The sequence below is a fragment of the Struthio camelus genome, chromosome 3, assembly GCF_040807025.1.
Source record: "Struthio camelus isolate bStrCam1 chromosome 3, bStrCam1.hap1, whole genome shotgun sequence".
In the NCBI taxonomy this organism is placed as follows: Eukaryota; Metazoa; Chordata; class Aves; order Struthioniformes; family Struthionidae; genus Struthio; species Struthio camelus.
This window is the reverse complement of record NC_090944.1, coordinates 119463542-119677597: the sequence shown is the minus strand read 5'-3', so window position 1 is coordinate 119677597 and position 214056 is coordinate 119463542. Positions and strand designations below refer to the sequence as shown.

Sequence of the window (214056 nt, the reverse complement as noted above, 5' to 3'; positions counted from 1 at the left end):
GTTGATGTTGATGCAAGAGCTCTTGGCGAGAGGGCTGTGGAGAGGCAGCTTATCGTGTGGGTGGTGGACATGTTTGCTGCCCTTATGATTCAGGAGGTAATTTCCTGGGGGTGAGCTCATATCTCTCTGTCACTGTTGCAGATGCTAAAACTGAGGCCTTGGATCATCACCCATACAGAAAGGGCTGTTTTTCAGATGCCTCCTGGGGGTGTCTGTCTTTGTGTTCCTACACAAAGGAACCCACACAAAGGAATCTGGTAGTCCTTGACTGACCAAGAGAGCAGCTTCTCATCTGCTGTTTGGAAGGCCACCTAGAGCTTCCCAGGGCCTCATTGCTATGGCTTGTCTCTCCATGAAACTATTGGGGATAAACTCTGTCAGATGAGTTGTTCTTAGTGAAATCTGTAGTCGCTCTTGCTTCATTGGGAATCCATGCCTCTTCAGGTGGAGTCACATGGAGGAGGGACTGCTTTCCACTCTGCCACTGTGTTTGACTTGGAGAGGAAGTTAGGCACCATTTTCCATAAAACTTCATTGCTTCCTTCCCTTTCTTTCGGGAGAGACTGAAAAAAACCTGACCCAAACACAAGCTGTTACTATTTACTGCATGTTCATTCCTCCCTGAAAAGCATCTCTTACAAGCTGGACTACAGATCCAATCCAGATGAGATTTATGGATGGAGCCTCTTCTGCCCATCGCATCACTGGAGTTGTGACATTCTGTTTCCTAACATATACTGTAAACATTTTTACATGTATACATGTAAACATATATTCTGCTTTGGAAGAGGAGATTGGCAATAGCTCTCCAATATCTCTGTGACCAGCTGCATAGTGGAGGTTGCAATAAACTGTGATGCCCTTTACTGAAACTGGTGTTGCCTTCTTGTTTCCACATTTGCGCATAAAGATGAGAAATTGGGAAAAGAATTAGCTCAGAAGGCTGACAGAAAAGGTACTGGAACAATGCACAGATCCAATGTAGAGACCGAAGAGAGTGTTTTCCTCACACATGAATCTATCTGGCCCTGAGGCCAGAGACTCCCTCAAATGACCAACATGTCCTAGCTCTGCCCTCTTTCCAGGATCAGGACTGGAGGAAGCAATGGGAGAGGAACACCTCAGGGAGCAGCGTGGCCCTCTAGAAAGGGAGGGTTGGACAATACTGGTAGTCCAAAAGGGCCGAGGACCTCCTGAAGCCAAACTCCAAGGGATGAGGAGACCAGGCCAGACAGTAGTAGCTCCTGCCTGAGTAGACAGCATGTCTTCCTTGTGGAAGTGTCCCAAAGATATAGCTATGAAGAGCTTCGTTGTTTTGTTCTTCCAGCATTCCTCCTCTCCACATTATATCACTGAGGCATCAAAGTGATTCATGACTGCACAGGTAAGCAGCTTTTCTTCCTCATACACAGTGTCTTTTATGTTATTTTTGTATCCTGTGAAGTAGTTTCAAAAACAGTACAAAAACACTTTGCAAACCCTGCTAGAAATTCCACTTGCATGGGATCCCCCATGGGATAGTTCTGTCTTTCAGCATAGCATTACAATAGATGCAATATTGCAAAGAAACAGGAGCTGATGAGATTGATTATAGAAAGAAGGGATGCTGAAAGAAAAGATAAAATGAATTTAAAGCCCTTCCCTATGAGGCATTAGGTATAAAAAAGGGAATTAAATATATTCTATGTTCTCTCTTTGGAAATACAAGTATTTAAAAGAGAAAATACTTTGAAGAATTTGTTGACTGTCCTCATGTTAAAACACACAAAATCTTTCTGTCTTTTCCAGCATGGGTCAGAGGATACTCAGCAGTGTTACTGGCATAATAGCAGCACCGCTTCTCCTGGCCTGAGAGCCTGTAAGCTTTCTAGAGCCAATACAGGCAAAGCAACAAGGGAAACCAAACAAGCACAGAACACACTCAAAATGCCAATGCAGACACTCGCAGACAAACTCAGAAACTTCAGTCAGGAGGTTATAGCCACAGCTTCTGGGCTAGTTTTCAACCCCTTTTCCTAAACCATATTCAATTGTCTCCAATTTTATTCTCAGCATTTTTATTCTGGGGAAAAAATGCACCTTTTGGCATTTACTGCAGGGCTGATCTACAAGGCGGATCGCTATCTGGCATACCACTACACTATCAGAAACAATGCACGTATAGCGAGATTACTTTATGAACTTCTCAATGACAATTTCTCTTTAGGCAGAAGACATTACCCTGGGGATAAATAATGTGGTCATTGTTCTTTATTGATTTTTATGATCGATAATACAACATATTTCACCGTGACTATTTGTAGGAAGAATCTGGTTGACTTAATAGGCTTCTGACAAAGAAACATAACTGAAAACATGCAATTCCTCTTACCATCAGTAACATTTCTAATTAGCACCTATTTCAGAGACATGGACTTCAAGCAGCCCAAAATAAGGGTGAGCAATGAAAATACACCCAGAAAATTTTTTGATGGGCTTTTTAAAATCCCACCTATATTAAGCTAACATCAGCAATAAAAACACGTTTCTCTCCTCCCTCTTCCCTCTGAAACACAAATTTGCAGCAGGTCGTTAACTACATGACAGTTAAAATGGCCTCCTGAACTTATGAAGCCCACTGGCTATGCTCCAACACTTTCCCCAAAACTTAATACTTTTTATTTTTATCTTTTCTAACAAATAAGAAATTGCCCCATCATTGCAACTTCTTGCTCCTTTCAGGGAGTCCTTGCTTCTTTACTTCCTTCTTGCTGCTATACCTACATTAACCCAGAGAAAATCATGAGCTATTAAGAAAGAGCCAGAAAGTAAAACAAAAACCCCTCCATTTCCATTTAGCACCCTTAGGAGCAACGTGCTTAAAGTTCAAAGCACAGAGGCAAGGCTACCCAAACAGAGACTAGTGGGACCACCCTCCTTCCCCCTCTACCTCACATTTACCGAGTCACTTTTGCATGTGAAAAAGTGCTGCACAGCACCATTAGCTTCAGCACAGTCTTGGAAGCAAGATACCTCTGCTTCTCTAGCTTCACTAGCCTTCCTGCTGTTATTATCCTTGAACTGCTCTTCCTCTTCTCTCCTTTCCCTTTCTCCAGCTTTCAGGTACACGTTTATATTCTATGGTGTATCAGGAGCTAACCAGGCCCCACCAAAGGCCAGTACCACCTAGCCCGGTACCTAAGGAAAGAGTGAAGAGCAGAGCAGGAGTAAAATGGCCCTTCTCCAATAAGCCAATCGTCCTTTCTATTCTTGCTCCTTCCCTAATTTTGTTTCATCTCCTGCATTTGACTCCCTTCCAATCTTCCCCCACAAGTATGTCTTTCTCACTCCCTTTATAGCAGCTCATATCAATAAAGGGAAATTATGCTTTTAATGTAGAAACACTGAATAGCTTTGAACTATGAATTATCATATCAAAACTGCTTTTAGAACATTTGCTTTTTTGTTCAGTTTCTTTTTCTTAAGAAATATTATCAACTCCTTTGAAACTCTGCACATTTTTTGAGAGTTCATTGGCTTGGCTGTGCTTCACAAGGTTGTTCCCAATACTACTTGACTTCACTAAAGCATGCCAGAGAATTTTACCTGATTGATCGCTCATTGTGCTTGCATCAGGAAAACAGAAATCTCAAAGTTTTAAGAGCATAGCAAGGATTTTAAAACATCCAAGAAAGTACAGCATTTAACTCCCCATAGAAAGTAATTGAAAGTTTTCCAGCTAACAACACTTCTGAAATATTAACTTCAAGTGATGAACTTAAAAATGTAAATATATTTTAGGATTAACAACAACTGCTTTTGTTTTTTTACATTTCTATCTTGTACCCTTCTAACCCAACTGAGACAAAAAGGTACGTAAAGAAAACTTATTATAGTTATCACTAACCTTTCACTGTACAAAAAATCCATTGTACAATGAACAGTGCCTGGCTTCTGATTAACAAAGGCATCACAAATGATAATGAAAGACATATTCCTAATCTAATTTATACTGTTATAAATATATATGCACATGTGGAGGGATAATAAAAAGCACTCAAAAGATTACTTAAAGCAAAGGCAATCTCCTACAATAAGAAAGGACTTAACTGTGTAAATGCATTTGAGTACAAACTTATTCTGATATTATTCGAAAGGCATGCTCCTCTCTGTGTAGGCAACCATATTGAGTGGTTACAGTACTTATTTAAGCATTAAACGTATCTAAGGAAAAAAAAAAACCACAGAAATCCTTCTGTTATGCACAGAAATTCTAGCCATGGCAAATAAAGTTTTCAATGCTCAGTTATTTTAATAACTTAACATGTATATCCTCCTGCTTGTAAACCTTGCGTATACCAATCAGTGCTGTATCTAACACCGCCTTCCACATTTATTTATTTCCACATTGTTTTAAACAAAAGACAACCGAGATATTCAGATTTTATTCAGTACAAAATGATAAAGCTAAAAAGACAAATTACCACAAACTTTTTTACTGTTCCCATTTGAGACCTGAGCAATGGATAGCAGTACAAGCAAAGGCGGTTCTGTAAAAGCCTTTCATGACAATTCTCAGTGGAGTATTCCAAAGTCTGCAAAACATTCACATGCATTATTTTCCAAATTTAAGTCAGAAGAAAGAGCAGAGTTTCAAGTCAGTATCTCCGAAATACCGCCTTAGTCCTAACTCCAGCTTTCCTTAAACACAGAGCAGAAAATACTGTCACAACACTGTAGTGTAAAGTGCTATAACGTTGAGCGAGAGACACGTTCATTACTTCCAAGCAGAAGCTTCCAGGTTCTGCTAACGCCACATGCATGTCTTTTGCAAGGCGAGGATTTTGCACAAACGTAATGCACATCCAGGCTTCAAAATATGCAAAAAATGCAAAGACGTTTATACCCTACAGCCTTTGAGCAGAGCAGATACCAAGAGGAAGGTACAGATCACAAATACAGAACAAAATACAGAAACAAATACAGAAATTCTAGACAAATACAGAAATTCTGAAGACAACAACTGTCGCAATCATTGCCAAATTTTCAGTTTACTTTATGGAAGGATACTTTTAACGAGAACCACTTTGATCCACGGCAGTAATTTGCGGTTTCTTAGGTCATGCTGACACCTGGTGGCATACAAGGAAAGACTCTCAAAGCAACAGGGAGTCCTAACACGCGCCCACTCGGCTCCTCCAGACACATGCTGTCTTAACCTCCCCGCACGAGGATTCGGCATTTCTGTTGCTGTAGGACAATCCACTCAACGCTTTCCGAGACCTGCCGTGGAAGCCTTTCCCAGGCTCGCCCTCGAAACAGTGACATCTAGCACATGAACTGCTTGCCCCCAGATAGTTCAATCTTTTGCATAAGCTTCCGTTACTGCAAAACGATTAATTACAAGATAAACTTTCCCTCCATATAAACTTTTCAACCATCCCCATCCCTATGAAAGGAATGGACAGCACCATCCCCATCCCTGAGGGCAAATGCCTGAAACGATGACAAATGACGTGCCAATACTGGGGACCGACTGCACGACGAGTAGAGCCCCAGTGCACGAGCTCGCGGGGCGAGCAGCGCCTCGGGCTTGCAGTACTCGAGGCCCAACACAGAGCTGTGCCGCAGCTCTGTTACATAGTCCGGAATAACCCGGCCAGGAACTTTTTCCTGGTTAAAAACCTCTTGGCTACGCAGCCTCAGGACCATTCCTCGGCCCACTCTCATCTGTGGAGGCGCTCAGACGCTGCGCTAATTACAATTGCCCAGCGTTCCTTTAACGGCTCTTTCCCCACCAGCGCTGCCTGCCGCAAGCAGGTTGAAGCAAAGAAGCCATTAAAAAAAGCTGTTAAAAAAAGCGAACAGACTCGTAAATAAAGTTGGCGTGGCAGCCGTGATGTTTGCCTGGGTATGGATACCAATAAGACAATCAGCATGTTTAACCAGATAATTGATACTCTGAAGAGCCACTATATCCAAAGTTTCAAGCATTTTAAGTACGTAAACAGCAATCAAGAAAAGCTGCTAACATAAAGTGACCTTAATTGCTAAAAACACGGCTGATGCAGAACTAGAGAAGATGTTTTTCTAAGTTAGCATATCCTATTGCAAGAACGCGTGGGTCTGAAAGGCTGTCTGTTTACTAGACAAGTGATGGAAATAATTTACCCTCATTCTCCATAAGCCTTACTTGGCTTATAACTCCAGGTCACAACAGCAAACTAGTATATTTTAACATCATTCACATGCTGTTTTAAGCGTATCAACATGAAACTGATCTCACAAATATTTAAACATAGTGCACAACTTAATATTTTCCTTAGCTCAGTATAAAAACAAGAACTTGCCAAAGAATATTGTGTTTATTGAAGACTAGTGAGGTAAATAGTCCTCCTGGTTTGGGTTTATTTACATTAAAAAGGCCTCGGAATACTGGATTATTTTTTCTAATTCATATTTTAGTGGTAACACACATGGAGCATGTACACAATTTAGGCACAGAACAAAAGCCTTCAGACAGTTTTGAAGAGTCGCCTTGAGAGAACAACCTAAGAAGGGGCCATAAGACTTAAAAATAAATAAATAAATAAATAAAGTAAGTAAGTAAGTAAAAAGTCATCCACAAAACAAATTTAATTTTAGGATGTACTAGCTCTTAGAAATAGCTGGCAGCCTTTATTTGATTTATTTCTGCATTTTGTCATAGATGATTAATCTACTACAGCAATAATTCTTGCTAATAAATTAGGACATACAGAAATGCAACTCCATATAGTAGTTTACATATAATAAACCTAAAAGATCCTCAGCCTATCAATTCCACAACCATTTGCTACATACAGGGACAACCTTTTCCTGCAGGAGACCACTAAAATATCCAGCAGGTTTACAAGTGAAAAATAATCTTCAATACTTCACCCAGAAGCAAACCATGAAGTCATGCAGCAAGCATGAACTGTTTTGTTTTGCATCTGACACGGAAGATGACAGTTAAGACAATCAAGTCCATTGCAGAGCATTGATTCTTCACTAAGTACCCAATCATAAACCAAAGAGGATTAGCCCACCATTAACCCACTCGGAAGGTAAACAGTTTTCTGCTTTTATGAAAATATGAAGACTTTATATATGAAGCCAGCTAAAGTCATAATGAGATTTCCCTGAAGGCCCATCTTACCGGGAATATTAACTTCATCATTTATATAGGCTAAAAGATAAAAACTGTTGACAAATATAACCAACTATAAAATGACGGCAGGAAAATCTTAAGTGTAAACAGTGTATTGCTACTTTAAAAAACAAAAAGAAAAAGAAGTTGGGGTTTTTTTTCAGTTTTCAATTCTGGAAATAAACCAACTTCTCCTCTAAGAACAAACAAATCCACAACACAAGACCCTATTGGAGTGGAAAAGTCTTCCCAGAGTGATGTCGTGTTTCTATCCTGCAGATGCAATTAAAAAGTGTTACTCTAAGTCACAACACAAAAGTAAAAAGAAAAAGAAAATAACAATACACAAAAAACGCTTATTAAAGGTCTCATCCTGCCCCTCCTCAACCCAACAGCAAGGGAACGGCAGCTCCTCTGTGCAGGACTCCCCCTGCAGACTTCAGCCACCACTTGCAACTGACAACCAACATTTCGCTTCCTCCCTGTCTCCTTTCTCACATCGCAACATAATTTTTTATTGCTCTGTTCCCACCCAAAAATGACAGTGTACAACCAAACCACTCCAAAGGCTTGAGTGGCAGGTTTTCTCACTGTTGAGAATGTTGAACTGGCATATTTTCTTTTCAGCGTCCAACTAATCAGTTTGCTTTTCTAATACTTTTAATGCTTTATTTTCATACTAGAAATTTGTAAATAAAGTCAAAATAATTCTCCAGGTCCTTCTCTGCAGAGCTACTTTCCAGCAGATCAGCCCCCAGCCTGTACTGATGCATGGGGTTATTTCTCCCCAGGTGCAGGACCCCGCACTTGCATTTGCTGAACTTCATTAGGTTCCTCTCCACCCAACTCTCCAGCCTGTCCAGGTCCCTCTGAATGGCAGCACAGCCCTCTGGTGTATCAGCCATTCCTCCCAGTTTTGCATCATCAGCAAACTTGCTGAGGATGCACTCTGTCCCTTCATCCAGGCCACTGATGAGTAAGTTGAACAGGACCAGACCCAGTAGTGATCCTTGGGGTGTATCGCTAGTTACTGCCTCCAACTAGACTTTGCACCACTGATCACAACCCTCTGAGCCCTGCCATCCAGCCAGTTCTCAATCCACCTCGCTGTCTGTTCATCTAACCCATACTTCCTGAGCTTGCCTATGAGGATGTCACTGTCTTTTGACCATGCCAAAACCTTACTGCAGTCAAGCTAGACTCTCCTGTCATCTACCCAGCCAGTCATTCCATCATAGAAGGCTATCAGGTTGGTTAAACATGACTTCCCCTTTGTGAGTCCGTGCTGACTCCTCCTGATCACCTTCTTGTCCTGCATGTGCTTGGAAATACTATCCAGGAGGAGCTGTTCCATCACTTTTCCAGGGATGGAGGTGAGGCTGACAGGCCTGTAGTTTCCTGGCTCCTCCTCCTTGCCCTTTTTGAAAATTCAAGTGACATTTGCTTTCTTCCAGTCCTCAGGCACCTCTCCAGTACACCATGGCCTTTCAAAGATGACAGAGAGTGGCCTTGAAATGACAAGGGCCAGCTCCCTCAACACTCGAGATGTATCCCATCACGGCCCATGGATCTTCCGTATGTCCAGTTTGCTTAAATGAACCCTAATCTGATCCCTCTTCACCAAGAGTAAGACTTCTTTGCTCCAGACTCCAACAGAGAAACTTTCTTGAACACAAGGGGTGAAAATTCCTCAAAAGCAAGGGAGCCATTTTCTAGAAAGCTGCAGTGAAGTTTCCTAAAAGCAAAGGGGGCAGGATTTCTTAGAAAGCAGCAGTGAAATTTCCCAAAAGCAAAGGGGAAATTTCTTAAAAGCATAAAGTGGAATTCCTAGAAAGCAAGAGGACGTTACTAAGAAAGCAAGAGGGACATTTTCTAGAAAGCAATGGGGGGAGGGGAGGAGAATCACTAAAAAGCAACAAGGGGAATTTTACCTCCCCCCCCCCAAAAAAAGGGGGATAATTCCAAAAGATTGTAGAGGAAATTTCCTACAAAGTCAAGGAGAAATTTCCCAGAAAGCCACAGCAGACATTCCTAGGAAATGAAACGGTAATTTTTCTGGAAAGCCATAGGGAAATTCCTTTCAAACAACAGTGAAAAATCCTACAAATCACAGAATCACAGAATCACAGAATCGTTTAGGTTGGATGGGACCTCTGGAGATCATCTAGTCCAACCTCCCTGCTCAAGCAGGGTCACCTAGAGCATATTGCCCAGGATCACATCCAGACGGGTTTTGAATATCTCCAGCGAAGGAGACTCCTCTACCTCTCTGGGCAACCTGTGCCAGTGCTCTGTCACCCTCACAGGGAAGAAGTTTTTTCTCAGGTTCAGATGGAACTTCCTGTGGTTCAGTTTCTGCCCGTTGCCGCTTGTCCTGTTGCTGGGCACCACGGAGAAGAGGCTGGCCTCATCCTCTTGACACTCCCCCTTCAGATACTTGTACACGTTGATGAGATCGCCTCTCAATCTTCTCTTCTCCAGGCTGAACAGGCCCAGCTCTTGCAGTCTTTCTTCCTAGGAGAGGTGCTCCAGCCCTCTAATCATCTTGGTAGCCCTCCCCTGGACTCTCTCCAGGAGTGCCATGTCTCTCTTGGACTGGGGAGCCCAGAACTGGACACAGTACTCCAGGTGAGGCCTCCCCAGGGCTGAGGAGAGGGGCAGGATCACCTCCCTCCACCTGCTGGCTGCACTCTGCCTAATGCACCCCAGGATCCCATTGGCCTTCTTGGCCACAAGGGCCCATTGCTGGCTCATGTTTAACTTGTTGTCCACCAGCACTCCCAGGTCCTTCTCTGCAGAGCTACTTTCCAGCAGGTCAGTCCCCAGCCTGTCCTGCTGCATGGGATTATTCCTGCCTAGGTGCAGGACCTTGCACTTGCCTTTGCTGAACTTCAGGAGGTTCCTCTCCGCCCACCTCTCCAGCCTGTCCAGGTCCCTCGGAATGACAGCACAGCCTTCTGCTGTGTTAGCCTCTCCCCCCAGTTTAGGATCATCAGCAAACTTGCTGAGGGTGCACTCTGTCCCTTCCTCCAGGTCATTGATGAATATATTGAACAAGACCGGACCCAGGACTGACCCCTGGGGGACACCACTAGCCACAGGCCTCCAACTTGACTCTGCGCCATTCACCACAACCCTCTGAGCTCAGCCATCCAGCCAGTTCTCAATCCACCTCACTGTCCACACTTCCTGAGCTTACCTAAGAGGATGTGATGGGAGACAGTGTCCAAAGCCTTGCTGAAGTCCAGGGAGACAACATCCACTGCTCTGCCCTCATCTACCCAGCCAGTCATTCCATCAGAGAAGGCTTTCAGATTGGTCAAGCATGATTTCCCTTGGGTGAAGCCGTGCTGGCTACTCCGGATCACCTTCTTGTCCTCCACATGCTTAGTGAGGACCTCCAGGAGGAGCTGTTCCATCACCTTGCCAGGGATGGAGGTGAGGCTGACAGGCCTGGAGTTTCCTGGCTCCTCCTTCTTGCCCTTTTTGAAGACTGGCGTGACATTGGCTTTCTCCCAGTCCTCAGGCACCTCTCCTGATCTCCAGGACCTTTCCAAGATGATGGAGAGTGGCCTAGCGATAACATCCGCCAGCTCCCTCAGCACTCGTGGGTGCATCCCATCGGGGCCCATGGATTTATGGATGTCAAGTTTGGACAAAAGATCTCTAACCCGATCCTCCTCAACCAAGGGAGAGTCTTCCTTTCTCCAGACTTCCTCTCCTGTCTCCAAGGTCTGGAATTCCTCAGGACTGGCCTTAGCAGTGAAGACTGAAACAAAGGCAGCATTCAGCAACTCTGCCTTCTCTGTATCCTTTGTCACCAGGGCACCCGCCCCATTCAGCAGCGGGCCCACGTTTTCCCTAGTCTTCCTTTTGCTATTGATGTCTTTGAAGAAGGCCTTCTTGTTGTCCTTGACACCCCTTGCCCAAATGGGCCTTAGCCTTCCTTGTCGCATCCCTGCACACTCTGACAACGTCCCTGTATTCCTCCCAAGGGGCCTGTCCCCTTTTCCACATTCTGTACACTTCCTTCTTCTGCTGGAGTTTTGCCAGGAGTTCCTTGCTCATCCAGGCAGGTCTCCTGGCCGCTTTGCTCGACTTCTTCCTCAGAGGGATGCACTGCTCTTGAGCCTGGAGGAGGTGATGCTTGAATATTAACCAGCTTTCTTGGACCCCTCTTCCTTCTAGGGCCCTACCCCAGGAGATTCCCCTGAGTAGGTCCCTGAAGAGGCCAAAGTTAGCTCTCCTGAAGTCCAGCGTTGCAATCCTACTCATTGCCCTGCTCCCTCCTCGCAGGATCCTGAACTCCACCATCTCACGGTCACTGCAGCCAAGGCTGCCCCCAACCTTCACCTCTCCAACTAGACCTTCTTTGTTTGTTAGTACAAGGTCTAGCATTGCACCTCTCCTTGTTGGCGTCTCCACCACCTGAGTCAAGAAATTATCATCAGTGCTCTGCAGGAACCTCTTTGACTGGTTGTGCCTGGCTGTGCTGTCTTGCCAACAGATGTCAGGGTGGTTGAAGTCTCCCATGAGAACCAGGGCCTGTGATCGTGTGGCTACTTCCAGCTGTCGGTTGAAGGCCTCATCTATGGCTTCCTCCTGGTCAGGTGGCCTGTAGTAGACCCCCACAACAGTGTCACCCATGTTAGCCTGCCCTTTAATCCTTGCTCATAGGCTCTCAACTTGCTCTTCATCCACCCCGAGGCAGAGCTCCACACATTCTAGTTGCTCCCTCACATAAAGAGCAACTCCACCACCTCGCCTGCCTGGCCTGTCTTTCCAAAAAAGCACATAGCCATGCATGACAGCATCCCAGTCATGTGAACTATCCCACCATGTCTCTGTCACTGCAATGAGATCATGGCCCTGCGACCGCACACAGATCTCTAACTCTTCCTGCTTATTCCCCATGCTGCGTGCATTGGTATACAGGCATTTCAGAGAGCCAGTCAAGCACGCAGGCTTCCCAGAAGAGGTGCAAGAGGATCCTCCATAGCCATGTTGCATGCTGTCTCCCCTGGTTGTATGCACCCGCTGGAGGCATCCTGACTTGAGCGGTGTTTTACTGACTCTCCTGCCACTATACCACTCCCCTTCCCCCATCTTGCCTAGTTTAAAGCCCTCCTTACCAGGCTGGCCAATCTGTTGGCAAAGACACGCGTGCCCCGCTTGGTAAGGTGGATCCCATCTCTCCCCATCAGCTGTTGATCTTCAAACAGGGTCCCATGGTCATAGAAACCAAAGCCCTGTTGCCAACACCAGCGGCGCAGCCAGCTGTTAACTTGGAAAACTCGTCTACTCCTCCTCCTCCTGTCCTTCCCCCTCACAGGCAAAATTGGAAAAATTTCTCAGAAGAGGAGAGTGAAATTTCCTTGAGAGCAAAGGAAGATTCCTAGAAAGCAATAGCGAAAATTTCCTGGAAAGCAAACAGAAAATTTCTTGAAAAAGCAACGGGGGAGGGAAAGGAAGGGGTTCCTATAAGTCAATAAGTAGAACTTCCTAGAAAGCAATAGGAAAATTTACTGGAAAGCAAGGGGAAAATTCCCTTGAAAGCCAAACTAAAAGTTACTTAGAAAACAAAAAGGGAAATTCATGAAAAGTAATGGAAGATTTCCAAGAAAGCATGGGGAAATTTCCTAGAAAGCATAGGAAGATTTCTTAGAAGCATGGGAGAATTCCTAGAAAGTAAGAACAAGTTCCCAAGAAAGCAAGGTGGGGAGGGGGTCATTTTCTATACAGCTATGGGGGGGGGGGGAAATCATTAAAAAGCAATAAGGGGGGAATTACTGGAAAGCAAAGGAGAAAATTCCTAGAGAACAAATTCCCTAGAAAGCTACAGTGAATATTCCTATGAAGCGAAATGGGAAGTTTCCCGGAAAGTTAATAGGCAAATTCCTAGACTGCAAGGCGAAAACGTCCTTCAAAACAACAGTGAAATTTTCTAGCAAGTATAAGGGGAAATTGCTGGAAAGCAAGGGAGTGACACAACTTAATACCGCCTGTGTTAAAATTAATTGCCTTCCAGTATTCCAGTTGTGGGCCTGAGAAGATCACTTCAACATCTGGGACAGAGACACAGCTCCAGGAGGAATAGTAAAAGAATGCAAGATTTCCCCTACTTTAAGGTATGTTAAAATACCAGGAAAGGGAGGGTCACTGCAAGTGAGCATGTGGTCTGTGCTATGTCTCTCCACGTGTGTACACACAAGCTAACTAGAAAGAATACACAGAGAAATATATACCAATGACAACGAGAACACCTTGTATCTGCCCTCACATTGCTAAATGTGTAAAAAAAGGTTTCAGGGCAGTTTTTTCAATAGTGTCTTCCAAATTAAGTTCAAGTTACTCAGCTCGTTGAGAAGCCTGAAAGATGATTCCATCTTTCATGATGGAGTCTTTCACGGATGACTCACTGTGTATGCATAATTACATATGGAAGCAGTAGCTGATAGCAAGGGACTTCTTAAATCTCACAAAGATCTAACAAGATCATATAGCTGGAATCTGAACTAAACAAATTCAACCTTCAAAAAAAAATCTTACCAGTAATGTAGTAATGGTAATTAAAGAGTGGAAAAGCTTATAAGGGCAAGCTTTAGACCAATTCGTTGGTGCCTTTACAAGATTAGATCTCTCTCCAACAGATAGAAATTTTATTCAGATTCTGAATCACATTTTACAGACTGCATATGCAGAGTCCAGGTGGACCATCATGGCAGTCCAATCTGGTCTTCAAATCCCCTTTCTGCATGGGCTCCTTCTTTATGTTGCCCTTAACATATTCATACTATTTGTAACAGTACCATTAAGAAAATATCATGTTTTAGAGCATCAGACAACCTGCAAGACCAAGAAACAAACATCTTTATATTCCCCTCCCACTAATTCTCCTTTGATGATACATTATTTTTCTTGCTTGGTATTCTACCATCCTGCTCTAAAGAAAAAGGGATTGGGCAGATCCTCAATAAACAAAATACAGCACTCCTGGAAAGACAGATCAGAACGCCAGGGCAGCATGGGGAATGCTCTGGGGCACACGGCTGGTGTGCCTCCTTTACGTGGACAGGAAAAAACGCAAACCAGATTTGGGTAACTAGGAAGGAACGTCCAAAAGAAATTTCCTTTGCTTTTCTGATGTCATATACGGATAGGTAAAATAGGGTCAAACAACACGGCAGGAAAACCAATCAATCAATTACATAACATTGCCAGTGGCATTTCACGTGACTTTATGCATCTAGAAGTCAGGCATCTCTTCCGCTGAAAAGCAGTACCACAAAGAGAATATGTAAGTCAGTCCTTAACTGATATGTCTCTTGCTTTGACATCCGCTAGGGACAAAACACAGGCAGCTTGCTTTAACAGAACATGCAGCTTCTAAAGTTAGCCCTCAGAACTGCCGCTTTTCCAGGCAGAAATGTACAGAACATCAACTGAAGACAACATTGAAATGAAAATATGTTAAGTCTGATGAGAAAAATTTCCTGTTGGAGAGTTCTTACATTGCTTATTGAGCAAGAGAAGTGGTTGCTAACACAAAGAAAATTCCCAGATACCAGTGACTGCAAAAATGCGTATTATATACTAATAGTGAAAATCTGCAGTTTGGTATGGCATAATAAATAAACAGATATTTAAACATACAAAATCCACAGATTAGATTTTACGCAAGCAATCTTATACAGGTAAGAGCATCTTTCATTTTCTGCTTCTGAAGAAAATCTAAACTTTGAACCACCTCCCCAGCTACAAAATGCACTATTTTTTGTATTTCTCTACCTCAGAGACAAAGAGTAATAAAGTCGTAAGCATGGGAAAATCCTTAGGTAGTCATTCTTCTACGACAACCTTTGAACAGAATAAAACCTAACTTAGAAAATCTTCTGATAGGCATTACGGATCTCTCAATATTTGCTTAGTCTCAGACATCTCCTCCAGTCTAAATTCCTAACATTATCAAATAATTTGACACTGCATTATTTCAAAGCAGGTTTGGCTTCTAATCCTGCTCTGGGGCAGTGGATCCTTGCAGCTAAGGATACAAAGACAGGCACAAACTACAGCTACCACAATGGACACTAGGAAAACAGATTTTTGAGTGTGAGGATAACAGCATTTCTGCGGAAGCACGTTTCCCAGCGGGTATTTGCAATATACTACAAGTCACGTGAACATTAAATAACAGTATTATTCAAGATAAAATGGGTGTTTAAAACTAGGATTTAATGCAAGTTACAGAGCTTAATTCCATTCCTCCAGTTCACAGATGCAATTCACATAGGCTTCCGTCAGAACTGTAAACATGTATTGGAGGTGTAAGAAGTATTCTTAAGAAATTATTACTCCAAATCAAAGTTGCAAATGGTTTCAAAGAATTATGATGTTGGTATATTAGTCACTGAGTTAGAGAGACAAACAAATTTCTTGACTTCACATCAAGCTAATTTATTAATGATGTTCACATACAATGATTCCCTCTTTGGTAACTGTAAAAATACTGACTAAAAGCAATAGTGCAGTGAAACAGGCAAGACAGACATTGCTTTTTCAGAGGTATCAAAAATTGGTTTAGCTTTTAAATAATCTTCAGTCAGAACACAAATTGCAATTGCTACGAAGTTAAAGAAAAACATATTTTCAGAAGATGCATTCCAGGAAAACGGAGCAGGTTGATTCAGCACTTAGACAGTTTAGTCTTTCAAAAAGTATTTTATTTTTGTAGCACTTAAGTTCTTCTGTACAATCATTACAAAGTATCATTGGAGTATTTTTTAATTCAGACAATGATATGAACATCACATATTCTAATCTATGGAAAATGTGTATAAGCCTGATCCACATCTCTTTTTAAGTGGCAAGAGTTCGTGTTAGAAGGATGAACAATAAATGGTGCATTCAATGAAGTCCTACATGCATTTTTATATTCAAAAGAATATCCTAAAATAGTTTCAATGCAAGCAGCATAGGAAGAGGCATCAAAAGATGACTGAAAGTGATGACAAAAGATTGTACCTCTTCAAGTTCTCAATACAGATGACCAAGAAAAAAAAAAAAGTTACTTCTGCAAACACTTCCTTTTTTCATATTCAGTTCCTATCTCTGCTTCACCTAGATCGCTCCTTTACATATAAATTCATAACCGTAACACTATATGGTGTTCCTACACTTGCAGATAATTCCTTTGGTATATGCAATACTTTGTTAATACTAACACTTTATTCCGTGTCTGACTAAATACATTTCAACCGTTATATAAGCTCCGTTCATTGAACAAGCTAATTTTACTCCATAAGAGTTATAAATTTCCATTCAGAAACAGAAAACGTTTGCAGACTTAGAAAGCTAAAACAGACTTTCTAAACAAGCACATCCTAGATCTTGCAACAAAAATCCAGAGCTTGTAGAAAACTATAGCATGAAAAGGCCTGTTACTACAAATTGCCATTTACGGTAGCTCTTCTCTGGTTGATGGCTAATTGCCAATATGAAATCTACAGCAACAGAGTTCAGTCACAGGCAGTATCATCGTCTGGCACCAGCATCACATGCTTCCCTCTTCTCTGCATCTTCAGAACTGGAACAACTGGCAGGAGGAATTCCCTCATCGCTGTCATCCAGAGACTCCACCACTGCTGGAATAGCGTTCACTCTCAGTATATCTAAAAAGAGAAGGTAGTCCTGGAGACAAGCTGGTAATGGCAATTCACGGATAAACTGGTCAGATCGTAGATGTTCGCTCTTTAAAATGGACCGGATCTCAAGACGACAGAGATGAGACAAGGAAGGAATGAACACTGAAAAATTGAAAAAAACACATCAAACAGTAAACAGAACCATGGGATCACATTGCCTATAGTAGGTCCCTGAGTTAGACAGATCCCATTTGAAAACCCTACATTTGTATCAGATAATTAAGCAGAATTACTGGTTGCAAAGGACACTTGTCTGCTATAGAATCAGCATTTTGGAATTTCTGTACCATCACTATAAAAAAAGAAGTTATCTTAAACTTCTCAAAACAAATTGTCAAAGACACACTTTATCCTTAATCAGAAAGTTTCATCCAACCAGCCTAAAAGAACAAGTTGCTTGGGAAGAAAGGAGCCCATGTCAGGTTACAAGAAATGAAAAATAAGCAAGTCTAGTAAATCAAGCAACAGTAAAAAAGGTAACATAACACTTTTAGAATAAGTATTAAATGACAGCACGATTCATCTATTATTGTTCAAGTTATTGTTATTTTAAGTTGACTTCTCATAATGAATTAAGACCTGCCAAGACTCCTAACTACGTTTTTATACAGCACATTTATAAATCACGTTAGTTTGTATGCTTTAATGTGAAATGAGAAATTAGTCCTCTGGAACCTTTTCTCTTCCCCTCTTGTGAATATTCATATCAATCATAGGAACATATATATTCCAAGCTTATTTCAAGTCAATACCCAACAGTCGAGTAGTTGTACTGGCACAACACAACTTCTAAGTTCCTCCATAAAATTTCTCTTTATAATAGACATATTCTTCATGCTCACTACAATCTATGGAACAAGAGGGACTGTACCTGGACTAAGAGAGAGCACCTTCAATGCACTTGCACTTAATATACCGCATTTTAAACTATTATATAATACCAAAGGTTCATATCATATCTAACATTTTGTTAAATAATTTGATCAAAGATAGCCACTCTGCTAAGATACAATAAACATGTCTGTAAAAGTACATTCATTGAAAACCAAACTTTCATATTGTGGAGTAGCTTATTCCTGATACAAGCCTCAAACTTTGGGCTCAGATATGACCAGAGGGACAACACTAACATCAGCCGCGTGACAGTAAGCTAGCAAAACTCCACTAGACTGAATCCTCCAAAAGGACTTGCGTCCTTCCACTCCCACCTGCTGCTCTCGGCTTCTTTACACAAAAGTCACATTTCTCACTACCTTCTAATAAGTCTCTTGTTGGAGACCAGCACTCCCAGCCTCCGTTCTCATTTACCAAGAAACCTTTTCTACACCCCTCCGCCAGTGCAGAGCAGCTGGAGTCACCTGGAACAACCTTACACCTTTAACATCTGGTGGGTTTAAACCGGAACAGACATACTAGGCCAAGCCTTGCTCCGGTCTCAACAGGAACGTACCTAAGACATTACATCACGTTCTCTCTAAAAGTACCATGAAGCGGCAGGCCAGAGACACAGTCAAGCTTCGGGACTTTGAGGAAGTTGATTTAAATTTGACTGCAGGAAGAACAAAGGCAGGCTAGTTAAAAAAGGGAGGCTTGCTTAAAACTGACCTACAAAAGAGATCCCGGTTGCTTTAGGTGTTGTGAGCGAGACCTAATAAAAAAGAACACAGACTGAACTAAAGCTGAGGCAGATTTAAAGGCATTAAAGGAGTCAGTAGACCAGGCTCTCTGCCAACAGCATTCAAGGGCAGAGAGACAATCAAATCGGCAAAAGGAAGGTGTCGGCGCTAAAACTCAGGCAAGGAGAGCCTGGCTATGACAGCAGGTCAAATAAGAAGGAAAGAAAACAGAGGAAGAACATCAGAAGTAGCAGAGGGGACAGCTTCCGCCTTTTTGTGAACGGACAAAGAGGCAAGGGATGGAAGAAAAGGCTAACGTAATTAACAAAGGACTCAGGTGCAGACGTTACGTCATGTCTGCCGGCCGACAGGAAAGTAAAAAACAATTCCTCATCAGAGTTTAGCATAACCTTTTCATTATTAAAAGGCGGTATTTCATTTTCTTGTTTGTCTATTTAGCAACTGACAATCACACACTGTTACCTTTGCTATCCCTTCCCCTCACTGAGTGGTCTGCGGCTACGTGGCTTCCATAAGCAATTCGATGACCTTTATTTCAAGAACAGGAGGGCAGCAGAGCAACAAGAGCATTTATAAAAGACAAGAGCGCGCGTATTTGGGAGCTTTAACTGGGAAAGCAAAACTGCAAGCACGTCCCCGAAGCTGGGAGAGGGTCGGCCTGAAGCCCCTTCCCCCTCGGACCACACTCGACCAGCTCCCATCTCGGTGGACAAGGTATTTGGCGTTGACCGTAGCAACTAGTCAAAAAGAAATGGCAGAAGAGGAGGAGGGAAGCAGCTGCAGAAGGCCACTGTAACTAATCCCCAAAGGAGAATACCAGCTACGATAGTGATGGAAGAACGTTGACTGTGGCAACAGCCATCACGATGGCTCATACGAAACCCGAGTCACATATTACTTAGCAGTGGGCCAGAAATAAGGACAAAAACAATGATCTAAAACTAAGAAAACAAGAGTCCTAAGACACTACACCAGACATTACCAAAAAACCCACACATCGGAGCAAAGAGCAGAGCACGTGCTAGGAGCCAAGAATAAACTAACTGTCTTTAATAGATATTCTCCCTTGAAAAGCGCCTCTGTGGTTTTCTGTGTTTGCTTTTGTAACGCACAAGCCTGGCATTACATGCTTCTCGGAACCTGCCAGCGCTAGAAACCACTCTGGTGCCCCCAAACTCTTCTGGAACTGCTTCTAAAAAGGCTTCTAAAAGCCTGGAACTAACAATCCAGAGGCTCCAAAATATTTCTGAAGCTCTGGACCCCTGGAGGAAGGGTGCATAATGTTTATCTGCAAGCAGTAATAGTCAGAACTGCAGTTCCTGGCACGTAATTTCTTTTCTTTGTGGAACAGTAACCCCTACCTACTGCCATCACTTTAATGATATACAATTTAGTACAGTCTCTTGGGGGGGGAGGCAGGGAAGCAAAAACCAAAACCGCTTTAACAATCAGGAGAGCTTGGTGGCATTCTCATCGCAAACAAAATACAAGGCATGAATTATACCTGATCTGACTTCAGCAAGAACATGTTGGTGTTGCTACAGAGGCCAAAGCACCCCTCGTGCACCTGACTAACAGCGCATAATCACGCTCACAGAAACCGAGGCCTGGTCTTTTTTTCAGATTAACGTCTTTTGTAATGAGTAACTGAATACAATATTGCATATAGGAACTGCATAATATATACTGCACACTCAATATTCTGTAATTGCTGCAGATAAGCCTTGGCTACTTTCCTGCGTTAAACAAGGGAACTAATGCTGGAACTCCGAGCGGCAAACACCAAGTCATACAACTCACCAACACAATACCGAGTTGTCAGCAAGAAGCATCAGGTAATACTACTTCTTTCAATTATAAATCAAAACCGCGGCATTTTAGCACATTCTCACCAATAAAAATGCGGCTCCTTATGATGATCTCCAAAAAGCAATAAAGCCTACTGCACTTTTATCCTTCTGAGGTGGCTTTCAACTGAAAAGGCAGTAGCTTTCCCAGCTATACATCTTAGCTCCACGCTACCATCACAATGCCCAGCTTTTAACTTTATGCACTATATTCACTACTCCTACAAAACAATTCAATTTATTTCTATTTGCAGTCAGAAACGTGTAAGGGTTTTGAAAAGCAGTGTTTGCTTCAGGGCTTTGATTCTCACTTATTTCATTCATAGAATGAAGCAGAACTCGCCTTCTTGGAAAACTCTTCTGGTGCAGACTCTAGTGCCTGCAAGCCACAAGCTTTACTTATGCAAGCAACACTTACTTATGATTAAAACAGGCATCACATTCCAGAAACACAAAGAGAACATCACCACTCTTCCAAGGGTTACCTTCCATGCACTGACCACAAGGTGAGCAATCACAGAAGACCTTGCTGCTTCTGTGTGACCAGGGGTGAGCACCTGGACCACACTCCATTAGCTGGGATGCTTGCTAGCTCCAGGCACCCGCTGAAGCAGATACACTGGGTAGCTCTGGAGGGGCCAAGACAGGAACATCAGTGCCAGCGATGCTCCACGACCAGGGAGCAGTGTGGGACCTGAGCCGATTGCCTGCAAAGCCAGCTATGCCCAGCTCTCTAGCTTGCTGGAGTACCCTCACTCGCCAGGGGTCACTGGTTTCCCACCATAAATTTGGTGTGCCAGGGACACACTTTGCCTGGAGGTATGAGCACCAGTTCTTGAACTTTTCCACATGAGCCCTTCATTCGTAATTTCCTGTGCTCTGTCACACGGGCAGCTTATCTCAGTCCAAGTACTTAGTACTTTTCAAGTGGGAATACCTGTACCTCAGCACAACAGCTGGCTGGCTAACCCCAATTACTGTTGGGTGAAAGAATGGGAAAATTTTTACTGTTTTCTTCCCCCCTCTCCTCTCTGCCTTCTCTCTTTGTGTTTCATTACTGCGTACAAGCTCATTGTGCAAGGATATAGCTGCTTGTCTGCTCTAATTTTAGTAGGACTACCAAGGAAGGTTCCCAAAAATGTGGGGAGTAGCAACCGTCCACCACATACTTACTTCTCATGGAATATACGTTTTTTTAAAATATTACCTGCAGATTTCTCTCATGGCTTTTAGCTAGCACAGAGAAGGACTTGCACACAAAGCAAAATGAATGTATATATAGCTGCAGAATAGTTGGGGTTGGAAGTGACCTCTGGAGATCCTCTGGTCCAACCTCCCCATGCTCAAGCAGGGTCAGCTAGTGCTAGTTGCCCAGCTGGACGTAGGTCGAGTCAGGTTTGGGATATCTCCAAACGGATGGAGACTCCACAACCTCTCTGGGCAACCTGTTCCAGGGTTCAATCACTTTCACTGTAAAGAACTGTTTCCTTGTGTTCAAGTGGAACCCTTACTCTTCAAATGTTTCTTATCACATCTGTAAAATACAAAAGTAAGGACACATCTACCACATTTCTTTGTCCTAAACTAAATTTAGAACGCACATATTCATAACAGGTAACTGTCCTACATCATATACTGAGTTAGATTTTTTACTTAAAAAGGCAGAAGAGTACAAGGACCTTAGCCACCACTACAACACAAGTGTATCAATCAAAGGAAAAGAAATGTCACCAAGTAAAACCTTTTTTTACTCCAAAGAAGATATGCTAATTAGTATTAAATATAATGTTCCAAAGAAAGTCTTATTTATTAACATTAACACAATGTACACATTTTAAATATATTACAGCCCCTTTCAAAGAAGAATTTATTTAAAATTGAGTCAGTAACAAAGACATTTGAGTACCATTTCTCAATAACATAATACTCAGGTCATGTTGCAAAGTCTATCTGTTAAAGCTGCTTTTCTAGAGGGGGAACATGGCAAACACAGGTGTTCATGGACAACCAATTATTGAATATATTTTGGCTGACTGTAGCCAGTCCACAGTCTTCCAGTTCCTCACCCCATCAAAGCTCTTAGAATAGAACTTAGAGCATGTGTTCATATGCATATTCGCACAGCCTTGTTTATAACTGCATGATCCTGTTACCTTCAACCTTACGGGTGCTCTTAAAAGAGGGTCTCAGTTACTTTGCATCGCATTTAACATGCTGCTCACATTAATTTGAAGTGGCGACATTACTCCATATTAAAAAGACCTGCTTAGAACCTGCTCACTATTGTGTTGAATAATACCATGAGTGAAATTCATTCAAATATGTTTTTGTCTCTAAGTACTATTTCTGCTCCCCAGTATCTGAACATGTGATTTCTATTGACTAGTTGACCTTCTCTTGCCATCATGCATTAGCACAAAGAGCCGTTTCCCACTTACATCCTGGAAAACGCTATACACAGAGATTTCTTTTCTTTTTTCTAAATTCTATTGCTTACCAAAATGACTGTTTGGAATCCAAGTGGAGCTCTCCTTGTAGTCCGAAAGGTTTCGTTCTACAGCTGGAGGAAGTCTCTTCCAGTTCGTGAACTCCAGAACGAAATTAAGGGCATCCTCGTGCACAGAGTAAATCCTACATAACAATTCCATAAATTATATCATTTTACACAATAGCATAAAAAATATAATAGGAAAAATACAAAGAATGCTTTATTATTCTCTAACAAATCCTGAACTACCTACATCCTAAGCACAGAAACAGGAAACCACCAAGAGAAATCCAAAGTAGTTTTGACAGCATAATCTATGACTAATGACTAATGACATTATATCTTCCTCTATTACTTTTTAGAAGTTAGACTGGAAGAAAAAGTACCTGCTTTGAAATTTATAAGCCTCAGTAATAGGCAGACTTCTCCTCTTCATTCATTTCTTGTGCCATTTCTATCTAATTTTAATGAAGTCTCCTGTTACCAAGGCATTATAAGCTTTTCCATCACATTTGGAGAAAGAAAGTCATACCAAATATATTTAGCTACATTTTTTTTTAAACAACATAGAACTCACAAGTGTTTCAAATGCTCCTTCCACCCGAGATTGCATTTGTGCATATTCAGAAATCAGTATGATTTACATTTCAAACCTTTACAGTGTATGAAGAAATTTTAACAATAGCTTAACTGGATAAGTGGGTAGCACAGCAGGTACAAGTAACTGTTTTCATATTACGTATGATGAAAAGCCATGCAATTTTACAGAATAATTTCCTGGCTAGATGCAAACACTCCTAAATTTTCATCTGAATGGAAAAATAGATGCTCTAAACACAGGAAAAATAGCAGAATGAGCGTTTTCAGTACATATGCTTTTTCAAGAGATTCATGTCAAAGGTTATTTTATGCCCTTTCTACGTTTTCTTTCACAGTCAACAATATGCACAAATGCAATTTGCTCTTATTTTCTTGTTGTTTTCCAGGAGGAAATAGTTCATATTGATTTTTTATAAGTTTAACTTCAATTTTGTAGATTATGCTACAATAAACACTATTTTAAAAAACAGGCATTTAAACAAAGCAAGCATTCTTTCTAAAAAGCATTATCTACCATATAAATGTATAACGAGATTAGCTCACTGACTGAATTGCAATTTTGTAGTATGCTCACTCTTCTAATCACTCTCAGTCTTCTACGTATACACAGGACCTACAGAATCGCACCTACACCAGCCTTTACGCACGTTCCCCTACCTACTGCTTAGAAAGCCATGGATGGCAATGCATAACAGAATTTCACTAAACCAAAAATGAATGCAATTGAAACTACAAGTAGCATAACAAAGCGGTTATGCCCTCGGAACTGCATCTGAAACATAAATCAATATTTAAAACTAAGTAAATCTTAAACTCCTACTCCATTCATATTGTTAAGTAATACATGGCAAGGAGGTTATACAACTCGTATTTTGTTAGAAGCGCCTAAATATGGAAGTAAGTCTAAGCATCTTTTCCATGCACAGCAAAAACCAGAAGAAAACGCTTCATAAGTTTACCTACAAGTTGAATTCTATAGTGCCTAAGTACAAAACAATCGCCACGCGGTTATTTACACGCAGAAAAATACAAAAATCCGACTGGTATCTTTGCCACATTATTTCGTTTTTACACAATCTCTAACTGTATTCCAGTCCCCCCCTCCTAACCTTGGCCCAGCTTCACCTTACAATTGTTTCCCATCTCTTCTGACCTCTTTCCTGGCATTTGACATTCTCTTCTTACAATTACTGTACAATAGTTTATGGCACACTCCAGTTTAAACAACATTTGAGGGCTCATAGGATATGCTTGCTGTCAAAAGGTATAAGGATGCCTTTTTCTAGGATAGTGAGAAAGCAGTTCTCACTCTGGCTTTCTTCCTAAAAAGGGGGGAAACATGAGTTTGACTGAATCTAGCCTTTACCCATGAATACTTCCCTTCAGAGTTCCCATGACCTTCACTGCTCCAGATCATGGCAACTAATTATCATGGACTATCCTCTGAAAGCACCTGTTAAACAAGTTTAGCAACACGTTTGCAAATTAGCAGACACTATTTACAAAACAGGATAGTATTATCTTCTTACCACAACTTGCAGAGTAAATTCAATGGATTAAAACCAGCCAACAGTAGATAAGGCAGCCATTCCTTGTACTGCTCGTGTGCTTTAATTGCATAACTTACAAACTCCGGTATCTGGTCCTCAGAAGGCAACCAACAGCCCAACTTCAAGAAGCGTCGAAACAAAGTAAACTTCCCATGGTACAGACAATATCCTAAATTAATCCCAAGGAGGGTGATCCCATATTTCAGGAGAACAGGGATTAAATCAAAAAACCTAGAAACAGCACACAAACACAGCGTGTCTTGTTAGCATATCGTGGAAAACATCTGCCATTTGAGTTCTACTAACTGCCACTAAGACAGCACATTTCTGTTACCAAACTCCCACCCTATTAAACCATTGTAACTAAAACTGTCTCCATAAACCATCAGGTTAAAACATAAAGCCCCTTCAGGAGTCCCCAGTGCTTATATTTAACACATTTGCTCTCCTCCACCCCACCCCCCACCTCGAAAAATCTTTGGTAACAGAAACAGCTGAAGACCATTAATCATAAACCTTATCTAAACAAGTTCTAGGAGGAGAGCTGCTGATGCAGTGTAGCACAACAAAACGTAGTACACCCGTCATGGAGAGGACAAGCGTAGGCAGTTGGGGAAATGGTACTGCCTTCTCTGCGCTGTTTCAAGCGGCTCCACGCTGACGACCCGAGGAGCCGTCCGGCCCTTTCAGCTCTCTGCCTCTGTGCTACTACCAAGCGATGCTCGATGCTCGTCTGGTGTCCGAGAGGGACAGCAGTGAGCTGGAGCTGCGCAAGCTTCCAGCTCTTTAAAGCAAGCCTGTTCTCTCATCTTTAACAGAAACAACCCAGAGTCATCATTTACTAGCAAACATCTGTATTTGTATGTTACCACAATACTGCTGCAGGCTTACTTTAAACAGAAAACACAAAGTCTGCTTGGATACACAGTAAAGCACGTTCTGGTTATTCTTCAGGTGCGTGATTTCACACACACAATTTGGGATCTGGATGATCTTCTGCCTCAAGCAATTCAAAATCATTTGCACCCCAGCCACAGAAACATTAGGCTATAATAGGCACAGTCACAGGGACATGCTTCACTATTAAAAACCAACACAAAAACATGAGGAAAAAAAAAACCATCAAGCCATCCTTGCTCATTTCCTCCCCTGGAGTACGTCCTTAGTTAAAGCAGGATACATTCAAGCAAATTATTACTGCACTTTTTTCTCGTTAGAAAGTTACAAAACTGGCAAGTTGCTTGCTGCAATTCCAGTACTGTTCTTACACTGATGGCACATTTTTGCTAAGGTTTTAAAACAATTTTCTAAGATCATTGTAGGAATGTGCTATCCTATTAATTAATAGCATAAATTAGAATATATAATAATATTTATATTATATAAAATAAACAGTGTATATTTATATAATAAATACAATCATATTAATAATTAATACAAACACATATATTCAAACATATTTTTGTATCCTTGAAAGGCTTAATGGAGCTCTTTTCCTTCATGAAGTACAAAAGCCACATAACATTACTTTGCATAATACTCCTGAGGAGGATTCTCTGTAAAGGGTGAACTAAATTCAATTCTGAGAGGACATTAAATGAAAGAGAATGATTAACTGAAGACAAAAAATTTCCAAATATATTCTCCGCCACATGAAGGTTCTCAATGTCTCTGTTGTTCTAAGGTACATAGCAATATCAGGTAATTTCACTCAAGTCCCAAATAAAATCTATAAACAAACTGACATTATAGCTCTTTACAGTGTGCTCAAAATCACCAAGAAGTGAACGATGTTTGATCCTCCATCCTGATCTGAGCTGCGTCAGTATTCAGTCCACTTAATAATATTTTATACATCAAACTCGTCTGGGAGGAGGACAAGGGGAGCTCAAAAATCTATTAATTTCCCATAGAATAAAGAAGAAGACACTTCAGTACAAAGGAAAAGTCAACAGTAAGCACATGAAGGGCAGCTCATTGACCTACCATATGTGTATTTAGGGAGTATTTAAGGATTAAGGTATACTTTATTATTTTTTCTTCTGCAACTATAGCTGTTGCATTACAAAACAGCCATTAGTGTACTTTCTGTTGAATACCTGGGGTATGCATCCCACATCAGGTATAAAAATACACGGGCCAGGTCCAAAAGAATTTATCATTCAGTTTTCAAGTCCTCCTCACGACTACTGTGTTGAGCTGATAATTCTGCCTTCAAGGCATGGTCTTCTTCCAAGAATGAGATGTATTACTAAGCACAGAATAGTTGAAGTGGAAGGGACCCTCTGGAGGTCATCTAGTTCAACAGCCCCCCACTCAAGCAGGGTCACTAAGAGCAGGCAGCTCAGGGCTGTGTCCACTTGTGTTTCAAATATCTCTAAAAGGATGGACACTCCATACCCTCTCCAGACAATCTGTTCCAGTGTTCAACCAACTTCACAGGAAAGTACTGTTTTCTTTTGCTCAGATGGAGTTTCTAGTGTTTCAGTTTCTGCCCAATGTGCGTGTGTGGGAAGGAAGTTTTACAGAATTACAGAAGTATGTATAAAACATAAATATCTTTGTTTTCATGCACAAGACTGGCATACAGAGAAAGTAAATCAGTGTTTTCCAACTACTCGTCCTCACTGAAAAGATTCTAGCTAATTAGGAGTCTGTTTGATTCAATTACAGCATCAAGTCAAGTTCCCAGAGGACAGAAGATGGGTTGATAAGGCCTTTTGAAAGCAAGAAAACTAGACTGCAATTATGTTCTACAAGACTCCTCTTCAAAGAGCCAGGCTCCCCAAAGGAGGTTTTAGCAAGGTTCTTCAGCTCACGCCTGTCACCCAAACCCCGCACGCCGCTCTAGTACTTCAGGTTTAACTCTGTCATCTCACGAGTGGAGGAAGGAGGGCAGGGCCACCCTGCACGTTCACAAAAGGGAATCAAAGAGGTGCCAACGCAGTTGTGAGTAATTTCAAAACTTCAAAAGTAATTTCAAAATTTCAAAAAAAAGAAGAGGTATACGCACTCTTTTTGGAAGACCATGCACATGGGTGATCTGCAGCCAAAGGTGAGGCACTTCTGAGCATCCGGACTGTAGCCCTGCTTAAGTAACATTTCCAAGCACTCTTTATTACCACCATAAATCGCTGAATACACAGGGCTCACTTTGCCTTTTCCTCTGTCACAGATCCGATCAGTAAGTGGTAGGAGCAGCTCCAGGATACTGCGGATAAATATTTACGATCACTGTTTATTTGTGAGGTCTCATCAAACAGTTTCATTGTAATTTTCTGGTCGTTTCTCGTAAGCTCATGACGGATCACAACAAACATAGCGTGCTTTGGCATTGGTTTACATCAGTGACCGGCTGTAAAAGTGATATTGCTGCACGCAGCCTTAAACGCCTCCAAAAACTTGCGTTCTACTGTTCGGTGTAGGCTAGCAACAAACGTATTCTAACTAAACCGCAGATGGCTACGTCCGCTTATCCAACAGTCCCTTTTACAGCAAGACAGCGTGCCTGCGGTACGCATTCCGATCCAGACTTCTGCGAAGTCTGGGAGTAAACCGAACATGCGGGTTGCAGGCAAAAATGAACATTTACTCTCGGGGAGTTCAACAGCACTCCCCGAGAGACTGAAGCAGAAAAATCACTCCCTTTCATAACTCACGCCTTTGACCCACCTCCTTCCCAGCTAACAGGGATCGGTGGACAAACACTGGTTCCTTTGCCAGCAGAAGCTACTGGCGCCCCTCAGAGACTCCAAGCTGCATAGCGTTGCAAAAGCAATGAAGGCAGCGCTTGATTTAAAGGCATTGCTAGTACTGACAACTTTGCCAACCCATCTCTCCCTTCAGAGGAAGCGGAAGGAAAAAAAACGCTCTCGCTATCTACTGCAGCCTGACCTCCTCCTCAGCTGCGGAGAGGCCTCAGTGACACACACACTGCAGACCATCCTCCTGGCTGGTCAGGTTGAATTTACCAGAATCTTTCATGTGAATATATTCTTTAATCAATCACCTACTTCTTATGGCCCATTTCAGCTGCTGCATGAATAGGTAACTGCCATTCTTCCTCATTACAGTAGAGATTTGGGTCGGCCCCTTTGGATAACAACAGCTCCGCGCATTTGGCATGGCCCTCCTGTGCAGCAATCAACAGGGGAGTGGCTTTGTCCTTGGCTTGACAGTTGATGTTTGCACCTGACAAAAGAGCCAACACTTTGTATGACAGATCACCTTCATGACACAAAGTACACAACAAATTAGCGTTAATTAGTAACTGCTTTTCACAGAGTGACTTCACCATTTAATAGTTTTTCCAATGTAATTAAAAAAACCACTTACTAGCTTGCTGCTTTTTGAACTGTATATGCCTATATTATCATAGTGTTCCAATTACCTTCTTAAGTTCTGTAAGTAAGGCTTATGGTTCTTAGGAAAGAATTAACCTATTTTCAAAATACAGTAGAGTTTTGTGTGTATACTTTCCTTAGATTAGCACAAAGGTCTGATGAAGACAAATTACTTTATATTTTCACGCTATTTTTATGTTAATCACAAAATACTGAAAAATGCAGTGCAGCAAAATATTAAATCCTTATATATGTGATGTATGCTGAACTAATAAAACTGAACCGAGATAACATACTACACAGGAAAAATACTTTCTCCATCTAAAGGACACTGCCATTATTCAATACGCCAGTGATCTTGCTTTACTGATAAACTGTTAGGTTCATAATCTTGCAAACTACTAGTAGTACATTGTATGCTAATAATAAAAAATATGTAAGAACCAGAACTACAAATCACATTCACTGCTTATATGTAGTGTCATACAAATTAGCTCTACGTGTGATTTTCTACTCCTGCCGTAAAAGGAGAGAACACTCTGAAGAGACTGGGGGGCACCATTCTAGCTCCCTCAAAGATCAGCATAGCCAAAAAACAATGGATAAACACACTGGAGGAAAGGCAATGGGCTAAGTGATATTTTGTTTGCAACCATTTTTTCAGATATTCTCTCATGGGTATTGACAGACAAGTTAGTATGGTTTTTATGGTTTGGTTAAGGCACCCTTAGGTTTAACAGCTATGCATTTAATCTTGGTTGTAAGGATATATGCACTTAGACATAGAAAACGTGGATTATGTGACTGAAACCATTGCTGTTGCTTTAGGGCCAGAGAAAGGTATCTTCACTTAGTTGAACAATATCCTAATACAGAAGTTACGTCAACAAAATCAGAGCAGTTAGGTAGTGACATTGAGAGTTATTAGTAAGACCAGGAAATCTGGTCCTTAATCTTTTCATAGCTTTGATTTCCTATCTCTTAATATCACTTGATAAAAAAGTAGATCAAATTACTGAAATAACAAGATTTAAGTAATTAAAATGGAATTATGAAATTACCAAGTATAGGAGTAGAACTGAAATTGTATCTGCTGACAACCTGATGCAAGTTTAAAAACAGTGAGGTTAAATGAATAATGACAATTACCATAGGATACAAGCATTCTTAAACTCTCCAGCTTTCCATACTGAGCAGCAACAAACAAAGGTGTAATTCCAAAGTCATCCTCACATTCCTTGTTTGCTCCTTTCTCCAGGAGTATTTTTATTATCTCAGTGTATCCCTGAAATACACCATTTTACTCTTAAACAAACAAACAAACGAGGGGATTGACCAAATCTATTTTTTCCACACATTCCAAACAGAAATAAGAGAGATGCAATATGGTACATATTCTAAGTATAAACTGAAAAACTAGACAACTTGAATTTAATTTTTCCCATTTACTCATTCACCCAATGAATACAAATGGAAATTAAATTAGTTTATTAGAACCATTAAGCAAACATTTATATTCTAGAAATAGGTCATATATCTCCTCATGATGAGATACTAAACAGAAATCTTTTCCAAAAAAATCTTATAACAGATTCACTTCCCAAATATAATAAATAATCTCATAAGTACATCCAATATTTATAATATTTAAATAACTATTGCTACCCAACACCTTCTGTAGTTTCATATACACTCTTTAGTGTATTCCACGTGCATTAGCACTTGGATTGCCTTATGTCTGTTAGTATAGGTTAGGAAAAATCTCCTCATAAAAAGGTAAATAACAAATTAGCATTCAGAACACACCAGTTACATGGAAATGATATGATACACTTACAGGTTACCTGAAAAGAAGCCTGGTGCAAAGAATTCCATCCAGACCAAGAATGATGTCCATTAATATTTGCTCCATATTGGAGCAGAAGCTTTACAATGCCTGAATGTCCATTTTCAACAGCTTCAAACAGAAGAGTAAAAAAAAAAAAAAAATTAAGGATATATAATTAAATGAGTCAGTACACAACTTGCATGATCTCATCACCAAGTTCTCACTGTTACAATCATAACTCTTTTACATTTATTTCCCCCTTCAAAATCTGATTTGTTCTAAATGATTGTGCAGCACTGATTACCATGACATTTGTAGTCTGGTCTAAATATCAAACACACACAACATCCCTTCCATCACGTTTGATATAAAGCAAATTATTTCCAGCGTTGCTTAGAGACAGGGCAAAATATGTTATGCTCCGAGATGGAAAGGTACACATGAAAGTGAGCGAGCAGACAAGAGAGAAAAGTATATTCCTCTCTCTTCAGGAAGGAGAGCAACAAAAATCAAAGTCAAGTGAACTTAATTGTATCCAATTTCCTATGCTCAGAATTAAGGTACTTATCCAAAGAATTTATGCACAAATAAAAAGGGGCAATCACTGTGCAAAGCAATCAGAATTACTGTTAGACTTACCATACTATGCTATTTAAGAAAAACTTAAAAGAATGCTAACTGTGCTTATTCCTAAGAAAGAACTGGTCCCACAGAATTGATCCCATTAGCACTAGAAGTAATTCCCTGCTTACTCTCATAGTAAAGAGGATGCGTACAATGTAGCTACACCTGCATACCAACATAAATTAAGACATCAATTAAGATATGAAAGAAAGTTCTAAAAGTTAATTTCACAAAAAGATCACTGAAAGAAGTGGAGACTAGTATTCTCACTAGTATTATTTCTGATTCATTGTGTCAAACGTAGAGATTCTGACCACTGAAAGACAGAGGTTAAATGTCTCTGTATTTTACACATTTAAGATATATTTACTGCTGAATAAGGCTTAGTAATATTTGTGCAGCGAGTCAGAAGGTCTGAAAGTGGAAAGCAACAGGATTTGTAAGAACTCCACCCTGGACCTCAGAGACTCACCCTGCTAAACACAGCTTCACAAGACATACCTTTGTATTAAAACCTACTGAACACAAACCAACACTATGACAGTTATCTTTCTCATATCTCAATTTACCATATAAGCGAGTTTGTTTCCTGTAGTTATCTGTCTTAATTGCCTGTTAATATAAAAAGCTGAAAGCATGCAGATTCTTCACGGGAGTAAGTTGCCTTTCCACGTCCAGTTCCATAAAAACGTGCTTTGATAGCTAACACTAAAGATGATACACATCAAGATACTGAGATTAAATTGTGGTCCCAGCCTGGTATGAGATCACAATAGCCTAGAACGGCAGAAGAGAAAGATAGGAATTGATAAAGTGGTAGCAACAGACTCATGTTAAAAAAAGTTGAATTGTCAAGAAGTCCGTTAGAAATCCCTTCGAGTTTTCACTAACAGCAGACTCCTAAAACGTAAGCTCTTTACCCAGCCTTGTTTTTTTTTTTTTCCTCCAATTCTTAGGTAGCAGAATTTGACTTGTGTGTATATATAATTCCATTTACACAAGTACAACCTTAAAGGGAACAAATAACACTTAAGATAAAAGCACCTTTAGAATCAGCTCATATATTTCTATTTAACACATCTTCTTGGTTTTTATTATTCTGCAAAAAAAATAAAGCTTGATTACAGACAAAGGGAAGCTAAATATTTATATTTCATATCAAAAGATCTAATTTAACTTCAAAATATTAGCATGTGTTACAACAAGGGAAATTAACATATTAATGGTGACCATAAAATAATAGAAAGCTGGTAGAAATGTAGTTATGTTTCTGAGTACGCTACATTTCTGGAAATTATATAAGCCTCTATTTGGAAAAAATATATATGTGTGTTTATATTGGGGGGGCGGGGGACTCAAAATGTAAATACTGGAAGCCCAAGGAAGAAGCAAGGAAATCACAAAAATAGTTTGTGAGGGAAGTTATGAAACATTTGCTTGGAATAAGTCCTGGAACCATTCCAAGAAGTGTGCATAACAGTTGCAAAGGGAAGGCTTAGGTTTCTCTGTGGGATCAATAGGGAAGAATTAGAAGAAAAATACAAGTGTATGCAAAACAGTGCAGAAATTACCTAAAGTGAATTTCTCCTTTTTCAAGTTGGCTTTCAAAATCAAGGCTTCTCTTTAAGAAAATTGTAACTCTTGACAGGTGTTCCATCAACTCTGCTTATTGAGATTCTCACCGACTGGAGCATTTTGGCACAAAACACATAAAAACAAGGACCAACTAACAGAAAAAGTATTTCCTTCAACCTAAATCTTTCTTAAAGAATATGCCTTGTGTAAGACAAGGAAGATCAACAATTATGGACTGTGACAGAATTCCCATTCCAACAGGTATTCAAGTTGTTACGGACTTACTAGAAGGGATTAAAAAACCCAAACCTTAGAGCTGAGGTAAGGGATACATATCTCAGTGAAGCCACAGTCCTCCAAAGAATCTTAAAAGACTTCTTTTAAACATGGAAGGCTTTCACAGAGAGACCAAAAAGACTGAAAGTATTTGATCTTTAACGGTCTCAGGATTCATCGCATGAAACCACTATATCCCTCATCCCCTAGAGCCGTCCGGGGAGGCGTCCTCTGAGCTTCACAGAGTATTCCTGAGCAGGCATCAGCAGACAAACGTGACCAAGTATTGACCTCCACGCCTCGCGATTGTGCTGGCGCAGTACTGAGTCAAAGCCAACAAGCTCTGATGCGAAGCGCAGTGCATTAGCCAGGGTCATCACTGGGCTAATTCAGCTGCTGTACCAGAGCTTCCTCGGGGTCCAGGCAGCACTTGTGGAATGTCAACATGCAAAAAATACCTACTTTTTTTTCCTATGAACGTGACACTTTCCCCAGTCATTCTCCAGCTCTCACTTTACTTTCTCTTCTTATACAGGGAAAGTAAGAGATCGGCATGGATCACAAGTAAACGTCAAAAACAGGCAGCCCATCTAAGCAATGCTGAAGTTCTAATGAGTGACAATCATGGCAGCGTACCCAGAATGATCATAAAATAAAAGGGGCTGTTGCAAACTTCTATATATGCCGCACAATTCAGGGAGACAAAATTCTGGAGGCTTTGCACTGAAGGAAGAAGTAAAACTGCATGTACAGGCTCTCAGACAGGTTATGTTAGTACAGCAAAACCTACAAGGCCGAAATATATTCCACATAGTGAGCTTCGCTATAGAAAAAGCTAGTAAGTACTTCACAAATAGTGCTTTTATAGGTGATTATATAGGCTGTTCCTAATAAGAAAGCACTAGAGTACCTCTGCCTGGAAACGACAGACTCATGCATGACCAGCAAGATCTGCAGGAATGAAAAAAGTTGTCAACTCTCAAACCAATGACCGAGAAAAATGCTGTTATGAATACCCACTGCCTTGAAGACCCAAGGGGTAGCTCAGGTTCAGCTGCCCCTTTCAGCACGAATTACAACAAATGAAATGCTATAGAGGAACAGGAGCTAACAAGCCTCACTATGGAGAAAGAAGAGGTCCTGAAAGGGAAGACAAAATGTATTTAAAAATCATTACATCTGGGCCCTTCCATGTGTATTAAACAAGGGAATTCAATGTATCCTGTGTAAATAAAAAATTAAATGCATTCTCTTTGGAAATACAAATATTTAAAAGAGAAAATACTTTGAAGAATTTGTTGACTGTCCTCATGTTAAAACACACAAAATCTTTCTGTCTTTTCCAGCATGGGTCAGAGGATACTCAGCAGTGTTACTGGCATAATAGCAGCACCGCTTCTCCTGGCCTGAGAGCCTGTAAGCTTTCTAGAGCCAATACAGGCAAAGCAACAAGGGAAACCAAACGAGCACAGAACACACTCAAAATGCCAATGCAGACACTCGCAGACAAACTCAGAAACTTCAGTCAGGAGGTTATAGCCACAGCTTCTGGGCTAGTTTTCAACCCCTTTTCCTAAACCATATTCAATTGTCTCCAATTTTATTCTCAGCATTTTTATTCTGGGGAAAAAATGCACCTTTTGGCATTTACTGCAGGGCTGATCTACAAGACGGATCGCTATCTGGCATACCACTACACTATCAGAAACAATGCACGTATAGCGAGATTACTTTATGAACTTCTCAATGACAATTTCTCTTTAGGCAGAAGACATTACCCTGGGGATAAATAATGTGGTCATTGTTCTTTATTGATTTTTATGATCGATAATACAACATATTTCACCGTGACTATTTGTAGGAAGAATCTGGTTGACTTAATAGGCTTCTGACAAAGAAACATAACTGAAAACATGCAATTCCTCTTACCATCAGTAACATTTCTAATTAGCACCTATTTCAGAGAGACATGGACTTCAAGCAGCCCAAAACAGCGGTAGGGAATGAAAATTTCGCCCTAAAACATTGTATTTATATTGGAAAACTCAGAGATAGATATCCAAGGCTCAGAACAAACAGTACAAGCAAGGATTGTTCATGACAATTCTCGGTGGAGTATTCCAAAGTCTGCAAAACATTCACATGCATTATTTTCCAAATTTAAGTCAGAAGAAAGAGCAGAGTTTCAAGTCAGTATCTCCGAAATACCGCCTTAGTCCTAACTCCAGCTTTCCTTAAACACAGAGCAGAAAATACTGTCACAACACTGTAGTGTAAAGTGCTATAACGTTGAGCGAGAGACACGTTCATTACTTCCAAGCAGAAGCTTCCAGGTTCTGCTAACGCCACATGCATGTCTTTTGCAAGGCGAGGATTTTGCACAAACGTAATGCACATCCAGGCTTCAAAATATGCAAAAAATGCAAAGACGTTTATACCCTACAGCCTTTGAGCAGAGCAGATACCAAGAGGAAGGTACAGATCACAAATACAGAACAAAATACAGAAACAAATACAGAAATTCTAGACAAATACAGAAATTCTGAAGACAACAACTGTCGCAATCATTGCCAAATTTTCAGTTTACTTTATGGAAGGATACTTTTAACGAGAACCACTTTGATCCACGGCAGTAATTTGCGGTTTCTTAGGTCATGCTGACACCTGGTGGCATACAAGGAAAGACTCTCAAAGCAACAGGGAGTCCTAACACGCGCCCACTCGGCTCCTCCAGACACATGCTGTCTTAACCTCCCCGCACGAGGATTCGGCATTTCTGTTGCTGTAGGACAATCCACTCAACGCTTTCCGAGACCTGCCGTGGAAGCCTTTCCCAGGCTCGCCCTCGAAACAGTGACATCTAGCACATGAACTGCTTGCCCCCAGATAGTTCAATCTTTTGCATAAGCTTCCGTTACTGCAAAACGATTAATTACAAGATAAACTTTCCCTCCATATAAACTTTTCAACCATCCCCATCCCTATGAAAGGAATGGACAGCACCATCCCCATCCCTGAGGGCAAATGCCTGAAACGATGACAAATGACGTGCCAATACTGGGGACCGACTGCACGACGAGTAGAGCCCCAGTGCACGAGCTCGCGGGGCGAGCAGCGCCTCGGGCTTGCAGTACTCGAGGCCCAACACAGAGCTGTGCCGCAGCTCTGTTACATAGTCCGGAATAACCCGGCCAGGAACTTTTTCCTGGTTAAAAACCTCTTGGCTACGCAGCCTCAGGACCATTCCTCGGCCCACTCTCATCTGTGGAGGCGCTCAGACGCTGCGCTAATTACAATTGCCCAGCGTTCCTTTAACGGCTCTTTCCCCACCAGCGCTGCCTGCCGCAAGCAGGTTGAAGCAAAGAAGCCATTAAAAAAAGCTGTTAAAAAAAGCGAACAGACTCGTAAATAAAGTTGGCGTGGCAGCCGTGATGTTTGCCTGGGTATGGATACCAATAAGACAATCAGCATGTTTAACCAGATAATTGATACTCTGAAGAGCCACTATATCCAAAGTTTCAAGCATTTTAAGTACGTAAACAGCAATCAAGAAAAGCTGCTAACATAAAGTGACCTTAATTGCTAAAAACACGGCTGATGCAGAACTAGAGAAGATGTTTTTCTAAGTTAGCATATCCTATTGCAAGAACGCGTGGGTCTGAAAGGCTGTCTGTTTACTAGACAAGTGATGGAAATAATTTACCCTCATTCTCCATAAGCCTTACTTGGCTTATAACTCCAGGTCACAACAGCAAACTAGTATATTTTAACATCATTCACATGCTGTTTTAAGCGTATCAACATGAAACTGATCTCACAAATATTTAAACATAGTGCACAACTTAATATTTTCCTTAGCTCAGTATAAAAACAAGAACTTGCCAAAGAATATTGTGTTTATTGAAGACTAGTGAGGTAAATAGTCCTCCTGGTTTGGGTTTATTTACATTAAAAAGGCCTCGGAATACTGGATTATTTTTTCTAATTCATATTTTAGTGGTAACACACATGGAGCATATATAAATTGGAGATCAAAAGCTTCTGCCTTCAGACAGTTCTGAAGAGCTGGCTTGAGAATAACCTAACAGGGGACCATAAGACTTAAGAACAAAGTTTTTAAAAAAGCTACCCAAAAAACAAACCTAATTTTAGGAGGTATAAGCTTTTAGAAATATGCTGTAGCTTTTATTGCTTTATTTTTGCACTTTATCACAGGTGATTAGCATAGCAATAATAAATAAGTATATGCAGAAATGCAACTCTACATATTAGTTTCTATGTAGTAACACCAGAAGATCTTAAGTCTATCAATTCCATAACTATTTGCAACATATATGGACAACCTTTTCCTACAGGAGACCACTAAAATACCCAACAGGTTTACAAATGAAAAATAATCTTCAACGTATCACAGAGAAGCAAAATAAGTCACATATCAATTAGTTACTTCTTTTGGAATCTGACACTGTAGATCGCCCCTGAAGACACTTAAGCTCACTTTAAAGCACTGATATAATCAATGAGCACCTGTTCACAAAACAATATGAAGTGAAATAATCAGCCTACTCAGTAGGTAAATAATTTGCTTCTTTTATAAAGACATGAAAGGTTATATATACATACAAACTAAAAACATAATGAGATTTCCCTGAAGGCCTATCTTTGTAGCAAAATAAACTTTTTTATTTATGCAAGCTAAAAAACATAAACTGATGACAATTTTAGCCAGCCATAAAGAGATGGGAAGAAAAATCTTAAATCTATCACTATTCTCAAAAAGTGAAATTTTTGCAATTTTCAGTTCTGGAAATAAACCAACTTCTCCTTTAAAAACAAAGAAATCCACAACACAAGACCCTGTTGGAGTGGAAAAGTCTTCCCAGAGTGATGTCGTGTTTCTATCCTGCCGATGCAATTAAAAAGCGTTACTCTAAGTCACAACACAAAAGTAAAAAGAAAAAGAAAATAACAATACACAAAAAACGCTCATTAAAGGTCTCATCCTGCCCCTCCTCAACCCAACAGCAAGGGAACGGCAGCTCCTCTGTGCAGGACTCCCCCTGCAGACTTCAGCCACCACTTGCAACTGACAACCAACATTTCGCTTCCTCCCTGCCTCCTTTCTCACATCGCAACATAATTTTTTATTGCTCTGTTCCCACCCAAAAATGACAGTGTACAACCAAACCACTCCAAAGGCCTCAGTCACATGTTTTCTCGCTGTTGAGAACACTGCACTGACAAGTTTTTTAATTAGTGTCCAACTAGTTAGTTTGCTCTTCTAATACTACACTTCTTTCCATACTAGAAATTTGCAAATTAAGATTTGAAATAAAAATAGCTCTCCATAGTGTTCATTTCTGAAAATTAACTGTAACTGACGTTTCTAGTTTTTCATGTAATACGAAGCTGCATAGCTGTTTTTCACTGAAGAGCTCATTTTTTGTTGAGAATTTAAGCTGCACGTTACAAAGGTGCACCATTTTACCTTTCTAATCTCTTGAATGACAGCATTTCAAGTAAAAAAAAGATATAAACATTCTAAGATATAAATATAAATACATATATACACATATATATATACACACACATCCAGTACCTCTGTAGGTGCCTAGGATGCCTTCTCACCTGCAGCGTTAGCAGCTTGCCATCACTCTAGTTACAAGCCTATCCCCCGGCTGTTGCCGCTCTCCCCACTGCGCTGCTGTTCTACCAGCAATCATTTAACAACCTGCTCCGCTAAACATTATCAGTCTCACAGATGAAGACACTGAGTTCAATGACTGGTGAAGTAATATTTCACATATAAATTACTGTAATAGAGGAAGGATGCATGCAGGGTCTTAAGAAATACATGTCATTTAAATATAAAAGGAACATTATACATGGTGTGGAGAATTGAGAGGCAAGAGCAAAATCAGGGTCATCTAGGATCATCAACTGAAAAAGATGGTAGCTTTTTGAGCATTATCCTTCCAAAAGACCTCAGCCACTTCATCCGAAAGCCTGACAAATCTTTTATTCCGAGTGCTGAGTGCTTACTGTCTCTGTCTGAACAGTAAGATTTTCACTGTTGTCAACAACTTTCTCAGATTAATCAACGCAGTCAAACACATGGAGAATGAAGGAGGAAAAGGTGGCGTAGAGCATTCAGCCTCATAGATGAAGTGGCTGAGAATCCATCTTCCAGAACAGTGATCTATTTCTAAAAGACAGACCGAAGAAGTCACCACCTCCTCCAGCTAACATTCCTGATGATCACTGCTTATTTAAATTGTGCGTATTTCATAATTCCCTTCACACACTTACAATGTTAATTCTTGTGGGAAAAAATCACTTCACTGTCCCTCACCTTGCTAACCATGACACTTTTCAGGAATGTATCCTTGGTGGATAGCTGGGAATACCTGTATTTGGTCACATTCAGAGCACCACAGATAACAAGACTCTCAAAGCTACTCAGACTAGTCAACACCATGCTATAAACAGTGCCTTAGAAAAAAATAATAAAAATTAAAAAGACATTTTCAAATGTCTGCAACTGCAAATACTTTGTCTTAAAATTGCACTGAAACTAGCAATTTCATGGCAACATACTTTTATAATATACTGTACACCACCAAGACTATAACTTTCCAGGAATAAGAGGACTTTTCACATAAGCAGCAAGGAGGAATTAAAAAAAAAAAAAAAAAAGCTTAAAACTTCCCAATACAGATGTAATCCTATCTAGAGCTGTACTGTGCTTGAAAGAAGCAAAAGATGTAAAAAGACTATTTTGTTTTACAACTTTGTTTTGAAACACAGTCTGAAGCAGACTTATCCTGAAATAGTGAACAATTTTAGAACCACTCCATCTCTGATTCTAAACCTTAGTACTTATAAAAAAGGCTTCAAAAAATACAAAACATGATAAGGAGTGAATAAACTCTGGAGTATACTGAGACTCTTTTCTACATCTCAATATTCTCATTCTTAGATTTCAAGAAAGCATGCATCACCTAGAAACAGTGGGGTGGTTGCTTCTGTAGTAACTTCATTAGGATCAGCTCCAGCTTCCAAAAGAATGCTGACACTTTCCAAACACCCATGGCTTGCAGAAAGATGCAGTGCACACATCCCTTCAAAGGTCTCTGATTTTATATAGTTATCAGATGGAGCTATAAATGAGAATAATGAAAGAGGTATATTTAGCAATAAATTACGAAATACGGTTCTTCTCTTAAAATAACTGAGTTATTTGAGATGTACGGCCTACAGAGTATCCATTAACATGCTTTTAGACTACTGCAAACAGCAGTATCAGTTATTACTGGCCCTACACCGATGTATGCTTTGGACAGAGAAGGTAAGGTAGAATCAGTTGTCATTCAGTTTCTTAACTAATCTCAGACACAGATGGCTAAGGACTTTAGGGCAGAAGAGTGTGGGACACAACATCCCACAATAAACTGAAGAAGCACATTTGTTGTTATGATTACAAGTATGCTGTCTTCTTTGCCTTTCTAGTGTAACAGGTGAAATCAGTATGGACAGCCACTCTTGCATTCAGGACATGGTTATGAGGTCGAGCGCAACATCTATTTAGCTATCTTCTCTTAAGTATTAACCTTTTAGGATCTCTCTCCTGTGAATGGACAAAAAGTAGCACCATCTGATGATGATTCTGACCATCTGAAATTAACGAAGATACTGGAGGGGCTCTTAATTCTTTACTGACAATATGGAGAGTACAGACAAGTTCTTTTTAGATGGTTGAAGTCAGGTAAGACGAATCCTGTCCTTCATATCCTTTATGAAAGCAAGCATTAAATTTTTAAGCTTCAGTGAAAGCTGAATAGAATTGGGAGATTCACCCCAATGAGACCACTCTTAATTATCAGAAATAGGTTGTATCTCAATAAGCTGCTGAAGCTGCCTGACCTCTCATGGAGTGAGCGCCTCTAACCTGCGTAGGCAAATGTAAGATATTAGCTTCACAGCACATTTAATATATTATGTGGCACTTGGTTGAGTTTTGAGTAGACATTACCTGACCTTGATCCCTAATGGAAGAAACCATAAACATCCTAGGAAGCTCTTCAAGCATCTTCCTTTGTTTAGGCAGTATGAGGGAGCCTAACCTCATCAACACTGTGCAACCTAACTCACCTTTGATGTGAGCAGTATTGAGAAAAAAAAAAGGCAGTTGTGTTGCAGGAGAACAAAAGTTTACATATAAAACAGAAGAATAAGCTTAGGGATCTTCTTGCTTCGGTAAAACAACAAAAAATGTGAGCTGCAGCTAATGCATGAATGAGGCCTTTCAAGGATCTAGGATAGGAAGACATGAAGGAGATCCTTAACAGAAGAAAGATGTGTTGCTTTTGACAGGTCTAAAGGTTTACGGAAGAACATGGAGAAGAAAAGATTCCTACTATTTTTTGTTATTATCATGTTATCATGAGTATTATCATGTTATCATTTTGAATATTATCATATTACCACCACAGTTATTATCATGTTGCCTAAAGGAATTTCTTTTATTTAGTGGCTCTACACTTCTAGAGCTTTACCAGATTATCCATCAGCATTATTCTCATAAGGTGTTCAGCACTTTGCAGAAGCTTAACTAGAATCTGGTACTCTAGGTTCTCATCTAGGACCTAATCAAGGAGACCGTACTAAAACACACAGGGAGGGTTGGCATGACGAAAAGTCAGCCAGGCTGTGCAGGAGCAAGAGTGATCATTGCATTGAATGAATGTTCTTATAAATGTGACATAAACCCTAAGCCCGTATTATCTGGGCATCTGAAATAGCAAAACGTCCAAAAGAGAGCCTGAGGTCAGCCCTTCTTCCTTTCCCTTAGCCCCAGCAGAATATCTGGCATGTTCTGCTCTAATGCGAACAAAGAGGTCTACAATTGCAAAAAATATATTTTAAAGTAGGCATTTCCTACTTTTAAATGCTTGAGTTGGCAATTTCAATCAGCTTTTAAAATACTACATAACATAGTTTACTCCTCAATGTCATGAACTGAGATTTGGGTGTTGCCTACAGTTACTACCGATTGCACATGTTTTTAGCTAGGTAACAAAACATAATACCAAGTCCACCTCTGCACAGAGTAAGACAGTGCCATATTTTTAACCATATCTAGCCAGGTTCTATGAAACCACATTTGAATCTACTAAACATGTAAGAACATGATTTGAAAAATGCATTTAGTTTACATTATTTTATATCACAGAGGAATTCAGCAGAAAAATGTACTATTTCATATCAAATTTTCCTTACCTGCACAAATGAGTAACCTCAGACATTCACTTGAATTGTGAACTGCTGCTTCATGGATTGGCATCCATCCCCTGTTATCTGGAACATCAATACTGTACCCCCGTTTAATCAGTTTCCTGAGCATTTTCACATTTCCTTCTCTAGCTGCAAGGCCCACAGCGGAGCATCTATCAGAATAGGCCTCTGTGAAATCCATTCTTCAGAAAGTAAACTCTGAAGTAAGGAGGTGGGAGGAAAAAAAGGAAGAGGAGAAAAAAATATATACATATATGTCAGTACAAAATATACACATACAGATTTGAAAAGATCAGAACAGCTTTAAATACAGCCACAGAATCACCAAGTCTGTCCAGTTTGCCTCATTTCATAAGGATGTCCCTTCTGAATGAACTATAAAATAAAGCCTTCCAGCAGCACCAACTCGCAAAGAAATATTTTGCCATGTCATTTTAATAACATTCGAAGTCTCACACAAAACTGCTTTAGTTAGCAAGCCACGCATCTTGGTATCATTTCTACATGATGATAACCATTTTGTATATACAGTTGTAAAGCAGATACTTCGGAAATGCTTTATCATTTACAATTTGTTAAAGACTGAGGCATGTCCTAAGTTACGTGACGCTGGCCTCAAAACCCTACAGTCTACGGACTCAAATACATTTCTAATAAAATCTTCATGGACAGATCATCAATGTGGAAACAGCGCAAAACCCAGTTCTAGGACTAGGTTACAAACCTATGTAAGACAAAGGCCATACAAATAAAAAAAAGAAAAAAGTTAGAAAGGCTTTTAGCTAGCTTGCGAGGCTGAACTTGGGAGCAAGCAGGTTCAAGCCCTGCCTGTTACAGGTCTAGCACAATGCTGATGGTGGAACAGGATATGTATGCCTTCTCAGAGCCTTCGCTAAATAACCAGCTCTGTTCATGTAATAAAACAAAATAAAGGTGCTGAGAGCTGATCCAACTCCCAGACAACTGATTCAAATAATACCTGAATCCAGAAGGAGCACAGAGCTAGGGAAATACCTCTCAGCCTAGAAATCCTTAAAATATTCTCTATAAGAAGACACTTTTCAGAAAGGGATCTTTGCCTACTCCTGACTGAAAGACGCTGCTGCCAAGCCCATAGGATGACAGAAGGCTGTTTTTTTTTTCTTCCTGGTTACCAAGGGCTGATTTTTCTTTCTGGTCATGTATGCTTCTGACAATGCTCCCACGAGCTGGAGAAATATAGTATTGTTTTTAGGAAACTGAGACACAGATAAACTGCTTTGACCAAGGACTCCTGCCAACCCAAGAAAATAAGTGCCACAACTTCTTCAGTGGTATTTTCTTGCCTAGAACTTTTTTTTCCCTACACAAACAAAAGGAAAAGGAAGAGTTCAAGCTATTTAGTGGTTAAGACTTACTCTCAAAAGCATTAAGAGATATTCCCAAACCGCAGACCCGTGTGTAGTTTAAGAACACCTGAGAATAGTGGAGTGGATTAAGCTCAGGAACCCACCCTGTGATAACCCAGGGTAAGAAGAAAGCTAATTTACCCCCTTTATGGGCAAGCAAAACTAGCCTACTAAGCTGTCACAGGTAGACGTGGACTTTAAAAAAAAAAAAAAAAAAGGCTAGCTTCCCCTATTTTTACCCATATTTTTACCCAACTTATAGGTTCCCTGAAAGGCACAGCTGACAAGGACAGGCAATACCTTTTCTTAGGCCAATTCACATAAACTCTTATGCACAAGAGCGCTTTCCCACTTACATATACGACTCCTGAAAACACAGGCAAAGTCACTACTTTGACACAGAGAGACCTTGCAAAATTAAGGTTATGAAGCTATTTTTTCCTAAAACATTCTACACTTTCATAGCCGTTAAACCACATTACCAAAACGCACCCCCATCCAGAAAGCCCCTAAACCACATTATTTTACCAGAAGCTGGGAACATACCAAAGCTAAAACCATGCTATACTGGTTTCATTTACATGCTCTTTCCATAAGCAGCCACTGTTTTCCTGGACAGGACGCTCTGCTAGACTGACACTCGGTTCAAGGAAAAGACAGATATGCTTACGTTAGTTGGTAAAATAAGATTTGTTTAATAATTACTTTAACGGCAATAATTAAGGTTTAGAGAGGCTCTGTAAACATGGGAGAAGAGTCACTGGTGATTGAAGCCGCGATCACTCGAGCACTTCGGTCACACAACACTGTGAGGTCCTAGCCCCCCCCCCCCCCCCCAAAAAAAAGAAAGAAAAAGGCGCGAGGTAGCTGGTCATGCTCACAAAAATTCTGGCTACCTCGCATTTCAGAAAGGTTCGTCATTTCATACTAGCGCCTGAAGCACAAGGCGCGCCTGAGTGCAGGCGGTTCAGCGACGCCGTACGCATCGCACACCAACTTCCCGGAGCAATTTCGGTGGCCATCCTACGACAAGTACGGGCCAAGCCCAGCGGCGGTGACCGCACGGCAGGAAAGCCGCTGCAGCGGGCGGACGCCAAGGCAGGGCTGGCGCAGCCACGGCCCGGCGCACGCACCGCGCCGGTAAGCGCAGAGCCCGGCGGCAGCAGCCCTCGGGCGCCAGCGGCACCGCGCCGCCGCCCCCCCTCCCCCCGCCGGCGGAGCCCGAGTGCGCAGGGGCCGCTCCGCCCCGCAGTCCGGGGCAGCGCGGCGGCGAGCGGCGGGGGCGGCCGGGAAACCATGTGGGTGTTTGGCTACGGCTCCCTCATCTGGAAGGTGGACTTCCCCTACGAGGAGAAGATGGTGGGCTGCATCCTGGGCTACAGCCGCCGCTTCTGGCAGGGCAGCACCGACCACCGCGGGGTGCCGGGCAAGGTGAGGCGCCGCCGCTCTCCCCGCCGCGCCGCGCCGCCCTCGCTTCCCCGCCGCGGGGGGAGCGGCAGCCGGAGCCGGAGCCGGAGCCGGGCCGGGCGGCTCCGCGGGGGCCCGGGCCCGAGCCCCAGAGCCCGAGCCCGCTCTGCCCCGGGGCCGCGCCGCGCTGAGTCACCCGAGCCCGCGCGCAGCGCCGCCGCGAGCCGCCCTGGCGGGGGCTGACTCGCACGTTACACTGGCTTCACGCGTGGGCCCTCGGCGCTTCCAGCCTGCCAAAGAGGAAGTTGTAATCTTGCTAGGAAAGGAGGCAAAGAACCGTCGTTCTTCCTGCCTCAGAAATTCAGAGGTTAATACTTGAGTGCTCTGTCAGGGTTTTTGTTATCCCGATCTCCTTCCAGAGCAACAAGCGTGCACCTCACAGTGTAATGCACTGTGCACGCTCAATATTCAAGAAACTAAATGGGTTAAATCTCCTGTCATTATTCAAATAAGCCAAGCATTCCTTTATTTAATCAGAGAACAGAGGCCAAATTGCAGCTGTATCGTTTGAATGCCACTGCTTTGGTTTCTTGCATTATTAAATAATCCTGTGCAGAGCTGTAGGCAATATTAATGCTGAATTTAAATAGACATTTGAAAATTTTTTATATTTCGCAAAAATAATTATGTCATATTTTAAAATACATAGATTAAGTATTCAAAAATTATATGCCCTGGCAATTCCATATCCAAATATTCTCATTATAATTTTGTGACCAAACCTGTCCTACTACTACAGTTGCTTCCAACTGAAATCCATTTCTCACATCCAGTACTGGGGAAAAAGCGTCACTACAAAGTATGAATGATCCTCTTTCCATCTGGCGTTGAAGCATGTTAACTGATCTTCCTCTGGATCACGCTATATCCAAATATTGTCAGGGTGGCTAAAATGCTCCCCATTGAGAAGACTGTCTGCAAAAAAATGCTGATTATGTGCCTAAATAATAACCACCCTACTACATTATAAACACCACCGCTCTGGCTCATCACTTGTGTAAACCAACTCCTTACTGCTGCAGCAACCAACATTAACGTTGGCCTCCTCCCTCAAGGGATGTGAATTCTAGTTAATCTTAACATTTCTTTACTACGAAATCGGTGATTCTGCAGTGATGAACAGGCTTTAAAAGAATGCACCTCTGTCTAGAAAGTGAAGACAAGTATCACCTCATTCTACTCTTTCAGTTGAACTGGCCCGTTTAGGTGCAGCCTCCTGTTGGAGGCCTGCTGAGGCTAGTGGGAACTCATCTGTCCCCTCTAAACACCAGTCCTGCATTTGTAATAAATAGAGACACGATGGAAAAACAACTGATGGAAGAAGAAGAAAGGGAAGGGGAGGTAATGGTACCAACTCGGATAGAAATACGTCTGATTGATCAGTGATTGCCAACCCTTTTTATATTTGCATCTCAGTTGGACCACTGTACCTTCCCTTCTGCCCTACTTCTTCAGAAATGCTGCCTCTTTGCCTCTGCTCCGACTCCTAGAGCAGTTCTCTGATCTTTCGGCCCTTGCCCCCTTCCCAGGCAGCTCCAGTGGTGTGAGCACAGAGACCTGGCGGATGAGCTCAGCACACGTCATTAGCCTGGGCTCTACTCCGTGCTGTTAGTATCTGTTCACCTCACCAGTTCCGAATACAATTCCCAAGTATCTTATTCCAAAACAGCTATTAGCCCAAATCGGTCATTTTTGTACTGGACAATATTCAGTGCTAGTTGTGTTAAATACTGAGTAAGCATGAAGAAAGAGATGTATCTTAACTTGAAATGCCTTAAGGTGATTACTAATAATAGGGAAGAACTGAGTGGAAGCCAACAGTAAGAGTATTTACCACATTTCTGCAGTGCTTGCAGTTACTTTTTTTTAAAACTTAAAAGTATCTCTTAAGAACAACTGATGCTTTCTGACTCCAGTTATTCTAGTCTTCTGTTGTAAAGTACTGAGGATGAGTACTTCAGGTTTGACTTCTACTTTACATTTTAATAGCTGAACAATAATCGAGTTAATAACTGAGTTAATATAGGCATTAATCTAAATAATTAGGGGAAAATACCTCGTTTTGTCGGTGTGGGGCTGTTGCTTTGAAGGAAGAGGTTGGTTAAGTAAAGGTCGAAAGTGTGAATCTGAGTAACCACCTCACTTTCTTCAGCTCTTTTACTTCAGAATTTTCAGAGTTAAATGCATGGAGGAGACTTGCTTCCTATTTGGAACAACAGAAAAAAACACCCCTAACTAAAATTCCAAAAGCAAACATTTCCAGTTTCAAGAAAACGTGTATTTTCAAGCCTCAAAAATGAGAACAACATAGGTTTACTATGCTTTAAAACCCTGTATCACCCTCCCCATACAAAGGCTATTACCCTCATATAATTCTAAATAAATCAACAAATGTTAAAGAAACAGTAGGTTACAGAAGCATCCAGCAAATTAGATGAATAACATGGATGGGGCAGGATTATTTTATTTACAGTCACATTTCCTGCTAACTAATAAGTCATCAGAAATGCAAAGTGATCATTAATGTACAGATTCTGATACTTGAGTACAGCTCTCTAAAACCGACCTATTTTGAATGCTAGCTTAGTATGATGAAAACGTTTTCCTGATGATTGTTAAAGCAGTCATCTAACTTGCACCACGGTAACTCCAGTCTAATAAAGAGCACGCCCAGAAAAAATAAAATACAACATGCTACATGTAGCATGGAAGAAATTTTCATTCAATCCTAAATTCAGTCAGCCTTAAACACCATAAGATAACTTGCAGAATATTTGAAGATAATACAAAACCTTGCTATAATCAGTTTTCTGCAATGAAAATTACCATGCTTCAGGTAGCAGCATGAGCTGAGTGTCTAGTACACAAAATAATGGAGTCTACTGCAGAGAAGCAAGTTATCTGCAAGCCAGCTCAGTTTCTGGGGGTTGGGAGCAGTGCTGTGCAAATGCAGCTGTCCCACTTCTGAACTTGAGCCCCAAGACACTTTGCCATATTGTGCTAAGATGCAGTCAACAGCATCACTTTGCTCTGTTAACCCTGCTTTACATGTTCTTCCTGCCCAGCTTACATATATGCACATATATAATTCCTTTCTCCAAACTTTGCTCTTTAGGTCAGCCATTGCCATCATCTCATTGACTAGAAAGGCGCAGCATGTGTTGTGGCTGGCTGAGATTTATGTACAGTGACTAGATAGCTGGTTGTTCACTTTCTCAGTGGGAACACTAATTTAGGTATTTCTCACCTTCTAGTCATCCCTTTACAAAGATTATTTTCATATCAGCATTGTGAAATGTCTGTTCTTCTGTTGCATTTGGATGAATGGACAAACACATGCAAAAGTTATTGGGGTGAGATAAAGAGAGATTGTGGTCCTATAAGCCTCCTTTCCTTAGGAAACTAGGCTAAAAGTCAGAGGAAGTCCTTCTCTTTGAGCCTGATAAAGAAACAAAACCCAAACAGGCCGCTTCTTTCTTTTCCTTTTCTGAAAGTGTCCTTGGAGACCTCATTGCTTTATCTTCTGTTGGACTAGTTGAAATTCAGGGGAATACTCAGTGCGACTGTGTGCATATATTGGAAATCCTGCCAAATGGCCATACCAGCATACTACCAGCTACCATGCACTTTGCCCCCAAAAGCTTAGACATGTGTAAATCTGTCCTAGTCAAGATCATGCCTACAACCATATTCTATAGGCATACAGAACCTTAAAACAAAAAAGCCCCCACAAGCTCATTCTTTGTTCTATTTCTGTTTAAATGCTTGTTTAGACAGATTAAGGATACAGCTTATTATTTATGTAAACTGGTTAATGCATTTTATTTATGTTTTATATAAACAGTTAACACTAACAAAACACATTTTTTCTTTAGCATCAACAACTTTATATCGCAGCGATCTGTAAGTTGTTACTACTACTTCCAAGGCCAAAAGGGTCCCTCAACGTAAGCGGAGAAAACGCAGAGCTAAGACTTCTCATTTTAACAGACCGAATAATCTCTGCTGTAAAATCCTTAAAACCTCGATTACATCAGAGATGAATTAGTCCCTGATGGGTGAATTATAAGTGAAACTGGTCCTCCACTATTAGCACATTTTAAAGAACAGCAATAACATACTAGGCAACAAGTTAAAAAAAAAAAAAAAAAAACCTCTCCTGAAAACACTAGTTGCTACAACGTTCCACAGTCAGCCCAACAAAGAAAACATACAGGAGCATTTTATGTACAACAATGGCTGCAAGCTTTTAGTACAAAACTCAGTTTAGCATTACAATGACCCTGTACTCACACTTTGAGCTGCTCAGCTTATACTGTAATAAAATAATTAACTAGATGTGACACTGTGATTAAACATCACTTTGTATTGTATAGTTTACAGGATGTTAAATTGGAAAAAATATTGTCAGAATAGATTTTGAAGGCGAAACAAACGGAAATAACCATTTCTTGCAAAATATACAGCGATTTATGCATTAGCTCTATTTAAATATAAGATTCTCATTGGATTAGTCCAAATGTTAGATTAAAGCAACTTGAATTTTACCAGGCAATAAAAAAACATTGCTCACTAAAAAAGTGCGATTGTATTAGAAAGATCTGAACAGGTAGCAAAAGTGTTTTCAGAAAGGGTAATAGCCCTGAAATAACCAGCTTTTAATGCTCATTAATTGTACTTTTAGCCTCCAATGTTTGAAACGACTCTCAAAGTAACCATTCTTCTATTTTTCTTCCAATGATATCAAACTAATCTACAGTTACTTGGGCTATTAATTTTACACTTTTTAAATACTAAATTCTTTTGGTATCTTCTAGTTCTTGAAAAATTGTCCAGGTTCCAAGATTTGTTAAAATTATCAAACATTTGGCCCTGCACAGATTTACCCAGATTCATTAATCTGAAATGTTCTAATTTTTGACAAAACTCTCTGAAGAGTTTTGTCACCTTTAGATGTACGTGTCTGTTTGCTTCAAGGCCTGTTTTGCATAAGATAAAGGAGCTATATCTCAATGCTACTCAAAGTTAGGACCCCATGCTTTGGTTATGTCCTTTCTTAGCATGGGACATGAAATTTCTTTCCTCGTGCTTCTGCTGGAAAACATAAAAACGGCACTTAACAGTAAATATATTGAAAGGTTGAAGTGTGAAGCTAGTATTATTACAATATGATTTGAACTAAACTAAGACTGCTGCTGCCAGAAGAGTGAACTTTCACTTCCTCTCCTTATAATCTTCCTCCCTCCCAGCTTCTGACAACTTGGCTTTTGCCACTGTCCTTGACTTGGTGTTGGCACTCACTTGATTGCACGTACACTCCTTGAACTCACAAAAAATGCCAGAAAGCTAGCCAGCAGAAATGTTGTTTGCTCCCATCCCTGGTCAAACTGGCCAACTTTGTGATCACATGAACGCTAGAGGTGGCACTCTCGACAACTGTCAAACTCAGCCACGCTATGAAACTAATATTGCAAGTTTGACATTTAGGAAACCTTTGTTCCTAACCTGTACATGTGCTTAGAAAAGAAAGTCCAGCTCCAGCTGTCTACCGCCCACTGCTAACCCCCATGGGAGTTCCACATGCTCACTACTATGTAGGGTTACTAAGCTTATATAATTCCCCCCCACCCCTTCATTGATCAAATACTTAGATTGCACTTTGCTCCATCAATACTGGAGTGGAAAGCTGTGTATTACATTACACTGTTTCTGGGATCCTAGTGGTGGAGAGATCTACCAAGTGCGCGCGCCTGGGAGTGGCCCATCAACTACTGCACAGGCAGCGGGCTGTCAGGGGCAGATTAGGCTGCAGGTAGAGTTTCCATTTGGAAACGTCTACATGAAAAACTCCTATGAGTTTCTGCATGTATAGAATTACTGAATGATTCAGTTTTAGGTAAAAATAACATAGGGCTTTTAGTTTGTTGAATGTGAAATGAGGAAAGAAGTTTCATCAGGAAATTGACCAAACAGGATCCCCTAAAGATGTGAGCAGCATCCTGCTAGTCTATGTAAAAGCTAGGAATGCCACCCTTCAGAAACCAACTCTGGAATCTGATTATTGGGATTTTAAGTGTCAAAAACGCACACTAAGTTACTTCTTAGAGTTTCCATTGCCCAGGGGGGAGGCTGTCACTGTAACTTCAAAGCTGAAGTTAAAATGTTGTAAACAGGAGAACATTGTGTAATTTAATATGCTGAGTAAACAGTGTTCTAGCTCTGTAATACCTACGGCTATTTGTTGAGGAAATTAGGCCCTTAATTCATGCAGAATTTTCACGTATGATATACATCAGTCAGACACACACAGCCAGGGAAACAGTGCACAACATTCAAATAGTAACATTTTTGGATTTGCCTAAGAAGATCTCAACTTCATGTTAAAGAAGTCCTTTTACATCCCAGGCACAATAATATAAAGCATATTTAAATATAGATAGCATCTTTCTAAATGTTCATCAGACACTGAGAGCAGTATCTCATATCACAATAGAAAGATATCCTCCCAATTTAGGTCAGTTTTCCAGTGAAACTTTTAGCATTTACCAGTTGGCTTTGGTTTTATATAATCATTTACTTCTTACAGTTTCTTCCTGTTGAATGACTGTCAGTAATGGGGTTAGGGGAGAAGACAGATAGGCTATTGTTAGACCATAGCGAGTCACAGGAAAAGGAAGCATGAAAAAGCTACTTTTTGTTATATAAACTTGTGCTTTTAAGGAAAACCTTTTAAATTGTTGCATTCCTATTAATTAGCATACTTTGAACTCCCTTTCAGAAAAAGTTTTTGAGGTAATCGAGCTACAGTTATTTGTAAGTTAACAATTCCTTTTAGTCTAATTTGTTTTCATACCCGGAGGCTGAAACTAATCAATTCTTCTATCAATAGGTATTTAGTACTTTCAGTATCTGAGCAGTGGTATAGCACCACCAAAAACAGTCTATGAGTAGACCACCTTATTTCAGTTTACCCCGTTATTCTCACAGGACGCATTACCTAAACCGCCATCAAGATCATCCTAGGGCACTTTATCTCAGTGTAACTCGCCAAAATCCCTATACCAGGAGAACTGCCATAGCCTCTAGTGTAGAGTCTACAACATGCTAATGCTGTTTTCCTCTTTTTTACTTAATCCAGGTTGGTAACAATCTAGGAGAGTCATATAAGATTGGCATCTGAATGAAAGTACCTGGTTGCAACCAAAATGTAGCAGAAATTTGATTGGGGAAAGCACTGGAGGAGGTGCCAAAACGATTCAGTCTTAATCTGATTTTCATGCAGTAGCGCTGGACTCCTCCAACATGAATATTTGACTAAGCCAGTGAGTACCTGCTGCTTCCATTACTGCAGACCTCACAGATGTTGTTAATGCCTCCTGCCACATGTAGCTAACACAGGAATACATTCGGGAGCTCTACTGTATAGTATGATTGAAGGCCTGAAGTGAAATATAACACTAAGAGCTAAAACAAGATGTTTTAGCTAAAACAATTTTCCACAATGTTTTTTTCAGAGAGGTGATGGTCCCGAGAGCTGCAAATTCTTGAGAGGCCCCGAACCTTCCTTTATGTTTCAGCGTGCTACAGTGCAAGGCTGCCTGCCGTCTTTGGTCTTCCTGGCAGCAGGCTGCACAGAACAAACTCATAGAAATCCTTCAGTCCAAGGCATTTGATTTAGGAAATTATTCAAGTTTCCCCCATCCAGTACTCCCTGGACACAACAAAGATGGTTTGGGTTTATATGTTATATAGCCAGTGGTTTATAGATTTGTTATTTTCTTACTCAGCTGCCAAAAGTAATGCCCATGGTTCCTGAATGGTATTTATTTTGGTAGTTCTATGCAAGCTAGACTCTATAAGCCAATAAAATAAATATCTTGTCCTTCCCTAGACAAAGAGATTGTTCTTTCATCACATATCTGAAGAGTACTTACCCTTTCATTGAACATTTAGGCTTCAGATACAGGTATTCCTGGTAACAGAAATAAAGAGAAAGTTGTTTCCTACCACAGAACATCTCTTTAACCCATAATTTACAAAACCTTAATGACCAGTATTGAGTACACAAGTTGGGGGGGGGGGGGGAAGATAGTCATATGGAAAGCTAAGCCATATACATATATATACACATATATATATATAAAATATACATATACACACACACATATATATACATATACATACACATACACACATCTATACACACATATACACATACATATGCACACACACTTTTGTAATACATTTGAAGAAAAATGGTAGCGCCATTCCAGTATCACAGGAACATGTGCAAAAGTATCACTGCTGGCCTAACTACATGGCAGTCATGACACTCAGGGCAGAAATAATTGCCAGGCCTCCTTTTGGGGAAACCAGGAAGAGCACTGACAACCTGAGCCAGTTACGGCTTCTGCCAAGTGAAGTATAGCGTTCCAGGGAATCCTACTGGAGCTCGTAATGGTATGGTCAGTGCAGCCCTCTGAATAAAGGGCAAGTTTTGGGGGTTCTGTTTGTTTGTTTTTTGGTTTTTGTTTTGTTTTGTTTTGTTTAATCTCTGGGTACAGCTGCCAGTGAAGTATACATCACTTGCAGATCCAGAGAAAAAAAAGTAACCCATTTCAAACAAAATATGGCTTCTTGTAGAAGCCTTATGAATCCGTTGAAAAGTCATTTAGAGGTCAAAAATGATCTGAGAAGGGCAATCCAATCAAGATAATGGACCTGATTTTTAAAATGTTTTCAATACAGTTCTAAAGGAAAAAAGAGTTCCCATGGGGAAAAAGGGGATTAAACACACACTTAACATCAAAAAACAAGGTTTGGGATCAAGTGATCTGCTTTCACAATGGAAGGAACAACTCTAAAGGAAGCTGTCTGTTCAACACACTTGGAAGTTATCAGGAAAATAGGGAGAAAGTGAGGTGACAACTTTATTGACAATAGAAAATTACTCAATATATCTTAGAATCTAAGACTCACTGAAAAACTGCGTAAGGATTTCACAATACTGAGAGACTGTTCACAGCATTGTAGGAATAACCATTAGTGTGCATACACAGCAAAAAGTTGTGTATTACCTGCCATAAAAGAGGAAATAACTTAAGAGTCATTCTGGATAGTTTTCTGAGAATATCTACCTTTACAAGGAAAAAAAAAAAAAAAAACCACAGGTGAATCATTAGTAAATTAATAATTAGGAGGGGAGTGAATAGCACATGAGCCAACAGTACACCTGTATCTTGAATATTGAGTGGAACAACCAGATACTCCATCTCAGAATGATTATTGCAGAATTAGACCGTAGAACAAAAAGGGGTCTGGAGAGGGGCAGTCACCCTGACTAGAGGTAAGAGGTTGCTTCTGTATACAGAGAAATGAACTCTTCAGTTTGGAAAAAAAAGGAATAATAGACATGAGAGTTGCATCTTAAAAGAAGGAATATATAGGGAAAGTGAATCGACAACAAGGGTTAATTATTTTTCCTAATATCAGAACTAGCGATACTTAACATTATTAGGAAGCAAGTATTAAAGAGAACAAACAAATACTTTAATAAAACATGTAATTAAATTGTAAAGCTCACTGCCATGCTATTATTAAAGGACTATAACTATTTAGACAAATCAGTAGAAAAGGGATGCATTAGTAACTAAGACAGAAAGTCACAGGTATAGAGCTAAGAAAGTATATGAAATGCAGCATTCACGTGTGTGTGCGTGCACACATGCGGGCGCACACAATTGCATGCGTAAGTTTCTTTAATGGCACCAGTTGCTTAGGAAGACAGCATAAAAAAAGACAGCATGCTTAACTGACTGACCCTTGGTCTTTCCTAGTATGGCAGTTTTTGACAGTGTTTGCTCCCAGTTTGTTAAACCTAGAACATTATACAAAACATTTGATCAGTCTTCCCCTGTTGCCCAGATTAGATCTGTAAGATATACTCTGGGGATAAACAGTCAATAATATATTTAGCCTAACTCAAGAGTAAATCCCTCAGTACTAGTATAAGTTGTGGAATGTGTTGAGTAGCTTCCTTTGAGATTAAAAACTGAACGCCAACAAAACAGCCCCAGGTAATTTATTGATAGAGACTTGTTTTCCAATAGACTATATAAACATGCACTGCTCATGTCATCTTTTTCCAAAGAAACACCTAAGTTATCTTGATTACTCATGGTAACAGAGCTGTTTCCTCAACGTACAGAAACAGCAATAATTTTAGTATTCATTTAGTTCTGTTGCCTTATTCGATTAATCAGATCAGAAATAGAGGTCTGATGCTCAGAGAGAACTGGCATGTCCTAAAATGTAAAAATACAAAACCCAGCATCTCAGAGCTTATAAGACAGACTTTAAGATTACAAAAGGTCTAACACTAAACAAATAGTATCTACAGTTGATGGCATCTGCTAACAACTTTTGCAAAAACTAAATTTCACATTTTGTTTAAGTTACAAAAAAACGCATGCTATTCCAGTGACTCAGCGCAGGAGAAAACCCTACATTGTTACTGTGAGAAAGAGACAAATATAATTATAGCCTTATCAAATAAAAGAGCATACTCTTGGACACGTCCATAAAACTGTTATATTCATGAGTCTTAACACGACTAAAATGATGTAGTAGTCCAAGGCTGAAAGTTAGCTACATCTAAATAAAAATTATGCATCCAAATACATTGTTCAGGTTAGCATCTTTGCAACTCCTAAGCAAATAAATTTCTATCCTACACTAAAACTGAATGAACACTAATATCGCTCTACTAATTTCTCTTACCTCTAAGGAAAGAAACTTGTACGCTAGTCTGCAGCTAACATCAGCAACTTTAAACTACAGATGTAAATCTTCATAGGATTTTATATTTTAAAGTTTTATTCTCTAAATTATACAAACAACGTTCAACACATCTTTTCAGTATTCTCAAGTTGGTCACTGTCTTTAAAAGGTATATGAATTAGCAAGTGCACAATTAAAGCTGAAAACTTGTGCTTTTGGTCATATGAAAGTAAAAAAAAGAAAAGTGAGTGCTAATACAACTGTAACTAAACAAGACTTGAAATGTATTTTCCTTAAAAATAACGCAGGAGAAAGACAAAAATTAGAAACAAAGTACAGTTACAAGGTTAGTATTCTCAAGTCAGTGCGCAAATAGATTAAAACCAATGGAGAAATGTAAAAGCATATTCAGAGATTTTTTTGTGATCGCTTATTTTAATCCAGACTTAGAAATATATAGAACTGTTATCCTAGATTGGTTATTTTGTGGCAGCCTAACGAAAATCATATTTAATTTAGACAATAAGGGTAAATCCCCCTTCTGTGAAACCTACAGATTTGGCTTCTTGCTATTGCGTGGATACACAATAGGATTAATTCCTGCCCAATGAAAGCAACTATGTTATTCTGACTATTAAACAATATCACTAACAACAGGAAGGGCAGGAAACGGGGCTTCTTACTCTTCCTGTCAGGTAACTCATTGGAAAAATAGACCGTTACCAAACTATCCTTCTGCTGTGCAGTAAGGGAGAATGAGCTGGAAGAGGGGGGGGAGGAGAGGCACTTTCTGCACTTTAAACTGTTCTTTGCTCAACTCTGAATAACCTGATGCTAACAAGAAGAGCTTTTTCTTATTAAAAATGACTAGCAGACTTCTTTGACCTATATCTTCAGAAACATCTAATTAGCTAAGTGCTAGTAACCTAGGAGTTGTCATGTGTCACAGTGTGTAACTGACACTTCATTACACCCGGTAAGCGTGAATTAAGCCAGAAGTGGTAATATCTTGCTTTGTTTTATGCAAGCTAGTTTTCTACGTGTTACATTATTTCCCATGACTATGAATAATACTTCTGCATGCAGGTGAAAAAGCTCACCTCATTATCGTTCCAGAGATGAGAAACAGCATAGTTAGTGATGAGAAGCAACATGGTTGAGAAAAGGTGCATTGATGATAGCTTTGTATTAATGAATTATTGCCACTGTTTTACACGGGAACAAAATTGAATCTGAACAAGGACATTCAAATTTCCCCACTTATCACTACCCTTAAATTAACTTCTGTGTTGCAGACACTTTCCACTCAAAATACAACATGTTATTTATCACCAGTTCTGTTAATCGAATACAGATCAAAAAGTTTATCTCAGAAAATACATAAACTGGGCCTCAATCATCCAAAGAAACGCACTTTCTCGAGACTCTACTGGATTAGTTCTCTGGCCCATTTATTACTTTTGGGGGTTTTTTTTAAATTACTTTTCTGTTTGTTTGTTTGTTTGTTGCTGATGATTAACAATGAAAGCTTCTAACTGAACAAGCAACATTTCTTTTAATTCTAGCCTGGAAGAGTTGTGACTCTTGTTGAAGACCCTGAGGTACAGTACTATTGGTTTATTTATAGTATTTAATCTATAGTGCACAGAAAGTCCTAATGCATTCCAAACGTGTGTAGTAAGTCTCCATTTTTTTGCTTCTTCTTAAGCAAATAATTGAATTATCTTTACTGCTATCGGAAGTTCTCTCAGAATTCCATGGAGTTGCATCAATGATTCTTGGCTGTTCCAAATAAATCAATCTATCTAAATTAAGCAACTAGAAGTACTTTGGGTCTGTTATTACCAAAGGTATGTTTCTGAGCATTTTCCTGAATAGCCACTGCAGCTATCCTGTTATTAAAAAATGCAGAATTTTACTTTCAGCACACCTATAATCGAAGATGTCCCAATATTAGATAGAAGTTGCATCAGAACCATAATCTTGCCTGCCTAAAATAAAAAGTGAAACACATCGAGATTATGCTGCAGTAATAAAAAGGAGATAGTCTTGCTTTTTTTCTTTTTTTTCCCCTACATTCTTAAGTATTTTGTTTATGTAAGTAGAAGTGTGATTTTGGCTTCTAGTTAATATTGTGAAGTTAGCTCCTGTTCAGAAAAAAGGTCATGGACCTAAGTCTACCGTTCTTGCTTAACTTTTGACCTTTTACTTAAGTCTCACTTGCTTAAAAAAAGTGCAGTGGAAGCATTAGCAAGGGGAGCGCCCAGGTTATGGGGAAAAAAATGAAACAAGACCTATGTTTACAGTCGTGTAAGGCATAGGAAAAACTAGGATTTTTCTGCTTATAAAGTAAAAATACCTAGGCTTAAGTTTTACCCATATCTAATTCTGCTCTACAGTAAAGATCCCATCTTTAAAACTACCTGCAATCCTTTTTAGGGGGGTTTTCCCACCAGAGGGCTCTTGGCTAGACTGCTTATGAGCAAGGATTAAGTTAGACTTGCGGAAGCCCTGGGGAGACTATCGCTTCATAAATTGTACAGTTCTGACATTGCAGGTGAATTCAGCTCCTTGTAATAGCTGCTATGCTATATGTAAGTACCCTAAAATTACCTATTAAAACCTATTATTTGTGTCACAGTTTTCATTTAATGTTTACTCCCTACAATGATTGTCCCCTTTAGAACACTCCATGATAACTTACACGTGATAAAATTTGAGAAAGTCATTCCAAATTTGGAGCTTCAGTATTTTTTCTTACAGCCCGTAATCACAAGGAGTACTAGATGTCTTCAATTAGTGATTTCAGATTACATCTAAAAAGTGGTATGGATTAGGCCCTTACTTTAGGGCTATGCTATCAAAAGACCCATCTGTTAAAATTACAAGTATTCTCAAATTGTGGAATATGTTTTCTCTCCAATGACTTTCTTAAATCAGTGACTTCACTACAAGATGATGTATTATAATAAACCATGGAAGCAAGATAAAAAATAAAGTGGAGGCAGCACTTGTAGTGCACTTTTTTTAAATTTTGCCCACGTTACAAGACTTGATAGACTACTTGACACTAATAGGTGATCAGTCTCCCCTATGTTCTTTATAGTGTAGTCACTTCACTATATAGTCCTAGACTTTCATGCATTTGTGACAGTTTTTCCCCTCAATCTGTGAGGTTCCCAGTAATCTACTCATGAAAAAACAAATGAACTGTGCAAGATTAAGAGGTAATTTTTGAAAGAAAAGAACAAAATAACCTTCAGATATCTTCTTCCCCACCACGTCCTGTTAAGCAAAATGCAATTGAGCTTAAAGGCTGAGATGCTTCACTAGTGAGAAAGCATCCAAATCAATCGCCTGGATTCACCCTTCCTGGCATCAGTTTTACAAACGGCATTTTTGAAACAGTTTTAATATCAAAACATGTATGATTAGGATGCAGCATGGCACTGAAGTGGGGCAGGAAATGGTGCTTTTGTTCTGCATAAATCTTGCATTTAAATCTTTCCCTATTTGTTTTTTTGAGATGAAAAAAAGATCAGTAATGTTTGAAGGGAAAAAAAAAAAAAAAAAGCAAAAACCAACCCCACATAGATCCAAACTATCATGGTCAGGATATTCCTCTGCAAAGTGGGGAAGCAAGGCTTAAATCCCTGTTCTGATCAGAAAATAACTTTGAAAAGCAGCGTGCTTTAAATCTCAAATTATTGCCAATTTAAGGGCACATGTGCACTATCCATATCAAAATATATATTTATTTTTTTTAATCTTAGTGAGGATTGGAATCCTGTCTCTGGTCTGCAGTAGAGTCACACACTTAGGATTTCTCAAATACAGTTTAGGATAGGAATATAAAATATTTATTTGTGTACATGCCAGGGTGTTCATTTAAGTAAGATCCTTACAATATCCCAGCAACAAGTTCAGATATTTTTGACTGACAGTTTATTTTGCCTTTTGGAAACCTTGCGCGCAGCTAGGCCAGGAAGGCTCTGCTATGTTACCTAGGTGCATGCACGGAGTTCTTAACTGCACAGCAGGGTGAGACAATAAAATTTAAATGTCATTATACTAATACTTCAGACAAACTTCCACCAAGAATCATGTTACATTTTGGGTAGGGAACAATATAGTTAGTGGGGGGGGGGGGGGGAGGGCGGGGGGAGACTATGAACGAAGGTCTCACTGCCACTCGCTGCCCAGATCTCTAGGGAGAGAGCAAGAGGACCTATTCCTAGGAGATTTCCTCCTTCAATGAGGAGGTACAGCCCCAGGTGGCAGTGGGGATATAATTGCTTTCCCAGCCCTGCAGATCCTCAGTGCCCCATGCATACAGCTGTGGACAGCGGTGCTGTTAGCGTTCATCAGGCTTCTCACTACCTCAAGAGAGTGAATCCCTGTGGGTCGTACTGCCACCACAGAAGATAGGCAGGAAGGAAGGGTGGCATGGAAGCACAGGTTGAGCAAGGACACACAACACAAGGCCGTAAGATAAGCAGGATGGGCATTTTGGTAGTAGTTAGTTTTTATTTATGGTTTCATGTTTATAAAATGATGATATTGCTGTCTTACTGATATATCATTCACCACTACCACGAATATTTATGTTAAAGTCAGCTTCAAGCCTGATACAACACTGAAGCTACTTAGTCAAGGCAAAATACTTTAACGCTGACATTTCCCTGAAATAGCAGCAAACAGGGGTAAGTTCAGAGGTAATTGTAAACTTCAACTGTTTTTGCAGTTCGCAAAACCAGCAAAACACAGTGCACAGTTTCTCATTGTGATTTTCTGTACTCTTCTAGTAAGTGGGTGTTTTTTTCCACATTACTGTCCTGTAGGGTACAATTACGTTACGCAGACTCCTAACAACAAATAGTGGTTACGTTTGCTGTCGCTCAGTTTGTATTGTTAAGCAAACTTACTCATTGCCATAGAAACCTTTTCCCCCTTAACAAACCAGTTGTGTTTTGTTGGGTTTTTTCCTCTTTTCTCCAGAAAGTAGTGTGGACAGAGAATCACACTTTACTCACAAAAAATCAAGTGATATGACAAGTAATTTGCTTTGATTTCAGTTACTCATTCTGCATTCTAAAAAGGTAACCTTATTTTGAAAGCATCTTAGCAGACTATAGCTATTAGTTTCCCCCTCTGCCCCCCAAACAGCATGGTTTCAACAGCAGTCATACTTTCACTGGCAATGCCAGCTCTCAGCTCTGTGCTAGTCTATCTATTCTTTTGAAGTGGATTACTTTTGCCAGTGATACACGTAGTACAGTTTGGACACAGATATCTAGTTCAGATAATTATTTTAACTTCCTCCATCTGAATTTCATTGCCAGTTAAGAGGAAAAGGAGAACATACTCCTCGTCAGATTTCTGTATATAGTTTTCCATCGTCTGACACTCAAAACCAAACGAGCTAGTAGTACCTGTCTGCTTTAAGTGAGGGTTATGAAATCCCCATCACCACCATGCCTGCATATATTTTCCTATCAACATGGGGATATGTCCCCACAGAAGGGACTTTTTCAAAAAACTAACATGTTTCCCACAGACAGCTGAAGTTAACCCATATTCCACACAGTTACAGGAAAGGAAGGAACCCATTTTTGTACTGCTTAGGGCTGCTCTTGGCCACAGCACATCAAATAGCGTGGCCATCTACAAAGGATGCAAGAAAAAACTACTTCCCTGAATGTTTTTAATAAAATGCTTTTGACCAACATTCTACAGTCCCGACTGTGGAATTCAGCACTCACAAACTGACCCCCCCCCCCCCACACACACACACAGTCTAATATCATGGCTAAATACTAAAATCTAGTTTTAGAAAGAAAAACAATAGATAATTCTGTCATCGTTAATATAGCAGTGGTATATACACAAACTTAACTGCAGGAGGAATCCACATCTGATGTTGTCAATAGACAAAATAAATTACCATTTATTTTAAAATAATACACTAGTAAGAAACAATTTTGTAGCCTTTAATGAGTAAAACAGATCATCATTTTTCTGTGCTTCTTTAAAAGACGACGTAAATCTAACCCTATAGAGATCTCACAGATTTCTTTGCATAGAACTGTGTAAGGGAGTGTAACTAATTCACACCAAAATTAAATATTTTCTCAGAGCTTTTATCTGTGAAGACAGTGAAAGACTATCCAGATTCTTAAAGAGATGGTAATGAAATTTATGCTAACAGTGTTTGTTGAGGTGCTGGATATATCAAGTTTAGTTGTGCAAAACGAAGGTTCATCTCTCAGCTTTTTCTTCTCCTTGAGTTCAATTTAAATGCAGTAACTTTACCACAATCGTCCTTCCAAGGGTGTATAATAGAAATTAGCAACGCTCAAGCCCTTAGAAATAAAACTAACGAAACAGAGAAAAGGGACCTGATTAAAATTAGTTTGAATTTGGCATTATTTCCGATTTTAATTTTCACTGCACTAATGTTGTGAGGTCAAGAGACTATGTTGTATTCTTTCTGCCATCTTTTAGTCAGCAGTCTTTAGAAGCCCATGCCAAGTCTGTTTACTACTTCAAATTTAACTGCAACAAAATTGTTCCCCAGAAAGGCCTCAGCATCAGCAACAGAATACATGATGAAACCACATAATTACTAGTTTGATTGAAGATTTCATGAATAAAACAGCACTTCTAATTTGGAGGGGGTGTCTTTCTATGAACAACGTGAGAAATGGGTAAGACTGAAAACAGGAAAAACTAAATGTAAGCTTTCTAAGGTGGTTTTACCAAAAGAAAATAGAAATCCATTCATTTGTGAGTATCTCTCTAAATCCTGCTTGGATTTTCTTTCCTTATGTCAACAGGGGTGCGTGTGGGGTGTTGCTTATAGATTGCCAGCCGGACAAGAATGTGAAGTAAAGGCGTATCTGGACTTCAGAGAGAAAGGAGGCTACAGGACTACAACTGTCATTTTCTATCCAAAAGACACATCAGTAAAGCCATATGATGTATTGTTATATATTGGATCTTGTGATAACCCTAATTACCTTGGTCCAGCACCTCTAGAAGAAATTGCTGAACAGATTTTTAATGCAGTTGGTCCTAGTGGAAGAAACACAGAATACCTGTTTGAACTTGCTAATTCTATCAGAAATCTTGTACCAGAAGATGTAGATGAGCATCTCTTCTCCTTAGAGAAACTAGTGAAAGAACTCTTGGAAAAACATCAAAACCTAAATTGCATATAAAAATCATTTCTCAATTTTAATGATCTTGTTTCATCTTAAAAAGAATGGTTTTGTTGCACAACGGGTATATGACTTGGAAGCATGTTTAGCCGTACTATGCTATCTTATTTATTGTAATAGTGCATTGAAAACACAGTAGTTAAGACTCATTAGAACAAATCATTATAAAAATCATTCTTTCAAGAGTCTGCAGAAAAGGGGAACAGGGGAAGTGTTTTACGTTTGAATTTGGTATATTAGTTTCTTATCCAAAAATCACATCTTTCTTTATAAAAATCTCAAGGGAATCACTTAAGCCTCCCTTTGTTTTAAGATTTTCTTTTTAATTTCAGGTTCAGATTTAAAAAAAAATTTTTTAAATTATTTTTAAGATCAAAGCCTGCATTCAGATACAACTGCCACTAATTTAAGTGACAGTTCTTTCTGATTCAAGAATATAGGATTGGAGCTCAGTGCAGCTAAAAAGATAAATGTTAACTATTTATTGTGAATGGCACAGTAAATGCAGCACTTACCATATCAAGATTCGACTTCATTGAAATTAAGTTAGTCCACTGAATTAGTGATCTTACCCTTTACATGTTAGTTTGTCCTTAGAAGCAGAGGACAAACAGTTCTATTGTCAAGGAAATAATTATTTCCCTTGGCTAATTATGTCAAGCCCCTGAAAACCAAAGCACAAGGTACTTTGATGCAAATAAGCCATACCATATGGGTGCCTCATTTTAATATTAATATAAAGAATAAAGCTAAAATGTCAAAATAACTAAGGATATGACTTGAATCGACAATACAGCACAAACGTTCTGAAATTCCCATCTTTGCTATTTGCCTTTAGATGCTGTTGTAACCCCTTCTTTAAAATAAATAAATAAAAAGGTCAACCAATCTTTGAGGACAGATTTTAAGTCAGAATTTTCAGTCATCTTTTCAGGGATTCAGAGGCAAAAAGGTAATTAAGAAAGGAACCGTGTTTTCAGTAAACTTACATGTGTTGTACGGACATCCAACGAAAGAAGGTTGGAAAGACACCAGTTTAGGCTAGTATGTTTATGTCATGCAAAACTTAGGTAAATGGGGTTTCAATCCCAACAAAAGCTGTTTGTAAAGGTTATTTTAACCTTTAACAAGCCCTGTTTATTTGTACGGTAATATAGAAAAGGTTCTATTTCAAATACCACATAGCGTCACATTTTCTGATACAGAAAAAATATATATGTTCAGTTGTAGCTTGCAAGCCTGTATTTTGCATCAGTAATTGCAAAAACCATATACGTTTACTACCTAGGTTGTCTCTTTTTCATCTTTATGTTTTCCTGTTTTATATTTGTAATTACTTGAAAGCATCAGTGTTACAAAAATAACAAGCTGCTATGATTTTACTTGGCCACCTAAATTGGCCAACAGAACATGAATGAATGTTAAAAGGAAACATTTGAAAAGGCCACCTAGATGAGTGGATTGTAGGATATTATAATTTAAATCTAAATTATAGGTAACTGGACTACTTTAAAAGTTTAACAAAAAAATTTTTTTTCCAGACTGTTGTAATAATTTTAATTTTAGGGCACTTCTGTCACCACTCAAGCATACATTCATTGAGGAATGAAAACTGCCTAGTTGCTTTAGAAGCTACTTATTAAGATTAATGGTTTAATGCCACTATTTTAAGAATGCATGATAGGGTATCATTTGATGACCTAGTCTAAACTGCAGAAGCAAATCTATTCGTATTAGTGAAATGATCATATGTACTGAGGCCCCATATTTCCCTTAGTACACATAAGTTACTTGCAATGGAATAATGGAATATCCTTTTTCGTTTCAAGGGCCTTGCTTCTCTACTGCGCTGTGTTGGTTTAAAATGGATATAACTGACTGGAAAAGCAACCCCAACAAAGTCAGCTGTATAGCAGCAGAAAAGTATGATCAGAATATTCATGTTTCTATACATAACATCAGTCATTAAGAAGCCTGAAGATGGAATTATTTGAGTGACTTCACACACCAAAGATTTACAGTGATAGCCAACACCCAAATAAACATTAATATGAGCATGTTCCATTACACATATTTATTCCCCTTGACTTAAAGGGGAACTCTTAAATGTTTATCGGATACTTAACTGTTACAAAAAAAAATGTTATGATTTATTTCAAGAATATTTAAATGTTGCAAAGAAATGCTAACCCTCCCCTCCCCCCCAAAAAAACCTGCACCTACTTTCTTCTGCTTACCTCAAATTTCAGTAAGCTGCAGTAAAGTTGAATCCTGTCAGATGGACATATCCAGTCTATACATTATTTTTTAATTTTTTCCTCAAAGGTTTATCCTGTTCCTTAAGAGAAGGCAGCGGATGCATAAATTCACTATTGATGCAAAAAAACCATCAGTGATGATTCTCTCTTTAAAACTATATTTGAGCTCTAACTTTTGCATCTTTAATCATATTCAGAACGTTGTTGGTTTATTTCATTCCAGATTCATACAATTTGCAATATCTGTAACAATACATTCCAGTCTGTGCATAGAACTTCAATACAATAAAAATGCATCACGTTTATTAATGGTGTTGGAAAGAAAAATTTCCAGAAGTTTCATGCTTATTTAAAGACTACTGACAACAGGAGGGATGTCAATGGGTATCTTAATTGCATCTTGTTATAAAATGCTACTAGATCTAATGTTGAAAAATTAAACATAAAAACTAGTTACTATTATGCAGTCTTAAACTGTGTCACATTAGCAACACAGTTAACTAAAGCACTGGAACTATACGCTTGTTTTTGCTGTATGGGATTTGAGCTGTGACTCTTCTCATAGCTTCAGTCACCAACAAAAGCCTAGTATGCTTTCACATCCACTACTTGCCACAAGAAATTGTTAAGTATGTATGTATGTATGTATGTATACACACACACACACATGCTTTTTTTCCTTACTGGTTAGAACTGTATCTAAATCTGTGACAAAACTATATATTTTAGATATGGTTTGCACAATATATACGCACAGACTAAACTACCTCTAAACTTGTTTCCAAACTGTCTCTGAGGAAACAAGTGTCATCCATGTTGTCAGATTTTACTCCCTGGGAGTAAAAGGTTCAGGTCACTAGGTAGTCAACATGGCCCTCTCTCCTTCTGTGCATGAAGGATGCAGTATTTATTAGTACGCTGCAATGGTCTTACCCGATATGACTGCACAGTACGGCTTTCAAGTCCATTTGTAGGAAAAGGAACTTGCCCAGCAGTTGGTCAAGAGCTAATCTCCCCATGATGCTGGGAACTATCTATGTACAATCTTCCACACAGAAAGGGATTATCATTGAGCATTACATAGCTATATACATGTAAACTCTTTTGGAATGTCCCAAATAAAAAGTCCTATATGAATTTAACTTGCAGAGTAAAACTTAAGATTTGTACAAAGACTGCAATAAGACAGTTTGATTTTATTTGTGCTACCAAGTGTATAAAAATCAAAAAGCAGGCATTAAAAAATATACTTCTGTAATATCTGATATTCCTGTATATGATCACTTAACCATTTGATGTCAAGATTGTTACTAAACACATAATCATCTTCTGTGACTAAATCTGTAACCTGAATATGCAACATTTTACTTATTTATGGAAAGTTAGACAGTAAGAAAAGAATAAGTACACACACTTCACACTCCTTTTGACTGCCACTGACTGTAAACTGACCTGTCTTCTGAATCAACCATAAAACTTTCGCAAACAAATTCACACTTCTTATTGTGAGAAAACTCAGGGAGAAGGGAAATCAAAACATTCTTTAATTACTGGAGTCTCTGTAGAATCCCCAATAATAATTTCTGTCTTTCCTTCTTCAACCATTTCTCTGCTACGTATTTCCCATAGATGAGCAAAGAACAAAGATCAGATGGGACTGGCCTACCCTGTTCTAATTTGGGAACTCGATGTTGAACCATTCAGTTATTCAGGTAGCTAATGTTGCCATACCAGTCATTTCCATCATCTTCAAGGAAGAAGCAATAGGACACAGAGAAGTACATTATGGACCACAATGAACAGGAATGTAACCACAGAGAATAGAGCTGTACTGAAGAGAGTAATCAGGCTTCTCTGTGACTCATTTAAGATCAACTGTTTGGGGCACATAGACAAAAACATCCCATTGCATTTAATAAAAGCTATCTATATACACATAGAACCCTTAAAGGTTTTTTTTTTTTTTTAAATACACATAAACACTTTTTTTCCTTGTTAATTGATTCATTGTTTAACAGCTTTGTGAATGAAAGTGAATTACTTTCTGACGGAATGTGAATTACTGAAGTCTGGAGGATCACAAATCTCTTCAAAATAAAACGAGGAATAAACCACTGCCACGTCCCCACTAAGCAGATGGGAGAACTGCTAATGATTTCCTTATCTTTGTATCACTCCATCTTTCTCCCCACTTTTATCGTCTCAAATTTCTTTTTTCACAACAGTACATAAAAGACCAGACTCTTTCTAGACTATACTGTTTTCTAGAAACTAAGAATCGATGAAAAGCTTTCACAGAGATGACTAAAGCTCAGTTTAGTCACTCAGAAGAATGCAGTGTTCAGTACTCCTTAAAAACACAGTGCTCCCCTAAACTAAAGAAAGAAAAAAAAAAAAAAGAAAGAAAGAAATCACCTTAACACACTCAGTAAAACAGTTTTCACCACCAACGGAAGAATAACATTGTGTCAGATGCAGTTCTTCAGCAATTGACAAAACAGGGAAAGTATGCAGTATTAAAAGAAGCTCTCCAAATCTGAACATTTCAGACAATTTTGTCAAGCACAGGAGAAAATTTACCTGTTTGCTCAAAATACCATGCACAACTTAACCGCTTACAAGCAAAAAAAAGTACTTTAGACACCACTTATCCTTCAAAGCCGGAGCAACACAGTTACAAAGCTGGTTGCAGCATCCTCCATCAATACCAGGAAACTATATTATTTTATATCATTACTTCATAAAAAGTACATCACGTCACCAGTTTAAGTCCGATTTCCTTCCCATCCCTTCTTTCCGGTATGTGTCCGGATACAGGTTCTGCTCATAAACTAGGAGGCAAAAGGAGGTTGGGGAAAAAAAAAAAAAAAAAAAAAAGCCACAGCTCCCCCATCAGATCTATTTCTGTATGCCTGTTCTGTGTTAACAAAAAAAGCTCTTAGGAGGTGATTTTCCACTCTGTCCAGTCAATCTACTGGCTGGCAGAGGGAATGCTGTGTACACAAACAGACATCAGGATAGCAGGCCACCTTTAGGGTCTCTCAGTTTTAGAGCCGCAAGCTCTAAAGCCCTTTAGTTTTAAGCATCCTTTGTCTTGACTTTTCACTATGCAAGCATATGATTTTCTTAAGATTACAAAAAGAATATTGTTTTTCAAATAATTAGACTTCTCTAACAGTCTTCTGCAGAAGCTGGACATTGACTATACCCTCACTTGGATTACTGACTGCAGTGACAGACCCGAGTATCCCAACTTCAGGTTCCCTCAGTATTCCAGTAAGATCATTTGCTTGCTCCTCCACCAATTTAATCAGGTAATTTCCCTTCAGTTGTTCTCCTCCTTTATATCCTCAAACAAACATCTTGCCTGCATCTTTCTGATCTGTTACAGCTTAGGTCTTGTCTATATATGTATTCTGGTATTCTCCTTTCATTGTAGACGTACCTTAACTGGAAGAAGGTTCTTTTCCTAGCATAGCTTCATCTACTTCAGCACAGGCTTAACAGCAAACAAATTACATCCTTAACCAGCAAATTATGCTAGCAAAACTCAAGAGTATTGACTAAACCCAGGATAGCCATTTAGTAAAGTTTTAAGGTAGCTCAGCTATGTTAAGTCCAGCTGGAAGTTGTACTTCTGATCAGGACAAAAATCAAAAGAGTTCAAACTATTTAAACAGTCTAAACAAACTCAGCTGCTTTTGTCCAGTGTAAGTATGTAACTACACACATACATCACTCTGCTGACAAAAGAGTGATGACGAATATCTTAAACCTATCTGTCTGAATTGATGGTGTATCATCCACAGCTGTCTTTACCCACCACCACTGGGAGTCTTCCTGGTATCCTCTCCTTCCTCTGCCTTCATATTCCTAGCCCCCACCACCTAACAGTCCATTTCTCTCATTAAACATGTCAGTGCCCATTCTATCAGTTTATTAAGGATCGCTACACACTGCAAAAACGTTATTTTTATACTCATATTACATCCCATCACCAATTGCCAACCAGACATGAAATTGCTCCACTTCTCTCCTTCCTCCAGAGTCTCCACTTCATTCCAGCTGAGTCTCAACTCACTTTTATCGCCAATTAAAAATGAATTCTAAAATGCTTCTTTATATTTACTGGTATATTAAATTCTGATCCTTAACTCTTTGCATCTTCCAGGCCTCATCTATTCCACAGAAGTGCTGCTGGCACAATTCTATCAGTTAAAAACTTGGGGAAAAAAAGGGGAAAACATAACACTAGCCAGTCTAGTCAGTACACAGGTACATTAATACTCCCACAGTACAGTTTGCTGACATAAAAAAATACGCCGTGACCATCAGTTATGCCATTCAGGAAAGGCACACGCATCACGCTGTGGAAAAGTTTTATCTTGCCATACAGTACATACAGTGTGGAGTCCCGTCAACATAGTATACCCACTGCTGCTCCATAAACTTTTAAGCCCTCTAGAACAAGGACTGACAGTTAGGTAAATATTTAGAGCACTAGAATTGTACAACTGGGTTAAACTATCAGATAATTATCTAGTACTAATACCAGTGAGACAGAAAATAAAGCAGTATATTGACTCTTTGTCCCACGTCCACGCAATAAACAGAAAATCCTAAGTGTTAAAGTAAGAACTAAAGTTGCCTAATTGCGGTCATTCCAGAATTAATTATAATCCCTTATAAAATGTTCTCAAACATTCAGTTTCCAGTCTTGTTTTGTCTGTAACAGCATGCTTATAAAAGAGGTAATAATTTTGCTGAAAAAGATGCAACAGGAGAGGGTCTCTTTTTTGGTCACTTTCACAAGCTTAGATTGAGAGGCGCTGCAGCAGAAGCATGAGCTACAGACTAACTCCTGCTTCTTTGAGGAGAATAGCCAATATCCAGAAAGGATGAACTAAAATGAGAAACAGACAAACTCCTGCTTGTTTGAAGAGAATAGCCAATATCCAGAAAGGATTAACTAAAGTGAGAAACACTCCAGATGTTTATTGTTTTCTTAAAAGTCTGGATTGAGGTATTTTTAAATAAATTAAAGACAACTGTACTCAAATCTTTGTCTATATTTTCAGGGTGTGTTTTTATAAATGTTTCAGAGCTCTCTTCTGGAAGTCTCTTCTCCCCCCGCCTCCCCCCGCCCCGTCAGGCTCCTGAATGTCATTTAAAATCTCTTTGTGAGTCTTAAAGACAGACCATGCTGGTTACAAATCTAGGCCTTTCGAATCGTACCACCTCCACTGTAAACCAGGATGTCAGCACTGGCTGTATACAAGAAGGATGTGTTTGAAGCCCAAATTCAGGTGCAATACCTAAACTCTTCTGAAATTCAATAAGCCACAGGATTTCCCCAGCTCTGCATCCCTTCTCCAATCATGGCAAAAGCCAATGCACTAGGAAGAAATTCGGAACAAGCACTATTCACTACTACAAGATGTAGTTTAAGTCTACGCAGCCTACTGAGTCAGAATGTAGTCTTAGTTTGTCATAACTCCTTCCATCTTCAATTGCCACCTAATGCTTTTCTTGGAGTAATTTTTTAACATCCACATCCTGTGACAAGAAATTCTACAGCTTAACTAGATGTTACTTGAAGAATTTTTGTGACATGTAATACAAAAACAGGAAGCTACTAAACGAAGCTAGCACAAGAAACAGCAGCCATTCTCTCTTCGTCGTCTCTGTGACGCTCCTGACCTTGTAGACCTGTCTCATATCCTCCCATTCCTTGTTTCCCAAACTGAAGAATCTTAGTCTACTTACTCATTGTTTATAGACAAGCTATTCCATACCTTTGCTCATGCACGTAACACCGCACATGGTCTGCGTCTATTACATCCTTAATTTTTCCTGGTGAGAGGGACCAGACCATCCCACAGTATTCAAAACAGAGCTTTCAGGGGCATAGTATTTTCTTTTTGGTTTTCTATTCCTTTTCTGATCACTGTTAACTTTCTCTTTGCTTTTTTTGACCACTACTGAGCACTGAAGCTAACATTTTCATACATCCTTTTTATCCTCAAGATCTCATTCCTCAGTGACCATGATGAGTTCACTGTAGACATGCAGTTAGAATTGCTTCCTGTCCAATGTGCTTTACTTTAATCTATGAAAAATTTCACCTGTTATTTTATCATCCAGCCAAAGAATCAAAGTCTTCCTGCAATTCTTTGCAGTCAAATTTAATACACGATGCTGAGTAACTTAATATTATTTTCCAGTCTTTTTCAACTCACTATATACCTCAGAAAAGCACTGCCTCCAGCACAAATCCCTATACAGTATTCTACTACTGAACATACTCCAGCATAGAAGTTCACTTCGCACAGGCCCCCTTTGCAGCAGTTCAAGGGCAAGCTGCGCTAGACTGTGGTGCTAAGTATATGAACATGCCAACTGTATAACTGTCCTGTAAAATACATATTTCTACTGAATAAATTTGCAAAGTGACTATTTCATTTTACCAGAGCTACACAATTCTCAAAAATGTGTTATTTTTAGATCTAAGGAGGCACGAGAAACAGCTGGCTCACAATACAAGAGATACATGCTCAAAAACATTCAAATACATAAAGACACACTGAAAGTATATCTGCTAAAGTCTAGAGCAAACGACCCTTCTGCTTTCCTCCTGCCCAGCCTGGAATTTAGCTGCCTGCACTCAAGGCCAGCTCTCTGATAAGAGAAGGCGATTTGAGAAGAGACAGTCTTGGAGCTCCGTGAGAAAAAGCATGAAGAATCCTCAACAGAGGCTTCCTCCAAAGAGCTCCGCTAAGCTTCAGCAGCTTTCCCCCACCTTTCACTTCGAAGTGATTTTTAAATTGAAGTTCCCACCCGTAGCCCTTCCTGAACTGCAACACAGCTGTGCCTGCCTGTGCCTGGACACGTAGCCTGCTGATCCGCACCCCAATCTGCGGATGCAATTTCCCAGCTTGACCTGGAACCTGCCTCTTCACCATGGACATTCCTGGCGATCCCAAGCACCCACCCTTGGCTGACCCAGGCTACCAGTCCCAGGCCATCCCCTGCTCACCTCCCTCAGGCACTGTGGGACAGGGCCACTGCCTCAACCAGCCTTGCTATCACACCTAGCTCCTTGTCCCCAGGGAGCAGCCAGCCTCTGCTGCTCCCCAGCAACAACCCCTATAGTTACAACTTATTGTATTATTATTTTTCAGGGAAACATTTTTCCCTTATTTGTAAAGTTTAAGCATACTTATTCTGTTGCAGTACTTCTACAGTCCTCATTGTAGAAAAACAGATCCCAGTACACAGATGTACTTACTTACATTGACACAAATCACATATCAACTTTACAAATTGTTTTGCAAGTGTAAAAAATAGTTTTGAGAATAAGACCCGGTAGTTTTTCCACCAACTTGTATTAATACTGAATAAAATCATACTGTAGAAAAAAAAAAAATCAAACTCTGGGCTTCCGATATTTTAGATTTTTCAAAACAAGAAAAGGTTACAAACAGACCAGGGCTTAAAAGCATCCAAACTTTTCTATTGATTGTGTAAGTGAATCACAACACACAGTCCGTACCTGCTTCGTCACTGCTTGATCTTCAGCAATCAAAGCACTTCATTTTCAAGAGTCACAAGTAAGCACTCTATAAAAGCACAGCAGAATAAGCGTTAGATAGTCTAACAGCTATTTACATTAAAGCATTCATTTCATAAAGATTTATTTGAAAAGAGAAAAAAAGCACAAGGAATCGGAAGGATATATATTCCTCGTACACTTGAAGAAATTAAACAGAACAACTAACAAAAAAAAAAAATCCCACAGACAGAACAGGACAGGACAGGACAGAACAGACAGACCAGACAGCTACAGAGGTACAGAATAATAGCAACTGATTTCTAGAAGTAGTGGGGGGGGAGGGGGGAACAGGCTCTGAAAACAGATGCCTAATTTTTTTTTTCTTTTATGAGTTAGCATATAAATTGATAAAATTTCAAGGGCAGGAGGTATCTAAAAACACATCTAGATTTTATCATTGCTTCTAACAAGCCCAGGTAAATAGCAATCTCAGCATCACAGTAGGGTCAATCAGTCAAATAGAGCTTCACGGTATTTTGTCTCTAGTATTTATTTGTTGGAAGACAGCTTAAATATTCCTATACTAAAATGCCACTTTCCCCTCTCCAGCGAGCCTGATTTCATTGCAAATACAAACGACAACACCAGTGCAAAAGCACATATAACCAAGTTATAAATCTAAGACAAGCTTAGCTTTCCAGCAATTCTCTCCTTTTGGCAGCTTGCTATTCCTAGCCGGATAAAAGTACTCATTTCCGTAAAATCTACTAAGCTCCTCTGTAAGCAGAGCTGCGGCGCCTGCACTAGAAGGCAGCTTTCAGGTCAGTACTGCCGGCGCAGGCTAGGCACGAAGCCACAGGCCGGGAAGCGTCGCCCTGCTGCGTACACGTTTGCTGCAAGCCCAGGCTGCAGCAGCTGCCAGCCAGGACGCGGCCAGGCGCCGTGCGGGGAAGGGCGGGGTGGCGGGAGGGACACGACACTGCCGTTACCGGCGGCTCCCAGCCCGCGGCCCAGAACCGCGGCGACGCGCCCGGCCCGAGCAGAGCAAAGGAGGTGCCCGGCCCCCGGGGCAGCCCGGCGGCGGGCAGCACCGCCCCCCGCCCTCAGCGCGGCCCCGCCGCGCTGCCGGGCACAGCCGTTTCCGCTCGGCTCCCGCCGCCGGGGCAGGGAGGCGGGCGCGAGAGGCAGCTCCGAGGCGGGGTGAGGGGAGCTCACCCGCCGCCACGCACTTACCGCCCGCCCGCCACTAACGGCTCCAACGGCTCCCGGCGAGGCGCGTGCCTGCCCCGGATGTTGATGGGCCGCGGCCCCGCCCCGGCCGTGACGCGGCGCCCCGCCGGAAGCAGACGTGGCCGGTGGCGGGTGCCGGCGGCGGCGGCAGCGGCAGGTGGTCCGCGGCCGCCTCCCCTCGCCTCGGGCGCCATGACGGGGCGGCGGCGCCGCGCCCCGGCTCCGGCTGCTGCGCCGGCCGCGCCGCTGGCGCTGCTGTGCGGGCTGCTGGCGGCGGGCGCGGCGGGCGGCGGCGGCGGGGGGCGCGGCGGGCCGCAGCTCAGCGACGACATCCCCTTCAGGGTGAACTGGCCCGGCACCGAGCTCAGCCTGGTGGGTGCCGCGGGCGGCGGGGGGGTCCCGGCGCTTCTTCGGTCCGGCTGACGCAGAGCCCTTCCGTCCCGGCCCCGGCGGCGGGGCTGTCACTCGGCGCAGAAGGCACGCAGGGCGCCAGGAAAAGGCCTTTTTTGACCTTGTTTTTTATTATTATTATTTGTATTTTAATATCGTTATTTATATGTATATGTATATGTATTTTTTGGTGAATGTACATGTGGTTGCACTCGGAAAAGCTGCGGGAAGCACCCCCCCTTAAGCCGAAATTGCATAGATAATTTTTAAAATAGTCTGCAACGTTTCGGGAGTGTTTTTATGTAACGTGCTTTCAAGATGCCGTGCTAGTCTGAGCCGTTAATAGTTTCTTCTCTTCTGATGTTAACGGTATTACCTGGAGTGTTGGCAGCCTTATGTCGGTCGCAAGCGCTTGGAATAATATTTGCCTTAAAAAAAAAAAAATCTTGACGGGAGCAGCTAGGTTGTGAGTTTGGGTATGGTGTTTGTCGATACACACCTAATAATCTTTGCTTTAAAAGATCTTATATTTGTTTACTGATGTGAAGGTATCTTCATGAAGTCCCTTTTTACCAGGTACTGCTTTTACCAAAATGTTCTCCTTTGCTAAAAAAAGCTGGCAGTCTTTAACTGTTAAAGGACAATTAGACACCAGTATTTACGTTCATACACTGCTGCTATTATCCATCTCCAGAGGCCGTAAATACGCTCACACCTTGCACCTATTTTTAAAGGCCCCATGTGACAAAAAAGACCTTTCAGTTTTGGGTGTGCTTGGCATAACCGTACTAAGTTGTGTTTAAAAGATTGTCACACGTTTTTATTTGCGGTAACAGACCGTACGTGAGCCCACATGGCTTCTTTCTTAGCTGTCTTGATGCTTTGCAGAGAAGCACATTTGTACTGCTGCAGTTCCTATGGCTTTATCAATGCTATGAGAAAATGAACCTGATTAAATCTCTCACTGAACAGTGCTTTTAGTGTAAAGTGTATTTTATAGTTACAGAATCTTGTGAGTGAACAAGTCAGAAAGAATCCAGAGAGAGTCAAAGTTTAGCTCAGAAGTCTGAGTTTCCTGGATTTGAAGCTGGGAAAATCCCAGGCAAATGTGATCTGAAAGTCAATGTGATAAAGGCTGGTTGCAAAATGCAGTGGATAGAAGGGGGTTGTTCATTTTTTAATCAAGCTGTTTCATAGTTAGACTCACAGGAAACCATTTATCTAAAAGCACGTAAACTCAAAATTCCTTTTGTTAATTAAATAGTGTTTCATTTGTGATACTGTCTGTGGTTCTACTGTATTAGACAAAGTAAGATATTGTCATTTTCCTCAAGATCCTACTTTCTGGGTAGAAAACAGACAACACGTGAGAGAAGAGCAAGTAATACGTTCTGCGTGTGATTGTTGGAAATCTTGGGTTTCTTTTGAGGCAGATTTGTAAATACACAAACATGAGTAAGAGAATGAGTGTAGAGGAGGGCAGGAATATGGTTGAAGTAGAAGGATTGAAAGAAGAAGAAAGGAAGCCAGGCAGGCACATATTCACAAAGTGCTTCCAAGTTCAAATGCCACCCCCCTCTTTCTTTTTTTTTTGTGTGTGGTATAATTAAGACCCAGGAAATATTTTGGAGCACCTGCCCCATCACTTTGAATTAACTTTACTATTCATGCATTCAGGAATACAGGAATATTTTAAGAAGTAACGTTTTTTTTTTAAATTGACTAATTCGTAGGCTGTTTGTTTTCTTAGCCTACAACTGGTGTCCTGTACAAAGAGGATAACTACATCATCATGACTACTGTGGATAAAGAAAAATATAAATGTATACTTCCACTGATATCAAGTGGCAATGAGGTAAGTTTGGGTTGTTTTTCATAATTATAAGCTGTAGATAAGTCTCTACAACATCTTTTGTGTTGTGTTTTTTTCAAAATAAATACTCTTTTTTTCCTATAAAAGGAAAATCATCTACAGAGTGATTAACGTTTTCACAGTTTATAATAGATGCGTTCGTTTGGTATTAGATGCTAGCTCTATAAAAGCGTAGCTGCTCTGAACAGTCTTGAAGTCCTTATTTGGTAACAAATGGTTGCTGAGCTGTTCTGCTGATTGATAGGTTTGTCAGTCGCTGTCATGAGTTTTACTTTTGGAACTTCAGCAAAAATCAACACTGATTGGAAAGTTCTTGTATTTTAAGTAGCATTGTCAAATTCAATGCCAGTAAACAGCTAAAAAGACTGTTACCACTGCTATCGTAATCACTGTATCTGAATGCCTCCCAGTAGTGCATTTGCTAGTGTTGCTACCACCTGTCGTAAAAGCTTCCTTCTCCCTCATCTTCTCCCCAGTTGGAAAACTGAATGTACAGTGCAGGGTTTGAATTGTAGAAAATACGAACATGTTTGTTTATACAGGAGAAGGTAGATTGAGGAGGTACGTCTTTCTCTGGAAATTGGTGAGGTTTATCATTGGTCTTCAGTCCCTGCAATGGTTCTTGTTTTCACACCGTGCAAAAGCTTGCGCAGACAAGCTGTACTCCTATGGCAGGGACCTCCGTTTGGACATAGCTGTCGTCCTTTAGGTGATTGACAGTACCGAGTACTTCAACATAGGTGAGAAATCTTTAGTTCTAAAGAACTTTGCAGTGCATATCTTTTCAACAGCATGCATATTTAGAGTAAAAAATAGGCAGCAATAGGCTTTCACAATATTATCTATGCCTTTTTGATCCGCGTTTTTTTTATTCAATAAAAGCTGTGTGACATTCCAGTTGTGCTGCACAAATACATCAATATTGACTAACAAATTAAAAGATGATTGATACACTTGTCCTGTTCATGCCACAAGCTGCCACTCTTGACATGAGCAAGTTGAGAGCTACTGCTCTTTTGCGATATGTGTATGCTTAAAACCACAGAATTTTTGTTTTGACTCTTTGATTTGTAACTTTTATTTGGCCCTTCTTACTGAACTAAACTATCTTTTTTTCTAATCACAACACAGTTCCTTCATGGCAGGAATTAATGAGTTTTTATGTCTTTAATTTTGCGATAAGGTTTTTTAATTGTTTCAAATGAGTATTTACTAACCAGACTGCCTTTAATTTTAATGTATTGGAATATCCCTTTATTCTAGGAAGAAGAGAAGGATTACAAAGGTCCTACTCCAGGAGAGTTGTTGGAGCCTCTTTTTAAGCAAAGTAGCTGCTCATACAGAGTATGTTATTTATGCACTGAAAACTTGCATGTTAATCAAAAGTTTACAACCCAGCCCATTTTAAGGTTCAAGGTTCAGTGTAGTTGTAAACTGTATGGATAAAGGTAGTTCAGGTAGTAATTCGATCCAAAATAAGTTCTCTACGTCTTGATGACAATATCTTAATATTACTGTAAAAAGTCTAAATAATTTAAGATCTCGGGATTTAAATAAACAGGATGACTATAGTAACAATATGTAAATGGGGATTTAAAACGTTTGCTTCCAGGAGTCAAGCCCTAATGTGTCACGGTCTGTAATGAAAGGCATTCCTCAACAAATACAATTCTAGATAATTCTACAAGTTTTCCAGAGGTTGACCAAGTACCATCACAATTTAAAATTTCACTTCTTACGTTCTGAGAACAAACTTAATGCCAAACAAGCAGCATTGAGAAGCAGAGAAAGTGAAAATGGCCAGCTATCATACGAATCACAGAACCTTCATATCCCACAGAAGTCCTTGAGGAAGGGAGAGTGGGTCAAGCCCAACTGGTAAACACCCCTTATCTGCAGTAGAGACCAAAAATAGTCTGTGCTGAGTCACTACAGCTTAACCCCTGGTAACCCCCTGGTAAAGAGTGAATTAGTTCCAACACGCCTGTCTTCAGGGTTTTTTTGCTGTGTTATGTCTGTGCAGAAGTGAAGGAAACTGTCTTTTATGTTTATTTAGAACCTAGTCACAATCCTTAGGGAATGCTGAGACCATTTGCTGTGCTACTACTTGCGAGGGTGCTTTCATCTACCTGCTTGGGCCAGATTTTTTTTTTTTTTACTGCAGAGGCCAAAAGTTTTGGGAAAAATGTCTCTTTCTGGTCATGTATCTAAACAGAACATGCTTCCACCCCTCCCCCCCCCCCCACTCCTTTTTCTTAAAGATTGAATCTTACTGGACTTATGAAGTCTGCCATGGAAAACATATCCGTCAATATCATGAGGAGAAAGAAACTGGTCAGGTAGGTGTCTTACAATTTAATAGTCTCAGTCCCCTTTTTGCTGCTTAACTCCTCAAAAAGACTTGAAATCATATGCACTTGAAAACGTATGGAAAATGGTAACTGAAAAACTTTAACTTTTTTTTGATTGTAGAAAATAAACATCCAAGAATACTATCTTGGGAATATGATGATAAAGAACCCATTGTCAGAACCAGGTTTGTCTTAGTTTATTTTATTTTGTTGATGCTAATGATTTCTTTTGGTTTTAATTATTACATTCTGAGAAATGTGCTGGAACTTCTGTAGAAAGCTATTTCCAGTGTGAAAGGATAGTAGAATTCTGTGGATTACTCTTTCTTCCAAAATCTGTTGTTTTGAATTAATTCCTTTTCAGTGCCTTACATCACGTCCATCCTATCGGTTTTGCCATACTGTACAAAATACAACAGTTAATTAGGGTCAGGTAGAGAAAATACATAGTTTAAAAAATTGTACTGATATATGCCTGATCTGGCTGATGTAACGTAGCCTCTTGCCACATTCTTTTTGGGTGAGGGGAAGTGTCTTTCAAGCTGTAAGCTGGGCGCAGAGCATGTAGCATCTTGGGCTCTGCTGTTCTGTAATAAAACATAGTATACAAAACCAAACCAAACCTTTTACAGTTTTTGCAGATGGATTTGATCCTTGCAGTTGTTCTAAGTGTTTTTTAAGTGTTCTGACACAGATCTGCAAAAATATTGCAGTTCCCGAAGTGGAACTCGGGTGGAATTTAGGTAGCTGAGTCCCAAGCTAATTTTCTAAGCGCTTGCGTTTTTGCTAGCAAATTATTGTAGATGCCAAAAGTCCTGTGTTTGTACCTGCCAATATCTGCTTCCCTTATATAAGGCTGAGCTCTTTGGCACTACGTTTGTCCAGATAACTCTAAAAGTCCACAAACTAAGTGTCCATCATCAGATTCAATGGAAACAATAGAAATGTATCAGCATTGAGTAGTTCTTTACATTCTGGGCTAGTATGTAAAAAGTGGGCGCCACTATTTTCCTCCTCCTAAAAATGGTAACTTCAGTGCCTATGTCCTAGAAAGGATTGACAGCCATGAATCCAATGCTTTTGAATACCTGCAGCCTTCAACGAGGTATCTTAGTCCTGAAGAGAAACATGGTTTTAGAAACACTGCGGGTTTTTTGGCATTTCTTATTAGTGCAGTTCAGTGTGTGTTTGTGCTGTTATTAATCCTGTGCAGAGGTGTGTAATTTTCCCTAGATGCTGCTATACAGAAAACAGATGTCTAATTTGAGTTTATGAATTCTTTTCTTGAGGTTAGATGCTAGTAAGTTGCACGTGGTGATACTTCAGATCATCATATCTGAGATTTTCAGGATGTTGGCCCTCTGTCCTCTCTGCTTGGGTGGCAGATTTTATTCTTTCTGTGCTTCCTATACAGCAATTCATACTACTTCTCTTAAAATAGACTGTGAGATGAATCCACAAATGTATTACAGTAAGCTTGGAATAACTGAACAGGTGACAGCAAAGCAGAGTTGCCTTTCTCTCATATAATCCTGAACGGAGTCCAGACTCCTGAAGCAGTTCAGAATGCTAAGGATAGCTTTAACCTGCGCCAGCTTGTAGCTCCCCTTGTACTGATGCTTACTGTCATGGTCATTAGTATGCCGTACACTCTGGCCTAACTTCTTTCTCCAACCAGTATATCTGCTGAGACTAGTGGGTGGGCTGAAGTCCTTGCCTACTATTTATTGTCCCAGCCTGTAATTCACTCACTTTTGAAAGGAATAGTCAGCTGGCCCTCAGAGAACAGCAGCAAGGACATGTTATTCTAGCCTACATGACCTTATTGTTGTGCTAGGGCTGGATTTGGCCTATCTGACAAACTTGTAAAATTGTTCCAAGAAGATGCTAACTCATATTTTGTTCTGTTTGCTCTGGATCCCAGATCACTGGGGTTTTTTTTCCCCTTTCTTTCCTCTTTTGCACCTGCAAGTTGGTGAAATTGACTCTGACAGTTTATACGCAAAATACTAGCAAATACACAAAACATAAACTTCTTTTTGTATATAATTTCATTTTATTTCAAGTTCACAGACGTTATGCTTACCTCATTCTTAATTATTCCCTAGATCAAGAAGAAAAGGAAAATCCAAAAGAGAGTGCAAAAGAGGCAAGTGAAAAACATCTATTTTAATTTTTGCCATCAATAGTGGAGGCAATTTAAATATGATGAGATTATATAATTAGTGCCCTACTAAAATAAGTATCAATAAATGAAACTGCTTTCCTGAGCTGCACTCTTCTCACTTTTGATTATCAGTCCCATCTCACAAAGCTTATTTGGTCCGTTTCTTCAAGTTTCTTGCCCTTCCAGTTACTGGACGTTAAAGTTACTCAAATCTTAAAAGAAAGATGAATTACTCTTCTGCTATGAAGACAATGCGTACACAAACACAAAGTCACATTATAGCCTAGCGGCGTTTTTATAGCTACACCAGAGATTCCTATTCCTGTAGTGGTAGCTCCGTGCATTTTGGATAAGAAGAAATGCTTAACAAACTCTTACAGCACTAATGTTGCTAAATCCCTAGCAGATCTCTCACCTGACTTGATGACCCATCCCATAAAACTCAGTGCTTCCCTTTTTCATTAGAGAACTTTTCCATTTGATTAGGCCCCAAAACTCAATTCTGAGTTACCTTACTTTATAGCGAAACAACATAAATATCTGAAGCATGTTGGAGTTCAGAATTAGCAATAGCAAATCTGACCTGTGGAAAGACATGCACCTACCTTATTTCCAGTTATCCTTCCTGTTAATTTACCAAAATCAGATTTGGTCTGCGTGTTCTTTGTGGTACCAATTTACATAGCAGAGAGTGGTTCCTCTTTTGCAGTGGATCTCAGAAAATAGATGTTCTTGGTATGCATTACGGAGGTAGTTGGGGAAGCAGGCCCGATCAGAACGTGGCCCATTCCAGTAACTACAGCAGTTATGCCTCTTTGAAGTTGAAGAAAACTTGGTTCATTTTAGCCCATTTTTTTAATTCATTTCAGAATAAGTTAAACCTTTTGCTAACTTTTTCAGTAGTATTTAGGATGTACGTAGACTGACTGGCTTCAGTCAACAAAGAATTTAGATGTGCAATTTTAGTGGAATCTGTAGTCATGAAAGGGAGAGGGCAGACAACACAGAAAGGAGGTGCTTAAAGTAACCACAAAGAACTGCTGAGGCTGAGGTTTTATCTTAAATCCTGTGTAGGTGCCTTTCAGTTGGGTGCAGACAACAGCTGTCTCCCTTTGGGTGTCTTGCACAGTGACCTGCAATGAGATGCTTAGGCACGCACAATCTTTCAGTATTTAAGGAAAGATCGGTTGTTTCCTTCAACCAGGAAGGGAAGGTATCGTACCCCTTTTACAAGCTATTTTGTACACAATCAGAATGTACGTTCAGTTCCCAGCTTTGGCTGAATATTCCAGTATAGAGTGGAGGAGTGACTGAAAGCAAAGTGGTGCCTAAGCAATTAAACTACTGTCATATTCATTCTTTTGCCTCATGAATATCGTATCGCTTCGTTCATTCATGATGGAACAGTTTCACTAGCAAAGAGTCAGTGGCCTATGGCAGGATTACCATGTGCTTTCATAACTGAAGCAGGTGAGATATAAAAGGATCCCAAGTCGCTTGGGTTAGTTCCATGACCATGGAAGGCACCACCACCATTTAGCACAGAGCCTGATTTGTTGTGCACTGAGAATATTTACTAGCCCAAACAACATAGGTAAAGAAAGGTCTGTTTCATGGATTCCAACATGGCTTTTGCGTGAGCAGAACGTTGGTACCCAGGAACTTTAGCTGCATTCAAGATCGGAACCAGGAGAGGGGGCTTAGGTCAGTTTGAGGAATGAATCTCCCGTTAAGTGGAAGTTGGACAAAACTTGAACACATAAGTCCATTTATGACTCTAGTGCCCTTAAAATTCTGTCTAGTCAAAAATTAAATGACATATGATTATGCACGACTAATTATTGGTGTTCAGGAGCTATTAAACAAGAGTTGCTAAGTTTCTGTTGGAAAAGCGTTTTTAAATACAGAGGAACAAATCTGAAGAGATCTTATTTAAAGTGCGTACAAAATGGAGGAAAGGGGACTTAAGATTTTTACCTGGGCTTTGTAAAGTACCTTTATTTTAAAAGGCTTTCTAAAGTATTTTAGATGAACGTTTCAAACCTTATAAAGTGGGATTTACTTTGCATGTATCGTTAACTTTCTGTTCGACAAGGTAACAGATGGCTGGGATACTCTGGATAAGGGAAAACCAAGACTATATCTGTTAAGGGGTGTAGTGCAGATATCCGGATGGCTTTGCATGACGCCAGTGTAGATTCTTCATGGTCTGGGACCACGCTGAAGGTAATGTGCTTGGGCAGACCTAAGCTGAGTCTGGCAGAGCTGCTCACGTGTCTCTGTCTCCTAGGCTACAGGATGTATGTAGCTGGGCTTGGTGCTCTGACAAAACATTGCACCCGACTGGTAAGATTTCTTAGAACTGAAACATCAGGCAACCTGTGCAGAGATTCCAGCGGCTTTTGCAATCAGATGTGGCTGGGCTTTGTAGCAAAGCTCAAGTGGCTTGGTGCATTTGTGCAGCGCTGTCCTGGAGGTAATAAACCAGAAGCTGTTTGGTTGCAGCAACACCTCCGTTTCAGAAAAGGCAAGGAGCCTTACTGTGATTCTTAACTTTTACTTTCTTTCACCTAGATACCTTCCAAAAATATAGAAGGGCAGATGACCCCATACTATCCAGTAGAAATGGGAAACGGCACACCTTGCAGCTTGAGACAAAACCTACCCAGATCAAGTACAGTGATGTACATCTGTCATCCAGAAGCTAAACATGAGATTCTTTCAGTAGCAGAAGTTACAACTTGTGAATATGAAGTGGTTATATTGACACCTCTGTTGTGCAGCCATCCTAAATACAGGTACGGTACCCAAATTTTGGCTAACATTATGACTCCAAATTTTCATCAACTTCCATGCATGCATGTGTTTATACAAGTCTTATGTCCAGCGATGGTTTCTTATACAAAAATGTCTAGACATTTCCTGTGATACTTGCATGTTACTTAGGTAACATGGCAGGTGCAGTTTTGCCAGCTCTTGCGGTTTTCATTTTAAGTTGCACAATATTTGCATTTCATAAGTCTCTGTTGATTGATCCCATATGAGAAGCACAAGTATTGTTTTATTTTCAAAAGGTAAGTTTCTAACCTTTGTGATTCCAGAGGAACGCAAAGCAGAGCCTGAAGGCTGAGAAAGCCGCAGACAAATAAAGAACACGGTCTCTTATGTGTCTTATGATTTCAAGCTCTTAGGGATCTTCTTGGTATTCAAAGACTGCAAATTGCACACGTGCAATATAAGTATGCATAGATTTCAACTTCTCTATTGAATTTCAGAAAACAAAAGTACGGTCTTCAATCATAACCTTACTAGTATTTATTTTAGCAGTACTCCCAACTTAAGGAGCTCCCATCTGTCCCTATCTTGCCTCGCTGCCTTACCTTCGGCTGCGTATAAAGTCATTTCCATATAAAGAATTTATGATTTCAGTGTTATTTTCCAAAAATCAAGTTTGGGATTCTTTCTTCCCTTGTCTGAATTGTAGTGTGCGTCTAAGTGACGTTCGTCTCAACAGTAGAGATTTTTGACCTTTCAAGGGGCGTTAAAAGAATAGTGAAGGACGCGCAGGACATACAACTGAAACGGAAAAATTACAAACAGGAGTTCTGAATAGCCCATACACACAGACCTCAGAGCAATCGAATATTTAATCTAAGTGTTCTGAAATAGGCAGCAAAGCGTGTAAGATAAAATCCTTGATCATGCATTTTATAAATGCTTGGCAGTTAGGGTAAATAAGTGAAGCTATTACTAAGTATTTATAAGTATATTACTAAGTATATTACTAAGTACCAGTTATCACTTTTCTCATGTAAATAGATGTATTAGTACTATGTTATCTGTTGCACTTATTTATTGCACTGTTATTTGTATATTGTGTCTTTTAAGCCTCTGTGTGCTTACAGAGGGAAGAAGGTAGACAGGCAAATTTTTTATTTATTTATTTAATAAAAAGGTGATCTTGAGTTTTTCTCTTTTGAGAAAGACTAGTTAGACTGCGTTGACCGGTTGTCTGCCAGCATTAATAGTGAGACTGCACTGGGCAAAAAAGTATTTGCATCAGTTGTAATTATTATGACAACAGCATAGTCTTGACTAAGATGGTGCAAGTACAAGCGAAAATAGACACAACTCAGCCCAATGGAAATGTGTAATAACTAATAAAAAATCAGGTCTTTACTCCAAAATGTAAGTTTTTAGCAGAGGTCTCTGAGCCACTGAACAGGACTGAGAGTGTGTTGGCATACCTGTGTGTACAGCGATAATAAATTTGAAAGACTTTAAGTGATGTATCCATATCTTGTTTGGACAGGTTCAGGGCTTCCCCTGTGAATGACATCTTTTGCCAATCACTACCAGGATCCCCACTTAAACCCCATAACCTGGAACAGCTGGAGAAACAGCAAGAAATGATGAAGATGCCTTTTAGAAGGGTTAAGGAGGTAGGATTTCTGTAGTTTTAAATAGGAAAGTAATTTTAAATAGTACTTATTTTCCATGTTGTAACACATATAACTTTGGTCTCAGTGGAATTAGTTCTTTTCCGCAACTGTTTCTTTATAAGACCATGTCAGTCTTTCAAATGGTCTTTAGTAAGTTTATTGAAATCATCTGTAACTTATTTGGAAGGAAAATAAAGCAGTTCAGTTTGGGCTACTAGTTTAAAACTTGTAGCCTCCTCAGCCTACAGTTTACTAAGTCACTAGTTTCTTGACCTTCCATCTCTTTTTCCAACTACGCTGAAGACGGTGAAAAAATGCCTTCATAGTTTTTCCCACAACCTGCCACTTTAATATTAGATAACTTCTTATAGATCATAAGATTTAGCAAGGGACATATAAACTCTAAATGGGCATATTTATGTATACTTTAATTTCAGGAAGAAATGCATTCAACAAAAGAAGATAAATTTTCTTCCATACACAAGCCAGTTGCTGTTGGAAGCCATCAGCTGTTAACTGTGGGAACAACCCATATCTCCAAATTGACTGATGACCAACTTATAAAGGAGTTTCTTAGTGGTTCCTACTGCTTCCATGGGGTGAGAAATAAAACTGCGTACCATAAAATAGCCTATTCTTACTTGCACTTACTGTTTTATATATTTTTAATTTTTCATGAACTCTGAGAGTTGAAATTTTTCCCTCAGCAGATACCTACTTTGTTCCTTATAACAAAAGGGGTACTTTTCCTTTCAAAAATTTGCTAGTAGCTTTAGCTGTAAGTAAAAATATTCTTTCAATCTAAGTTCAAGACCTCCTTTTGTCCAGTCATTGTCCTGGATACTACACTGTTTACACGGCTGCTTCCAAACTAGTATCTCTGTCAGTGTTGCATTGTGCTGTGCTAACAACTTATTGGAGCCAGCTCTGGTCTCTGTAGGGTATGCATTTGTGCTTTTGTCCCCTTTCCCCACTAAATACTATCGTTCTGCTGTGTATGTGAGGGAAAAGAATATGTTTGGGCATAAACCTATGACTTTCACTGTGGTACGCAGCATGGAAAGTTGAAGCTTAGTATTTGCGAATGATGTTTCTCTGACTTTCAAATACCTCATAGTTAATTCTTGCCTGGCTCTGCTGGGCAAAATACAAAGCTGAAGTAAAAGTACAGTTCTTCTAGTGTTTCAACCTAAGACGGGAGCTTTCATTGCACAAGCCATGCCAGCTTACAGGTTTTAACAGCATTATTATACACATAATAATTGCCTTTCCTTACATCGATATAGGGACGACTTACATACAAACTTGTCAGTTTATGCTATTAAATTTACTGAAAGGTATCTTTACTCTTTCTATTGAAATACAACTTACTTGAACGGACAATGAAATGAAAGTAGAAGATAATGAGAATTGTTCTGTACTAATTTTGTTAACAAGAAGAAAAAAATCTGAGGAAACTTGGGCATTAAGAGAGGAAGCAGTTAGGACAAAGCATTAAAAAGGAAGATTTACCTAGGGAGACTGAGAGAACAGCCAGCAGAGAAAAGTAGTCTGAAGTTTTCTCTGTCCTTGAAAGAACAAAACATTTTTTTTAAAAAGATCATCTGGGGGGATACCAATAGCTTTTAAAGAATATCGTCATATGTGGGTCTTCCGAGAGCAAACTGTCTGCATAAAAATTAGGTTCTCTTTGCTTAAGCTCATCTATTCCATCTCTTACCTATATCAGTTAGTCTAATACGAGATTCTCCTTCAGTGCAATCCTTGAATCAGGTATCTGACCAATAGGTATGCAGTTTTCAGCTACGATACTCAGTGATTTAGAGTCAGGAGGAAAATTGGATGTGTCTGAGTGTTTCAGGGGGTTGGTGTTTGGCTTTTGTTTTGATTTGTGTTTTCTACTAACTGAAATTATTCCTCTCTTTAGGGTGTTGGTTGGTGGAAGTATGAATTCTGCTATGGCAAATACGTTCATCAATATCATGAGGTACGTTTAAACAGTTTTATATGCTGCCACTAGATGGCTACAACTTCTCTTACTGAAGGCAAAAACCTTTATGTGAGGATTCTTTTTAAATTGGAAGCAACAGAAATATGTTTGTTAAACCAAACCAAACCAAAAAAAATTTTTTTAAATTCTGTGTTCCTGCAAATTTGGATGTGCTGTTTGATAACTAACTTTCAACAAAAGTAAGGTTGCACTGTTTAAATAACAGCAAAGAAGTTCCTGGGCAAAGTTATGCTTCTGTAGTGTTAGCCAATGCGTTTTGTCGTCCACAAAATTATGCTTCTGTAGTGTTAGCCAATGTGTTTGGTCTTCCATGTGCAATCAGACTGAGACATTAAGTTCCCTAATTTGTCTTGGCACAGGTGCCTTTTTTAGGGACTAGAGGAAGTCCTTGAAACTCCTCTGTTTGCCTCAAAACACTTTGCTTTTCTGTGGCCAGATCAGGCACAGTGCAGAAAAGCCACATTCCCTTCATTCTTCTTGCACTGCATGGCATTCGGTTGTAAACAAAAGTTACAACTGTAACAACTGTAACCTTTTCGAAGTTATGCAAACCTGCAACAGATGCTTTGCTTCCTTAAGAAGACTAACTTTAAAATGATAAAATTGCTACCTGAGCAGATTCTTCCTTTTTTGTCCCTGACATATTTGCCAAAGCAGATATTGCATGCTGCCACAAGACCTTCAGCGATACCCTTCTATGTTTTGTTAAATAGCCTTCACAAATTCAGGCATTACTTGACAAGGCATGCAACTGTTTAACCTATTTTTCATATTTTGATAGAAGCTTATTCTCTTCTGCAGTAATAGTTGAATCTAGATGGCTTTTGGGGTCTCTACTATTTTGATAATGATCAGGCAATGTTTTTGGGTGGGGGGAAGGTTAGAGAATCTGTCCCCAAAAAAATTGAGAAAATAAACATCCTTTCCTGGGCTAATCCCCATCTTGGGTTTGAGAGGAGTGATTTAAGAGAAGAAATCCTCAGTGTGCTACTGAAGAGTTTATGCAGGGAGATGTCAGATAAAGCATAGTGATGATCAAAGCTGAAAAAACATTTTATGTTTTTGTGTGTGTGTGAATGCTCTTTTGCTCATCGAAAGACGTGCATCAGCTAACACAGCCAAGGTGGCTGTTCTGAAAAGACAGTCAATTTGAGGCTTGACCCGAGCGATACAAGATCACTCATACTTCGTCTCAAATGCAAGAACAAAGTATTATTGACAGCAGAAGACTTGCTCTAAAAATGACGTGCTACTTGTCATAAAACATCCTCACTGTTAAACTTGTGATACAAACTAATTAGCAGCTTTTCCTTTCTTTTAGGATAAGGAAAGTGGCAAGACTTCTGTGGTTGTGGGAACCTGGAACAAGGAGGAACACATTGAATGGTCCAAGAAGAATGCTGCTAGAACCTACTATCTCAGAGAAGATGGTACGCAGACAGTTAGGTATGGTTACAGTCAGCATGGTTACTGTTGTGGTTAAACGTTCCTGAATTGGTCCCAGACTTGCCAGGAGGAGGAGGAAGAAGAAATACTGGGGCTCACTTCTGCAGTCTGTGAATATTCATTTTACTAATAGATAAAATAAACGATTCAAGAGAAGATTGTATAGATTTTTTTTCCCCCTAATCAACATACAACATCAGAAAAGATAATGGAACGCTTTGGATAATGATGCAAAGAAATCTTCCAACAATGAACAATGATTTGTTTCTGTAATAATTTAAATATAACATACTACGTTTTTGTTTTGTATATTGGAGTTAAGTATTTGGAGAATTATGAGATATTCTATTACACAAGTTAGCTGTGTGTTTAAGAATTTAATGTCTACTATTTCCAAGCTTTCTCATTTCAAATTTTTGTGGCAGGATGGTGTCTCATTTCTATGGCAACGGAGATGTGTGTGACTTAACAGACAAGCCAAGGCAGGTGACTGTGAAATTGAAGTAAGTTAATCTTTTATGTAAACCTATGTTTCGTCTCTCTGCTTTATATGTCAGAGGAGAAAGCCTCTTTCTATCTTCTTCATAAAGCTCCTAATGCAATAACTGTTACCTAAGCTTAATAAAAAATGCTATAGATACTAACAAAATACATAGTTTGGTTTTGCACTTATTCTATAGCAAATTGAAAAATTTCTCTTTTTCTCTTTTCAGATGTAAGGAATCTGATTCCCCTCATGCTGTAACCATATATATGTTAGAGCCTCATTCTTGCCAATACATTCTTGGGGTATGTAAACATACACACTTGAATTCACTAAGGTCAGGTGTCAACTAGTAGAGCATGTCTCAAGGTGCATGGTCCACATTACACGGAAAGCGTGTGATCACTTTTTACTTTAGCCTTTACTTGCATCAGCCAAAGAATAAAACCAAAATGTTTTACTTGACAAGAGGAAGAGATTTTTCTACTGAAGTGAGAGCCTTTATAACTGCCGTTTCTGGCAGGGATAGTAATGCAGTCTGCTCCTGACGAGGGAATAGAGGCCACAGATGAGGACATGGTGTTATTGCTAAATCTTACCAAGCTGCTGGTTCTCTAGTCCCTTCTGTGTTCCTTAGACATGTTATCTCTCTCATCCATTTTTTTTCAAATTTAAAATTGTCCCTTCTAGTGACTCTTCACAAAAGATTCTTGTCATACATTTTAGCCCTAGTACGTAGTTGCTAAACAAATACCGCTTTTTGTTCAATTGCATTTGCTTAGGGAAAGGAGGATTATTATTACTTACATTGTTAATATGCTATAGAGTCCGTACATGGAAGTAAAAAGCATGTATTAACAATTTTGCAAAGTGCTGCTCAAGTGCCCATTGCAATCTATTGCAACAGAGATTTACAAGAGATTAATTCCAATCAATTGTAAAAGTTTGTCGGTAATTTTAGTCTTTCACATTTTGATCTTTTATGTTCAAGGTGGAGTCTCCAGTCATCTGTAAAATTTTGGATACAGCAGATGAATACGGACTCCTTTCAGTGCCCAGCTAAAGAACAATAAAGTCCGTGAAGAAAGCCATACCTGTCAACAACCCAACTGGCATTTTCCATGTTAACATCGTTTCTGCAAGATGACAAAGGCAAACCGAAGTCTTCAGCCTCACCAGCAGAATTCTATAAGATGGGGGACTCATGAACCACTTTGTGTATAACTATGTGTATATAAGAGGTTATCGATAAACTTTTAACAATTAAAATCTTGTCTTGCACTTCCTGTTTGACTTGTGTATGAGAAGTTCTGAAATCGTCATGACCAAGGTATAAATTATCACTCTAAAAAGGCAAATAAACAAAGCCCAGCTTCAAGAGAGGAGTTCAACTGCCAACTGTTAGAATGGAAAACACTTCCTGCTGAAGAGCCTTCAGGGCCCACTAGAACACTAATAATTGTTCTACTGCAGTTAAATTTATTCAAACAAACAAACACTGCATCAGTTTGACCATTTGGAACTATGTTTATATTGCAGCCCTTCCTCCTGTTACCTTGCCTTTCTCCTACTCAGCTGTTATCCCTTCTTCCATCCTGGACTGCTTTCCAGGACCTGTTTTTATTTATAGGTACTTAGGCTGGAAGGTTCATCTCAATATATTTATTTTGCTGAACATCAGTCAGTCATTCATTTTTCTGCATCAGAGGAAGCTCAGGTATAATATTAATGATCTAGAATCTTAACATTTGTGTGTCAATACTTCGCCTAGCCAGGCCTTCTGACTTCAACCTGTCTGTGTTTAGTGGCACATGTTACACAAGTGTCTTGAGTTGTTTCTTCTTCAGAGACAAAAACTTAGTACATCCACCTATCCCCCAACTGGCCAACACCAGAATGGAGGTCTGTTTTCTTGCAACATAATCTACCTTACACATAAGATTTTTGATACAAGCATAGGAATTTCAGTCTGCTGGCAATATGAGTTTCTTTACTTATTCCTAGACGTAAGCTGAAGGAGTGGATATTTGAAGTATCGTGTAACCGCAGTATCTGAAGTGAATTTGTTATACTTCTAAAATAGCAATTTTCAAGGGAGCAGGGGTAAAAAAATAAATAAATAAATTTGAACTACTGGTTTAAGGCCAACATGCCCTCCTGATTTCCTTCCTAAGGGAGGACATGGGAGGCCTAGCAGAAAACCATTTTAGTGCCTGTAATAGGTGACATATTGTTTTGTGATGTTTCAGTATTAGTCCATATGTTCCCCCTTCCGAGCCACCTGGTCCAGTTACTCTAAATCAGACACAGACCATCTGCAAACTAGACAAGATTATCTGTCTCCTTTAAATTGCTGTGTCCCATACTAATTATGCTTTTGAAAAATACCAAGAGTACCAGGTTTTCACTGAGAAAGAACTTACCAAATGCTTTCATGTACCTTCTCTTGTGTTAAGTTCCAGCATCATGAGCTTGGCACCTTTGTGTAAAGTCTTAGCTGTAACGACTCATGTGTTGGAGTAGGCAAAATCTGGGCAATATTTCAGTTTGTAGCAATTGTGCACGTTCAGTGTTTGGATAAGCACTGCTTGCTTGTGAGCCAGCTACATGTCTCCTCTTTGCTAAAGCTGTTATGCAAGGTGTAGGAGTTTCATGACTGATGTTAAACAGAAGTTTCCCAACCATTTGGCATATGACTAGTTGAAAACTACCCATAATACCAAGTTAGACTGCTAGACTGTTGAAATACGAGAACTAATTTTACTATATCCTACATAGTAGAAGAACACACAGCAGCAGGAAGATGATATGACATTTAAGTTCTGAGTCATTGTTCCTGATCATATCTGTATCTTAATGGCATAGTGATGGGACAAAAGACGACCAGGAGCGAGTGAAAGCATCTTCTACCCAGATATAATTTTTTTCCCAAGCTTCTCGGGAAATATTAGAAAAATGAGCAAAAGAGTTGCTTGAATTTTAATCCTATGTTTTAGCCAGCAGCTTTTAGAAAAGACAAGACATCAAAAGGAGTGGTTTCCTGAATATACACCTCTAAGTTTCCCTAAAGTTCTTTTATTTGCCTCCATAATCAACCAGACCAACTTCTCATTAAGTGTCTAGCAACAGATGGGCTCGCTAATTGCGGGATGCTGACCAAAGTTTGTCTTTGGCCACAACTTGTTGCACTTTCAGTTTGTAAATTTTACATCAAGCGGTAAAAGTTCATCAAGAACAGAGTTCCTCAGAAAGTTAGAAAGCTTAGATGGGACGAGATCTATGAGCTTAAGCAGAAGCTTCACCCAAGCTCCATCTGCCTGGATGCCAAAGGTATAACTGCAGCTTGAGTAGCTACAACCAAGCCAGCTTTAAAATATCTACTCTGGGTACCAACAGGCTCAGCTATAGCAACACAGACTTTAGAAAGGGCTCACCACCTCACTATTTACTCAGTTTCAGATTAGCATTTCAGCACCAGCTCCTCCAGCTATAAGGTTACCATTAAGCTGCCTTAGTCCTAGTTCTGGACTGGCACAGGTAATAACTAGCCCATGCACATAGCACCGAAGACACATCCCAAGTCAGTGTAAGTGAGGAAAAAATGGTTAGCCTTAGCTTTCCCTAATCTCTCTTTACAATCAGCTGGGTGAACCTTCCCATTAAGGGTCTAGCAGTAGGTGGAAATGTAAAAACTGTGCAGTCCCGCACAACAGTTTTATTTTGAATTGAGGCTCTAGTATCTATTTAGCTGCTGTTAGGAAAAGCTGGATCAGAGTAGGAAGAAAGTTGAGCAGGCCAGAAGCTGAACTCTATTAATAGGATGGCTTTTGCTCTCCAGTTTCCACTTTCACCAACGTGATACTCCTGTTCAGTTTCTTCTGCCTTCTTCCCCTGTGCCTACCATGCTAGGCCTCATCCCAGCCATTTTAGACAGGAGGTAGCAGGACCAGGATCAGTGAAAAAGCAATGTGTGTGAGCCGCTACCATTCCCTTTCCTCCCTCCATTCCCCTCACAACATGCACATATCCCCATGCTTTCTCCCAGGTGACAGGCCAGCAGGAAAAACAGAGGCACAGACACAGCACCATCCCTGGCTCTGCTCCTTCTCTCTCCAGTATGTGCAGTCCTGACCCAGTCTGACCACACTGGGTCTAAGGGGTGAAGTAAGCAGGGGAAAGGGATGTAGAACTGAGTAGAGGCCTCAGGGTTATTCTTGATCCCACAACAGGAGAAGGTATAGAAAAGAAGCGGCAGAAAAAAAAATGCTTCCTATCCTGCATGGAGCTCTTCTGATGTGCTGCCTTTTAAGTCGGTTAGTAGACCAGTGTAAAAGGGCCAGATTCGGTACAATAAACACACCTCGACCGTTGCTGAAAGGAGTGGGAATCTGCTGAAGGCAGTACATTCTTCCATTGCAGTAACTGGATCCAGAAAAAAACATCTGTCTAGAGCTCATGGACTGTCTGTAGAAACTGCCTTACTGCTGAGCTGAGCTCTCAAGTTTTGAGTGCTCAAGCTTCAGGTTTGATTAGAAAGTACGTGTCATGATAAAGGGACTGCGCCCCATTGCAGAACGTAGCATTTGTGGGGATAGTGTCAAGACTTGCTCAGCATCTATTAGTCTAGGTCACGTTAAAGGAAAAAGAGACCACAACATGCAAAATCCTTCCTGCACATCCTTTAGCTGTAGTATAATTAGATCAGAGGAAAAAATAAAAATAGTTATCTTACAGAATTTAAAAGAATCCCACTGCCCCCACACAAGAGGGAAGTCCCTAGCGTGATAGGGAAGTGCAGCCTCTTTGACTAAGCAGCCACAGCACCTCCACATGCTACTAAAGCCAAAGAATGACTTTGGCTGCTTTATGAGCAAACCACAGCCCCCAAACTCATGTAATTTGTAACCAGTTCTTCAGATTCCTCAGCCTACACTTTTTCTTACAGGAAGCAACTTGCTCACAAACGTTCCTGGGCAAGATCATCCATCTGACCTACTCTCAAGCACAGAAATCATGCAATCCAAGCAGGTCATGAGAATTTTTCACCTGTCTTTACCGAAAGGTGGTGCAACACTAGGTTAGGGACAGACCAGCAGACACTGTTAACAGTTCCCTTACAAGACTCTTTCCACCAAGGACAGAGGGAGACAGATCTACAAAGATAAAGAACGTGTTTTTCTACATTCTTCCACCTCTTCCCTACTAACAGCTGATTTAGGAGAGAAGAACCAACGAGCATATAAGGCACAAAACAAAAAGCCCAAAACCTCATGGGGCAGGATAGAACATGAGCTGATTCTGCTGCAAGTAATTCATTCTCACATAAGTTTGCATCCTAAAGCATCTGAATCTAAAAGAAATGTACTATTGAGAGTACCTTGCTTATATGACCCTCTCCCGGACACTCCCTCTCCAGGGTGTGGGAACATATCAGTACCAAAAAAAAGGGGAAAACAGGTTTCCACTGGTGCGCAGAAAGCACAAAGCAGAATTGGAGCTGTGCAGATTTCTGTGCCTATCTGCTTAGATGTATGCATGAGGTATTATGCAGGTATTATTATCTCAGCCAGAGAGGTATTTGTTTCCATGCTCATTTAAGAATTAACAACGTGGAAAAGGATGTGAATGGCAGACAGCGAATTTGCAGCAATAGTACTGATACAATCTGCAATTAGTCAAAGCTAAAAAGAATGAACTGTTTTAGGTCTCAGAGCATGGGATTCATCTACACACAGAAAAAATGAGGATCAGCACACGAGCACCTAACAAAACCCTCCCAACTTAGCAGTATGGGAATGTTTAAAAATCACTTCTGAGTCAGTAACTGATGGACTCTTGCACAATACCAAATAATTTAAGAATAGCGCTGCTCATTTCTTGACAAGACCTGTTAATTGAATATCAGGAAACGAAGTTGGAATTTTCTATAGATGATAAAAGAATCATATGAATATTGCTGTCTTTACTTACATAATCAAAGACACTGCTTTAATAATATAGCAGCAGTTAAGCTTCAGACAACAGGGATTCATTCTAGAGCTAATTTTTATTTGCTATTAAAACTCACAAATTATTAATTAGCTGCAAGATGGGATCAAAAACTAGAGAGAATACTTATGTAAGGTATCCACATGGCTGACGAGTCAGTGGTTCATGATGCAAGGAAAGACACTCCCTGGGAAGTTTCATTTAACTGAAGAGGCGAAATGAGATGATGAATCTTGGAAAGATTTTCTGAAGTGGTAAAGAAGGGCAGGGTATTATTCTCTCTCCCAGCAAAGAAGCATCAAAGTGCATTTCCAGACCATAAACACCTTATTTGTATAGCTATACAGATATGACTTGCAGTTTTCATCCAGCACACAGACCTAAGGCCCTTGAGTAAAAGAAACTCCTTCTGAGGTCTGAATTCATGAAGGCTGGTACTCATTGCCTCTGGATTTCAGAAGGTCTTATACAGCTGCAGCTAATCTGTCATCACTCTGCCCACACTCACAAATACTTTCTTGCATCCTACTTAAAAAAAAAAAAAAAACAAACAGCAAAGACTTTTCTCTTCCTTCTCTTTTTTTTTTTTCCTTCACATTTTACAAAAGTATAGACTCAATTAAGCACATCTCCAAAACAGGCTAAAGAATTCAGCTGCCAAGATGGAAACAACATCTTTGCAATGTCTGGCTCAGATTCTCAGGTGTGATTTTGGGGGGGGGGGGGGGGGATTATTTTTCTTTGTTGTCAGACACAAAGCCAGTAGCGTGCTAATGGGGTACTGTCCTTTTGGAAGCAACACACCACATTTGGCAAATGCCAGGTCATTAACAACTGTCCCAAACATGCTTTTCTACAGAGGCTGATATGGCTAATGGAAAAGGCCAGAACCATTCCACGGCTCTCTGGTCTCATCCTGTAGCCCATAATAGGGGATAGAACAAACATTTTACATCTTCCAAGCCATCAGGGCTGTGCATTCCTCTGCCTTCCTCAGACTCTTCTCCCTTTCTCCCTTAAATTATATTTCAGGCACAAAGCCTATCCCTTGCAGAGAGACAGCGAACAAATAGAAAAGCTGTTTCAGGAATTAGATCTCTTTATAAGAGTTTTTGCAGGGAACCACGATTCTGCCTTTGTTATGGTCTCAGCCATGTTATTTGTACTTTTCCTACCCACTTACAGAGTCCTCTCTCATATGCTGCTGTTCCTCCACAAACCCTAAAATAAAAGGTCACCTTCAACAAAAGGAGAATGAATATACAAGATGCAAGCCTGATGAAACAACTGCTAGAATAATTGCCAGCATGTTGGTAAAAAAAAGTGATGCTTGTACTGAAAAATATATTTTTTTAAACTTTGTTACTTCAAAATGTCATTTACTTTCTTGGAGAGCCAAAAAACATGGTTTGGATAGCCCATGTACTAGAATATAGTTGGCCCATGTTTTCAAGGAGCGAACCACAGCCTGAGTTTCAAGAAGAGCACAGCTGGATTTAGATGTAGAAAGAACTTATCAAGGTGAAAAACAGTAGCTATAGAAGGTAACCTGAAGTTAAAAGAAGGAGGAAGAATCTAACTTGACACGTCCAAAATGTTTTCAATTTCCTGTCTCTTCTATTAAAGCAAGTAAGGATCTGTCTAAAGACGGGAGAACTTCAGGGGAAGTCCCAGAACTTGACTGGGCAGGAAAATGGCCAGTATGACTAGAAGGAGAGCAAAAACAACCTTGGGGTTTTCCAACCTCTCAGGACTGGACAGGATAGCCTCTGGGCTTCTTTAAGAGTTTCCAGTCGCTGGTAGTTTGAAAAAGAAGGGAGAACTGATAAAGGAAAAGGCAGAACTGATGACAGAATTCTATCTCTTGTGCAACCTGGTCATTTCCCATCTGTCAACATCCTGAACGGAACTAGCTGCAGACAAGGAACGCATCTTTCAAAGCAACAGCACAAACAGTAAGAAAATCTACTATTTTTTCCTAGCTGAAGTGCACTAAGTTTATAATTATTTGGTTTGCAGAAGCACTTTCAGAGTGCAACACCTTGTATTCACACACATAAGACAGTCCAACCCAAACACCTTACCACGCACGTATACAGTAAGTCACATAACAGGAGAAAAGCAGTTTCATAACCCCATGGTCATGCTTGGTGCCTTATAGATCTTCACTACCAAACTCATATGCTAATACTGATTTTACCTAGATATGAGCAGATGCTTACATAGGAACAGCTGTGTTAAGTTTCCAGCTGTCCATCAGCAGCGCGACCAGCTGTCATGTTTTTAACCACAAGTCTAACAACGCTTGTTTTTTTCCCCTTAAGGCATCACATGTGGCAGCCATTTTTGTTTCGTAACAATCTCAGCTCTCATTCTTTAAAGAAGTATGTTTCTACCCAGCATAATTACAAAGTAAGCTTTGAAAGCACGTCCCCTTGGAGGCATAAAATGCAGAAGGTAAATTTTTTTTTTTAGATTTATACATGTCTTAGGCCAGTCACTTGGTCTCTTTAAGTATTTGTCACTATCAGTGGTACATAGGTGCCTGGAGACTCAAAGCCTATAGCCAAAACAGTGAAGCGGAGAACAGTGGTAACAGGGAGGATTATCCATTAAGGGGGATTCCCCACTGCCTGCCGGTCCTTATTCCCTCTGATACAACTGCGCCACACAGCAAACAAGGCTAAGCAGCAAGAGGGCACCGGGAGACCACCGCGTTTTCCAGCGTTGGGCACAGTGGGTTCCAAGCATTTATTTAAAAAAAAAAAAAAAAAAAAAAGGCAGTTCCCACATCTCTGTTTTTATCTCAGCATCCGCTTGAGCAGCTGTTCTTACCGCCATGAAAACTGCACGTCTTGGGCTGAAAGGGAACCCGCGGCAGAGCCGTTTGGCCTCGGAGAGAACTGACAGGTGCCCGTCCTCAAAGAGCACGATGTGGGAAAACTGGAGGTTATTCACGGAGGTTATTACGGGACGGGACGGGACGGGACCGGCTGCTCCTTACCTCCAGGAGGGGCAGGGGAACGGGAAGGCTCGAGTTGAAACAAAGACTTAATTCAAATCGGAACCGAGGGCAGAGTGAGGGCCCTGGCGCGGCGCTGCGGGAGGGGCGGCTGGGCCGGGCCCTCTCCCCGCCGCCTCCTTTCTCCCCCGCGGGCCAGGGGGGCCGCCGCCGCCCCCTGCCTGCGCCGGCTATGCGGCGAGGCCCCGCCAGGGAGAGGGCGGCGGCGGCGCCCGGGTTTTCCCCCGCCGGGGCCCGCCCAAGCCGCGGCGCCGACAAAAGGAGCGGCGGGGCCGGGCCGCCCGCACTGACGGCGTCCTGCAAAGCGGCTCTGCGCAGCAGGTACCGGGACGGGCGGGCGGGCGGTGTCTCGGGCTTCGGCCCAACTCCAGCCTCTCGCCGCCGCCCTGCCCGCGAAGCGCCTGTGGCGCAGCGCGGGCGGTGGATTGCTGCGCGCCGGTAGCGGCCGCCGGGGCGGGGCGGGGCCGCTAACGGCCGCCGGGGCGGGGCGGGGCCGCTAACGGCCGCCGGGGCGGGGCGGGGCCGCTAACGGCCGCCGGGGCGGGGCGGGGCCGGGCCGCTAACGGCCGCCGGCGCCGGTAGCGGCAGGTCCGGGGTGCTAAGGGAGTGGGGGGGGGGGTCCGGAGGGAAGCGCCTGGCGCTGCGGACGCCGCAGGGCTGCCAGGCCGGCTGCGCGGCGACCGGCTGTGTGCCGCGGGCCGGTGCCGGGCTCCCTCCGGCTTAGCTCCCTTGCCGCTTCTGCTGAGCACCTCGCAGGGCATCGTCCGAGGCTGGTGGGCCGCAGAAGGGACTGTCGTCGTACCGGGTTGCTGCTCGGCAGGTGTGCGCCTGCACTTCCACGTGAGAAACGCAAGACAGGGCAGCCCATGAAGCCCTCAGTGTCGGGGGCAGGTCCAAGGTTAGGAGAGGAGTTCAGGAGCACAGTTACCCGGCAGCGGGAGGTCTCAGAGATGACTGAATACGCAGCAATGGCCTCTTCTGGTGCAGAGCCCCTTATTTATTTATTTTTATCTATATCTTTGAAGTTCTGCTCAGAAGTGAACTTACTGTTTTCCTTACACCTACAGGTAAGGCTAAATATATGATTACTAGTAAATTCTCGGCAGAGTACAGACTAACAAATACTCCAAGCTCACAACTTTCCTTTAATATATTTTTAGCAGCTAGATGGAGCACCTTGTCGCGTTACTCTTGAATACGTTACTTAGGTGGCTGCATAGGCTTCCAGCTGGTAGAGCTTGTGTGGCAGAGCGAGAGATGTAAAACCAGTGTCGCAAGCAGCAGTTAGGAGAGTGTATTTCAGATTATGCAATGGAAAGACACTCTAACAAAGGCTGTTTGCTGCCAGATTGTGGGTGGGGAGGGGTTGCAGGAGGGAAAGGGGGGGGAAAAAAAAATCTTCAGACTTTACTGAGGACAATCCGAAATGTATCGCACTCTCCTTCAAGTCATTCTCTGACAGTTTCTTTCATTATTGCTCTTAAAAAAGAATAACGAAGCAAGATATCATGTAGATAACAAGGGATTCATAGATACCGCTCATGAAATGATTTCTGTACTTGCGCATAAGCTGAGGGGGTTTTTCAGTTCTTTTGAGGGTACTCATTTACATTATGTAGAGCATATTATACTGATGGATTTTACATTTCTCCTCTCCAGGATGAGGATCCTTATTGGAAAACTTTATTTCTACCTCATTTCTTTTTTATTCAGTAGAACAAATGGGTTCTTAACTTGGAGAACATCTAGAGCGTATGCCTTCCAATTTTATAACTACTCTTATTTAAACCTCTCTTCTGTATCAGAAGCACATGGTCCAAAAACGGCAAGAGTTCTCAATTTCTCACATAATGTGATTGAAAAAATAGCCAAAAGAGACTTTGAAGGTTTCGATGCGCTGGAAGTTTTAGATCTTGCCTACAATCAGATTAAGGACGTTGAACCTGGTGCGTTTGAGAATTTACTCAGCCTTGTTTCTGTGAATTTTTCATTTAATGATAAGAAACTTGATGTAACTGGTCTTGCATCTCATCTAAAACTACTACCGACTGGAGAAGGCTCGGGGGTTTTACAGCTTTATAAATATTTTGAAACATCGTCAGAGACTGCTCTGGAGTCTTCTGTGTCAGCCAAAGAGCTGCAACGTTCCAAAGGTCCATCCGACCGGCTAAATGTTAATCCAAAGTTCAGGCGAAGCATACAGGATCCTCGAAGAGCAGAGAAGAATGTAACAGTCTCTCCAACAGCTGGATTAAAGCCTAATTTATGTGGAACGCCAATAAATGGAATACTTGATCTGTCAAAGAGTAAACTGTCTGAGGAAGACCTGACGGAAAAACTGGATGCTCAACTTTGCCAAGCTCAGCTGGACAGTATTTTAGAGCTTAACATCAGTCACAGCAGCCTGGAAATGGATCTTTTATCGCTGTTTATCTTGTTTTTACCAATGAAAAATGTGCAGTCTATTGATGCTAGTTATAACAAAATAACAATTGACAATATAGATGTTGAAGCTATTTGTCACTTTACGTTCCACAATTTCTTCTTTTTAAATATTAGCAACAATCCCTTGAACAACTTGGATACAATATGTCTCCCTTCAACCATTAAGGTAATTGATTTGTCCTTCACAAACATAAGTCAAGTACCCCAAAATTTTGCTAAAAAACTGTTTAATTTGGAAAATATGTATGTTCAAGGAAATCACTTCATATATACTGTAAGTCCAGAAAACACCAATGCAAATCAAAAATTTGCACCCGGAACTGTACATATTAATGCAATTTCATTAGTTAGAAATGAAGCCGGTACACCCATTGAGAGCCTTCCAGAAAAAGTAAAACACTTAAAAATGTCAAACTGCTCTATTGTAGAACTTCCAGAATGGTTTGCTGGTACAATGAAAGAATTACGGCTTTTGGATCTCAGCAGTAATCCTGTTTCCACGTTTCCTCACTTACCTATCTCCCTGCAGCATCTGGACATAAGTAACAGTGATATTAAAGTAATACCACCTAGTTTTAAATCCCTTTCTAATTTAACAATATTTAATATTCAAAATAATAAAATTACAGATATGCCCCTTGAATATTTCCCATTAGCTTTAACAAAATGTGATATTAGTAAAAATAAATTGCAGGTTTTGTCATTAACTGCAACCTTAAAGAAACTTGACTATCTTAATGTTTCTGGAAATCTAATAACCAAATTGGAACCTACTAGCCAACTTTCTGCAATCACCAATCTAGATAGTAGTCACAATTTAATTTCAGAACTCCCTGATCACTTTGGGAGATCTCTTCCAACACTGAAATATCTTAATTTATCAGGGAATAAGATCTCCTTTCTACAAAGTGGATCTCTCCCAGCTTCTTTGATTGAATTGGACATTAGCAACAATGCCATTACTACTATAGTGGAGGACACTTTTGGCCAGTTAACAAGCTTGAGTGTTTTGACTGCTCAAGGTAAACATTTTTTTTGTAACTGTGATTTGTACTGGTTTGTGAATATATACATCCGTAATCCATCCTTGCAGATAAACGGAAGAGAAAATCTTAGATGTAGCTTTCCACCAGATAGAAGGGGCTCATTGGTTGAGAACAGCAATCTGACACTTTTGCACTGTTCCCTGGGCATTCAAATGGCTATTACAGCTTGTGTTGCAATCCTGATTGTTTTAGTGTTAACTGGCTTATGTTGGCATTTTGATGGACTGTGGTATGTAAGAATGGGCTGGTACTGGTGTATGTCAAAAAGGAAACAGTATGAGAAGAGGCCAGAAAACAAGCTATATGATGCCTTCATTTCATACAGTGAACATGATGCAAATTGGACAAAAGAGAATCTGTTGGAAAAACTTGAAGCTAAGGGGTTCAAGATATGTTACCATGAGAGAGACTTCAAACCAGGGCATCCTGTGCTGGGCAACATTTTTTACTGTATAGAAAACAGCCATAAGGTCCTTTTTGTTCTCTCTCCCAGCTTTGTAAACAGTTGCTGGTGTCAGTATGAACTGTATTTTGCTGAACACCGGGTCCTGAATGAAAATCAGGATTCCCTCATTATGATTGTGTTGGAAGACCTCCCATTCAACAGCGTGCCACACAAGTTCAGCAAACTCAGGAAACTACTGAAAAGAAAAACCTACTTAAAGTGGAGCCCTGAACAACACAGACAAAAAGTTTTCTGGCATCAGCTAACAGCTGTCTTGAAAACAACCAATGAACCACTTGTTCTGAGAGCAGAAAATGGATCCACTGAAGATATGTATGAGATGGAATGAGATTACAAGAATATGTAAAGATTGTGCCTGGAAAGCCTGCAGTCAAATAAAAGCATTTCGGTGTTTTTCTTCTGCAAAGACTGCTGTGTTGAAATGGGGGGGGGGGGGGGAGGGGGGTTGTCTCAGTACATCACTCCCATGAGAAGTTACTAATTAGTTTGCAGCATGCATATTATTCCATCTGGAAAAAAAAAAAAAAAAAAAAAAGACTCTGTTATCCAATAGGGCTGAGACCTGAACACTGATAGAACTGTCGTCTTTTTTTCTGGGTGTTTGATTTTTCAGCTATTTCCAGCATTTCTTCAAATGCTGTGGATATTGCTGAAATGAAGAACAGCTGTAGTCACGCTACATATCCTGGCTATCTTTTCAAGATTATTGCAGAAATAATAAAAAACAGCATAGTTCACAGATTAAGATGTAGTTCTGATTCTGAGTTCTAATAAAACCTAAGCTGGGAACACACGTGTACAGGCAAGAAAAACACAACCCACAAGAGTATATGGATAGCACTTTCCTTCTATGGTTTATAGTGAGAACAGAGTGGACTTAATGTAGTCATTCGAGAGAAGCAATTACAAATCCACATTACCCTATCACTTGCTTAAGTGGTGGAAGAGACCAGATATTATGCTTACAAAAGCTTTGATAATTACGGACTAAGAAAGACATATAGCCAGATGACCAAGAAAGAGCTAGGCGAGTGTGTCAGCCTCTACTGTTAAATAATAGGTAAGTGTATGCTTTTATTTAAATGCTGTTACCACAAGACGAATATGACCATGGATTCCATGTCCGACCATTTCAGAAGAACGCTGTTTTCTGAAGAATAAACAAGAAAATTCTGGATGATATTATTTAGCTTTTCACTTGACAAAATTAGCCTGACCCTTTTCAAATTAATTTAGTGCTACATCAGCATAGTCATGGTCATCACCTAGTGCTACTTAATTTTATTAATTGCATTTGAAGAAAATACAAACGTCCAGACGATTTAACCCCCACATTCAACAGAAATCCATGGACTGTGGCAGTAAATAAACACTAAATGAGAATGAACTACTTACTTAAGATAGTACAAGCTGAATTCATTCATAATATGAGCAAGCCCAAAAGACTTATCTACGGAAAATCTCAGCTACAAGATTGTAGAACGTCAACGTTCAACATATGGGATAGTACATTGGAACCAGACTCTGAAAAGGACTTAGCTGTTATTGGCAATAAATGACAGCAACTCTCCGTGCTCTGCTGTGGCAAAATAAGACTAAAAGTATCCTCTTCGATGCCAAAGAGGGGAAACACGAAACCAAAATAAGGAGATAAGAGCAAAAAATAATCCTTCTGCAATGTATTTTAAAAAGGATAAGATTCAGCTGGAGCACTACACACACAGTTTGCACGCTCCTTGTGCTGCTTCCTAGAATAAAGAAAGAAAAAGAAGCCTACATATTGCACTGTTTAGCATGTCTGACTTTTGGAACCAGTTTTCAGCAACAGCGATTGCAATGGATGAAAGCATTGTTCTCATACTAAACGTGAAGCCATTTTAAACAGGAATCGACAGTGACGTGCTGTTAGCATTTATTACCAATTATAAGCCAATTTGCCAGTCCTGATTAACCTTACTTATACTCCCTTTGGTATAGCCATGAAACACAGTGCTTGAAGTGGACGATAAACAAATTGCTTTTCAAATCAAAGAAAGCAAGCTACCTCAGTTGCACTGCAGGACAGAAGCAGTGCTTGGCAAAATCCAGATGTACCTTGCGTTTGAAATTGCCTCCTCCCTCTCTGTCCCATGGTGATGCTTCTCCAATTTTCCATCGGCACAAATAATGAGAAACGCAGCAGGACTTAGCCTCCTCTACCATCTCCATTTCCTTTGCACCCAGAACCCAGAAAGGAGAGAAATCTGGGCTCATTCTGTACCCGCCTACCCCTGTACGCCTAATTCTGTACCCTTTCCTCAACAAGCATGGAGAGTCATGTATGCTGACAGCACTGACAACAGATTTTCCTGTTCTTTAAGTCACTGTCAGCAGAGCAGCCAGCTTAATGGTGAAAGAGAGAGCGGGGCTTTTTTTCCCTGGTATGTGCATACGTACAGCATTGTTTGAAGACATTCAGTGGCAGGACCATTTATGCAACCTCCACCCTCCCTGTGCACCCTCTTAGTGAAAGCCATACAGTACAATATATCTGGAAGAAGGCAGCCAACATGAATGCTTCTGCAATCAGTATTCTTTAACGTTTATGCCTAGAACGTTGATTCAGAGTGCCAATTATGTTTTTTTTTTAAAAAGCACTAGTATCTAAACATGGGCACATTTTACACAGGTAGCTCAGCTGCACTTTCTCACAAAAGAGATGGTGTATTCTTCATATGATAATTATGGGGTGTAGAATATGCTTTTGGACACATTTCCATGAACAGAAAAAAGTCCAACATCCACCTGAGTCTGTCCATGCACTCTTTCTGGAGCAAAAAGATACTACAGATAAGTTGCTGAGTTAGCATCATCTTGATTTGCACTGTGTTATTAGCCTGCAAAAGAATAAAATAAGATGAATGAAATGAAATCCATCTCATTTTTCTGCTTCCCAGCTTCCACCTTTACTAGGCAGATGGTTTCTTCATCAGGAAGAGAAATACAGCGTTTTCTTCACCCTTACCATATCCTTCTCTCTGAGTTTCCATCAGGAACATCTCTCATTGCTCTTCTTTATAGCCCTGCCTCACCATCGCATGGAAGTAGGTGAAGAGACAATGGTGCAAACAAGCACCAGCCTTGCAGTTCAGAAGCTCTCTTTGCTGTTTATTCCCAGTGCTTCAGACGGAGGGGTACTGAAGATTATTTAGGGGATAATTTTCACTGCTTTCCTAACAAGTGACAAATGATACACCAAACCACAGATACCGTAAGATACCATGAGTTAGCATGAGATAGCAGAAGATTATTAGGCACCGATCTTTTTGGAACATCCTCAGTCCAATTTTTGCATCTTGATCTCCCCAGCTTGTCCAAGCCGTAGTGCTGTAAGGCAGGCTGGCTCCGTAACTTTGATCAAATTATACTGCTCTGCAAAAATCTCTCTAATCTCTACTCTAAAGAGTCCATAAACAGCGCTGAACTGTTCAACGTTCTTTAGTAACTTTTGGAGGTTGTGCAAATTCTGTATAAAATTATCTGACATTATCAGCTTTTAGTTTTAAAACGTAAAGGATAATACATACAAAGGGATGAATACTGCAGGCCAACAGCTGAAAATAGTCAACCATAAAGCAAGATCTGTGACTTAAAAAATTGCTGTGATATTATAAAATCTTTCAAACATTTTTGTTGATGAAAACAACCAGAAGTTTTTCCTTACTGAGACCAGCCACAAGCACCTGATCAGCCATTTTTCCATCAAGCTTCTTTATGCTTTCTTTGAAGCCAGACTTTATTTCATGGGATAGTCTGATCAAACAGTTCATACCTGTCCACCGTTACCGTGTCCATACCGTTACCACGACAAATAAATCAATAGGTGCATTTTTATTAGTCCAGTAGGAAGAGTCTCTGGGTCGAATATCTCATTTCAACAGCTTAGAGGAAAGGGAGCAATATGCAGCTAGGTTTAGTGACACGAGTAGAACTGCATCATGACACAAGGATGTTAATAGGTAAAACTACCAGATTTACCCAACTTCAAATCCTGCCTGCGTTTACCAGGATGATTATGACACGCTGCCAAATCAAAACCACAGAATGGATGATCAAAAGGAACTGGAAGGTAAAAACGTTTTAAACCAAACTCCAACTCCTCCCCAAAAACAAATTCACCTCTAGCTGCCCTCACATCTGGTGTATACAATAGTGGTAACGGTTTCCTCAGGCTCACTTCTATTAACTCTCACAAAGATGAGGTAAAAAGCAATCATCGCTTTATCTAGGACAGTATTGTATCTGTGACAGCAACCAATGCCAGAAATTTCAAAAGTTAAAAGTTAACAGTTCCGCCATTATGGGTTCATCCTAATGCCAGAAAGCAAAGCTTTCTTTAATTCCAAATTAATTTTAATTTAAAATTTCATATCCATTCCAAATGTGTTGGCATTAACTATCAGACTCCTGATATTTCTATTGCCCACATAAACGTAAAGTGCTTGTTAAACCTTACTATTTTTTTTCTCAACAGTTCTGCAGCAATGAGTTCCACACTGTAAAGTATGGGAAGTATGAAAAGTACATTTTATCAGTCTCGAATTTGCCAACTTTCCTATTCATAAAATGCTTTCTTGTTCTTCTGTTATGGACTCCATTAACTTCAAACCTACTTCTTCTAAACCATTCACCATTCACATACTTTTATCACTTACTCTCTTACTCATGTCCTCTCTGCTCAGACTCTTTTCATAAAAATTTCCCATCTCCTCCTTCAATCATTCTGTTGCTCCTTGTCTCCATTAGATGGCTAATTTTTATAGCCTAGCAATCATGCCTTATGTTATACTGCTTCTCTACTCAGCAGAAGAGAGTTCTGATCTGACTGACCAGGGGACTAAAGGAAAAAAGAAAAGATACACTACAGAAGATTCCAAGGCAAGTAATTTTTATCTTATGATGACTGACACTTCAATTTATGATTCATTTCAATGAAATTGTGGCTACATGTTTTTAAAAGCCAATCTCTATTTGCCACATTCATAAAACTCCTCAAAAATGCAGTTATTCAATACAATTGACAACTTAATTCAGATACTGTTCTTGTATCTGACGCTAAAAATATATTAACGCTTTAGAGGTGCAGGAATGCAATCTGCACCAACAGTTAAGAGGAGAAAAACATTACAAAGTGCTTTAAAGGGACTTCACTTTGTCTTAATAAAATAGCACACACAGGCAATAAAAGCCCCTTCTATTCTAAAGCCATACTCTTCTCACTGTACTCCCACATGAACACTCAATGCAGATTATTTTTGTGAATAAGGTGAGAAGGATTTAATCTTCTGTCATATGATGACGTTCACATGATTCATAGCAAATGCACACTATGGAGTCATATATACACACAGCAAAATCAAGAACTGCTTAATGTCAGATCCAGTCTTAATGCACATCTTAAACTCCCTCGAAGTACATAAAGGACCCCATCCTGCAATCATTTGTCAGGGTCCTGCCCTACACTCTTTTCAAAGTGAAATTGTAATTTTCTGCTAATAATGTATCGTTGGAAACAAAACCACAGGATCCTCCGTATTTTTCCTCCAAATTTGGAGGTTTGGTACTAAAGAGAAACGCAAAGACAGAAAAAAACAAACAAGACAGAGGTCTGTAAGTTATCTTTTATAATTACTTTAGAAAGAACCATGTTATTCATAGAGAAAAATATCTGGGCAGAGAGAAAAGACTTATCGAAACGTTTTCAATTTTACATTTGTATTAGAAAGTTGTTCACATCCATTTTATTGCAAGAAAGCTGTCTTGAATTATTCAAAATGAATTAAAATTCAGTGTATTAAACAACACTGGTCATAAGTGCAATACTCTTTCAGGAAAAGCTTGAAAACAGTTTAGTTAACAAACAACCTAAACCAACAACTCGCACACTGCAATGACTTGAAGGGTTTTTGTTTCTAAAATAACAAATCATCTTTTTGGAATTCATCACTGTAACTCTGCTGAAGATGTGACACCTTCCTAAAATGAGGCACCGAAAACCATATTCAGGCACCAAAGTCAGCAGCACAATTATTTCAGAGATACTAAGGCTCTGATGAAGTCCATAGAAGTTGAGAGGTGATCATGTGCTTTGAAAAATTTGGCGACTTAAAGCGAAGATTGTTAGGAATTTAAAATAAAAAAAAAAAAAGCCTCCAAATCATTGTTTCATTAGGAATTTCAACAACACGTGACACAATAACACAAACTGTCACATTTATAAAAAAAACTATTTAACTTATATTATTTGATCAGTATTGATCAACAGATAAAGTATATAAGTAGACAGATTATTAAACTTTAAATCAAATTGACATTAGAATTTTTAAACATTTTACTACATAAGAAAATCTCAAAAAAGTGTAGTCCTCTTGTTACGCAGTCATTCTGTTTTTAAACACGTTAATAACTGTCAGCTCTACCTGTTGGGAATATCATCACTGAATCCCCACAAATCCACTTTATGTATATAAAGTCATAGACAAAACAACAACCAGTAACACTACTCCTCGTGTTTTATGTTTATGAGTTAGAAAATTCCAGCAGTGACTGCATTACTAATAGATGTCAGTACTAGAATATTGCAGTAATCATTTATATTCTCAAATAAAACCTGTAATTAGGTATTGCACAGTTATTTGTATCAGCTGAAAAAATATTTCTCAAAACATTATTTTGGGGTATATAATGGCACCAATCCTTAAAATAAACGTACAGTAGAAATTAATAGAGATATTTTACAGGTTTATTACAGTGCCACAATACTTCTCAAAAGTCTTTCCCTAGTAGCAATATATTGCTATTTGTAAATAGCCTATTACTGCTTTAGAAAGCTGAAGTTGAAACCCTACCTTCAAGTTTATAGAAATGTTGCTGTTTATCCCAGCGGAATCAGAATTTTATCCTGGGATAGAGGAAACTTTTGTTATTACTGACATTTGCTACAACAAAATAATTTTCACACAGTCTTTCAACCTTCTGCAATGAAAACGGGTTTAAACCTAAGTATAATAGTACCAAGCACCCTCCAAATTCTTCCTTCTTAAAAATGCAGCAGTGTGCAATTTAACAGATAATACTTCTGGCACAGCATCAGATTGTTCTCTGAGACAGTCTGCCTCATGACAAAATGAATCACGTATTTCTAGCATTTACTTTTTTTTTTCTTTTTTACTCTTTCAGCAGTAAAATTCAGTAACAGAAACACTCTCATACTCTCATGTAGCAATTCCAAATACAAATCTAAAATATGCCCTTTTTGACTTGCCACACAATTTCAAGAAAGTAACATGGAAGTAATATCCTAGTATTTTACTTCAAATGCAAATAGCTGGATATTAACAATAATGGTATTTTTTCATTGGCAGCTGTATAGCAACGCTAGATCTTCAAGTTTAGAACAATCATTAATAAAAGCAAAGAAGGGGATCCACTAAATCAGAACAGTTATCTCTGGCATACTTAAGGTTACACTGAGGGTACTGGTATCTGCTTAGTTGAAGCACTGTCATAATCTCGTACCAAGTCATTGGTGGTATGATAATGCATGGCAATATAGGATTTGGCAAATCCGAAAGTTGAGTTCACTGGCTGTAAGCTATTTGGGGTGCTCACTTCCTGGGAAGGGCTGCTGTTATAGATACTATAATACGGTTCGATTCGGGTGTTCATGGGCGTTGAGCTACTCTGTGCATAGTGCTGATGCCCGACAGAAGCCTTGGGACTCAACACACTTTCCTTGGAGTGACTAGGACCGCAGGCTTGGTCTACAAACTTTTTCTGAGGTTTTGGAGACAACATGTAAGCTGAATTGGTTTCATGGTGAGATGACTTATTCCTGTTGACTTCCAGGCTCCCTTTGCCCATGGCTCGAAGCCTTGTCTTCTGCTTGCAGCAGAAAAAGACAAGGGCTACATACTGCAGGCACCAGAGGACTCGCCTCCTAAGTCCAGCACTGTTGCGAGAATATATGAAAGGATTTAATCCAGATTTGAAAAATATGAGGGTAAATCCACACAGCTCGAATTGGTAGAGAACAAAGCCACCGCTACTGGACAGTATGTCCTGCACCAAAGCGATTCCCAAGGGGAGACAGCAAACTAAGATGGAAAGCACAATGATGACACATGTCACCACTGCCCTGGAGTCTTTGGCTGCAGAGAGATTTACCGCCGACACGAGCTGCAGCCTGCTGGCGGCAGGGGCTGGCAGCGGGCCGAGGTGCTTCCCGTAGCCGTGAGTCTGCACGTGCTGCAGTTTGTTGTAGTTCTGGTTCCTGTACAAGGCAGGCACGGCGCACTGCAGGCCGTCTGCAGCCCCCGCTGCGGGGGGCCCAGCGAAGGGCTGCGGGCGAGAGGCGTCCACCGTCACAACGGGCGGACACTTCCTCACCTGGGCGTTTCTTCGCAAAGCTTGAGCTATCATGACGTAGGAGATGAACACCACGGCCACGCAGCAGATGAAGTCGATCACGTAGAGGTAGAGGATGATCCTGCCCTCCCCGCTGACGAAGCTGGACATGGGAAGGCAGAGGCGGGACCTGCGGGTTTTCAGGGTGGCCAGGGTGGCCAGGGTGAAGCTGGTGGCCCACAAGAGCAGGGTGAGGAGGAGGGTGCAGGGGAAGGAGGCGGTGCGGTGGGGCTGCTTCCCCAGCACCATGCGCAGCCGGTGCAGGGCGATCACAGCCACCGTCTTGAGCGACATGATGATGAAGCCGGAGCCGGTGAGGTGGAAGGTGAAGCAGAAGGCGCCCGGGACGCCTCTCGCCGAGTCGAAGAAGAGGACGAAGGCGAACATGGGGGCGGCCACGCCGCAGATGAACAGGTCGCACAAGGACAGGTTGAGGATCATGAAGTCGAAGTTCGTCCTGAATTTCCTGAGGGCCGGGTCGAAGAAGGACAAGAAGACGATGAGGTTGCCGTAGGAGCCCAGGCAGAAGACGAGGGCCAGCAGGGAGGCGCAGGCCACCAGCGTGGCGGTGTGGACGGTCTCCCGCAGCTCCCCGGGCCCGGCGCCCGCCGTGCCGTTCGCGCCCAGGGGCAGCAGCGGCGCCAGCGAGCCGTTGGGGGGCTTCTCCTCGGCCCCGGCCGCCAGCCGCCCCGACACGTTCATCTTCGGCCGCCGCCGCCGCCGCCGCCGCCGCCGCCTCACCGCGGCCGGCCCATGGCGGCGGCGGCGGCCCGCCCGGCCGCCGCCGCCGCGGACAGACGCGGCCGCTCAGCGGCCCCCGCCGCCGCCCCGCGCCCCCTCAGCGCTGCCCCCGCCATGGCGCCGCCCGCTCCGCCATGGCGCCCGCCCGCCCGCGCCGCCGCCGCCGCCGCCGCCCCGCGGGGCCGGGCCGAGCCCCCGCCCTGCGCCGCCCGCTGCCCCCGGCAGGCGCCTCCCGCCCCCGCTCCGCTACCTCCGGCCGCCGCGGCGCCGGCGCGGCTCCGGGCGGGCGGCGGGCGGCGAGCGGCGCCGGCAGGCAGCGGGCCCGGCCGCCGTGCGCGCACGCACCCGGGGGGCGCCCGCACACACACACACACACACACACGCACGCACACACCCGGGGAGCACCTACAGGCATGCACACACACACCCCCGCACACTCCCCCCCCCCCACACCCGGGGAGCACCTACAGGCATGCACACACACACCCCCGCACACTCCCCCCCCCACACACACCCGGGGAGCACCTGCAGGCATGCACACACACACACCCCCGCACACTCCCCCCCCACACACACCCGGGGAGCACCTACAGGCATGCACACACACACACCCCCGCACACTCCCCCCCCACACACACCCGGGGAGCACCTGCACACGCACCCCCACACACACCCGGGGAGCACCTACAGGCACACTCACACACACACCCGTGGAGCACCTACAGGCACACACACACCCCCCCCACACACACACCCGGGGAGCACCTACAAGTATGCATACACACCCCCAGGGGAGCATGTACAGGCGCACACACACACACACAAGAACACCTACAGGTGAGTACACAGGGGAGCACCTACAGGCACACACACACCATGCACATCCCAGGGAGCACCTACAGGCACACACTCCCACATCCAAGGGAGCAGCTACAGGTGCACGTACACACATGCAAACCACATACACAGGGAAGCACCTACCAGTGCACACACACCCACAGGGGAGCAGCTACGAGTACATGAACAGGGGAACACCTACAGGCGTGCACACACACACCACACACCCAGGGGAGCATCAAGAGGCACGCGCACACACGCATGCACACCACACACCCAGGGGAGCACCTACAGACACACACATGCAGAGGGGAACACACATGTAGGCACACCTCACACCCGTGGACACACAAACACACGCACACACAGGTACACCTACACAAGCCCACACACTAACGCACACCTCTACAGCCACACTTCCCCAGACCTTCACACACATCCCTGCACCCACACCTGCTCCCACACGTACCCCTGCACCACACCTCTATGCACCCCTGTGCACCTGCACACACCCCTACACCTGCTCAAACAACGCACACACCCCTACACCTGCTCAAACAACGCACACACCCCTACACCTGCACACACCTTTGCACAACACCTGCTCACACAACGCTCACAGCTCTACACCCGCACACAGCCCCTCACCACACCTGCCCCCACGCATGCTGACGCCCCCGCCCGTGGCCACCACGGCCGTTCCTGCCTGCAGCACAAGCGCCACCACCCAGCCCCGGCGGGGGCCAGGTCCGCGGGCGTCCGCCCACCCGCCCCCGCCGGCGGCCCTGCCCGAGAGACGGAAGCAAAGATCTCTCCCGGCCGCGGCCGCAGCCTGTGCCCCACACCCCACCCGCAGCCGCCCTCCACCCAGCCTCCTGTGTTGCCCCCCACCGCACGCCCTGACACCGCACCCCACGTGCCCCCGTCCTGCGAAGCGCAGCCAGGCCCTGCTGCGCCCCCCGCCTTCCCCGCCGCGGCCGCCGGGCCCGCAGACGCCGTCGCGAGCACCCGCGCCACCGAGCAGCTGTGAAGCCGTGCTTGGAGCACGGCGCAGGCGCCGTCGCGCGCAGGACCGCAGTGGTCCCAGCCTGGCTGCGGAGCACAGCTACGAGCACCCAAAAAACTGCACGTGGCACCGTGTCCCGGCACAGGCCACAAGCGCGACCGAACGCATAAAACAGCAGCGCAACAGCGCGAAGGATCGCCGCTGCCAGTCAGGGGCTGACCGGGTAGAAACGAGTGGGAGAGAAAGACTTGGCTACGTTAGTCAGACGGTCAGTCAGTAGCGTGGCAAGATAGCAGAAAGGCACGTGGGATTCACTGTTCTCCCTGTAGGAAAGGACAGGGAAGAACTGCAGCGGCAGCATTGCTAAAACCGCATCTGGGACACGCTACCTCTGTGCTGACCTTCAGGAAGGATGAACTTTGGCTGAAAAGAAAAAGAGAAAAGGAAAAAGATCGTGGAGCTCTTACCGTAGAGAAGGAGACCAGGAGAGCTGTTGAGCAAAAGAGAAGCCAAGAGAAGATGGGTCCATCCCTCAAAAGCATGGAAAGAGGAAAGCTACTCAAACATAGGGCTAGTCCAAGAACAAGCAAGTGCCCCTAAACTCTTAAATGTGCGTGAAGCTCTGGGACAGCCTCCAAGCAAGAGCAGCAGTGGAAAAACGTGTTTCATACAGACTACGTTCAGTTTGCGCAACGCGCAGCACAGCCCCCTCCCTCCTCGTTCTGCTTTCTAGGTCGGCGCTGGGTTTGCATCTCCCTTTCCACCCGGGGGCTGCGTTCACGGACTGCCTGCTTGGCGAGAAACAATTGCGCACACCCAAACTGAGCGCTGCCCAAACTTGCGCTAAAGGGCGCAGTGCAATGCGCTAGTGCAGCGCAAGGGTCCATAGCAACTTACAGGTTGGGTCTGATCTGTTCCTTCCTGCCGTTTCCACAGCGTCTGCACATTAACATCCCCTCAGTCGCCAAAGAGCACCACACAGCCGGGCGCGGGGCGGCGCTGTCGTTGGCATGACACAGGGCTGCTAGTCAGGGAAACTCGGCCAGTGCTTGCCCGTGAAGTTCTCCTGAAGCAGAGAGGAAACCCGTTAAGATGAGGCAGGTAGAGGCTTTGCTAGAAGTCCTGTTGAAGCCAGCCCCTTGTCAGGATACCAAGTCAATAGCTGAATGGTCAAGGCTTGGATGTTCCTCCATGCTGATCTAACAACAAAACACCAAGACCGCAGCTGTTGACCATGAAAGCGCAAGGCAAAGTTCGGCATGCTGCATTTTCCCCTGCTTGAACTTTTTTGCCTTGCTTTACAGCGTAAACTCAGTGGGGTAGGGGCTCCCTTTTTGTTTACCTCTCTGCCCTCAGAGCCATAGGGTCTAAGACAAGGGATCCTCAGTATTCCCCCGGTAAAAAATCATGAATGTTATTTCCTTATTTGTTTACTGCCGGATACTACACACCACACATACAGTAGTTGTCATTTGAAGTGATGGAGGGTGTTGGATGTCTCAGTACGTAAAGGGATCATTTTGAAATACTTCCATGGGCGCGATGTTCAGAAAAGCTCAGCACACATTTTTGGAGGCAGCAAAGGCCTCCTCCAGGCAGGCCAACAGAAGGGAGGGACGTCAGTAGCACGGCCACCGAAAACGCGTGCAAAGGAGAGAAAAGCCCCGCCGGGCAACATGCAGAAGGGCTTCAGCAATACAGTAGAGCCAGTACTTCTGACTTACGCAAGGGCATTTGTCTTATACTGTACGTTTGTACATATTACGTATACCTCTATGAAGCTGTATATCGTCTTTTTAAACCTCCCCTGCCCCCAACAGTAACGCTGAAGCATGGTGGCACTTTGTATAATCATCAAGCCAGTGACAGGAACCTTAGGTTGACAACTGCAAGCTTGTCAGTGATCCGTGCTAGCTTGTTTTTCAAAATAGTTTTTTTCTAAAAGTAAGAGCAGTTCTTTTAAGCAAACTTCTGACTCACAACAGCAGCCTGGCCTATGGTATGAGTCCTGCACGCGAAACGCTCTTCCAGCGAGTAATCAATCCAGAGTTGTTCCTGGGGGCTGCTGCAAGGAAGTGCCAGTAGCGCTCAGAGAAGGCTGCTTTGCTCTTAAAGGAGCAAGACAGTCTTGCAGCCCAGACAGCTGGAGCAGAGGGGTTTTTGGATGGTTTTGTAGGGGTTGTTTTTGTTTTTAAACTAGTTACATATAGACGAGGGCAAGTCCAAAAACACAGAATCACAGAATCACAGAATCACAGAATCGTTTAGGTTGGATGGGACCTCTGGAGATCATCTAGTCCAACCTCCCTGCTCAAGCAGGGTCACCTAGAGCATATTGCCCAGGATCAATCCAGATGGGTTTTGAATATCTCCAGCGAAGGAGACTCCTCTACCTCTCTGGGCAACCTGTTCCAGTGCTCTGTCACCCTCACAGTGAAGAAGTTTTTTCTCAGGTTCAGATGGAACTTCCTGTGGTTCAGTTTCTGCCCATTGCCTCTTGTCCCGTTGCTGGGCACCACGGAGAAGAGGCTGGCCTCATCCTCTTGACACTCCCCCTTCAGATACTTGTACACGTTGATGAGATCCCCTCTCAATCTTCTCTTCTCCAGGCTGAACAGGCCCAGCTCTTGCAGTCTTTCTTCCTAGGAGAGGTGCTCCAGCCCTCTAATCATCTTGGTAGCCCTCCCCTGGACTCTCTCCAGGAGTGCCATGTCTCTCTTGGACTAGGGAGCCCAGAACTGGACACAGTACTCCAGGTGAGGCCTCACCAGGGCTGAGCAGAGGGGCAGGATCACCTCCCTCGACCTGCTGGCAACACTCTGCCTCATGCACCCCAGGATCCCATTGGCCGCCTTGGCCACAAGGGCACACTGCTGGCTCATGTTTAACTTGTTGTCCACCAGCACTCCCAGGTCCTTTTCTGCAGAGCTACTTTCCAGCAGGTCAACCCCCAGCCTGTCCTGCTGCATGGGATTATTCCTGCCTAGGTGCAGGACCTTGCACTTGCCTTTGCTGAACTTCAGGAGGTTCCTCTCCGCCCACCTCTCCAGCCTGTCCAGGTCCCTCAGAATGGCAGCACAGCCTTCTGCTGTGTTAGCCTCTCCCCCCAGTTTAGGATCATCAGCAAACTTGCTGAGGGTGCACTCTGTCCCTTCCTCCAGGTCATTGATGAATATATTGAACAAGACCGGACCCAGGACTGACCCCTGGGGGACACCACTGGCCACAGGCCTCCAACTTGACTCTGCGCCGTTCACCACAACCCTCTGAGCTCGGCCATCCAGCCAGTTCTCAATCCACCTCACTGTCCACTCATCCAGCCCACACTTCCTGAGCTTACCTAGGAGGATGGGATGGGAGACAGTGTCAAAAGCCTTGCTGAAGTCCAGGGAGACAACATCCACTGCTCTGCCCTCATCTACCCAGCCAGGCATTCCATCAGAGAAGGCTATCAGATTGGTCAAGCATGATTTCCCTTGGATGAATCCATGCTGACTACTCCTGATCCCCTTCTTGTCCTCCACATGCTTAGTGAGGACCTCCAGGAGGAGCTGTTCCATCACCTTGCCAGGGATGGAGGTGAGGCTGACAGGCCTGTAGTTTCCTGGCTCCTCCTTCTTGCCCTTTTTGAAGACTGGCGTGACATTGGCTTTCTCCCAGTCCTCAGGCACCTCTCCTGATCTCCAGGACCTTTCCAAGATGATGGAGAGTGGCCTAGCGATAACATCCGCCAGCTCCCTCAGCACTCGTGGGTGCATCCCATCGGGGCCCATGGATTTATGGATGTCAAGTTTGGACAAAAGATCTCTAACCCGATCCTCCTCCACCAAGGGAGAGTCTTCCTTTCTCCAGCCTTCCTCTCCTGTCTCCAAGGTCTGGAATTCCTCAGGACTGGCCTTAGCAGTGAAGACGGAAGCAAAGGCAGCATTCAATAACTCTGCCTTCTCTGTATCCTTCGTCACCAGGGCACCCGCCCCATTCAGCAGCGGGCCCACGTTTTCCCTAGTCTTCCTTTTGCTATTGATGTCTTTGAAGAAGGCCTTCTTGTTGTCCTTGACATCCCTTGCCAGATTTAATTCCAAATGGGCCTTAGCCTTCCTTGTCGCATCTCTAAACCAAAACATAACCTCCATGGGCTTCTACTGCTTCAAGCTGTGTTTTCTCTCCGCTTGTCTATCACACTTATTTTCACTCTTGCTTCCATTTTCGTTCTTCAGTCATGGCTAATTTTAATTCTGTGGGTGAATCCTGGCCCCTGCTGAATACAAGTTGTTTTGTCACTGAGGAGCTGGGATCACCCTCCTTCAATTTTCTTATTTATAAACATCAGAGAACGCTGAACTGCGTGATTAAACAAGACTGACAAAATATCTGTGCAATGCAGGAGTGAATTACCTCAAAGTGATTGACGCTGAGGAAAGGGTGATTGTTCTGTTTCAGTGAAACTAACGTGCACACGACATCCAAGCCCTTTCAGAGCAGTTAACATGCTGCACTTGAGTTGTAAGCAAGAGGCTGTATAGCAGCCTATCAGTTCCCCATTAAGTCCAATCTCGGAGTCCACATTAGGCTATGACTATTCTTCGTGCTGCTCAGATTAACCTTTCAAAATACTTTCTTCTGCTGTTAAATACAGAAAATGTCTCTGTACATAGGCTGGGGACAAACAGCAGGACGGAGACCGGCGTCAGGAGTTAGCAGGTAGATTCTGTTTCTGGCTATGCAGAGCCAGGAAACGTTATTTGGCCAAACGCACAAACCTGGATGACCGCAATTAGACTTCTTGATTTCCCTGAATTACTAGATGAGCTGGTGGAAGGCACACACATCAGAAATATGCCAGTTAGCAAATCCTATTAGGCACATGCTTAACAAGCCCACGTATGTTAAAGGAGTTGACGAGACTGAGATGCCAATCACTTATGTGCTTTTGAGACTGCTACCTGAGATACTAAAGAATGGATTTAGGAGTCAAAGCTGTAAGGACTTGGCCGTTACAAAGCATTAGAACTAGGTAGAACTAGGTATTTAGAAAATGCAGACTTTTTTTGCTATTTTGCAATAGTAATGCGTTTAGATTGTTAGATTGTTTCATTAATGCACTATCTAACTGGCCCATGAGGAGCAAGGAGCTTCTTCAACGTGTTTCCCCACTACAGTTAAGAACTATAGCTTGAAATGTGGCAAGAAGTAGTATTAGTGTTAGCCTGGGAGCCTTTTAAACATTTTAGTAGAAAAGTGCAAGTCCAAATATTGTTTTGGTGATTCATATTGATAAAGCTGCACACTGTGGCGCACGTTCGGCTTAGCTCCTGTGAATAATGCAGACTGAGGCATGCACAAGAGAAGAGCAGCATTAGAGCACAGGTCTCGTCTCCGGAAGTGAGGAGATGAACCGCGGCAGAAAGCATCTCCATGGGAACACGAAACACTGCACAATCCCTCCTGCACAGGAAGCCTAAACCTCTCACTACTCTGCCTGCCCCTTTCTAAAAGAACTGCCGAAGCAGGGGGTTTGGGGAAAGAGGAGCAGTGGAAGAAATTGGTTTTCCAACACAGGACTCACAACAGCGATAATTTTTGCAGCATCTTACACAAGATATCAGGATATTAACTCCTCCTTTGCAGCACTCTTAAGCCCATCCTTAAAACAATTCATAAAAATAGCTCTGATTTTACTCTGATAATTATCTCTGATGAGTATGTTATTGATATTATATCACCCTGATTTTTGTCTGTAATATTACTAGACTTCGCAAAGATTTGTCAGTCTTGGAGCTCCTTCTGCAAAAGGAGAAATTCCATCCCCAAGACATTATTTTTTAACACGCTGTCCCGTCTCGCAGATATTTACTGCAAGGAACTGAAAATTACTTTTTATTGTCGAAACCTGTCCCCTCCCCCCTAACCCAAGAAACTCAGTACCTCATGATGCTAATAAAACAGCTGCAGGGGACAGAGGCTGGAATGGAAAAGGTACAGGCAAATTAACCCAGAAAAACAGAAGTTATAGCCAGGAAGAGCAGAGTATGTGTTTAAAGCTTTTGTTTCTTAACGGAGGCCTTTCTAGGTGAACTCACCGAGGCTTCTCACTAGATTTATTACTGATCTTACTAGATTCATTGCTCAGATTGATTTTTGGGAGGTTTATTGCTGTTTTTTCTAAGTAAGCCAATCAAGAAAGACTGCCTCTCCTGCTTCCCAACACCCTTCATTATTCCCCAAGGAAAGTGGGTGTCCGGCTGTCTCTCTAGCTGTGAAATCTGCTTGGGTAATACATAAAAAATACCTGCCATGATGGTGTCCTCAGACAAGCCAGCATTTTTATTATCTGGATATTCTGACCTAGCAAGATGTAGAAAAATAATTAAACTGAGCAGACTGTTAAAATGCATGCTAATTAGTGTTAACTTCTTCCATTAGTAGCCTATGAGCATGGCACGGTTTGAAATAAATAGGCATAGGAAACCTCTAACACTTCACGAACTGTTTCACTTTCCAACAGGTTTGCCCCAGGCAAACAGTTTTGAACCTCGGGATCACTTTGCGCTGAGCCTTCATACAGAGCTCTTCTGTGGCTGCATTTCGGCAGGCAGCAGGAACCTGGTATTAAGGGCCAGTCACCAGCTCAGATTAAAATGAGACACATGGGGTTTTGCAGAGCACCTGCAGAACAGAAGTCTGTCTCAGACAAACGTAAACTAAGAGATCAAGCAGGGAACGTAGGCTGAATTTCCACAAGCAAAGGTTAAATACGATGTTTAATCTAGACTTAGAAAAGGAGCGTGACCAGCAAGGCTCCCTCTCCTTTTCACCCATGGAACAATTTGCCTCTTCATGATGCTGCTAATTCCTCTAAGCACTGTGCTGTAATCCATCAGAAATCAAGGATAATTTTACTAATAATCTTTGCTGGCAACAGTCTGGGCTTTTGTCCGTGCTGGGAGAACTCCTGATTCCAGACTGCTTTACTGAGACCGTACAGCTGCAGTCATTCTCCTTCCCCTGGAGAGAGAAGTAACCCCTTTTTTCTCAGCTCATGGAGAGGAATTTCCTTTCTGAATGTCTTTTTATAGTTCTGAAAAGCACCTGTTGACCGAGAGAGGGAGAGAAAGAGAGAAAAGGGAGTACAAATGGACCCATTCAAGGACATAGGAGCTGCCTTTGCCTTGGCAAAGCAGATGGGGGAGCAAACCTGCATTAGCAAGTCAGTGCTGACATGCGAACCTCGTACACTGTCCTCACTTTGGGTCCCAGCATATCTGTTCTTTCGAACCACTCTGCTTGTAATTTTTGTGCATTACCTTAACCAGCTTAGCAATAGCCTCTCTCTTCTACACGCAGTTTAATTTTCTTCTGTGATCAAACAACATAGTCCTTGCGATAGACTCTGAAATTACTGCTGTCCTGGTGCCCCTAGAACCTGACTGGCTTCACCACCACAAGGTCCCTACCCCAGAGATCATGGTTACCCCGGCCTGCAGATAGCCTCAAAGTCTGGATCATGTTTAGGCTAACTTTCCTCTCCTTGCTGGAAATCCCATTCTTCTGTGCAGCAACACGGCTGTACAGCGAGTGTTTTGGGAGGGGGAATCCAGAAGTGTTGCCTTCCACTTACTGTACAGTGCCAGTGAGAATAAAAACAAATTATTTGATAATTTACAGAAGGATTGAAGTTAAAATCTTGCAAGGACACAAGGACAACAGGCATTAAAACTTCGTGCTGATCAGTACTTTTTTTTTTTTTTTTTTTTTAAACATCTGACCAGATTATCATGTTTTCCACAGCACAGTGGAAAAGGAAACTTGAGTCTCAGCTTCTCAGCTGCCAGGAAGCCTGAAGCTGTGGAAGAAAGTGAGACACCGAGCAAAGAAGGGGACACTGGGGATGCCTAACTGAAAAACTGAAAGGAGAGACATCACCTGCACGTGCCAAGTGCACAACTCCCAGCAGCCTGATAAAGACGTAAAAAGGACAGGAGAGCAGCTACCTGGACATGCAAGGAATGCAGTCATAATGTCATAATGTACAAGGCAGGAAAAGAAACCATGTCTGGCTGTGGTAGAAGAGGCTTCACCTCTGCCACTAAACCATTTGGGCTGATACTTTCTGCTTGAGAAAGATTTTTTCAAGGAAGTCTTGCCTAGGTAAAATCTGCAGGGCTTTAGGGAGGAGACAGCTTGGCTTGGCCTGGCCTACTTTGAGAGTTGCAAGGAGGTGCAGGAAAGAGACAGAAAACAGCCCATCTTAGGAGAAATGTCCCAGAAGCGTGTATGTCCAAACGGAGACTGGGGGCTAAATGTTGCTCAGCAGTTCATCAAAATCAGCCTTAAAACACTGAACTACCATTCAGACAAACTTAAAGAAAAGGGCTAAGCAGGCTCTGTGAACAATCTTGTCTCTTTTCAGATAGAAAAATGCAACCAGTAAGCCTCCAAATAGGGTTGCTATTGAGAACAATGATTTACAACAGTAAGTGAGTAAAGAAAATGGGAAGAAGCCCCGAACACTCATGCAGCCCAGTCTCCTGTTTCATCAAGTGATCCGATCAAGCATCAACGTGATGGAAAACTTAAAACTCCTTACATGAATATATTGCTTGGAGAAAAGCTGAGGAATAAAAGTACCAATTAAATTACAAAATTTAATAACTCAAAATTGTTCCTACACCTTTAGAATAGGAGAAACTAAAATTTAACCTTTCAGCCACAAAAAGACAATTAATACAAGTGTGTTCACACAGTCACAGGTATATTTTATCCTGTAAAACTGTATTTTGAATAGGTGTCATTTTCTGGGAGTCTGCTGAGATCCAGTAACTTATTACTGATTTATAAAACAGTGATCATGAATTAGTACTAAGTACTTATTTGCTGTGATAGCTCTCTGACTGCACAATGATTCTCTGCAGAGCACCATTTTCTTAACATTGCAATCAATTCCAGGTACAGCTGGATTATGGACATACATGAAAAGAAACTCCTCCCAACTTGCGTACACAGCAGCAGAGCTGGATCCTATTGTCATCCGCCCCTGATGTAGACAAAACGGCAAAAATATCTGCTCTATCAGTTAATCAGTCACCACATACTTTAAAGAGCATTCTATCAATACTTTCCATTACTTTTACTTCAAGCTTTTAAAATTCTATCGACAGCAGGAGAAGCCTCCATTTCAAACTAGTTTCTCCAATTTTAAGTGTGCTTCACAAATACTAACACATTTTTGGTAGGTCTCATCAGGCAAAAGATGTTTTAAAATAAAAACTAGTGCCTCAATAATTAGAGCTTTTTTTGACTAATCCTTAATGTTGCTTGAACTCACTGCCAAGTCCCACAAGAAACATACACCTCATACAAAAAGCTCAAAATCATAGTAAACAATCTTAAATTATATTCTTAAAGTAACAGATTTCCACTTCAGAAAGACAAAAATGCAGATGTTACAAACAATCCATTTATTGCGTTTTAAACTAGGTACACAATTGAAATAATTTTGGCACTATGCTATACAGTGGTTACATCCGTGTGCTGACACTCATTAAATACTGCACCAGGAACATTGCTGTGCTTTGAAGTTTGGATTGAGTCACATACTCAGCAGGTAGATCACTCAAAATGTATCAGTGCTCCTGTACGACTGCATGGAAGTTGAAACACACACCAGTTTATGAATTATTTCAATGTACCTCACATTCTATGAGCTTATCACATCAGAATATGTGATGTCAGCATTTAGACATGGCCACAAGTGTTGCATTAAAATCTGAATGAGACATAGTAATAATGAGATACAAGAAAACCAAAACAAAACCTCTGCCTTTTAGACATGAAGAGATATTCTGTTAAAGAAAAATAATTTAAAAAACTAATAATGGCATTTGATTTGATACAAAAGCCAGAACTACTACAGTATTAACATCTAAGTATGAATCTTTACAAATTAATCTCACAATGGTGTTATGTAAAAGGTTGCAAACTGTACAATGTTTTGTCAATGCAATGCCTCTACAATTTATACAGTCTTTTACAACTATGTAACACATATTAAACATGTTGTTAAATAGCCAATAGATACCAGTCTCTGAACAAAGCTGCAGGCAAAAAAAAAAAAAAAAAAAAAAAAAAATTTGAGCTTTCACAATCTTTGAGCAAGGTGTGCTTGCTCAAATACTGACAATCTTTATGAGAATATGCTGTTAAAAAGTCAGCTATTCAGTGCCTTTACACACTGTGCATACACTTCATTCTGTGAATTCAACCATCACTTGATAGTCCACAATTTCATAGCTATGGGCTCTAACGACACAAAAACACCCATAGACTTTCACCCTTAGAATTATGCAGATAATCATGGATTTTTTTCCCCCACACTTGGTCAAGCTATCTATGATGACCTGGCCAGGCAGTAGGAGCTTGCAATTCCCATTTTTTGTCCTGCCATCATCTATACTGCACAGAGAAGATGCGCTATTTACATTTCTGCAAAGAAGATACAAAAAGGCAATCCTGCCCTGAGGTGGATTAAGTGATACAGAGCCCGCCATCTGGGGGTACTCAAACCCAAGTAGTGAAAAATAAATCCTTTGACAAAGACAGGTTCTTGGTCTTGTAAGCTGACCAGATAAGAAGTTGCATCAGCAAAACTGGAGAGCTTCACTGAGAATATTCTGGCTTACAGTACTCTCTGGTTCTGCATATCCTTGATATCAGAAACAGCTAGGAAGAAGGGTAAGAAAAAGAGGATAAGAAATGTGCAGTGTAAGTCTCTGTGCAAGAGAGCAGTAACAAGGACAGATGTGTGATGCAGGCCAATGACAAGGGTCTTGGCAATAAAATCATGATCAGGCTCTCCGAATGCTATAGGGAGACTGTGGGGCTCCCTGGGGAGGTGAAATTCCTTAGGAATAGAACCAGGCCTTTATGTTTGTATTTAAAAGTGGTTTTGATTAGGCATGAGGATGTCCAATACAAAGCTTTCTATGTAATAATTTTCTTTCGAGTTTCCTTTATTTTGCAGAAAGTCTTCTACATCCTCATTTTTTCCAGGAGTAACCTGAAATAAAAAGAATTCAAAAGAAGATTATTTTCTCACATTGTTACCATAGAACTATGTAATAATAATCTTCCTGTTGGAAGATTGTCACAAAACATCACAATACAGAACAGATGAGAATTTTGCAGCCTAACAAAGACAAACTCCATGGATGAGATAGAGTCGCTTTTTAAGGACATGCCTGTGTGAAGAGTCCTGGTAGCAACTATACAGCATGGAAGAGGGAACAGTTTTGTAGCAGTTATTGCCCATCGCAAGACCTAGGCCATATACTCTACTGGATGGTGGCTACAGTCCCCAAAAGCATCAGAAGTATAACGCAAGAGCCTTATCTCTCAAACTGCCAAGCATTTAAAAGGCAGCCAACCGGCAGACAATGGCGAAAGTGAAGGAAACATCAACATTCAAGAAAACAAGCACAAACATCTCATCAAGACACTAGTATAATACAGAAATGCATATGGAAAGATAGACAATAATATTTACCCCGAAACAAACCTGATACTGAACAATACACTGGAGGTGAAAAGGACTTATATTTGGCAAGAGCATTCCCCCAGCAGTCTGCGGTTTCTTCCCTATGCCATGCTAAACTGGAGAGCTAAAGTAAGTTTTGCAAAACTAATGTTTCTCTTAATTTATGTCAAAACATATATAATCTTACCTATCTATGCGTAATAGCATGGTGAAACCAAGAGGTCTGTAAGGACTAGCAGCTGGTCATCAGTGAACTGCTGTTTATGTTCCTGCCAGTTGTCATGGTGTGTCCTCCGGAAATTCGACAGTGTTTTTTTCACAGTCATCTGCATAGCAGACAGTTAGCATTGATCTGTTATCAGTTATGGATTTAAACTCCAGGACAAAACAAACATTTAAACGCAACAGACAAAAACAACTGTTGAGTAGAGGTAAGTGAGCAGTTACAAAGGCTAGGAGGGCTCCAAGCCACTTCCTTCCCTGGTATTTTTATAATGGAGGTTAAAGTCTTTTAACCAGCATCAGGACTCCAACAATCTTACAAAATGTATTCTTCTTCCTACAAATTCAAGTTTAAGACAAAGAAATAGATTCTTATAAAGTGTGAGCAAAATGATTTTCCTCTTCCTCTTGGTTTTTCAATTCAAGATAGAAGTAAAACATGAAAAAAAAATCATACTGGATCAGTCATGTAAATAACTTGCATAGGAGAAAAAAATTCAGAGGAAAATGATCTTTCATTATTAAAATAATTATGATTATATTATCATAAGAAAAGTCCACTCAGTACAGTTTCCTGAATCAGTAAAGAAAGCCCTAGCAAAGTCAGTCAAATTTAAGGAATTCTTCAGCAGGTAAGCTCACCACTCTGGTTAAAACAGCAAAGGTCAACAAAATGGAGTACAAAGAGCAAAAAACAGAGTTGATGGTAAGAACTTCATTTATAAGCAGCTCTAAAAATAAGTTTCAAAACCTTGTTTTTTAAACAACTCAGCAGGATTTTTTTTTTTTGGTTCAGGTTGATGTTTTCTAGATGTCAAAATCTATTCAATTATACCTTTGTGGGTATGTACAAAAGTGACTTTTTAAATCAAATAAGAAACTGTTTCTCCACTACAGGTACTGTTCTTGCAGCTTCGTTTATGCTTTGTTAAGTTTGGAAGCAAGAACAGAAATTCCACATGAGAAACTTAAGTATGTGAATTAAAACAGATGTGGAACCCTTTAATAAAAGCAGCCGGAAACAATTTTAACAGCTCCCCCGGCCGCCCCCCCTCCCCCCGCCAAGAGAATGGAAACCAAGTCAAGCATATTTTAGATGTGTTATACTTAATAGAAAAATGGAATTTGAGTATGTATTTTACCTCGATAGGCTGAGGATCATTAAGATGAGCACTGAGATCCATCAAGAGCTGTGGCATCCAGGTAGGTACATCATAAGGACTTGACAAAATACATGCACTAAGTCCTAGCACACCAGCATGGCGTTTAACCAAATCTGCAATTGAAATATATGAACTTATATTTGACAAGGTACAAATATCCTAACACATACCTCAATGATGCAGCTAAACTTAAAGTTGATATCAGTGAAAATAAAGCTATTCCTCATTAATGGAAATGACTGAAAAGGGCCTATATATTAAAAAAGACCAAATTAGTATACAGCATACTGATACCAATATTAAGTTCTGACCCTGAAATTAGAAACCAATCCACTACAGTACAGAGATCTCTAGGTTCTATAGGAAGCCAAATAGTTCTACAGACCAAATAGTCACAAATCAATTCACAAAAGTATCTTAATCTCCAAATTGCTTCTGCTTTCTTGCATCTTTATTTTTTAATGGAATAATGTGTAAAAAATAAACTCCAAAAAATAATCTACAACTACTTTATAAGCTTTATAAACATTTAAAGTGAGAGTCTCTCAAAGAATCTAAGTATCTATACAGTAAACCTCTCAAGAACTACATGCACACTGTTTCTTGTTTTTATGTTCAGAAAGTTCCCCGAAATGCTGGAATTACTTGACGATCTGGAAACCCAGTCCCAATGTGACCCAGACATACTAAGTGTTTAGTCAGAAAGTGTTTTTTTTTTTTTTTTTTTAAAAAAAAAGACACACACAAAACCCACATTCTTAGTAAACAGAAGGTGGAGTGGGCGAGGTGTGAAATTATGTTGACACAGCTAAGGAAATCATTTACTGAGGAAATAGCTACCATCCCCTTTTCGTAAGTCTCTTCACTCTCAGGCAGTCAGCCCAACCAAGTCAAAAGTGGCCTGAACAGCTTCTAATTGGAAAGCATATAAAAGAGCACTGCTGTAGTCAGAGCCAGACCAAAAAAAAAAAAAAAAGAGCCAAGCAACACATGAAGTATGCTCTAGTTCCATTCAAGGTACTTCAAGGTACAGAGTGTCCAGGCCTTACTGAAAATGCAGTCTTGTCAAATGATGATCTTTGGCTGATATGGCATTGCCCTACACATTATTGCTATAAGCTACAAAACACAGATCGATTTTTCAGGGCCTTGTTCTTCCTAAGGAAGAACTAAAAAGTCCTTGTTCGCATTTAAACTCAGTCTAAACTCATAAATTCAGGCTTTCTGAATCTTATTCTTTCAGAAGCCATTTTCACAGAACGGAAAAGAAAAACCTGCCACGATCACACAGGAACTTCATTTGGCAGTCTGATACAGGATACGTTCGTGGTGCAGTGGGAGGAGGGAAGTCTTCTGCTTCCATTCTCCCTTATCATGCTCTGTTATCAAACACATTCAGGAGGGCCACCTCTTAAGAAGTGCCCCATATTCTGCATTGAACTGGATCTACATGAACTGGGCACATGGGAAATGGACAAATCTCTTTAGTGCCGCAAAAGCAGTAAATTAATTTAACCTAGCATATGATTTACTTTTTTGGTAATAGTATATTCTCATTCATCATTTACGCTATAAAACGTCGCAGAGCACTTAACAAGGATTAGGATTTGCACTTCACACACAGAAAGACACAGTGAAGTCCATAAGGACAAGTGATTTGCCATTATGGTTTATGAATACTCATGAAGGAAAAGAACATTTGCATGGGCAACAAGCCTTGTGTTTCTCTGGGCAAATACTAGTTTTCTAAATACTGCTTAACCATAGGACATATCCTACTCCATCTGGAACGCTGGCAGAATAAGCGCTGAAGCGTAGCATGAAATATTTGTGTCTTTCCTAAACTGCTCTTGAAACGCATGATTTTAGTCTCTGAAGCCATTTTCTTACCACCAGAAGGAATGGTATCCACCACTGAACCCAGGTCTCGCTTTCTTTTTTTTGGTAACCTCATTTTGCACAGCTGTTCAAAATGGGTCTGCATTGGACCATCCATAGTAAGGAAATTACACTGTAGCAAACCACTTAGTGTGGTAGCAGCCATTTCTCTCACCTGTGAGCAGAGATAGTACATACTACAATTAGTCAGTAAACACACACAGCAGACAACAGACACTTGTGTTACTACTGTCCTTTTTAAGCACATCTGGTCAGGCCAAGTTACCAAACTCTGCTCAAGAAAAATCTTTCACGTTTCATCCTGTTATCTCACAGGTCATACAATACACCACCATCGCTTACTATAGGACTCTTCACAAATTAAACATAATTCTACTGCAACATAGAATACCTTTACATAGTTTGTCTACCTTTACATAGTTTGTCAGAAAAGGTGACCTCTTACTAGAGAAAATGCAATTTGACTCCATTGTCAAGAAATGTTTATCATGAACTAGACTATTTTAGAAAGTTCAAAAATAGACTCTGAATGAAAGCAAGATGCATCATGCTAAGCAATCAATCTGCTTTACAAAGTTAATAATAGTATCTGTATTAACATTTGTTTGTCAAGCAAAAAAATGGATACTTTACACAAAAGCACTTAGTTCCCCCCCGCCCAGATGTATGTGGAAACATTAGAATTGACAAAAGCAGAAGCGCCTTCAAGAGAAGGCAGGAGTTACGCTCATGAGACATTATCCAAGCTGATTCTGTTCTCCTCGTAACACAAGAGTTCTTTGCGGGACATAACTGACACTGGAGTACTAAGCAATAACAACTAGCTTCAGAAGTTCATAGTCAACAATTCAATTCTATAATGCACCAGCATTTACCTTGTTGCCTTGAGTACCAGTTGCTTCACTATGAGTAAAAACAGGATTACAAGCTGGGAAAAAACATTGCTCTCTTCAGTAATGCAGAAGCCAAAAAGAACGAGACTAAAATCAATTTTCATCTAACTGCTAATCCATTCAAAGTATAGATTTCCTTTTCCATTCCTTTTTGAACGAACAGAACATGTTTTTTTTAGTGAATTACAAGGAGACATTGCTCCTCATTGCTTTCAAAAGCAAGCACTGCCTATCAGTATTACTAATTCACCTCATCAACTCAAATCTCCCCAGACCATAAAGTTACAGAACTGGAAGATCATATTTAAATTTCAGTCCCTCAAACTCACTTGCACTTAAAATATTTACAGGCTGACAGAAACACCCTAACTTTTACAAACTTGAAAATCACAGGAACTTGCTAAAACGTTGGCAGCGGTTGCCAGATTTATCAGTAAGTACATACTGCTACACGGCACTGTACACAGAACGTTTGTCTAGCTAGAGTACAAACACCTACCAACGCTCTGAATCCAATGTAGCAGATTACAATAAATTATATCCTTGAACATAATGTTCTCAACCTCCACATAGCAATAAGTATAGCTGCAAGTGCTGCAATAATTAAACATAGTAAGTTAACAGTAAGCTCTTGAGACTTCACTTCATTCCATTTACATTTCCACAACATATTTCAAACGTGATCTACTTTTACATTGATAGTGTAAAGAAGCATGAAGTAAAAGTCCGCCAGTGGTGTTTACCAGCGATGGGTGAGCCTCTTAAGAGCTAAGCTATTAAATGAAACATGATATGCTAATACAAGACCCAGAATAGAAAGCAGCTTAGCTGTAAAGTGAGCAAGCTCCCAAATGAACTGTAGTCATTTGCATCACTATTCGCTCTATTAAAACCACTTTCATTGCTAAATTAATAACCTAACTGAGAGGTACACTTTGCTGCATGGAGCACCTAGAAGCAATCGTACATTAACAGGCTAATCATGAATCATGACATCTCTCACGACAGGAATATTCTTCCAATCAAGTATCCTTTTTTTTTTTTTTGGGGGGGGGGGGGTCAGAACTAACTGATAAAAGTCTACAAACTAAAAAAAAAAAAATTAGAACAAAAAGTTATATAAACAAGATGGAAAACACTCAGCAGCACAAGAAAACCAGTGCAGTCCTCGCAAGGGACTACTAATATAAGAAAATAGTCACTGTAATATTGCAGTGTCATAGGCAAAATGCTTATCAAGACATATGAATGCTATATATTCAATACACTGAATTAAAATGGGTCAACATAAGAAGCTCCTAACCAGATAGCTTTCTTGATCAAATTATGGCTGAGAAAATTGTAAATAAATAAAATAAAAATACAAAAAAGCTTTCATATTAATTTGGCCACCACTTTAAACAAATTCAGCAACAATTTAAAAAGTACCTCTACGCAAAGTCAGTCTTCTTTCGATTTTTGTAGGCTTTATGACTACAACAGATCATTCATGACTCAATTTCTGTTGTAATTGAATGTTTAAGCACTAACACCTGTAGGTCTTTTTTTTTTTTTTTTTTTAAAACCTCTGAAGTCTTTAAATAAGCTTAGTATGTCTTTCCAAATAGCTTACTTAATCTGTAACCTATCACATCCCACAGGGAGATGATCCTACGGCAATTTATACTTTCTACATCATATTTACAACAATTAAATTTTTACCAGTTTTTACTTGTGTAGCTTAATTCAGAAAGAGTTCTGAAGCAACAAGGTATACTGTCTCTGCATGGAAGCTGAAGGGAATACAGCCACTTTCACTTTTGTTCCACTTCAGACTGAATAAATAGAACTCTCTATATGCTTTCCCCAACCTCAAATCATTCTTGCAGCTCTCTCCAACAACCTACATGACATGAAAACTAGACACGACGTTCAGCAGTGGCTATACTGCTGTACACAGGAACAATAAAATTTTTCCAGACTGGATAATTTCTCCCTCCCCCAGCTGCAGGATCACATTGGCTCTTACAGCCACAGTCCTCAGCCAGAGGACATCAGGTCCATGGCAGCCCATTGCCTCGCAGAATGAGAATCTCCCACACCACCATCTAGCTTTAATACAGTATTCTTTCATCCCAGATATTTAAGTTTGAAACTAGATACATGAAATCTGCATTCAATAGAAGCCACACAGTCTTATGACCCACGTTCACTTCGTATTACTGTCATATTGCTATTTGACATTCAACGTGGTCATCTGACATTGTCATTTGCCAAGGTTCTTTACAATGATTTTAGGCAGAAAATATGAAATCATCAGGAAGGTCAAGAACTGTAATTTTTGAAATATTAGAAATGTCAGCTGTGTATTGAAGAAAAGAACAAGATGAGCAGAGTCATCAGGTTTGACACTTTTCATCAAAACAAGCCAAAAAAAAAAAAAAAAGCTTTAAAACTAAGAATCAAAATTAAAGTTTCACAGAATAAGGAAAGATACCAGGCACTTACTTAAAGCTAGGGTTTTCTACTGAAATCAGAGTCATCTTAAAAATTCAGCATAAAAAAGGTCCTATCAGAATTGCTCAGACTGCATCTTGCCAATTATCATCAAGAATGAACAAAATTACTTTTCTCTGAAAAGTGAAAGCTTCCATGGTAACAACGTTATCGTAAGTGATTATGAACGCTGATAAGCCTTTTTTGATTTGCATCTCTGTACTTCAAAGAAATAATTTTGTACATCTGAAATAACTGGTAAATCATATTAAAGCGAATAAAAGGTATTTTTCAAAATCACAGGAGATTATGAAAGAAGTGTGAACAACAACATAGCCAGGGTTATCAGCTTCTGTTTTCCACCTCAGTATAGCAAATAACGACAGGGAAGACAAAGAAATTGGCGTGGTTGGTCAGTAGTCTAAACGCTGTTCTTTACTTGTATAGAATTTGTAACGTCAAACTTTTAAATCTATAAATTCATTCATGCATTCAAGTTACTTGCAATTCACTTTTTATAAAGAGCAAGCTTCAAATCTCAGGTTTACCGGCTATTTTAAATGTAATTTCAAGAAAAACTAAAACAACATCTTGCTTTTGGTAGAAGAATATCACACTTCAGAATCTTCTTTCTTCTAGAAAGAAAAAACCACTCAAACTACTAAACATTTAATTGTATTATTAAAAGACTCTTAACGTAAAAATAGGATGCCGCTGATATTTGCCAACAGCACAAAGAACAGTAAAAATGGTGGTGGGGGGGGGAGAAATGGGGCAGACGGGAGGTTAACAATAAGGATTCTTCACAGTGCTTGAACATGATCAAACACACTCAAATTCATGTCATTTAATACAAGCCCTTGTCAGTTCTGAGAGTTACCGATAGAAAATGAAATATTTTTGTGATGTTTTAGAAATATGACGAAAAAGATGCAATGAGATTCGCACCAGGCACCCTTTTTTCTGAGGACTTGCTTGTGATCCTGATAGCTGTTCTAGCAGCATAACGTGCATTCATACACGGCAGATTTTCAACAGCACGCATGTACCACAGCCACGATTTAGGGTTTTGTCTCCTTCCATTTGTATAAACTGGAGTACCTCTAGGCTCAGGAGACTCGTCAGTCCTATGAGTTTTTGTAAGCTTAGAAATTATTTCTTTTTTAGTCAAGTAACATTATCAATAACAGCATCTGTTAGACAAATTCTGTTCTATTATGCACGCAACTTTTGCCACATTGTAGAAAATCTACTTGTTATAACTGAAGAAATGTTTCCTAGTGAGTGGGAGGTATACAGAATGCATTTTTTATCACGAACTAGCTGACACAATTATATGGCAAGCAGACCTCTAGAGTAATAAACAGTGGGTTTATAGAATTTTCATGTTATGACATTTTACCTTGCTGAAAGCTGAACTTCCTACTGATATCCGTGCTAATATTTGCAGTTTAATGATAATATCCCTATTTCAGCTGTACTTAAAACAAGAAACAATGAAACAGAGCAATATTCAATTCAGCTGAAAAAGCAGAAACAAAGGAACTTTTGGTATCATTTCATTACTATAGATCACAAATGAAATATTTTCCGAATAGCTGTTTTCCTCTCAAAAATGAAATATTAAAAAAAAATAATCCTATAAAGTTAGTTATATATTCAAAATAGGAAGAATGCTAAGCTACAAATGCATATTGTATTAAATTTACAACTGGTAGGGTTTTTCATAAATCTTGGCAAGGGCAAGAAACCACTCATGTGAAAGTAAGCATACCACATCTGACTTCGTTTTTTCCACTAGCAGTAAGATTCCACGAGAAAAGAGATTACTTACCTCAAGCTGTTCGTCTTCCAGGAGTTTTATTACCAGCCATCTAATGTCATTGACTGCTTCTTCATTGTTGAGAAAAATAAAGAGATTGTAGAACACCATGGTCTGGAGGTAGGTCAATATGGTATATCTGGCATGCCAAGAATTGCTTCTTGCTGTCTACAAGTAAAAAATACATAATAAGTATTAAAAAGTAAGGATATGAAGAAAAGCAGCTACTTGATTTAAAGCTAATGATATTAGCAAGCTTTTGGGGATAGTAGCAGATAAAATAAGTTTCCCCCCATTCAGTTATTTTTGTTTCATACATTCCTAATTTCCAAAGCATACAAACATTTAAAGAGGAACAGATATCTAATACTGTACAAGATAAATTAAGCAAGTCCCTCCTTTTGATTCATTCCAGAGATCAGTCATTAGATAGATATACATAAACCAGAAATTTTGTTCTCCTTGAGTATATATATATTCTACAGAGCAGATATGGAAAGCAATGATTTTGCAAGTCTCTAGTTTCATCTCCATGTGCTTATGCAGGTCCAAACTACCGAAGGTGTCAGGAGTGGGTGCAGCCTGGATTACAACATTGCCGCTCCTATTTTCATTGTATGTAGAGCTTACACCAACTTCTAGCAAAAGGTGATTTTGCTACTGTAGATCAGTTTGGAATGACTAAAGGAAAAGAGTGGATTGCTTTAATGGTTTATTCTGCATACAGTTTGTTTTCACGCAAGTCAAGAGTGCATTTTCATTTGTGCTGTTTTTCAGAAAGTAGAAGTTGATAAAAATACTGTAAAATTATAAAAAAGGCAGAGACTCAAGGGCCGTTAACTCACATGAACTACATGTTAATTCATTTTGAAAATGGATTTCGAATTGATAGTACTCACGAAGCTACATATTTGGCTTAAACTGATTCACTGCTGAATCAAATTTTAATTTCTTAAAATACAGTTTATCCTTTTAACAAGAGAGAAGTTTGGAAGTGGGAAACAAAACAAAATACATCTATTGCAAAGTTATGTTTGTAAGCATGTTATACAACATTTCTAATATACTTTCTCCTTTCATCTGGAAGGAAACCACTATCAGATTCCCTTCAATTCACAACTATAATGTAATCTGAAAAAAAGCACAGCATGCATCAGATAACAAGAAGTTATTTGGACCAGACTCACTTGTTTTAGCACCTGAAGTACCAAAGGCACTTGCTGAGGATACAGCAAACCCTGAGACATTAACGACAGACACATCTTAGCATCTCTCTTGAGTTCATCATAGCTATTGTCATTTTCTACCGGTGCAATCTACAGAACAAGATCGGAGAGGGGAGAAAGCCAACAGCTAAAGTTAGTAAATAAGCATTGCTAAAAGAAAAATCCTGAAAGAAAACTGTCCCTTAATGAGATTAATAACAATAATGTTGAAACAGTCTCAACAATAAAAGCCATTGAATAAGTGGAATGAATCAAGAATTCCCTTTCATTTTGGAGAAAGGGCATCCAGTAGAGTTAGGCATTTTTGTATGGTACCATATTGCACTTAATTAATCTTTAGCTAGTCTAAAGTCTTAAGGAGGATTAAATGGGTGCCATTAAGGCTCCAGTTCCACATGGCAACGTTTTTGGTGGCAGACCTAGTTCATTAATATTTTAGATACGGATCCAAAATTGAGTTGAAGCTGTATTACTATTTCACTTTCAAGTAAGCAAATTTTTTCTTAATTTTGGGGGAACGCTTATAAACATCAGTCAATTAGCCAACAGTAATATAAAGTGAGATTATTTCAGATGTATAGCACTGAAGACACCTCCCCCCCAAGCCTGCCTTTAGAAAATATCCCTGAAAATTTGTTCCTTACATCAAATTCACACTTTGGGGGCAAAATATTAACTGGTCCCTTTTGAGTGCAAGGTAAATGACCCAACTTCACAAAAGAATACAAGGATTAGAGGTGCCAAGAAAAATATAAGAGTAGAAGTACCATTTAGAAGAATTGTCCAACTACGGAACAAAATAAAAAAAACTAGAGATAATTATCAAAACAGAAACAACATGAGGCACTTCTTCACAAGTTAAATAGTCTTTTCCCCACAACTTTTACAAACACACAGGACATACTCATCTAAAAGTCATTATTTTCAGGGAACCATGCAACAACCTAGATTACCAGCTGTAAAGTTACATAAGCATAAAAACGTTTGAGCCTCCTCAGCATACGTATTTTTGTTGTCATTATTGGTTTCCTTTTTATTTAAAGAGTCCCTTATAATTTTGATTTATATGTAGAACCACTTCCTAATCAAACACGACCAATAGAGCAGCAATTAAAACGGATACCTTGAAAAATAATGGTAAAAGTTGGAGTTGCTCTGTGACAGCTGTAGAAAAGGACCGTCCTGCACTTGCCATCAACCACTTCAGAACTGTTTTATAACAGAGAAATGGTCACTCAGTAAGTTAATCCAAAAAAGAGGAAGAAAAAAAAAAAAGGCCACCCAACAACACCCACCCACAAACAAAAAAACCCTCAAAAAGTTATAGACCAAATTCATGGCAAGACTAGCCTGGAATTTTTCACAAACATCAGAGTGGATCTATACCAGCTGTTAAGTTTAACCCTGTATTCAAATGTTAAGCCTCACATTCTTAGCTGCCTTTTAACCAGTACTGTATCACCTCCACTTTATAAAGTTCAAACATAGAACAGCAGATCTCTTTGTTACAGCAGAGATCCAAGAGGGAAAATTTTGTACTGCAACTATATTATCTGCAGTCCTCAATCATCATGTCCTAACATACTCTGTTTCTTAACCTCACTAGACAACTCACTAGTTTTCAGGAGTTTGATGCCCTGAGTTCGCTCATCTTGATCACCAATTCCATTTTCTTCCATAACATGATTCTGAATTTCTTCATCTGCTTCCATAAGGGGTTTAAGATTTTCAAGTATCCGGGTAGTAAATTCATGGACACGAGGAGACTTAGTTGCAGCAGTATTTGGCAAGGAGACATCTATCATGAATATGTAGGTCAAAACACTAAAGAAGAAAAAAACCACAAACACAAAAAAAAAAAGTCATACAGCCATATAGTTAACATGACCACAGTTTAGAGAACATAACTAAGTGGTCAGTTTGCTAAACTTCATAGTTCAATACTTCTAGAATAAATTTCCCCTTAAAGTTATTTAAAAATAAAATGTTTTCCAGATATCCTCTATATAGATATTTGAATCAAGCAGAGATAGATAATAGACAGTCAGTAATCTACAACCCTCCCCCTGACCCCAGCAACAGACCTGCAACTAGTTTTTAAAGTTACTAAAAAGTTTTTTTTTTTTTTTTTTTTTTTAAAAAGTAGTCACTGTATATTTATGGCTTTATTAGAGCTTAGGCGCAGTAAATTTGTTTTTAGAGCTTTACATATCTCAAATGTGAAAATGACAGGCCACATACAATAAAAGACAAAAACAAAGAAGCTGTTAGAAGCCCCTGAAGCAAGTCTGCTAACAACAATTTATATTGCTTCTATTAAGCTGCGTTCACACACGGAGGTAAACAGTAACCTTACGGATATTCAATTACCCAAACACAATGAGCAGAGAAATCAAGAACTGCAGAAGAGAACACTGACCTTCCTATCCTCTCTCTGACGTTTTTGTAAACCTGCGTGAGTTTAGGTTCCAAATACTTCAGCAGTCTGTGCAACAGTTCCGGTACTCTCCATTCTTGTTGTGCAAGGCCACCTTGCAGTACATAAAGTCGGCTACAAATCAGAACAGAGCATTTGTAGTCATGTCAAACTGCTCCTCCCTTCCTCCACCCTCTCAAAGCCTTTTTTTTTCAATATTTTGTGTGTCAATGCAAAGTGTCTCTGCTTGAAATGCACACAAAGATAGGTAAAAATTACAAAATGGAACAGTACTGCCGCTATGCTAGTACCAAACCTTCCCAAGATTCCATTAATTGGATTCAATTACATTAAATTAAAAAAAAAAAGAAAGAAAGAAAGAAAGAAAGAAAGAAGGAACTGCCACTGTCTGTGGCCCAATAATTGGAAAGGAGCCCTGCCTCTGCAGTCTGTCACAATATGCTCTCAATGTACTTTATCCATACTTTTATTTCCTTCTTTATTCAACCACAGTAAAACAGTTAAAATTCATTTTACCATGCATCTACAAATGATCCTCCTTCACCACTCAGTGGAGATTCCAACAGCAGTTCAAACAACCAATGCAGTTTCCGCGGATCTCTGCTCTCCTGAAAATATATAGGTATCAGAGATATAAAGCACGTCAGGGATTTTAATGTAAACAAATGTAAAGCAAGGAAGGTTTTGACAATGATTCTCTTTACATCTCTTGGGCTTATTTTATTACACAAGTTAAATGTCTTTCAAAATGAAGGTCAATATGAAAAACATACAATGAAGCCACACTTAAACAGGGTTTTAATTGTTCAGTAAATAACAGTGATAAGAATAGAAGCATTTTTAGCTTAACTTTTGACATATTTAAATAATCATTTATATCATGGAAGTTTTGTTAACTAATTGTCAGGGCTCCGGTTGACAAGTTATGCTGAACTTTGCTCAGAGACGTCAAAAAAATTACTGATCCAAGATATCTGCAGCCGCCTATCATTTACTCTGCTCCTCAGACACCACAATTCCCAGTCCACCACAGTGTGGAGAAGCCTTGAAGTATGTTAGGAGATAATACGGGACCTCAGTTTTCACAGCATATTGCTAAGATGTACACTTTTTTATGCAAGAATAAATGTGTAACGAAAAGCCTCCAAAAGACTGAACAATCACAAACACCTACTAAGCACACATTTTAACATCACATCACTAATCTTACGTGGCTTGTATAAAATACTCGGAAAGAAAATGAAGGTACATGTTTTATTTCCTTCCTAAAATGTTATATAAAAGTATCTGGAAAGGGTAGGAGAAAATAAAGTTTCTTAAAAAGTTGCAAGATTTAAAATAGATTGTTCTTATATTATATTTAACATTTTCAGTTTTATCTGAAAAAAATAGACCAAAATACCTCAACTCATAAAAAGTTATTTACCTATTATCTGTAAAGTTTGACCATCTCTATATAACTATTATGAACAAACAAGACTGAGAATAGAGCACTTACACAGGAGGTTGCTATGCACGTGCCCCAATCATTATACGTTTCCACTGTAATGTTGGATAAAGCTGTTCGAAGCAACGGGCAGAGAAGCTTCCAAAGCTTTTCCACCTGCTCAGCAAGAAAGCAAAATACAAAATTAGTTTATTCACGGATAAAGTGGCTGTTCAACGTCTATGAACCCAAATCCTCCAATCTTTCCAAAATATAGAAAAATAACATTGCTTCTGGAAGCAGATCTAGTATGATAGTTAGAAAAGGAAATAAATACCCAAGTTGATATTTCAGAAGTCATTTTAATTTTGTTTGCAAGGTGCTTGGAAATACTGTGGATTGAGTACGTACCATTTTCATGGGGATTTAAGTAAAATCCTATCAGTGAATGTAAATACTTTGCTTTTTATAGAATTCTTGCACACCTTCTCCACCTTACGTGGGTGTACCATTTTCTCAGCCCTTTCTGCTTCAGGCATTCTTATTCCAGGCTAGGTTGTCCAACGTTACTCCTGCCTCAAGGATCACATGCGCTGCTAGTCTCCCTCTCTCTATATTCAAACCCAGGATCAGGATGGCAAAATGTTTTTCAACAGACAAGATGGTCAAAATGCAATCTTGTATCCAGCTATCGTTAAACCTGAGCATATGATTTTATTTGAGGAGTGTTTGGGGAATATACTTTGTACGAAGAATTAGTCAATGGCCGCTGTCTCACAGGCAGCGACGAGCATCAGGGCAGAGTGAAATGGTCAGCCACCAAAGCCTCAGAAGAGGCAGTTCGTTCTCAGCCCCAAAAGTCAATTTGCTTGTTTAACTCCATATAAATAGTCCCTTGTAGCCAGTTACTGCAGCATCAACTCCAGCTCCGAGTTTCCTGTAGTGTTTCATAAACCTTAACGCTTCCTACTATCACGTATAAAACCATAGCAAGAAAGCCCAATGCAACTTCTCTTGTTGAAACGTAACCTTACATTTCTCTTTTAAACACTCAGAAACATACTACATACACAAGGGAACACCATCTTTTTTACTTAAAACAATCCATTTAGCTGGACATTATTTCTTATCCAAGTTCCCATAGTGTAACTAATTTCTGACTTTCAATGTCCTGGGGTTTTTTCTTCAGGGAACAGAAATACTTAAGATGGTTAAATCTGTAACTACAGGTATTTCACTGACAGACAACGTTAACGTAAGGTTATACAGAGCTGTCACGGAAAGCATATCGTAAAGAAGCCAATTTCTTTGTACGAACCTATTCAATATCATAAACAAATGCAGAGAGGAAAAGAAAATACATAAGCTCAACTTTCAGATCTGAGACAGTTCAGAGGATTTGAAATTAATAAGTACACCACAGTACAGAAAATTAATAAAACTTTGTTTAAAGAATTACTTTTCAGCATAAAAGTGCATTTAAAGCTAATCTAGACATCTAGGTCCAGATTAAATACAGACATAGCAGTCTGAAGTACACTTGGGCACTTATTCCAATCAGAAAATTCTAAATCACAATTAAGAAGTACTTTCCCTCAGCATTTCCTACTAGCTAGCTTTGCTATCCTTACTAGTGAACTGTTGTTCTCAGTTTCATTCTGCAGCATTTTACTACCGCCAAGCATTAAAAATACACCAAACCTTGAATTGTACTCAAAGCTTGGCAACGAAGCATTAAACACTGCAACCTGTCCTTTCTTGGACAACACAATGAAAGCCCTCAACTTCATAGGTTTACGTGTGTTTAGTAATTCAAACTTATTCCTTAACTTTCATAAATCACCCAAAAATACTACTTCAGCACCTTCTCGAATGTCCAGTGCTTAGAGCCTCTTATTAAGCCAGCTATAATTTCAGCTACACATCGCTGGGTACTTTCATGGGAGTCTGATACAAGGCGTTCCAAATGCGGCCGAAGAACCGGCAGGAAGGCATCATCAAAGTTTCTGAAAAGGCCCTACAAAACAAGAAGTGAAAGTGTCTTCAGTAGATATTTTCTTTGCAAGAGAAACATAAGATTGCAAAGCATTTTGGATTTGAACGCGCAGAAAATAAAATTAGTTTGGTTTTGTAATGGAAATATACCCAAGTGTCCACAGAAGAAAGTGGTTAATGGAACTAATCATAGCAGCACACCTTCAAATCAGTATTTAGCAACAGTGAGGCATAAGCCAAGAACTGTGTGGCTTCTCCACACTGACTCGATAATTATCTACCAAAAAGGAAACAATATAGCTGTTGAAACGTAGTTACCTTGAAGAGGCAAAATCTGCGAGGATTAAATTTGTCTTTTCCTTTTCTGTCTTCTAACGATAGAAACTTTATTAACTGCTCAACAAACTTGGGATCAGAGAAGTGATCGTATATTATCTGCTCTGCCTGTAGAAGAAATACAGGGATTAGCTTTGAGGTGCTTAATTACGACAGTGATATCCCAGTCTTTCCAAGTGTCATTTTCATTTTACTCCTATTTTTGGCAGAAATTACGCCTAGATTATCCATTTTTCCTCTCATTCCAGAGGAAGCACTAGCTAATATTTTCAAGTCACCTGATTTTTACTTCCTTTAATGACTTTGGATTGCCTTTCCTTTCATTAACATAGTCCCAACAGAGAAGCTATTCCCATTGTCATTAGTTACTTCGTTCCAACTCCGATAAAGATTTGAAAGGGATCAAAAAAGTGCTCATTAGCGCAATTATTCCACGATCATTGACAGTGATGCTGCAAGGCATTGAAATAATCTCTTTTTCTTGTATACTAACACCATAAGTATGGAAATAAGTAGAAAAACATTACAGAAAATTGTCTTTTGGGGATCCTGGTTTCAGAGTAATTGTCACCTATTGCTTACTAAGAATGTAATAACATCCGCACTGACACGACACTATGTAGTTGAGTTCAATCTCCAGCTTGATTTGCAATCAAGCAAAATGTGTTTCCACACATTTTATGCAACCACTCTCCAAACAGCAGGCAATAGTTAGGTTAGAAGAGAGACAGGAACTGCTAACTCCACGGTAAACTGTGGACAATATTTAAAAGAAAAGCAAAAGGATAAGTATGGAGCAAAAAACTTTGAAAACCCTTACCTCTGTCAGCTCATCTCTCCTCCGTCCAAGCTTTGGTTGCTGCTCAACTGGAGCATAAACTGTCATAGTTCTGAACATTAAAAGAAATGTCCCAAAGCAAAATAAAGCTTAATGATAATTTTTTGTACCCTCTATATTAAATAGGCTTTAACAATTCCTAAACAGCAAAACTTAAAAGCAAATTTTCAATGTAAAAACTTCTGAAGTATACTATTATAAAGATATTACTACAGCAAAAAATCCAGAATTGTTGGTGATAGAACACTACGTATATTTTGCAACTAATTAGTTTTTATGCATGCATTTTTCATTTTAAACCAGTGTGTGATTTTTAACAGAAGCAGTTAAGTAGCCAAATTTTAAAAGTACTTATAGTGCCCACAAAACCTAAAGACAGACAGGTAGAAACTAAGCAGTAATTACCCAGAAGCAGAAGTGCTAAAACATGCAAGGAGCACAAAGGAAAAAGTAAATTATATTTTACATCTTTGATTCAAAAAAACAGTTTAAACCTAACAAACATTATTTACGTTCTCACAATTTTTTGTCCTCCCAATTTTTACAATTCCACCCCAACGCCCACTCCTTAACACTACTCACTGAGGCCACGTGTAATATCCCCAATGCGTTTTCTCCACAAAATAACACGACTCCCAAGCTTCCTTAGTCTTTGGTAAACTCTGACTGTCATAGTGCAGCCACTGATTATCCAGTCTGTCACCAGCATGAATTCTGGAAGGCTTAGGGTTTCCACCTAGTTAAAGAGGAATTTTACGTTCCGTCAAACTTGTTCACTGGGAGTCCTGGCAAATGTTACAACTTACTTTTAATAAAAGATATAATAAGCTTTTAGGTCATTGATAAGACATCTTTCCCATCAAGTGTACACCAAGATGGGTCATTAAACTTTTAATTGGAAAGGTGACTCTACTAATTTGGAAAGGGAGTTTTTATCATCATGTTAGAAACGGTATTAAGAAAGCCTTAACTTCACTCTACGAATGTTGACCGCTGAACTCTGCAGAGGATGAAAAGCAAAGCCTTCATCTGGCTGGAACATGCAAATCCACTGGGCTCAGCTCTGAACCATGCTTTGGAAAGGCTTGTCTTCATGCGAGACCAGGCTTTAGATTCAATTTAGTTTTTGTTATAACCGGAGTCATTCAGTTAGCTTGTAAACTGAGCTGGCTAATGAACAATGAAAGTTTAAGAAACATCTCCAACTGCAGTTGTATCATTACAGGTTTTAGTCCAGAAGGAAGGCTTACATCTCAAATTTGCTCAAGTGTTTGGTTCAGAAAAAACATTACTTCAAATGCTTCTTACAACGCTGCCTGCTCTCCAGCAATTCTGGTGAGGTAGGGTGTAAAAAACTATTTTTCTTAACTTGATTTTGAGAAGATCCAATACAGAAGTGATGAGGACTAGCTGTATCTTATTTCATCTCCTGAGTACGGTGTACCAGTATTTATCCGTTTCTTAAATGAATGGGGTTATAAGAACAGTACTAACGCAAAAGCTAAAATCAAAAAAAGAATCTAAGAACACCAAGAATTTAAGACTTATGGGAACTCCTCAGCACCGGCAAAAAGCAATAACACAAATATACTGAAATTCCATAATGGAAGTAGAGATCAGAATGATAAGACTGTTCAAAGAACCGGTAAAATTTCTGCCTATACCTATTACACTACAAGCACAAGGAGAAAGTTTCTCGAGTTTTGAGTCAACATTTTTATATTTACTGAATATTTTGAATGGGGCTTTTTGCACTACTGGTTCATAGAGCTCACAACATTAAGAGATTTAAAGTAACACTGACAGAAGAAGAAGAGAGATTCCTTTATTAGTTTTATATAAACGTGCTGTAAGAAATGATGAAAAAAAATGAATAAAGAGGAGGCATATAAAAACATCTTACAAGTTACAAGGCTTCCTGAAAGGAGAATGACCATGGCCGTGTCTCTGAAGTTTTTCCACACAGTACAAACAAGTGAATAGCTTAATACACATTTGCAAGTCCAACACTGGTTTAAAAATAACTATTCTGACCCTACTACCTACTTTGTTTGCTTAAAACATTAAAATAAATGAAAAGTTTGTGATTCTACGCTTAACTTAACAAAAAAAAAACTTTTTTTTTAAATTGTCAGTAAAAGATTTATTTAAAATAAAACTTACTAATTTCATAAGGGCAGATGGGCACTTTCTTGTGTGTTCTCTTAAGTTGCTTGAGGATACCAGCCACTGCAGAGATGGCCACCTAAAAAAAAGAACTGGAGATTAATTTATCCTTTCCTTCCATTTATCACCACACAAGGATGTGTCTACTCATCTGATCACGGACACGTTAAGCAACGAACTCAGAGATCCACAGGAAGCCAATGAACATTACAGGGAATTTTGTCACATCAGTGGCTGATGCTTTCCATAAAGCAGTAAACTTAGTCATTTCAGGGGATACAAGATAAGAATTAACTGTCTTCTTTATAGACCAGAAAAACCTGCCCACTAATCGTTTTCAAGGGAAAAAAAAGAGGTGGCCATTACTTTCAAACCTCACTGAGGAGAAAAGTAAAATGAAAGCTACAAATATAAAACAGTGGTGGATTCCTTCCGAGTAATAATCTGCAGATGGACAAAAATCCCTGTAAATGAAATTCCATAAGAGAATCATGAAGTTAAAAAGAACGAACAGCTAAGTTCCACGCTTTTGCACTTTACAGACTTTACATCATATATTATGGCTACAGCACTGTCAAGACTGTCACCTTCTTGAAGCAGGAACTTTTATGCGTATATGTGGCTGAAGGGGTGGGGAGGGATGCGTTCCCTCATCTAGTCAGTTTTGTCACAGCAAGACAACAAACACCTGATCTAAAACCCAAGCAGCTGAAAAACAGAAGACGTAATTATGTTGTCTTTACCTTACGAACTACAATTGCATCATGGTTGAGACACTGCACAAAAAATCTTATGGCACGGACAGGCAGTACCCTATCATCCCTCAGGAGCAGAGACAGAAAGCCAATACTTATGTGCTCGAACTTCCAAGGACTACAAATCAAAACAGAAAATAAGTAGCAGATAGTTGCATGTACTGCTTTTGCACAGAAATGATTATACAGTTTATAATTATGTAAATATATTTGGACTGACATAAGTAATGTTCTATACCACTGCTATATTCAATGGGCCTAACTGTTGGTTAGGGAAGTCTCCAATGTTCTAGGAACACCCAAGTGCACTCCTGCTTACACCCAGTTGAAGTGTCAAGATCGGAAAGGTATCGTTAATGTGAAATAGAGACCTAGAGAGATGATCTTTTAGACTATAACACAAATACTATGCCACCAATTAAAACCTACTTGGATGTCAATGTTATGCACCCAGAAACAGAGCTTCCCCACCACCCCCCGCCCCCGGAATGAACAGACACATATATATATATATATCTCTTAAAAAAAAAAAAAAAAAAAAAGAGTCAAACTAGTTAACAGCAAAGTTAAACTCCAAGACATGATACCTGACATTAACAAATCTAGTTCCCAATGAGAAGTTTAAGACTCATTCAGTTCTCTACCTGGGAGACAATAATGCAAGATTCTCTTACATTGACCTGTATCTTCCTGTTTGGGCAAGTGGAAGTCATATGCAAATGCACATAGACACAGAAATACAATTCACGCAGATATCTTTGCAAAAAAAACTTACCAAGTTGGTCACAATAAATAAGCTGTCTCATCTTTACATAAGATTGCTCCTGACAAACCGCATTTGAACAACTGCCTCAGGAATGAAAAATATCATTCAATTCCAGTCATGTTAACTACACTTCTTAATGTGAGTGATGTTTATTCATCTAGCCACCTCCAATTCACCTAAAGGAAAAATTCTCACATACAGAAACACAGACTTACAGATTTCTTTGTTCCACACAGTCCAAAAGCCTGTTGACCAAATTTTCATAGTGTCTGGAGGAAAAAGAGAATCATCAACTAGATGCTATTGGGAGAACCATCTAAACATAGATTAGAACTTCCTCAATAAAAGTGGGTCAACGTGATACAGTAAACAATAACTGGGAGGACAAGGAGGAGCAGGAAAGAAATACGAGTATAGAGGAGAGGCTACTGAGTCAGGAGAGAAAAATACACCACATGAACTTGTCTAGCTTAGGATTTAGTTCAGCAATATGGGATTACTACGTTTAGCATACACTAAGCATTAGGTAGTATAAACTGGCAGTCAGTGACGTTTAACTTACCGCAGAGCTTCAGTGCTCTTTTCTTTCTGCCGCTGAATTCCTAATTGAATTTCTTCTGAACAAAGCACCGTCAAGTTTGAACTTGGATGTTCTGATTTTTGCAGCAAAACAGCTATCTCAACACACTGCTCTGGAATCTATTGACAGAGAAGGTATATATTTTGGACTGAGCAGCAACTTACAAATTTGTTTCTGCTTTGAAATAAGGAGGACTTGGAGGAGGACATATGAAGAGTACAGAATTTCCTGTTCACAGAAATGTAAATCAGATTTCATTTATACTATGCAGAAGTCCCCGAATAAGTAAGGAAGAATGCTTTTCTGCTCACAAAGAATAATCATTTCTCCAAGTACATGTTTTATTCTATTTTAAAATAGATAGAATATTTTTATTAAAAGATTTAAAAAGTTTATAAAATATTTTTATTAGTTGGCATTAATTCTTAAAAATAAGTACCATGACATTTAACAAGCTGATTAGACAAGAGACAGTTGTACAAACAGCTTTCTACAGGGGACAACAGCTACAAACAGTGATAACATTAGCTTGACGATACTGTCCTATCAACACACATCATCACACTTGCGCAGCAAGAACGATACTAATTAGCATTGAAATAGAATTTGAGCTTCCTTTGCATAACTGGTTTCCTCAGAAGTTAAAAAAGTTACAAGTTCCAACAATGCTATAGGAAGCTGTATTTTTGAAACTGAAGTAATAGAAGTCTACATTCCTACACAACAGAATTTAGAATGGGATCAACATCAGAAGTCTAACTCCTCAAGTAATATAAGCGAGTCTCAAGCGTTTATTTAACTAAATTTACTCAGAATTCAAAACAGTAACTCTAAGCAATCTGTCACTTACTGCAAAATCCAATCCAATTGTTTCATACTGTCTATGGATTTTTTCTGCTAGGTCATCAAAGAGTCTAACTATTGACGGTTTTTCCAGGGACATGGCTTTGCTAAGCCCAGAAGAAACAATTGCTGGCCATGTTTGTGCAATGCAGTCCCAATCATGAAGATTTGCCAAACATACTCCACTGTGATTTCCAAGAAGACAATATAAGGCACCCTATAAAATGAAACATGTCATTTTAAAAAGTTAAAGTGTTATTCATATATACATTATACCTTTGCAAGCATACACACTCACACAGACTAAAACTTAATTTTCGCATTACCAGTCATTTAAATCCACCATGAAGATTTAGCTATGCAGCCTCTTTGCCAAAGCACCCAAGTTTTTCACACCACTCTCAGTGCTAAAGAACTGCCTTAATGAGGTTAAAAATACTGCCAAATGTTTTTTCCATGGCATGGCTGGCTGATTTTTGAATTATGTTATAAAGGAGATCATTCAATGATTAAGGACTACATCTAGCCTTTTCATGAACTTGTTAAGATCTGGCTGTGGTACAACCATTAGGGCTGCAAGCAAACAACTAGGTTGCTGACTAGGCCTAGACCTGAAGTTATGCTAACTGAACAGGATGCTGATAACTACTGGACTGGTGGACATGATAGTTACGTGAGACGCTGACAAGAGCTGCATACAGCATCATGAAGGATGGCTGGTTCTCACAGGTGGTTAAGGGGAAGTTATGTGAGAAATGGCTAAGTTTCCCCAGGTAATTGGAGGGAAGTCTTGGGGAACTTCTAGTGAGTAGAGTCTTGAAAGAACAACAGCACCTAGGCAACCATAGCGGCAATATCTCACAGTCTAAGACCACCTAGGTAACAGTATCAGAAATATCAAGGGTGGGTACTAATACAGCAAAACTGGAACCAACTGGGGATAAAGTAGTTAGGGCCAGGTTATTTATGTGGGTGTACTCTGGGGTGGAGAAAGGGAGGTAAAAGGGTAGCAAAAAGGAGGATCAAGAAAGAGTGAAGGGAATAAGTTACGCAAACTATGTAATCTTGTGCTGTCTGGGGGTACCCATCAGGAAGGTGGAATAGGATGATAAATCAAACCTGTTTTTCTGACAATACTATAAGAGTCCAAGAGTTCCTTCTACAGTCAGGATGACAGACAGGGGCAGGAAAAATATGAGAAGCAGTGGGTATGATGCTGTCCTGACCAGCAAAGGAACACCTGGATGGATAGATTGCTTGGTATCACTGTGTCAGTGCCAGTTCCAGGCCAGTCAGCGTCAGCAACTACCCACCACTTCATAACAAAAATGAAACAAAACAAAACAAAAAAAAAACAACCCTCCTTCCTCTCACCACTGTCTTAGTATAATAATTTTGGATAATCCACTTTTCATCCAGTGCAGACTATTTTCTTATACTGTTACAGCTGATGGAACTGCTTACAGAGTTTTACTGCTTTGGACTATAGTTTCCTCAACTTTTATTTCACAACTTTTTATTTCATAACTTTTATTTCACAGGTGTTAACAAAAGCTTTTGTTACAGCTGAATACACGATGAAATGCGGGATATAGGTAAACGTAAAGCTTCTGTTGTCAAAGGACTTAACCCAAATAATTCCTTACAATGTTAGTCATGCGTGAGCTATATGCTATAGAAGTATCAAAGTCATGCTGATAAACAAGCAAACTCCATTTTCACTACTAAAAATTCTCCTATAAAAAACACTTTGAAAGAAAAATACGAAACAAAGCGCATGAGACAGTACTTTAAATTGCTGTTGTGTGACGTCTTGCCGGTCTGGACACAAGAACTCCAAAACTAAAGGAATGATATCTCTGCAACAAAAATTGTATGTTCCCAGAGCTGTGAAGAATGCTTGCTGAGCTTTACTTCTGACCTGCGGGAAGAAGAGAAACATCATTAGAAAGTCTTCTCAATAAAACAAACAAAACAAAACACAAAAAGCAAACCCACAGGCAAAAAAAGCCCCCAAAAACAATCTCCCAAGAAAACCAACAACCCCCCTACCCATAAAACAACAATACCCATATCCTTTTCAGTTATTTATGCACAGTTTACATGATGTTTCTGCGCGCAGAAACAAATTATTTATAAAAGGGCATGCTTCCCTTCTCCCTCACTCACAGTTGTTTCTTAAAGCCACATACTTCCCTGTTTCTAGCAGCTACTTGAGAACAGCTATGCAGTTAAAAATACTTTGCATTTTCAAAAACTGTCGGGGGTTTTCAAGAGCATTTGAAAAGCAATAGCTAGCATAATAGCTGCAGTAAGCAGAACTCTAAAAGGCCTGTGGACAACACGGACGGATCTGGATTTACATACAGGTGGAGTGCCCACAGGCCTAAGAGTTCACAATCCAACTACCAGCACACTTACTGTGTGTGGTTTTTTTGTTTTGCCTTCTTTCCCCCATCCCCTAAAACTAAGATGCCATCAAAGCTACTTCCTAAAAGCAGATTCAGCATCCCATATACTCTGATGAATCATTTTGGGAATACCATACCTTAAAAACCTCAACCTGGCATATTTTTATTCAAGTCTTTTAGAAGTTCAGAATTAAATTTCTCAAAAAAATTTAAATATTTTAACTTAATCTCTTCACACACTTACATTTCTCATTTGTCAAAGGGGCTATGTTTTAATGCAAAAACTAGGCCAAAATTGGCAACAGTTCTAATCAGCCTGAAATAAGCGATTAAATGCCTCATGCTGCTATGGAAATAAATTGAGAAGTGAAGATCCTGAAAACCTTACCAGAAAGCCATGAAAAAAAACTGAACATATTTCCACTTAAGAACAGATTGTTTCTCACCTGACCATACGAACTTGTGGACAAACACAGAAGATCTCTGATCATCTCCTGGTGGGAGGTCTTATATTCACAGCCTTCCATTGTTAGTGTTCTCAGCTAAATTGCACAGAAAGCCCAAATGAAAGACGGACTGTTTTTGCACTTCACAAACGTAAAAGAAGTACTATAAGACTACTGCATCTTTTGCTAAATGACAAATCAACTTTTTAGTGAAGTGGTTAGTCAAGACTATTAACTGAAAGTATTACCTCATGCTGCAACATAACTCTGTCTATCAGCAAAGCTCTGATATGCTGCTTCTTTCCCTGAAGCTGTAAGTAGATAAATAATTGGGTTTAGAGTTCAATATTCACATTAACAATCTGTATTGACTGAATTCCCCCAAATACTACTCCTCTTTCAGAAACAGGAGAATTTGGTGTAGAAATTCTTCTTGGCAGACAACCTTCATTTTTTGCCTTGGTAGGGTTTTTAATCTCTAACACTTACTTTGCATATTTTTGGGGAAGATAAGTTCCTTCAGAAGCAAATGGAAGTTCTGATCTCAGAAACGACTCATCCCACAAGGACAAGAACAAGGCTTCATGGTAGGTTATTTGCTACTATGGCAATCATTACCAAATAAATATAATCATATCATTTAAGATACAAGATATTTAGAAAACCAAAGTTACGGAATCAAATTACGGAAGTAATCTTATCTATCACTGGCTCAAGAGTCAAAGCAAATAACTACAAATAGAAGGATTCTCCTTTATCAGCTTTGAGATATTCCTATGTGATATTTTCTGATGCCAAGCGCTTTGTTGTCATATCATCCTTCAGATATTCATTGAAGACCTGATATACAAGACACTGGGAACAACACAAGTGAATGCTAAATCCCTAGCTTTCTCAAAATTGCAGTCCACCTGCTCTCTGATTATTTTGATAAAACTGAGAAACTTACAACAGTGAAAACGAAATACAAATAAAGGTACAAAAGCACGGCAAAACAATATTCTGATAAAGGAATTAAATTTCAAACTCACAGAAAGTTCCGTTAGGACAGTTGGGGGGGGGGGGGGGAGGAAACCTTCCTGAAAATTAGGAACTACTTCCCCTCTCCCACATACTTAAACTTTACAAAGTAAAAACACTGACCCTGTTCTCCATTGATTTTTTCACTAAATTAAAGCTTTTCCATCGTGAGTCAAACTCATGCTTGTGAGATCCTTGAAACTGTAAAACATCACTAATGATCTGTAGAAAGAAAGAGACAACAAATAGTGACTGTTTTGCAAAATCAAGTCATCCTATTTTAACTATTACAAATTATAAATATACCTTTATTATTAGAAATAAAGACTTGGTATCATCTTCTGAATTATCAAGTATATAGCCTGTGATTAGAAGAAAAATAGTTTATTATCAGATATGAGAACAGCTTTGAAATTTAACAATATTTCTATAAAGCTCAAATTTATGAACTACTGGCAAAGTAAACAACAAGTTTGCCAGCCTTTATGTATAAAGTTACGCTTAAAAGCGCAGCGAAACAGTACTTTTTGGATAGAGGGGGCAGTCATACTCACGCAACAGTTTCCTTGTAACCCTTGCAATTGTCTCTCGATAATTCTGTCTTGATAAATCTATATAAAATTAAATATATTCTCTATATTATATGATGGCATAAAAAGCAATTTAAAGGTTAGTAAACCAGTGGAAAGTCAGAGCGGACTATTCAAAAATAGTGATATGGACTACAGTAAAAATAACCTTCTTGTCATATCTAAGGACATACAAAACAAAAGCCCTTACGAGAGTGATACCAAGACAGACGACTGTTTTTACAGGGACAGTCGTCTTTATCTGCCTTAATGGTTGGCATCACTTCTAACCACAGAACGAGGCAGATTACGTAGGATGTGCAAATTACTGAGTAACACATTAAGCCGGTTACAAAAGAAAGCCAGGGGATTTTAATTCATCAAACCAATAACACACCAGGAGTTTATTCCCCTTCAGCACATAGCGGGGAACAGACAAATACATTCCCAGTCCAAACAATGAAGAATATAAAAGAAAACTTCGGATGAAGGATACGAGCTTCCTTGGAAAGAAGTTCTAATTCAGATTAAACCGCTGTAAGAAACAGGTAAATTCAAGTTCATTCACTATTATGTGTGTTATACGACTACAAACTCACCATTTAAAATACGGACCAGATTTTAAAAGAAATGTCAAAACACTTAAATACATTTAACACTCTGATAAACAATTACTGTGTGCCTCAGTTCCCTATTTAAATTTCCTATCTGCACTCGGAAGCTCACGAAGAACACACACAAAGCCTAGAAACGTACAATGTTACTCTAAGAAGAGCTGTCACAGCTTTCAGCAGGTCACATCTTGCATTCCTTCAGTGTCTCAACCCCAGTCCTAAAGTGACAAGTGTTGCTTCCTGCACCTTTCATCTGGGTGAAAGTACATAGGCCCAACCATTTAGAGTTGAGAGTTGGAAGTAAGGCCCCAGCCATACCCCCAGCCGTACCATTGCAGCAGGCCAAAATTGTTGGCCTTCTCAGTCCAGTCAATCTGGTGAGAACAACTCAAAAAGCAATTTAAAAACAACCAATTCCCTCAGCTTTTCCATAAACAAGCCTCTGATTTTAATTTCAACCAGAAATCCTCAGAGTACACAGGATCAAAGCTCATTCTTCTTCTTACTTGCAATGAACGTATTTAAGTTCCTGTGAGCCCAGCTGGCTTTTACTTTGGTCTCCAGAGAGGCAGATACAGTCATACCTACCCAGTATGTCTTGACTGTCCGGACAACTTGTGACAACCAACTCAGTCCCTACCTTTCCTATATTTCTTAAGGACTAGATGTCTTTCCTGTCCAAAGTTTAAGCATAAGACAGAAGAATAAGCCATTCTTCATTGGACTGAAAGTACTGTGCAATAAAGACTCTCTCATCTCTGAGAACTGGAGTGTTGACAATTATTTCTTCTCCAATCCCATAATGAATAAACTTATGAGCTGCATGCTCTGAACATCAGTTAAAAAAATTCCTAGTTCATCTCAAGAGTCATGTAAGAACCGAAGATGAAACAGGAACTGGCACAAATAGCAGTGCAAGTTGAGAAGTACTTAAAATTCTGAATCAAAAAGGGCCAGCTACTAGACTAGACAGACATCACATATGAGCTGCTCTTCTCTCAACTTCGCAGTTTCAGAACCCGCAAGGATTAGATTCAGATAACCCTTTATGATTAAAACGTGACTATTAAGCAATGGACACGGACAAAACAAGGGAGACCAAAGGATCACTCATCGAGTATTCAGTTTCTACCTCTGCCCTACCAGTATGTTTGAAGACTATCTCATGTTTTCTTCCAGTATGTCAAGTATTAGTAACTGTTGATAATCAACATCCAGGCATTATTCTTTTGGTTACCAATCCAACTCTTCAATTTTCCAGTATTTTTACTTCAGATCTGTACCTTTACCATAATTTAAGATGAAATAGTATATACATAAAAACCCTTTTTAATATAAGGGTAACCAAACCTATGCTCCAAAAATGAACTTATTGTTTCTATAGCAGGAATTAAAAAAAAAAACAAAACCATTCTCATAACCTGTCTGAAAAGAAATAGGATCTACTTACCATATTCAACACCCGTATACAGTTTTGTCTCTTCCAAAGACACCAGACTTGGGACCCTGCATGAAAACAAACTAAATATTACTATACAGTACGGAAATTGTTCGTTGTGTGAACGTCATTGGATTTTGAATCATTTTAACAAGTTAAATTTCATATGCCAGTAAAGCCAAAACACATCTGGATTTACTAACAGTACGCATCAGCTCTCTAACATTTATAAACTAAACGTACCATAAGGACATCCTGAACCCACAGTCTTGACTTCTCATTTAACAGAGGCTCATCGGTTTTGTAAAACGGCCAGTGATTTCATTGCACTGTCAAACGCTCCTCAAAACAAATGTGACTCCTAATCCTAGGCTAGCAAGGGCAGATGAATTAGATTGCTGACTGTAAAGGGCTGAGATAGAATTCTTTCCTAACAAATTAAACTGATGAAGTTTTTCTGACTTTGGCCCTTTCTTCATAAAGCTGAATATATTTATTCATTATTTATAGGACCAATACTTATTGCTATACGAAGTTCATCATTAATAATCATGCCAAAAAACAACAACATGCTTTTCCAGGGTTCAGATCAATCTCATTAATCCAAATATTTTAAAAGTAAATGCTTATCCTTGTGGATTTGCTTTACACATAACCACGCATAAAAAAGAGCACCACTCAGACATGCGGCACAGAATTTAAAAGACATACCCTACATACATTTGCCTTTTTTTTTTTTTTTTTTTTTAAAAACCTCTCCCCTGAAAACATGAAGGTAGATGAATTCCAACCTTCAAGAACAAAAATTAGTGTGCTTTGGAAAGAAAGTCAGAAGCAAAAAATTCTACACAGTTCAATTAAATGAGTAGCATCAGCAAGTAATCCATATATATATATAGATATATATATTAAATGTAGAACTGCATTAACAGCGTAATCAGAGCATACAAAGCTAAATGAAGGAATATGAACCTATTACAAATGCTAAATCACCCAACAGAAAGCACCTATAGATTCTGCATCTGAGCACATTCTATGAGATACTGAAATAAGCCTCCAAATTTCAGTCAATTACAAAGTTTTCTTTGGCAAAACCAGAAATAAGGGTCACATTTCTCTTATAACAATGGATATGTTAAAACAAGAGTGCTACAATTATTGTGCTGATTAGATGAAGGAATGTCAATCTCAAGGGAAAAAAAAAAAAGAAAACCTTACAACCAAAATTTAGGTAAACAAACTAAGTTCATACGCCTTGTAACAGTCACATCTGCACCAGTTAAAGTCAAACCGAAATGCCTTTTCCTAATTGATTTGGGCATCAAGAAGTGACATTCTCATTTCCTTTTCCTTGTTGTACTTCTAGTATCACTGAGTTAACCTTGAAAAGAAGCTATTCCAATAGTTTTACCACTATTTTTCCCCCTTCAAAAAAGAAACACTCAGCACTGCTAGGTGCTCAAGGTCCATCTTGGCCACTACTATAATTTTCAAAACATGCAGTACCAATCCAGCACGTTGCTCCTGCTAAAGCGTACATAAAGCTTTTGTGGTCTCTCACGCTTGCTCTTTTAGAATCATCTACATGACTGATTTAGAAAAGAGTTTGTTATGTATTTCTCTAAAATCAGATCTTTCTATTTGGAAGGTACAGAAAGGGACTATTTCTGAACTTAACCTCTAAAAAAACAAAAAGTATTTTGCCATCCCCGAACACTTCTCCTTACAAGGAAGGAGCATACAAACCCAATAACCTCAAGCAGTTAAACATACTAAGCAACTAGTTTCTTTTGTACAGTATGCCGGATACATTGGTAGCTAAATGAGCTCATAGCAGCAAAATTTTCCTACAGTATTTTAAAATATTTTTACCCTTAAACAGTTTTCCCTGATAAAAATACACAAATTAAGTTCCCATAAGGTTTTCCTGTCTATGAGGCAGCAAGGAAAATTAAAGTGCTATTTCCTGTTTTTTTCCCTCAGGTAGTCTACAGCAAGATTACAAATCTTTTCTTCCCTCCTGTTCCCAGCAGGACACACTCAATTACTTTTACCAGTTAGCCCAGTTCTGAAACAAATCTCTAAAGTTTCAAAACAAAGGAACAACACCACAGATCTGTTTTGTACTTCAGGTTCCCGAGCAGACCAGCAACAGCTCCTCAACTTGGAGCGTCCAATAAACCACAAACTAGATTGGGATATTCCTTACACTCATTACATCGCTCCGCAGGCAGAACCACCAGTTTCAACATGACTACTAATAGGATGAAAATATTACGTTCAAAATATAAAGTTTCCCAGTTGGCCCACAAACCACGCTGGTAACGTTCAGCATTATAAGTGTCAGCCACTGAGCCAGAAAAAAAAAAAAAAAGCGAGGAGGGTTTTCCTTAGGACAGACAAAGGAAGGGACATGAAATGCTTTTAATAACTTTATAGTCAACACTGACGGCAAGATTCTCCAGACAATACTTCACGCAACGCATAAGTAATACTGCGCCTCATTCTGACTCAATAGCATCGAGACAGAATAATTGCCAAGAGAACTTATGAGCAACAAATATCCAAAGTTATAGCTAAAACAGAAATCCAAATAAACAGAACTCTGAAGAATTCATTCCCTTATTTGCCACACTGCAGAGACTAAAGCATCAGTACTTTTTCGAGAAAAAAAAAAGATGCACTACATTTTCCACTTCCAAACACTTTACAGAGCACTGTATTCAAGCCTTTGTGGACATATTCCTCACTTTATAAGTAACAGCTCAGCAATCAGATATAGATTTTCAGAAGTAAACAACATTTCGCATCACTCCACTGAGCAAATTGTACAGGAAATTTTTATAATTGTTTAAAAAAAAAATACTGTGCCATGTAAAGGACTAGATCAAGGGCCATATCAACCTATGTTAACATTAGAGCTTTAAAAGTAAAAGACAACAATTGGAAGGTGAACAAGGAGAAAACAGGGTTACTCACCGTGGAGGAGTAACTGTTTCCTTTTCTGTGTGCAGCTCGCCCAGCAGAGCTGGGAAGTTTCCTGGAGATGCCAAGAGAGGTTAGCTAGCCCTGCCCCTCATCATACGGTGTCACATCCTTACACATTTCAAAGCAGCTGTCTTACCCTTGACCTCTACACTGAACATCTTCAGTGAAAGAAGAATAACAAAGCTCCTACCAACATCTCTAGCAAGAGTGCATCCTAACCAACGAAGCGATATTTAAGGGGGGGGTGGGGGCAGGGAAGAAAAAGCAGGGGGCCTGGGAAATTCTGCGAGTAACCCTGTTTTTGCCTCCCTGAAACAGCTGTTTAGGGCGAGCACATCAGTACGTAAGCAGTGAAGAACTGAACATCAGCAAGAGACTTAGAGAGCTTTATATCGTCTGTATTTGGGGGGAAAAAAAACCCCTTCATTTGCACACTGTTACAGTTATTATATAAGAGGACACTGAAGTTATTCATAAACCTTAACAACATTATAGTAGCCCCAAAGGGAAAAGAGTAGATGTGTGTGTAAAAGCATTATGTATACCTATACACACCTTGCGCAAGAAGATAACCATTATGTTGGTTTTCAGCAGACATTGAAAAAAATTGTGTGTGTTCATTTTTCCCAGTTATGTCAGGGTAACTTGCATCACCATCTCTAGAGCTCTGAACACCTTAATTCAGCCACAAAATACTGCTGTTCTCATAAGGGATTACTCCTTCACATGCTTTAGCAGCCTCCTCCTCAACTTTTCTTCCCTCCCCCTTGTAACAATGCATTTATTTTAATGAAAATAAATGATTTAGAGAACACATCTGAAACCAGTTGCATACCCACTAAAGGTGAAGAACACATTACATGGAATAAAGAACAAAAAATTCAGGCTACTGATTCATGAAATTCAGCTTTCTACTAATTTGTTATGCCTGGCACTTCAGAAGAACTCGTTCATCCTCCTAAAAAGATAAAGGGAGGCATATTTCTTGCTCTTGATAGCTAAGAAGTAGTCAACATCAAGCGACAGTCATGAAAGCTCCGTTTCCTACTGAAATTCAACTATCCTCACCTATCCTGACAACTTTCAATTATGGAGTTTCTCTGCAAACAGATTGTGCACAAATCTCTTTTCTATTCAATTGCCTGTAATCTTGCTGAACACCTGCTCATATATGAAACTTTCACAATAACTTTGCAAGCTTTTAAAATAGCATGAAGTATTTAATTAAGCTATGATGGGATTTTCAGAAGGAGGGAGAAAGGAGAAAACCACCCACAAACCACACATAGGAATTGCTTGGTCTCTGAAAAGTTGGAGCATTATGAAATCCGAATAGTTTACGTTCAAGCTCACTGAGCAAGAAAAACACTCTAAGCACTTCACAACAGCTAAGCTGTTGGGCATACTGACTGTATGTACATGTGCGCATACATACATACGTTTACTTTTGGGTATAATGAACATACCAAGTCAACACTTGGTCAACCTAAGACTATGCTTTCTGCTCCCAACCTAAGACTATGCTTTCTGCTCCCAACCTAAGACTATGCTTTCTGCTCCCAACCTAAGACTATGCTTTCTGCTCCCAACCTAAGACTATGCTTTCTGCTCCCAACCTAAGACTATGCTTTCTGCTCCCAACCTAAGACTATGCTTTCTGCTCCCAACCTAAGACTATGCTTTCTGCTCCCAACCTAAGACTATGCTTTCTGCTCCCAACCTAAGACTATGCTTTCTGCTCCCAACCTAAGACTATGCTTTCTGCTCCCAACCTAAGACTATGCTTTCTGCTCCCAACCTAAGACTATGCTTTCTGCTCCCAACCTAAGACTATGCTTTCTGCTCCCAACCTAAGACTATGCTTTCTGCTCCCAACCTAAGACTATGCTTTCTGCTCCCAACCTAAGACTATGCTTTCTGCTCCCAACCTAAGACTATGCTTTCTGCTCCCAACCTAAGACTATGCTTTCTGCTCCCAACCTAAGACTATGCTTTCTGCTCCCAACCTAAGACTATGCTTTCTGCTCCCAACCTAAGACTATGCTTTCTGCTCCCAACCTAAGACTATGCTTTCTGCTCCCAACCTAAGACTATGCTTTCTGCACCACACACGTTACCTTTAAGTTCATAGACTACCACACTCATCAAAAGATTAAAAAAAGGAGTAAGAGAAACTAAATCAAACAACATGAAAACATTAACCTAGATTGGCAAGAGATTCAAGAAGGGTCATGCCTATGTATACTCTTATTTATAGACAAAGGGAACTTTTGAAACCTTTACTCTAACCAGCATTTACTAAGCCATGAAAATAAAACCACAATTCAATTCTATCCAGCAAATAGAAGATACCATACCAACGCTGAGGAATTTTATTCAACTTCAGCTTTAACAAACAATCAAAGACATCAGAAAAGTTTTCCATCTTAACTATTCAAGAAGCAAATCTATTTTCAAAATTAACACAGCCTGTCAAGAAGCAAATAAAGGCTATTCACAACACAGAGAAATATTAACAAGCAAAGACATTTTGAAATTGTCAGGTACTCTTAGTTGTTTGACACTGGGGGGAAACGCATACCTGTAGAAGTCCACAGAAATGGACCAAGGAACTTCCCACATAAAACTTCTCTCAATAAAAAGTTTTTAGAAGTGACTAGTGGAAACAGACTTTTAAACTAAGTTTCACAAAAAAGACATTGTGAACTGTAATACATCATCTACAAGCAAATAAACAAGAATCACGGGTTAACAGTACTACTGTAGTAAGATGTGCTATACCCTTATTTTCACATGCTAGAAGGGAAGTTCTATACTTGCAACAGTTCTTTTTCCTGTTGCAGAAGCAACTTCCAAGAAAATTATAGCTACAACAAAACACCAAGCAGCAAGCAATCTTAAATTATAACGGCAGTGGAAAGTAGATTCATGTATTCAACCTGGCAAATTTGTGGCCAAACGTTTTCAGACTTAAATCTAGATTCAATCATTTTTCTTCTCCAAATACCAGCACTCATAACCTTTGCTAGTTTGCCCTTTAGGAGACTACCATATTTATGTTATACTGTGATTTAAATTCACCCATCAAGACAAATCTCATGTGTAAAGCGCGGAAATTTTCTGCAACAACATAGATTAATTTTTACAACCAATCATGAAATGAGCTTTTAGGCAGCTTGTGACATTTGAGACGCATGGTCGATATATAATTTTTATAATTGGTTTTCCATTTTACTTAAGCTGAAAAATAACCCCCTCAAAACCTATTTTCTCACTCAGTAAAGTTATCTTGCTTTGCACCACTCGCTGTTGTTATCATTTTAATTAAATCAACAGTAAAATTAGATCTGTTAAAATTTATCATACTGCTTGTAATCATTAGCAATACAAAGGCTGAGATAATTGAAATATAGCAGCAGTTTGTCTATTACCAAGAAGTAGTATTTCAACAAACGTACGTACAAAAACCCCAAGTCATCAATCTATTTGAGGAAAGGATTTACTGAAGTCAAATGTCAGTATTTTCTAGGAAGAAACTGGAATGCATATGTATATACATAATTACAAACAGATTGGTATAAAAATAAAATCCCAGTTCTAAAATCCAACTGAATTTTGATTTTGAATTTTGAATTGTGATTTTGCACTGAACCTGTTCAAGCACCTGATACCTCTTGGTGTTTAGTGATCTTTCAGGAACAGCTCTATATCTGAACCTCATTTTCAAGAGCAGTCTGTTTTTCCCTTAATCTAACTGTCTATTAAATAGTCTGGACACTCTCTCCACTCTAGGTCACTGTATTTCACTCTCATCAGCTGCAGAGATTTCATCTGTCACTTTGGGGACCATCATGCAAAAAATACTCCATCTCTTCTCCCTGACCTGCTCGCACCTATTCTCTCAGGAGCTGCTGTTAGAAACCTGGAGGAGAGCAGGGGTAAGAACCACTCCATCGAGGCCTGCTGCTGCCTAACCAAAAGAGTCTGGAGCTGACAGCAGATACAGCAGGACATCGCTGCTGCTGCACCTTGCTCCTAACTGAGAGAAAGCAGCTCCTTTCTCCTTCGTTCCCATCACTGCCTTCCCCCTCCATAAGGCTGTGAACACACTCAAGAGGAGGTCTGCAAATATTTGGGCAGCTTTCACTCAGAGAAACCCTGTGGGTTTCTTGGCAGTGGAAACAGTATGTAGACAGGTACAGTCCACACTAACTGAACCATCAGGTCTAGTTTACTATCCTGCTACCTTCAGGGAGTTTCAATGCTCATTCTGTTCGTACATTTCTTTTGCTGAGGTTCAAATTATACAGTTCCAAGATCTTCCACCTATGTGACTTTCCTTCTGTTCAGTGAGCAGACTAAAGGATTACAAGAGAACAAATACTCGCAATCTGTCTCAGCAGGAATCTTCAGGTACCCTTAACCATCAAGACATAGAAAACTCTAGCAGTTGCATGGATTCAGCTCCACTTTAAAGCCAGCACAAACAAGAATGTTGTGTTCCATGGTGTGAGATCAACTATGTTTCATTAGAGTTAAGTGGTGTAGGAGGAATTTTGATAAGAAATCTCCTATGCCAGTTTGTTTTAAAAGTCCATTTGTTGAACTTTCTAACTTGAATGTATCAAAGCGTTTACCAACGCTTGCATTCAAAACATTCCTGCACTGCCACATTAAGACAGTGAACATCACCACCGCTAGTGGTAGGAACTGTGAGTACACAGCACTTTAAGGGCATTCTGGGTAACTGACTTCATTACTCCCAATAAAAGCTCTTTACTTTCAAATTTGAGTGCTCTATCTATAATATCTTGGACCCCAAAAATCCCAGGAATTCATGATACAATTAAAATTAAAAGCCAACTTTTTCTGTCCTAATAGGAAGTTCAGCAAAAGGCATCTCCTACACTCAAATCGGATACAACATTACAGACACATGGGATAGAAAACACTGTATTCACAGGAAGCTGTTTATGTTGTCTTTTAATCAAGAGACCTCCCCTCCTCCCAAATATCCCAGTTATTTCTCAGGGGAAGAGGGGGACATGGTTGGGGCAGGGGAGAGATGGAAGAAGCTAGGAGGACATCTTCCTTCTCGATACAATCACTTCTGTGACCCTTACTCACATATAGTACTCAGCCTACTAAAACAGAATACGCATTTCAAAAGAAGTGTCACTAAAATGAATACCATCTATCCTGAACAGATCAGCTCAGCCCTCATCTCTCCAGATGCTTTATAATTTTTCTTCCCGAGTAAACTGAATGTAATCCTCCTCTTCCAAAAATCTGATAAGGAGCTAACATTTGACATGAAATCTGTGAAATACAACACAATAGAATCTCTTGAAGTATTGGTTAGTCCATCTTCCTAGGTCAAAGGACAATCACCTGCATACCCATTTACTGTTTCCCCCAAATTTTCTCCTTCCCTAGGAGTCCATTTTCCATTTGCGATAATATACACATTCTGACAGACAAAGAATGAGAACTAAAGTTTACTTAGACAAAATTCATACAACTTCGGAGGGAAGGTTACAGAATCCTATATAAAGTCACTGAAAAAAACTGCCTTTATAACGGTTTTAAAAAGCCTAACGTAAAAACAAGAAGTTTGGACATAAGAGCTGCTCACAGTGTGGTAGAAGAGGTTTCATCAGCATGCATAAAGTCTGGCCAAAGAACAGAAAGTGATGGATTCAGAAGCTCCGTGGACACTTACAATAAACTAGCTGAGTTTCAAAATTCAAATTATGTGAGAAAAGAAGTGTCAGATTTTAATTTCTTTCGTCACAAATTGATTTCAGCAGGTTCTCATGTAAACTGTACACATTTAATGAGGCAGTACGGATACCTCACAGAATGAAGCAAACCTATCTTGCCCAATAACATAAACAGAAGATGATCCAAACGATTCACTCACAAAACAAAACTGAAGACAGTTTACACATACATTTTCTAATGACCACTGCAATTCACTTAAGTTCTCTCTGAAGCTGGTGAGATGACTACTTCTACTATCAAGAACCGAAGCTTCATTTGATCAGATGACTTAGATAAGGAGCGTGAAACTGCTAAATCATACACAGGTGTTTCTTCCTTGATTAACAGATTACTGTAACAACAAATTTTTTTGGGGGGGGGGGGGGGGAGGGGAGGGGAGGGGAGGGGAGGCATTAGAAATTTTTTAGGCCAAGATAGCACCTTAGCATATTCAAGTCCACAACATCCAAGAACAGTAAATCACTTTTTTCATGACCCAATACAAAAACAAAAAAAACATCAGTCCTTGAATTTGTGAGCTTTAAGATTTGTAAAGCTTTAGTTTAAATAGCATTTGCCGCCCAAAAGATGGCAGGACAGGATTCAGATTGAATCAAGAAGTGATGCTAACACTGGTCCCACGTTTTCCCCATGCTGACCAGCAGAACAAGGCTGGCACAGCAGTCAATGTCTCCTGAAGAACGTTGCTGTCTTTATGCTTGAAGATATTCTGAGTCAGTGTGAATGCATGGTATTCAGGCTCCAACTGAAAGAATTATTTCCTTAAGTTTCATGTATAGCCACTGGTAAAAGATGGCCTCTACAAAGCTCTCCAGCTTAACAAATGCTCTAAAACACATTCAAGAGAAGCCTCTCTTCCTGTACAAGGAAGGAGCTCACGCAAGCTAAGCTCGTAAAGCAAAGCATCTGAAACATCAACGCTCCTTGGCACTTTTAGTAGTTGGCACTTGGGCAAAAAGTTTCAGCAGCAACTTTACAGTCCTCAAATACAGACTGAGGCTGTTAAGTGTAACCGGAATCCTCCATATTTCAAAACATGGTATGTAGCAATAGGAACACTGGGATGAAACTTACAATTGCCTCTAATGTTAATATTTCAACTCTCTTTCTCAAAACAGTCAAGACTTAAGCAGCAATCCAATGTATTAACGATCTTTTTTTAAATCCTGAACTACTGCAATACAACAAGTTCCTGTTACTTCCAGAACAAGAGTTTACTCAAGCATTTTTTCTGGGGTCCTACTGTATACTGGTACCAATGGCCAGTTTCTTCTGTGACATTATCCACAGAAGTATGAGCTTTCAAAATGGATTTACTACCTATTTTAATGTAAGAGCACAGACAGGAAGAAGGTAAGTTCAGAACGCCGATGATTATTTCTTCAGGATAATAGAAACATGAATAAGATGGCAATGCGCTATGGTTTGGAGGCTTCCTTTGGAAGAAGAGAAGGTTGCTGCTGTTTTTTGAAATTACGCAAGCCAGATATTTTAAGAAATTTTCACAGGGAAGAAAAGAGTGGCTATTTGATTCAGCGACTGATGGATGCAGAGCTGAGAGTTGGAATCTCTGCTTTTCTCCTTGGATATCAAACACACCAGTAAATGCCTAGCTTCCATTTCATTTACAGGAAGGCTACTAGCAATGCAACGCTGTCACCTACCTTTTTAAAACGTTTTCAGAGTCTTTCATGAAAAGTATTTAATATTACTCTATATTTTAAGTATTCAAGTGTTTCTGCAAATCATTATTTCAAATTTCTCTATTTTTATACTAGTAGAAGAGTTCTTCAAAATAATTAGCAAAAGCAGTTCTGTGCAATAATAGCAACAAGAAAACACTAAAAACCAGGATGATGTAATATAATTGCTGAAAACACTTGTGACATACGAATAAATTTTACTTACAGGTGAGCTATCCTTTCTCCTTTCAGGGGAGGCAGAACATTTCCCGAACCAATCAAGCAGTTATGCACTATAGCGAGGCACTGCTGCACATCATCTCTTAAAACAAAGAAGAAAACATGATCACTTTAACAGTTATGCCAAACGTTTGAAAATATACTACTGACAAATGTATCTGCTTTCAAAAGGTTTTATAACATTTTTAAAGCTCTATCTTGTTTCTAAACACAACAGGATGCGCTACAGAAAGCTGTGCTTTTCTGGTCCAGCCTAACGTTACTGTAGAACAACATTCAACTTCATTTTCTGAAAAAAAATGTTTTGGAAATTTTACTTTCTGAAACAGTGAAGGAAGCGTCAATGAAATGAAACAAATTGATTTAAAAAAAAGAAAAAAAGACAGCTTTACCAAAAATGTTTTTGAAAAATTTTATCTAGTCTGAGATCAAATTCTATTACAACTGTTTTTCCCCTCTTCTCCAAAAGGAGAAGAGTTCTTTCCACCAGGAGCAGGATGAGAGAATATTTTCTTTATAAGTGAAAATGTTATGGTCTGATGATAAAACACAATTTAACAACAGGAACACTTCTTACTTTTTTCTGTGCTCTGGTAGAGAATTATGGCATATTGTTTAAGGCCTTCTCATTTAAAGCAGCATCATTTAATATACAGCTACAAATTTTGGCCTTTGTTCCAGTCTTTGCGCTAAGCAACTCTGATTTGTAAAATAATTCCTCCCAGCCCTACTACGAGGCTTCTAAGCTGAACAGGTCTTAGTCCTTACGCATTACTTATGAACTTTCTAAATACTCGTTTAACAAAGACCACTATAATTTTTCATTTCCTCTTTTGTAATACAAAGTCTTATTCTGAAGCACCTAAGTATATTAAAAACATTTAATTTCCAACTACCAGCCAATGAAACACTGAAACAAGAAATCTGAGGAGAATTCTAGTTTCAGAAATTGTAAGTGTTCGAGTTCAAAGCAGTAGAAGGTTCATTCAGCCTCTCATTTATTCACATCTGTTACTCACTCAGCTACAAAGAGTATTCTTTACTCTTGCAGCTTTCCTGACTTGCCTTCCAACTTAATTGGAGATTCAAACATTTGGCTATATTTTCCCAAATCATCATAATTTATTTCTATTAGGTTGCACAGTGAATCCTTGACCAAACCAAAGTCCAATTCTGTTATAAACGGCTTTACTCATAAGGTATCAGACAGAAGGGAAACAAAGAAAAGAAACATATGAATAAACCAAAGCCTTAAATATGATGCTGGAACTTGATTCCAGCGATGCTGGAACTTGATTATAGACAGAAAAATATTTAGGAGCCTGATATACCCTGCTTTATGCAGGGCAGCACTTTACAGCATGAGGTATACTGTCACATGCTATTATGAACATCAGTTGAGGTACATACTGTTGCAAGGGTCAGAAGCCTTAAGATGAGAAATAAAGAAAGGTTGAGGTATAACGCTTGTAAATAGCTTTAGCTATTTGTCACTTATCAGTGCTTTAGCATATACTAAATTGATGAGTATCTTATGCATTGGAAATCATCCTTAGTTTCCACAGTTTCATGTTGACAAAGTTTAACAAGACTGGCTACAACTTTTCTTGTCTCCACTCTCCTCTGTCGATGTCACTGACTCTGTGTTGCCTCCTTAGTTAGGCCATCACCACTTTTTTCTGGGAAACACTATATAGTGAATCAGAAACCTCTTCTGGTTAAGAACACCAGTTAATACACCACACCTTTTACTTGCAGGAAGTTAGTGGGGAGAAGCAGATAACCAAGCTAAAAATCAGTCTGCGCCCCATTTCATAGCTTAGGCACACAAATTGTTTGTGCCAGAGTAACAAGAGGTAGTCTAGAGGAAGAACTTCAGTCAGCAAGATAAGTGGAACCATAATTGGTAGCATAAATACAAAACAAAATAAAAAACCCTCCTTTTAAAGACACTGTTTATATGGGTACAAAGCCTCTTCTGTTTGGGAATTTTTAAAAGGAGCGTTTCTGTTCAAAGTAATCTGTTACCTATTTCATGAAATACACTTCCACCTAAATATACTTTATAAGAATCAAAAATCTGGGAAAGATACTTGCAATAGTATCCAAAGACAGTGCAACATTGTAGTATTTTACTCTCTCACTTTTGTAGTGCAAACGTGATTGGCAATAACTACCAGAAACAAACACTAGTGGATACACAAATTCTCTATATTACATACCACCACTGACCTGGACATTTCTAGTTTTCCAGTTGCATAGTGCTCTAGTTTGGTGAGCTCAGGCTGAAGAAAGGTATCCAGCAAATAAAAAGCAAAGTTTATTTCCTCAGATGAAGGAACATGCCACTGGATATCCAAGTTCCACAAGTCACCTGGTTTACCCCAGTCCTACAATAAATAAGACATGCTCTATTAACCAAACTGTGAAGCTGAAATTTCCATAAAGAAAAAATAGCATTTAATATTGCTAAAGAAGCCAACACACAAACTAGCTACCGCTGTAAAGCGGTCATTCCAAAAGAAACAAGATCACCATAAAACCAAACAGAAACCCCAAACCTGGTATACTATCTACAATAGTTTGGTCTTTCCTTTGGCTATGTACAAATTCAGAATATTCTGAAGTCTAACTTTGACATTTGATATTCCTATAGAGGACACGAAGAGGCTAGCCCATTTTGTAATACTCCTTTGCAGTTTTGAAGTACTATCTGGAAATTTGGCATTTTCGTTTTTAAAATGAGTTAGATTTTAAGTTAGACTTTCTATACAATACCAGGTCATCTTATAACAACGACAACTTTTCTTTCGTTTACAAAAAGTTCACATGTGCTATAGAATTGATATCATGAGTACTTGCAGGAAAAAAAAAAAAGGATGTTTATTATTAGTTCATATTCATAGATGAAGTTCTGTGCTTACAATTACACCAATTAACAGGCAAGCTCTTGAAAGCCCCGGTGAAATCTTGACTTTCCATTTCCTGTCTTCGTCCAATTTTATGTGGTAATTTAGGATTACAAAACTTCACAATCTGTTACTAAAACGCCTAACTGATCTGACTGGACAAAAAGTTCAAAAAACTATGATAGCACACTTACTCAACATAACCTGCTATTACTTTTCCTCCTTGGAAGACCAGGCTCGTCCTAGTCTCCACGAGTATTATTTGAGAAAGTGACAAAATTAGGATTTTATAAGGGGGCAGGATAGGAAGTTGTAAGTGACAAACTCACTCTTCATAACAATTAAGAGTTGATATAATAATATACTTTCTAAATTAGACACTTATCTATGATAAACACTAAAGGACTGTGGGTTTTTTTCCCCCCTTCTGTTTCCACAGGAAGTATTTTAAAAATTTATTACATGCCTTAACACAAAAAATAAAGATTTTTCTTTCTGTGTTTTTTAAAGGAGTATCTGGTCCTACTTGATTTTCTCATCATTTCATAGGTCTGTACTGGCCTTCAGGAATAAGCATGAGATTTTCTGTAGTTTAAGTTGCATACAAAAACATTTTTAGGCAAAAATGCAATTTTATACTCAAATAGACCATCTTACCAGCCTGCTGTTCGTCTGTGATACTGGTAAACCAACCTCAAAGGCATAACAGTAGACCACCACATTACTTTTGTTACTTTCAGTAACTTTTAATATTGCCACTTCTACTTTGATTTTTATCTCAAAATGAAGTTCAGTGTAGTGTCATTATTCATTTGTTATTCTGCCTTTAGAATATTGTATCTTCCTTCCTGTAGCTGTTCTGCACTGATGTATTTACACCCATTTTGCATGCACCCCTCACTACTCATTACATCTAATGACCGCATTAATAGGAAGAGGAACCAGGAAAGGCTGTAACTCTCATCTGCAAAGGCAGATGAAAGTTAGTCACAAATACTTCTGTAACTGGGATGTTTAAGTTAGAAAACAGCAAAATTCTCCTTCTTAACCTCAAAGTTAACAGGTTAACTGCACTTCCTGATAGCCAAGTCTCAGTTCAACATATCCTGTATTACAACATAAGAAACATGAGCAGGTACTTTCAACATAATTTGTAATGATTGCATTACTATAATATGTCATTTTATCACATACACACACATATCTCAAGCATGTTGTGGTATAAAACTACTCAACACAGTATTCATTTTTTGCTCTCAATATATTTTCAATATTCAAGTAACTTGTAATTTGCTAAACACATTTCAAAGGTTAAAGCATCTTTCAATTACACTTTCCATAGCTGCTACCCATGTTCAAAATACAAGTAAAATAGCACAGGATTGTTTTTAAAAAAAAAGTCAAATCCTCTAATCCTAAATAAATGAAAATCCTTGCCTTGATAGGAAAGTATTCAGAAAGAGGCTTGTCAAAGCCACCTGGCACACTGCAGTATTCTGTGGGGTAGATAAGTGTAGCAGAACGAAGAAGATGGTGCAGTAGGTTACAAGACAGAATGTAACCCTGCTTACAAGTTAAGTGTAGGGTTCGCTGCAGAATCTTCCCAAGCTGCTCCCTGTATGGCAGCAACTTCTTTCCATCCACTCGAGTGATCTAATAGGAAAGAAATATTTCAAAAAGTAAATTTAACAGTAGAGAGAAGACTATACCAGTCAAGTGAACCTGTACCTGGTTTCAGTCCATAAATCACACCTAATTCAACTGGAAGACTGAACTCATACATGAACTACCACTTCTACTGCTGTTGAAAATGCTTAAGTAACACAACGACTGCAAGAGTGTTTCTTGCTCTCAAATTTTCTATTTTTACTCATTAACATTGAGACTCATTTTAGACTTTTTTTTTTTTTAAACAAAAGGATTTTAAGTTTTTCCCTGCATTGATCCCTCTTCTTTCCCTATCCCTCAATTATTTGCATCAAAGATGCTTCAATTTTCTGTCCTGTACATAGCATACCTTTATTTTCTTCAAATAACATTGACTTTCACCTCATACAGAGTTAGATCAGAAAAAGAAGTTATGCAATACATTTCATACAACTGTTTATTTCACAGAGGTTTATTGTTCATTTCTTTCAGGGGCATTAAATAGGATTCTGTGATGGCGCATACATGCACAGGGGAGAGCATTCTATGCAATACCTCTGACAAAAGCTGAAGATTCCAGAGTAGCTCCTTATCTAGTTCTTCGTCACGTAAGACGTCATCATCTAGAGAAACAAGCGATAAGCACTGCTGTTACAGTTGCTGACTGCAACTGACGCTTGCAGTCAGTTTTACAAAAAAAGATGAACAATTAACCAGATTCTTGCATCTCAAACTCTACTCCCAACCCTTTTCTTGCAACCCTTCCAATTCATTCTTCACCCCATCCACCTAAGTTACTTCAGCACATTTAATCTCTTGTTTTTGATAAACAGATAAATAAGTTTAGAGACATTTTAAATTGCTACTATTTTTTTTAATAAAGAACAACGGTCTTGTAATTTGATTTCTGTCTTGAAAGTAAATGCACTTTTTTTTAAATAAAGGAAGTCACAGGCAAAATCAATTTTCCATCACTGAGATTAATTTGGGGGGGGGGGGGAGGTAAAGAGGAGGGGAAAGGAAAATGTTCGTATTGTTTTTATGTTCAGTAAAAAACGACCCAAAATGAAGCAAGTGTAATATTAGAAATATTTTAAACTTACTGACAGTAAGGTGAGTTATAACACTGCAGCAATGGGGTACAAAGAGCTTCAGGGATTCTTCTGGGCGGCACTGGAAATAGCATCATAAATAGTCCATTAAGAAAAACCATACACCTTATGGAACTCAAAGGATTTTTATCAATGTGTGCATTAACAGTACTATTGAAAAAGAGAGAGGGATAGGAAAAATCATATCTCTATGATCAAAAAAATCAACTCTAACTACAATTCGAGTCAGACTGACTACGATTTTTGAACTCTCAATAAAACCTACACTAAGTACAATGCAACTAAATTGAAAATATTTTGTCAATTATCCTCTTGAGATAGTGCCAAATGCAACCATCATGTTTTAGAAGAGTAAATATTAAGAACCGTCTATATTTACAAGAAAAATTAAAGACCTTACATATGAAAAAGTGGTAGTATGGGCTTAAAAAAAAAAATAAAGATCAAGTGAAGTCACAGCATTCTCTCTCACTTTTACTGCAGCTCGGCACATATCAGCAACCATCCGACCAGCAACTCTTGTCTCAAATATATTTGAAACAGCAAAGTTAAAAACCTTCTCCAAGGCCACCTAAAAATGAATATAAAAGATGGAAGTTACCTTTTCTTTTTAAACAAGGTATCACCAAATGTTTGATGTTACACAGAAGAAGGCATCTGTGCATAACGCCGTACCCTTCTGAAATATATAATCGCAAACATGATTCAAATTAAAAATCAAAACAGAGACACAGAAGTCAGAAAAGTTCTGCAGAAGACCTGAAGTTGAGTAAAATGTAGCCACCCTCTTAATTACAGTTGGCGATATTATGAAAAAAGAAGATTAAAAAAAAAAAAAAAACACTTACATGAATAGTAACTGCTCAGGAAGAAAATTTTGAATGTATCGGCACATGAGTTGCTCTATACATGACTCATGTCTAATTGTACCACACTTAATTATTTTACTGCACTGAAGAATAAAGGCTGCTACAAAGTAACAATGAGAAAAGGTCTGTCGCAACAGCTTCATAGTTCGCAGATTTTCGCTTTTTCTTCTTGTTTACTCTAACACTCATGAAAAATGCATTAGTGTCCGCTATCACTAAAATCCATTCGATTACAGATAGGTTCCCTCTTCCCCCTCCACAAGTTTAAAAATAGAGCGCTTTAACCGGTGTCATAATGGGACCCTGCTTTCAGCTGGAAGTTGGAGACGCTTCTAAAGTGCTCACTTTGGAAAGAAAGGAGACCAGATACTTCCTGCTTACTGATACAAGCTTGGGGAAGCTTCTGAGAAACCACACAGTGAAGTGGTTTTCACTCAGTAAAATGAGTTTCCACACAGTCCTCTGAAGGGAAAACTATGCTATTTCACATGTGGGAAAAGTAAATCCAAGATATCCCTCATTTAAATAAACAGAGATTTAAGTGGACAGTATACTCTAAAGCAGGTTAATATGTTAACACCTTGCAAGGCAGGTTGAATTATACACGATGCAGATCGCATGTGATTACTTCAATGATGAATAATAAGAAAAATACAAATTAAACACAATGCCAATACAAATATTTAAGATTTAAACTACACAGAAGATTTTGGATAAAATCATACCTCTACGTGTCCAATGCAATGGTTCCAAATGTACTAAACCTACCATCTCCAAATATACCTAAAATACAATTCGAATGTAAACAGGCTACAATGTGTTACCGACCTCCAAGGAAAGAATCTGTCCATGTAAGAGTATGGATTCTCCAACCCCCTCTCTCACAGTTACTTTAATCCAGATAATTTTTCTGACCCAATAAGCCTCATGGCTCCTTGAATTTTTTGCCCATTTGAGGGAGTGGTAGGGAGAGGGAGAAAAGTGGAAAGCAAGGAAGTGAATTAAGTTAGCATTACCATCAAAAGACATGAATATCACATCCTAAAAGTATACAAATAACAGAATGATACAACATACCAGCCGTTCACAATAAAAAAAATTAAGCCTCAAATAAGATCAGATGGAAAGTCCATGTTACACCTACCTGAAATATATCTTTTGAACACTGAGTAAGGATTGTGCTGAAAGTAGAAGACAGACCTAATTCCACTAGACTCTCTAGATGAGTCATTTTCTCAGTTTCAGTCTCTTCTCTGGTTTGTTCTAGCGTGCTGCTTTCTATAAGTCCAAAACATCTACATGGATAGAATAATTGCAATTTAGTAAACAGAACTAGGAAGTTTATTAAAGTTTTTCATGCCAAGCTTTCACCAATACGTAGCTTACTCACCTATCCATAAACTGTAGTACGAAATCCTCAAATTCAGCAGTTGCAGAGCACAGTTCTCTTTCCACCTAAAACGTCCCAATGTGAGAGAAACACAAGTGGGCTTTTAAGGAAGCATAATCTACTTTGTTTCCTACAGTAACAAGTTCAAGAACACTTTCCATTTAAGTGAGATGTACTACAGTTTATTTTTCAAACTGATTATTTGTATAGTTTCAAGTATGCTACATGAAACAACCATCACATGTTCTTTGCACTGTGCTACTAGATTTCCTGGCTCAAACAAACTCTTGGGGTGAAACAGGTCTGTCTCTAGGGATACAGCCTTTGGCCTCACTACTGATCCTCCTTTCCAGCAGGGATGTCAGCAATGTATTTACGTTAATCATTCAGCGTACAAACTTCTCTGATGATTTGAGTGCTGCAATTCTGGGGCAATGAAATTAACCTTTTTCCAAAAGTTTTTAGAGCATTCAGAATCTGTCTGATCTGTAACTACTAGCTGTTCTCAAAACTACAAAGACAATCTCCTAGCAGCAGACAAAACAAGTTTTACATAGCAGTTTCAACTCACATAGCTGACACTGCTGCTGCCTCATACGTAATGCTCCAAATACAGCTTCACTATCTGTGCTTGAACTGCTGTTATCAAAAAAAAAAAAAAAAAAAAAAAAACCACCCAACCCCCCCCCCCAAAAAAAAATCATTCAAAAGTCTAGTGGTAAATAGAGAAAGCAGAGAAACAGAAAAACTGCTTCCCAGGCGCTCCTGTATTTTTCACTACATGAAAAAGCTCTTATGTAAAGAAAAGCATTGGAGGAATGGAGAGCAGGGAATTTTAAGATTACAGATGTATACAGACAGCGCTCTGAAGCAGCGGACAGGTGCGGAGATAGTGTCAGTGAAGGGGCAGCAAAGGACAGAACACAGAAGGGGGAGATGAGGCTCACTCTCTAAAGATGTTACTAGCTCTTCATTAGAGGAGATTAACAAGCATCTGAAGAGACAGCAACAGCACCTTAATCAGAAGAGAGAAGCATGACTACAGGAACACTTTTAAAAGAGATGTAAGTATATTTAAATGCTTTCCCATAAAATGTAAACAGCCTTTCAGTGCTCAGGAAGGCATTAGTTTTCTGAAAAATAAATACAAACAGAAGCAGCATCCCATTATTTTTAAACTTAGGAAATTTTCAATAATAGGAGACCAAGCTCCTTCCAGAGCATCCCAGACTTGGTTGCCTTTTACATTGCATTATGTTGGACTAGTTTTCAGCTAGAAGTGATACGTATACATCTTACAACAACATTGGAGTCACTTGCATTTTCTTTTTGATTTGTTATCTTAAAAGTTGTAAGGTCATAACAAGCTTCAAAAACTTTAATAGTAATGAAGCTGCTATTTTATCAGAATTCATATAAAAATTTTGGTAGCAAGGGACCTCTAGAGACAACCTAGTCCAACCTCCTACTCAAAGCAGGGCTAGCCCAGAGTCAGATTAGGCTGCACAGTGCATTGTTCAGCTGAGTTTTGACATAAAAATATTAAACCATTTAAATTTTTTACACATTTCCACAACCACCTATCACTAAGAAGCAACGCCAAGAATACATGGCCAATTCCTACGCTGATACCAGCTCCATCACATTGACCAGAAGCAAATGTGATCCACAATTTATTTTTTTTTTTAAATGTAACTTTACTTACACCAAGATGACAGTAGCAAACCAGTAATGTATCTGAAGAGACATTACACTGCTAGAAATTAAGAACTGTAGGTGACAACTTTATATTTATAACTGCATAGCATTCTTACCTCTGAGAGGTCATCTCTTTCTTGCAATACAGATGAACAATCTACTAAAGGCACCAAAGTAGAAAATGTTGCAATAAACTGGAATGTAATCTGTTGAGAGTTGCAAACAGCTCTTTAATATTACTCTATTACACACAGTAAAAAACTTCTGGGATTAAGGTACAGGAGCCAAAGCAGAATCATAACGCGCACACACACACACAAAATCCATAAACTAGTCCTCCTACCTCAAAACCTCAACCATTTCTGATTCTGGGCAAAAAAACCCAAACCCCTTAAAGTTGAGACTATACAAAGACAACAATCAAATTGCTGTTTAAAAACAAAAATAAAAAACCTATACTTTTATTTTCTGCTGAATTTTAAAGTCATAAAAGCCAATTAATGTTTTCATTGTTTGGACAGTCAATGAATACAAATTCCTGAAGATGTGGGCTTTTAAGACCTGATTTAATAGATTTAGTAAAGAAAAGAAAAGGTCTTTCTATTGATTTTAAAATACAAGGAATATTTGGTACTAGCTTTGGAACATTTACTTTATCTCGTTTAACAGTCCAACAAATCAGTACGCTGCTTAACGATCTGTTGTTAAAGATTCACTTGGCGTTGTCTAATAAGCCAAAAGCAATACCATAAGCTAGAGGTTTGTAACATTAACTTTTGCAAATAAAATCGTGTAGGAACAGAGATGTCACAAAACCAGGCTAAGAAACACAAGTTTTACTTGCTCTCATAGCTGCCAGAGTGAGCTAATTAGTTAACCATATTCTAAAAAGAGGTAAAGTTTATACACTTACCATGCATTTGCTGAAGTCATTTGGATCCACCCCCGGCAATGCTCTCATCAGTAGAGGTAGCATGTGTGTCGGACCTTCAGGAAACCACTTCCCCCCAGATACCAGGCTACGAGCTACTCCAATTACACAGCTTAGAGTAGCTGTGAGCTGATGAGGTTCGGTCAATGTCTCAAGTGCAGGATATGTTCTATAAAGTTTCAGAGCAGCCATATTAGAAACAGTATCAATTCTAAAATCTTGAGAGAAATTGGATTGTATTTTTTTTAAACACAAAAAAGGGTATAAAATTTCTACAAGAAGATATTTTTATGCTAATGATTCAAGACTGTTTTTGCAATTTACTTCCAATGGACCTAACACTGTTCTTTTAGAATATGCTCCTTCCAGCTGACCAGTCCTATTCACAACAAATTCAGAACAAAATAATTTGTTAGTAATTGCAACACAGCAATTAATAACTTCATGGACTTCTAGAGTCACGGCTATTATGTTGTTGGTTTTTGAACTTTAAGGACCAAACCCCAACAGGTGGCATTGTTCAATTATATGTTGCTAACAGATTATCAATAAGTCAGTCCTTATTACAGGCAGGTGGTTCTTGCAAGCATGAAAATTTGCCTTGATTGCCTCTAAGTAGATAAGGGATATGTTATTTAACGTTACATTAAAATTCATATTTTTCTTTAACCTGTTAAATTACAAGATTTTTAAACCTGCATTTTTTACACCAAGCATTTTAAATAAACTGCATCAGATTTCATACTGTTACTAACCACCTACAGCTCCAACGGGAGTCATCGTGCCACCATGACCTACATCACTCAAAGCATAAAGGACCAACATCTACTCAACAAAATGAACGTGGAATTCCAACCAAGACAAATATACTAGTGATAGTTTGATCTACTGAACACTCAGTCTGCTCTTAAAACAGGAATTATAGTCATACCCAACATGGACTTCTACTGCTGTCTTTCTTGGAACTGTTATGTTTGAACTGTTTTCACGTAAGAGCAGGTTTATCAAGTTTTTATAAACAGCGGAGCCAATAGGGTATGGAACTCAGGAAGGGCTCAATTCATTTCTATGATGGCTTTACAACATGGGTTGTTAAAGTGCTAAAGACCGCATAGGGGGGAGAACATGGGTAGCCACTAGGAAGAAAACCGTTCATTTGGGCAGGAAGGAATTACTTTTTTGAAATTAGTCGTTACCAAGGCGTTAGTTGTAGTAGAAACTAAGCATTTTAGGTAGACGCGTTCTTTACGATTTGCTTATGAAGTCAGAACCAAGGATATTAATTTTAAGTTACCTGTAACTGTAAAGTACATATTTTGACACAAAGTAAAAAACATGCACTACCCAAACACGCAGTATGCTTATTTATATTTGGCCTTAAGAGTGAGCTAGTACAAAGGCACAACACGACTCTTGAATAAGGAGTACAAAGTTACTTTTCATCCATCCACTATCTGACATAAAACGCTAATAGAAACGCAAACCACCTGAGGACCATCCGAAATTACACAAGCTATAGCGTAATTTCCCTATTAAGGTCCTAGAATTATTTCCAGGCGTTAAAAGGTGGGGGGGGGGGGGGGGGGGGGGGGGGAAAAGTCCTCCTCACTTTCTCACTTTGTCCTGACTCAGGTGACTGCTCTGAGGTGCGTAATAAAACTTATGTTAGCAGCACTCACTGCAAACATTTAATTGCAGCAAGGACATTCTTTATTGTTTAATGTGAGTGCTTTGACTTTGAGTATTTATTTGCTGAAAAGGGAATGGGGAAGTTGCAACGTTTCTATAGAACTTACTTCTCCAGTACAGGTGGAATTACTAACTCAGGACGCATCAGTGCAAGGTTCTGCAGCGCTTGAGCGGCCTCCAGGCTTCCAGTTTTACTGAACATAGCCAGAAGAACAGGTTGAATAATGCACTCTACAAAGTCAGTAACATCCTGATCAGTAAGTTTATGACTATCAGGCACAGGAGTCAACCACGTCACTTTCTTGTAGCGCTCACGATGCAACCTTCTGACAACACCACTGGGTAACCTTTGAAGTAGTTTCATCAGTTTGTTCTGTTAAATAGAAAAGAGATCAATTCAATCAATTGACAAGACCATCAATTCAAGACAATCAATTTCAATTACTTGGCAGCAGTAAAACCAAAACCTGAGTTGCTAAGTGTACAACAGACAGTTAATAAGCTAACACCTTGAAATTGCACAACTATCATAAAGAAAAACTCCAAAGAGTTCTAAAATACAAGGTCCCAAATTTGTCATTAAGCTTCAGTTCACAAAACAGCAAGGTTATGCTGCCAGCACTATACCTTACGATTCTTTTAAAGACTGGGGAAAATATGTACAAAGGATACAGTCAAGAATCAAGATTACTTGCCAATAATTGGGAGATCTCTGAGAGCATTCTCTGCACATTTACATTTATGTAAGCACCCTGATTTAGAACAAGTCAGCTCCTCTTGCACAGCTTAGGCCAGCCTTGCCATTTTAACCTGCACCTTTTACAGCTATCACAGAGATGCCCTCACAGTCTCTAGCAGAAAAATCCCCTAGTTACATCATCAAAAAGGCTACATAGATTTTGCTATCTGGGAAATGGTAGCTCAACAACATGAAAAGGTATGCGCACTATATGTATTACACAGAAAACACCGATGCTGTAGATCGCCCCTCTCTGAAGGGCTGACTTATTTTTCTTAGCAATACATTTCTTAGATGTCTAGTTTCAGACTAAACTGCGCTTGGTTAGATGTTTGAAGGAGACTTCCATTAGCTGCGTTCCTGACATCAGAATCAAAGCATGATTTGAATTACAGTGTGATGACATAGCCTGAAATTTAAAGACTCAAAACCAAAAGACAAGCAAACTGATAGAACATGTAGTACATCTATCAGCACCTTTGATTTGGCAAGTTTGACTGCTGGTATTGCAGGCAGCAAAGTTATCATTGTCTTCATAGGCAAGAAACTCACCAGCCAGCGCCCATTATTTGAAGGATGATAAAAAGAAGCAATGCTATTGAACAGTCCAGACAAATGCTTCTGCACTAGTTTACTCGGTCCACCCTGTTCAAAATAAAACATACAAATTTACTATACAGATCAAGTTTAACACGAAAAGGCAGCACACAGCACTACAAAGGTAAATGAGTATTCTCACTTAACTACAGCCATTGACTCAAAGCATCAAACTACATGTGCAACCCCCTCTCCCACCAAACTTAGCACCAAGAAGGCAAGTTCTCTCCCTCTGATGTGAGAAGGTACACTATTAAATGCAAGAATTCTGTTGTATGGCAGGACTAAGTCTGCATCTGCAGCAGTGTTTGTAGCTGGCTGTGAACTTCCAGAATGCCACAGATACCTGCTGTGATATAAACCTTTTGGCCCACATTCCAAATTGACAGTAAGACATTGCACTTTAAAATAAATCCTGGGCCAAACAAAGCCTAAAAATGCTTCTGCTGGGAGGCAGACAGCAGAAAAGAGATCCATTTTAAAATGCATGGTTGCTTACAGCTTAGCATTAAGTTTTTGTTGTATTTTACAAAAACGTTACCGACCATCATGGCAGTGATCCACATTACTGCGTGTCCTACATCATAAGCATTCGTTAAGAATCTTGGGACAACAACTTGGTTGCTACCCACTGGAAGATTTAAACTCCTCAAGATCCTCGTAAAAATCTGTAAGAAGAAGTCAGTTACTGTAAATCAGCCACATTATTAAAATAGTATCAGTTTAGACAGTTACCATAATAAATTGCTCCTGCACATTTTTTTTTTCCTATTTTCTTGCTGGAGCAAACATTTTCTGGGTAAATTAACAGTGGACATGAACAGTTTCAGCTCTCAAGATTGACACTATGACGGGGGAAACATTTTCACAGAAAGCTAAAGTGTTTTATTTCCTTGAATTTAGAAAAACTCAGAACTCTAACATTCAGATTAGCTGCACTACAAAATAAGAATTAAACGAGCATAACCTGAAATCGTTTCAAACAGTGCATACTAACTATCTTTCTGATACTACTGAAGAGGCACATGCAGGAGAGCAGGTTGAAGAACAATTTTTCATCTGTCTCCCTTAAATTTCAGACAACAGAATTAAGGTGCAGCACCTTTCTTCTCTGTGTGTTTTTCCCGACCATCCTTCCTGCTGAAAGGAACTCAATCGTTTTAATGTTTGATCTAGAAAGCCTTTTCCATAGGTCTGCAACCAGAATAGGTCTGCAACCAGAATACTTCAGAGCAAGCCAAAGATCTCTTATCTATCTTGAAACAGATATCTTGCAAGAAGTACATTTAAAACAATAGTCAGTTAAATGTTTAATTTTAACAAGTAGTATCAGGAGATTAAAACAAACTCCCAGAAGATCCTAGTATCACATATGGGACCAGAAATTTAAGGAGATCGCATTATGTATGCTAAAGGAAATTGCTGAGGAAAAGAAAGCTAAGCCTGAAATAAGCAAGCCTTCATAATATAGTGGTATGACTACACAAAGAAATATGGAATTGAAAAGAAAAATCCTTGTTGGTTTATTAAATAAGGTAGACATTTTCAGTTCAAAAAAGAAAAATGATGAAAAGAAAAAAGAAAAGAAAAACAACCCACACCAGCTAAACCATATTATAACTTTGCCAGAAAGGATTTTAGCAACCTAAGAGACAAAAATCTAAATTTTACTCTTTCAAAGGACATAAGATTTAAGTGACATAATCCAATTATCAAACACCGATCTGAAGATTTTTAGTAGTCAGTCTTAGTTTCCTATAGACAAAATAACAGAATGGTTTCTTATCCCCATTATCATGGGAAAAATTCAATAAACCACAAAATAGTGAGGCAGACTGCCGAGAAAAACCTTCGATAATTATAGTATAACATATATAAGTTAGTGAAGACGTTTGTTAGCACCATTTTGACTGTCACCAAGAGAACAACAATGGATTTGGCTGTACTTTTGTCTCTTGTTCTCTTTTTATGCTCAAAGATAAAATAGAAATTACTGCTTTTGATCTAAACCAGGAGTAGACTGAAAGAAAACAACCTTCAATTTCAGAAATATGCTGCATCTCAAATGGATATAGACATATAGGCATAAACGCTCGCATATCACAAATTCTTTTTTTAAAGAACTGTTGTGAACAAATTAATCCATAACCTGAAAGATTCATATTATTCGTCAGAAGAATATCATATTAAGAACCATTCCCACAAGGAGATTGGACTAGTTAAATGTACAGTAAAGTATGTCACTGATTAGATTTCCCTTTTTAGCCAGGCGATATACCTGTACTTATTTCCAGTGCTGCCTGTTAGAAAAGAAAGTCTAAGTCTCCAATTTTCAAAGTTAGATTTAGGTCTTCAGAAGAACATACCTTATTTGAAAACTGGGCCTCGGTGGTGTAAGACCCATACTACAAGGAATATTTATTCCTCTCAGCACTGTAAGGCTGAAGACATATCTCAAAAAGTTAAAAAAAAAAATAATTTCATAAAGCGATAAATATTACCTTTGGTACATACGGATCCCAATCTATGTACCCAATGTTGTCAGTGGCCAAACGAGCGAAAAGGTTTACTAAATGCTGAAAACAATCACAAAACAAGAAAACATTCATAAGAATACATTTATGACAAAAGAGGCGCAAAACCCTTCAATCTACCTTACGGTTGCAAGATTAAAACTACCCGTAGCAATAAACCACTTGTAAAGGGAGATTTCACACCATCAGAAACCACCAATACCATATTTCATAATCCATCTGCAGGGAGTTACTACCTTCAGGAGCCAAATCCATTACTCAATGCTTATGACTAAGCAGGAGAAACAGGCTGTATATTTCAGGGAACTTGTACCTATCAGCATATACACTCCAACTCTTCAAACTTTTTATTTCTAATGACACTCTAATGGTACTTTTTGAAGGTATTCTCATACTGTCCTCTCCTCCATGCTCTGTATATTAACATGTGAGCCAGAACACACTCACCACCGTTTTAGTTCTTTCTCAACCAGTTACTGTCAGAACAACTCTGAAGCACAGTAAATGAAGAGGAGCAAACAAACTCACCTATGAGCTACCCGCTGACAAAGACTCCAGCTTTTGCTAAGAAATATCTTTTCCCCTTTTGAGTAGCTCCCACATGGCAGAATAACCAAGCAGTGACTCCCAGAAGTTACCTGTAATAAGCCTCAGAGTCCTTCAAACAAACACCTTTTTATCAATTAGGTATGTAGCAGACTGTTCATCTCTTTGCAGTAAACATTTGGAACAAAATCCAGATGACAGTCGACATATTTCACAGAAAACTCACAACGCAAAGGAAAATTTTTACTCTTGCTTTTTCACTCCCAAAGTGAAATCTTGTAACAGAACAGGCTTTGCTTGGTCATTCTGTGTGCAGACTGGCATGCACAATGCATTTGGGCATTATGCAGACTTCTCTAACAGAAACTTGTTTTGATAGACTGTGATACCCAATTTTGATAGCATTTTGAGAGAATATTATTTGGATCAGTTATCATTAGAAAATGGTCTAAGGAATAGTTTGAAGAACGTGACCCTACCAAGGTACATGTTAAGAATCCACTTAAAGGCAAAGATGCAAAAGACAGACTCCGTACAGACATGAGGGTCTGGGAACAGAATAAACAGTTATCCAAAGACAAAACACTTCCTGGTGAAGGAAAGGGCTCTGCATTGCCCACTCTGGCTGGCAATCATCCTGGTGCTTGACAACCTAGATTAGAAAACGTACACCATGCACACATCCAACAGTACTCTGAGCTGGAACTGTTGAACAAGCATCTATGACTACCAGTTGATGTGATGGTGCTTCCTCACCAATGAAATTATCTCAGCTGAGATGAGCGAAAAGAATAGCTGAAATGGCATTTATATAGAGATACTGAAAAAATTCAACCAACATGACTTGAAGGACTATTTAGCTTCTGCAGGAACCACCATACTTCTAGAAAGTGCACCTGCCTCGGCTTATCGCTGTCATGTTTATAAGGTTTGGTTTACAAATGCCTGCGGCTCATAAGCGTGGCACTAGCTGTCAGCTCGCGTGACAGTATTGTCTATCTATGAACAATTAGATACTCCACTGCCAGGGGACAGTCTCATGAGTCCAAAACAGACCTGAAAGGTGTTCTGAGGAGACACTGTTATAAGGACTCTTATAAGCGTCATCCTCATACTCTGACTGGGGAAGCAGGGGGAAGAGGCAAGAAAATCACCACCAAAATCCACCAGTGCTCCTTTTATGAACTCAGTCCAAGTAGGAAAACATATATCAGGTCTCCAAAGAGTCTTTTTGCTTCTACTAGTACCTTAGAGCTATGGTGAAGCCAAAAAGAAGGGCTTTAAACTATCCTGCCTGATTTAGAAAGCTACTGTCACTGAGCCTAAAAGATTCAAAGTACAGTTTACCTCTCTCACTCTGAAGGATGCAATAGCTTTTGAAAAAAACAAACTGAATTCAGGACTGTCACATCTGCCACAGCCTGAGGACAAGTGTTGTGATATTTTACACTACAGTTCCTTATCTATCTGTTTGACACTAAGAAATATCCACTGAAAAACTCCTTCCCATGCATCTCCAAGACAACTGATTCTATAGTTTCTCTTCAAACAGCAAGTCCAACTCCTGCCAAAGCAAGCTGAGAAAAATCTTGCAGAGTACCAGAGGCTTAAATTGGATTGCATAGCCAGAATCCATACGTCCAGTGTTATCTGCATCCGAGCTTGATGCAATGAGCAAGCCCGCCCTTAAGAGATGGGCAAAACAGCAGAGAAAATATTAAGTAAAAGCTCTGTGGAAAAAACAAAGTTATTTGTGCCTTCTCAGCAAACTGTCAGAAATCAGTGGAAGAGCAAAAACATCAGAGACAGCTGCTCGCTCACAAAAGAACGTTGGTTAGAGCAGTTGACAGAAGCAAGCCAAATAATGATACTAAATGGGCAGGCTGTCATCCTTCCGTCAGGAAGGATCGGCAGAGTTGTGCTTTTTTGGATAGCCACCAGGAAGATGCAAAAGTGCCTACAGACAATCCTAAAAAAAAATGCAAAACATAGCAATCATCCCTGTTCAACTCCAGACAAACATGAATTGTTTGACAAAAGACTTCCTTTTTTTTTTTTTTTTTTTGGTGAAACATAAATCAGGAAGATGTACGCACAAGGCTTTTAGTACAGAAGTTGCCAGAAATCCAGAAACAGAATGCGCTACTAAGGTAGCGTTCAAAGGCATTTAGGAAATCAGCTCTCTCCAAAGAGACCAAATCATCCTCCTTGAGGATACAGGCAGGAGATTAATGAGAAGAGCCAGATGGTCAGTGAGCTTATGTTCACACTGAGTCAGGAAAAAGTCTGGTAATTTGCCAAGTGTCACTGCAGCAGAGCCAAAGTATAGATCAGCTGACATCAACTGCACCTAAGCTGCTGGTGTCATTGTCTCAAGAATGAGATTTATCGTATTTTTCAAGTTCGTATCTCATCATATGAGACAAACAAAAAGGCTGATAGGTAAATGGTAGACAGTTTTGCTTGAAAGAGATTGTCCACTGGTATTTTTGGTCAAGGAGAGTACAGTACCTTTACTGCATGTGAAAAAGAGAGAGGACAACATCTCACTGCTGTCAGAGCAAAGCTGAGAAAGAAGTTACCCCTGCGAGAGATTTCTTTGGCGATTGGTTAACATAGACTCTTTAAAAGCACTTAACATCGAAGCACTTAATATCTGTATGGTAACGAAGACCAATTTTAGTCTCTGTCAGTCTGGACAGAAGCCAGTACCGCTGCCTACCTCAAAGACTTTTTGGTATTTGCACACACCCATCATGGATGCAAGATCTGAAGCAGCAGACAGCACATCTGCCTTATGCATGTCCTTGCCACGCACGTAGCGTGTGGATTACATGAAGGAATTCAATCATCAGGGTGGCACAGAGGTAGAACTTCAGCTCCAAAGGAGCCACGGAGAACAACTTTTGGGAGAGAGATAAGAACAAGCAAGGAGGCATACCTACAACTGCCTAATACAACTACAAATGACTAAGACAGACTTCAATGCAAATTCAAGACAGGGATGCAAACAAGGTTACGCTGGAGGTTTCTTTAGCTCTCCATAGTTAGCATACTAACTCCAACAAGGTGGTTGAGAGATATCAAAAAGGTCTGGAAATAGTTTGTGTTATATACTTAGGCATTTAGCTGGAGGAAAGCAGTACATGAATGTACCTTCTACAGGTGCTGAAAAAGAAAAGAGGAAAAAAAAAAACCACCCCATCCTGTCATGGCAGGAGAAACATACATAGAGTGAAGATACTCACAGGCTATCATTCAAAGGAAGGTATATCTCATTACTACTCAAAATTAGGGATTGTTACGAACGTGATCAGTTATAATCATGGGATTTTACACAATTCTAATCACAGCAATCACAATAGCACTTGCATCATCGTAAGCATTACGAGTCAGTCTGGAAAATGCCAGCATTCCCAAGGTTGAAAAGGAAAGCTGCCTGAGCTAGCAAATGAACAACGCTCACCAAGCACAACTGCTCCCTTATTTACTGAGCCAGTAACTGCTTGCTAACAATCACAAAATTATCAACTCTCCCTTCTCACACTACATAAAGCATAAGAAAAAGAAATTATGTCACTATTGTAATTAGATATTTTGCAAGCATACTGTAGGGATATTTAAATGAGTCTCCTCTACTGTAGATGAAAAGTAAATACTTACCCCTTCCCATTGGGGAAGATTTTGAACTGACACCCAAAGGCCTATAAATTCATCAAACCAAAGCCTGCAAGAAAACAGAATCAAACTAATTTTAGTGTTGTGAAGGCATCTCTTTCACCAGACACACTCTTCACTTTGCAAGCTGGTCTTAGAAGCTCATTCCTTTCCCCAACTCGCTCAGCAAAAAGAAGAATCAGCATAGACACACACTTCGTCTCCCATAATACCCTCCGCACCCTCAACTCTGATCCCAAGCTTCAGTCCTAGATTCTTCTACCTCTCTCACATTCTTTGCCAACTCCTCCTTCCACACAAACATTGCAAACGGAGTTTCCTTATCTACTTCAGCTTCACCCTTTTCTTATTCTATATTGTCATCTCAACACAGGGAAGCCATGTGAACATGAGCCACACTTTCTCAACCTTTCTAGCTTACACTCTAAAATCTGTCTCTATCGTCCAATACTTAAAACTGTCATTAGCTTCTATTCCGATTTCATGTGAGGCCATGGGTAAAAATCTTCTGCACAATTAGTTATTTCCATTTCCATTGTTTTTAAATACCAAATTCCATTAAGACATGAATGCAAGACACATATACATAAAGGAGCTATCATATGAACTGATTCACATGACATGTCTTCAGATATCATCCTGTAAGAGAGAATCCTTTGCATCAGCAACAAAATACTATAAGACTAGATATTCAATTATACTTACTTGAAACCTTTATGGTGAAGATCTGGAGGAAGGGTAGTGGGTAGAAATAACTCAAAGTAAGTAATAGCCTTTTGCATGGTAACATCAAAGGGACACATTAAAGGCCGCCATTCATCTAACATCTCCTCAGTGGCATCTTCTGGAAAATATCTGAGAACAAGAAAAGCGTTGAACATGTGCAACTTAGCTTTAAAGTTGTTGAGTTTTTCCCCCCTCATGTTTAAAACCCAACATGCACTAGTTTGTTATAAATCTTAGTTTTACAGCAGGACCACGTACCCAGAAGCAATAAAATAAAATAGATCAGGACTCTTCAACCCCACTTATCCTTCACAAAACACGAAGTTAAGATCCAAGGACACCATTGTGCACCATTTTATGAACACAAACGTAAAAAGATTCTTATCTTGCTGAACCAAAAAAAAAAAAAAAGATTAGAAAAGATGCAAAATCATTTCAATGTGAAGGCTGGTCAAAACCACACACCTGTTATTCACATTTGATACAAGATTATTAAAGATGACTTAAGGCATGAAGAGTACTATTTACTGGAAGATCACCAAAATCCTGCAAGGATTATTTAATTTCTTTTAAAAGAAACTACTTATCAATGCAATGCAGTTTTTGAAATGCATAGCAAACGTAAGTATTTAAACAACTTAATTACTGCAGTGGAAACAGGGCCAATTGGAAGTCACGTTATCGGTATTTCAACCTCAAGTCAGAATTTTTAGAAGTGTCACATTTTCATTTTTAAAGAACTCTTCTTCAGTGACTTTTTCATTTATAATAAATGCCAACCAGTCGACAACAAAAACTAGATTTCTTTACTTTGCTAAACAAAAATAAAACAAAAAACCCACCACACGTAAGTGGGGAAAAGCATCGGGTGTCTTTACGTTGATGTTCCTCATACTAACCTGCACTGTGTTTAAAAATCCCATATTGTTAAACATCTTATATAGGAGTGCTCAATGGAGTAACAAGTCAGTTCATGAATCAACTACCTCCATGAAAATAGATAACAATTATAAATGGCTATATGAAGGGTAGACAACAGAGAACTAGCCCCTCCTCTGCATCTTTGCGGTACCTGAACTGCCAAAGTCAATTAATGCAGAGAGCAAGAGTGGCTCAGGCATATGCATTCCAAGCAGTGAATATAACAGAGAACACAAAAGATTAAAAGGAGTAGGCCTTATCCAGTAATACACTGGCTTTCTAACTGCTCAGCTAGCTTTTACTAGATTTTCAGCCAAGGCTGTAAGGAAAAAGATAAATTTTAAAAGACACACGCTTTGTTTAAACATAATAGCATGGCACATGGCTGTCATTTTGTTTTTATTTTAAGCAACCGACAAACCTGAGGTATTGACCATATATAACTGCAATAAGCCAGAAACATCTTGCCACCCCCAGAAAAGTCTTAGGCAAACAAGCTGAGACAGCATCAGGCAAGAAGTGACTAGTAGGGTTTTGAATTTATCCAGACAATGTCTTTAATGTTACTTTAAGAAGGGGAAGAAGAGTATAAAGATACATGCTTCAAAAATCAAAATACAGTTTAACACTTACGGTCGGCAGCTCTTCACAAGTGTTTTTAGAACACTTTCTACAGAACTGAAACAAGAAAGAAAATATTAGGGATTACCACATATCAAGAACTGCATTAAAAACCCCAATCGTTTGCTGGTTTTTCTCAAGAGTCTGAGATAGTATTGATGCAATTAGCCATCCTCTGTGAACATGCAGATATGCTAATCCTCTTCCACACAGATCTATTTACAAGGATTAAAATCACTCTGCTAAATTCCTGATTCTACCTTTTATGCACTATTCACTGTGTTTTAACTAGAATGAAGAATTATCATCATTACTTAGACATAATACCCTGCATTCTATTGGTGACTAACCAGCAGAGCAAAGGAATGCTTGAGTGCAAGCTGCAAATACAAAGAGAGAAAACTGATTTATGGACTTCATAAATATTTATAAGATAATTAAGGGCAATAGACTTCAAAAAGTGATAATTCGATTCCAAACCCTAAATCCGCTCTTTTCAAATTTTTTGTTTTATGTACAGTGTTTCTAAAAAAGAGAACTGAACTGTCCATAAATCAATGGTTATTTCATTGACTTCTCTCACACTTATGAACAGCCGATTTTAAAATAGTGTTTCCACCCGTAGCAGAAAAGCTTATTTCTGAAGTTAACAGTGACTGTCTTCTATAATCATTTTAACACAAATTGCACAGGATGCATCAGCCATTTGGAAAAAAAGAGACAAAACTTCAGAATAAACTGAAAGAATAACAAAAGAGAGATATCAATGAAACCCTAACGGCAGTCGATTTTCGTGCTCTTAAGGTCCAGCATTTATTACAAGACCACTTTCAAGACTAAATTGCACTTTTACCAATACCATTCCCCGAACAAAAATTTTCGCAAAAGAACTTCCTAGATCTTTTAGATATATTCTCTGCACTCTAAAAAGACATCCTTCCATTCATCATCACAAACAGATATAGAAATGCCATTTTGATCGCCATGAAGATGATATAGACTAATCACCTTCAGGATCGTATCAAAGATCAGCTTAGATCAGTAATTTCTAGACATTTTATTTATTTCTAGATTAAGCATGCACATGTTCTCTCTCTCTCTAGTTCCACACAAAATAAACTGATTCCACACTAGCCAGGAGAAATATGAAATGGATAAACCACTAGTTCTAGAGAAAACCTTGGAAAGAAAAATCAACAAAGAAAGAAACCCCAATCATCCCTTCAACAACAGCTCAACATTCCGTACAGGCCAGCAGAATCCCACCCCCCGCAGCACTATTTCAGGACAAGCAGCACGCTAGAAGATTAAAAAAAAAAAATTCTGTAAATTTTATCAAATACTGACAAATGCAAATCTGCAGCTTCTCCCAGAAGGAAAGCTTGAAGCTTACTGACAATTTCTAAACATTTCAAGGAAGAGCAGGAACAGCCAACCATTCATCATAAACAAAAATAAGATCAAACTCTAATAAGCTCACCAAGATTCAAGAACAGCATTCACTTTAACCCAGAGTTACGCAGTAGACAGCAGTTGTTTCAATAGTAGATAAAGAAAGTAAAAACCAGCAACTTTCCTTAAGAGCATTAAAGATCAACATGAAAAACGTCTGTGTGGTAAAACAACAACAATAAAAAAGCTACTTCGTTCCACTGAAGTAAACTATCACAAAGGAGAAGAGGAGGACAGAGGAAACTTAAAATGCACAAATACTGATGCCAGAGATCAACAAGTCTTTCAAGTTCACAAGTTTTAAATTAGATCTCAGCATTTGAGAGTAAAGGATGGGGGAGGAAGACGACCGGAAGGGCTTTTCCCTCCTGTCCTCTGGCCACGGATTTACAGCGGAAGCTAAAGAGAAAAAGCGAACAGCAGACAATTTTATACGCAAGGAGATATCCAGCTAAGATATGGTTTAACCATCAGCCAACTAGAGAAGATACCTTGTAAGATTCCAGTTTTATGACTACCACTTAGAAAGGAACCGGACAATATATTTGGGGAGAACAAGAGACTACTGGCTGCTGCTTTTATCACCACTTTGAACAAACTCTTTCAAACTTCCAAGCAATGCGTTCTGCTCAACATTTGGTTACGCTCTTTGTATGCCCATTTCTGCAGAATCGTGGAAAACATCTACAGTTACCACACTAGTGGGTTTCCATATGCTGCTGTACCACTAAATCTAGCTAAAGATTAGAAGAGCACAACAAAAAGCAATTGAATACATAACTCACACTGGATGGAATAAACAGACCACTACATTTGTTTTCCTGTCCTCTCAGAGGTATTTAATGCGGACCACTGAGATAAGTTGTTGAAACCTTTGTAGTAGAGATACAATGAACAAAAACTTACACTGGAAAGTTATCCTCTATTAGTTACTGAAGCAAACAGCTTATTTAATGAGATAAAGGAAATAATTTCTCATCCCATTCAGTTTTCCTTGCTTTTAGTTTCTCCTTCCTTATTACTTCAAGTAATATCAGCTTATTATCATCTATCTTGACATATAGATGTACGAAAAAAAAGACCATCCAAAAACACTGGTCATTGTTTTTATACTACATAGTTACTTTATGTGGAAAGGACACGAACACATTAGCTTGTGAATCCATTTTTTTCCCTGCATTTTCAGAGGAACACATTTGGGTTAAAAAATTAATATAAGCTGATACTGTTGACTCTTACATTATCAAAAAGCAGTAAACACACTATTTTCAATTTTTCAGAATGGAGTCATGCCTTAAGCAATATTCTAGCCCTGCAGTGAACACTTCATTACAACAGCTTAAAATAAGACAACAATGAAATATAGCAACCAGTTACGGTTTCACAAATTAAGTCATTCTAGTGAGTTTCTATGACACATCAAAATCAAGTATCTTATTGGATTAGTACCGATAAAAGATTTCTTCCTCCAAAAAAATACTACAAAGCTAAAATTTCTCTTTGGCAACTACTTCAGTTCCGCTTATCTCTGTTTTAAACTATTTCTGAATTCATATATTCACACACCAAGTCTTCCAATACGTTTTCCAGTGCAAAAATTCACAGCGAACTGTTAGGACACAGAAACTTTTTTCACACTTTACTACTAGAATGTTGTGCCTTAGTATATTTTCCAGAACCTATTACCTCATTGCTAAAGCACTTTCCATGATTTCATCGTTTTTAATAGTAAGGTAAACTTACTCAGCGACATGCACTCCTACACAAATACTGATTTTGTCCATATTCAGACACAGTAGCTATTCAGACCTAAAATTTATCTTTCATTTGACCCTTGAAACATATATGCTGGTTAAATTAGTTAACATAGAGCCACTTTGTCAGCCAGTTCACACACCGTATATTGTTCTCCCATTAGAAAGGTTTACATACAGTGCGACATTCTCATAAACAGTGGTGTAATGTTAAAATTGGTTTTCCAGTACAATTATTTATGCAGAAAGTTACACCTGTGTGACAAGTGTTACAATCTAACAGAACATGCAGAAGATTACACATCGGCCAGAGCTTTTGGGGGGGGGGGGGGAGGAAGGGGAAAGGGAAGTCATTCTTACCACCTATGTAATACATTAAGCACAAATGTTTTAGGTGAAGACAAGCCTGGTCGATATGAACTGAATTAGGAAAAAAAAGAAAAAAAGAAAAAGAAAAAAGAAAAAAGGATTTAAAATACGATAGTTAAATTAACAGTTACAAATTATCTGAGTTATTAAAAATATTGCTTGACATCCAAAAAGGCAACCCTCAAAATTGAATGTAAAATAAGGGGGGAAAAAAACACTGCATGAGAACAAATCGCACTGCATATCAAGACGGAGCGTCTGAATTCTAAATACAGTTCATAAAAGATTAAAGTTTCAGACAAACCACCACCATTGTTACCCTCCTCCTAGTTACCTTCCTTCTTTTCCCTCTTAGAAAAAGTCTCCTCCCACTACGCGAGTTTCTCTCACAGTAAATGGAAAGTGACTAGTCAACACCACAGGGCAAAGTATGCAGTTTCTGTAGGTGCTGGCAAACATACAAAGTAAACTAACTAAAAATGGCTCTGCTCCTTCGGATTTTCATTTACACATAATATCTACAATTAGCGAAATCGTTCTATTTTGCTAAATTGCACTACTAACAATTTTTTTTCCCAGCTATATAGCCTTGAGACAAACTCAGCATGAAACGCTCCCTAACGAGTTACAAGGTTGCATATATTTTCTTTTCATGTCACATATCAAAAATAGGATCATCTTCTCAGTAAAAGGAATCTGAGCATTGCACTCAAATATTCCTGGCCAGAAAATAATTCTTCCCTTTAGGATAAATTAAGTATGAGAAATTAAGTTTAAATTTATTTAGATTGAATGAGTTACTTTATATATTTTGTAATTAAAATTTACAGGAAAGAATCTTCTCTAATCTCACTTAACACAAGAATTGTGACTGCAGCAATTTGTCAAAAGGCCAGTGGAAAGAAAATGAAGAAAATAAGATTTTTAAAATTAGTAGAACATTAAGACTCTTAACTGGGAAGAAATGGGTTTGCCCATATTGTACCACCACTCTGAAAAAAAAACTATGTGTATTTCCTATAAAAGGTACTTCACTTTTCTTTGTTCACGTGCTGATTTACATCCAGATTACGTATGCTAGGAATGCTTAGAGCACAATTTAAGAACAGTACCATTTTTTATTTTCCCCAAGCCGTGTTGTATGACAAAACTGAACAGAAGATATTTAGCCTGAATCCCGTGAAAAATTTAACACTAGGTTATTTCCCAAAAGCAAGTTGAAGGTGCCTGTTTTAGAGCATTTAGAAATGAACTTGGTCATGTTAATGAAAAGAAAAACATCATAAAGAAAGCAATTCATTAGCAAAGGGATATACACAATTCAGTATCGTCTTGGATACAATTGTTTATATTTCGTTTTCAGTAAACTAAATACGTATTTACTGTATATCAAGTTCCAGATATTAAAAGCAAACATGCAAGTGTACTTCCAAGCACTGTAAGTACTTACAACTAATCAAATGTTTTAAAATGCAAACTTACTTGGGAAACCAGTTTAATCCAAGATGCTCTGTTTTGGAGTATAATATCCTTTCCAACATTTCATAAAGCGGTCTCCATGGTAACTCTAAATCATCCCTGGAAAGCAGTTCTTTTTTCCTAATATAAGAAAATAATGAGCACTTTAGGATTAAACATTTACACTGACACACTGCACATCAGAATACCACACATACCACACAGCGCAGGAACACTGCTCTGAACTATGTTTATCTTCAGCATTTGGCACAAAGCAGTGGAAACTCGAACAAGAAAAAGACGCTTACAGAATTTCTCCATGAACATAAGCTATCAAGATCGTCAGGAAAAGTCTAAGTGAAATTAAATATTAACAAATTGTAAAACAGTCCTCGTTATCCTCCTACCTGAGATTCAACATTCGGTTCTCCGATTTTTTTTTCCTTTCCTGATAAGAGAAACAAAACTAACATTCTTTCACTTTCAATACTATTAACAAAGTTTTAAAAGGGGCAAGGTGTTCACATCAGACAAATTTTTTAACCAAATCATCTGTGCAGGGGGTATTAAGAGAAGAAATCTGTAATAGGACATACTAAACTATATAGCAAGATTAAGTAAATGGAATGATCAGCTATTTAGAGATGAGAATTTCAGCAGTCAGCAGAAATCTGTACTTACTTTAACAGGTTTATCAACAGGCGTGCAAATCCTTGCATCATGCTGATCTCCAGTTTTGGAATTGTTACCAACTCATATAAGAGCTTAATAAAAAGCACATGATCTTCTTTGCTAAATTTTCTCCCATATAATCGGATATATCTAAAAACAAAACATGAGATGAATCAGCAATATTTTTAAACATTCTCATTTGATCTAATACTCAAGCCAGATCTCATCTGATTTGCTGTTTAATGAAAATAAACAGGACAAAAATAAAACCTTCTTTCCAAGTCCTACAAATAAGAACTTAATGACAGATCTGCAGTAGATCTTGATACCTGAAACTAGCAAAGAAAGTACTACATACTGCAGTTTCCAGAAAATGCTTACTTCTGTTATAACTTGAATAAATTTTTTGCATTTATAGGCATTTTGCTACACTCCTAAGACAAAGATCGCTTGGAAATGAGAATGAGCCTTTCAGGAAGCATTGATTTGCAACCAAGGGTAATCCTTGCACTAAATATATTATTTCTCTTTGCCAGCCAGGAGGGCAGCATACCTATAAAGTGCAAACCTTAAAGAACGAGCAAGTGTTAGCAGGTGACATTTCTATTTAGTAACAGACTCTTTCTAACCATGATTTGTTCTAAGTTTCTTCTAAAGGGAAACAGGATTTTAATTAAAGTTGATTTAGTGGATCTAAGCCCAATTTTAAAGTCTTAAATAAAAATGGAGTGTGCTACATAGAGATATCTATGAAGAACATGTTTCCTTTACCTCATCTGTCTAAACACAAACCATTACCTTCAATAAATAACCAGAAATAACAAGGACAGTCTACTTTCTCCTGAGATTCTACAATTAGCATAACACAACGCTCACACCAGACACCACGAAAACAAGGGTATCATTCTTTCAACTCAGTTATTCACCTCAGAATGTACCAGCTATTAAGTTTAGTATTTTCTATAGCTCCATATAATCATTCCTCTAACAAAAACAAGAACTGTCACAAGCAGCTTTATTATACCCTATCTTGCCCTTTTCAGCTGATGCACTTTAGGGAGGAGACAGGACACAATTCAGAAGCTAATAAAAAGGTGTTTCAAGTACAGTCCACACGTGATAGCTTGCAGTAAGACTGAATAGTTTATTTAGACACTGAGCGTGGCTGGTGGCGTGCTCCACTGCTATCCTTTAAATGTACTATTAAAAGAAAACGTAGTTCCATTAGAATTAACTTTGGAAGAAGCACATGCTATAATCACGTTTATATGGATAAAAGGAAAACATTTTAATTCAAAACAACCTGCTCCAACACAACCTATATAGGATTCCTGTGCAGCATGTCGCACAGCTATGAATTACTACTCACCTGGGAAGCACACTTTCCCTTTTTATTACTGTTCCAACTATTCTGACAGGTTCATGAGAAACATCACTAACACGCTGTCGTGTAAGTAGCTGTTTGATAAAACATACAAGATATAACTCCCATAAAATAATTTTCAGAGAAGCGTATTCACTATTTTTTTTTTTAAAGATTTAGTAGAAGTTGGATTGATCTGCTGCTAAATAAACACTAGTGAAGCATCAAGGCTTATTTGGGTAACATGAGGAATGTCAGATCTCACACTACTTTTTTGGTATGCAGAATAGCCTATATTTCAGAATCACTGGAATCACAATGTGAAAAGGTCAGAAAATAAATAAGTCTCTGAAGAAATCCGACTTGAAAGTGACAGAAGACAGAGGTTGGGTAATTTTTAAAAAAAGCAAACATAGCATTTAGTGATTTAGCAACCCAATCAAAAAAACTGACCATCCTGATTCCTGAATTTGATCTCGGAAATTGACTCCTTAGGTAGCATTGAAGAAATCAGTTTAATGCATCTATTTTCCTTTTGAATGCCTCACTCATCTGTAAATTTTTACTCCTCACAGAACTGTCAGTGGGAGAAATGACTACTTGAGAAACAAAGTTTGGATCCCTTAATAAAACATGCTGATGTGAAGCATGCTTCACATAGTGCCACAACAGCACATTGGATTTGGACTCAACTACTTGACCACTTTTTTCTACTCCCCAACTTTCTCATGCCTCATCGCTAGTTTTCAGAGAAAACTCTGGCGCACTCCCCTTTTCCCTTTGGATTTCAGTGGTGGATTTTGCATTTGACAGGCAGTATTTTCACTAACTCTCATTTCAAATCCAATTCAATTCTCCATCATTTTTATGCTCGGTGTAGTGCCTCTGGAGATAAAACTAAAAACCTGATTCCCTTACTGTAAAAAGCATTGAGTACACCAAACTTTCACTCCACAATTACAATAGGCTTTGTTGTTGTTCTTTAAAGGAAACATACTATGGTATGAGGTGGGCACCCTAAATTGCCCTAGAAAGTTGGCTGTTGTGCTACAGTTGAAAATTGCCTTCAGTTACTCACCTACGCAGCTGAATAGAACGCTCTCTTAAATTCCTAGCAATCTAATTTCATTTTCCAGCGCGCAAGAAAGGAGTGTCATCTGTTCAAAACTAATATTTAAAAAACCCTATGCACAAAAAACTATTTAAATCCAATATCTGTATATAGTATACCCCAACCCAATAGAAATCTCATTTTTCTCTCATAAAAATGGGAAGGAACGGAAGTAAATAAAAGATGCTTAAAGCAACAGTGATTGAAATACTTCAGAAGAAGTTTCATTGACGGGTTTTATCCTCACTGCAAGTTTGTGTCCTGCAATTCAAAACAGTTGAACTACATTTTTGCATACCTCACAGTAAGACATTTAACTATCATTCTGTAAGAAGTCTCTACCCCTAACACAAAATAACACTGTGAGGAATAGAACCTGTGTCCCCTCAGCTCCAAAAATTCAACCCTTGTCCTTTGCAGTAGGAAGTGCAGAAAGATCCTTGCCTATTCTCTCAGCTGCATCAAACAATTAACTATATATACTGTAATTATTAGATGTTCTTATTATACTAATATGCTTATTTACAACCCATGCTCTAAAAACACCTATGCTCAAAGTTTCTATGAAAAAACGTAAAAAAGTGAAAAAAATATAAAGCAGCTGCCTATGTTTGAGGTAGGGGACCGTAAAAGAATACGATGCAAGCCCATTTACGCAAATAATTGCTGCAACTTAAGTTCCCCCCACCACACACACACACTGTAGCAAGTTATACAACCAAGATGAAGCCTCACGCTTCCGTAACAGGATTAGTGTTTTACAAAACGCAGATTTTACCGGCCAAAGTGGGAGGAGTCTTGGAATACTAAAGACAGGACTTCTGAGGAACACAATTACAGATTTAAATTCTGATCCTCCAAGTAAGTAGTTTTACTTGCATAAGAATTCATACTAAGCCAAAAGTTTCTTAAGAAACTGAAATATTCCTGTTTTTGCAGAAGAGAAAGTTTTCTTACCACACTCTGTATAAGCACTCCAATGAAAGACTCCATTTACATCACTGAAAATTATGCATACAAGAACAATTATGCAAATTAACTGACAGACATTATATCTAACAAATCCCAGTTTTAGACGTCTTTCCCTACTCAATTCACGACATCAGACAGCTGAAGCAGCTGCATTTAAGAAAACTACATGTAAGTCATGTTCTCAGCTGTTGCACTACAAGAAATAACAAGATTTTTGGTTCAGCTGTCATCATGAAACAGTAACTCGTATAAAAAATTCCCATTTTGAGTTTTCACTTTCATTCCTCATACCTCCAGAGTCTATGCACAGCTGTATAAAGTTGCAGTGTACCTGAAGAGGTAGAGCTATACAGGTATATAACCCATGCATGCTTTTTTTTTTTTTTTTAATTCATATGTTTGCATATGTTACATTGTCTGTCTATATTAGCATTTTTATCTGAACAAGAAAGATTCAAGACACACCAGCCATAATTCCAATTTATAAATTACTTCACAGAATATTATAAGAATACTGACTTTTAAAATATAGACATGTAATAAACTAGGCAGAGATCTTATGACAATTCTGATCATTTTCAGGTTAAACAAATGCACAATTTATTATAGCTGGCTAGCATGAAAAAAGGTATAAAGTTGACAATGAGATGAACTACTTACTACGAACAGATAATAAAGCTCTGGTTTTACTGTCATTATGTTATAATTTGACTTAGGCATGACAAATCAGAACACCATATTTGTACGTTTTGGAAGTATTTCATCTAGAGCTAAACTTTTACTGAAATATTTTATCCCACCAAACCGTTTTGCCAAATTAAACTGAGCAAGCAAAATATCTCTAATGTTAACTATACTAGCTTATTTTAAACCAACCCCACAGTTTTCTTCCCTGCCTACATCCAAACGTATTCAGTCTTACTGCATGTAATATGCCACAAAGAAGTCTTGGGAAAAACAGGCATCAGACAAGTTATAAAACACACACAGTAAATTTAAACTTCAAAGAGTAGGTGGAAAACCAGAAATTAGAGCCTCTGCCCTTTTTGTGATTCATAAAGTTAGCATAGCAGCTGTTCTCAACAGGTTAAATTCACTGCCCTGAAGCCTAAACTGATAACAGTAATTACAGTTTACAGAATGACTAGCAGGTTAATTCTAACCTATACCCGCACATCTTCAAAGCAGGTAACCGCAGGAGTTACTACCCTATCTAAGGTACATCTTTCTCTTACTAAGCACTGCTACAGTTTATTTCAGCTTGATTAGCATATGAAGTTCTGCCACAAGTCCAAAGACAACAGGCATCACTGTAAACGGCATGAGCTAGCAGATGGCTACGGAAGGGGGGGGGGGGGGGGGAAGAGTACTGAACTGGGTCCAAGCAGGTTCAGATCGTCTCTGAATGTAAACATGTGAGTCATTTCGCAACTATCAATGTAATTCTATCTAAGAATGCCTCTTGGCAAACATAAGGTCACTTACATTTCAATACATGTGTACCAACCAGATTTTTGACAGCCAGATATTTATTAAATTCCCAATACTTAAAAAAAAAAAAAGAACCCTACCTTATAGAAGAAGTAAAACTGCAAATGAATATAAATTCTACCAAATGCACGCATTCTGCCATTTCTAGCTCATAGAAAACACCAAGTATGAAGGGACACAGAACGTTCATCAAGAAGAGAATATTCAGAGGAATAAGGTGTGCCGATTGAAACTACAGCAGTCATTTGACACCATTTTTTAAGTGCCAGACTGGCCAGAATAGCACATGTGAAGAAAAAAAAAAAGGGTAAGTAAGTCTTGTAAAATTTACTAAGAGAATTCCACACTCTGCTTGGTATGAAAACACTGTGTTTTCAATCTATATAAAAATCATCTTGTCAGCACTCACATTAGAGCCAACATAAACTGCACCTTGCCACAGTACAGGCAAGACATAGAGGCATTTTTTTTAATTATTATTTTAAACTAGGGCACTAATTTTGTTAACCCAGCAGCAAAACCAGAATTTAATCCTTCCAGCGCCGAACTAACAAAAGCACAAGCAGCCTGTTTTCAGAAAGACTTCATGTTCCTACCGCAAAAGTTGTGAACAGAGATAGTATCTTCCGTAACTTGCTTGAAACGGCAAGAAAAGAAACAGGTGGTCAAGCGCGCATTTAAAAAGAAAACAGCTCGATTCATACAACTCGGAAAGCTTCTAAGACGACAGAGGAGCTCTGGGAAACGAAACCACCTTTGTCCCGGTTTCCCGTTTCGGAGCACTGCGTGGCCTTGTGCAAGAGGCCGGCTGAGCCCGCCTCGCTCCGGCCCGGAGGCCGCGCACCGCTCAGCGCACGTACCGCAGCCCCCCCCCCGCGGCCCTCGGCGCCCCGGCAGCGGCCGAGGGCAACCGCCCCGCTCTCGCTGGCGAGTAACCGTTAGGAAACCAACGCGCTTCTGCCGAGCGCCGGCCCGCCCGGCCCTCAGGCGTGCGCCTGGCCCGCCGGGCAGCCGTGAGTCACCCCGGCTTCGCCTCACGGCGCCCGGCAGCGCCCTCGGGCCCCGCTCCGCGGCGCTTCAACCCGCGGCCTGAACCTGCGCCACCCCCGACCGGGCCCCCGCGGGCAGCGCCGTTATCAGCGGCCCGAGACAACGGCCGCCGGCCTTGGCCGCGCAGCTCCCCGCCAGGGGCCGGCCCAGCCGCCCGGCTCGCCGCGCTCCCACCCCCGCCGCTGCCGACCCCTGGCGGCAGCGGACCGGCCGGCGCCGCCCCTCACGGCCGGCGGGGGCCGCTGAGCCCCGCACTCACGTGGAGAGCTTCCGGGTCCAGAAGAGCCCGCCGGGCCACAGCTCCTGCAGCTGCACGGCCCGGGCCAGGTTGCCTTTGATCTGAGCGAGGAAGCGCGTCGCCTCGGCCTCCAGGCAGTCCCCGTACGGCAGCAGCTTGTTGTACACGATCTCCTTCTGCGGAGCCGCCGCCGCCGCCATGGCCGGCGCTGCGCTGCGCTGCGCTGCGCCCTGCCCCGGCCCGGCCCGGCCCGGCCCCGGCTCGGCCCCCCCCGGCGAGTCGCCCAGCGGTGCGCGGTGACGACACAGCCGAAGGAACGGCCGCCGCCCCGCGCCGCCGAGGTCACTTCCGGCGCCGGAGTTGGGGCGGGGGGGGTCCCCGAGCACGGCGGGGAAGCGCCGCTGCTGGCCGGACACCTGCCCTGCAGCGGGCCCGGGTGGGCGGAGCGCGCGCGCAGGGCGGCCGTTAACGGCCGTGCCCGCCAGGAGACCGCGTCCCGCGTTACCGGCTGCGCTGAAGCCGCCTGCGCCGGAGTTGAGGGGAACCGGGCGGCGGCGGCGGCGGCGGGGGAGGGTCGTTCGCTGGATCATCTGGCGACCTGTTGTTACGTTTCGGTTTCGGCGACACCACAGGCGTTGCCTGGGGACAAACCTAGAATTAACGAGAACAAAGCTCGTGCTTTGTACCGTTTCATTTGTACTGCCCTTTAGTTGCTTTAAGCAGCATCAGTTTTCAAGAGGTGCTGTCACGTTTTATTCTGGGAGCCTACCTGGGCTTGTTCGCTGCTCTTTTCCTGTGTCAGTAACAGTGGCACAGCAATTCGGTAAGTTAGCCTGTTTGGGGTATGCTTTTCCTTACTATCCACAGTCAGCACTTTCCCTCTGCCTCTGACAGTTGTGCCGAGCGGTAGCTGTATCTCCTAATTCTGTCAACTAGGGACAAATGGGATATCCAAATAACCTGTGGCAGACTCAAGAGAACTGGGGCAAAAGGGGTGGCTGTAGTCAAGATACTGCCCTAGGCACCGAAATAAAATGACTTTGTGGAAAGGCCATAACTCCTACCCAAGTTTAGAATTCACTTTTTGTGGCTTTGTGGTTTATTAAAGAGCCCTTTTGTAAAGCTGCTCTGATCCCAACATAGAGATCATAATAAAAACATTCATCTTTCAGTTCTCTTCTAACTTCTGCAGTTTAGGACAGTTGGATGCTAGTTGTTCCCAAACGTATTTATTTTTGGTTAAAATTGGGTATCCAGATCCATTACATTAGCAGTTGTGAGCTAAATGCATGCTCCATTACTGATACAAACTGTATAAACTACATAAACCTTTTCCTCACAGGGGCTGAGATTTTCACAGTTAGATGTCTGAGTACCTTGGAGACTGGTATTTGACAGCCTTTAAGAATCTGCATATAAACTGCTGAGAGTGTCAATACCTGCAGTCTGATCGAGAAGCAGGGAGACTTCTAGAGGTCCGAAGCCATCAGAGCACAGTGCAGGTGATCATAGAGATTTGATGCTTAGACTTGCATAATAGCAGAAAGTTGTGTTTCTGCTGCCCTGCCTTCTTGTTCATTATGTGCTAAAAGAGGGTGTATAAACGTGGAATGAGGATGGACTTCTTCACTGGCGATAATCAGTTACAGAGTTTAGTAGCAGATTCTGTAACTGTCTGTTAAAGATATTTATTTGAAATAATAAGGCCAGTCAGTAAAGCGGAGCTCAGCGGTGCCTGGTCCTGCCGTTGACTTCTATGGGTGTAGGATAAAGCCTGTGATGGATATATGATAACAGTACTGATGGTTGTTATCTCCAGCTGTCTCCTAAATATAATTGTTAATTGAATTTCCCCTCAAGAACTACATCATGACTATACAACAGCTGCAAGCTGATTAGATTTAAAGCTGCTGACAAGGGCAAATCCTGTTTTCTGATCTTTATACTCAGATTAGCTCTGCTTAATTTTTTTTTTTTTAAATGGCTAACTAAATGCTGAAGCATTTTATAATGAGAAGGAAAGCCACAGAAAACCAAAGTAAGATAAGCAAAGGCTGTGATGCTCAAATATTCCCATGGCATTTTCGTGAAGAAAATATTTACTCCATATCCTTATACGACTTCTGTCTCAGATATTATTTTTGTTATCAGTGCAGAGCAATACTAAAACTGTGCAGCAGGAGATGATCTCGTGTTATATTCATGTGTCTGAAGAGTGACACTACTTTGCTTTACAGGGGTCAAGTAATAATCAGTGCTATAATGTTCTTTTGGAGAAAAGTACTAGTAAATCAGCATTATATAAATATGGTTTTACCAGGGGCCTAAAGGTGGTTCTATGCTACTCCATAGCTTTCCTATCATGAATTTTTCCCGTAACGTTTTGGGAAAGCAAAAGTTTATAACCACTTTTAGCACACCGAATTACTCCTTTTTTCAAAGCTTTAGTGAAAGTCATTATTCTGCATTATGGGCTGAGACTAGGATAAACAGATACTTTGCTAATTTCGCTTGACTAACGTATTAGAAGGGGTCCAGCCTTTCTGAACAGATACTGAAGAAACAAAGTTAATTCTACCTTTTCTCATTTTCCTAGACCTATACCTTTAATAGGGAAAATATGACAATTTTGTTGTGTGTTTAATACTTCTCAAATATCTTTCAATTCCTAAAAGATTTTGTGTCACCTATGTCTATTTTTACTATAATTTTAATTGTGATTTGGAGGGTATTTGTTGACATCTTTCATAGTGGCTTTAAAATTAGATTCTTTTGCCTCATATTTACGCTATGCAGAACAATCTATACATGAATTTGTGTTCAGGAGTTAAAAAAAATGAAACTTGATGGTCAAATTTCTATGTGGACAACTACGTCTTGTTTATTATTTTGCTGGTAAAAAGAGGAATAAACAAAAGGTGTATCTGAACACCATGAAATAAATGGTTTTATCATAAATTTAGATAAGAGTCAATTGATTAAGTGGCTCAGAAGCTGAAATTAAAAAAAAAAATCCATGGTTAAGGGTAAGTGAAAATGTCTATGGAATATTCTAAATGTGTCTTGAACCTAAGAAATCTGAAATTACTTCTTTTCTAACATTTACAGGCAAATCTTTTTTCCTACTCAGTTGTGATAGTGGATTGTCCAAACAGCAATTTCCAGTGTGGAAAAATGTTCATTACATTTGAAGAATGACAGAGTTTATTTAGACTTGGAAGGAAAAAAAAAAATCAGTTATAGTCCAATTTTTTGAAATTGAAATCGGCAGATATGTAAGGAACTTCAAAGCTGCATTCTGTTGCTTCATCTCTACATTATCACAAAAAACTAGAACTGTAGATATTCAGGGAATATCTGAATATGTAAACCACAGTTTCTGCCCTTTGGGCCTGAGTTTAATTTTTCACACTTTTCTAGGTGTTTTTCAATTTGAATAAACATTCCCAACCTCAGGGAGCTCATTTCATCTGAACCAGCAGACCTCCACATCTGTGACTGTTTTACCTCAGACACGCAAGTGCCTTCCACTGGAATTAAACACCTACCTTTCAGGAAAGATTGTGCGAAGTCAACAAGATCATCACATTAAAGTCATCATGCTAAATAATCTGACCCTCTCATTCTGAGAAATATGATTCTTGTTTTCAGAATCTGCAATGAGGAAAGAGATGATTCTGAGTCCGTTTGTAATTACATACATAAAAGCATATATATAGTACTTGTACTTTCCAACTATTTTCTGTATATTGATTAATTTACTAATAACATTTGTCAATTTAAAAAAAATGAACCATTTCTTTCCCCTAGTATGCTAACATTCTACTGTTTAAAAGGAGAAAAACAATGCGTTTTACAGATATGTTTTACCAAGTGAGTTAAAAATAAATTTGTTCTTCAAGTTTGCAATGTGTTTTGGCTGTAGCAGTGAGTAAAAGCACATTTGGTTCCCGAGTCAGATGATAAAGAACTAGCTTTCACAACAAGGAATCCGTCTGTGCTGCTTGCATCAATAGCTTTTTCCTCTCTTACTAAGTAGGAGGAATATGAATTGAGAGCAAACTAAATATGGTTGCCACCTGCTGTTTTTGGCATTAAATCTTGAGATTTGATGAATCCAAGTTAAGTGTTGAAGTTGTGAAAAAAATACAGTCTTTCCATTCATGAGAAATTTCAGACGTTAACAGGGGCTTATGTCAAGTTGCACATTGTTCACACGTTCCCTTGTTGGATGGCTTGCTGCCGTAGGTCAGCTAACACCAGCACTGTCATCAGTATTTAGGAAACTTGTCACTCAGCCTGAACTGTGGTTTCTACTATCTCATCTTTCAAGCAACTTCTTTTCCCACGTGGACGTTTTGTTTAGTGACCCATCTGTCCTTTCTGACCTAAGTTAAGAGTGGAATTTGGTGAGTGACAGGCTTCTGTGTATTTTGCAATTTGGAAAATAACACCCAATCCAACAGGATATGTCCTGGTCCGTGACCCCCATACCTCAGAGAACCCCACTACAAAATACAGTAGCATAATTTGCTTTCTTCTTTGAAACAGAAGCGTCCTCAGACTTACTCTTATCCCAGTGTGTCTCAGTCGGTCTGTCATCCAAAGCAGGTGGTGAAAGACTCCAAAGACCCTGAAGAAGCTGCTGCCATGCTGCTCACCAACTTTCAGGCAAGGTGGTAGTAACTTACTTTCTCCAAGAATAAGCATCTGTAAGTACTGCCTGCAAATCTTTACCCTAACAAGGGCATTTTAATTGCAAGGAGCTGCTCCCTTTCAGGATGGAGACCTGAGTCTGTAATTACTGCCTGCTCTGGAAGGGTATGCTCCCCTGCCTCAGGGAAACTGAATTGCTGCAAGGATTTAAAGGCGGAACCAGCTCCTTGGCTGGTGTAAACACTAAAGAGCAGTAATTACAGCTGCTCCTCTCCCCTCCTGCTCCAGGGAACTGAACTGCTTCTGTTACTACTTTCTTGAGAAACAGTGAGCAGTAGGATTAGTCAGTCTAACCAGTCTTTAGAGGTGTGTGAATGAAATTACAATCCTTAGTTTTAAGTCAAAGAAACAGAAACACCGATTTGAAAAAACAACACGTTTATGCTGGTTTGTAGCTAGAAAATTACATCTCAAGACAAAAGTGTCCTCTTGTACTTTATTTTGAAAAAATCTGAGATACGCTGCTGTAGCCAAATATGGGAAAATTTTTCATGAGCCAAATACTATAACAAACTTAGAAACACAGGTACGGCATCAACTTCTGTTTTACAGAGCATTTATCCACTTGGAGGATGGGGGCAGGAGGTCATTGCAGCTTCTGAATGAGGTGCTAAGGAACTTCAGCTTCCTGTTTAGTATGGCAGAAAAACACTTTCTTCTGGAGAGTGATTCAGAGTTGCTAATTTTAGGTGCCTAAAGTGAGGCTGTCTGAAGACTTGATTATATGTTTTCATTGAGGGAAGGCGGGAGGGTTGGGGGGAGGGCGTTCAATATGACCTAAAGCACATGCACTGTACGCTGATACAGTTCTGTTCGTATAATGCCTGCTTAGGTGCACATGTTCCAGTGTAAGTGGAACTTTTCTCAGTTGACTTATTATGTTTGGGAAGGTATTTGAGCAGAAATATAAAGGCTCTCATTAATGGGTTACAGTCTTAACGTGGGCCCCTGTTCCTGCATCATTTGCACAACTTTTCCTGCATAGTAGGCTGACAATATACGCAGCGTTGCGCCTCACATTCCTGGTGTTCTGGTTATGAGAGTTTTAGGGATTAAATTTAACCTCACTTATATCAGTCCACAAGATATTATTGGGCCTCCTCTCTTTCCCAGTTAAAGTTAGCGGATTAATGTTTTTACAGACAGTCACTGTTCATACAAAGCCAGGACCACTCCTCCCTGTTGAGAGTCTACTGAGATAAATTAACTTATAGCAGAATTATTTTCTCTCTCCACTTCCTGGATTTATTTGCTTTAGGTGTCTTATTGGTTAAGATTTGGAAGGGAAAATTGTCTCAAATCCACACATGAGAATCTGGCTTTGATAGTCTGTTACCTTTACATGTCTGAAGTTCCTGGAGATATCCCTGGAAATTGTTGCACCTGCAGGGAGAAAAAAATAATAGACTTGAGCCTCATAATAGGAGCCTGCTGCTGATTTCCTTCCAAATTACTCATAGCTATTTGTAATAAATAAAGAATAATTCCTTTGATATGAAATAAATGCAGTCAACTTTGGTGAAAGAGGTTTTATTTTTTTTTCGGTCGTTAAGTCACTCAGACATGGATTTTTATGTCTCACCCCCTTGCCAAACAGAAACCAGCTGCAAAAGAGCATGAGATGACAGCAGTCTTGCAAAGGTCAATTCTAGGGATTCTGCTGCTCTAGGAAATTCAGGAAACACAGTCCCCTCGCAGCCTGCAGTGACTTGGATAGAAACTGCTCAGTATGTATTTTGCTGTTTCATACAGCCTAGCTACTGTTTGCCCAAAACAATTGTGGCAGGCCTTACCCTAAGGGTTTGACTAACTCTGATGTTACTTTCTCTCTGTGGTAGATGCATCTGTTTCATCTTCATTTGCAGGTCTCAATTCTTTGGTTTGTCTATTTGTTTGTCTCCTTCCAGTTGCCAGTTTTAGGACTCCCTGATTTATCAAAATCAGGTTATCAAAATGACAATTATATACAACCTGTCTGGCAGAGAGGTATCTGGTGACTTTGAAATGAGATCAAATTGTGAAAAGTTAACCTGCATTTGATAGTGCACTACTTCAGGAATAGTCACATTGACTTCAGTGGGGTATCACATACAGCAGGGTGCTTATTAGCATTAGCGTTTTAAGAGAGCCCTTCAAAGCACGTTTTGATATCACTGATGAACCAGCAAACAGGTTGTGTTCATCTTAAAATGCCTGTAGTCTACTGTAGTACTACTGCTTTTGAATTAGGCATTGCCTCAAAATGCTGTCTTGCATATTCTTCCAGTTAGGAGAAGAAATCGGCAATGTGTGCTAACTACTCAGTCTATTAAAAAAATATATATGAAATCTCTTTCCCCAGCTCAGGATAAATCAAAAATCAGCCAAAAATCTTCATTCAGATTTTCAGTCTTGTTTCAACCAGCATTCACCCCTAATAACTGTTATGTTTCCAGGGCCGGAGCTCCAGTGTTTGTTTGGGCTTTTCCACTCTTTCTCGTTTGCTTGCTCATTCTTCCAAGGTATGGATCAGAAATACTTAAATATTTATGAATTGTGGAAGAGAGGCAAGCACCCTTAAACATTCCCTTAAGCAACCAATCCTCTCTCCCCTGCTAAAGAAATATTTATACTTTGCTTCTGGCTGCATGGCTTTGTGCATTAAATCTGCATGGCAGACTTTTTGGCCCATTCCTAAAGAAGCAGCTTGTCTCATGGGGTATTACGGAGACATCCAGCAGATTAACAAACCTTAGAGGAGATCACGTGAAGCAACCTCGGAGCTATCTGGCATTCATTTGGCCTAACATGGTGAATTGTTTATGCTTATATCCTAGTAACATGGGGATAGTAAGTACAGTTGTGTCAGGGGCATGATTATGAGAATGTTGGTCCCGCAGACTAAAACTGGGATTTAAGGAACGGTAAATTGGTGGGTTTTCATTATTGTGTCACATGTCCTGTCAGGAGTTCAAGGTGAAACAATGACTGTAAATTAAAGCTTCATAACAATCTTGGAAACGTTGTAACTATCAGAAAGGCCATTTAGTAGAGAAGCAATGTGCTAATTAAGGAACACAACTGGACTGTAAATTCAGAGAAGCCCCAGGGAGAAGGAAAAGCCACATTTGCCTCATTTGTATATTGTAACATAGAGGCTAAACCCAATGGAAAACTGAACCATATTTATTATAAACCCAGAAGCTGCCCTTTTGCTGGGCAAAGTACCAAGAACTGGGGGAGTGAGAGAGGGGGAATCTGTCTTGAAGAAAGAAAGATGAGAAGATGTAAACTCAAAAGAGAGCTCTCCGGGACAATACAGTAGGCTTTAACTAATACTCCTCAGGCACATAGTGACAGGGCAATCTACAGCGCTCACGGGATTTCTTTTTCAGTAGCAGTGAATGAATGCAGAATCTGGTTCGTGCTTTCTTGGCGTTGCCAAACACATACTAAAATCATATAATCATGTCATGAATTTATCTACAGGCCCGAAGGGCTGATGAGACATGGTTGGAAAAATGGTCATCCTTGGAGATTCCAGCTCTGTTTGTAAGGGATTGATCACCTGCATCTGCAAGTGTAACTGCAGGAGGACTGACAAACTCTGAAATTAGAAGAAATTGACTCAGAGTGACCCTAGTTATTTCTGACAAGTGAACACCTCCGAAAAGCAGACATTTTGAAATGGGAAGTGGGGAGGAAAGGGAATTCGGAGTGGTTTAAGGGTGCCAGAGGTGTCACCATGTAAGGGTCAGTCCAGATCCCAACAGAGGGGAGACAGGACAGAAAGAGTGCATAACCATTGTTTCTACAGGAAAGAACTGTTACTTTTATCAGCTTTCTCTTACCAGTACAAAGTCCTGCATCGGGGAATTATGAATAAAAAACAGCAGGACCATCTGAAACCACCTGAGTTTTCATATATTACAATACAGGCAGTATCTATGGACTTACTGCCTCTCATGCTTTCTCCCTTTTTATTTTAGCAAGATGGACATATGAACAGATTTTTGTTGTTACTGCTAATTTTCTGTTTCCAATTTCTAGCAGAAATATTAACTCCTACGTACCAATTTAAGGAGGCAGTAGTATGGGAATTCAAAGTAAATGTAAATTAAATGTTTGGAACAAACTATTCTATTTCCCAGAGAATAAATGTTTGAACTAAAATGACAAAATGACAATATGTATTGCTAAATTTAAGAAGCTATTCCATCCCCTCCATCACTACCAGTTTCTTGGCCATCACTAGTTCTCAGGTATCTCTGTAAGAATAGCAGATAGCTCGTTTTATGTATTCCAGGATGAATTATACTTTAAGATTTTGAAATTATCCATGAAGAATTAAAGCTATAATCAATTCAGCAATACTTGACTGAAATGCTTGATGACACACACTGCACTCACACATTTCAAGACTCTGAAATACTAATTAGGGCTTCTCTTTGTTGCTTTTGAGAAGAAATAGTGGGCTAATGCAGTTAATGAGAATGAATCAAATAGCTTCATAGCGCTGCAAAATGTACGAGCTGTCAACCCACCTGCACTATAAACCATTCCTTTACCAACCCACACTCTTTCGTGCTTCTTAGACCTTTAATAGATTCCCAAATCTTCCACGCGGTTTGACATCATTGTTCTAGTGGCTGTGGGAAGGGTAATGTTTAAATTTCCCATATTCCAATGGGAATAAAGAACTAACTGCTTTAAATGACCGCATCTCCTCTCCTCCTCCTCAGTGTGTTGCACAAGAAGAGACAATATAACCACTAGCAAAATCTCAGCCAGTGTTTTTCCCAAGTTTTAATGCATTTCCTATGGATGGATATTTCACAAATCAAATGTCACATAAATCTCTGTCCGCTTTGCAATCAAGCCATCAGGCCGAGACTTCTAATGCACTGGGTCTAAACATATGAGGAGGCCTTGGTTCTGGTTCTTCTCCTAGCCCCATAATCCTTTCCCACCTTCTCTCTGGAGCCCACTGATGTCTCCACTAAAACCTGAGGAAACATGGCTTTTCAAATTATTAAACAGTAAAATAAGTAACATATAGAGATCGTGAAGACAACGCCAAAAGAATTGCGTTGCTAGGCTGGGGAATTTTCACCTTCTGTTTGCATTCAGAATAGAGTGTTTCCTGAATAATGTTCCTTTTACATGTTTACATGTTTGTTACATTGGTTTAGGTCCAATCTAATTTCTAAATAAAGCTCCTAGGCCTTAGGTTCATAAATTAAATTATTATTAATGTTAAATTGTTCTTTTGCTCAGAAACTGCTTATAAAATCAAGTTATACTTACTTTCGGTAGTGATGGAATTATAGTTGGTGAATTTAAATCCTTGCAGGCATTATAGCAGGTGAATTTGTGTTTAGATTTAATCATGAAGCTGAGACTTCTTCTATCCATCACTCCAGCATAGGATTGACAGGGTTGACCCCTTCTGATTCTTATGCTATAGAGCTCAATTACATAACTTTAACAGTCACGTTTTTGTTTGAGATGGCTCTTTTGCTGATGGCTAAACCTGTTCCCATTCTCATGTTTTATTTAATGACTCTTTATGAAATACGAGAACTTTCGAATGATGAGGCAAGTCTTCAGGGCTGATTTCTTCATATTAGGCATTCATTCTTATCTGGGGTTTTAGTTCCTTATAATATTTTCAGGTTGAAATTTTTCACTACTAATAACCGGAACTGATTGATCTGCAGGTTCTTTCTTTTTATATAGCAGTGCAAATACTTTCTAAGCTTAATTTAGACTGAAAAATCTGAACTCAATTTTTATGTGGTTTTCTTGGTGAAGGTTTAATGGTTTATTGTCTTAGATCTTTATGTGGAGGAGTGTTAAGCAAACTAAGGGTTATAACCCCAACTAGTGACGTGACAATGATAAAAAAAGCTTCACTCTGGGCTGAAGTTTATTTTCATTGAATATTCATATCTATATATGAGGCCAAACAAAATTATCAAGCTGTGAGTGGGATCACAGGAAAAAAAAAGAACTTTGGGAATTACTACTTTAACTTACAAAAGGAAAGCTGATTTCGGAGAATATTACAGTTTATGGATCTTCATGCCCTAGACAGAATCAGGATGTATTGAATGAAGGACTTACTAAAACAAAAACTCTTCCATGCAATTTGCTGAACAAAACATAGCTGTTGTACATCTAGACTGTTAGAATAACTGTTTGAAAAAAACACAAAATAAAACAAAATCTACGTAATATACTCTAGCCACAGTAAAATAATTTATTCACAAATTTTTATCTGCTGCTATGTAACTTTTGTGTTACTTCTGTGAGCAGTCCATGATTTTAGACCACGAGAGGGACAAATTTAGGTGCCAGCCACACAAAGTTTGGCTGCAGTCCCGTAATCTGATCTGTGTGCACATGACCCTTCATATGCACAGTGCTCCACTTGCTTTAGTGGGCCTCTGCACAGGTGTATAGGTCCTCCCACACAGATCAGATTGCTGGATGTGGGCCTTTGCATTATAAATGGATCAGGAGACAACTGTTGCAATCAGGTCATCTGACTGTTATGGATATATTGTAGATTCATCTGTAATGTATTTAATCAGCCAACAACCAAGCAAATAGTTCAGCAATTATTATTTTTATCCTTGCCTCCAACAATCCTTCACTTTTATTTTTCCAGAGGGGTAGCCAAATCCTCTTTAACCTTCCTCCTTCTTTCAACCACTTTATTAAATAGAAATATTCTCTAGGTAACACAGTAATAATTGCAATATTACTATCACGGTAGACCATCCTCAAAGATTTTGTAAGATACATATGCTTGTATTTCAAGTTTTGCAGTTTTACAGTACAAAGTAATTTTTTGTTCATGGCACAGTTAAAAAAAAACAAAGCTTCCTCCTATGCTTGTTGTATTTCAATGTGAGATTTTATTTTTGCCAAGCAGGACTATGTTTTCCAGCTTGTTAATTTACATTCAGATGCTCTTCCTTGTCAGAAAACCTTTCTCTACAGGGTGCTTAGACTCTACAGGCCTGGAAGAAGACAGCAGAAAGGAGAAGGAGGGCTGCAGTCAAGAGCCTTTCTTTTTCCTAGTGCAGCAAATTTCAGCAAATTCCATTAACTGAGCATCAGAGCTTAAGCTTTTTCTCAAGTGTGCTTTTCCTTTCAGATAACACTACCATCCTAGGAACTGTGATGCTGAAGATTTTAAAATGGGTATATGAAACCTAAATCTTTACTTCGGCGTACACTTTTACCTCAATTCAACTCGATTTTTACTGCTGACTCATGGCTACTGGGAATGGTATTCCTTATATCCTTATGTGCTAGGAACATAAGGAACATCGTCTTGTGCTAAAGCTTAAGGATTAAAAATTATTTTGTGTTTATTTTGTATATTTTCAACATTTGTCTTCAGTAGTTCCTGCTGCAAACCATTGTTTTACATATTACAAAGAATAAGGCTCTTTGCGAATCCCACTGTTGGTCTGTCTTGTTCTTCAGGCTTCTGTATCTAGTGTTTAGTACTTAAGAGAAGATCTGTTCCACCAGGAGAAGAGCACTGCTGATAGACAGCAAGCCATTTAGTTGGTGATCTGCAGAAAGGGGAAAAATGGGAGGAAGTTAGGCCATTTCTTATTTCATAATGGTACAAAGATGCCTCAGAGATTTTTTTGATATATTTAGATATGATGTAAGTAGTGAATGCAAAACAAAGACCCTGAAGCATCTTGCACGGTTTTGAAGGAAAATTTGCAAAGCTGAAAGTACTACTGATTTTATTCAGAAATGAAGTCACGAGTGATTGCCAGGGCAGCAATCTGGGAGGAGAAAATGTGATAAGGGAATAAGGGAGAGAAAAGAGGAAGATCACTGACGGAGAGAGGAAGTTTATTGTTTTGCTTGAAGAAGTAAACACATAGGAAGGGCAGGGTGTTCTTTTTAAAAGAGGAAAATAAGTAGGCTGTAAATACTGCATTTGACAGAAGAAAGACAGGCAAAATCAGAAACTAGACAGAACAAACTGAAATTACATAGTTTCTAGTCTTCCTCCTGGATATTCATTGCTCTCTTGGGGAACAGCACTGAATAGGGAAAACGAGCAGCAGCTTCTTTCAGCCAGAGCCTTTACCTTTCTAAAATCACCCATCAAAATCAATACAGTTGGGGGCAGTTTGTGAGTCCAGTTTAGACTTTGGTTCAGATAAACAGAGTGATGAAATAGCTGCACAGGCATTAAGAATTCTAGAGAAAACGTATAGCTAAAGACATCAGCCGCAGAGCCGATGGCTGAAAAAGGGGAGCACTCCAAAGACCAGTCAGGAACAATAGCTTGTAGATTACGTGAGAAACTCTTCAAACAGACAGCAAGATAGCAGTAATTCAATCATGGACAGACCTGAGAAGGAGCCGTATTAAATAGAAATGGTGTGGAAAACGGAAATATAGCAAAATGAATTGAAAAACAGAGGCTGAAGGATGAATTATGGCAGCAAGGTGGGAGGTTGTGTGGCTGATGGGACATTAGTGTGGCAGCCAAAGACAGTAATTTTTGGAGCAGAAGATGTCAAGTAAATTTGGTAGTGTGACATCACAGCCACAAAGAAAGTAAAAAGAATGATGAAGTGAACTCAGAGGAAGAGAAGTATGGCAAAGAAGGGAAGGTTGGGAGTCACTGCTCTTTGTGTGCTACCTCTTGCTAGGAGCCTTAAAATGGGCATTCCATGAAATAAAGGTTTCTAATGGTTTTCCACCTATTCTGTGCTGGAAATAGACAAACAGGATAAATAATAAAGCTGCAACTTTCAGAATAATTCTATGCAGTCAGTTAAAATGAAAGCTATATAAGTATAAAGATTCTTTTATCACAAACAACTTTATTGACAGTGTTCAGTGTTAGGGCCCTGAGGGCACCAGTAAGTCCTAATTGCCCTGACTAGCCTCACCTGGGATCCTTATCCCCCGCCCCCGCCCTTGCTCCTTGGCCCAAGAGCTCCATTTAAGCTCCGGGCCAGGCACATGCTCTTCCCCTGGGTTAAGTCATAGGTTTATCTATCTCTAGTCTTGACTCTTGGATACACGTTGGACCTATGTTGTAGTCTTGTCTCCTGTTCTGTCTCCAAGCCCCTCTCTTGCTGCTCCTGCCTAGCCTTCGTGATGGACCCTGGCCCTGGTTCATCCCCTTGCAGAGCCTGGGGCTGTGGATGGACCCTGCTACCAGTGCCTGGCTCTGCTCCCTGCTCAGGTACTGTGGGTCTGTGCCATGGTCACCCTCAGCTCTTTGCTTCTCCCTCTTGAGCAGCAGTCCCTGCCTGTGCTGCTCCCTGATATACAGTTACCTGCATACAGATATCTGTATACCTGATATACAGATATAATGGCACCATTGCAAGGCACCAATGTTTTCCAGTAACGATAATCTCAAAAATGTTTTAGCCTTTCTTTTATTCTATAGCTAAGAACAAGACAGTGGGAGATCCTTGCTGCACTTGCTGCAAATACTGGGAGGAATCTTTGAGCTTAGCACTCAAAAGTAGAAATGGATGACTTAGTGGCAAAACTAGCCCTACCCACAACAGAGATTTTTTTTTCCAATGCAAAAAGCTCCCCAAACACTTCATGTAGATGAGATGTTAATGTAAAAACAGCTTTCTGAAAACTTTTTTTGTGGAAGTGCAGTTATTTTTCTAGCTCATCTTATAGGTTACTCTAATCAGGAATCAGTGAAGCAGGGCCAAGAATGGAATAAGTTCATTTGTGAATCATACTCCTGCTCAGATCTCCCAAACATATAAAAACTAATGCAATATAAATTACTCTTTCAAAGTGGAGCATTTCTTGTTTCTTCAAGCTCTCTAAAAATCAGGCTTGTAAGTGCTGTTCCATTCTATTAGTAGGCTGACAACTGTTGTTTGGCTGCTGCTTCAAAAAACAGTAACAAACCTGGCAGCTGTTGATTATAAACAAACAATGTAAATCCCCCCCCTTCAAAATCCCAGTCCATTCATAGTATTATGACAGTGAAAAGCACTGTTGTCTGAAAGATGACAGTATGGAGAATAACCTGACAATAGTTTGAAGGGAGGCTCTACAAAATTTGTGAGTACAATATTAATGCTTGCAGATGGAAGTGCTTCTGTATTAGGGAAGGTGTAAGAGTGGGGAGGGAAAGAGGAGGGAAAAAAAAAGGCTGAGCATGCCAGATCCATCATAAAATTGTTATGCTAGACAACACAAAGGCTTGCTCACATGGATTTGAATTAACAAGGATACACAGCGATCAGAAAGGAAAAC

At 39.7% G+C, this 214056-nt stretch overlaps 6 protein-coding genes and 1 long non-coding RNA gene across 30 annotated transcripts; 4 read left to right on the top strand and 3 right to left on the bottom strand.

Moving 5' to 3' along the window:
- Positions 1-15579: 15579 nt before the first annotated feature.
- ASB3 (ankyrin repeat and SOCS box containing 3) lies at positions 15580-74921 on the bottom strand. Of its 22 annotated transcripts, none has more exons than XR_011140451.1 (14): positions 74811-74893; positions 73578-73644; positions 53703-53740; positions 47825-47971; positions 42899-43111; positions 40621-40779; positions 31161-31273; positions 30466-30601; positions 28987-29164; positions 27987-28184; positions 24953-25204; positions 22833-22966; positions 21543-21869; positions 15580-16953 (listed from the first exon to the last, which is right to left on the bottom strand). XR_011140451.1 is itself a non-coding variant. In XM_068939969.1 (14 exons), the coding sequence occupies exons 6-14, from the start codon at positions 43092-43094 to the stop codon at positions 16682-16684; spliced, it is 1638 nt and encodes a 545-aa protein (XP_068796070.1). In that variant the 5' UTR covers positions 43095-43111; positions 47825-47971; positions 53703-53740; positions 66005-66136; positions 73578-73644; positions 74811-74893; the 3' UTR covers positions 15580-16681. The 22 variants fall into 22 exon arrangements, 18 of the variants coding, with proteins under 18 accessions (XP_068796070.1, XP_068796073.1, XP_068796077.1 ...); XM_068939969.1 differs by lacking the exon at positions 21543-21869 and adding an exon at positions 66005-66136; XM_068939972.1 differs by lacking the exon at positions 21543-21869 and adding an exon at positions 55589-55645.
- CHAC2 (ChaC glutathione specific gamma-glutamylcyclotransferase 2) lies at positions 45531-67956 on the top strand. Its single transcript, XM_068939983.1, has 3 exons — positions 45531-45732; positions 58113-58148; positions 63384-67956. Exons 1-3 carry the CDS (start codon positions 45598-45600, stop codon positions 63765-63767), a joined length of 555 nt encoding a protein of 184 aa, XP_068796084.1. The 5' UTR covers positions 45531-45597; the 3' UTR covers positions 63768-67956.
- A 78-nt stretch (positions 74922-74999) lies between the features above and the next one.
- On the top strand, positions 75000-91252 carry ERLEC1 (endoplasmic reticulum lectin 1). Its single transcript, XM_068936518.1, has 14 exons — positions 75000-75179; positions 76948-77052; positions 78334-78414; positions 79332-79409; positions 79543-79606; positions 81530-81570; positions 84163-84386; positions 85901-86030; positions 86468-86629; positions 87958-88017; positions 89363-89487; positions 89913-89990; positions 90201-90276; positions 90963-91252. Exons 1-14 carry the CDS (start codon positions 75000-75002, stop codon positions 91032-91034), a joined length of 1476 nt encoding a protein of 491 aa, XP_068792619.1. The 3' UTR covers positions 91035-91252.
- Positions 91253-98926: 7674 nt separating this feature from the next.
- LOC104140335 (toll-like receptor 2) lies at positions 98927-103676 on the top strand. 2 transcript variants are annotated; one of them, XM_068939964.1, is made up of 3 exons: positions 99176-99302; positions 99738-100048; positions 100641-103446. In XM_068939964.1, exon 3 carries the CDS (start codon positions 100642-100644, stop codon positions 103264-103266), a length of 2625 nt encoding a protein of 874 aa, XP_068796065.1. In that variant the 5' UTR covers positions 99176-99302; positions 99738-100048; position 100641; the 3' UTR covers positions 103267-103446. The 2 variants fall into 2 exon arrangements, with proteins under 2 accessions (XP_068796064.1, XP_068796065.1); XM_068939963.1 differs by lacking the exon at positions 99738-100048 and having other exon boundaries at positions 98927-99302; positions 100641-103676.
- A 4903-nt stretch (positions 103677-108579) lies between these two features.
- Positions 108580-112085, bottom strand: GPR75 (G protein-coupled receptor 75). The gene has a single exon (XM_009669092.2). The coding sequence runs from the start codon at positions 112083-112085 to the stop codon at positions 110442-110444; it is 1644 nt and encodes a 547-aa protein (XP_009667387.2). The 3' UTR covers positions 108580-110441.
- An 11317-nt stretch (positions 112086-123402) lies between these two features.
- Positions 123403-199328, bottom strand: PSME4 (proteasome activator subunit 4). The gene is made up of 47 exons (XM_068939962.1): positions 199093-199328; positions 192856-192996; positions 192199-192315; positions 187154-187198; positions 185579-185728; positions 184859-184922; positions 180617-180691; positions 178661-178783; positions 178071-178163; positions 176887-177152; positions 175073-175259; positions 174276-174365; positions 172462-172526; positions 172216-172366; positions 170675-170773; positions 170194-170263; positions 169646-169713; positions 168881-169096; positions 166767-166924; positions 164521-164616; positions 153853-153908; positions 151774-151830; positions 151526-151581; positions 151343-151441; positions 150448-150510; positions 150200-150295; positions 149132-149263; positions 147350-147559; positions 146482-146618; positions 146135-146188; positions 145142-145271; positions 144396-144477; positions 142815-142968; positions 142215-142284; positions 141377-141502; positions 140928-141080; positions 139136-139240; positions 138154-138245; positions 137620-137751; positions 136816-137024; positions 136324-136409; positions 135162-135290; positions 133987-134142; positions 128776-128938; positions 126865-126998; positions 125688-125826; positions 123403-125023 (listed from the first exon to the last, which is right to left on the bottom strand). Exons 1-46 carry the CDS (start codon positions 199269-199271, stop codon positions 125692-125694), a joined length of 5469 nt encoding a protein of 1822 aa, XP_068796063.1. The 5' UTR covers positions 199272-199328; the 3' UTR covers positions 123403-125023; positions 125688-125691.
- Positions 199329-199433: 105 nt separating this feature from the next.
- On the top strand, positions 199434-202983 carry LOC104140333 (uncharacterized). 2 transcript variants are annotated; one of them, XR_693292.2, is made up of 3 exons: positions 199434-199894; positions 200414-200573; positions 202492-202983. It is a non-coding gene; the product is annotated as an uncharacterized lncRNA (long non-coding RNA). The 2 variants fall into 2 exon arrangements; XR_011140449.1 differs by having other exon boundaries at positions 199599-199894; positions 202180-202978.
- Positions 202984-214056: the final 11073 nt, after the last annotated feature.

Coding starts and splice junctions, on each gene's coding strand:
- ASB3 (XM_068939974.1), bottom strand. CDS start 43,094: ATGGATTTCACAGAGGCCTATTCTGATAGATGCTCCGCTGTGGGCCTT. Junction 31,274..40,620: donor AACCACCCCACTGTTTCTAG/GTGATGCATGCT, acceptor TTCTGTTTGAAG/CTGTTGAAAATGGACATTCA. Junction 22,967..24,952: donor AATTTACTCTGCAAGTTGTG/GTAAGAAGATAA, acceptor ATTGTTATGTAG/GATTTACTCTGTGCACGAGG.
- CHAC2 (XM_068939983.1), top strand. CDS start 45,598: ATGTGGGTGTTTGGCTACGGCTCCCTCATCTGGAAGGTGGACTTCCCC. Junction 45,733..58,112: donor ACCGCGGGGTGCCGGGCAAG/GTGAGGCGCCGC, acceptor TTTTAATTCTAG/CCTGGAAGAGTTGTGACTCT. Junction 58,149..63,383: donor CTCTTGTTGAAGACCCTGAG/GTACAGTACTAT, acceptor TTATGTCAACAG/GGGTGCGTGTGGGGTGTTGC.
- ERLEC1 (XM_068936518.1), top strand. CDS start 75,000: ATGACGGGGCGGCGGCGCCGCGCCCCGGCTCCGGCTGCTGCGCCGGCC. Junction 75,180..76,947: donor CCGGCACCGAGCTCAGCCTG/GTGGGTGCCGCG, acceptor TTGTTTTCTTAG/CCTACAACTGGTGTCCTGTA. Junction 78,415..79,331: donor AAAGTAGCTGCTCATACAGA/GTATGTTATTTA, acceptor TTTTTCTTAAAG/ATTGAATCTTACTGGACTTA.
- LOC104140335 (XM_068939963.1), top strand. CDS start 99,154: ATGCGGCGAGGCCCCGCCAGGGAGAGGGCGGCGGCGGCGCCCGGGTTT. Junction 99,303..100,640: donor AAAGCGGCTCTGCGCAGCAG/GTACCGGGACGG, acceptor TCTCCTCTCCAG/GATGAGGATCCTTATTGGAA.
- GPR75 (XM_009669092.2), bottom strand. CDS start 112,085: ATGAACGTGTCGGGGCGGCTGGCGGCCGGGGCCGAGGAGAAGCCCCCC.
- PSME4 (XM_068939962.1), bottom strand. CDS start 199,271: ATGGCGGCGGCGGCGGCTCCGCAGAAGGAGATCGTGTACAACAAGCTG. Junction 169,097..169,645: donor ATCTTCAGCTTTTGTCAGAG/GTATTGCATAGA, acceptor CTTTCCTATTAG/ATCACTCGAGTGGATGGAAA. Junction 164,617..166,766: donor GGAAAACTAGAAATGTCCAG/GTCAGTGGTGGT, acceptor CTTTGTTTTAAG/AGATGATGTGCAGCAGTGCC.